We start from the raw sequence: 276,943 nt of genomic DNA, 5'->3' as shown, positions 1-276,943 counted from the left end.
ACAGTGTTACCTGTGACCCATCAAACCAACAACCCATAAAACACCAACTTATATGACTGAACATCACAATCATAAACTGTTCTAATTTTTGCGTTGAATAGAGGAATACAAAACATCAAGTACAAAAACGCATACCATCGCTGTTATATACAGGACCGTACTTACTGTATATATGACATTCCCCTTGTTAAACAAATTCCCCTATACAAAATATAATGAGCAAAATTTAACCGATAGTACCAATAGTAACGATAGATATGCGAAGAGCTGACTGTAATATTGAATGAACGTACTGAATATGAACAAGCAATAATAAATGAAGTAACATAAATAAACATGAACTGGTAATACCATGATACCCTAGCTGTTATAACGCACCCTACAACGAATTTTCTCTTCCCTACCACTGCTTGTAGTGGTGGGTACAAACACAATGTCTTCATTGCTATCATTCGTATCTTGTATTAGCTCATTAGCGATGAAATCATTATTATTACATTCAATTGAGATTTCAATATCATTGGAATTCTCAACTGCATTAATACAGTTGGGATGAACAGGATATCTGTTAATGTAGGTAACATTCCTAAACAATAAACTACCATTATCAAACTTAACATTGTGAGATGGTGGTCTAATTTCTGATTTAGAAACTATAACGCCTTGTTTGTCCTCTAGTCTCCTTTCAACTAAAACAGTTTCGTTATTTTTGAGTATATGCCTATTAGGTTTAGTTATTCTATTTTGAAATTATTTCTATTGATTTTTTCGTCTTTTCAGAGTTTGTTTGATTTCTCGAAAGTTGTTTTTGGCCGACCTGAGACAGGTAGTTTCAACCGGCAATATATCAAGTTGCCTGGACATTCGAATTTTTGCAGGAGACTCCAAATTACTTCCAGAATACTCCCAATTTACATGTATATCTTTATTTTGGTATTTAGCTTCACGCAGCATATTTTTCAATGTGGTCACATGTCGTTCGACTCCATTTGATTGTGGTTCTCCGGCGCTGATTAATATATTTGTAATGCCGTGGAGCGCGAATATGGATTCAAAATGCGTTATTACTTCTTTAGATAAAGTAGAATCTACTAGTTTTGCTATTTCAATGTATTTGGAGAGTTAATCTACTACTAGTAAGTATGTTTCGTTGTATAAAAAAATAAGGCGCACGCTAATTTTTCCCAGGGCCGTTCAGGAACCTCACGACCTTCCATATTGTGTCTTTGAAAGACCCTACATGTGATACAATTAGTATCACATGTAGGGTCAATTTCTTCAAACATATTTGGCCAGAAAAAATATTCACTAGCTCTATTTTTACATTCAGTAATTCCTAAGTGGCCATAATGAATTCTACTTAGAATTTCCTGATGCATTTCATTTGGTATTATGAGTTTGCTGCCTTTATATAATAGTCCATTTGCTTCGGTAATCTCATATTTCGTTGTTTTTTTTTGCAACCATCGTGAACATATTCCATTACAATTTGTAATTTTTGATCTGTGCGATTTTTTCATTTGTATAGCATTCAAATTGAACCTGAGTAAACAACTCTGATAATCAATCTCATCATCAATATCAGATTTGGGAGAAACTCCCTATGTTTTTGCCTGGTTTATAAATAAGTTCAATATCATATCTCTGCAGTCTCATGAACATCCGTTGATGACGGGGTGGGCAATTATATAGCGGTTTATTGAAAATTTGTACCAAGGCCTAATGATCAATTTCCATTATTGTGGTTTTTCCAAAAATAAATTGATGAAACCGTTCATAATTTTGCATAATTTTTTTGAGTATTGATTAATGATTTGGATGCATAGATGCACGGCAAATTATTTTGAAGTGGAACCGCGCCAACTTCTTTTTTTGAAAAATCTGCTGAGATTGTAATAGGCTTTTCCGAAACATCAAATTGTAAGATAGAATATAACGTGTCAATTCTTCTTTCAATAGCATGAAGGCATCATCATGTACTGATTCCCAACAGTAGGCAGTGTCTTTTTTCAGCAACTGTCCCAACGGAGCAGTAATGCTTGATAAATGGTCGATGAAGTTGCTCACATAGGTTATCATACCCAGAAACCACTGTAAATCGCTTTTATTCTTAAAGAAAGGCATTTCCGTGATTGCCTTGACTTTGGAGTCATCAGGCTTAAAGCCAGATTGGGAAATTTTATGCCCCATATTAACGATTTCAGTTAAACAGAATTTACATTTATTTTTATTGAATCTAACATTGTTTTGCTTTGCTATTTGCAATACATTTTCCAAACGTTCATCATGTTTTTCTTTGGTACTGCCCCATATGTATCAACATATATCTCCACCCCGGTATATGAAAAATAGCTTTGAATCTTTTTTGAAAAACCTTAGGAGCATAGTTCATACCAAACAGTAATCTTAAAAAGCGATATCTGCCGAAAGGTGTAGAAAAAGTACATAGATTTGAACTCTCATTATCTGTTTAAAAAAATCTGTTTGAAATCTGTTTCTCCGTTAATCAGCTGTCGCTCCCATACCAACGATAACTGTCTTCCGATCGTGAGTCGGACGCACTACCACCGCGGCCAATTCCACAATTATCTAGAGCAATTTGCCAAAACCCTGCCACGGCATCAAGAGTACTGAAATATTCAGCATTTTTCAATTTAGCACTGATTTATTCAAAAGTTGATAAAGAATAATGTTCTCTGCGAATATTTTTATTAAGCTCATTCGGATCGAAGCAGATTCTCAAAAAGCCATCTTTTTTTGCAACTGGTACTATCAGATTGACTCATTCTGTGGGATGGTCTACTTTAGAGATGATTCCATGAGACTCCTTCTTCTCCAAATCTCAGTTGAATGTGAAAAGGTTTTTAAAGGCAACCGACTCCCTGAATAATGTCTCCGTATTTTTTACGACATCGGCACAATCAACAGAATCAATTTTTTTGATAATGTTTAATTCAATACAAGTATTCAAACTTAAAATAGCAGAAGAGTCTATATTTACTATAATGAAATCTAACCAGTAAACATTACTTTCATAATAACTATGTAAACGGCATTCGCCAATCTCAGGTACAGTATCTTTTGAATAATTTGTTAGCTTAACATCTGATCTCTTTATAGTTTTTCTAGCTACAATCAAAAAGAAAATCGTTTTTACATTGATGATACTTGTCATTGTACCTGTATCTAACTTAAAAACAACATTTTTAACTCAATATTTAACAACCATTTCTATGTGCTATTGTTTCTGTTTATTTTTTCGGAAAATTCATTCACCATACCTATAAAGACATAATTCGAATTTCAATCGTCACATTCATGAACAGTTTCATAATCACCTTGTGTATCATTACCAAACTCAATGAAGCGTACAATTCTTTTTCTACAAATTTTTTGAAAGTGATTGAAGTTCCCACATACAGGGTGTTCCTTAAACACATGCTAATATTTAAGGAGATAATTCTTAGACCCATTTTGAGGAAAAAACGTTCTATGGACGTATGTCCTAAACGCCTTGATTTTTGAGATACAGGGTGGCAAAATTTTCAAAAATAATCAGTTTTTTAATAATAACTGAGATAATTTTGTAGACATCTTTGGCACATTTGGTACATATATTCCATGCCTCAAGGCGCATTTTCTGATATACAATTTTCTTAATTTTCTCTGCCAGTGGCGTACGTACGAGTTTTGAAATGTATAATTTTTGGCGAAAAAAATACTACGCCACTGCTTTATCTTGAATTAAAAATTATTTTTAAAATTTTCATACATTTTTGAGCACGTTTGATTTGCTGGGTTTTCTTTGTCCGACGCATGATTTTCGCTCAAAAAATAAAAAATCGCTTTACTTAAGGATAAATTCCTTAAAAATCTGATGCGGTATCGTGCATCGACAGAAAGCAAACTAAGATATCAGATTTGTTGCAAAATAATTGAGGATCTAGAAGGTATTTGTTTGTTGTCAGATGCACTGTTCTCAATTAAAATTACGTCATAACACAGCACCGCTTAATAATATTTGAAAACATAAATTTAGTTATCCTGGAATGAATGACGTGTAGCAGAATTTATTTACTGCACCTCTTGGAAATATGGAGTTTGTCGATATGTGATTTCTTTTAAAGATTAAAAGCAGAAAAAACAGCGTACCCACCATAGCAATAAAAAACGAATTCTCTGTATGTACAAATGTCAGTAGCTAATATTGATGTTGGTTTAAAGTAAGGTGTTGGTGTTAAAAACTGTCACAGCGCGTTTTGATTGATTTTGAAGTGTTATTGAAGTTATTTTGGTAGTCCGCTGTTTTTCTGAATATCAGTAAATATGGTAAATTATACGAATGCGGAAATGGCGCAAATGCATTACGTATATGGCCTTGCCGATGGTAATGCAACAGAAGCCAGGCGCATTTATCAGGAAAGATATCCTAATCGTGCCTTACCAGATAGCCGAACCTTTTCAAATATTCATCGTCGACCTGGGGAAACTGGTTGTTTCAAGAAAGGGACTCCGGAAGGTGGACCTCGTGTAGTAAGAACTCCTGAAATTGAGGAAGCGGTGCTGCAAGAAATTGAGGAACATCCTGAGACGAGTACGAGGAAGATCGCTAGAACTCTGGATATTTGTCATCAAATTGTTTGGCGTATTTTGGTTGATTTTTTGTTATACCCATACCATATTTCAAGAGTGCAGGCATTACTCCCCAGAGATTTTCCACAGCGTGTGAACTTCCAGTCAGTGGTATCTACAAAGTATTGCACTAAATCCGCAGTTTGAGACATAAATTTTATTCATAGACGAAGCAAATTTTTCTCGGAATGCCATTCAAAATTTCCATAACAATCGTGTGTGGGCTGAAGAAAATCCTCATGCAATAACCGAAACCCATTTCCAACACCAATTTTCGGTTAATGTATGGGCAGGAATTATAGGTGATCATCTAATAGGCCCATTTTTTCTACCAGGACCCCTTGATGATCGTTCTTATTTACACTTTCTCGAAGAAGACTTACCTGGGTTATTGGAAGATGTGCCACTTGCGTTAAGGAATCGAATATGGTACATGCACGATGGCGCCCCTGCTCATTTCAGTGTAATTGTCCGAAACCATTTAAATACAGTTCATCCTAATCGTTGGATAGGTCGCGGAGGACCTCAGCAATGGCCAGCAAGATCCCCCGATCTCAACAGTTTAGATTTTTTCATGTGGTCACCTTAAAACTCTTGTGTATAAAACTCCCGTTAATACTATAGAAGATTCAAGAGAGCGAATAGTTGCCTCGTGTGAAACTATACGAAATACGCCGGGAATATTTGAACGGGTGCGTAATTCCATGCGTAGAAGGGCGGAAGCATGCATACTAAGTGCAGGTGGTCACTTCCAACAATTTTTATAATCAGTTTTGGTATTATTACTAATTAACAAATTTGTGCTATTCGTTTAGACTTACTGTCACAAAATAAAATAAAACTCGTTTTTGTGAAAAATTTATTTTTTTGCAGATTATGTTTTCAAATATTTCTAGGGAATTGGTAATGCGTTATGAAGCAATTTTCAGATTCTCATTCATTTTAGAATTGATCTAATTTCTTAATTTGCTTTCTGTCAATTTTTATTTTCTTGAGTGAAAATCATGCGTCGGACAAAGAAATACCAGTAAATCAAATTTTCTCAAAAATAAATGAGGATTTTAAAAATGATTTTATTTTGAGAAGAAAGCATTGGCGTAGTACTTTTTCCCCAAAAATATCCAATGCGAAACCCATAGGGATGCCACTGTTTGAAAAAATACAAATTTGTGTACATCAGAAAATGCGCCTTGAGGCATGGAACATATGTACCAAATATGCCAAAGATGTCTACAAAATTATCTCAGTTATTATTAAAAAACTGATTATTTTTGAAAACTTTGCCACCCTGTATCTCAAAAGTTAAGGCGTTTAGGACATACGTCCATAGGAAGTTTTTTTCTTAAAATGGGTCTGAGAATTACCTACTTAAATATTAGCATGTGTTTAAGGAACACCCTGTATATTACATTGCTTACCAAAAGCTGGACATTTTCTTACTGGATGTGCTAACTGCTTTACTCACTCTTCTGAAATATGATTGTCTTGGAAAACCTGTATTCGTACTGGCTTGATAATCAGCACGTCATGTTGTTTGTTGAGCAGGACCACCCGGTACGTTTCGATTAGTTACCATACTTCCAAATCACTGAAAGCGCAACTTTTCGCTTTATTTTTCAATTGTTGTGAACTATCACCTTCCAAGTGCCTCGGTGTGAAAAACTTATGTCTTTTATATACTAGATTCGTTTGTGGTTGAAAGAAATTGTCAAATTCGCGTATCAACGGCTTAATTCTGTTTTGTTCTTCTTTTTTGAATTTGAATGTATTAAATATACGTATGCCTTCATTGGCAATATACTGTTGAAACTGTGCTCATTGTTATATCTCCTTCTTTCTTGTCGATTTCATTAGCTTTCCAGTAATTATTGAATTTTTGAATCCAAAATTTCCATTTTTATGCTACATTGCCACATGTTACGTTCGACGAAGCAAGTCCTCTCGACTTTGCCATTTTCTATATTTAAAACTTTACTTTGATTTTCCAAAAGGAATATTCAATAACAATGGTTTATTCGCAGCGGCATGTGATGTTTATTAAAATGCCATTGATCATAAACTGTCTTTATTTTTGCGTTCAATAGAGACATAAAAAACATCAAGTACGAAAACGCATACCATCGATATTATACACATGACCGTACTTACTGTATATATGACAGTGGCGAGTTCATTATGAAAGAGGGAAGTAAGATGAATTCTTAGACCAACAAGTTCAGGTAATTTTGTTTCAATATCCAGAAGTCTAAGAGGGAATACCAAGACAATAACAAAGACATTCATTTTGTGTGGTATTTTTTTCAAAATTCCTTTATAAATTTACATCATTTTTATAGAAGTTCATCATTTGTAGATGATCTTAGTTGTGATTGTATGAGATATTCAAGGTTGTTCAGGTGTGCAGTTAGACGAGTCCATTATGAAACTGAGTGAGGTGAACTCTTAGACATATAAACATAACAAAATAACGAAACTGTCAAATATAGGAAATCGACATAAAATAATTCAAATCCATTCAAGCAAGATGTATCAACCTCAACTTCAATATTCTCAAAACAAACACACTCAGTATTCACAATTACATCTTTTTATTATTTCAAGTTCATAGACATCAAAATTGATACGATGACAAAATATAGAAATATAAAACTATCTCCATATACGCCAAGTTGAAGGGATGCGCATTGAGCATTTTATCTTAGAAAGGTTTACAGAGCAAAGGTACAATCTCAGCATATGAATCTACAAATATTGAGAGAGGTCAAGATCATCAACGAATTTTGAAGAATGAATATCGGTGTTCATTGATCACTCTTCAGAAACTGAGTTTCTTTTTGAAGAAATATTAGCCAACACACGTTGGAAATTCTGTCAGGGTGCCCATACATACATACAAAGTAACTCATGGTTTGAAATGCGTCGTTTTGAACCCCTTATAACTCCTCAAAATCTTCCCAAAATTCTATCAGAAAATTAAAGAGCTATCAAATTCCTCAAAACCCTCATAACCCCTCAAAACGCTGACGTAGTTGAAATGGAAGTTATTGGAGTGAATTTATTTATTTCTGTGACTTTGTAATTCAACGATTCATCAAAGTTTTCCATCATCAATCACATGTTTTAATCTCCGGACAAAACGACTGCAAGATTCAAAACATCTCTTACGACATCAACTATCAGATTTTTTTCACTTTCTTCAATAATAGCGGTAAGTGTTTTCAACTATGGAAATTTAATATTAGTGTTTTACGTATCTGCCGCAGTAGCAGACGAAACGTTTGGTACTAAAATTTCATCTATCATAGCATTTTATTGAAACAGTGCATTAGTCAAAAGAAACCAATATTATCGCGATTGCGTACAATTGCGATAATATTGAAAAAGTGTTGATCAAGCAATCGGGATAATATTGGAAATGTGGATAATGGTTGCTGGTCTAAAATCATCTAGAGAACATCAAACACGTCTATAAAGCGTCAAAATGCTACTTTTTCTATTTCCAAACACCTCGTATAACTAATTGTATAAAACGCGAAATCGTTTTCAGTGGAATGATGAACAATTATCTGAGGTGTATCGCAACAAAGATCCTTCAGAGGGCATAACGAGTGAATTTGATGGTAAACTTCGTTACACACTACCGACACATACTTACCGTTAGTAGATAAAAGCATTCGCGCAGCTGAGTTGTGTCATTGGGCAGACGTGTCCAAGCCAGAGAACAACTTTAACAAGTTGGCGCTCTACGCGGACGACACGGTCCTGCTGGCGAGATCTACGAGTCAAGCACACGTTACGAGATACCTTCAACAACAGGTAGACAGATTGGAGTCAGGCGATACTGTTCACTCGCAGGTTCGTACAATCGAAAGGCAACGTCACCTTCAATGGACAAGAGATTCCGTGGAGAAACAAAGCGACATACCTGGGAGTCATCCTAGACAAGAAACTAACATTCCAGGCCCATGTACAGCAGAGAATAGGAATGGCCAGACAGGCCAGACGACGCCTGGCGCCGATCATAGGAAGAAGCAGTAACATGGCATTGAAAGTCAAGTTACTAATGATCAGAACGATTCTAATGCCAATAATACTGTATGCATGCACTGCCAGGGGCCAGTGTGCACAGACATACAGAAAGAAGATACAATCGTTTATCAATGCGAGCGTAAGGGCCGCTGTAAACGCACCTTATTATATACCCAACAGATTTATACACAGAGACTTAGACCTGGACACGCAATATGTGGACGTGTATATGAGAGAACATGCAGAAAGAACGTTCGATAGAATCAGATCGCACTCAAATCCAGCGTTCCGCGATCTACACGATGCGTTAAATATGGATGATCCCAGATTCCGAGAAAGGGACAAACATCCCAGGCCGACTAAACAAAATAACAGACCGCCCCCGTTAGTCGCCGTCAGGCGACTCAGGTAAGTATAAAACTAACCAGATACACTCTCCTCCAGGTAGGTTCAGCGAAGAACACTTCGACCGCGATCGCGACTCTAAAAATTTTTCTTGGATGCACTGAGAAACGTTCGATGCATAACACAAAGCCGCCGGTTAGTTTATGGGGGCCCCCATGCTTAAATTCAGTTAGGAATAGTCAAATAAAACAACGATTCGATAAGAAAGTAAAAGCACCTAAAGGCTGACTTTCGACCAAAAGAGGTCAGATGTCAATCTTGCTGAAGTGCCCATCAGCAAGTTGAGGACCGGGTGGTTGAGGAAGTAGGGTGGAGACACCCTACATTTTATTCTATGAGAGAGAGGACATTGGCAGATCAAGATCTTCAGATGATGTGATGCTGCAGGTTTTTCCGGGTTTTCCTGCAGCTGGAAAATCAAATGCGCCACTGGAATCAATGAAGTCGCCCCGGAGCGCCAATTGATTTTTATTGTTGTTTTTATTTTTATCGTTGTTTTATTATGTTTCTGTTAGCTCACAAAGATAATGTTATTATTGTAGAAATAGATGATTCAAAATATTTTCGTTTATGAGAATCATTTAGAGTATGTACATGTGATTTCGAATACCTACAGTTTAGCTATGCTCAGTTTGGATTCGTACAACAGTAAACCGAACATTGAAGAAGACACGACATTCTATTATTACAAAAACGACAACAAAAATAAATAGAGAAGTATCGATATCCTTTCTGGATCTTACGGAATTGGTGATATTTGAGCTTTAATAAGTAAATATATTTTGCCTAAAACGTACGAGGAAAATCCTCAAGAATTTTTTTATCTCAAACCAAAGAATAATACCCTGTGAAGTGGAATATTTTGTTTGAAACACTGCAAATAGCTCAGCTCACATTTTGGGGTTTTCGTCTAGTCTTCTCAAGCCCAATTCGTATTACACATCCGATATACCTGTGGATATCCTGACCCTGGTTACGCAATTGACGAAACGCCCAATTATCTTATTTACCTACCCATTTCTCATACGAACGAAATAAACAGCATTACAATGCGAGTGCTCGACCAACATTCTAGGCTCATTGATTTTCGATGAGAAAAAATGATAATTCGTTTGTAAATGAAGTTAAAGTATCTATAAGAATAACTCATCACCAAACCCCCGTCAGTCTTCATCAAGGCCTTCAAACAGCGTCTACAACAACTATCAATGGAGAATGAAGTATGTTAAGAATCTCTTGGCTATAATGTTGTCCAATCAAGTGTTCAACATTTTCCGAAAACCACAAACGATGAATCCATGCAAAAGGTAAAATGGCAGCCTTGAGAAAAGGCAAGAAACCGACTGCCCCTACAGGAAAGTTCTCAGCAGGAAAGCTTCCTCACTTGTGCACCTCCACTGAGGGAACCCCAGGAAGGTTGAAGAAGCCCCGCAACGACAGTAATATCGCGGCACCTTCCAAAACCTTCGCGGAGGGCACCGTAAGACACCTCAAGGTTGCCAAAGAGAGTGTGTTCGGCGAGTCTTGGCATACACCTGCCAATATAAAGGAGATGTCTCCTAGTGATCTGTTCACCTTCCTGGAAAGAACAGGATGGACGATGACCTAGGAGGACAACTCCTCGGGAGGATGTACAATGGGTCACATGTGGCCTAAGTGCTGTGAGTCTACACACATCCTCCCTACTCTACAGATACCAGAGAATTGCACACCATGAGATTAGCATTCGTTGATATCCAAAGATTTGTTGTTAAGCAACAATTTTATCCCAAAGAGATTGCCATCAAGATATGTAATCAATGTAATGATTTTTTGTTCATGCCGGCGAAATCATTGGAAACTGGTTCTGTAAAAGGTTGCTCAGATAGTTTGGACTGCTGTTGTTGAGATGACTCTGAACTGATACTGCACACGTTAATATATTGTGGAAACTGCTGAGATTTGAAACTCGTTCTGGAAAGGTTGCTACGACGGTTTTTGATGATGTGGTTGAGATGACTCTGAACTGATACTGCACACGTTGATATATCGATCTGAAATAAATTCGATTTTCAATACAAACATGCACCAAAAAAAGTTTTTTCAACAGTGAGGGTAATATATTTCATGAAGTGATGGTACAAAATGAGCAAGCTACACTTATAATTGAAAAAAGTAACTGTCATTAAAAACAAGGAATTTAAAATATATATTCTGCAAGTCATTACAATTTCATCAATGACAAAAGTAGATCAAACTCATTCAATGACATGAAAATCGTAATTTATGAATGGAATGTGTGTTTTTTTATAATGTTATCCAGATTGGTACTGGAGAGTCCTAAGGTAAGTGTCTTACGGTAAAACATCGATGTCTACTAATGAGCATGACAGTGTTACATGTAAGTGAAATTTATATTTTCATTTAGTAAATTGTGTAGAAACCCTGTGAATAATATCTGATTGAGTTTCATAAGGGATGTTTGGAATACAAACTGGGTAGAACAAAGTGGTTTCTGTATAATTGTGTTCATATAAAAGTATTTGTTTCGAAAGAATTTTTCTCTCGAGTAATTCAATGTTTATATGAAAGTAGCTGTTTCGGGAAGGCTTTTTCTTTCAAATTTGTGTCTGGAAGTGACTTCTTTGCATTATCTACACATCTTTGTATACAGTTACTTTTTTCAAAATTAATTACTTCCTTCCTTCCTTTGGAAGATTCCCACATTTTTCTGTATCAAGATGGAGTAGTACAAAGCCAAAAACTTTCTTTCCCAAAAATTAGTCATTCCTAAAAGTATAACCCTTCCAAATTAAAGAAAAAGTATTGCATGAAGACACTATGAATGACAATTTTTGAGCCGAACAAAAAATATTGTATAAAACTCTTTGCGTAATACACGGAGAAAGTATGGAAAGTACGAAAGTACGAAATTGAGATACTAACCTCAATTTCGTACAATTTCAAATGAAACAGCACGATTCGGTTTCCCAATATCCATCAACCCTTCGAACACAACAACCTATTTTCCTGATGAAAAATCTTCCTAATGGGGGCGATACTTCTCCGTCACTCGGTGTGGCAAAAATGACAGTTTCTCACCAAAGTCCAACAACACCGCATCACCGCCTGCTAAAAAACAAGTTATGTTTTGAATTACAAATCATACGAACACTCTTTCCAACAAACCACGAGATGAAAAATATTTGACTAAAATCATCCAATATACCTATATTGGAAAAGATTTTGGAAATTAAATAATAATTCAACAACTCTCATCAACTTCGAATAAAATTTCATTTGAATAAATTCATCTGAGAAAAATTCGAACTCAGAAAACTTATTTTCAAATAGAATCGGTGTGTAGAATCATTTTCTATAATTTTTGAAATAAATCAAAGAGAAGTCAACTCATACAGGACACCATTCAAACATTTTTGTGTAGGGTTGGTTGCCAGCTCCCAATTATTGCGGAATTTTAAATATCTCACCTTCCATTTGTCTGATGACTCACGATTTTTTTCAAGGATAAGGCTTCAGTTCGATATTTTTTTCTGTGAAGGCAGATGTAGCAAGGTGGTTGTGAAGGAAAACAGTTTTGGAATTTGAATTATTCTTCCTGTTGAAGTTGATAATTGCCCTTCCTGAATTGAGTACAATAATATTCTGGCTATTTTGTAAACTAGTCCTGGAAATTCCAGTTTTTTGCTTTATCAAACCACGAGACTCCCAGTTCTCGATAGAGAAACCATTGCCTACTCTCTTTAGAGGTAAGTCTTTGAGAAGCCCCAGAAACTGGATGATACTTAAAAATTGAGTTCTCACTCTTCCCCAAAATTATCTCCGATGTCCATATCATAGAAGCCTTTTGTTTCATATAACTTTAATATACAGATATTTATTTCAGTTGTTTACTATTTATGTTATTACTTTACAACCAAACTCCACAAAAATACGTTCCTATCAATTATTTCAATTTAATTTCCCAGCTTTATAAATGGTTGCTACTTGCGATTCGAAAAAGTCGGGTGGCGCCCACTTCAATGTTAATTTGAATTCGATGAAAATAATCTTTCAACGAACCCATAGTGCTCTCCGGTGAAAAGCTGCCGTTCGCAAATAAATGTACAGCGGATTATTGAATTATCAATAGTTCGCTGTTACACTGTGTACCCCTTCCTGACTGGATGAGCAAACTGTTCACTTTTGACTGAAGTCATGGGGTCTTCACTCAACTGAGCGACAGAAGCTTCTTAATCATGAATTTCCGCTGACTCGAAAACTCTCCGATTCCTCAACTGAATGGACTACTGTATAGTCAACAGCTTCAAATCTCTGCAGATTGCTTCATTTCGCACGAACCATGGAGCATTCACCAGCATCCGTAAGATCTCATTTTTCAATCTCTCCAGAATGGAAAGATTAGTCGGTGTGGTTTGTCCCCAGGCTTGAAAATCGTATTGTTTATTAAAAACGTATTTCTGAAATTGGGCTTTGACCTTCTGTTAACCAGAGGATAGAATCTAACTATCCTCGATTGAACCTTGCTCTTGATGTTCCCAATGTGATGTACCCAGGTGAGTAGACAATCTATCAAAGATCTATGTTCTTGACTCGCAGCTGTTATTCGTTCTCCCTACCTGAAAGCGGTACCCTTGTGTCTGTAAAATCAAGATATCAGTGTTCGAGGTCATCCAATACACGTTGCATGCATACGCCCGACCCACGCAAGGAGCGAGGAGAGCCGTATCATCGGCGTGAAGAAAAACATTTACGTGATTGAATTTAGAAAGGTCGCTCACTTAGGCTGGAAAGTACAGCACAGCTCCCTAAGGCATTCCAATTTGGGGTTCTCTCATAGGGGACAGGGTCCTTTCAATTCGGATCAGAAAAGTTTTGCTTTTGCGGAAATACCTAATCCACGGGAGCAAGCCCCGAGGCAGATCGAAATCGAGCAGTTTGTGTAGATGACCTTCATGCCAGACTCGGTCGAAGGCCTTTGAAATGTCCAGGAGGTTAAGATGAACTGTCTTTCTGTTGTTTAGCTTATACATGGAATTTTCGACCAATCTCAGGGTCTGCAGTTCGGTGGAGTGTGCTCTCCTGAAGCGGAATTGTTTATCAGGCAGAACATTTCGGTCTTCAACTTCTTTGGTTAGTCTTTGCAGTACAACAGTTTCAGCCAACTCAGCCGTTGAGCATAGCATAATAATCGAACTGATGGAGAAACAGCGGGTTTTGACGCTATTTCGGAATCATGGTAATGACATCAGCAGTTCATCCAGTGATTCTGTGGAGGGTTGTAAACTGAGATTAGTCTATGACGACCTCTTCTCAGTTGGAGCTTGACACCCACTTGAACTGAAACACGAGGAAGTGGTCGGTTTCCTCACATCATCCTGGTAATGGATGGGTCTTGAAAACCTTCCACCAGTGAGTTCTTGATGTCAGAGTTCTTCAGATGTTCTGGGACTCCTCTATAGATGGCTTTGATTCGCCTGTCCTCAGGAAGAGTGTAGGTATGGTACTTGTTTTTTTCTGGTATTTTGGGGCACCTCAGGACTCGCAGGGAGGGAGGAGCTTGCTCCCCTCCTGATCATCATGTTCAACATTTTGGGTTGCCAGGATTTCAGAGCCACCCTGTATAGTTGTATTCGACATGGCAAACTTATCGGAGATTATCGGAGCTGTCCTCCATTTTAACGTCGTTGACATCACCCTCGACAGAGAATTCGGTGGTCGATAACTTAAACTCTGAAAAGTTTAGAGCTTCGTGTCGGAGTTTAAATGATTTTTGGCCAATTTTTTCGGCTTCGCACCGGCTCAGCCTCTGGCTGATGTAATGAGCAGAAGTTTCAGCTCTGCTGGACTCAGGCCCAGGCGATCAACCAAATGGCTTAGAAAGTTGATTACTTCATCCCTGTCCCTGGCCATCAGGCCGTCAAGCAGCACCATCATAATGGTAATGAACTTTCTCCCTTAGAGAACTCTCAAGAGATGGTTGGCAGATGATATTATGAACAGTCTCAGAAAATGATAAGTTTGAACGCACTCATCAGAGGTCTGAATTACCTTTGTACAGCACAACAAAAGCACAAACTATCACTCAGGAAGTTTATACCTAGTGAATGGCTGATCATCCACCAGAAACAATCATCTCCGTGGAAAATTTCAAAAATTAACGGAGACCAAAAAATTTTGCCAAACGTCGTCGTTCGATCACCTTGGTTTTGGTCAGGTTGGAGCTAAGCTGCCCTACCCTTGTGGCTGGCGTTTCTCAGAGGGACGAATCGGATATAAATGAGTTTGAGATGGCGGCATGAAAGTCAGACATCAGTACCGCCCTTCACCCTTCACGGTGAACCCCTGCCTGGGGTGAGTGGATGAAAAAATCATTCATCCGTTGACGCAGGATATAAGGACCTCATACTACAGAGTGCCGAGGCCTTCTGTATCGGGAGAGGTCGTCTACAACATAATCTATACTCGTAGCTTTCCTAACTAACGGATTATCGTGAGTTTACGCACCATCAAAAATTTGCCCATTCCTCGACTGAATAAACTGCAAAATGGAAGGCAGCTGCAAATCTCTGTGGATGGCTTCAATTTGTTCGAACCAAGGAGCATTCACAATCATCCGTATCAACTTGTTCTGAAGTTTCTCCCGAATGGAGATATTATTCGGAGTCGTTTGTTCCCAGACGCATACATGCTGATAGGCTAGAACATCGCATTGTAGATTGTAACTCCATTTTTCAGGCTCATTATTGATTTTCTGATCCGTCTCTGGATCTTCGCCTTCACGGATTCGAAGTGCGGGGTTCAGGTTGTCATGAATATAGTTATTTCTGCTACTTACTGTGCTTTGTCCATGGATTGTACTTTTATGTGAAAAGTGATAACAAAAATGAGTGCAAATAAAATTAAAGTCAGTCTATCTTCATTACATAGGTGAGGAAGGTTTTGTTATTTACAATACCTTCGCATTTGAGAATGATACCGAAAAGAACAAAATAAAAACTGTACTGGCAATGTTCGAGAAACATTTTTTGCCGAAAAAAATATTTTCTATGAATGTTATAAATTTTTTACGCGCAAGCAAATGTCTAACAAAACAATGGAACAATTTGTGACTAATGCACGTTCTTATGAGTTTGCCGACTTGAAGACTACAAGACCAAAGTCTTCGAGAAAAGTTACTGCAAGACGACGAGATGGATTTAGAAAAAGCCGTGAAATTCTGTACATCAGTCGAGAATTCGAAACAACAGTCTAATATCATTAGGAGGCATTAAAAAATGTAGGAGTTTTTATTCTACCAACACAGGACAACAAGAGAGCGAAGACATCAACCGACAAGATGGACCATACCGTGGAAAGACAACTTGCTATCGGTGTGTAAGTTTTCATGGAAGAAACCAGTGTGTGGCATACGGTAAAAAGTGTAATGAGTGCAGCTACTTGAATCATTTCGCAAAAATGTGCTTACAAAAACATGTGAATGTGGTGAAAGGAGAAAATGATGAAGGTAGTAAAAATGAAAATTGTCTATCCATAGGGTCTCAAATTGTAAAATGTACAAGCCTCATGAATCATGGTATGCATCCCTGTCAATAAATAATGTAATAATCAAATTCAAACTAGACAGTGTAGCTCAAGTCAATCTGATATCAGTTGATAAATTAAATACTATTTATTTCAACCCTGTATTGATAATGATGAACGAAATTCATCTGAATCATATACAAATAATACTTTACTTGGAAAATGTGTTTTGGATTGTCAATACAAAAACAAGACTTATAGATTGCAATTTTTTGTAGTTGAAAGGGGTTATCAATGCATTCTTGGTTCAGAAATATGTGTGAAAATTAATTTGTTAAAACGCATTGATGTTGTAAATAGTCAGGATCAGATATCTGCACACAACCCATACACAGATTTTTTTAACAAATTATAAAGATAGATTCTCTGGTTTGGGATGTCTTAAAGATACCAGTTGTGCATCCTCCGAGAAAAATTCCAATTCCGATTCTCAAAATATTTCAGGAAACTTTAGTTGATTTAGAAAAACGAGAGATTATCAAAAAAATTGATGGTCCTTCAAATTGGGTTAATTTAGTAGTTATTGTTAGAAAAACATGATGGTTCATTACGTATTTGCTTAAGTCCAGCTGACTTAAACCGTGCAAAAAAGCGTGAATATTTTCAACTACCTACTATCGATCAAATTGTTTCAAAAATGTCTGGCTCTTGAATTATCAGTACATTGGATGCCAAAAATGGGTTTTGGCAAATTTAGCTGAATGAAGCAAGTACAAAACTTTGTACTTTCAGTACACCCTTTGGAATATTTTGTTTTTTAAGACTTCCTTATGGAATTCGATCAGCTCCAGAAGTGTTCCATAAACGTTTTAAAAATATTTTTCACCTTGAGGGTGTCGATATATATGTAGATGATATAATTGTATGGGGGAGAAATCAAGATGAACATGATGAAAGGTTCTGAAAAGTTTTTGAAATAGCTCGAAAAAATAATGTTACTTTCAATAGAGAAAAATGTAGATTTGGATTAGTGAAATGAGTATCTTGGGTCATAAACTAACAAAATTAAATGATATAGATATAGAAATAAAATACTTTGTCTAATTTCCACTTACTCAATGTATTGATATTAATAAGACCAAGGTTTCGGTTATTACACCATTTTCAACTATTCTAACACTACTGACCTAAGAGAAATTTTGGAGTATATATATCCATATCCCAGAGTATGTAATAAGATATATATCAACATTCATTAATACCAACTACATAACCTTCAAACTGTGATTAACTGCGTTGTCATCTATATAAATTCAAAAGTGGAGACCAACACAAATCTGTTTGTTCGTTAAGGGTTCTATATTTTGAGTTTTTAATTGATTTATTGATTTCTATGGCTTCCAACAAATTCATTTTCCTTCCTTCACTACATGTATGTAAGATTTTGAGGTTTTCCTTACTTATGTAGATGTTCGTACATAGAAGATTTTTTGTCTACAGTCTACACCGACGTGTTCCCGGAGCACACTAAGGCTCTCCTTGAATGAGTGAGGAGATACTATTATTTGTGTTGGATCTTCTCTAGGTTTATTGTTTCTAGGAGTGTGTCTTGATTTGTTTAATATATTGAATGTTAGGTCTTGTTGTGTTTTGATTTGTACTTGTTCCTCGATAAGTGATTTATGACTGTTAAATTTATGGATGTTTAAGTTTTCCCAAATATCCATGCGGTTTCCCTTATTGACTTGTTTTATGAGTTTTATGTTCTCTGGTGGGGGGAAATTATGTTTATTTTGTATGGCGTGTGTTGCGAGGTTTGATTTATATACTATTGGGTTTATGTATGCCTTTTTGTGCTCATCGTACCTTTGGATCAGTTTTTTCACCAGAGATCATAAAACTCATAAAACAAGTTAATAAAATAGAGTAGGGCCTAGAGGATGACAGCACGAGCAGATGTCGAAAGCGCTCGCAGATAATTAAATAGAAGTTATAGATATATATATATATATATATATATATATAGAAATATATATATATATATATATATATATATATATATATAAATATATATATATATAGAAATATATATATATATATATATATATATATATATATATATATATATACATATATATATATATATATATATATATATATATATATATATATATATATATTATTTTTTTTTTGATTGATGCAGTAAATTTTCCTTTATTTTGAGTATTCCAATACTAAATTCTACAAAAAGGATTTGAAGCTTTATATCTTCTATTAATTATCTACGAGCGCTTTCGACAGTTGGTAGTACTGTCATCTTCTAGGCACTCCTCAAACTGAACTGGTCATCCTGTTGTCTGCCTCTTTATACGGTCAGAGCTTCTTAACTCAGGTATTTCAGGTACTTTAGGTAACTTTGGGTACTTTAGGAACAAATATACAGGCAAATTTACCTAAAGTACCTGAAATACCTGATTTAAGACGCTCTGACCGTCTATATATATATATATATATATATATATATATATATATATATATATATATATATATATATATATATATATATATATATATATATATATATATATATATGTAACTTGATCATTTCACTGATTTTCCAAGACAGAATACATGAAAAATTCTCTCAATTATCATATAAATTCCAGGATTATAATTCAGCCAAACGAATAAACTCTAACGTGTACATTTATTGATACATCTGAAAATCTTGTTTCACAAATATTTCACTTAAAATAGTATATTTTTAATGGAAGATGTACCATACGAAATAAGGAATTATTCAATGACACTTCTTGGAATTACACCAATAGCATGCATCTTCACTCTGAAAGAATTTTACGGTTCCTTGCAAATTCGTCCGAGCAACTTCTGTAAGAAACTCCACATAATGATTGTCAAGTGCTATTGTAGGCGTGCCCAATATTGGCGGTGACACAGAATTGGTTCTCTTAGCGTATTCAATGAGCAAATTATCAGCCTTTCCAGAATTTGAACAATCTTCTATCTGGTCCCAATCAATTTTGTGATCAATGGCACACTAAAAAAAATCGTGGAATGTTCACTTAACGCAAAAAGTGAGATATTATATCATATATCTTATAATCATAAACAATGTATTATATAATGTACAAGGAGTTAACATCAGCATAGCGTTCTTCATAAATTTTTTCTCGCATAGCCTTACAGAAAAATGATAAAAAATACGACTTTTGGGGCTCTTAGTGACCTTTGAATACCATCAGGAGTTCCTATTCATTGACCTTTCACCAATGTTACTGGAAGCTAGTAAGTTTCTCTGTAGTTATTAGCAAGTAATCCATGTTGCCAGGAACATTGTTCTATTTCATGAGGTGACGTTCATTCAAAACATTGTTTAGAATGACAGTCAAAACCGCTTCAGATCACGACCACTAGAAGTATTCTAAGGTAAGCTAAGGACTTCAGAGAGCTTCCAACAACAACAGCTTTGCCGGATTCCTTTAAACTTTTAATCGATCAGCATTGAAATGAAGAAGAGGAATGCACTGTTTGGGCTCCCTGAACACAACTGAAAAATCGACAAATTGACAATAGAGGAACAAGAACTATCGCGTTTGAAAAGACGCAAATGCTTGATGGAACTTAGAGTTACCATCAAATACTATATATAGAGGTGATGTAAATTCAGAAATATTGGAAAAATTGCAACGAAAAGATTAGTGAAATATAATCAATGATATCTGGCTTCCTGTACTCAATTCCTTCCATATCAAGTCCTTCGATTCGTCAGCACCCCACTAATGGAATGGATTTGTTCATTTTTTGCATTCTGTCTAGCATAAAAATGACGATTATTAGCGAACTTCAATTAGAGGATCTTCCAGCAGGGACTTCCAAAATTTGACAATTGACAACGGTCATCTTTGTTGAAGCTACATCTGTCAAATTATTTGTCATTCATTTAGTCTGTTTGCCAAATCCCTATGGACAGATATAGCATTTAACAACCCGTGCAAATATTGAAATTATTTCATCAAAACGGGTGGTCTGTTTGGGCAACGTGCTGTCTGTGAGAGTGTGCAGGAGAGTTATAGGCAGTCAATTTCATGTCGCTGACAAGAACTCAGCTTTTGGCAGACCACAACTTGGCGAACTTTGTGTCATGACTTGGACTTGCACCCGTACAAAATTTATCTGACTCAGGAACTGAAGGTGAACGAAGTATGTTCGCTGAATGGGTTCTGGAGCAGTTGACAGCTGACCGTAATATTCATCGAAACCACACACCACAATGGCCCTCAAAGCCAACGTTGCAGGTGAATGCGAATAAGCCACAAACCGTAGAAAGCCTCAAAGCCAAGATGAACATACCATCAGGTGAATTTAGCCTGATCTATGCACCAGTCATGTCAAATTTGACGTTCATCAGGAGAAGGCATGGCAGACATTTGAACGATGTTATATTCCACACATAATTTACAGATAGAGAGTCCTGAATGAAAGACCCCATATTTCGTGTTCAAAATAAAATTGAAAATAGCAATGATTCTCACTAGATTTGAATTAGTCTAAATTTGAAATCACCCAAGGAAAAATATACCATCGTTGGACTATTACCTGTTTCAAATTTATTTCACTGACTGGATTAGAGGAATTCATAGCACACAGTACAAATTCTATTCCAGAGTTTCCAACTCCTATATCCAACGCACAGGCCTGTACTCTATTTCCATAACACTCACTTTCTCCATGTTGACAAATAATGGTTACTTTTCCATCAACTACATCGATCTGAAAAAAAATCAACTGATAAACCATAAAGATGCCACTCTTGAAAAATATGACAAATTTTCTCGAGAGTAGTACTTGACTAGTAATTTTTTATAATCTTGAGTTGTTATGAATAATTTTCTAAAATAAAAGATTACGCCGCCGCTGGCCTTCGTAAATCAACTGTGGTCAAGATCGCCCTCAGCCCGGCCGGCGTTTCGCGTTTATCCAAGTTTTCGCGTCGTTTTTGGCGAATTTTATATCGCCTTCGAGGTACTTCGATTGCCATATATAAATGTTACCACGTGCACAGTATTTTGTATACAGTAATTTCATAAAGGCTGATTTGTGGTTTGAATTTTCCTACGCGCAGACCCACGCGTCGATGTCTTAGGTCTGCGCAAACGACGAGTTTAAGACAGGCATGCAAACCTTCCATAGTTGTCGAATTTCATGGGTTTCACCCAACCTACTGTGGTACATTATTTTACAACTCGTGAAAAAATGTTAATGGTGGTCTCTTATTCCATAAAATTCTGATTGCTGGAATATTACTGGATTGAGACGTTGGTTCTTAGAAATATTACACGTATTTTATTCGAAAATGATCATTTTGGCAAATCTACAATATTATGTCGGATAACGATAATTGTCACATTGGCAACAGTGCAAAATGCAATCATAACCTATTAAATACTGTGATTTTTGTTTATTTCGTAGTTTTCACGTGAATTAACTATCGACGGCACTAAACTTGCTTTTTAAAAAATACTTTTATTGTTACAAACTTGAAAATGAAAAATTACAGAAATACAAAATATATGAAATTATACGTGTTGTTGGTTTGATGAATAAAATCTGACTGACTCTGGATGCGAAGCTTCGAAGATGTGCGCTCCTGTGAGAACTGTCTTGTCAGCATCTGGAACAGGGTGGTGGTACTGCTAGATCAGCGGGATTGTCCTAGGTGGTGAGATAATTCCTCCCCCCGAAGATTCAACTATCATGCGCAGCGGGGTAGTTGAACAGTGGATAGATCGGTTACTTCATTTACTTCTTGTAATTGGTTCTCTTCTTGACTTGGCTTCTTATTGGTGCAACATCGAAGTACATTTTTCCTGTACAAGAAGTAAACTATCATTGATATGATCGCTAAGTAAACCACTAAAGTCCATATACTCGGTGATTGGTAAAGTCCGCCTTGGTTGAATGTTATTTCAGGATTGTTATCAATTAGCTGATTTTTCAGGTTTTGGAGTTCTTTCAGGTCAACATCGTCCAATTGAAATCTCATATTTACACTTCTTGGAGGGTTGCGATCTTGGTTCAATTCGGGAATCAATATTATTTGATTGCTATTGATTACATTTTCTTCATTGATTATTTCGATTTGATTCTGCAGCCTACTGGAATGTCAATTAAATAGGATCCAATTATTCTTTGAACTTCCTCTTGTTCATTACATTGTAGGTGGATTGTCGTTTTATTTGGAAATATCGCTATCCATTGGGAAGAGTCCTCCAGTTGGTTAGCTATTGGCTTAGTAATCCTAACATCGATTTGTCTACATGTGCAAGTGTCTTCCATCTTCAGGAGTTGCAGCTCACAGAGATTTCCAGTAATTTCTCTAATCGGCATTTTCTTGCAGACATAGAATTGTGGTTCTACTTTGACACAATCGTCGCTTTTAAATGTAAAATATTCTGAGTTCTTCAGTAAAAATGAATTTTTGAGTATAAGTGCCTTGAACTGACTTTGACTATATGTAGGGATTAAATATAAGTGATAGTAATCGAAAATGTATGGATATGTGATTGGAACATGAAAGAAAGGTTATTCTATTATTCAGAATAAAACATTCGATGTTTATGATTTTCTCTAATTTCAAGATGTTTTCTAAAGTAATATCAATAGGAAATTGATTCTTTGCAACAATACCGTGTAATTTAAGAAGTTCGGCGTATAAGTCAGTGGGTTTCACTATGCTTAGATGCATAATGTTGAGTTTCGCGAATGCTATAGAATTTTCAATGTCCTGTAAGGCAGAGTTGACTATTTCAAACATATCAATCATTTGGTTGAGTATATCGTGAACATATGCTCTATTTTCTTCATAACTTTTTGTTTGGAATATGGCAGCAATATGAACTATTTTTTCTTGAAGAAATTTTTCATTGTGAATTATTTGTTGAACAGTTTGATTGAATTTATTGATCAAATTGATTGAAACTGAATTTTGTTTCACAACACTAGAAGCCAATACTTTTTGGTTGTTTTGAAGTTCCCTAATAAGTTTTTCGTACCGCTCCCCGTCTTCTGCATCGAGGTTTCCTGTAATTGATTTAAATATCGAACCAATACCATTAATCAATCCTCTTTTGATTCGTTTGGGATTTGTGATTATTTCTTGCAATTTGGATTCAGTCTTGTCTTTTGTCAAAGTCAAAATTTTGATATAATTTTCTGTTTCAGCTGAGGAAATATTGTTTTTGTTTATACTGAGTGCTTCTAAAGTTTGTCCGTATTGGTCGTTCAGTTTTTGGATTTCAGTTATGAATGGATTCAGGTCATAGTAGTGTATCAGTGTGTGTGAGTATTGTTGAATTTTGGCAGTGCCCAATTTTAAAGGTATCATACCAGGATTGTTTTCCAGGTTTTTCAATGTTATTCTGTCTTGAAGTCCGAATACAAAAGGTATTCTGAAAAGAAATGAAATGAACTATTTATTAAAATCATAGCACTTCTTTCTTGGTCTTTTTAAATTGTCCATGTGTACTTTTTCATGATTTTCTGTGGAAACTGTCTTCATAGATTCGTCTTCTTTTGTGATAGTGGTTGGTTTTTCAAATTTGTTAGCGTGTTTTTGTCTCAAGTGTTTTTTCACGTACGTTTTAGAATTGGGTTTGAACATTTCTGGATTATCGCGCGTTTCATTAGATTTTGAAATAACCTTTTCTTTTCGATTCATTAGTTTTCTGTTTATTTCGGCGTAAAGTAATTTAGTTTTTTCTCGGTGGTCGTTTGTATAATCATTGAGAAGAATATTGTCTATGTCGATATCGAATGGATTTTCATTGGTTATATGTCCATTAACTATATCGATGGGTTTTAATTTTGTTGCAGAATGTATTGAGTGATTGTATGCAATTATAGCATAAACCATTTTCGTTTGAGGCGGTGTTTTAAGAAATCCTCTAGTATTAAGAAGTCTAATGTGTTCAATGAGAGTAGAGTGAAGTCTTTCAATTTGTCCGTTTGATTGGGTGAGCAGAAATGTACATTTACTTTGTGCAGTTTGAGAAGTTCTTCAATAACTGTATTTTTAAATTCAGATCCGTTGTCAACTATAATTTGGATAGGTACGCCATGATGTGAAAAAAATATCAAAAGTTTGTCAGCTATATCGGTAGCCGATAAAAAGGGCAAATGATATGCTTGCGCGTATTCCGAAAAACTGTCTATAATAGTAAGAAATTTATTTTTTTCTAAAGTATAAACGTCAATGTGGATAATTTCGAATGGTTTGGAGGCTGTCGGGGTTATATTCATTTTTGTTTTGATAGGATGTCTTTCGTATTTACTTCTTTGACAGATTTCACACTCGTTAATGAAGGTTTGGATAGAATCTTTCATATTGGGCCAATAATAAAGGGTTTTGAGTTTTTGTTTGATCTCGTCAATGCCTCTATGATTACTTTTTCCTTCGTGATATGCTTGTATTAGTTCTAAAGCTTCTTTTTTATCTGTGACATCGGTTAGTTTGAATTTACATCTTTTAAATTTTAATGAAGGCCATTTGAAATTTTGTCTAATTATTTCACAAAATCGGTCATAATTATCTGAATTTCCAAAGTAAAGATAATAAGGTATGTTAGGTGCGATATATTCTTTTACAAAATCGATTACGTCTCTTTCAAAGTTATTTAAAGAAAGCTGAACAGTCATTCTCTGTTTCTTCTCAAATAAGATCGTTATTTTTGGTTTAGATGGTGAATGAAAAACAGATTGAAAAATAATTTGGTTTTGACCAAAATTTACCGGGGATTCTGAAATGGGTATTTCAACAATTGGATTTTCCTCGGTATTAGTGTGTACGGTAACGTCATCAATTTCTTCAATTGGGTTTAGTTCATGTTTTTCAGGAGTTTGAGTAGATTCTGTGTCGGCATTAACTATCATAGAAATATTATCTTGAAGAGGTTTACCTATTTCTAATATATCCGAAGATGGTTGGTAGTCTGGGGTATTTAAGTTGGGGTTAACACTATTTTGGTTATCAAAAGTAATAGAGGGGCCGGCTAGACGTTCGGACTCTTCGATTATCTCGTCTAGTTCTTCCCAAAAAGTCTTTGACTCTTTTGTGTGTAGTTCAATGCGTGAAAGTGCATCAGCATTCGTATTGGATGACCCTTTTTTGTAAATTATATTATATTGATATTCTTCAAGTTCAATTCGCCATCTTAGCAATTTAGAACTCTGGTCTTTCGTTGAAAATAGCCATTGGAGTGGTTTATGATCCGTGACTATATTGAATTTCCTGCCAAAAAGGTAGGGACGGAAATATTTGGTTGCCCAGACAATAGTCAATAGTTCTTTTTCTATTGTACTGTAATTTGATTCGGAGTCGTTTAGAGTCCTTGAAGCATACGCTACTGGAAGGTCTTTTCCAATAGGTCCTTGGCTCAAGACCGCACCCAAAGCTACGTTTGAGGCGTCCGTTGTTAAATTGAACGATTTAGTAAAATCTGGATACTGAAGGATTGGTTCGTTAATTAGTAAATTTTTACAAGTTTCGAAACACGATAGAAATTCTTCGTCGTGGATGATCTGTGCACCCTTCTTCAAGCATTTGGTAAGTGGTTTCGTTAATTTTGCGAAGTTATTAATGAATAGTCTATAATATCCTAACAGTCCTAAAAATCCTTTAATTTGTTTAGTTGTTTTTGGAAGAGGAAAGTTCTTTATTGATTTAATTTCATCCGGATTTGGTTTGACACCGTTCGGAGTAACAATATGCCCAAGATAAGCCACTTCTTTTCGTAAAAATTCTGACTTATCGAGTTGAATTTTGAAGTTTGACTCTCTAAGTCTTTGAAAAACTGCTCTTAGCCTTTCAATATGCTCTTGGAGAGATGTGGAAAAGATGATTATGTCATCTAAATAAACTAAGCATTTTTCGTTTTGAATACCTCTAAGAATATTCTCTATCACTCGTTCAAAAGTCGCGGGAGCATTCTTGAGACCAAATGACATCCTGAGGAACTCGTAATGCCCATTTTCGGTATTGAATGCTGTTTTTTCGATGTCTTCCTCACACATTTCAATTTGGTGGAAACCGCTGGCAAGATCTAAAGTCGAAAAATATTGGCATCTACCTAGTTTATCTAGTCAATCGGTTATATTTGGCAAGGGATACTTATCATCAATTGTTTTCTCATTAAGCTTCCGGTAATCTACAACAACTCGCCATTTTTGTTTACCGGAGGCATCCATTTTCTTAGGGACGACCCAAATTGGGGACGACCAAGGTGAACTACTAGGCCTTATAATTTTTTGATCTAACATTTTTTGAATTTGTGTTTGGACTTCTTTTTTGAGAATGAATGGATATCTGTATGTCTTTGTATAAACGGGTATTTCGTCAGTTGTCTTTATACGATGTTTAGTTTTATTTGTAAAAGTGAGCGGTTCATCCTCATGGTAAAAAATATCAGAAAATTCTAAACATAATTTTTCTATCATTGATTTTTCTTCGACATTCAAATGGTCAGTTCTAATATTAGATAAGTCCAGCTTGCGTTTGTACTTCTCATCAAAATTGTTGAAGTTAAATTCTTGTATGCATGTTCTATCAAATTTTTCAACGACAATAGGTTCAGAGAAATCTAGTGTAATCTGATCCGTACTGTTATTTAATATAGTTGTTAGCGCTTCTCCGTTTCTCGCGATCGACAAACTCTCTGGAATTTCGCAGTTGTGTATCTTTTGATAAGGAATTATAATTTCACCGTCGCGTACAGATGTTTTTATCTTAATTACTTGTTCGTTTCGGGGAAGAATGGTAATGAGGTTCAAATCATTTTTTATTTTATGATAATGCAATTTGATTTGTGAATGAGGTGTTGTCAAAAATCCTTTGCTCAAGTTAACATTTGCTTGAAGTAGTTTCAAGTTATCAATACCTATCAATCCATGAAATGTATTGTGAAATTTGAATAAATAAAATTTCAGATTTCCAGAAACATTAAATACTTTTGAAATGGGAATGAAAGCACTATGTTTGTGACAAGATTTTTGAAATACGGTTGACACTATAAAAGGATCATTTTGGATTCTATCGGGGTATAGATTATAAGCTAGATTTGGATCAATAAAAGATTTAGTCGAACCTGTATCGACTAAAAATTTCAAATTATATTCAGGTAGAATTATATAGGGTAATTCACTAGAATTACTTGAATTTAAAGATATTATCACTGGTTCTACGTTTGATTGATGTCTTGGTTTATCAATTGAAAATTTTCATCAGGATTACATTCAGTATTTTCGAAATTTTCATACTGGCTCTGATTTTCAATTTCAGAATCTTGTGAATAATATTCGATATCATTCGTTTCTGTATTGAAAAGTTCCTCTGAGATAAAGTTTCTTTGTTGAGGTCTACTAGGAAATGAGGGACCTGGTTGATTTCTGTTGAACGTTTGCCTTGTTGAAACACTCATAGGTGTTTGACTGGGAAGATTCCGATTGGGATTGGGCTTGAAAACGTTCTGGTTATTAGTAGGTTGTTTGAAAACTTGAGAATTTCGGAAAAATTTTTGTTGTGGAACATTAGTTCTTGGTTGAATATTTATAGGCTGTGAAGGGAAATTGTTTTGTGGATGGAACTGATTATTTGAAGATCTATTTCGATTAAACGATTGACGATTTTGGAATTGATCGTTTCTTGTATTAGCATTGAAAGAAGTTCTTGGAAAATGAGACTGATTTGAATTTTGATTAGAATTTGATCTTATTTGGCTACTATTATGTCTTACAGAAACTCTGTTTGATTGGTTTTGATAATAATTGATATTTTCTTTTCGAATGATGAATTGCAAAGCTTCATTCAAATCAATAGGTCTCATACAACGAATTGTGGTTCCTAAAGGTTCTTTCAATCCAGATAAAAAACGTTTTTAAAGCTAATGAATTATATAATTTGCGTTTTAAAACTTTCGAATTTTCGTCTGTTTCATGAGAATCAATATAGCAACAAATCAGATTGAGAATTTGCAAAATTCGATCAAAAAATTGTTGGGGTTTTTCAGCCGGGTATTGTTTCATCATAACCATGTCTCTATTCAAACAGGCTTCATCGCGTTGATCTGCAAAATTCCTATACAGTGTGTCTTTCAAAATATTCCAAGTTGTTACATTTTTAATATTAACTACTAATTTAGCATTTCCTGTTAGTTTACTAATCAAACTATTCAATAGATATGTATTTTGGAAAGAGTTTGGATTTTCGGCATCATAAAAATGAGTAATTAAGCTATCACAAGTACTCAAATATCTATTAAGTTCATTTGGGTTCCCATCGAATTGTGAAACACAATTTAAATATTCGGGTTTGAAAACATTTGCCATTTCTGAAGAGTTTGAAATATTCAATTCTGGGTTTTGGTTATAAGATGTATCATTACTATTGATTGGAATTGATTGAGAAATTAAATTACTTCGATTTGAAAAGGGGTTTACAAAAACTCGATTGGTTCTTGGATTTGGGTTGGAAATAGAATTGTCTGAGTCAGCTAAAGACAATGATTGAAAAATATTTTCAAGCGACATAAAATCAGAGTACTCACAATAAAAGCAAGATTTTGGCCATCGCTTTCTTAACCACTATAAGGAGTCTGCCCTGGTTCAGCGATTTTGTCTTCACCAAGTGTCTCTTCCTTGCAGAAGGGGACGATGAAGTTCCTCTTCTCGAAAACAGCTTCGGTACGGAGTTTTCTGCAGGTCTTCGATTGACTGGGTTTCCTGAAGTTCTAGGAGCCGCTCTGCTTTCAACACCAACTTGTTCTGTTCACAAAGGTTCGATTGCCAATTAATCGTTGAAACGAAAATCACTCGTACGATACGCGTAATTTTGACAATCCTACCGACTGCGCCAATTAACTATCGACGGCACTAAACTTGCTTTTTAAAAAATACTTTTATTGTTACAAACTTGAAAATGAAAAATTACAGAAATACAAAATATATGAAATTATACGTGTTGCTGGTTTGATGAATAAAATCTGACTGACTCTGGATACGAAGCTTCGAAGATGTGCGCTCCTGTGAGAACTGTCTTGTCAGCATCTGGAACAGGGTGGTGGTACTGCTAGATCAGCGGGATTGTCCTAGGTGGTGAGATAATTCGTGTTCTAAGTTTTGTTGCATATACTTTTATTCGTTTGCTAGCAGTGGGTGTGTTTTTTCTGCGAAATAGTGAATTGCAAGATGTCTACACTTTTGGCCGAGTTTGTTTCCAAAAAACAATGCAAATATTGCGTAGTATGTTCAAGCAATTCGAGGGAAAATCCCCAATTGAGTTTTTTTAGGATTCCCAAAGATGATGCAAGGTAACTATCTTCTGAAACTGAAAAAAAACCCTTTACTGAGATTTTTTTCATAGGTGTGCTTCATGGAAGGCCATTTTGAAAGTGGATAAATTGAAGGAGTTCACGTCTGAAGAATGCTATTCCCGTTTTCGTGTCTGTTGTAAGCACTTTGGAAGTGATATGTTTGCCAATTTGCAGAAAAACAGATTGGAAAAAGAAGCAGTTCCCACCGGTTTTTCTGATGAAATAAACCCCTCAGAGCAAGGTAAAGTCAATCTAGAATAATGCAGTCCAGTAGTTAATAGTAGATAACTTTCTATTCTTGAAAGCAAAGCAATGAATTCCACCATACCTTTTTTTATTTTCAAGATAATTCCGTTGTTGATGATACTGGGATGTCGAACATTTCTGAGAGTGTAGCAGTCACCTCTTAAGGCAGGCAAACCTATGAAGATGTTACAGCTGATAATGTCAGTAGCAGAAAGGCAAGAACTGTTTCTCTTGCCAATACATCAACCGAAAAATGCAAAAGACTATTGAGTCCTGTTCCAGGCACCAGCTCGTCAATAGATTATGAAAATATTGAACTTCAATATTCCGATACCTCAGGTATGTATTATAAGTGTTTAATTAAGGCAACTCAGAAGTTTTTGTTATAAAATTCTATTTTTGTCTTAATGAAAAAATTTTTTAACCACATTTGCTACAAGAACCAGTCATGATAACTATTGATAAATGATGGTAGGTACATGCTTTTTTTTAAGGCAAATTTATTCTAAACTATATAGGTACAAGAATATGAAAAACTTCTACAAATATTTCCAACCCAGTTTCTGAGACATATTGAGTATCCGAAATGTCAACTCGGAGAAGTATCATATATGTATTCAAATTCATTTCATTAATTTTTTCAATAAAATCAATATCACGGAATCAGCAATACACGAAAATATATTTTTGAGTGTGATGGAATCACAGGTAGCTAAGTAAAGACAAAAAAATCATTTTACAACTTATATTTTGGAAGATGGTAGTGAAGATTGAGTGAAGTTTTGTTTATTTTGGCACATTATTAATGGACAAAATTATGTGGCATAAATTTTTATTTATCTAATAGATTAATCAAATTATCAAGAAGAATGATTCAAGCAATTCTTGATAACTGATATTTCTATGTGAATGTAAATAAAATGTGGTATTCTGTGTGAGACGAGTTTAAGTGGCATGGTTGACAAAGTAATCTATCCACTTTCATGCTTGACACACAGAAGGCAACTTTCACTCCCAATAATACAGTATATGCATTTTATAAACATGATAAATTACACTATGTACCATTTGCTCATTGAAGAATTCTGTTTAGCATTTTGGATTTTTATTGAGAATATTTTTGTTTCAGATGCTTACATTCAAACATCCACAAGTTTGTCTGCCTGCACACCAAGGAAACCGCACCTTCAAAATAAGATAAGAGACCTTCAAAGAAAACTCAATTCTAAGTCCACTCCACCAACCACATCAAATCAGCAAGATTCAAATGAAATGGAAGTGGCCTTAAAACAGTACCTTCCTGCCACAGAAGTATTGGTGTTGATGGCCAGGAGTATAAATCAGAAGTGGAAGCAGCAATTAGGATATTTCTTTGTTAATAATGTGTGCTCTGTCGAATACTTACATACAATACTTGCTGAATTCATACGCAGACTCAAAAATATAGGTTTGAATGTCATGGTTGTCATTTCAGATAATGGTGGAAACTTCCATAAATGCACCAGAGTGTCTGGAATAACACCAGACCACCCATATTCCACTGTTGACAATTCAAATATATTTTATATGGTGGATGTTCCACATCTTGTAAAATCCACAAGAAACAACTTTTTCAAGTATAAATTGCAGTTCGGTGGAAATGAGACATCTAAAAACTATTTACAACAATTCCATGAATTGGATATAAAACAGAAATTCCGATTAGCACCCAAATTAACAAATGACCATATTTATCCTAATAATTTCAAAAAAATGAAGGTTAAACTTGCCACACAAGTTTTTAGTTCGACTGTGGCAGCAGCGCTGAGCAGTTACATTTCCTTTAATATCATAACTGCACAAGCAATACATACTGTAGATTTCATTGAAAAAATGGATAAACTGTTCGACATATTCAATTCTAGCCGAAATATGGGTGTGAAAGAGTTCAACAAACCATTTGTAGGAAATGAAAAACAGATCTCATTTCTTGAAGAAATGAAACAATTATTTAAATCTATGAGGGTAATAGATGAAGCGGGCAAAGATGTGACTAATCGAATTAAATTCATAAAAGGCTGGCAGATAACAATATCAGCTCTTTTAGGTCTGTGGCCTGTTTTAAAACAGAATATCCAAAGTTTCCACAAGAAGATTCAACCAAGATTGTTTGGAAAACTTTTTTGGAAAGATTCGACAGTTGAGTGGAAATTGTCGAAATCCTACTTGCATTCAGTTTCAAAGAAGTTTTAAAAAGCTATTTGCCCTTAGTTTTTTTGAACATATTGAGGGAACTAATTGTATAGAGGACTTCGATGAAATACTAACTTCGCTCAAACCTGAAAATTTGAAAGAATATGAGGTACTAGTACCGAATACAATAAATCAATATCTTTTCCTAGATAGCAATGATTACACCAATCTACAGTTGCCTGAGCAGAACTCTTTCAGTTACATAAGTGGCAATTTTATGAAAAAATGTCTCGAAAAACACAAATGTGACATTTGCATTAACTATGCTAGAGAAAATGAATTATTAAGTGCAGAAACTTTGTACACGCAATTCAGAGCATATCCAAATGCAAAAAACGATACTTTTGGAAATCTACACACTCCAAATAAAAAGTTTATAGATTATTTGAACATTTTGGAAACTATTTTCAGTGAACATTTTCCAAACTTATCGATAGAACTTGGTGTTGGAAGGAGCATAAAACATAAACTCCAGGAAGTGCCTTTTTCTCATCCATGTTTGCATTTTCCAGTTGATTATTTAATTTCATTATATGTGCGGGTGAGAATTTATTATACGATTAAGTTCATAAATCGTAGTTTCAAAACTACATCGAAAAAAATTAAAGAAAACCAAAAAATACAAAACCTTCGACATTTGTAAATTTTCTCCAATACTTCTTAAATACCTAGTGTTTATATGTACCCACGACTTATTATACTTTAGCAATAGAAAAATTTGTTAGTTTTCTGAATAAAGTGTATTCAAAGCCTGAAGTGATGTCTTATTTAAGGAAGGTAGAAATAAACTATCGAAAGCTTGACGAAAATAAGGAGTCTTCTTTGACCTAGTACCAAAAATTCTGACTGCAACCCCACTAAAGCTTTTCCAGATTTACTATGGGCTATATAGTTTTATTTTTTTCTACTGTACTCATCAGTCAAGTCAGGAGGAAGAACGTATTTGAAATTATTTAGGGACTGCAGGACAGTTGCAAACATTCATTTTGGAAATGTCTATACCTTTGTATACATTGTATGGCATGTGTCTGACAAAACAACTACTTCTCTGGCAACTATCCCAACAGATGTTGAATTATATCTCGGACATACGTGCAAAAATCCTTTCTTTGAAGGAACAACTCTGCAAGAGCTGTCTACGAGGAATACCGAGTCCACAGTACACTTATATAACTATACTGTGCCGAGTCCCTGTGTGTATACAACCGTGATAGCATGGTCTGCACTGATGAGGAACACTTCAAAACGGTTCGCAGTTGGTTCTTTGTTCGAATCAGGCGAAGTCCCACTATTTGTCCTAGAGAGCTCTTGCAAAGTTGTTTCTTCAAAGTGAGAATCTTTGCAATTATGTCTGTTACGTATTGTATACACAACTCACTAGTAGCAACCTCATCCGCTGTTATTAATATAATCCCTCGCGTTCCCCTAATCTCCAAGAGGTCGTAACGCCACTGTATTTTGCTGCCAATTCGACGAAACGCGAGGATTCCAAGCAAAAAGGGATCAGTACAATTCAAGAATCCGATCGGTAGAAACCAACCAGGAAAAACGTGCGTATGTGTGCCACAGCAATACCAAAAAGGTAAGTGGAATTCTTCCTCTTGAAGCGACTTGTACCTAAACGAATACAGTCCATTGCTCTTCTCGAACAATATCTGAGGCGACTTGGATTCCGAAAGGTTAACAGTCGTAAGGTATTTTTGATAGTCAAATTTACATTATATAAGAAGTTGCTGACTAATAGGACATGTTTCATTTAGAATAACTGTTTTTAATCTACGCAGCAACTTTTCGGGGTTGATTAGACATCTAGACTTGTATAGATTCAAATATCAACATTTGTCAATATATGTCGAGTTATTAGCTAAAGAAGTAGTTGTTTTCTGTCGGAAAACATATATAATGGTATAGTCAAAATGCATTTGGACTTGTCAGTGATTTTATTATCAATTTTTACTTGGATAAAAGCTGGAAGCAGCAAAACAACCTATTATCTTACAGTGTAAATAATTCATAACTTCCGACTCCGAAAACTCTCACATACATTTATAGTTAGTACATACATACAAAAAAATTATTTTTGTATGATTGAACACTAAATACTTGATTACTTTTTTACTTCTTCAACTCCTGAATAGTAACTACATAATTCAGAAAGAATAGGCTCTACAGATTCCTTAATCTTGAGTGAATAATTCGATTAGGAATATTTTTAATAATTGGTCCTTAATATATTCGAATCGGCAAACTCGTCCGCCATCTTGAATTCTCCAATCAATAAATGAATATGCTATATTTGGCCCCAAAAATCACTACAAAGAAATTTCGCATGGATTCGTACCATGGTTCATGAATAACAAAACACGTTCTTTATCTTGTCTTTTTTCTTGTTGAAATGAAAATATATTTTGTCACATTCGGATATGAACATCTGCCGATTCCATGAATTTTTAAAATCTACTTGAAACTTAGTTCATCATTGCCCAAATGATCTGGGTTACTTCAATATTACACAAATGCAAAATTATCATTTGTACAATTTTCTCAGGTGCCCAACATGGTTTTCATAGACTGTTTTTTTTTGAGCAGTTTATATGAATAGTTGTTATGTTGAGCAGTGTATACACGCTTTGGTTGAGATTGTAGTAGGGAGAAATGTCATTAGTGTCAAATACGTCATCATTATAAAAAATGAAACTCCTGGACACCGACATCAAAGGGACCGATGCTGAGTGAAACTACTGTATACAGAAATACTGTGCCACGTGCATATCGAGTTGTCAAGTCAAGTTCAGCAGACAGTGCGGTACAGGGCGTGAGTAACAGTTAAAGTTTCAGTTGATAATCAAAATTTTTAGTAACCAGGAAGCGTACATTTACCTAGTTCACTAAGTAGATTTGAGAACTCTGGCGTGAAATGAATCTATCGAAAACACTTTTTCCATACTTGATGAAATCATTGTCTTCATCGCGCGTTTCGCTAAACAAATTGTTAGCTAAACAAGTGAGCATCATCAAGAGATGTCTAGAACTGTCATCTCATGATAATGCTAAGTCAGTTGGCGAAATGCACATCAAGAAACAGAAATTGAAATAATATCGTTGATACTCAATAGGCTTTGCACTGTATTGTGTTCACACCTCTGAACAAAAGCAAATTCGATAGTTCTCTGAAAATATTATACTAGAACGTTGTATCAATTTTGTTCGATTAGCAGTGATGTCAGTTGTTCACTGATTGTCAGTAACTGAATTACTTTTTTATAATGATACCCAAGGTATCCAGTCAAAGCGTGGTATAAGCGTGGAAATTAATTCATGATTTCATGAGAAACCCAAGCCGAAAATATATGTTTTTGTTATCGATCCCGAATAAACCAATATAACGATTCAAACGCATTCGTTAAATTATTTGCTTAGGAGGGTGATTAATATTTTTTGTACTTCATAACAGTATCTGCGTTAACAAGATTTGGTCTCCTGGAGGATCAGTCATAAAACGTATTTCTTTCATTTTTCAAACATATCAGTTTTGTTAAATAATTTCAAAGATTCTATAATTTTTTGATTTAACATTTTTGACCCTTGGGTCAAGTTTTAATCAATAAGTGTTTATTGTGTTCATTTTTCTTTATTTTCAATTGGAAACTTTCACGTTATTGGTATTTGTTTACGATGCGCACATTTACAACTTAACCCTTAATAAAAGGCGGCTATTTTTTATTTCTTCATGGCCTATATTTGGGTTCAAATACCGAGATTTATAAAGTTAACGTGACGTTTCTCTGCATTCCTATCTTTTTGAAATCATGGCAAATATTATCTACTTCTCGTTTACCAAATTTCGACCTAAGCACCCTTTTTCCAAGATGTTCGGGGACTACGTGACTTGACAATAATTCCAGCCCATCCTGATAAATTATCCTTTCCCAAAAAGAAATTTAGCGATAGGACCAAGTGAAATTGAAATTCAGTCTGCATCCGAGAATACTTGTAACAAGAGATACCGCCTTACCGCGTATCACAAAATTCGGTTCATCGTTTGCAAGTACCGTAGAAACACCTTGTTATAAGACATACCGTCTTACCAGATACCGTCAACAATACCAAACTCATCTAAGTTTTCACCACACATTTTTTTGTTGTGATAGATATAAGATATTAATTTATCTGGTCAAAAATTATTAGTGTTATCTAATTACTTTTTTTTAATTGTAAAATTTGGATTAGATAATTAATTAAATAACATCCATATTTGCAAAAATGTTGATCACCTGGAAATCCGTTCATTCACCTCAGATTCATTTCACTATGAAATTTCATTTTTGAAGTTTTTGCTGAAAATAACATATTCCTTGAAACTATTTTTGATACGTCTTTGAACTCATAGTTATTCACCTGTACAACCCCGTATTGTTGAAAAGAGCTTTTCAAAAAAAAATATCATCTTGTATAAAAAATATAGTGTTTGCGTTAAAAAAAATCAAGAAAAAACTGATGAATTTCGAATAACTCATTAATTTCTGGCACAACTCTTCAACTGATTGCTGAAGTCTTTTATGTTTCGGTACCATAGGTGTATATTCATGTCATCTAAATAACTTGTGAGTATTTAAGTAGTTATAGAAGTTTGAAAATATTCAGACTGTATAGGCAAAATTTGATCGTCGGATGACGAACATTACATTACATTTCAAATTCAAAGGAAAAACAACAAGAACAAAGTTTACGTTGGATCTATGAGAGCCTTACCACTATCAAGTAGCAGCAGATACTATATCGAAGAAATAATGAAAATTTTGTCATTATTTTCCGTTCGGTATCAAAAATATAATTGCTCTTGGCGAGCTGTGTATGAAAAATTAATTTCATCATGGTACTCTTTTCTTATCTTTTTTTTCCTCTCTTGTCAAAGGTGAATCTTTTGTCTTGAAAAATGTCTTGTAATGCGACAACATAATCACCCTCAACTGAAACGGAACTTATAGGTTTTCCACCCAACGGTGTCAAAACTATATTGCCTTACAAAAATCCACAAACCGGGAAAATGAATGCGTCCCATTGTGTCAGCTACTGGATCTCCTACCTACCAAATAACAAAATAGCTGACTGGGGAATTTGACATCTTACGTATTGCGGAACCAGGTTTAGTATCAAAAACTCCTTAGAGTTCATGAAACCAACAAAAAACTTCGTTCTTCGAGAAGGTGACATTTTGGTTTCTTTTGATATTAGTTCCTTATTTCCTAGCGTCCCAATTCCACAGACCTTGCAATACCTTAGGGAATTATTAGAGAAAAATAATTTCGATAATAACGAAGTTGATGAATTCGTTTCTCTAACTAATTTGTGTATGAAACAAAATCGTTTCCAGATAGAACGTTGCTTTTATGAATAACAGGAGGGACACCTTGTCCCCCTACCTGGCTAACCTGTTCATGAGCAAAGTCGAAATGGAAACCCTTGGATATGACTGAGGTATGTGAATGATGTTTTTGCGATATTCCATAACAAAAAATCAAATATTGAACACTTCGTTTCCTTTTCAAATAACAGACTTCCATCAATAAAATTTACCTATGAATTAGAAAATAAAGGACAACTTCCATTTCTTGTCATTTTGGCAGTGATCAAAAAATATTACAAAAATATCAAAAAATACTAGATACGCACAAAATTTACCACTACCCCGATTAAAGAAATGCTATACACAAAGAGCAATATATTATTTTGCACCAAAATTGTATATTATACTGCCAAAAGAAACAAGGGATATCCCAAACTTCAAAATCTATAAGACAAATATCAATCACTAAAAACGATATACTCATTATCACTCTACTGAAAAACGCATCACTATAAGAAATATGAATGATTCTCAGAACTGATTTTATAAGATATCTAAATACTGTAAGTTACCAAGTACCCTTGTCCTTAATATTTTCTAAAAAAGTTAACTTTATGCTATTATATTTTATCGAATACTCAGTCAACTGCTTAGAGTATTAGCTATATTAGCGTGTTACAACAGGAGTTTGAGAATGTTATCGATCCGTAATTCTTTAGAGCAGTTTATCCCTCGACGAATCATTTTGGATTCTACTTCTTTTATCCAGACAAGATAGAAAATTTCAATCAGGTGGCATAGGATACTAGGAAGTTTTTTTTTGCTTCGATCCCACAAGGGCTCTTTGATGAATGCATTCATAATAATTATAATAATAATTCTGCACTGAACCATGTTGACACAACTTTGTCATCGATTTGGAACCTGCTCTGCAAAAGAGCTACATTTTAGCTACAAATACTGAGGATACCCATAGCCTCATGTTGACAGAATTCTACCATTCTTGGCTCAATGCGTCTCCTCATGGTATATGATTCTGAGATCCAATCACTCACCACATGATATAAGCAGTGATCATTGTTCACTAATGTCGACACGTCCTCGACGTGTATGAGGATGTCGGGAAAAGGTCCGACCGGCAGAACCCGGAGGATCAAATATCAATAAAATGCGTGACATTATCACTATGGAGATAGAGCTTCATGTGCTTTAAAAATTGGTAGCGCCCCAAGATTGATACCAGAATTTTTCCAACCAATATTTCTGTCGTACCTATATTATTAATATCATCATTATTGATTTTTCATTATTATTTACTCACTCTACTATTTCCATAAGGTAACAGGTCCACTTTTATCTTATCTCCGATTTGATAGTAAGCTGGACCGAGCTGATTTTTGAAAAAATACACACAAGCTGGGCAGAGGGTTTCATAGTAGACGGATACAGTCGTAGGATTTGCCTGAAACAACAAAAGAGTAACACAGGGTTGGTGGAGAAAATTGCAAAATGGTTTATTTTAGAATACCGCCTTATGCCTTAATCGAAGATAATCTAAATAAGAAAGTATATATTCGATTTAACATCCAAATATTCTTGAATTGTCATAGGAGACCTATAATATGGGTTTTGAAAAGTGGGTTGAATGGTTTAATTTATTGAGCAGCATCTGTCCTCACATAGGCAACAACCCTCAAAAGCCAAAATTTGTACGAGTTAAAGATTAACTAGGTCTTTCTTTCGAAAGTGCGATTTTTAGCACGAATATAAACGGTACTACTCCAAATATGCTAGGTTGAAACTGAATATCTTCCCATAATAACTGTTGAATGTGATTTTTCAAATGCATATGACCTCTGATCCATACGTTCCACATAAAAAATTGAACAAAACAAAAAAAATTCAAACAATTTTGTTGCTACCTTCACCCATCAAATTTGAGAAACATGTCTCGAAAACACTCGAAAATCACGTTTTCTATGCGTTTTACGATAACTCGCAGATCAAAAACAAAATATACAACCACCAAAATTAATTTTCTTTCTCATGAGATTCATCAGGACCTTTTTCCAATACTTTTCACTGAGGTGAATCCGCCCCATCCTGATTAAAATTTCAAATGTATTGGAATTTACTATTAAAAAATTGTGACATAACGTTTTCGTCATGATATGACGATGTACGCTGTCTGTTCAGGAAATGAGGCGAATTTTCAGTTTTCTCAAAAAATATCCATTTATTCATCAATTTCCATTTCGTTCCCTTCAGAGTAGTCCCCCTCAGATGAAATACACTTACACCAGCGTAATTTACAATCCTCAAAGCAGTTCTGATATACACTTTTTGTTATGCCCTTGAGCTCGCAGCGATTCGATTTCTATCTTTTAGAACTTCGCAAAACGCCGTCCTTTCATGGGTCTTTCAATCTTGTGAAGGAGTTAAAGTCGCAGGGGACCAAATCAGGGGAATACGGTGGCTAAGGCATGATTATGGTGTCGTTTTTAGCCAAAAAAATGCGAACAAGCAATGACGAGTGGGCAGGTGTATGATCGCTATTCTAAAGCCATGAATTGTTTTTTCACAATACCTAACGTTTTCTTCGTATTGCTTCTCGCAAGCGGCGAATAACTTCAAGATAATACCCCTTATCGACCGTACGACCATGTGGCAAGAACTCCTGATTCACTATGTCACAGTTGTCGAAAAAACAGTGAGCAAAACTCTGACATTTGATCTAATTTGGTGTGCTTTTTTGGACTTGGCTCTGCAGAGCTTTTCCAATGGGAGGATTGAACTTTGTTTTCGATGTCATAACCATATACTCATAATTCATCACCAGATATACCTTTCTAAGCACGTCTGAATCGCTGATGATGTTATTCAACAAATTCTGAGCGATGCCCATACAATGCCCACACGAAAACAACAGGTAAAAACTGGTCAGAATAGCTTCCAATACGGCTGAAATTTTACTGGCTTTTTACTGGCCTCAACATAAATACACATGCAAAACATAACTTAAATATTTTCAATATACAGGGTGTAACTGAATAAGTGTGAAACATTTAAGGAGGTGATTCCTCGTCGGAAAAAAAAGGATCTTTCATATAAAGAAACTTCATTGGAGCATCCCTTGTTAAGATACAGCCCCATAAAAGGGGTACATAAAATTTGTATAACAATTTTTTCACATGCACTGAAAAAGTTACAATATTGAAATTGACCTGACGTTTTGTACTACCAAAAAGACACTTAGCCGGTAATTTAATTGGTTTACCCCATGGTTGTAAGGTGTGGAGAATGCAATCCTTAAATGTATTTCCAATGTAACTTTTTGTCTTATTATTTGTTTACCATTTAAAAATTTATTTCCGATAGCCTGTTTCATTCTAAAAAAAAAGCTCTCTTGGGTTTTTTGTCCAAAATGAACCATTTCGCAGCAAAAAAATATTTTAGGAACAACTACAGAGATACATCGTCATAAATGCGAACTGGATTTATTGTTATTTTGTAATTAGTACCTGCATTAAACGATTGGAAATAAACAAAACTAATTTATCAATAACAAAACGTACAACATGTAGAAATCATAGTTAATGTTCAATATGTCTACCTTCAGACATTACGCATGCGTCTAGACGTTGGCGCATTGAGATACGTATTCGCTCAAATATTCCTGGAGTCTCTCTGATTACCCTGCAAGCATCGATGATGCAATTTCTACATCGCGAACAGGAGTACGATAAACCAAATGCTGTAAATGGCCCCAAATAGAGAAATCTAGAGGATTGAGATCCGGGGATCAAGCGAGCCAGTCAAGTAGCCAGTGCCTGTACTCGTTGCAGATGGTAAGGGTATAAGAGTTGTTCCTTTAAAATTCTAAATACCGTCATATGATCAACATTTAGCTGGAAACCAATCTTTCTAGTACTGGTAGTAAGTTGTTCTTCAATCAAATTAGGTATTGCTTTCTCAAGCTGTGGTGTTCGTACTTCTCAATGGCGACCACAGTCCTGCGTTCTTTTGTCGTAATCGTTGATGAAGTCGAGCAAATATTCTAGGTAAAGGATGCTGCCGTTGAGGATACATTTCAGCATATCTTCTAGAAGCTTCTAACCCATTCCCTTGCGATAGACCGTAAACGTAATGCATATTAGCCATTTCCTCATTTGTGTATCCCATTTTAATAACGAGTGAATTATTAAAGTAACAAATTAAGTTCAGAACAACAACACAGAATTAGTATTAATTCAATTTCGAAAATTCACAAACTGACAGCGTCATACCAATTTAATTGTCACTATTGAATGATATTTCAATAGATGTCCAAATATTCAATTGCTTTGTCAAACAGAAAGATATTATCTCCATATACAAAAAAGATCGATTCAGATATAATGAACGAGTCCCTGGAAAGTGCAAAAAAGCAATAAACTGATACATTTGACACCAAATCAAAATCAAATCAAATCACTTTATTAATTCTGTCGAACTTACAAAGTTATAGGATAGGTCAAATAGCATTTTGTACATACATACCAGATACTGCTTGTATTGACAAGAACTCTCCGACTTTGGCCAGAGGTGTTCTACGAAAAAACAAACGCAACAGAAACCATTTTGTTGTTGGTAACAATGGTGATACAAGCATTGAAGGTGTCCCAAGCATACCAAATTTCATGGCACAAGATTGAATCCGATGACAAAAACTGAGGTCTTCGGTGAGTTAATTACCCCTGAACACCCAACCTTTTATGGTTCAATCAAAGGTTATTACGTGAGTAGATTCTTTCAGAAACGCGAAACCAAAAATCCTACACCGAACTAATGTTCTATCCAGACCTATTTTCACCTATTTGAAACACATAGGAGGTTATGCACTCATAAGGAATGTTTGTAAAACTTTTTACCATAATGGAAGTGTTGCACTTTCTGCTCCTTATGATTTGCATTGCTCAGAAATCAAGTTGAATGAATGCTGCTGAAGTGCTTGAGAATGGTTTAACAAACCGAAACCGGTCGTATTATTATTATTATTACCATCCAAAATGTGATCATTATATAGAGACACATGTTTTGATATTGCATCTACTTGTTGAACCCTTTCGCAACAGTTGAAGAACTCATAGGATGAATATATTTGGAGATTTTTTTTTAAATTAGGACATACTCAGACGGAAGACTCCAAATTTTCATTCAACATATGCATCGAACAAGTGCTTCAATTATTTTCAAATTGTTTTCATTAACCAGAACTGATTTTTTTAATGAATCAAATAATGTATTTATTATTCAGATAAATCGGTATCCCGGGACAACTGCAGTATAAAAATTGATCCTTAAACCAATAACACTGATATTCCAAAAGTACTCACACCATTGGCAGAAACAAACAATGCCGATAATACTAACAGAAACCACATTTCTAAAGGCCTTGAATCAGTTGTGGAACGAGAACAGAAAAAATACAATAATTATTCTAAATTGCACCTCAATATATAGGTATTTTATAGATCCACCTGACCAATGAAATGGTTCATAGATAATCAATTCATTCAAGCAGTTCAAGTTACGTAATATTTCATCATATCAAGTATTTAGTGGATATCACAAGCATTCAGTTGTATCTCATTAACAACTTTTCATATTTTTATGATAGAAACGATTGTTTGAGTCTGTTTTCCAGACTATTGTACGTATGTATGTTTTTATTCGAATCTGAATAGTAACAATTGAAATCACGTTGAAGAACTATATTTAAAATAGACAGATATTTTCAGCCAATATAAGTCTAAACATATTTATACCACGCAACTAGGTCTCTAACCTCGTTGATCGTTTTCAAAAAAATATACAGTATGATTGTATCAGAAAATAAATATTCAGAAATGGAATATCAAAACATTAATCTCTCCCAACGTACCTACACAGTAGTACTCCTTGGTACAGTCTTCAGAACTGCAATATAGAATTGCAGAAGTCTGTTGAAAATGTTTCAGTTTGAACGTTGATATGCTTCGAATATGATCTTATTGTATTCAGTAAAAGCACTCGTGAATCATATTGCATTTTATAATAAAAATCATTTTTTAGAATTGAGATTAATGCAATTTCAATTCCAATTATTACGAAATCAACTTCATTTCTCAGAAAACAAAGCGATGATGATGAAAATTAATTGAGCAAAATATATGATAATCAGTTCTATTCAATATCATACAAACCGTCACTTCAACAATCCACAAATTCATGACGCGTGTTTCAAGATTTAATAGTTTCTTTAGGGGTGTTCAGTACCAACTAACAATTTCTACATGATGTTTTATATCATATAGTAATTTAAATCCCAATAAATATTAATAATTACAAATTTCTACCCAATAAACTTCCTACTAAATATATGTCCACCTCTTTGAGATAGACATACAATTGGCACCAGGGTGACTTCATTGTCCACAATATTGAATGGCTCAAATTTTTGAATATCAATGGACGTGAAGCTATGGCTTCTGCAAAAAGTAGCGGATAATAAATGGGCCAACCGAGATTCTTGACTGTGATGAAGAGTACGTCAGTCTTCTGATTCTATACCTAACAACCAATCCAGGAATTTACACAGTCACCGTAGGGTCTCCATTGGGATCTTCTGACCACAAACCCATTTCAGTGTTGGGTGAATTACCGGTGAATGTTGGGGAACAATCTTCAAGAACATTTTCGAAATTTTCCCTAGTAAGATCCATCAACTTGTGCTTCTGAAGTCACGGAAATCATTCTATCACCCATGAATGCATACAGCGTGACTCACGGTCGATGGTAGGTTAGACGTTTCTGGAAAATGCAAGACATGATTTTTCTGAAAATTTCACCTCTCACATTTCCTTACCTGTTCTATCGATCTGAAATACTTTCAGCATTGCGGCGTTGCCACTTCTATCAACAAGTCCTAGCAATTATATTTTTTTTAAATGGAACACCCCGTATATTAATACATTTTTGGAATTGCTCTAGTATTCTAATACTTTTTTGTTAATAATGTCCTATACCTATCTCTATCTGTTTTCTAGATAAAAAATAAATTGTGCTAAATATAATAATAAAGCCGTTTTTATGGAAAAATAGTTATTCACGTTTTACCTTCAAGTGTTGAAAGTGGCATTTTATTTTGTGAATGGGGATTATTGCAAAACGAGCGTCAGCAAGTAGAGCAAACTCACGAGCAAAATAAAATCACTTTTAACAAATGTATCATACAAGTTTTTTTGTATAACGTTACTGCTGATAATAAAAAAAATTATAGGGTCCATGGGATTTGAACACACGATCTTTGGATTACAAGGCATATGTTACAACTACATATGCCAACTCACATTATTTTAAGGAGGATTATTGGTTAGTCATGAAGGACTTTCTACAGTTGTACTGAATACTACCTCGTCATCGTCAGTAACTTCACAGGGATTTAATATTACCAATAGCACGAACTGCATGTGTGAACTTTTGTAAATGATTTTTTGGTAGGTGTTCTAAGTATTTCTATCAAAGAGACTTTTGAGAACAGTTGTACAAAAAATAATTTTTAAAGAATTTGATTTCTAGGTAGCCGTGGAAATATCAAGCTTATGACGGTTTGGAGACTCTTATAAGTAATTGATAAATGGTTATTGACGGTGTTCCAAAAAATCGCCAAAAATGAATGCAAATATTGATTATTCAAACGAAGTTCTTATGAAATTATTTATTATACACGGACAGTGTGATCAAATCATTGCCAGAACTTGTAGAAAATTCAACCAATGTATCCTGAATTAACACTAATGAACGAGAGGAAGTTTGTAAGATTACAAAATAATTTCCTCAACTATGGCTTCATGTTAAAAGTGCCTTCAACATTACCAAATCCTGTTAACGTTTTGGCATATTTTTATGCATATCCAGAAGCTTCCATTCGCAGTGCAGAAAAAGATCTAGCTGTATCACATGCTTCAGTACAACGAATTTTGAAAAATCACGGAATGCATCCGTATGAATTTACCTAAGTTCAAGCTCTAAAAGCAGAACACTTCGAACATATAATGCATTTTTGTGAATTCCTTTTGATTCATACACAGGAAGATCAGGAATTTTTGTCAAAAATAATTTGGAGCGACGGATCAAAATTTACGAGGGATGGTATTTTCAATAGAAAGAATAAACATTTTTGGGCTGATCATAATCCTCATGTTACAAAAGAAATGGGTTTTCAAGAAAAATTTTTCCTGAATGTTTTCTCTATTCTGAAAAACACTAAAATTAGCTTTTTTATTTATGAAGACACACTGAATGCAGAGAGATATCTCCAAAAATTAAGGACGACTGTAACCGATTTTTTTGAAAATTTTCCTTTAGAGGAATATAGAAATTCGTGGTTTCAACTGGACGGAGCGCCAGCTCATTCCACCGAGGAAGTTTCCAGGAAACTTGACGAAGTCTTCGACGATCGTTGGTTTAGGCGTTTAGGGCCGTGGGATTGGCCACCCAGATCACCCGATCTCACGACACTTGACTTTTTTATGGGGTGTTTTGAAAGAAAGGGTATACATTACTCCAGTGCCTACCAAAGAAGAATTGCGACGGCGAATAGTGTGGAGTATTGAAGATCTGGATCCCCAGGAAATTGAAAAAGCAACCACAAGTCGCGTACAAAAAAACATTTTAAAGTGTTCAGAATATAATGGACATTTTCAGCATTTATTGTGAAAATGTGATATTTTGTTTACAATTTTGTTATTTTGAATCATCCTATTCTGTTATTTTCTGTACTTTCACATGTTTTAGCCCACAAAACCTTTCTTTTTACCTAGAAATGACTGATTTTTGATACAGTTGTTCCCTGGAAACGTTAACAGGATTTGGTAATGTTGAAGGCACTTTTAACATGAAGCCATAGTTAAGGAAATTATTTTGTAACCTTACAAACTTCCTCTCGTTCATTGGTGTTAATTCAGGATACATTTGGTTGAATTTTTTACACGTTCTGACAATGATTTGATCACTTTGTTCATGTGTATAATAAATAATTTCATAAGAACTTCGTTTGAATAATCGATATTTGCATTCATTTTGGAAGATGATTCGAAACACCGTCGATAACTCTTTGTAAATTACTTATATAACTAACCGAACTGCTATAAGCTTGATAATTCCACTGCTACCTAAATCCAAATTATAAAAAAAAATAATGTTTCTGGAAGAAGCGACTTCATTGAGAAAACTTGACGATGTAAGTATAGGGACATGATGCATCATCTTGAAGCATTTTTCACCATCTTTCGATTTACCGAGTAATATACAGGGGGTTTCATTTGGAAAAATGAACTTTTGTCTACTTTTATGCACAATGGAAATAATAGTAATTTTAGCACGCCCTATATGATATGGAGCCGATTTCTTGGTGTTGAATATTTCGAGTTTGTCCGAACTATCATCAAAATATCATTTCATGAATTGAGAGTACTGATGTATTTAATTTCAATTAAGGCTATGTTTTGGACCATATTTAGCACAATTTATTTTTTATCTCAAAAACAGATAGAGATAGGTATAAGACATTATTCACAAAAAAGTATTAGAATACTAGAGCAATTCCAAAAATGTATTAATATACGGGGTTATCTATTTAAAAAAATATAATTGCTAGGACTTTTTGATAGAAGTGGCAACGCCGCAATGCTGAAAATATTTCAGATCGATAGAACAGGTAAGGAAATGTGAGAGGTGAAATTTTCAGAAAAATCACGTCTTGCGTTTTCGTTGTTGTTTTGTCTGTTGGGGTGGCTTGATCCTTGTTCTGTATTTTTTGTTCGATTCTGTTTTCTAGTTTATCTATTGTCTTTTGGGTATATACGGATACACACAATACAACGATGGACAGCATTTACGTACGTAGGACACCAAACCAAAAAACTAACAAACATCTTCAAACCACTGAACATCAACATCACATACAAGCCGAACACGAAGATAACACAAAAAATAAACAACAATGAAAAAGAAGAAGACAAAGTCCAAAACGGGATATACAGTAAACAATGCTCGGACTGCAACAAATTCTATATCGGCCAAACCAAGAAAAAACTGATCCAAAGGTACAATGAGCACAAAAAGGCATACATAAATTCAACAGTATATAAATCAAACCTTGCAACACACGCCATACAAAACAAACATAATTTTCCCCGACCAGAGAACATAAAACTCATAAAACAAGTCAACAAGGGAAACCGCATGGACATTTGGGAAAACTTGAACATCCATAAATTCAACACTAATAAATCACTTATCGAGGAATAAGAACAAATCAAAACACTACAAGACCTCACATTCAATATATTAAACAAAACCATAAAACATATATATATATATATATATATATATATATATATATATATATATATAATCTAGAAAGGTTAATGCAGTCAAGCTGCTGGAAAATAATTCCATGAAAATCTAAAAATAAATAGATAAGTACTTTTTGATCATTCCCATATTGATTTCAATTTAAGAGCCACCGGTAGACAGCTGTTTCAGCCTATTGGGCATCGTCAGTACCGGCAGGCGGTCCTCGATTGAAGACAAAATGAGAAAAAAAAACCAAGAAAGTACTTGATAAAAACAGCTGCGTAAACGCAAGCGAAACATAAGTGGAACCACCTATTGGTGTGGCACCCAAGTCAACTTGCCAAGTTTTTATGTCAGTGTTGGTGGTTTGACTAATCAATCGACAACTGCGGTAGCAGAAATTTGAGAAGCTAACCTGAAATGCCATCGGAAAACGAATCCACATGTTTCTAGAAATGATATGAAATCTAGAAAGGTTAATGCAGTCAAGCTGCTGGAAAATAATTCCATGAAAATCTAAAAATGAATAGATAAGTACTTTTTGATCATTCCCATATTGATTTCAATTTAAGAGCCACCGGTAGACAGCTATTTCAGCCTATTGGGCATCGTCAGTACCGGGCAGGCGGTTCTCGATTGAAGACAAAATGAGAAAAAACCAAGAAAGTACTTGATAAAAATAGCTGCGTAAACGCAAGCGAAACATAAGTGGAACCACCTATTGGTGTGACACCCAAGTCAACTTGCCAAGTTCTTATGTCAGTGTTGGTGGTTTGACCGCAGTTGTCGGTTGATTAAGCAATTTTTTATTTATCGTTTTATGTGAAATTTGATTTTGGCAGTAGATTTTGCTTAAGAAATGATGTCAAATGGCGTCTACAAAATAGGTCACGTGATTTCCTCAACCTGTCAAAATTGACATTTAAAAAAAGAAACATCAAAAAATGACATTATTCTTCAAAATATCCAAAAATATCAAAGGATAAAAATATTTTCTTTTGTAATTTTATACCCACACACCAAGTTTCAAACCCATAATAAGTATTTTATATTTTCACTATTTTTCCGCATTCCTACTTTTTCTACTTATCAAAATTTAAGCACACCTGTACTGAATCATTCATTTCAACTAAACTCGTCACCGAATTTCTTTTTTTGTAATATAATAATATTTTAAGAGCCTCTTTGATGTTAAAAACAAATTTTGAAAAATAAAAGTTGTCAAACTTTTATTTTTATTTTTTTATAAATTTGGGTTTGTAGGGTTTGAATTTATTTTTATGTAAAATTGCTCTTACGCTTTTTCTTTTAACGCCAGTTCTATCTACAATATTGGTTATACTTGATTTTCCCTGTTCGATAACATCCAGGCAGACAGCCAACTGAACCTCATCATTATTGCGTGATGGATTATGACAATTTTTAAAAGTATTTTCAACTGAACCAGTCAGTTCGAATTTTTTTAAAATCCTACTTACAGTGGATTGCTGTAGATGTCTACCAGGATGTCTTGCGTTAAAAATTTCAGCCACTTGTCGATGCAATGTGTTTTCACCACAAATTAGCACAATTTCAATTTTTTCTTGTAAAGATAACATATTATTTTAATTTTCATACATTACATTGAACTAACGGGCATTAATTTAATCAGTGAGAGTGACGTTTTCTAAAACACATTATGTAGTTTCATATTTTTTCACAGCCTACCCAGTTTTTTTAAATTAGTGTTGTTAGCGGAGTAGGTAAATGTAAATACTATGAGTTTTTTTCTTTTATTGAATGGGCTTCAAGAATCACGAAATGATGTTTCCTAATGTTCCGTTTTGTTCTAATTCATATTGTGAGGCCATTTGCTCATTAAAAAACTCAAGTACTGTATAGTTTTGAAAGCCCCGTTGAAACTAGATGAACTTTGCATCAAGTTTGACAACTTTTATTTTTTAAAATTTGTTTTTAACATCAAAGAGGCTCTTAAAATATTATTATATTACAAAAAAAGAAATTCGGTGACGAGTTTAGTTAAAATAAATGATTTAGTACAGGTGTGCTTAAATTTTGATAAGTAGAAAAAGCAGGAGTGCGGAAAAATTGTGAAAATATAAGATACTTATTATGGGTTTGAAACTTGGTGTGTGAGTATAAAATTACAAAAAAAAATGTTTTTATCCATTGATATTTTTGGATATTTTGAAGAATAATGTCATTTTTCGATGTTTCTTTTTTTAAATGTCAATTTTGACAGGTTGAGGAAATCACGTGACCTATTTTGTAGATGCCATTTGACATCATTTCTTAAGCAAAATCTACTGCCAAAATCAATTTTCACATAAAACTATAAATAAAAACGTTTCCCATTTGATGCGGACTTTATCGGTGGCACTGTATATATATATATATATATATATATATATATATATATATATATATATATATATATATATATATTTGCAATTTGTCAAGAATATGTCACTTTTTTATATAGGTATATGTTTTCTGAAAATTTAATTCTCTATTACGTTTTGTTTTTATCATATGCTTTTTCAGGATGATATTTATGATTTGCAATTGAAATAAACCAATCATAATATATAATTTATTATTTAATTTCATGCTTTACCATTTGTAGCTGTTCATATTACAGATTCAAGTAACTAAAGACATCCATATGAAAGGAACAGTTTATAAACAGAAGCATAAGTTCATCTTTGATGAAGTAAATGAATTTATTTGAGTTATACAAATAGAAGCGTTTGAATGAAAAATGCTTCCCTTCGAAGAAAACAGGTGATTTCTCTAAGGGAGATAGTTAAATAGTGTTCCAAGTTAACATATCATCCTTTCAGAACCCAAAACAGTTCTGCTCGGAGATAAATTTTGCTCAGACTAAAGAATGCATACTTACTTCTCTTGAGCTAATGTGACGATTTCTATTGAAATGTATGTACAATCTTGGTGACACCGTCGCTCACGAAGTTGATATCTACAAGAAAGGCAATTCTTGAATATCAAAGAAAAACGATGTATCCCAAGGAAGTCAGTAGAAATACCAAGCTTCGTCAAAATTGATCCATTGGTTACACCAGACAGCTTCGTTTTGATATACCATAGGTCGTGCTTGACTGTACCCAAATGTCAAAGCCTTTCTTTGCAATAACCGTCTCATTTATCTTTGATTTTCAAGGATCGAGTCTTCTATCGATTCCATAGATGCTGTTTTCGTAAAATATTGTAATAATAATAATAATAATACGTCTTTATTATTTTCCACATACAGAACATTTATATTGAAAAATATTTTTAAAAAATTTTGGAAAATAAAGAGCGAAGTTCATTTTCTCCAATGAAGCAATCACTTACTTCATCAGGCTCTAGTTTCAATTAGTTACCTTGCCGTAGTAAAAGACAGGCGACTAATCTCGTTATCGGCTAACATTTTCGAGATATTCAAGCTACTCAGCTCTCAAAACAAGTGGTTTGGTGTTAATATGGAAGTATAATAAGAATCGATTCATTGTATATTAAAAGGATTCAAAAAAGTCAAGTCAAAGATGCCACAGACGTTTATCATGAAGGATTCACGGGTGTGAGATATTGTTCAAGGATAAAACACTAGCACTACAGGAAAATTCTCAAAGCGCTCTAAGAGGGTGCCTGTGCGAAAGTAGCGATTCACGTTGGATTTGAATCGCTGGAGATTGAATTCATTTGGAAAAACTTCCTCAGGAAGTTTATTTCACATAAACGCAGTTCTTCAAATGAAGGAGTTTTCAAACAGTGAACAGTCCGTTGCCTACTTCTGATATATACTGCTCCTGGTGGAATCTAAGTATCTATGAAAGAGAGACAAATCTCCAACTTTTCTTCGATGTTTCAGACTATCAAGGTTGCAAGTGATGTTCGTGTCTCCACTCAGGTAAATGGTTCTTTTCTGGATGGAATCCAGCAGCTTCAGTGTATACTCAGGGACAGAGCTCCATACACCAGAACAATACTCCAAAGAAGGTCTGATCTGAGCTTTATAAAGCATCCGAAGTTACTGAGGTGTGCACAATTTTCTGATTCAGGAGTGTTCCAAGCTTTCAAGAAACATCCTTTGCAATTCCAGAAACATGATTATGCCAAACCATTTTAACCTCCAACAAACTTATCGAAGCAGATATGAATTGTCTGTCCTGACATCTTTATATCCGTTTCGACGACATTCATCTGTTCGGAGAAAACCGAGGCCTGGATTATTGTGGCATCGAATGGAACCTGTCCATTTTCACCCCAATTTGAAATCACCTCTAGATCCTTAATAAGATATGCAACCTACGGCTGCCGGTGAAGATGTGCTTAAGCAGCCGATGTCCTGGAATCCAAATGGAATGACAAAACAAGTGTGCTGTCGTCAGCAAAGCTATATCTTGGATTCTTGGTTTTTTCCAATAAGTTATTAATATACAATGGAAAGAGAGTTGGAGACAATGTGGATCCCTGGGGAACACCAGCGTCGATGATAAAACTATTCGAGATATATCCATTGACAGCTACTCGCAGGGAACGTTCTTTCAGGATATGACAAGCCACTGCATGGAAGTTTGGCCAGCAAACCCTCATGCCACACATGGTCAAAGACCTTAGAAATATCAAGTGCATGTCCATGTTTCTTGACTGCGTTATTCCAAATATGAGTGACATATGATAAAAGGTCGCCTGTTGATCTTCGTTTCCGAAAGCCATAATAATGATCGCTTAAGATGTTAAGGCCTTCCAAATATTTGAGGATATAGTGGTTTACGTGTTTCAACATAATTGTTCTTGCCCTTTTTGGCAAGAAGTTTTACTCATCATGCCAGACATAAGCAAAGGTCTTTGAAATATCCCCTTGATTTTCGATAGCGTTGTTCCAAACTTGGGTGACGTATAAGAGGAGGTCATTTGTTGATCTTTCTCACCGAAAACCTCATTGATTATCACATGAGATATAAAATTTTTTGAGAATGTGTTGATCAACTGATTTCTTCATGATTTTCTATATTACTGATGATAAATGGTTGTGAAGTGAAGAAATTGATCTTTATTTAGTTGAAAGAATTGCTTTTTTTGCATAACGGCTGATCTTCAGTTTTTTTATGTTGAGCTGTTGATATTATTCAACCAGCTGCTTGTGTATCTGGTGTTTTCATGTACTGACGGGTTTAGGTGTTGAATAGTAAGATTTTGAATTCTTGGGATTAGCGACGTTCATTCTTAATTCTCTGATTATGTAAATCTCCACTTTTATGTATTAGTAATTTGTATTTGGTTGGCAGTAATCACACACCTGACACAATTTTCACTTGGTGATGGATCATCAGAGTTGAAACAAACGTCACTACGGAGAGGTTCAAAAGCGGTGCTGAAAATCTTCCTATTGGTAACTCATAACAAAATAGAATGAATCGGTGGTCCGGCGATCTCAATGGAAGCATCACGGTGAGGGTATGAAGTTCTGGAATGATTTTTTATGATATACACAAACACTGGGAAAAATACTCAAAGCCCTTTGGTAGCGGTGCTTATACCTGAGTAGAAATTTTGGATTTGAATCATCAATCTATCACTAGAATGTGGAATTTTTCCGCATGAATTGAAAATAGTCAATGTTGTACCAATTTAAAAAAAGGATGATGAAAATGTATATGAAAACTATGGGAACATTAGTTTGCTTTCTAGTATATTGAAACTATTTGAGTTGAATATCAAAAATAAATCACTTTCTTTTTCATTTGTGAATAATATTCTCCCATCAAACCAACATAGATTCACAAAGAATGAGTTGTTGTTGGGGACACTTTAAGTGAACCATGAGAAATCGAGCATGGTATCTCCTAAGGTTCTATACTTGGAACGCTTTCCTTCCTCATTTTTGCGAATGATTTGTTTCACTATCTTCAACAACTTTCATCAGTTCACGTGGTAGCATATGCAGATAATACAAATTTTCTTATTAGAGAGAAATACTCTTTCAAATATTACTTAAAGTGTATACCTGTAAATCATAACATAGACGAATAAAAATCATCTGAAACTAAAATTGTGCTGATGAAGTATACTATGATCACAAATGAGTCTGAGATTTTCATTTTATATAAGAATGATGATTTCCATGTAGAATCCTCTAAAGAAACTGAATTATCAGGCATCACAGTTGATTACAGACTCACCTGGACACCAAATATCGACACACTTTGTGAAAAACGTGTGTGATTGATGACTTGTTTACTTTATGGTAATTCATGACCACTTAAATGAAATGAATAAAAACACTTTTGTCTAAATACCACTGGTACGACCGGTTTCGAGTTTGACCCCATTATCAAGTATAAAACTGAAATCTGAAATTTGAAATATCGATTTATTAGAATTTAATTAGAACTTAAAATACCACCCTGAAAATTCTAGGGGTTGTTAAACTCATAAATTCAAGAGAGGATACCTACATAAATCAAGTTGCTCTTTTAGGGGTATATGTTTCTGGTTTTTAATTGATTTGTTAATTTCCATGGTATCCAACAAATTAATTTTTCCCCCTTTATTACATATATGTAGGATTTTGAGGTTATCTTCATTCATCTTGTGGTTTGATTCTAAAAGATATTCGTACATTGCAGATTTTTTGTCCAGACGTGTTCACGCAGTCTTATTCCAAATTTTCAACCGGTTTGGCCTGTATATACTGCAGAGCATACGCCACACTCTATTCTATTCTATTCTATATATACCTGATTTTTTCATTCTATCCCGTTTGGGTTTTGCATTAAACAGGGTTCTACCTAAATTATTATTACTTGTGAAAACTGTTGAAATTTTGTAAGCAAATTGCAGTGAACAATCAGGTACCTGTTTTCCTAATAAAAAAGATAATATCAGGTAAAACTCACAAAACACTTATGAGTAAATTATACTCAAACTGTCGGGAACACAATATAGTCAAGTACAGTAGTAGCATCAATTATTCAGGTGAACTTTCAGAAAATATTCAAAATTATTCCTCTAAATACAAAATTTCAACAGCTTTCAAAAGTAATAATAATTTAGGTAGAACCCTGTTCGATGCAAAACCCAAACTGGATAGAATGAAAAAATCAGGTATATATAGAATAGAGTGTGGTGCATGCTCTGCAGTATATACAGGCCAAACCGGTTGAAATTTTGAAATAAAACTGCGTGAACACGTCTGTTTGGACAAAAAATCTGCAATGTACGAACATCTCCAAGCATCAACCCTCAAGATAAATGAAGATAACCTCAAAATCCTACATATATGTAATGAAGGGTAAAAAATTAATCTGTTGGAGGTCATGGACATTAACAAATCAATTAAAAACCAGAAACATATACCCCTAAACGAGCAACTTGATTTATGTAGGTCTCCTCTCTTGAATTTATGAGTTTAACAACCCCTAGAATTTTCAGGGTGGTATTTTAAGTTGGCATCCTGTCTCTCAAATATCTGTCCTTGCAGCGTACCTGAAAATTCTAATAAAATCGATATTTCAGAATTCAGATTTCAGTTTCATACTTAATAATGGGGTCAAACCCGAAACCGGTCGTATAAATAAAATTTACCAGTGGTATTTAGACGAAAGTGTTTTTATTAATTTCATTTATTCGTAAAAATTGTTATGCATAAGATTCTTGTCAATTCAAATTCTTGTCTAATTACTGCAATGCAAAAATCTTGTTGAATGTGTATTATGCCACTATTTATTATCATTAACAGTATGGGATTTTGAATTGGGGCTCGGCATCGTCCGTGAAAAGGATACATACTACAAAAGTCGGCAGTTCGAATAATTGTCACATTTGGATGGAGACAGTCATGTAGGACCCCTTTCAATACCTGAAACTTCTTAAGGTTGTTGGGATATATATTTTTGAATTACATATTTTTTTTCTTATTTACAGTTCAAATATTCAATTGAATAAGCAAATTCATGATTATCCAACTCGCTTTGGAAACTTGCTAGTACCTATAATAGACATTCCTCTACCAGAAAAGCCATCACTATTTTAGCCAAAAATATTCAACAAGCCAGTTTATATCGTAGATATAAATTTGAAATTTTTTGCCATGGAATGATTAATTTGAAAACACTCTATGGTGTTTGCAATTGAAAAAATTGTGCTCTGTATGGTATCTCGAATAGGGATCGCTAGACACTACTCAATTATTAAGTAATTCAACAAGTTTTCATTTCAAAACACGTTTTATTGGAATTTTCAGGTTCCAGTTTTTGCCATTGTTGACAAGAAATGCCATTTAGGACGGACAATAGCTAGTTGCTGTGTGAGTTCCACTCACCACACAATCACTATTGTGAATGTTTAAAGGTAAGACCTCTATAATCTGTAGCTCGCCGAAGTTTCTGAAGTTGTCGTTCATATGAGAACGACAGCTGGTTCACAGATTTTTTTCCAATCCACCTCAACCCAAGTAGTGAAAAACTCCAAAGTTATGTTCAAATTGGGAATGGAAAATTATTTTCCATATTTTATGTAGTATTTCAAATGGACAAACAAAAATGTTTTCTAAGAACAATATATGATCCCTAATAACCTTTTTTTGTTTCAATTGATGTAATTCAGTTGTTGAACTAATATCAAGCATTTCAACGACTATTGCATCTATCATTAAAAATAAGAAAACGAACGAACAATCGATTTTTTCGATTCGTAGAATTATTCTGAATTTGAAATAGATAGATAATCGTGAGTGTTTACAAAAAATTCCAATGTTTTATGATTTGGTGAGATTAAGGTTATCTTCCATCTAAGAAAAAGAAGAAGATGGAAAGATAGAAAATCGTAAGTGTTTACAAAAATTCCAATTTCTTATCATTTGGTGAGATTACGGTTATCTTCAATCTAAGGTATTTCACATCGTGAAGTATTATTGGGTTGCTGAATATCATTTTGGTCATTTCAAGGGATATTATCTAATGACTATAAAACTCAATAATGATTCAGAAACAAAAAGTTTTCGAGAATATGATGATGAAAATCTGGAACTAGTGCCAGATGACATCATAGAAGAAAACGTTGCAACCATGATCCAAAAACACAACACTTTTTCGATCAGACACAGATCTCATTATATGACCGGGTTATGAATAAAACTTTTGAGCTCATTTTTTTTTAAGATGAACAACTCTGGAACAACAAGCGGCTGTGACTACTTCCCTAACGATAACGTCATTTATGAGATCGACAGTGAACTCAAATCATGAATAGGTATTAAAAACAAAAAAACGTTCAAATAGCAATATTTTGCAAAATTTTCGAAAATAATAATGACTGTATGAAGGCTACTTTCCCGGTTTTCTGCCCGTGATCTGCCTTCATACTGTTATCTCCAGTCGTGAGAGTGTACATTCTTCGATAATAGTGATTGTTGGAATTTTTAGATGTAGACATTGTTAAAGACAGACATATATGAGTTATATGACTTGTAATTCAGAAACCCAACACTCATTCATGAATCATGACACCTATTCTTCAGTTTTCAGTGAAGGTGATGGTACATCCACTATTTCTAAAAATAGCAATTCCATAGAAATTTCAAGCTGAATAACGTGATGATTCATATAGTTCCAATTATCTGAAAGTATCTACAATGGAAAATACTGAATACTCGTAATTACCAGTCAAAATCTCAACAAGACTGAAACATCACGTCGAAAAGCTATATATGAACCAGCCTTGCGTAAATGGAAATATTTTTCATCAACCTGCTGATTCAAAATATGAAATTGAAAGGTGTACGAATAAGCAGATCATGTAGCAATGTAACGCCCATTTAACCCGGTGAAAGAAATTTTTTGATGGCAAAACTTGTAGACAAAACACTAGATGAAAGGAAATGTGAAGCGTTTGAAAATTATTTCATCACATTTCAAATTCATTAGTTATATGTTTCTCAATTCCGAAAATGGTCGAATCGATTGAACCAATGGCATCCCGACAGACTTCTTCGGACGGAAAATTTTTCACGAGTCAGTAACATAATTTTTGCGGAACTAGATCGGTTCAAAATTGAAACAGAATGACAATTCAATATTGCAATAGATGTCGGAAACACAGTCACATATTCAATAATTTTTGTTCACCTTGTATTTTCAGTCTGTGTCATAATAATGGGTTGTTATGTAACAGAAAAAGTTGTTGAAGAGTTGTTAAACAAATTCAACGAAATATGAAGTTTTTCTTTGGAATTGCCTGATGGTTTCATGAATTCGGATTTGCTAGCCGGACAGTATTCTTCAGTGGTAATATCCATACCATTGTGGTCCTTCGATCAGTCAGAAGAGTTCTTGGTTGGCTTCTTACTGAGAAAATGTATTTGAGAAGAGTCAAAACAATCGTTTCTTTGATCTTAACAATTAAGATTTCTGTAATGAAACGAATTATATCATCATTCCACACCGATGTCATCAAAAATTCGAAACGTGGCTGGTCTGTGTGTTATTTCGTCTTTTTCATTTGACCCCAAAACGATATTAAAAAATTATTAATTTCAAACAAGTGGGCTGGTTTTTTCCATTTCAATTCCAGCGCCTAAAATTACTATTTGAAATATCCGTCTTCAATAGAAATAGTAATAATGATGCTAATACTTGTTGTTTTCTTGATAGTTATCAAACTCGAAAAAAAATACCAAATAATCCTACTTTTATTCAGAATGACCTATCATTGACTTTTCCTTTGACAACTTTCCAGGAAGTAACAAAACATTTTGTTTTTTTCTCTACAGGATCAAATTATCAACGAATTGAAGACAAAATCGATAAAGAGATAAATTCATCATTATAACACTCTTCTCTCGCTGGAGGGATTACCTTTTCTCCAATCTGAAAATTTCAGTGATTGGCCGTCCATATTTCGAAGTTGAAGTTTTTATGTCGACCACTCGAATTCTGCTATCAACTCCTGGATAAATAGCGATTATTTCACCTAATTCCCACTTATAGCGTGGTGCTCGATCGTCAACCACGATGAATATGTCATTAAGTGATATGGGTTTGCAGTCATTGATGCAGATATTCTCGATCTATTTATCCCATAGTTTGGCTAATTTCTTTTGCAACACCTCCCATTGTCGCAGAAAATTACTCAATTTGGCCTCTTCTAGCCGACATTCTGAGTATTGCTCGAATGCTGAAATCATTTGCCAGTCTTCACCATGATTGGGTCAAAATGGTCCATTCCAGTGTTAATGGAAGCTCTAATATCTCCTGTAGTTCCTTCCGTCTCGTCGTATCCGATTCAACACACATGATGAATCGGATCGATTGAACACATGGGAAAATCGAGTTCATTGCTTATTGCATGAGTTGGCCGACTGGCCATCACTGCCGCCTGGAGTTCAGCTTAGGAATGGAAATAGATTTTAGATAGTCTAATTAACAAGTTCAAAAACATGAAAAATAGAGATAAAGGTCCTAAAAATATGTATATATATATATATATATATATATATATATATATATATATATATATATATATATATATATATATACAGTGCTAGTCAAAAGTCCCCTCCCCCCCTCGTATCTTTGGAACGGGTATACTTATAATAATGAAATTTGGAGGGTGGAAATAAACGGATGTAGGCTTCTTAACTGGTCACAACAGGTGACGCAATAGTCATAAATGACGTCACAAGGCCACTGTGACCAAAAAACCAAAAATTTTAAATGGGACCCTATGGCAAGTGACAGCTCGTTTGAAAGGTATTGAAAATACCTATTCAGTCATACCAATTTTGTTTGGGTTTCGGCTGATTTTGATTGATAAATTGAAGAAATACGGAAATTATTGTTTGGCATTTAATTAATAAAGATTTTAAAGTACGCCTCTGGTTCATTGTCAAAAAGGTTGACGTGTTTAAATTATCTACTTGTCAAAAGTGTTTATACCTTGAAAATTTACCTAAGCTATTGTTTAACGAGACGTTTAAGTGTTTACATAGGCAAAATGGTACGTACTCTAGCCGACAAAGTAGCAGCTACCTTAATAATTGGTGAATGTAGAAACAATTTCCATGCAGTGGAACGACTGTTTAATGAGAGGTACCCCGATCGCCCTATATCGAGGGTTTATTTGAGGGAGCTTCTTCGGAAGTTTGAAGCATCAGGTAGTGTTCAAGATGCCAAACGATCTGGTCGACCAACAATTAGTGATGACAAAAAAATTGACATACTTGGAGAAATGGTAGTGAACCCTACTTCTTCCACAGCCCAAGTTGCGTCTATCTGTGAAGTCAGTCAAAGGACAGTACATAGGGTGTTGGCTAAAAACAAATTTCATCCATACAAATTAAAAATGGTGCACCAACTTTCAGATGATGACCCCGACCGAAGACTAGAATTCTGTGAAACTATGTCCGATAAAATGAACCAACAACCAGGCTACATACAGACAATTTGTTTTAGTGACGAAAGTACTTTCTTTCTCAATGGAAATGTTAACAGTCAAAATGTGAGGTATTGGAGTGACACAAACCCTCACATCTTTCGTGAAAAACATACTCAATTTCCAGAAAAAGTAAATGTTTGGGCAGGTATTTTGGGAAACCACATAGTTGGGCCTCTTTTTCTCAATGCTAACTTAACCGGTGAATTGTATCTGGAGATGTTACAAACTGATATTGAGGCGTTAATTCTTGAAATTCTAGAAGATAATCCAGATGAATTCGACAACTTGGAAATAACGTTTCAACAAGATGGTGCTCCTGCACACTATTACGGTGCAGTAAGACGTTACCTAGATGAAGAATATCGTGGTAGATGGATTGGACGACGAGGTTCGATCGAATGGCCAGCTCGGTCACCGGACCTTACACCATTAGATTTTTTTCTATGGGGGTACTTGAAATCTAAGGTTTACGCTACAGCACCTGACAGTATTGCCATTCTGAAACAACGAATTGTTGAAGAATGTAGGGCAATTTCCGCTGACACACTGGGACGAGTACGACAAGAGTTTAGCAATAGGATGCATTACTGCCAGGAAGTAGATGGAGCACATTTTGAACACTTATTATGAGAACTGGTTCTTAAATCTTTATTAATTAAATGCGAAACTATAATTTTCGTATTTCTTCAATTTATCAATCAAAATCAGCCGAAACCCAAACAAAATTGGTATGACTGAATAGGTATTTTCAATACCTTTCAAACGAGCTGTCACTTGCCATAGGGTCCCATTTAAAATTTTTGGTCACAGTGGCCTTGTGACGTCATTTATGACTATTGCGTCACCTGTTATGACCAGTTAAGAAGCCTACATCCGTTTATTTCCACACTCCAAATTTCATTATTATAAGTATACCCGTTCAAAAGATACGAGGGGGGGAGGGGACTTTTGACTAGCACTGTATATATAAATATATATGACTGAATCTATGAATTAATCAGATGGTATCTTGAGGTTGCAGTCAAGGTCAATGATGAAAACTCTTTGTTAGTTTGTCAAGCTTTCGGAAATGTTCATTTCCTTCTTCAGGACAACTGAAAAAATGATTGTAAAAATATATGTATAAAACGTTACAGATATAACTTACTCAACATGAGATTAATATAAAAAATTAGCAGCAAATCGAAACGAAAAATATTTTGAAAATTAATTTTGACATGAATCAATGAATGACAAGTATTTGTTGATAACATAAAAATAATAATTTGTTCACATCAGTTACATACTGGATGAATCAGCATTACTATTTCTTCTTCGATTATCATTATCTAATTCAAACAAATAAGTATAAATTTGACTGAGACCATTCAAGTCAGTTCTTTTATTCATGGATTTTAATTCTTCATTTATGTGTATCATTTCTAGAAAAGAACGTTTGTAGAAATTTTTTTCAATTTCTAAAATACTAGCATTAGTATAGTGCATTTGGTGGTCTAATGAATTTACATTTTCTGATAATGCACATGATAAAACATTCCTTCTGCAATCACTTTTATGAGACGTAATTCGACCTTTCATAAGTCTCAAGGTCTGTCCAATATACACTTTATCACAATCTTTGCAAGGTATCTTATAAACGATATTATAATTTTGATCAGTATCAACAGGTGTTTTTAATTGAAAAGAATTGATTTGTTGTTTTAACATTCTTGTGAGCAATTCTGAGATTTGTTTTCTTCAGAACATTAATTAATTTTGAAGTTAAATCTTTTACGTATGGAAGGCTACGGAATTTTTTGTTTGAATCTTGGTTTTCTTGGTTTGTATTAGAGGTTGTCTGAATTGAATTTGTTTTAATACTGAAAAGTAAAGTGTTTACAAGTTTATCTGGATATGAGTTTTCAATAAGAATTCTTTTTAAAGTAATAAGGCAATCATCTTCAAATATGGAGTTTGTGGTATAAATACCTCTTTTTTTCATGTTATTAATCATGTTCAATTTCATTTTAGTTGGATGATATGAATGATAATTGATGAATCTATTACTAGAAATAGATTTCCTGTACCACTTACTTATTATAACATTTTCTTTTGTTCTTATAAGAGTCATATCCAAAAATGGAACACTTCTATCAATCTCTACAGTAAATTGAATATTAGCATTATAATTATCAAAAATTGTTAAGGTCTCCTCTATACAATCTTCTGGAACAGAAAGAATAAGATCATCAACATATCTTATATCATATATATATATATATATATATATATATATATATATATATATATATATATATATATATATATTTGCAATTGGCTGCACCGCGCTGATGAGGCCAATAGCCAGAAACACGTGTCCGCGGTTTGCCTCCATATTTCTTGAGTGTCATGTCCACGAATTTCCTCCTTTTGATTTATATCATACACACTCAATATATATATATATATATATATATATATATATATATATATATATATATATATATATATATATATATATATCAAAAGGGCTTCAAGAAGTTTAAAATTTATAGGCCAATTATTCATACCTTTTATCCCATTAATTATGCCAAGGAGGTTGGGAAAAAATTTGCTAGTTAACAATTGAATAACTTTTTGAAAAATGGTAATAAAACTTTTTTCTCTACGGGACTCGATTCATTCATGTGTTAGAAAGATACTAGATTTAGATTTTTCTCAAATTTTCAAAATGACATTTTATGTTATAAAAAGAAGATTTCTTTTGATAAATTCTCTTTAGCGGCAGCGCGCGCATGCCGTAAAAGCCGCGCGGAACCCTATTTTCAACGTCAAATTAAAATTATAAATAATGGAGATAGAGTTTCGGGAGTCGGGACTTTCAATCGGAAATTTCCTCTTCTTTAACGAACTTTTTTCAAAATTGCTTAAATATCAATATTTTTTGAGTTATTGACGAAAAACTAAATACCATTTTTTTTTTGTTAAAAACAACGGAATTTTTTTACCTACACCAAAATCTTTCGAAAACATTTTCCTAGAGGTGATTCCGAATCGAATGAGCTATCATTCATATTTTTAGGACCTTTATCTCTATTTTTCATGTTTTTGAACTTGTTGATTAGACTAAGAGGAGAAACTAACGTTTTTACTAAGATAAAACAAACACAGTTCTGTCTTCTCCAATAAGACGAAGAAAGCTAGTTTCTGAGAATGCTTTCCCAGTACTATCACAAAATGCGTGAATTTCGATTCGTAATGTTAATCGCGGAAGTCCTGGGTCAGTTGAATTTTGTACGGGTGCAGGCCCAAGTCATGAGGCAAAATTCATCAAGGTGTGGTCTGCAAAAGATCAATTTCTTGTGAGCGACGCGAAATCGACTACCTCGAATTCTCTTGCATACTCTCCCAGACAGCGGTAATGTTTTCAGCAGATCTTGCGTTTCGTCGACGTACGGGTATTGGTCGATCATTTACTGAACCAGTAACCGATTGTCAAAGTTCGGAATTCCCTGTTGGAGGCGGGTTGGCTGTCCTTGTTCATCTTCCACTGCCTGAACCACTGTGCATGCTGTTTTCAGCGAGTGCATTGGGTTGGGATGTAGGGGTTGAGCAAACCGGCCATCGGATGCCTGCTTTCACGTATCCCCGCAGGATACGGGAATGACAGAATCCCAACGATGGCTTAATTCTAAGGTGTGTGTATCCGTGCCGAGAGGATGAATGACACTGAGCCTACCAGCTGTCTCTACGGAACCTTCGGGATACCGGGCGCCCTCTCGTCGTAGCATCGCCTTGTCATGGTAATGCGGGGCTCTACCGTGATTGACCTTCTTTCCCTAGCTATACGTGGGACCTTTATGGACAGAGTAAACTCAAAAATTTTTTCTGACGCTAAATCTATAGAGGAGATGGATGTCGAGCTTACGACTCCAACTGACCTCCCTGTAAACTTGGATCAGAAGCGAGTGTACAGAGGAGATGGATGTCGAGTTTATGGCTCCAACTGATCTTCCTGTAAAATTTAATCCAGGAGCGAGTCTACAGAGGAGATGGATGTCGAATTTACGACTCTAACTGACCTCTGTGTAAATTCAGTTCAGGGGCGAGTCTACAGAGGAGATGGATGTCGAGTTTACGACTCCAACGGACCTCCCTGTAAATTCAGTTCAGGAGCGAGTCTACAGAGGAGATGGATATCAAGTTCACGACTCCAACAGACCTCCCTGTAAATTTCGTTCAGGAGCGAGTCTACAGAGGAGATGGACGTGGAGTTTACGACTCCAACGGACCTCACTGTCAATTTAGTTCAGGAACGAGTCTATAGAGGAGATGGATGTCAAGTTTACGAGTCCAATTGACCTCCCTGTAAATTTAGTTCAGGAGCGAGAGCTGCGGCGTACGCAGAATCTGTCTCAGATGGGGAAACTAACTCCCCATGAGCAGGTTAGCAAACGTTTGCGCTCAAGTGAGGTTTCACCAAAACCATAGGCGAAAAAGCCCTGCACGGCTGCATCTAAGGCATCGTCAGGTGTAGCTGACGTGCAAAAACCCTCATATGGGAAGGTTGTCGTGGGTATCAAGGTGGGAATCTTGCAACTCGACTGTCCGACTACCTCATTAACAGAGCATATACTTTGTGCTTGCCCCTCTGGGGACCGAATCAGGTCTTCAGACTTCGGCAGAGCCAAACTTTTAACATCTGACCTGAAATACCACTCACCATACACACTAATCGGCTTCGTTAAGAAGCTGGGTTTGTTTGGCCGAGTGAGAATAGGTGTGGGTCACAATAATTCCTTGCGGGTTGCAGTGGAGGGTCGAATAGACCCACTCACTTTGGACCTAATCTAACCCTGTTGGAAAACGCTACATTATGAGGTCAATAGCTTTCCAAATTTCATTTAGCACATCTACTCCGTTCTTGTATCCCTACTCTATGGGAAATACCTCGAATATCTCCACAGAAACCGAATCATCTCTGTCGAAATTTACATAAAATTGCAATCAATGACTGAAATAAATTTGGACCAGACAGTGGAGCATCATTCAAGCTCGTACCTCTTGATTTTACTGAAGCATCAAAGACCAGACTAATTTTGTTCGGCTTCTTTGGGATTTTCTACAACCCAATGAGGAAAATACCAAAGATAAGGATTGGACGTTTTCTCTTCCTCTAAGCTCAACTTCCTTATGTATCCTTTCCTCTATACTCTACAATTTTCTTGCAATATTCCTTCCCAAGTTTTTCGTTCTGACGACATTTTCTTTCGACACATTTTAGTTTTTAGAGTGCTATGAATTTCTTTCAGCTAGCTGTATGTTATCAGTTTTCCATAATAAACCAATTTCGTAGTTTTTTTCGATATATTTCATGGTGTTTCTCATCATGTCTAATGCTCGAGAACTTTAACGAGATGGTTGGTCGACTGCGATGAAAGTGCCAAAAGTTTCAGTCAGATAAGATTTTTTTACCATCTTCTGTAGCTCTTCATCAGTCATCTCTTTTTCACAAATGTGTAAAATATGGGCTTTGAAACAGTTCTCGCCCTATTCGGACTTGGTCCGTGTAGAGCCCAACCGAACTTATATTTACTGGTCGCAGAAAGATTTTTTGGGCTGGTTCTTATCTCTATCGCAAGTATCAGATGTATGTTATCGTATCCTATAAGCAATGGAGGTTTTTTGTAATCGGTGTCTTTTAACAGAATACTCTTCAGATGTGAAAACGTTTTTCAATCGGATATAGTGATGTGTTGTTCAGGTAACGATATATGATTGACAGTTTGGACCCTTTTCATAGTAAACATTTTGCTGCCATCATCAATTTTAAAATCAATAACTTCTTAACGAACGGAATTTTCTTCACTCATGACATTTTTGTTTGTCCATTGTAGACAAACTGATTTCTTCGTTCCAGTTATCCCAAGTGTATCTGCTACTTCTACATCTAATAGTGTCACGAAAAACGCCTCATCATAAAGAGCAAGAATAAGGGACCGTATGATTTTATACGAATCTCTTTACTTTTTGTTAATGTTAAGAGAATATACCTTTGATCAATGACTCAAATTCAAGAATGAAACTACACTTATTTAGGTCAGTTGGAGTATCCCTCTAACTCCAGACCTTTCAACAGAATATTCCTTCGTTACCCTACAGAAAAAGCTTTAAATAGGCCATTTCCATGTATTTTTTATTGGCGAAATTGATAAAAACGATGCTCCAAAAATTTTTGTGACGTCAGAAGGGATGTATGCGTCACTATCGTCAGTGTGTTGACAAATATGAATTCTTGTGTGCAATATGATTTCACGGTTATCAATAGACACCATCATAATTTTTTCATAAGTGAAGACCATTTCGAAATCTGTAATATCTGTAATAATCGTGTAATAGGAAAAAAATTGTATGATACAATCAGATCAGATATTCACAGGATTTCTATACCAAATAATAATAATAATTATGTTTATTCACCATATTGATCACATGTATATAACAGATATTCGGTAATCAAACGTAGGCATCACAGAAGCAACATTTTCGAAAAACTGTTCGTTGTGCGTGATATTGACAAATTTTAAACTATAACTAAATTTGAAAACTATGTATGTAAGAGTATTTTATACAATGAATAGATACAAACTATAATGAATTGAATACAATACAATGAATAGATATAAACTGATGAAATAGCATAATTAATTGAAAAACTATATGCATAATATGAAACACATAAGGACATGATGGGATTGAAATTAAGTATTTTTATTGAGTTCATTCTACAGGGGGTTTTATTTTTTAGAAAGTGTGCTGATTAATAATTTGATGAAACAAAGTTCGATTAGAATTTCTGAGCCAATTTTTCAGTTTTTTCTTGAATTTGAATTTATTTTGTTTATTAATGAGTTGTATTTTTTCTGGTACTATACTCCAGATCTCTGGGCCAAGATAATTACAGTGTCTTTGACCAACAAATTTCTGGCATCTAGAAGCCAAAACTGTATTTTCTTTTCTACGAGTATTATACATGTGTTTCACAGGTTTTATTTTCATTTTGTTCTCAACGACTTTCAGAATAATCTTTTGGCAGTATAGCCGCATGTATCTAGGACATTACTTTCTTCAAATGAGAGGTCACTGAAGGATAAAAAATGAGTCGAAGTTGGCTCCAGAATAGGAATTCTTTGTACTGAATAATTGGAATGAACAACTATTCCTTAGCTCCATCTCTTCGGTTCTCAGCTGAGACTCTTATCTCCAAAGGATAAGTTAGAAAAGTATAAAAAAACTCTGTATTTCAAATTTGCGGACAAACATCAACAAAAGTGTAATCTGGATCTAGACCCCATAAGAAATATCGATTCATTTACTATTTGATTGAGTGCCAAGTCAGGCTGTTTTTCTCCTTATCCGCTTCATTATCTCATGTCGAAATATAAGAGAAAAATTCGTGAATTTTATTTCACTCATGCCATTTCCATTCATATAAGATCTCTTCAGAATTCAAAAATGTTTTCTATAAAGTCGTTCTGTAGGCATCACTGAATATTTTGAGTTTGAATTGCTCTTATATAACCTCTTGTTGTGGTATGTCGATATTCGCTAACCACCCATCCTAATCCTTTTTTGCGAATCTTGGGAGTGAAATTTTCGGTTCTTTTCGACTCTTTGGTTTTTTTATATGTACCCAACTTGTACCCCACATGTACCCAATAACAAGCATCCATTAGTTTTTTTACCAACCTACAGAAGTGTCTTAGTGGAAAATTGAATTTCAACCCAGGTTCTACCTACTGCCCATAAATATTGTTTTTCCAATTTTGACAAATTCATATAAGTACATGATCTTACTATCATGTTTATTGTCATGAATACTTCAAGTGAAAACAATAAACAGATTAGTAGTTGAAATTGGTGCGTATTACATTTTAAGAACAGCACAAAAACGAGTGAATTGAAATTGCACAGATTTCAAAAAACTGTGGAAACTAAAAAAAAATGGTTGGATGCTTTGGGAGTATCTGTTGATGAAAGTACTCTGGATCGTTTTTGGCACAAACAAATGGGTAGTTTAGATTTCATTCAAGCAGATGGAACGAAAACCATCGAAGAGAATTCCCAAACTTTTTCTGCATTTTGAGTTCGATGGTTATACTTTCAGTGAAGTGAAATATATTTCACAATGTAATTCAATCATTTCAGTTACTCATTCACTTGAACCACCTCGAATTTTCTCACCCAATAAGGAAATCTCATGTCATTTTGAGGGCACTGATGTGGAAAAAAGAAATTACTCTCAATGACTTCAGCTGTAAAATCGAATCCGTGTGAATGTTGCCGAAGTACATTTTTAGGAGTCTCTCTGTTTCGCAGTGAATTTACGCCCACATATATTTTTTTCGTAGATCTGGTTGGACAAAATCAATTTTATGTAGAGGGAAATCTACATTAACTGTTTTAGACCCTTGTCTCAGGATTATAGTTGGACGTACAAGGTATTACTTCACAAATGTATGATTTTTTCTCTTCAATTAAATCTTGTAGGTGCCAAAGAATGGCAAACATATGTTTTCATCTACCAGATACCACCCATATACTGGCAATTACCCCTAATCACTTTTCCTTCAATATCGAATTAGATATTATTCAAATAGGCGCTTTTTGTCATTGCGACTTCCACATCAGCTTTCACTATAATACTGTTTTCACCTTCTCTCTAATACCCTAAAGTATTGCCAATTGTTCATTTTACATATTTTATTGCTGCTTCAAAAATAGAATGGTAAACCAAAGAACACAACATAAAATAAATAAACACAACAAACTATAAACATTCAAATATTAAAAATTGTTAAAATGTTCGTGATTTTGTAACTAATTATTCTTCTTGATATTATATGTCAAATGTCAGTGTTGTCAATCATGAAACACCTGAAACATGCGCAACCATTTTTTGTGAATATGGTCGATTAACAAATTTGAATTCGGAAACTAACATTGGTACGACTGCTTCACTTGACTCATGGTGGAGTATAACTCATGGAGTATAAGCAGCTAACTAACTTTTCAAATACATGTTTTCTTGTCAGAATATGGTATCGAGAAACAACGGAATCAATTCAAATCCCATTCAAATTTATAATATTCAAGTGAAGCAGTCGTACCAACTTCAATGTCCAACCTCAAATTTGTCAATTACACAAAAAATTACCAAAAAGAGCTCTGACAATTTTTTTTTCTTGAAATAACATAAATTTGTGCGAATATAACTGTAGATACGTCAAACGCAGTGTGATACGTTAGTACAGCCTGTTGCTCTCATTATGATAAATATGAACAAAACCTGACCGCACCGACAAAAGGTGAAGTACTGTGACAGAAGAAAAAGTGTTTTTCTTTCTAGCGGAAGAACCATCAGAAATCAAAATGTGTTTGTAAAAATGTCTTTGGAATAAGAGATGCAGCACTGGCGGATGTCAGTTGTATCATCATTTCATGCTTCATCAGCAACCACGAACTGGATGGGGAAGAATGATCTTCTGAAATAGGTGATCTGCACCATGCGACATGATATAAAAAGATAATTTTACGAACGATTCCTGTGAAATTTTACGGTCCAGCCGAATATATTTCTCTATTTGTATTGTGTGATGAAGAGTCCATCGTCATACTCCTAGATGAAATAATTAATGAACACCTTGGTTTAACTAGCATTAGTGGAACATTATGCCTTCATCTGTCTACAGTGGAATAATAACGACATTTCGACCCAAGAAAACTCAAGACACATGATTGTGCAAATTAGTAAATGATGAAAACAGCAATTTTTTTGGAATGAGATCGTATCGTTAACAATTTATATCAACATGATTCGAAGGAGATTTCTAAAGGAGTTTATTTGGAAAGCTTCGACTGGAGTAATTTGAAAGATTTCGACTCTCTGGTTCTTTGCAGAACTAATTAAGAAAAATATTGCGCTTCTGGAATTTCGAGGATTTTTTATTGGATTCATTGCGGATCTCTCGAGGAATTTCTTGCATTAAAAATCTCTGGTTCTTTTCAGGACCCGCTGGAGATTTACAGGAGTATCGAGGATTGGATTTGTTTCTTTTGGATTATTCAACCATACTTTTGTCTGTTCAGGTTCCTGCTTGCCACCAAAATCCTACGCAGGAAGAGTAGATCCCTACTAAAGTTGCCCAGACTCATGCACCAGGCTAACCTTGCGGTATTAACTGGCCTAGATGTATCGAGATTAAACTTAGGGGGGTCAAGTCATCACCAGATCAGTCCTTACGGGCTATCGACTCAACGTAACCGTTAGATTCTTTCCAGAACATCGGAGAACCTTTCATCCACATCCTGAGGACGGCCCTCATCCTAGGGTGCGGTTCATCAGTTAGACTCCGTGTTCCTTAAATATTAGCTCACTTCGCCCTGTAGGCCTTGGTTAGGAAATTAATTTAGCGATCCAAGGGTGAACTTAAAGTTTTAGCTTTCCGTGAATCCTCCCCTATACCTATCTCCAAGTCAGATTATTTTGAAAAAATCGAAAATGCAGACTAGGGCAAGACAAGCGCGAGCGCAACTTGCAATGGATACAACAGTGCCAAATCGCGAGGTCAACCACTTCGACCAAATCATCCCTAATTCAGACAATTTTATGCGCCCTAGTGCGCCGTCTACCAAGCGACGCGGAACCTCGCTGGAATCTGTGTTTACCGGACACAGTATTCCACGAACTCCAGCAGAGATGACTAGTCTGAGGCCGTCTCTCGCTCAACTAAGCCGCCGACGGTGAGAACCGGCAGGAGGAATCCCTCCGAAAGCGACAATTCTGCCTGAGAATAGGAATATATTCAACACACCGGAGATGTCGCTCACTTATGTGGCAACTCCAAGACCTGCAGTGCACAAGGTGTACAGCTATTCAGTGCCATTGACGAATTGCGGAGTAGCAAAGCCATTGTTGATCCCGACAAAGAGATCATGCAAAAATAGAAATGGACAGGACTTTCGAAACATGAGATATTCCAGAAATACCAAGAGGAATTACGCCGGCGTGCGTTAAACACGGAAAAGAGAGGGATGTTGCATAGGAATGCAACGAGGTGAAGGACGTACGCCAGGCGTCTAGATGCCCCCAATCGGTGGCCCTTAGCGGTTATTGGGAGGAGTGGGATGTTTTGCGCGCAGAAGCGCATCACATCTCGAATGAGCCCGGAACTGGCGCCCTAGAGGAAGAGCTAAGGGGTGGTGGTAGGCCAGAAGGTCACCCTGAAGCCGAGAAAGGCGTACGGGTGGCTTCATGGCGGGGCCAGTAAAACAACCAGGATGCATACCCTGGGACTCAGGTCTGGGAGGCCAGCCGGCCGCCTCGACGCGGTAAATATGGTAAACGGCGGGGTCGGCGTTGCCGATCACGCCCTCGCCCACAAATATATTTACCCGTTAGGAGGACATGATATATTGGCGAAAGTTTTCACATTCGAAAGGATTGTCAAATACAGTCATCAAGAAAAAAATATCTATTTTTGAATAGTCAAGACCATGTGATTACTCAAAAGATATTGAATTGATCAGAAAATTCAGTCCGTGCAATTGAATATAGAATGGAGTGGGGTATGCATGGTCTTTGTAATTCGAAGTCCAGATGCGAGGTTACGTTTAAGCTTGTCGCCTACTTGTCCGCTGTACGTCGCCTGATCGCGACGGGTAGTAGCCCACTTGTCCAGGTACAACTAGCATACTGAAGGTGCTGTTTGTTCGATTTCAAGGAAATTTCAGTAGACATGGAGCGGTGACAGAAACATGTCTATGACTAGCAGTTCTGACGAAGAAGTCGTCATTATAGTGGCCACATAATTGAATGTAGAAGAAGGCAAAAAAGAGGGGAAATCATCATCTTTTCAACGACCTGAAACAAGACAGTAGACATTTTTCCTGTATTTCCGAATGACTTCAGGCAAATTTTCAGAACTTCTGGATATTCTAGAGCATGACTCAATAAACAACTCAATTTTTCCTCATCCATTTTCATAGGTACCGTCTGACACTGTGCTGTCAACTGATGAAATAGCAAAACAGAGAGACAGAAACTTCCCAAGCACGTTTGGACAAGTTGATGCTGGCAAGCAATGGCTGGCGACGCATTCACTTGGACGAACTAAAACTAATTAATACAGTTTATTGTATGATTTTCACTATAAAGGGTTTTACAAAAACCGCGACACGTCTTTCGCTATACAATAGCTTTCTCAAGAATAAACACGTGTCGCAGTTTTTGTAAAACCCTTTATAGTGAAAATCATACAATAAACTGTATTAATTAGTTTTTTAATATGGATTCTCATCAAGTATCGGCCAGTTCTATTAAATTAATCAATATAAATGGAAAGAAATCCGTTTTTGACAAAATTTTGGAGTCTTCTTCAACCCGAATCTTTATATGGAGAATAAATCATATGGTATCTACCACATTTTGTATTTCATAACCCCAACAAATTCAATACGATCATAAGAAAATAAATATGTCGAAATGGAATATCGAAATATTCATCTCTCCCAACTCAGGCACACTGCTGTTTGGGTCAGATCTGCCCTGCACTGATGAGAGATAACACTTCGAAACCGGTCTGTAGGTGATCTACTCAATTGATTCCAGCATGATCATGCTGCTGAATTAATGAGAAATATCTGCTAGGCTAACTTCTGCATAGATGTCTGTCGTATTTAATTCAATGTTCAGCGTGATATCAGCCAGGAAAGTAGTTTTTTTCCGATAAGCATTTACCAGAACCTACTGTGTAGGTAGGTTGAGAGAGATGAATATTTTGAGATTACATTGCGACACATTTATTTTCTAATACGTATGTATTTCTCCTCGATACGGTCCTCAGACTTTGAAATAAGATTAGTGTTTGATGCTTTCGCAAAATCCCATACTGTATAGTATCAGTATAGATTATGTGGAAACGTTGACGCGATATTCCATAGAACTGGAAGACAATTTCTCTAGACAAACTTATAAAATAATAGTTGTTGTTGTTGGGCCCATATAATGGACATTATCCAGGTTCACCTATGAACTCGGATGCTGACTTTTTGCGTCGATAATGAAAGAAAACAAGGCATGTTAGATGCCTTTTTTTATGGGTGAGAGAGGACATGCCAACATTATCAAAGTGAAACACGTGAACGAAAGACTACGAACCGACTCGAATGGATGATATTCTCGTTGGCAATAACTCAAGTTATGGATTGAAAATGATCCGTATCACCTTCTTTCATTCATGACCTGCTGGGAGAATTCACTTCGTCGAAGTGAATACAGCAATATCTTAATTCCGAAGGTCTTAAAATATTGCAAAATAAACAAAAATGGTTTCTTCGACATAGAAAAGAATGTACGATATACATTGTCCAGCATAAAGATTTCAATTCAATATATGATAATTTGTTGAGAATAAATGCCAATAAATCCTTAAGACTAAAATTGAGTGGTTTATTAGCTAAGAAACAAATATTTGAGATGTCAAAATGATGTCGAAAATAATGGAAAACAACTATTACTATTATTCACACCCTTTTCTAACAATATGTGGCTTCGTGAATTACAAAGAGATAAATCATAACGTCTGTGACATTGAAAAACCTTCACACAAACTATTTTTCCAATAAATATATTAACAAATAAATTCAACAATTAAATCTCTATTATTTTCTAAAACATTTTGACAATGGAAATCAAAACAGAAACCGCCAGAAGTGACGTGGAATATAACTTCAATCCTCCATTCTTGTCACATCTGCTATCATCCAGAAGATATTCCGTTATATCGTGGAGATTTTTCAGAGCGATATTCTGCAGGGGCTCCTTATAAATGTTGTTGAAAATTATGGTCGGAATAAAACTTATTTTCGGTTTCACAGAATAAGTTCGATTTCCATATTCAGCGAGCCATTCGTCACCTTCTTCAGAATTCACACATTCTTGTATTGATTCCCATTCAATGTTATGTTCACTTGCACACTGAAAAAGAAAATTTGAAATAAACGTTACACAAAATGATCATGTCCATAATTATCATATCCAAAAAATCATTCAAAACACATTCAAGTATTTCGGGAGATGAGGAGATTTATTAACGATCGCGTTTTATTTGCTCTAGGTCATTTGTTTTGCAAAAAGATTAAAAAAATTCATTTAAAATTTTATGGGCCGAAAAGTCTCGTGTCTAACACATTGATGGCGCTAGCTGTTGAAATTTCATATTTCTACTCAAAAGTTTGTGAATAATTGTACTAAGGGTGATACTACTTTTGTTATTTTCAAAACAATGGATCGAAAACAATTTGGCAGTAAGACCAGAAAACTTTTTAGAAAAACCATATAGAATCGTTTTATATGATCAAAAAGTGAAGTTGTTGCGTGAGTTAGCTGACATTATGAAGATATCAAATGGAAGTGTTGGCTTCATATTGCATGACCAAAAACAAGAACGTCTTGATGATTCTGAGCAGTGTAATATCCATCGACTATCTTGAGAAGGCAAATACCATCAAAGGTGAATATTATATAGCGTTATTCAAGCGTTAAAAGGTCGAAAATGTTCCATGAAGACAAGTTGCTTGTCACACAATGTCACAAGTTGCTGAAAACAATGGTCAAACTATATGAATAGAACTTCGAATAGCTCCCACATCCACCCTATTTTCCAGATTGACTCCCAGCGACTACTGGCTGTTTTGAACAAAAAAAAAACGCGTTTTCTTTCTTAGGTCCAGGACTTTTCAGCCCAGATGTTATGTATACCCAAATGTTGACAGACGTTATATTGTCAGTCCGGTATTTTCAGTATATACAGTGTGATCCATTTTAAATGGAAACACCCCCCTAAAATTTTAAGTTGTAAACCGATTTGAATAATTTTTTTTTTGAAATGTCAAGTACTAAAAGGTCTACCTTGGGATAAAATTTGAAATGTTTATTAGAGTTTCAGGGCATACTACGATATTTTTTCTTAGTCGAAAATCGGGATTTTTTATTAGCGATTTTTTAGTGAAAAAATCACTACGCCACAGGTGTGACCAAAATTTCATGAAAAAATTTTCATTATTAACAAAGTTATGATAATTCAAAAATTCGAAAACTCACACAGCTAACAGTCACAAAAAACACAATATATCAACAGACATAGCCATGAGAATATTTTTTTATGATTTCAACAATAAAGTGTCGCCAGATGAAAAAAAAAACAAATAGCGTAAATATTTTTAATGAAAATAACGGAATTACATTCAAGTTTTCACGCAATTTAACTAAAACTAAGACCTAATATTTCAATTTAAATCTTAGTTGCCATGGAAATGATATTACAGTTTGATACTTGTGAAAGATTTAAGTGTACTATTGTCAACAATATTCACCTCACATGGTTGCAAGATTGTCATGGTTGCAAGATTGAGCGTAAGAGAGAAAATTGAAATTGTACGCCTTTCAGGAGATGACGTTAGAAATGCTAGAGAGGTTTGTAGAGTATTTAATGAGGGATATCCAGATCGTCCTCGTATTAGCTGCGGCACGGTAAATAAAATAAATAAAATATTCAATGAAACTGGTGCAGTATCAAAAATGATGTTAAAAAGTAATCCTGTACAAAGACGAAACAGGAATGACAGGAATGATCAAATCATTTTAGATTATTTCGGAAATAATCTTAATGCCAGTATAAGGAATGCCACTTTAGATTTGAATAGTCCACGAGAAATACTAAACCTTTCAAGACAAAATTTTTACACACACTTCAAGAAGGCGACGAAGCAAGACGCTTGGAATATTGTTTATGGGCCCAAGGGGAATATTTGAACAATAGAAATTTCCTAAAAAATATTTTATATACCGACGAAGCCACTTTCACTACAAATGGAGTAGTGTCATCACAGAATTGTCGCTATTAGGCAGCGGATAATCCCAACTGGGTAATAAACTGTAAAAGCCAGTATTTCCAAAAAATCAACTTCTGGTGTGAGATATTGAACGAACCAATTATTGGTCCTTTCTTTTTTAAGGAAAACATTATTGCGCAAAGGTTTCTAGAATTTTTAAACACAGAGTTTTGGGATGCTATTCACGAGCTGCCAATCAATGAACGATCAAATTTAATTGTCCAGTTAGATGGGTGTTCAGTTCATTATGCCAGAGCTGTGAGGCAATGGCTTAACGAATATTTTCCAAACCCATGGATAGGCCGTGGTAGTCCGTTTATAAAGTGGCCACCCAGATCTCCAGACCTCACAGTTTTGGACTTTTTTCTCTGGGGACTTCTCACACAAAAGGTTTACAAAAACCGCTCGAGATAGAAATGAACTTTGTGCAAGAATTCGACAGGTATGTGCAGATATTAGCCCTCAAGAACTAAGGAACGTAATCAGAAACATTCGTAAGCGCTACGACCCATGTATCGAAATACGTGGTGGATTAGTAGAGGCTACTAGAATATGAGTTAGAATTAATTGTTGCACTGAATCGAAACATTTCAATAATTAGTAATTAGTTACGTTCATTAAAATTTTTTGCTTCATTGTTAGTTGAATTGTGTGAATGTAATTCCGTTATTTCCATTGAAAATATTTATGTTATTTGTTTTTTTTTCATCTGGCGGCACTTTATTGTTGAAATCATAAAAAAATGATATACTGTGACTGTTAGCTGTGTGAGTTTTCGAATTTTTGAGATGTCATAACTTTGTTAATAATGAATATTTTTTCATGAAATTTTGGTCACACCTATTTAAAGGCCCTCTGAAACCAGTGCCGTAGTGATTTTTTCAATAAAAAAATCGCTAATAAAAAATCCCGATTTTCGACTAAGAAAAAATATCGTAGTATGCCCTGAAACTTCAATAAACATTTCAAATTTTGTCTTAAGGTAGACCTTTCAGTACTTGACATTTAAAAAATATATATTAAAATCGATTTACAACTTCAAATTTTAGCGGGGTGTTTCCATTAAAAATGGGTCACACTGTAGATCCAATATGTAAAATGAAATTGTGTAGTGACTGACAACTGCTCCAGTTGTAGGTTTTTAGTTGACAATCAATTGACTTTTAATCAAAATTCAACATACAAAGTGATGGAATTAAATCAAATCAAAATAAATCAACGAAACACGAAAGTAATTATTATGAATATTATTCTGCCAAAACAATCCTTCCAGTAACGAAACTCGCTTCATTGCTCTTTGATAAATTCCATATTTGGTTTTGTCTTCTTCCATGCGTATTTGACCATGTGCTCCTGAGAATACCGCAACAATCCTTTGGGTCATTGATTTCGTGGTAGGTCGCCGTCAACTGAAACAACTGTGTTGCCAACTTTGATATTCCGAGGGTCTTTCTGGAACCATTTAATTCTCCTTGTTAACGTTAGCAAACACTCTCTCACCCATCTACACCAGAAACAATCGACAAGTTGTTGGGAAATTTTCCATTGCTTTCGAGTGACGAAATGATCTTCGAAAAAAGAACTGAATATGCAGCTAGAACTAGGGGTACCCATCAAGAAATGATTATGGGTTAAAGCTTCTTTATCTTGTGGATCGATGTAGACATGTACGAGTGGTCGTGAATTAACAATGTGCTCAGCTTCCACCAATAATGTGGACGTCGATAACAGATGTAATCAACTGATTGCCTCTTCATCATTGACACTATCCAGATGATCGTCAACATAATGTTTTCAAAAAATGGCCCGAACTGCTTCTGGATAAGTGACCTGAAATTCCTCTGCTTTTTCTCATTACATATTGTACAGTTGTTGGAGAAGATGCAGAAGCAAAATTCGTTGAAAATATTTCGTATTCTTCATAACACCTCCAGAGAAATCACTGAGCTAGCCTCTTCTCTGATGTTCACCCTATGAAACATTGAAACATTTCTTTTATGTTTCCAGAAGAAGCGATGTTTTTCTGGCAACATGTGGAAAAATGATCATTATTGGATTATTCAAATGTAGACCTCTCGATAGGCTATCGTTCAGACCAAACTATATATTACTATTGAATTTGGCCGCTGCATCAAACACAAACCTAATTTTTTCTGGTTTATTTGGATTTCTAGTAGCAAAATGCGGAAGCTACCAAACAGGTCATTCATTTTTTTTCTCCATTAAATAGTGGTCTTACATAAACCTTTTCCAAATATTCTCCTATGCATTTGAATACTCTGTAGCAAAAGTTTTGTCTCTATCCATTTGAATCTATCGAATGCCGCTATGTAAATTCTTATTTTACCCATTCCTTACTTTAATCTGTCCAATGCTAGAAAAACGTTAAATTTTTCCGTTTTATGTTTTTTCATTTTACAGTAACGACATTCAATAAATGATTTCTCCTTTTCCCATGTTAATATGTAGTAGTACACGCGTACTTTTTTTATTGTTCTTCTGGAATTGCTACTAAACTCATATTTTCTACAGTCTCTGACAGTCATTCAGAATACTCTACAAATGCTATAAATTCGTTAATTCTTAAAACTTTATTTGCTAGTTTAGCCGATATTCAATTTCGAGATCCGGAGTTAACTTCGCAACCAAATCGTTTACTAATTGTGGATTTATTAAATATTGTTCACTTTTTAAAATAATGAGAGGGACAGCTAAAATTTGTACGGAGTCTGAAAAATCTATAACAGATTGAAACCTATATTTTCTGACGTTTTGAATTTTTGTATTCTGGTAATTGGGTCATTATCAATAATTTCCGGTCTCCCAGAGCGTCTCTCCAAAATTGAAATTATTTTACCTACTTTCAAAGTGAACATTTAAACAGCTGTTTAATCTCGCTACGTTTTCCTTTTTTTTATTGGAATGTCACAGACTTGTTTCTCTAAATCGAGTGATGAAATGTAACCATTCAGCCTATTCTATCGAAAATATACGTAGGTCTTTGCTTACAGACTGTCTAACCAAAAAAGTTTCCGCTTTATTTTTACTCATAGACCCCGCAAATTGTCTTAATTTCGCTTGTTCATCCCTACAATCCGAAGAAAAAGCACATTCATCAGACCGAGCACCCGAATCACATAACTTTCCTCTTGGTATTTGATTTAGAATCTTGATATGAGTTGCTCTTGCATTATTAGATATTTTTAGATTTATAGTATTTTCAGAATTTAAATAACTGATTTCTGCTTTCTTCACTCTAATTCTAAAAGCCTCATCTCTGGTTAAGATTTTTTCACTTCCAGAATACCTTTCAGTTCTTCTATTTTTCGTAAACTTTTTATATACACTAATGTCTTCAAAGATTTTCCATTTTCTACTTCCGTTTCTTTTCCGTAGTAGGTTTGAAGATTTAACAAAAAACCCGCTTTATTCTTCTCCGTTTTGAATACTTTATCCACGTTTCCTTCATGTTTTTCACAATTCAGATTTGCTAAAAGGACCAAATTGTTAACGTTTAAAGACGTATTGTGAACCCAAATACTCACAGAAGTTTTATTTTTATTATATAGATCCAGTATTCTATAAAACATTGTGTTTTCTAAATGGATGATAACTACTCAAATTGAGGTTTTCATTTGACAATCAAGTGACTTTTTATCAACATTTAACATACTGTGTGTAGTAATTAAATCAAAGAAACACAAAAGTAATGATAAATATCCTTCCTCCGCAAAACCATCATTCTAACAAAAGTTGACATCTTTATTTGAGTTATTCTTCAAACAAACTTAGAGTACTTATATCTGTCAATGATATTTTGAAAAAACAATTCACATAAAAGTGAACAATAAGCTATTAGGAATGAAACTATTCGTAGTCTTCATGCCGCATTCGGTTGTTTCCGGACTTTTGAGAGAATCTACAATTCTAATGTCATATATCGATCTCGTTTTTTTTTCAGTTCACGATCATTCTTCAAGGCAGTGACACCGTTCTTCATTTCTGCCAAAATAGAAATCCCAATTTACGATGATTTTCAAATCTGAGTTATGCTTACGAACTGAAAATTGATACAAATCCAAAATACAGGATAGAAATAAAATATCAAAAGTCACCAACCCCATGTGTGCTAAATAACTTAATCGAGGTCATATGTCAAAAAATATTTTTCCTACGAATCGCCATTCCTAAGATTTCAAAAACTGAAGAAGTCTCATTTTACATAATTATGCATCGGCGACCCACCTGTGAGATAATGTAGTTGACGCATTTTTCAATGTGTTACGAAAAAAGTTGGCGTGCAATTGGTCGCGTTAGAAAATATCGCTTATAATAAAAATAGTTGTCTTGTCACACTTGATCAAAATTATTACTTTCAGGAATATTTATGTATTACTGGATGACCCGGGGAACTTCGTCTCTTCTCAGAATTGGAAAATGTGTAAAAGTTCGATAACCGAAAATTATTAGGAAACACAAAAAAATACTCAACAAAAACTTAACTTCCCTATGAGTTAGAAACGGACAGGTAATCGAAATTTTCAGAGAACACGTCGATTTTTATTTCTAGGGGGACTAATTCCCTGTTTTCCAACGCATTGGAAAACGTTCGTCCAAAAACTGTCTCATACGAACATCAAAATGTGGGGATAAATCATCCTGCTTAAATGTTATTTCCTTTTCTAAAATTTGTGTGATCTCTAAATTGTCATCATTTTCTAAAATTCGTGTAATCATAGGATCTACACAGTCTTGTAACAGATTTAAGAGATTACATTCAACAATCCAACAATATTATTACCAAGAATGCCGGCCCAGACATTCAATTTTTGTGGAGTTTGTGAATGTGTAACAACAGTAACGACAATTATGTCTATTCACTTCATCATTCAACATAAAAGAACTTTCGTCTAAAAAACGTGTATTGTATCTATAATAGGTTTGGGTTATTGGTTAATTTCTAGCTGAACACCTCACAAAACTGATGTCGACGATCAAGACCATCTTTGATTAATTCCTGAACCAAGCTTATTTTGAAAGGATATAATTTGCCGGCTTTCAAAATCCGAAAAACACCAGTAACTGATACACCAGACGCTCTAGCTACTTGTCTGATAGATTGTCGATTATCCATTTGTACATGTCCTAAAACTGCAACTTCAACTCCGTCATTTCTGACAGGACGGGATACTTCATGTTTTCTGCTGTGAACAGAACCTGAAGTTCGAAACTTATCTATTAACTATTTAACGTTTAACGTATTGCTGGCTGACGTTGTGGTCTGGATGATTCGTATTATAAATTCTTGCAGCAGCTTTAGCACATTCATTATTTCGATAATAGGTTGCAACAATTTCTATTCTATCTTCAGTAGAACAAATCATGTTGGAACACAGTGAGCAAGGATGACTGAATAATAATTCGTGAAAAAATGGCAACTTTTTGTTCTGCAAAGTGAGTCTAAAAACGTCATATCATTTTTGAACGGTTTTATTTACCTTGTCCTATTTGTTCCTTCGTTTGGATCAAATTTAGTAATTAAAGTTTGACACCCCCTTCCTGTTGACAGATTGATCTGATATTTGGTACATATTCAGTTTTGATGACAATACAATTTAATAAATTTTGTATCATTGTAAATCCAAGGTGGCTGCAGCTAGAAAATAATCGATTACATATTTCATCAGTTCGGACTTCCATTGTCTAATATAATATAACAATTTTATTAAACAAAAAACTGAAACTACTAAGAAATAACATACAAGCAACAACCAAGAAAATAAAAAAATTCAAATAATAATACAAGCTGAAAATTAAAAAAAAATAAAAAATATTATTAACAAAAAATTAAAATTAAGAGATTCCAAACCAAGTTACGTCACAACGTTTCGATTGTTAGTACCCACAATCGTCTTCGGATGTTGCTTGTATGTTATTTCTTTGTAAATTCAGTTTTTTGTTTAATACAATTGTTATTTTTCGGTTAGTCTTTTTTTATTTTTTACAGATTCTTTCAGGGAATTCAAATCACTTTATTTTATATTAGACAATGGAAGTCCGAACAGATGAAATACACCACGAAACATTGTCAACCACTTTCAAACAAAAGCAGATTACATATTGTTTCACATATACCACAATATTGGTATCAAATGACAGGGATTGACTAGTAGAATAGTAGTACACTTTGAAAAAGATGCAAATTCAAGATGGCAAATTACATATTACCTTGTAATACTGAGGCACTAAATGAACTGAACATAATGAGAAGAATTGAGTAACAAAATTAGAAATCAAAAATTTTAAAATAAAATAAGTAAAAAAATTATGATTATTGGTTTTATTGAGAAAAAAAAGATAATTAATAACTGAAAACAAAAAAATTATTCGAAGGGTCGTAAGTAACAGACATCACACTACTCTCCTCAGCAATCTACGGTATTGATCAGATAAAAAAATTATTAAAATCTTTGGGCGTAGGTGAAGCTGAGTAAATCTGTTAATACTAGGCCCAACGATTTTATTATTTTTTCCATCTGAACAATACCGTAGATTGCTGAGGACAGTGGTGTGATGACTGCTACCTAGAACATTCCGAAACATTTTTTAGTTTTTAGTACATTTATCAATAAAACTGTTCAACATACTTTTTCTTCACTTATTTCATTCTCAAGTTATTAGTTTCTAATTTTCATCCACCCTAATTCCACACAATTCTTGGCACGTCTCAACTATTTACTTCAACTTGGGTGGTGTATCGCTATCGACGTATCATTTTTAGCCACCTTAACGCCACACAGTCCTCGACACGATATAAAATTATGACTTGGCTGGGATATCTACACTTGTATCCCGATTATGAGTTGACAAAGTTCTTTGTATAGATTATATTGGATTTGTTTCTTTTTCATAGTATACTAGAATAGTAGTAGTCAAGCCATGTCATTTCATATCCACATTGAGGTAGTTGTGAAAAAGTATTTAATCCGCCATCTTTGTAGCTACGGCCATCTTGGATTTACAAAGACACAAATTGTATCGTCATAATAACTACATGAGTGTACACAGATCAATCTGTCAAGAGGAAGGGGGATTCATTTATTAAATTTTACTCAAACAATCAAATAAACAAACAAGTTCAGTTCAATAAAAACGAGCCTTTGATACGAATATCTCTGGAAGCATCAAAATCAAGATTCCGACCAATAAAATGCGTATTTTGTTTCTCTTTATAGGTGCAACCTGAGTATTTATCGAAAGTAATACCACAATACTTCAAAAGTTTATCGATGAATTTTCAGTTTTTAATGAAAACTTCGTTATTCAACAACAGCAATCAATCATCCAGCTTCATACAATCACGAGTGGTTTTATCTATTGCTGGTTACTCAATTGGTATTGCTCACAAATAATAAAGTTCGAGTTTCAACTAATGTAGGTACATTTATCTGAGAAAATATTCAGTTCGAGTGGTATTCGTGAAGATTATTTCCTGATATGAAAACAAAATATCAATTATCAAATATTAAATCAAATAATCTGGATAATAATAAATTTCAAAAAGAACATTTATTTCTGAACGTATATTTATTAAAAACACAATGTTCCAATATATGAACAAAGTCCGTCTTATGCATCGAAATTGTATGTCATTGCTGTGCATGTGTTTTTTGAAAATGGAAATAAGAAAGTTTTTTACATAGAAATGTGACGTCCTGAAAGGAAAAGTTGACGTGTTTCACGATTTTTCACCGTCACAATATCAAATGACTCATTTAGGGTAGTAGTATCAATTGGAATGCACTTACCTATGTAACAAAACCAGAACAATAATTACTCATTCATGACTGGCAAGCATCGTATCAACAAGCAAATCATATCGTTGAACTTTGGTTATTCTTAGGTATAAAACAACAATCATTTTACATTAAACCACCAGAGGTATATCAAAGATAACAAATGTATTGCGATAACTTGCATACGTGACATTGAAATGATGCATTTCGATAATGTTCGAACCTTTTGTATTTGAAGAAAAGTTAAATATTGATAAACTATTTTTTCACTAATATAAAATAAGGCCCTCTAAGGAGGAGTAATTTACATGAAAGAATGACATACAGTCTGTAAAAGCCGAATGGAATAAATTAATTATCTCGGACCTCTCAAACGATATATCATAAGCCTATACTTCCCATTTAAAAAAATTGGGGGTTGTACCTGTCATTTGACGGGGGTTGAAGGTAGGGGTAGCATTTTTTCGTTGAAGTATGTCAAATCATAATTTAAATTTGACGTGTTTCGAGATTTTGTTAAAATATGTACCTACCGTAACCGAAATAATGAATCTATTCCATTTGGTTTTATACACTGGCATATATTTATACTGCTCAAATATAATCCACAACTCAACATTTCCTCAACACAACTTAATGTTCTAGAGTCTAGTACAAAATAAACCGTCACAGTCAAAATATTTAGAAGTACTGAATTTGGGTAAATGGAAAAGAAATTATTTTACAGTTCTACTTTCAAGAGAACCTACCAAAACATAAATTAATTGGAAGCACATCTGAAGAAGCTAGTCACGTATTCTATGAAACGTCAGGAAGAAATTCCATAATATGACGAATCTAAAACCAGACAGAAGATAGTGTTATAGTATAATATGACCGCTACATTATCAACAATCATTTCAAAAAATGAATATAGATGTTACATCTGCTTCACAATGTTTTTCTCGATATTAACTCATTTCATAACGTAGAAAACGTTTCGACCTGCCATAGGTATCATCAATTGTGTCAGGCTGAACCACGCATAAATGTTTAAAATATGTTTTTCCGTTAACCAGCTGTCGCATCGCTACAAACGACAACACTGAGAAGTCGAATCTTGTGCGAGCTGAGGACTAACGAGGTCTTACCTTTTAACGTGAGATTCCTACTATTGATGGACTCAACTATCTTAAAAAAACAAGCCCAACTTAGAAAAGATAACTTCCCCTTTCACAAAGACGTCATCTGTGGGGTTGACAGAATACTCAATCCACGGATATCAATAATTGCTCCAATGACTCCAAGAATCATTTTCTACAATTTTTACAGGTTTTTGAGGAAAATTCAATTGGTTGCATCTAAAGCAATGATTCCATGAATGACGTGGCTCTCGATCAGCGGATAACATATAATATTTTCATTCAACCTACGGCGAGTAGTCCATCCTATACAAAAAAATTCACTACGTCATTCATTTGAACTACCAATTCAAGTTGCAATCGAGGTGAATTCATACGTATCTGAGACTATCTGCCCTTTCAATACTAGCAACAATCTTCATGGTGTCAAATTGAGGAAAAGTTTTGAAGTAGGAAGAAAATGTATATTTTGCCTGTTCACTGTTAGTAGCTGACATCAGAGATAGTTCCAAAGCCCAGTTCTACTGCGATTTTTTTATTTTTCCGAGCGAAGCTGATGACATTCCCTTCTACATTCAATTTGAATGTGCCGTTCAAGTTATTATACACCAAGGAGTATAGGTCCAAGAATAGCGCATTATGGAACACCAAATTAAATTATTCCTGTGGGACTTATACAGTCTTTGGTTACGTTGGTAACTCTTGAATAACTGAAAAACAGGTATGGAATAGAACTGACCGATACTTGATGAAAATCCATATTAGAACTAATTAATACAGTTTATTGTATGATTTTCACTATAAATGGTTTTACAAAAACCGCGACATGTGGTTCCCTATACAATAGTTTCCTCAATCGTAAACTAAAAGTTAATTCTAAATTACAACTGTTTTATACTCTAACATATTACCTACTCCTATGCTCATTTTCTAATGTATGAATCTACCTGAAAAGGTCAGATATGAATTGATTAACTACAAGAATAAATTTTTCGAAAGTACAGTAAAAATACCTGGAAATGAACAGATTCAATTGGGCGAGTTATTTAATTTAGTTTGATCGTTCATGAGATATTGAGAGTTTTTGATTTTTTTATCTCCATACTCTCCAACAGGTAAAGTTTCAAACCTTTCTTCTAGAAATTTAGGGGTTTGCGATGATGGTTGAACTCATGTCCCTCTGTGAATAAATGAGTGGCATATGTGAAATTCATATTTCCCTATTGAAAGTTGCTACTTTGTGCTGATACGAGTGGGTGGACGACTTATGAATGATAATATCTGTATGTGCCGGTTTGTTTTGTATCAATATGAAATTTCATCAATTCTCTCCACCCTTCTATCACATTCACAATGGAGATGGTAAAGGGCGACTCTATGCATTTTTTGGACTTGACAGTAACGAAAGTTAACAACAAACATGATTTTTCAATTTATCGTAAACCGGCACATACAGATATTATCATTCATAATTCGTCCACCCACACATATCAGCACAAGGTAGCAGCTTTCAACAGTATGATAAATGTGCCTTGTCAGAGGCGAATTTCAATAAAGAACTAAATATAATAAAGCAAATAGCCGAATACATTCTTCATTATCAAAGAAGTTATACAGTCAAGCTTTGAAAGAAGTTTACCCAATTCGAAGAAAAGAGGGTAATAGTTTCACAACCTTAACTTACTTAGGCCAACCCACTACAAATATTTCAGATTTTCTGCACAGCAGAAGTGTCAATATTGCTTTCAAAACCAACAACAACTTAGGCACGCACATTGAGAATAACAAAGATAAAAGTTCAGTTTCAGAAAAATCAGAGAAGTGTATGAATTATCATGTGGGTTATGTCCGATGTTTTTATATAGGTCAAACTGGAAGAACGTTGAAATCCCGCATAAAGGAACACAAATATAGTTTCCAGAATGGAAAAATAAATTCCACATATGCCACTCATTTGATCACAGAGGGACATGAGTTCAAACATGAATACAAGCCCCTCCATTTCCAGAAGAAAGGTTTGAAACTTAACCTGTTGAAGAGTATGGAAATAAACAAATTCTAAAACTCTCAATATCTCATGAACGATCAAACTAAATTGAATAATTCGCCATTATTGAATCTGTCATTTTCAGGTAAAAATAGTTAAGTACATTCACGGTACTTCAAAGTACTATTCATATGGTTAATGAATTCATATCTGACCTTTTCAGGTAGATTCATCCATTAGAAAGTAGGCATACGAGTAGGTAATATGTTAGAGTATAAAATGGTTGTAATTTAGAAGTAACTTTTAGTTTACTCTTGAGGAAGCTATTGTGTAACGAAACACGTGTCGCGGTTTTGTGAAACCCTTTATAGTGAAAATCATACAATAAAATGTATCAATTTGTTTTGAAAATCAGTACCTCTGAAACCAATATTTTCCAGAATATTCAAAAGCAATATACAGACAGTATAGAATGCCTTTTCAAGATCAACCAGAATGCATTAAGCAGGTTGTTTATTGTCTACAGTTCGACTCATTTGAGTTTTTGAGAGGTTAATAGCTTCAGTCGATCTGACATGAAGCCAAGCTTCGACCGCCAAATGATATTCCTTCTCTGGTTCTCTCTGCAACTTTCACAACAAGACAATTAGTCCAAGCTCTGGCTTGTCTGGAGAACAGTCAATTCTAGCAATAAATTCGTGGTTCACTTTAGTACCACTGATGAGACACACAGGGAGTGGAAAAGACGCTGTCTGATATTGGATAACGAATGTTTTGTTTGGGTTCAGGTCTGATATTTATACTAATTTTTTATATATTCCAAATTATATTTCGAGTCAAAATGATTATTTGTACTTTGATTTATATTGTGTTGATGAATGAATTGATTGTTAATACCAATGGGCTTAGTGATATCTATTATTTATTAATTTCGTATAAATTGATTGCAATTGCATTGGTTATGTTTTACGTAATATATCACTTTGAAAGGTTAAGGTCGCATTATTGTTATTGTTGTTATTATGACTGTGACACTCTTTCCAATGACAATCACACCAACTGAGGTAGCGTCAGTTGAATAGTTTTGTTGCGTTTTTTCAGTTGCGGAAAATAAATTTTCAAATATATGAAGAAAAAATCACGAAAGATTATTACTTCTTGACGAACACTTACTTTCTTCAAATTTTTATCATCACTAGCATCCGAAGAGTTCATAGCACACATTACAAATTGAGTTCCATTGCTTCCAGTCCCCAGTTTCAAAGCACAGGAATGCACTTTATTCCCGTGACACTCAAGTTCTCCATGCTGACAAGTGAAAGTATAGTTTCCATCTTCTTTCGTGAACTGAAAAATATTTCAAACATTCATAAAACTTTTCTGAGTATCTCAACTATCCACAATCTGAATAAATATAATGTGTATAATGTATAACAGTAGGTATACCTTAACTTGGGTAACATAATCTAAGTTTTACGTTGATACATAGGCTCTATGTTTCAAAAAGTTCATTATCTTATTCGCCAACAAATTTCGACATATCACTTATTAATCTCAAAGTTCAGAATTATGGTTTTGGAAACAAATGTCAGTTAGGTTTGTGACTGAGGTAAAACATTTTCGATTATGCCATGAGGTATTCAATATCAAACTTATTCATCGATTAAATCGCACGCTCTGCAATAAATCACACTTAATTATTCATTCCACAATATTCACAAAATGAGTAATACAATATATAAACTATAAATAGTGAAGCTAATTCATCATATTTCCAAAAAGACACTCATTCTACTGAAAATTAAATTTTTATCCAAGGGTTCATTCTGTAAGTGGCTTCATTTATAAGGCTATTACATTTTGATCTCATGAACACTAAGAAAAAAAGTGGGTTGAATTGTAGCCAAGTTGCCTATTTTTGGAGACTGCTGAATGATACCAAAAAATCAACTGCAGCCTTTTTGGTTCCGAAGATATACAGGAACACAAATTCCGAAATTGAATGCAAGGAAAATAAAAGAACATACAGTGGTATGTTTGCAAAACGAACCTTCTACGATAAAGATTTTATTTTGTATAAGTTAAAGAATTTCTGCTTTTCATTACGAAAATGCTGAATATCATCATGATGATTTTTGGGAAAGAAAGATTTTGGCTTTTCACTTCTCCATCTTGATACCACTTTCAAAAAATATCTACAAAGATGGTAGATCATGCAAAGAAGTAACTTTCAGAAACAAACTGAAAGAAGAAGCCCTTTCGAAACAGCTACTTCTATATAAACATTGAATTACATGAAAGACAAATACTTTCAAAACAAATACTTTTATATGAACACTGAGTTATATGAATAACACATTTCTCTATTCAGTTTGTATTTCAAACATTCGTTATGGAATTGAATCAGATATCTTTCACAGGATTCCTACACAATATACTGAATGAAAGAGGTGAAATTTTACGTGAAACACTGTTATCCCCACTGATAGACATCAGATGTTTCGCCGTAAGACACCTGCCTCATCAGCTCTTCAGTATCAAATCTGGTACCAAATGAATTGAAGAGCTGATAAGGTAAGTGTCTCATGGCAAAACATCGAATGTCTACCAGTGAGGATGACAGTATTCCATGTTAGTGAAATTTTACCTCTTCCATTCAGTATATTGTGTGGGAATTCTGTAAATAATATCTGACTCAATTCCATAACGGATGTTTCGGACTCTATATAAAAGTATTTGTTTCGTGTAATGAAAGTATTTGTCTTTAGTGTAATTCAATGTTTATATGAAAGTAGCTGTTTTGAGGGAGCTTATTTTTCCAGTTTGTGTCTGACAGTTATTTCTTACCATGATCTTCACATCTTTGTATAGAGTTACTTTATTTTCAATCGATTGCTTCATTCCTTTCTCATAAAGATTACCACATTTTTTGTATCAGGATGGAGAAGTAGAAAGCCAGAACCTTTCTTTCGCAAAAATTTCCCTCTCTCAAATATATACCCCTTTCAATTCAATTATAATGATGTTTCCACAATAATTTTCTTCTGGGTTATAAGTCACAATTTCCGGCTTTGTACAGACGTAAAATAATTTGAATCATATTTAAACCTCTGATAGAACGTATTTGAAATGATGGACATTTTGGATATGGTGAACTGCGTCATAATATCATATAAAAATATGCATATTACTACATCCATATCATTAACTTGCGTCACCAACCCTTACTCACATATTACTTCATATACAACCTTGCAATAAATAGTTACAATAAATTTGAAACTTCTCATTCAATACAACGAATTCCATATGCTCCGGAACATAAGGCAATACCGGTGTCACATCAATACCGTGATTGTGCCATAGATGGTAAAAAAAGCACTCTTGGTGCCGCGTTTTGCCGATGGATATAGGCTGAGATCGCATAACCTGGACAGACTAACACGCCTCGCGGCAGGCCCTGCACCCTGCACCTGGTATCAGGAATTTCTATACCAATCACGCGACGGTGATCGACTTAGGTGTTCAGAACATCATCTCAGCAGACTATGATGAACCCTTCAGTTTCCGACTTTAGTCCTCTCGACCTGAGGAAAGAAAAGGTCAAGTGCTTTGATAAGCGGAGATCTTTGACGTTGTTGAAGACGAGCCTTTGATTTTGGAATTGCACATCTTGCATCAATCTCTCGCTATTGTTTTCAATATTTTCGTTCTTATTTAATCGCCAATAAGAAGCCACTAACTAATTGAATTTTTTCTCAAGATGATTAAGTATATTAAACAGTGGTTCATCGAGGTGAACTTATGATATTGCTCTCTGCTAAATTCGTAACAGATTTTCCACCGAGTGATTCATTTATATTTTATAGATTGTGAAACGTCGAAATACCAATATCAAATAATTTAAGAAATATTCCATGTAGGTATACTAAATAATTAATTCGAAAAAAATACATTTTCAAAATTTAATACAGTTGACCAGTGTCTATTTCACGAGGATGTGAATCAAATTTTCAAACTATTTTTTAAAACTTACATTTGCATTTCCGAAAGGTATCAAGTCCACCTCCACCTTTCCTTCAAATGAATCGTGGGTTATTCCGAGCTGCTCTTTGAAAAATTTCACACTATCAGGACAGAGACTTTCATAGTAGACTGATATCGTCACAGTGCTTGCCTGAAATAATAATATTCATTGAATTCTCTCATTCTGAAATTAGAAAAAAGTATTAAATTGTATATTAATAGCTTTTACACGTGGCTTCGCTCGCATTTATGCCAGTAAGTGTCAGTACAAAAGAAATGAATTAATATGAGAACTATATTTTAATGCTTAGCTGAAGTTATCAATTTTTAAAATTTATTACATATGATGAAGTTTCGAAAATTTAAAATATGATTTATTGAATTGCAACAACAAATGTTAAAATTTATTTCACTGTAACAAAAAAAAATAATTTCCAATTTTTTTATCTTACATGATTTTTTTTAATAAAAAGTATCATATGGTACTTCTAGTATCTCCAAAAACATGTGTACAAGATTTCGTGATGATCGGTTGAGGAGTTTTCGTGTGAAACCGTAACAAACAAACTTACTTACTCAAGTAGGATAAAGTAGGATAGTAGGGTAAGATAATTAGTCTAATCAACAAGTTCAAAAACATGAAAAATAGAGATAAAGGTCCCAAAAATATGAGCGATAACTCATTCGATTCGGAATCACCTCTAGAAAAATGTTTTTGAAGGATTTTGGGGCAGGTAAAAAATTGCAATTCTTATTAACAAAATAAGATTTTAAAATAATGACATTTAGTTTTTCGGAAATAATTCAAAAAATATTGATATTTAAGCAATTTTGAAAAAAACCTCGTTAAAAATGAGGAAATTTTCGATAAAAAGTCCCGACTCCCGAAACTCTATCTCCTTTGTTTATAATTTTAATTTGACGTTGAAAATAGGGTTCCGCGCGGCTGGTACGGTATGCGCGCGCTGCCGCTAAAGAGAGTTTATCAAAAGATATAATTTTTTATAGCATAAAATGTCATTTTACAAATTTGAAAAAAATCTAGTATCTCCTTAACACTTGAATGAATTGAGTAGGTCCCTAGAGAATCCCATAGAAAAAAAAGTTTAATCACCATTTCTCAAATAGTCATTCAATTGTTAACTAAAAAATTTTTTCCCAGTCTCCGTTGGCATAAATAATGGGATAAAAGGTATAGATGATTGGCCTATGAATTTTGAACTTCGTGGAGCCCTTTTGATATATATACTTCATACGATCCTGCGATGAAAGTTCATAAAAATTATTAATTTATTAGTTTGTTAATTATGATTTTTTATAACTATCGCAAAATGAAATATATAAAAATTGTTGATAAAATGATCAACAAATTATTTATACCTTTTATCCCATCATTTATGCCAACGGAGATTGGGAAAAAATTTGTTAGTTAACAATTGAATAACTTTTTGAAAAATGGTGATAACACTTTTTTTTCTACGGGACTCGATTCATTCAAGTGTTAAGAAGATACTAAATTTTTTCAAATTTTTAAAATGACATTTTATGTTATAAAAAAATTATTTCTTTTGATAAACTCTCTTTAGCGGCAGCGTGCGCATGCCGTAACAGCCGCGCGGAACCCTATTTTCAACTTCAGATTAAAATATAAATAATGGAGATAGAGTTTCGTGAATCAGGACTTTTTTATTGTAAATTTCCTCCTCTTCAATGAGTTCTTTTCGAAATTGCTTAAATATCAATATTTTTTGAGTTATTAACGAAAAACTAAATACCATTTTTTTTAAATATTACTTTGTTAATAACAATCACAATTTTTTACCTGCACCAAAATCCTTCAAAAACATTTTTCTAGAGGTGATTTCGAATCGAATGAGCTATCGCTCATATTTTTAAGACCTTCATTTCTATTTTTCATATTTTTGAACTTGTTGATTAGACTAAATAGGAAAACTGGAGAATCCTCAAATATAAACCCATTTTTGAAAAGACTTGAATCCATGCTGAAGATATAGTTGTCGTGAGAAATGTTCATAGATATAACATAAGAATCGAATAAATTTCTTTATTACTGCGTACTTACAAGGTCATGAGTGGTATTTTAGAAAAAAATCTACAGAAAAATTCTCACGGCGCTCTAAGAACGGTGCCTGTGCGAAAGAAACGATTTCACGTTTTCCAAATTGCACGGAAATTAGATCCTTTATTCAAATATCGATCTTTATTAAAACACCAGGAACCTCGTAAAGTGTAGGTACCTTAATTCACAAAAAAAGTTTCATCATCTTCCATACAAGACATAGACTAATCAATAACCTCAGAATGTAACAGGAAACATAGAGTTTTTTTGCGTTATTAAAATTGAACTTGTATTCCCAGATATATAAATATACATGAAACACTTTTATATGAAACCCAAATCATGGAAGTGCATCGAAAATATGTAGTCTGCCATATTGGATTAAGAGTGATGTCATGTTATTTTTCGTATTCTCTTCACCGAACCCTTTCGTTTGGTACCCTTATTATGAGGAGGCGCCATCTCGGGCGGTCCGCCATAATGGATTTACAATTACGTTACTTTGCTTATTGTGTTTCGCTCAACAAGCTATTGCTCCCATGGTAACCCATATCATAAGGGTTACCATGGGAATAATCAATCGCCTTTTTATAACGCCCGCTATATTGAATTAAAAATGGCGTCATTTAGGTAATCGTGCCTTGCATTGTCAAACGTTTCTCTATGTCAAATTTCAGGTCAATTGGATACTGGAAAGTGGATCAAATTTAACGTATAAGATTTGGTTGCAGACACCGGGACAGATAAAATTGAATGAAAACTTCCATAACACATCTCATAACACTTCCAGCATTTACTTGAATGATACTTAAAAGTTTGTGAGTTGAATTTTGAATCATTGAAATAATTCATAAAAGTGGAGATAATTCCAATATCAAGAAATACACACCAATTTCATTATCATCAAGGTTGACCAGAAAATTCGAAATAATATTGAAAATATGAATTGAAAATTACATAAAGAAACAAAGAGATCATCCAAATTTCAGTTTTATTTAAAAAAAACCGTTTAATTCATGTGAAGTATTTTTCATTCGAATTAGCAGTAGAAACAACAGAATGTGGAATGATAATACACAATAATCAAATGATTGTCTTTGAAAATTTGTACCCATATACTTTTAAACGCCAATTTCAGTGAGAAGCGTCCTAATTTTTGAAAGTTCAAAACTACGAAACGCTGTGTAGAATATTTTTTCATCTATTTTCAATCCATAATTGAAAATTCCACCTCTCAATGTTCAATGACTCGAATATTTGTACGAGCAAATACACAAATTGCATTAATTAGTTTGGATATTATGTTGCAAAAAACACTCACTTGGAATTTGACCATGATTGAAGTGAACAAGCTATTACATATTTTATGTTAATATTTTCCTTATTCACAAACAGATTGCAGTTTTACTCGATGTCTCCAATCCAACACTTTAAAATCGGCGTTTTGGCACCCGGATATTCCTGAGAACTTTGATTCATCTATGTAGTAATCTATTTGACTCTGGATGAATTCGAATGATGTAATTGACTTTGACTCGTTTTGCAAGCCATGCAAGAAGAATCACTTTCCGCATCCAATAAAAGTAAATGGATGGATTTACCATATCGTTTAGAAAGGTATTGACATTTTTTTCAATCATTTTTAATATCAAACTAAATTGATCCATATTCTAAATATAGAAAAATAACGAAATGAGAACATGATTAATGTTTACCTCTATGACGATAACAACGATGATGTTTGCTATCCCACATATTTTTCTTCCTACAAAATGATTTTTTTAGTTTTTCATTACGATGTCCCACCTGTTTGTCCAAAATATTATCGATGCAGTTGATAGACAGTTTTAAAAATTGTTCATTTGGGAGGATTTTAAAATTTTGAGTCATCAATTTTTCGTTGGTGTCAATATTTTTGGATTTTTAGTCAAGATTCATAACACCTCTGTAGCATAACTACAATTATTTCTGCATGTAGATCTAATATACAGTGAGGACGAAAAAAGTCCTTCCCCCTCAACTTTTGAATGAAACAAGCTATCGAGGTCGGGTAAAATGGTACTACTTTTACTACTTTTTGGCATAGAAATGATTGTGGTCACGTGGCCTATGTCAAGAGGGCACCATCTACTTTTTTTAATGTAAACGCGGGCTCCTGGTTTTGAAGACCTTCCGAGTCAAAACCACACCGCTGTATTTGTGAAAATCGGCCGATCCGTTTCAAACTAATAAACGTGTGAAATTAGCTTCAAATATGTTACAAATAAATTAAAACCCTAGATAACTTTTAATTGCAACAAAATTTTAAGTAACAATTTCAACTATTTCAGCAAGTGCTCAAAATGCACGGTTCACTTCTTGAAAAAAAAAAGTCGGTTTTAGAATTCATTCCGAACGGTAATAAATGTTTCTGAGGTAATACTGTAACATAAATTTGTTATTCGGTCCATAAGTTCACGGAGTAGTTGTATCTGCGTAACGTACATCTTAGGTTTTATGTATCTCCACAGAAAAACTCCATAGGTGTCATATCAGGTGACCCAGCTGGCCATTCAATCGAACCACGACGGCCTATCCACCGTCCCGAAAAAATTTTGTTAAGCCATTCTCGGACAGGTCTGTTGTACTGAGGGGGGCACCATTTTGTTGAAAGGTAACATCCACGGTAAATTCATTTGGGTTTGCCCCAATTACTTTTTGAATACTGTGTTTTGAAGCATATTTGAATATAGAAGCCCAGTTGAATATTCTGCCATAAATATTGCCCCTATGATATGGTCACCCAAAATACCAGTCCATACGTTGATCTTCTCTGGAGTTTGAGTATGGCCCTATCGAAAAACGTGCGGATTTACGTCTGACCAATAACGCACATTCTGTCTATTTACTGTTTCATTGAGAAAAAACGTACAAAAAGAGATGAATAGAGATAATGTAACCGGGTTATGCGGTCAGAAATGACCACAAAACTGTAGTCTTCTATCCGGGCCGTCTTCTGTTAACTGATGCAGAATTTTCAATTTATATTAGCAAAATTTGTGTTTTTTTTATATTTTTTCACAGTGGTCGTAGATACGCTACGATCTGTGTGATTCCCTTAATATTAAAACAAAAATGTGCCCTGTTGACACTATGAGCACACTTATTTTATACCAAAACTTACTAAAAGTAGTACCTTTTTACCAGAATTTTCCCCGACCTCGATAGCTTGTTCCGTTCAAAAATTAAGGGGGGATGACTTTTTACGTCTTCACTGTAGGTTTATTACCTTGGATGAAATATTATTTTCATCAAAAACTGATGTCGAATTGGAAAAATGTTATGCAACCTAATACTGAAACGTGAAAACGTTTCTATCATTTGAAATATTGAAATTGAAAACAATGTTCTTCATCGAAAATAGTTCTGTTGTACCTAATGCACTACTATTATTATCGAGCCATATGTTATATTATAACTTATAATTAGGAGTTTTCTAACAAATTTATCAAATATGTCAAATGACCACATGATAAGTTAAGCTACCATCTGTTTTATTGAACCGATACGCTTTATCAAGATTATACATTTGTATATTGTATTGACGGACCTACTGTCTTGTTCAATAAACTATCGTAAATGAATTCATATCTTCATCAGATGACTAGTTATAACAGTTTCTCACATTGACTCAAATGAAAAATTTCGGAAAGGTTCATTGTTTCGTACTGAATACTTTAAGAAATAAATTACAAGATTTTACCAATGACTGCTACATGATTGTTAAAAAACGAATAGATAATAGTTTTTGGTACTGTACAAATGGGGAGGAAGTGATTTAATCGGAAAGAAAAAAAGCCAAGTTAGGATGAGAGTTTAACATTATCAAACAAAATATTTTTTCCATATTGGATGAAAAACAAAAAAATCATAGGAAGTGTTTTCTATTAGAAACGCAGTATTTCAAAATCATTATGAACAACACCCTGTACTTCGACCAAATGTGCAAAAAATTCACTTCGCCCATTACACATTATAATCGAATTAACTCTGACAGCAATGTCTCATAGAGATGCATAGCAGTACAGGTGAATTATTGAGATGCTGTGAATCATATTTATCTGGAAACACGGTCTCAAGGAATGTATTTCATAAGGATTTCGTTCTCCAAGTGAGATAAAAGTTGCTTTGGATGCTTGGGTCTTCAACCGAATGATTCTGATTTGGACAAAATTGGCATCTTCAAGGTATGATCACGAACGGAACTTTATATATGTGTGCCATATTCCAGAGAATTCTAATTTGAATGTTGCAAATGATTAAAAGTGGACAAGGTATATATAACTTGATAAATCAAAATACTATGAGTTACTGAGAAGCTATTAACGAATTTTTGGGATACAAACTGACTAGAGGAACGTGTTTTTTGTATAATTCAGTTTCCATATAAAAGTAATTGTGTCGAAAGTATTTGTCTTCCATGTAATTCAATGTTTATATAAAAACAGCTGTTTCGAGAGGTCTTTTTCTTCCAGTTTCTGTCGGAATGTTACTCCTTTGCATGCATCTTTGTATATAGTTACTTCTTTGGAATTGATTGCTTCCTTCCTTTCTTTGGCATCAAAATGAAGAAGAAGAACGCCAAAATCTTTCTTTCCCAAACATCATTTCAATATGTAACACATTGGCTGAAAAGATCCATGCCTAAGAAAAAAACACGTTTTTTCACTTTTCGAAATTAGCGTTTTTCATCAACGTAATCTCCATCAAGAGCCATAAAATCATTCCAGCGCCACTCGTAACATTTAAATGCCATTTTTGTAGAACGATATATCTTTTGTCTCAAAATAGGCCCCAGTTTCAGCAATAACCTCATTCGAGCAAAATTTCTCACCGGTGAATATTGTTTTGAGGTCTGTGAACAGCCAGTAATCGCTAGGAGCCGAATCTGGCGAATACGGTGGCAATGCGAAGTTCAATTCATGTAGTTTTGTCTTTTTTTTGGTTGACTTGTGACACGATGCGTTGTCTTCATTAAACAACTTTTTTTTCTTTGCCATATGCGGTTGTTTCTTTGCAATTTCGGCCTTTGAACGCTCCAATAACGCTATATTATATTCACTGTTAATTCACTGTATCTTCCTTCTCAAGATAAGATAAATACCGAGGCACAACCTTTCCAGCCAATGTTTGTACTTTCGTGCGCTTTGGAAGGAGTTCACCAGCTGCTCTCCGCCCAGATGACGATCGTTTTGATTCCGGAGCGAAGTGAATCTTATACTGAACATCCTTTTTGCCTCATGAAAATTACGGCCATTCTCATCTTGATTTCGCTTCTTCCTCAAAAGATCTGTCGCGGACATTTTTAGAAATTTAAACGAAATAAAATGAAGCATATTCTCAGGATCAATGGATCAAGGACAGCTGTCAGCTAACACGATACTCTCTGTTACTAGAGTAATACGGTGTGGATTCTTATCTACATAATAGATCGCAAAAAAAATACTATATCAGATTATAATAAATAAGGTTCATTTTCGTGAACAATGTCTTTATCTCAAACATTAAAAACTTTTTATAACCTCTGATAACTAACTTTGGAGCTGTTTTCAATCTCCGTTAGTTGCATTATTACAATTATCGTTTTTCTAGTCTCCACTCCATACATCAATAACTCTACAACCGGGTATCTAAATTGAAAAAAGGTCGTTGTATAAAGAATGGAAATATTTTTCGAACGAAGGTTCACATCCCACTTTCTATGTGAAATAAAAGTTGATAGCGCCTTCTTTGCGGCGAATGACGTCACACTATTGGTTTTCTAAATCAAAAAGTACCAAAAATGATAGTTTTCTTAGAGAGTCTGTTCGACTGTTTTTCCTTGTTCAAAAGCCAAAATAGGGAAGATTACTTATGTCCAGTGTATATGGTTTTATTTATTGAGACGGATATCTGATTTTTTCAGCGCTTTATTTTTAAGTTACATGACTGAATTCAATGTAGCCAAATCTGAATTCAACTAATTATTTATTTTTAAAATCATTTTATCTCATGATTGAAATCAGCAGCATTTTCACTCAACCTTCAAATATTTTTGTAAGTGAAACAAATATTCATTTTCAAATTGATGAATCTGTAGTTTTGCTTCGAATAAAAGGTGTTTCCACCGAATTATAATTTATTTCAATCAAAAACTTTTTTTCTGTGCAGGGAAAAACAGGAATAATTCCATGCACTCGTTTGTGTTATGAAACGTTCAGGTATAGAACACAAAGTTTTTTTGTTGACCAACTACGGCTCAATCTGTCACTCTCTCATTGAAATTTAGTATGAATAATTATTAGTTGGAGTTAATGGATGGCTAGATAGAAAGGTGACCTTGAATATCGATATCGTCGTCCAACGATAAATATACCGTTGATTGATTCTTCAGTAATCTATGAGTTGATATCAAACACAAATAGAACTTTCATTTGATACAGTCAAATATTGTGATAACGGTGGGTTATCTATAAAAAAGTGTATTCACCTGGAGACCAACAAACAAACGAAAGTCTCATAGGTAATGAGTGTGGTGTATATTCTTCGATTATTCAATGCATAAAAGTTCAACCTGATCCTAATGAAATAATGACACATGACACATGATTATGATACACAAATGATATCTGACTTCGGGTGATACAGTCATCACCCGAAGACGATTGTGGATATTAACAATCGAAACGTCGTGAATTAACTTGGTTTAGAATCTCTTGACTTTTTACTTTCATTTATTTTTTGTTCAATTCGCTCAATTTTACTTGTATTCTATTTCACTATTATTTCATTTCGGGTTTTTTGCTTAATATAATTGTTTTTTTCAGCTATTAATTTTTATTCTTCTTCTTTAATCTTCAATTCTTCTTTTTTAGTTATTTCAAGGATTTCAAATCATTTTATATAATATCAGACAATGGAATTCCGAACTAATGAAATTCATCATGAAACATTGTCAATCACCTTCAAACAAAGATGCTATTATGATGTTTCACAATTTTTGAGCCAACAAAAATTCTGATGTTATTAAAGAAAGTAATTTTTAGTAACAGTTTTCGCTGGGTAGGAATCATTGGTGACTATCTAATAGTAATTTTCTTCCCCATTTACACATTTTGTTTGGCGAAGAACCCGTACTTATCAACAAGCGGTTTATACACGACAGGGTTCCAGCTGACGTATCATGTCTAGTACTTCAAATTTTACTCATTTGCTTCAAGGTCGAAATTGCTTATTTTTCATTTTTGGTTTTTCATCGTATGTCACCAATGCATATATTCACTGTAATATATAAAGAAAGAGTAATAGAAATTATGAAATTATGAAACGACAACAACAAAAATGAATTGGCCCTCTGGGGCGACTTGATTGATTCCAGTGGCGCATTTGCTTTTTCATCTGCAGGAAAACCCAGAGAAACCTGCAGCACCACATCGTCTGAAGATTTTGATCTGCCAATCTTCTCTCTTTCATAGAATAAAATGTAGGATTTCTATTGAGGCTCCAATAAATTCAATATATTGCCAGAATATTTAGTCCGTTTCGTCTTTGACCAATGCCTAATAATGACCAGATTTAACGCTAGAACTACAGTGAACGATGACTGCATGAAGATTATAATAGTGGTCTGCTAAATTGGAGTGTTCATCTATTTCAAACCTCCCTAAGAGTTTGGTGCTTTCGTCAGAGGTTGAGTCATGTTTGAATATCATCATTGTTATTATTAGATTGACTGGTGCCTCAGCTATACTTGTTGTCCTATAAAAGTCAGTTGGTTCGGCGCATATTTGGCAATACAGTTGATCATCACCCGTTAAAAGTTCTATTTTCAGATGATTCAACAATGCACGAATTGGTTATCAGTCATATCAGTAAACGCTAGTTGAAGTTCCAGAAATCCCATACATTTTTACTACCTCTTGAACATGTACTACAAAGTAAACCAGGGAGGATTTTTCCAGCAAAATATCTACAAACACAAGACGAGATAGACTGTACGGAATCATTCAATCCAGAGCGGTCAGGAATATTGATTCTCCTATTTTTCTGCTCAGGAAAAGTATACAACAAGAACTTCAAGAATTCGTAACAATCCTCATGTTGTCCTCATGAGTATCTAGTGGTACTGGTGAAGAGTACTGCTTTTTATTCAATCTTGCTTCTTCAAAATTGCTTTGAAATGTGAATAGTTTGTCGTAGCGGCATATGTGGATATTTCCACCTACAATGTTTCAACAACCTTCTCTGTACCATGGAAATAAATGTGGAATAGAAATACATACTTTCACAGAAAATTTTCTATTTGAGCCTTCATAATTCAAACTACTTCATAATTAGGAATTTAATTTTTTTTTGAAAAATACAAGATTCGTTGTTAAGGACAGCAATATCTAAAACTTATCTAATGTGCTGCATTGCAACAAGAAATGCATAACTTTCCAAAAATCAGTGTTTTTTAACGAACAAAAAATTCATCACATCAACAGTTTCAAGGAAATTTAACAAAAAGATACCTTCAACGAATATATCCTTTTAACTTACTATTTCAAAGATACTCAAGTTTAAATTTCTAATAGTAATTCATAATAGTTTCTTTGAAAGTGGTTGACAATGTTTCGTGGTGTATTTCATCAGTTCGGACTTCCATGGTCTAATATAATATAAATTGATTTGAAATTCCTGAAAATATATTAAAAAAGATTAACTGAAAATAACAATTTCATTTGAACAAAAAAAAAATTAAATCACAAAGAAATAACATAAAACCAAACAACAACCAAAAAATAAAAATTGAATTAATAATAAAAGCTGAAAATTAAAAATTATTATTAACAAAAAATGAAAAATAAAAATTAAAATTAAAAGATTTCAAACCAAGTCATGTCACGACGTTTCGATTGTTAGTATCCACAATCGTCTTCGGGTGATAACTGGACTTATTCCTCCGAGATCCGAATATTTATAGGCCATTCGAGTGCTTTCACCTATCCCCTCTTCTCTCTCTCCTCTTCATTGGTTTTCAGCGGGAGATGACCGTTTAGTAAGAGTTGGTCGTTTTTTGCTTGATTAGAGCATTTTTTGTTAATAATAATTTTCAATTTTCAGCTTTTAATAATATTTCAATTTTCATTTTTTGATTGTTGTTTGGTTTTATGTTATTTCTTTGTAATTTCATTTTTTTTGTCCAAATAAAATTGTTATTTTCGGTTAATCTTCTTTAATATTTTTTCAGGAATTTCAAATCAATTTATATTATATTAGACAATGGAAGTTCGAACTGATGAAATAATTCATAATAGCTTTCACACCTTGAATGACTCACAAATTTATCAAAAAACTTTCTCTCATTTCGAGAAAATCACGTCATCTTATAAATGATGTGTGCCAGAAATATTGGTATGAAAAGTAACAAATACACTGAAAAATATATTTTCGTCGAATGCAATAAATATTTGTAGTGTGAAATATCCATGTTAGCGGTATAGGCAGTTTGCACAAATTTTTAGCAATGTCAACAATACTCAGTTTATCGCAGACTTCTGCAAAAATTTTAATTGGTTTCCATTCGTACACAAAAATTTGAATTCAAGATTTTGGGAATATTACAAAAAACTAAAACCCATTGAAGTAGATCCTCTTCAACAAAAAATCTAATATCAATCAAAAAGTAAAGAAATAGCTCCAAAAAACTTTATATATTATGATATAGCATATATGAAAGAAAACGTTTGGATGTATAGAATATGTTGCACGAAATCTACATAGAATCTTAAGCAGAATCCTGTAATATAATAATATATAGTTGTTCCATTTGAAATGAGAATATCGGCAACTCTTGTGTAACTAGAAATACCACCATTCGAAAATATGGTGATAATTTAATTTCTTGAGTTATAATTTCGATTATTCATTAGCGCTTCAATGACAGCTCTTTCAAATCCTCTAAAAAAAACAATTCGTTCAGAACAGTCTCAACTCCCTACACTGTAGGTTAATGTACTGACACCTATCAGAAAACAACTACTCCCCTGGCTAATACCACAAAGGGCGTTGGATTATATCCGACAGTTGTCAGTGCAGGATTCCTCACTGAAGTTATTCCTGCATAAGCTGTTGGCGATCATGTTGGCGATGGGTATCATTCCTTGAACTAGGCTGAAGGGTACAACAAACAACAAAGTTTGTCATCGCCCCATCTGCCTGTGAACGAGGTAACCACCGCATATCCGGAATTTGCCCAATTCCTCGTATAAGGAAAGAAAACTTCTCACATATAGTCAGTGGGCATACTTGAAAACTGGATATAAATTAAATCATCTAATCTAAAAGAACAATTCTTTCAGGCCAGTCTCAACTCCCTACACTGCAGGTTAATAGACTGACACCTATCAGAAAACAACTACTCCCCTACTATACCACGAAGGGCGTTGGATTATATCCGACAGGTGTCAGTGCAGGATTCTTCAAGTAAGTTGCTGCTGCTGCTGTTGGCGATACAACTGCTGCAATAGATTTTCAATTATTGGAACACACTCGCAATAATTGAAAATCTATTGCGGCAGTTGTATCGCTAACAGCATATGCAGGAATAACTTCAGTGAAGAATCCTGCACTGACACCTGTCGGATATAATCCAACGCCCGTGACTAGTTGTTTTCTGACAGGTGTCAGTCCATTAACCTACAGTGTAGGGAGTTGAGACTGGCTGAACAAGTTTTTTTTTTGATGATTTGATTTATAGCCAGTGTTCAAGTATGATTGAAAAACTGCGACATTCTTTCATTGATACTCGGTACTCGATATATTCATTAATATATAATGGTTGCATTTGACATCATCTTCAGTCCACAAGTCTGTCACGTTGAAGCATTTATTTTTCTCACCGATAGGCAAAAATGAAAACTTTTGTTTATGCTATCTTTCTGAAAATTCTATATTCATATAGTTCACTGCATATTTCTTGCCTAATTACCTACGGAATGAAATCATCATTTCAAATTTCTTCAAATGTCGGGGTACAATTAAGTTTATATTATCACTGAATCAACTACATCAAACGTTATTTCGATTTTGTAATGAGATTTATATTTTTTCCTGTCATCAATCTCTTATCTTCATACAACGTGATAAATATATGAATCAGTTTGCTGTGATCCTAGACCCGTAACATAATCAGAGTATCTTTGGGTCCTTCAGAATATATCGTACGCAGATTCCATTACTAAAAGACTGCCTATGACGAATAAAAAATGCCTAATGAATATTATTTATAGTTTGGGTAACATGGTTCCTTATGAAAGCATTATTAACGTTTACCAGGAAAACCGATTATTGGATTTGAGATAAGTAAACAAACTTCACTTTCTAGAGTGAAACAAAAAATATTATTTTGGTGAAAGTTGATAACCGTTCCGGTCATTGAGAGGAATCGGTAAACTGGGATAACCAGATGCATACAAACTCAGTTTTGAAGAATATTATCAAGAAATAGCTATTATAGTTGATAGCGTCGACATTTGAAAACTACTCACATAATTCTGGGAAATACACAATACCGAGAATGCAAGTACAAACCGCCACATTATGTCAACACTTCGATAGTTTCGTACGTTCTGAATTAGTAGGCGAGTGCGAAAAGAATCAACAAATAGCAGCACCAGCAGCACGCGCAACCCACAATCAGCCCAAGGTTAAACTACACCTCGGGCAGCCGATCTTTTATAGTTTCGTCTGACTGACGGATCACAATCACAGATAAAAAATTGATTTGAGCAGTTGAAGATAAGTAAATAAGACTATATTGAATCATATATTGAGTGAAAATTATACATAGTGGCGTAAAGAGATCACAAGGCCTAGTTACATCATGACACTCTTCAGTTAATATGTTTAATATTTTTGATACGAGCTCAAAAAAAATTGATGTTGATTATTGATTTCAAATCATTGGAACCGATAGACTGAAACATCAGACACCTCATTGTGTTATTACAATAGAAATAATAAAAACTAAGATTTTTTTGAATGGAACTAGCCGATAAAGCCATATTTATACTTACTAATACAGTTTGACATTCATTTCGCTATTCAATAGACTGCTGGCAGGAATGATGAATCACAACAATATTATATTCTACCTATATTTGTAACAACGTCTTCAATTATCAAGTAATCAACAAATTCAACAACAGAAGCATATGTCTTTGACCTACTAGTAGTAAAAAAACATACATGTTTGAGCGGCATTGCCCCTGACTATGGGTGATACCGCTCAGGGTACGGGGTAATGAGACCAATCTTATATTTTATTTTTGGACTCATAAATCACATATGTATACATCTGGCGAATCCCATCCTGAACATATAGCATGAGCCCACAGTCCGCAGAAGGTGCAGCGATACCACAACTCGTTATTTTTTCCAAATTCCTCTCAAATAATACATTCGTTATGAATTTCATTATCTACATTCATTTCGTCATCACTGTCAACGTCGCAAAGGTGCTCTTCATCTTCACTCTCTGAAGAACTTTCTTTGCCAACTTTTTTTGGTCTTGATTTATCATATTTTACAATCTTATTCAGTTTCGCAATGTTTATTCTTTTCTTCATCCTCTAAAATAATTTTCATAGGAGTCACAGTTAATATGGTAGCATGTTGTTTTCGCTTTCTTTGACCTGCTTTAGAAGATGGTGCGATAGTTGGTGTCGTTGCTATAGCAGCAAAGGATACCGGAGTTCTTTGCACATCAACAAGTTCTTGCCTACAACAGATCCAGAGTATTGATCCTTATTTGATGAACCTGCCAAAGGAGATGTATGTCCTGGAATTATAGCCAGACCATCAGACTGCGCATTTTCAAAATTCCGAACATTTGGATCTAGGTTTTCAGCGATTAGTTCCAATTCTTGTTCCATTGGCGACGCTGCCAAAAAATCTTGATCATTGAAAACATTCGGGTTCAATGGGTAAATTCCCGTGGCTCGAATTTAATCGCAGCTTCAGCAGTTTGGAGGTCTTCTTCAGTCCAAGCCACTTTAGCGGTGGTCTTGTGACGATTTTTGCGCATATCTACAACAACAAAAATATAAATCACTAAGGGGTAATGGCACTCAAATGAGCGATATAACCGCAAACAGTCGTTTTGTAATGAATTTGAAATTAAAAAAACATACACAATTGTTGAAAATTAATTGCATTATCATAAAATAGAATAGTTTTATTGTCAGAATAGTAAAATTGATAACTATATAAGTTTTGGACTTACCGACAAAAAAACACCTGAACAAAAATTACTATCCCAAGACGGGAGCTGACCGTCTGTTTGCAACGCTGTCTGTTACCCCCTATTATTTTTTCTACAAGCCATGTTAATACTTTTATATTCAAAAAATTAAAAATGTTTGTACCAGACTGACCGAATAAGTTAACTTTCGGTAATTTCTATCCTCGTCTCTTACAATTGGATAAATTCTCTTTATATATTTTTTCAAACAGTAAAGAATCTATCAGATTGCTATCATAACAGTAGATCATGCTGTTGAATACTACTTCTGCTTCTTTGAGTTAATATGTGTGGGTGGATTAATTAGGGATGATATTATCTATGTGTGTCAATTTACTAATATTTGAAAATTGGTGTTCATCATTATTGTCATTTTTGTCAAGTCCAGAATATATATTTTGAATTTTTGTTTCATCTCCATAATGAACGTGATGAAAGGGTGAAGAAAATTGAAGAAATACAAGCACCTTTTCAGTTGCCTGTGGAACAAACAGGAGTCAAGACATATCCATGCATTGAAAGGGGTATATTTTTAGGAGGGATTAATTTTTTGGATTTCTACTTCTCCAGCTTTGTGCGAAAAACATTTGTAATCTTCCAATGAAAGGAAGGAAGTAATTATTTTCAAAATGAACTCTCTACAGAGATGTATCGATCATGAAAAGATGTATAAGGTTGTTTCGGAAATTTTCTCCGTTTTGGTGTCATGTGTTTTTGTAGCTCCATATTTCAATAAATATATATTCAGAATGTGTCTTGATATATAGGGTAATTCCGGTGGAAATGGCTCTAGTAACTTTAAAACTCTACTGTGAAGGAATTATAATGAATAAAACATTAATTAATAAAAAAAATTTAACTTTACTCATAATTCTGATTGAATATTAACGATAAATCACTTTGACAAATGCAATAACACAATTGTAAACTCATAAAAAAAATTAGGGCTGGCCGTCTCTCTCAGGATGTCCGGGAGTGATAGCCATAGCCGTCGGGGAGAGATGGCCAATACTTTTTTAGCCTTTCCCTTTGCCCTTGAGATCTTTCAGATTTTTTTTCCTTTTACCGCAGTATGAACACATGTCCTCAAACAGGCTGCAGAACATGCAAATATTGTATTGTATCCAATAGTCTACCAGTTGTGTCTTATAATAATTATCACCATAACCTCTGCAGTTATCTTTCTCTCAGTCTTCAGTTTCACTTTCAGAGGTATCATTGAAAACGATGAAAATTTCTTCGCAGAAGCTATCAGAAAACCTACGAATAACCTTTCGTTTCTTAACAGTCTTTTTTTCTCAGGTTTATCAGTCTTAGTGTTTGTTTTTATTATTTTTGTTTTTTTTTTTACTTTTGTTCCCTATTTTCTTTTTAATTTTTTTCATTTTCCGTTTTTCAATATGCTCTCCAGATATCAAAAGAATTCTTACTTGTTTCGCTCGTTTGCGAACTTCGTGTAGTTTCACAGGCAGTGGAGACACTTCGTTAAGTACTCTTGTTGGTGTTGGTTGATCCACCGTCTGAATGGATGTACTTGGGCCTGGATCTGAAATTGATTGTGTCTGCGCTGCATATCCGATATTTCTTTCAAACGGGTTGCTCAATATTCTCACTGAAGGCGTACTACGGAATAGCTCCTGGATTTAGAGGAAAAACTCCTGCTGTCCTAAATCCTGATATTGCATTTCCACTTGTCGCTGATTTTCCCCTGGCTTGGTATATTAAGGAGCCAAATTGTTATCTTATGAGACGACGTCTAGGGTGCTGTTTCATCCATAACCTGCAGGATTTATAGAAGTAAGTTTTGAGAGACTTGAAAACGGCAACATCCAGTGGCTGAAGGTAATGATATATTTGTGATGGCATTGAGAATAATATGATGTCATTATCATTAGCAAACTCCAGCATTTCAACTGCCATCTGGTTTTCGAGGCAAGAAATGTGATTTCATCCATTCCATAAATATGTCGGAGGTTATATAGGCGGATTTTTGTGACATATAAACTACTGAACCTGGAGGCAGTCCATCTTCGAATTCAGGTTTCTTTCGTTGTCCTTTAATGATGCACGCCGGAGGCATAAAATTACCCTCAGCATTACAACAACCATTACCGTTATCGGTTCTCCTTTTTCTGTAGAGGTTGACATAGCCCGCCTTTTCAGATGTTTTACAGAATCTATGTTTAATTTTTAATTGCTCAGCAAAGTTGAATGCAATTATTCTTAAATCATTTTTAGTCAAAGGAAAGCCTCTTGACTGCATGTCTTTTACATGCTTGATCAGTCTTTTTCATTATCTGTACCGAAGGTAGGTGACTGTCCCATGTGTTCTTCAGTGTTGTTTTTCAGTTGTAACCTTCTTTCAAGTGTTTTTCTTGTTATTTTGTAGATAAAACAGGCCCTATAAATTGTCATCCATCGATTTTGTACTTCTTCCGTAGCATTGCTTGAATCTTCTTCACTCCATTCACCTCGACCAGCAGCCACCTTCCGTACGTATTGGTTCGGCATCTGTAGAAAATATTGAAGATGAAAAATAATCAAAATTAGGACATAAAATTTTATGGCTATCTCTCCCGTAAATACTATGGTCATCTCTCCTAATTGTCCGGGTGAGAGGGCCACATTAGGTAATAAAAGCCACTTCTCAAGGCAGTGGTAATTTTGGGTTAAAACACCGGAAAAGTTAATTACTTCACTGAGAACTTTCAAAATCTTTTTGTGATCACTTAATATGTTAACCCCAGTACTTAACTCGCATGCATAATAAAAAAACTAAGTCAAATTACTTACCGTTTCATCATTTTTTAGACAAAAAAATCCACTGACAGTTGTTACCCGTGCCGATGCGAACCGAACTAAACGATGACTAGTGCCATCTATTGATTATTACTGGAACTTTTTTCTATTGGCCATCTCTCCCTGTACGGCCATCTCCCCCGATAAAGTATTTTGTACTCTATACATTGATACTGTTCAAGTTCTCCCAAATTTCAATTTTTTGCCTCCTTTTAGCTTATTACCGTGTGATATTAGGTGATTTTTAGATAATTGTTCTCTACGGATTCAAATTGAACCAAAGTGCAGCCGAAACAGCCCGAAAAATCAACCAGATATTTGGCAATGACAGTGTTAAAGAACGCACTGTTCGACATTGGTTTTCAAAATTTCGTTCCGAACATTTCAGCCTCAATGATGAACCCCGAAGTGCTCGAGCTTCTATTAGGACAAGGATTTGGGGAACCTAATGGGGACTGACGCATCACAAACGGCGCGAGGAAAGGCGAAGAACTGGGCAATTTTTGATGATTTAAAACATATTGGAGAGGTCAAATAGCCCCACGATTTGAACGATTGACAAAAATTGTCACTTTTTGAGGTATGTTCCTCATTGATTTTGCACAACCAAAACGATCCTGTTTGGGATCGGATCATCATATATGATGGAAAATGGATCATCTACGATAACAGGAGACGGTCAGAACAGTAGTTGGATACCGACAAGCCACCTAGGCACTTCCCAAAGACAAAATCTCGCCAAAAAAAGACTATGGTTATTGTATGGCATTCAGTGGCTAGTTTGATTCACTGTTACTATCTGCAACCAGGCCAAAACATTACAGCAAGTCGTATTGTGAGAAAATCGACGAAATGTACCTAAATCTGTGTCAGCAGCAGCCGGCACTGGTCAACAGAAGAGGTCCGATTCTGCTCCACGGCAACGCCCACCCGCACGTTTCACAAATCATCGTCCGAAAATCGAACGAATTGAGCGTCGAAGTTCTGGCGTCCCACCATACTCCCCAAACCAAGTGACTACCTTCGTTTCTAGCACTTCTATAACTTTCCCACCGGTAGAACTTTCGCCAATCAGAACCAACCATAAACGGCCTTCGTCGACTTCATCGAATCATGAGCAACCAATATTTATGCAGACGAAATCAATGTTGACAAAAGTGCAGTGATTCAGGTAGCTCTCATTTTGATGACATTGAAAAAGTATATATCAACATGGCGGGTGAGAACGGTCGTGTTACAGATGCTCCTTGTTGTAAGCGTTGTAAATCAAAATCTCTTACGGGATTAAAATGTTTAAAGTGTGATAGTGTATACCATGCAAGTTGCGCTAAATATAGTGCCAAAGTGAAAGTTTCAGAAGATGAAACTCATGTCATTTGTTGTAGTGATAAAGACGATATTGACAGTGACAATGAGTTTTTTGAAGCAATAGAAGGCGTAAGTAATTCTAATAACCAAACTGGAAATGTTATACTATTATACCTTCTAAAACAAAAAGAAATTTTGATTCGAGAACTACTTGACAAAATCGATATTTTAAAGAGGCAAATCGAACTATTAAACCCTGAAAGGTTTGTGCCAACGCAAAAAAGTCAGACAGATAATAAAATACCTTCCGTCTTGACAAAAACCGTTCAAAATACACCGAGAGAAGAAAAATGCCTAAAGGTAGACGAACTGAACAAAAAAGTCGGGAATCCCCAAATAAACACTAAGACGGTGTCAGCGCAAATAATGAATATCCAAACACGGAACAAATGTAATGAAATTATAAACTTAGTGGATCCCTCAACTAGTGAAGTGAACACAACCGTAGGTGTTGAAGAAACTAATAATGAAGTAACAATAAAAAATGAAGATGAGCTAGGAAAATGGCAAAAAGTATTCCATAATCGTTCAAGAAGGAAATGTATAATCGGAAACAATCATGATACTGAAGTAAAGGGTGTACCTAAGTATGTGGATTTACATGTATCCAGAGTCAACAAAAACAGCAGTGCTGCTGATCTACTAAAATTATTGGAACAATCCTTTCCCGAAGTGAAAGTTGAAAAAATAGTTGCGAGATATCCCAATGACTACGGCTCATTTAAAGTAAGCATCTATGACAGGAATTTTCGAAGAGCAATGAATCCTAAACTTTGACCCGATGGGTCCTGCATCAGCCAGTTTTTTCGGAGGCAAACCCCGACGAACTTCACACCAAACTAATATATGCACCTGACATTCTATCCCTTAATGTTAGAAGTCTGAATAGTGATACTGTAAATACTCTAGACTCTGACATTCTCATTAATAATAAGTTTAAATTTTTATGTTTTAACGAAACTCATACAACTACTGGGTCTATTTTATCGAAAAAAATTTTAGGATATAATTTAGGTAGTTTTTCTTGTAGAGAAAAATTTGAAAAAGGCGGTGTTGCTGTATATGTTAGAAATGATTTAAACTACAATATAATCAACTTAAAAGAATTCTCTGTTGAAAAATCATTGGAAATCTGTGGAATTTCCTGGCGAAACCCTTCAAATAATAAAACTCTATTAGTACTGTCTTGTTATAGATCACCTGATGGTAACTATGATATTTTCATCAACAATCTTTCCATTATACTTGATAATCTCTATAAACCAAATGTTGATATAATTCTAGCTGGTGACATAAACCTGGATTCCACCAATAACTCACGTAGCGTACATCAATTTCTCAATTTGGAAAATATGTTCACAACCTTCGGTCTCAAATCAAAAGTGAACTGGCCTACTAGACTAACACCTAATTCGCATAGTATAATAGACCATGTTTTCACAAACATACCGAACACTGTAATATGTGTTCTAGATAATACAATCTCCGATCATAGATCAATATTAATTGAAACCAATCTTCCCGAAAAATCCATCCCATCATCATCCAATACATATAGGAGATTCTTCAGTTCACAAAAACAGAAGGATTTTCAGTCATCTCTCATAGACGAAACCTGGCAGAAGGTCATTGAAAACTCAAATGTGGAAGAAGCTTTCCATACTTTTTATAGTATATACCTTTATCATTTTAATCATGCCTTTCCTCTTAAAAAGTGTCATCTCAACCTATCAAAAAATTGGGTCACAGATGAAGTAAAAACATCAAGTAGAAAGTTAAAAGATCTAAACATCCTCAAAAACTCTTATCCAGGGTTGGCAGAAACTTATAAAAAATCAAAAGAACTACATCGTAGATTAATATTAAACACCAAGTGTAAGTTTTATCAGAATAAAATAACGGCATCCGACAACCCCACAAAAACAGCTTGGCAAGTGATAAATGATATTAATGGTTCCTCAAATGTGGGAAGAAATATAAGTATTCTTCATAATAGTGAGTATGTCACGAATTCCCAAGAAATTTCAGACCTCTTCAATGAATACTTTCTCTCTATACCAAAGAAAATCACCGATGATCTCAAATCTAATACCCTAAAAAATAAGTATAAAAATCCTCCTAACATTCCAAAAACTATATTTCTTGTCCCTTTTTCAGAAACAGAACTCTTATCACTCTTAATGAACAAACTCAAAAATAAAGGATCGTCTGGACCTGATGACGTTCCAATGTTTCTAATTAAGAAAAGTCTGCCATATATTATATATCCACTCACTTACTTAGTTAATCTGAATTGGTAAAGTGAAAATTGGTAAAGTTGTACCAGTTCATAAGAAATCTGACGGTCATCTTTTAGAAAATTACAGGCCTATCACTGTACCCTCTGGTTTTTCAAAAATCTTTGAGTATGCATACTTAGAGAGATAAATGAATTTTGTTGAGAGTCATAAAATTATTTCTTCTTCTCAACACGGATTCCAATCTAGAAAATCCACCATAACTGCCATCTCAGCATTCTATGAGAAAATCTTGGAAAGTATCGAATGCGGCGAATGCCCTGTTGGGATATTCTGTGATCTCAGTAGGGCATTTGACTGCGTCGACCACAAGATCCTGTTGAAAAAATGTATTCATACGGCATTAGGGGTAATGCCTTCAATTGGATTGAGTCCTTTACTAAAAACAGAAGACAGTTTGTCTCATTTACCGATGACCAGCGTATATTCAAATCTGGAACTCAAACTCTGGAAATTGGGGTCCCTCAAGGTTCTGTTTTGGCACCTTTATCATTTATATTATATTGTAATGATATGAATACTGCAGTCGCTGAGTATACATGCATTATGTATGCGGATGATACGTCATTATTAGTGTCCAATTCTCTGTTTTTTAACTCTGAGAAAACCTTTTCTATTCGATTTCACCATCGACAAAAAACTTGTACTGACATCAAAATAAATGCCAATAACAGGATACTTTCTAATGTCACTGAATGTAAATTTCTAGGGCTTACATTAGACCACTGTCTGAACTGGAAAGGACATTGTAGCCAACTTACCTCCAAATTATCATCTACCACATATTTAATGAGAAACCTCAAAATGATTTTAACCAGTGATCAAATACTGAATTATTACCATGCTCATGTAGAATCGCGAATTAGATATGGCATTTGTCTCTGGGGTGGTTCTTCATCAGCGCAAAGTGTTTTTGTCGAACAAAAAAAAATTCTCCGAATCTTAGCAGGAGTTGAACCTCAAACATCATGTAGAGACCTTTTCAAGCAATACAAAATATTAACTCTTGCGGATATATTTATATTTGAAATGTGTGTTTATATTTATATAAATCAATCAAAGTTCGAACGACATAGCTCCTATCATAGTATTGACACAAGAAATCGTAATAATTTCTATGTGAAACCCCATAAATACAACCTAACTGGCCGGTCCCCTTTTTACTTGGGATTGAAAATGTTCAACAAGTTAGCTTCTTTTCTCAGAGAAATTGACAGAATCCATGTTTTTAAATTCAATTTGAAAATGTTTTTATTGAATTATAGTTTTTATACCGTGCAAGAATTTTTTATTGTGACTGTATGATCTTCTTGATTGTATTCATTCATATAACTGACTATTCCAATACATGTTCATGTCTTATGGAAAATAAATATTATTATTATTATTATTATTATTATTATTATTATTATTCGCTGAGATATCTATTACAGTTTGAAATAGACTTATGAAAATGGACAAAACTTTTGGAGCAACCTGATAACTTTCTGACACAAACTGGATAGAAGCCTTCTCCAAGTAAATAATTCCATGTAATTGAATAACAAGAAATACTTTCGAAACAACTACTTTCATGTGAGCGTTGAGTTATCCTATTCAGTTTGTACTGCAAACATTCGTTATAGAATTGAATCAGATATCATTCACAGGATTGCTACAAGATATACTATATGAAAGAGGAAAAATTTCACTTACATAGAACACTCATTCTCAATAAGGAATGTAGGTTTTCACGGCTCGATGGCGGACATCGATGTTTCGGAATAAGACACTTGCCTTATTACCTCTTCAGCACCAATGTGAATAGCCTTACAAGATGAATCACTCAACTTATTCATAAAATTACGACTCTATGTAACGAATGAGTTAAATCTTCTCGTGTCATCGATGATAATGCCTAATGACATTCAGTCGCTCATCTGATTTAATCCCAGCCATAAGAATCTTGTTTAAATTGAGAGGAGTATATTTTCAGGCGAAATTGATTTTTGGGAAAGAAAGGTTTTGGCTTTCTATTTCTTCATCTCTTCACAACAAAATTCGAGAATTTTTCAAAGAAAGGAATAAAGTAATTATTTTCAAAATGAACCATTTACAAAAATGTGTGAATCATGCAGAGAAAGAAGTAACTTTCAGACACAAACTGAAAGATTTTCAAATTTATTTTGTGTAAAGATGAAGAAGTAGAAATCCAAATCCTTTCTTTCCCACATATCCATTACCATTACCGTTAGTAAAGGATTTTATGATATTTTATATGAGAAAAAATGCCTCCTGCATCTAAATAATAGTGAAAAAGCTGAATTGGCAACCAACCAACCATCTCAATTTGCATTGACATTGACAGAAGACTCAATCCACGAATATCAAAGTTAAACGAGGTGTTTTTCATTGCAAGGCGGTCGTTGTGAACAGAGCTCAACAGAGCTAAGCACTCGTAATTCAATACCAGACAGCTGTTTTGATTCGCCAATCACAAACATTACTGGACTCAACTATCCTTAAAGGGCACGGCTGATGAGTAAGAGAGCTTCGTCATCGCCATTTCTCACTCAAGCTTGTCCTTCATGGACAGTTCCAAATATACATTCATTCGTGCATTGCTATTGCCCTGCATCTTTTCAGCTATACAAGAATTTGATTTCTCACAGGTTTCCCCATTTTATTGTACATTATTTAGGTTAGCTCATGATATTTCTATATTGTAACAGTTTTATTTGTGCAATAAATTATTCATATCTGCATTTATAGCTGACTCCACTGATGAGACCTATTGCAGGTCGAAACAATGATGTCTGGTGTTGGATTGTTTTTGGGTTCTAGTTTCAGTTACTTGCCTGAAAATGAAAGCTGCAGTGAAAGGCGGAAAACGTTTGGATGTCGAAGCATGGTTTTACAAGAGTCTTATTTGTTTATCTTTGATATTCGTGGATTGAGACTTCGAGCTAGCCTCCAACGACAGTTAAGTCCAGTAAACCATCCGTGTTTCGCACCACGGACAAAATATATTCGAAGACATTTTCGTTACCTTCCAGACATTTATCAACTATCTTCATCAAGACATAAGTAAAAAAATGAATATCTCGAGAACGGTTCATTTTTGGTATAGGGGTTTTCATTTGAACTAAGGAAGTTGGTACTGACCGAAAGTGTTGGAAAAATTTCGCCATTTTAAATCCATAAAACATATCAAACCTATATTTGCCAATTTTATAGATATAAATCCAATAATTCAAGTATTATACCTATCTTATTTTTAACGGCTAGTTTAACATTACAACGAAGTGAGCATAACTGTCCAGGGGTACCCTCCCTATACTATCCATTGAATAAACAGAATTAATGGTTGCCTATTGACAGTTGAAGATTATAGGAAGTTCGATAGGCGAAACATTCTAGGCACTTCACAGGAAGTGTTAAATTCCATAGCACTGAAAAATTGGTTCTCGAAGTTTGAACGAGAAATTGAATTGAATGAAGTAGCGAACAGTTTACGAAGAATTGAAAGTGATCGTTCCATTCAAGTTTTGGGATGTTTCTTTGTTGAATCTTAAATAACACTATTTTTAATTTTTTTGTCTGGACACGGTCTAAACGTATTTGTGACATTTGGTGGAAAATCAATACCTTGAGAGGGATTTAGATCCCCTGCATGGTCCTACATAATCATAAGTCGAAGATTTTCATAAAACTTTTCCTTGTAACTCGAAACCTTGTGAGCAAATTTCATTTTATGATCCAAGACCCTAATCAAAAAATGTAGTTATCAATCTAATTAGTAATTATGAATTATGTTAGCTTGATTTTTGCTAACAGAAATTTCATTTGTGGTGAATTCAGAAGTAAACTCGAATATGATGGACTGCTGGAATTAATATTCATTTCTTACTATTAATAATAAGGATTAAGTAACTTTCCACAATTCAACATTCCTTGTTTTCAATTCATTTATAAATTTAAATTTGAAAGAATATCAGTGTACTTATCAATAATGCTAATTTCTCCATCTTTTCATTGCTATCCAAAAGTTTATTTTTTTGAATAAATAAGTGTTTTCAAGGTGTAGCTCGCTATCGCTCTCCCGACAAATTATATTATCATACTCTTTACGATAAAAAGCTCAATTGTATATCCAAGTTCTTTAGTGTAGTACAGGATAGAATCCAAAATAACTGGAGATTCCCCAGTTTGAATCTACGAAAATAAACTATTAGTGCACAATTTTTTTTTGTTTTGTTTATTATCAACAATTTATTTTGTTTCTTTATATTTCAAACCCATTCTACTCTCCGACTGCGTGTCGTGCATTTTTTATTTTTTTTCAGCGTGGATCCTAGGAGAACTGTTGAAAATTCAGGTATTAAATGTTTTTCCGGGTGGGTAAATTAGACTTGAATTAATAATCTGATTGCATGGTAGATAGTAACTAATATTGTTAGGGTATGAAATGGTTATGGTTCATCATTTCTGTTCGAGAAAGCTATTGTATAGCAAAATACGTGTTGCGGTTTTGAGAATATTTTATAGAAAATCTCAGAATGAACTGTATTACTCAGTTTCAATATTTTTTACTGAATAGCCTTGACTTGCCCATTTCTTCCAAGCCTGTGGAGACCTGGTCCCTCATTCATTTTTTTGCGGCTCCCATTCCAACATTCGCGTTCCCTATTCTGGTCTGTACATGTCTGTTGTTGGATTGTCCATACATTTTTTGCTTGTTGAAGACCTCTCTTCAGCTGCACAATGCAAAAAGAAAATGTCGATATGATGAAGATCTTCGAGTAATTTATTCTAGCAACAGATTATCTCGGTTCATATCAGAACCAAACCTATTCCTAATGATTCAATTTTACAAGGAATGCAACTTCATGTACAGAAGAAATAATTTTTCAAACTCAAAATGGTTCCAGAAACTAATATAGGTTTTCCTGATAACACATCCATAGAAATCCATTTTTTCAAAACTCATTCTTCCAAGACCATTCAGGAAATTTTACCCTAAGCCAGCCGTAGTCCCATCTGATAATCCACCAACATGTTTTTTTACACTATTCCAAAAATGACGAACTCCCACCTCTTGAAATCTTGCATATTGACAAAATAGACGAATTTGAAGGACTGTACAATTCTATATATAGAAATGAACTACTTACCTGTCCTATTGGTACAGATTTTTTTTCAGTAGTAACTGAATCTTTCGTATCACCAATTCCTTCACAAAAACGAGAGAATGCTTCCATAGAAACAACATGACTAAAAATAAAATTCACTTACTGGACAGTTTACCTCCCACTACATATTTCATTTTCGAAGATGAGCATCATACATTACTCCCAGTATAGAATACACAATATCGTCTTCTTGTTGGCATTCCATGAAACAAATTCTAAAACAGCAACATTCTGTATCTGTAGAGTAGGGAGGGTGGGTGTAGACCCACAGCACTTAGGTCACATGTGACCCTTGTCATCCAAGGCCTCCTAGGTCATCGTCCATCCTGTCCTTTCCAGGAAGGTGGACAGGTCACTAGGAGACATCTCCTCTATATCGGCAGGTGTAGGCCAAGACTCACCGAAGACACACTCTCTTTGGAAATCTTGAGGTGTCCCACGGTGGCCTCCGCGAAGGTTTTGAAAGGTGCAGCGACGTTACTGTCGTTGCGTGGCTTGTTCAACTCTCTTAGAGTTCCCTCCGTGGAGGTGCACAAGTGAGGGAGCTATCCGTGGACCCTATCCGTGAGGCCACATTGGCTTCCCGGACAGGGCGTCCAGTCCTCTGGCAGTTTCCCTATCCGCCACCTGAGGACGTGCCCGATAACTATCGGGAACCCACGAGAACAGCAACATTAACCATGATTCCCGTCAGTATACTCAAGCCACTAAAAACTTTTTTCAAATTTTCAAAACCAGCATCGAACAAAAAGTTATCCAGCCTTCTACTTTTCAGAAAAAATTGAAGCAAGAAATGAACGGTTGAAATAACGGGATGTCATGCAAAAATGATTAAAATGGATGGTTTCAAACTCTTTCAATTCTCAAGATTCTCAAACCATTCATTCGTTAGTTTTTTCTGACTAATTAACTATCAAAACTACTCATTTGGTATACCACAAACTCAGCTTTTTATAATGAACAAAAACGGTCTTACCGTTTTCCATTATAAACATATAATGCTATAACCACTCACTGCTTCAGATTATTTCTTTCAAGTCTTCAAAAAACGTTCAACTTTCAAATCCGTTGCATTTTTTCTTCCATCTCTTCATCTCATTCATTCCGAAAATCTTGGTTTCATATTAGGTTTTCCTTTGTATATAATCTTCATGTTCAAACATTGCTTGCCACAGAAACTCTACTTCATGTAAGTAAGTGAGTGATACCGTGAAATGATTTTTTTCTGAACATGAAATCCAAGTGGCATATATATTTTTCAGCAAGTGAATTTTCTCTGATATCGCAGTTGTTGATAATAATGTGTTGCTTGTGTTTAGCCACAAGCCCAAAAAGATCTGAAACCATTGAACAACTTGAGACAATTCTCTTCCGTAGCTCTAGCCTAATTTCTTCATAGTCTATCATTAGCATGTTATGGCTATTTTAGAGAAACTTTGAATCAATTCCATTTTTGCACATTCAAAGATAGTTCGTAATTCGGATATTTGAATGCTTCTGAAGACATCAAAGAGGTCTTGAAAAACAATTCTGAAAATATTGACTCTTCAACATTTTCCTTCGCAGTTTTTTCCCAACACCAAACCATTGTATCAATACGAAAGACACGTATTTTGATCACCAAGTGATCATTTTCAAGAGGAAGATCAAACTTCAGTTTGATCTTGGTGTTGGGAAAAAAACTCCAGTAATATTCATTCGACTTCGCTCTAATAAATTTGACCATACTATTGGAAAATTACCAATCTCTATCGGAAATCATTCCGTTACATAACTCCGCAGCGCATTAGTAGTCTACTATTATCCTCTAATCTACTGTCTATATCTTAAAAGCAATCGTGTAATATATGAGCATATACCATACATTTTGTATCCCTTCATAAGTAGCACAAAGACTAGATATAATTTCAATGCTGATGATAGACAAACAGGAATTTTTCGTTCGAAATACTGTAATGAAAATTTCAAATAATAAAAATGTTTGCAGTAAAATGTGGCCATATATTCAACAATTTTGTAACGAAACAACAATTCACGGATTAAATATCGTGGGTCTACCCAATCTTCATATCCTGGAAAGGTAATATTCCAAATTTTTAACTTCAATGAATGAATTATTATCAGTAATAGGAAGATTCCTCAAACAGGCACATAGAAAGTGTTTTTTTTATCATCATGAGGTTATTTTCCAATAGTAACAAGACGGCTGTAAATATATCTAGCTTAATCATTAGTTGGATAATAACATCAACTTCAAGCCACAGTAAAGCTTCACATTAGCACACTCTCAAAAAGAAAGATTCGATTGTGACAGGTATCAAGTGTCAAGCTACGTTTTTTGTTATGATTATCAGAATAGTCTTTATGTGTAGATTGAGAGGGTGGAAGTTTTTAGAATAGAATAGTTATTTTTGTATTAAGTGCGTAAAATTATTATTTTTTTAATGGCACATGAGAATGTTGATTTTTAGCCGAGTAATAGGAAAGTATTTCACAATTTTTTCAGATATATAGACCATGACTATGAATATTTTGTTATTTCTTGAAAACAATATTGATATTTTCAAATAAGTGGAAGGAGATTTAATCAAACGTTATCATCAGCAGTATGAAAAATACAAGATTAGCTTACGATATCACACAAATTGGATTGCGTAAAATACGAATGATGAATCTCTGACCTACTTTATTCATTTTTCCTTAAAACAGGGAATGTATATATCCAGTAAGTTTGTTGAAATTGCGGTTTTAAAGGCACATGATGTTTAACTTTTCTAATCCATTTCTGAATTGATACTGTAAATATCCGTTGTCACAACAATGAATATAACTTGACAAATGGCAAACATCATAAACAGTCAGTTGTTGATTCTACAATGCATATCTTTTCGTTATTTTTTGTTTCTGAAAAACAAAGCGAGCTACGAATATAAATCGAGGAATGAAAAACTTTCATTTTCACTTGTTTTACAGAACACAAAATGAAATGGTACAATAAATGTCAGTAGCATTAATTTTTTTGTCGATAGTGTTGGCTAAACTGTGTAACGAGCCGCCATTTGATTGAATGATTTGTATCTCATCATCGAATATGACATTGGCAAATTCCACAAAATTGCATATAGAATATAAAATATTAATACGGAAATCTACAGAGAAGTTCAGCATCCTGTATCAAAAAACGAAGCATGTCTTCTATTTACGAAATTAGGAACTAAATTGACCCTTACATAATTTTCTTACGCAATTAGGAGACACCATGTGGAATGAATGGACCCCTACTTCCAATCCATCGATTGGATCATAACCTGAATTCTGCCTTTTGACGAAAATATTGGAGATATAATTTATAAATTATCTGTATTACTCATACCTACTACATCTTATACATTTTGTCAATACAATCAAGTATTATTAAATACCTTTGCCACTACCAATATACTTATCAATATCTACCGTCACTAATTTATTTACTGCACCTTTCCATTAATCTCATTGTTTTGCTACATTTATCGATACTATACTTGGATTATATATACCATTTGGTTTCCTCAAATGTTTCGTTTCCAATCAATATAACAGTCCTTTCAGCTACACTGAATACCTGCTATACCTGTATGGGTGTACCACCCATACAGGTATACCACCCTAAATTAATTTTACAATTTTGCCATATCTATTATTTTACAATATATGCTGTATATAAAACAATTTTCAGCTAAATAAAAATTAATTTCACAATATTGCCTATCTAAAGGACACATTGCAAAAATAAATTCAGATAGGCAATATTGTGAAATTAATTTTTATATAGCTGAAAATTGTTTTATATACAGCTATAACATTTAAACATATATTGTAAAATAATAGATAAGGCAAAATTGTAAAATCAATTTAGGGTGGTATATCTGTATGGGTGGTAGACCTGTATGGTTTACCTGTATGGTATATCTATATAGCATAAAAAGCGTTAGCTTCGCGTTAGTTTCTAGTTCAATCTTCCTCTTGAAGATGATCACTTGGTGATCGAAATACGTGTCGAGGTGTTAAAAATAACGATTTGGTGTTGGAAAAAAAACTCCAGTAATATTATAAAACGTAGTAACTCGATTTATTTCAACATTTCTGTGGCAAAATAAACTCCGCTTTGATTTCAGGGTGAGGGGGTTAAAAAAATAAAATACTTGGATTCATCTGAATTTGAGTCGGAACGTTTATGTCATTCATTGATTTTTTTATCCTTAAATCAACTCTAAGTATTTCAAATCTTACGAAAGTTAATGATTTGAACTTTTAAATGTTTTGAATTATATACAAGTAGCCTAATATGTTTGACGCACAATAAGTACATGTGATTTTTTCAGAAGTATACATAATTCTTTCTATCTAGTTATAATCAAACAATATACAAAATACCGTTTATTGAAAAGTCACTACTATGACAATAACAACACGTGACAAACAATAATATTTATTGTTTTCACATGCCCTAGGACGAAAACTCAGTAAAATACATATGATCAACAGATTTCACCTATCAACAATATTATTATTTCAAGATCATGACACTTCATGATCATGGCAATTCAATCCATGAAATAATTCACTTTTTGATGGGTAAATAAACCCTTTTTTTTAAATATACTTTGATTTTTTTTATATTTGTGTATTCTAATGATAGTCGAAATTACTTGAACTGCTTTCATTACTATTCAAGGACAAAATAGTTCAAAACAAAACAAATCATAAAACGATTAAGTATCAGACCATTCATAATAAATTATTAATAAATCTTCATACGTTCATATGTGAATAAAAAAATACCTGATTATGATATCTTCTGTTAGCTTCTTTGTCAAAAAGTTTATAATTTTCCCGAAAAAAAATTAATATTCAACTGAATAGTATATTATAGTTCAACTAAGAACAAAACAAATTGTCATATTGTTGTCTCTGAAGTCTCTGAATTCTTAACGACTTCACTCAGGAACTCAAAAATATCATAGAAAACGCTACTTCAATAAAAATTCATTGATTTCATTACCTATTATTTCCCTGGTTCAGTTCGCTTACTATCACTATCGTATATGAACCAAAACTTATTATTTCGGCAATGCCACCATAATCTTTAGAGTAGTGGAAGGTAGGGGAGACCGGGTACAAAAGTAACACTTTATACTTTTACCTTGATTTGTGGCTGGGTATAACTGTTCTCATTAAACCAATACAACCATGTACAAATTCAATGTATGTTCTTTACACTAGTAAGTCGATTTATTATATTATTGTATGTTTTATATTTATAACAAAAATTTTAAAAAAACATCAGTTGTTACTTTCGACCACGTAGGCAGGTCGAAATTAACACGTTGTGGGTCGAAAGTAACAAGACTAAGGGGTTGGTAAGGAATACAATATTATACATGGTAATTCAACAAATTATTTATTTAAAGACTTTGTATCAATAACACAAATCAACTTCTGTATTTTAAATGTTGAAAATTATATCTTTTAAGAAAACAAATCAATAAAAATTATTTTTTGTATAAGTAATGAGATCAATTTAGGATAATGTTAATCATTCTCTTATAATCAGACTCTCAAAATTCAGTCATTATTCTCTTACTCAGAATCGCAATTATGGCACACATAATTCTTATCATCACCCACACATTTCACATGGAACCACATTTTACATTCGATACATTGTATCCATTGTTCATTTAGTCGACTATTGCCAAAAATATGCATGTTGCAGCTCGCTAGGTCCTGCCACTGGTGATTTGGATCTTTGATCAGAAGTTGAGTTAGCTAACATACGGTGGTTAGTCATTATTGTTTGACAAATCATTGCTATCTGTATGATGGACAATTGATGTTGAAAGATCATCAACTGAAGTACTTGGATCAACTTGAATGAACTAGTCAACACATCATTTGGTGGAATTTGTCTGTTAACTTGTAACGGCCGATCAGTTACAGATTATGGCGCGTAGTCAATAGGAGTAAACATATTCCCATCAAATGGACTTTTGCCGGTACAGGTCAATCCAGAAATTGCATTTCTATCAGTGACAGAAAGAGGAAATGCTTCTCTAACAATCTCAGGAATGTAATGAATAGTTATCGTTTGACCAGGATGATTTCGCATCCAGTTGTCTGTAGCGATGTTTATCATTTTCTCAAATGGCCCAAGAACTGCTTTATCCAAAAGCTGAAGTTTGTGTGTGCAATGGGGTGGAAACGATAGCAGTACTATTTCATTTTCTTTACAAAAATCTAGAGCTAGGATAGATATATGCGATGCATGGTTGTCGAGCAGTTCAACTATAGGCTTGACTTGTTTTTTAAAATGTTGGAAAAACAGTAAAAATTATGCGTCCTGCATCCATCCGCTAGCATTGCCATCTCTAGCACAACCAAAAGGACCCTCACGTATCATGTGGTTTTGGAATCGTTTCAGTGAGAATACGAAAAAAGGCGGGATGTGTCCTCCTTGAGCAATAATGGCAACATCACTAGTTGCAAATCTTCCAAACTCTGCTGAGGTTACTGCATCTACTTGTTTAATTCCTTTTTGAGCTACAATTTCACAAAGTTTTTGGATAGTGCTCACCCCTGTTACGTCCATATTCCAGATATCTTTTGGCTCGAGTTGGTACCTATCCATTACCTCAGCAAGGTTATCAAAAAAATTCACCCACATTATACTCGTTGAAACTTGAAGCCCGCGACAGAGTTGTTGCTTAAGGACATCTCAAAAACAGGCTCGAGTGTCGTTTTGAAAAACCCGTCAACCATTCCTTAGGTACCCGCCATTCGACTATCGTGCCACTTTTCAGGAAATGTTTTTCCATTTTCAATCGCTAACTCGTATGCCAGTTTAGTTACTCCAGATGGAGCCCAAAATACACTGCAGATCACTCAATTAAATAGTCGCGTAAATTACTTTCCTCATTATTAGTACAAATTCGGTAGACGCAACCCACAACTACGCTAGTATTTCCTGCTTTTAGTTTTTTTAATAATCTACATGGCAAACATCATTTTTTTTATGCCGGGCCTCTAATTTTTCACCATCTTTGAAATGCTCTTCTGCCGCTTTTCGATACACTAGTTCCACGTTCGGTAGTTCTTATGTGCGGCACTCTGTTGAAGTAAAAGCACACATATAATAATAATAATCATAATAATAATCATTATTATTATTATTATTCATCATCATCAGCTGCTCGAGCAGCTGATGAACTGAACGAGGTGACTACAACTCTGTCACCGAGTTGGAACCCGTTCAGCAAAAAGCTCAGATAAAAGCCGCAGAGATCATCTTACTTCTGCGGAGACACAGGGATAAGCCAATGCATGGTGTCTTCTTCAATAATATTGAAGACCTTGGCTTATCAAAGCGCCTGACGTTCGCCTTTCTCAGGTCGAGTGGGCTGAAGTCGGAAACTGAGGGGTTCATCATGGCTTGCCAGGATGGTGTCTTCAACACCTTAGTCTACCGCAGTCGCGTGATGGGTATAGAAGTTCCTGACACAAGGTGCAGGGCCTGCTGCGAGGCGCCCGAAACCCTAATGCACTTGCTCTCAGCATGTCCAGCATATGCGGTCTCGGCCTATATCCATCGACATAACGCAGCCCTAAGAGTGCTATATTACCATCTACGGCACTCTTACGGTATTGACGAGACACCGGTGTTGCCCTACGCTCGGGGGATATTGAATCCGTTGTGGGGAACGAGAAGTGCAGAATTTATTGGAACTATTCGTTCCCCACCCTCAGGCTCATACAAGCTAATAAGCCTGATGCAGTCCTTCTCGACCACCAGACCAAAACTTTATTTGTCGTGGAGTTTTCAGCTCCTGGCGAGACGAATATCGTCAGAAAAGAGGAGGAAAAACGGATAAAATATCGAGATTTTCTCTTCGAACTCCGCAGACTCTATCCAGATCACTCTGTCAAGATGGTCGTTCTGATTGTTGGTGTCCTTGGTGGAATGATGTCTTCTCTACTCTCGAATCTCAAAATCATACCGGCTTGCCGCACTAAGGCAGAAATCTTAGCCGCACAGATGCAGAAGGCTGTCATTCTTGGCTCACTGCGTTTGCTCAGGACACATGATTCTCGGACCCAATGATCACTTACCCCACGGTGTGGAGAGTGGTCATTGGTTGATTATGCTGGCGCGCCCTCCCGAATGTATCGGGGCTTCGGGGGATAGGGCCTGACCAGCGCACACTACGGTAGGAAAAAAATGAATTCATTGACAGCTGAAATAACATGATACAATATGGAGAAAAACAAAATACAAATTTGTCAATAGGATACAAGATTGAACAGAATTCATTCTTCCTCTTGCACCTTACAAAAAAAAAATGAAAAAGATGAAAAACAAAAAAAATAACAAAGGACCTAAAATAAAATTTGAATTGTGATAGCGGGTACAACATTCAATTCATGAGGCGGATATCGATACAAACATAAGGATACTACAAATATTTTAGCTATGGCCTACAAGAGCCAATGTGTCATAGAATATATTCGGGTATTATTGATTTTTCAGAAGGTGTTTTTTCAGGCAGTACCTGAAACTTGAAACAGATTTCGACCGAAAGGAAGGTGGTAGGTTGTTATAGAATTCAGCTATCGTATATGTAAATGACCTTTTGAATAGTTCTATGGAGTGTCTAACAACATGGATCATTTTGTGTCTGATGTTCACATTATGAATATCAGTTCGATAAGTTATTTTGTTATAGAGGTAGGGAGGTGTTCTATTGACAATAACTTTGTGAAATAATGTCGAAGAATGAAAAGTCCGCCTATCGTACATTTTCAGCCACCTAGCTTTTTTGAGTGTATGAGAAATCAGTTCTCTTTTCTTGATACCGTATGAAAATCTCAAACAAGAGTTTTGAACTCTTTGAATTCGTTGTTGCTCATTTTTATTGAAAATAGATAATATCAACGAATCACAAATGAGTAATTTGGTTTTTAGGCTCAAGACATGCCTATGAGGGTATAATACTTTCATTTTCCCAAATGCTCTTTGAATCAATGTTGGAGTATGTTTTTTGAATTTGAGTTCATTCATCAGATCTCTAAGTTTCGACCTTGCGACTTTCCTTCCAAATACAATCATACAGCATTTGGAATTATTAACTTCCAGAGCATGTTTCTTTGATACATTAACGAATTGATTCAAATCGTCATTAATGATATTTTCGCTTTGCTGTACAGAGTCAGGAGTGAAAGAATAATACAACTGTGTATCATCAGAATACATATGATATTTGAGTTTTTTCAAACAGGTTGTCAAATGGGAGGTGTAAATTATGTAGAGGATAGGTCCAAGGATTGAACCCTGTGGGACACCTGAAGAAGTATTTTTGAAATCTGACATGTGGTTCTCCATTCTAACAATTTGTTGTCTATGTGAAAGATATGAATCGAAAAATTTCAAAGTGCTTTGACAAAGTCCATTATAATGTAATATAGATCGAAGTAATTGATGATTCAATGTATCAAAAGCTTTGCTAAAGTCGATCAATAGTAGGACAGTGATTTCGTCTCTATCCGATGCTGCGACGATATCATCTAATATATTCAATAAAGCTGTAGCACAGCTATAGTTTGGTCTGAAACCAGATTGCATAATTGGAAGTACATTGTTGTTGTGAAGGTGGTTTCTCAACTGTTGAGCGATAGCCTTATCCAAAATTTTAGAAAGAAATGGAAGAAAACTTATAGGACGCAAGTCTTTGAATTCCGTAGGTTCTTTAATTTTGGGTATTGGTACTACGATAGACTGCTTCCACATACTTGGGAAAACTTTCTTCTCCAAGCAAAAGTTTATAATATATAAAATAACGGGCACTATAGGTGGACAACAGAGATTTAAGAGAGAATTATCGAGATCATCTATTCCTGTTGATCTACTTTTTATTTGTGACATGAAGGTTAACAGTTCATTTTCGGTGATCAATGTCAATTCAAGAAATGATGTGATAGAATCATTCACATTATTACTGTAAAATTGTTCCAGATTTGGGTCAACCTTATTACACCGTTGTTGCGAAGCAATAAAAAAATCATTCATGTTGTTAGGATCACATAAATGGGAGGGAAGATTCAATAAAGGTTTTTTATTGTGAATATCGAGTTTTTTGAGTTTCAATCATAGATCTCTAGAGTAATTATGGTTATTATTAGAGGCAATATATTCTAGATAAGCCTTCTTTTCTCGCTCAATAGAAGATTTAGTGAAGTTTCTAAGAGGTTTGTAATAATTTCAATCTTCAGCTTTACCGGTTTTTTTGAATTTGTTTCTGGCTTATAAATATAATAGATAATACAATCATTACGGGAACAAAAGTAACATATTACTTTTGTACCCGTCCACTTTTTTTGTCAAAACGTGCAACATAACCTTAAAACGAAACGTGCTACACAAAAATAAATTCAGGCAACATACAGTCACTCTAATCAAGAACGGATATGCAAAAATTTACATCACTATCATCCTTTTAAGATTTAATAAGAATACGTCGAATAACCTAACTTTTTTGATTTGTGAAAATACGTAACATCCTGTCACACAACCTTACAGTGCGTGGTGCCGCGGCGACTGAATGTAGATTATTGAGGAGAGCGCTCTCGGTTGTCGCCTGACGGCGGCGAAGCGGTGTTCGTCCATTGGATAAACCTAGAGAGCATTTGTTACTTTCGACCCGCCGCGCCGTTCCTTTTGTACCCGGTCTCCCCTACTCGAATAGTTTTCGATGTGTTCTTTATCTCTCTTAGTATAATTATTGTTCATTGATCTCGGTACACTTTCAGAACTGAATAGGTAGATATGTGCCCTCGTCGACGGCCAGGTCCGAATTCGTAACAATGTCATATACAATTGAATCTCAACGTGGAAAACATGATACAGACTGGGTGAATGTAAACGGAATAAGGCTAATTTCACATATAGTTGTCTACGAAGAATCGCTAACGCCTTTTGATTTCTATTTTGAAAAGAAAAACTGAATAGTTATCAATCTTATCATTACCTTTGGGGCATATTTTCAATTTTGAACACCTCCTCGATTGGGATTGGAGGTCAAGCAATTGAAATTTATCATTGATTTCTAGGGAATAGTAGATATTGAGAAACAAAGTTATATAGAAAATCTGCCAATAAACACGTGCCAATAAACACGTGGTCACAACTCAGCTCCGGTTGTTCTTTTTGTGCAGGGTTTGATGATTTAAATTAATGAAACTGAAATAAGGTATGAAATAAAGGGCAGATCGAAACAGCTATATGTAGTGGATCATGGATACAACGTTTTGACTCTGTCCATCACCTTAACACAATTATAGTTTTAGAACTGTGAACTAACATAATTCAGTTACTTCACAAAACATATTGGTATGTTATCTAGGTTACTATGGACTCTTGTAATTCTCATCGCCGCCATAGGAGCTGTAGCTGTGTCGATATCCAATTTGAGCAGGTTTTTGGCAAATCCGACAGTGGTGTCAATTCAAAAAGATTACAGGAACTGGAATAATCACTTCCCCACCGCAACAGGATGTTTCATAAATAAAGTTGATCTAAATAAAGCTGAATCCTTCATTTACAGGTGAGTTAATAACAATGGAAATGAGACAAGTAGCAGCAGTTGAGGATCACTTATGTTTGTTTCTCTTCAATGTGTTGTATCACTGGTTAATATGTCCCAACTTACCTGTTTGAGGAGTTTGAAATTTCAGGCTCAAATTGATGACGATACCATATGTGGAAAACAATGGATGTTTCCCATCTGTAAATATATTAGCACAATGAATCTTTCACGAATTATTGATTTTTCCCATGCAAAATGAAGAATTTCGAATTTGCTCAAAACTGTAAATATCTGAATATGCTTGTGATGGCAATCGCAAGGATTGTTTATTCTAGTGTCGGACCAAAACTGGATTTTACGACCGAAACCGGTCGTAACAACATTATACAGTCTTCGACATTTTTACTTATTTTTTTTTCAATGCCAACATTGGACACGTAGTGTCCAATGTAAGCATTTTTGCCTTCATGGTAAACGACGGCGAATAGCTTGTATTGTCTGTCTGTTGGAAACTGAGTTTCCGACGATATCAAAGTCGAATCAAACTTCGAGTCGAATTCAAAATCAAAAGCCTTGATTATCTTCGTGCAACGGTAGTTACTGTATTTGAAAAACTTCAGATGCAAAATAAGGATAACGGGAAGTTTGCAGAGCGTAATTTGTTCCCACGCTTCGACCTTCTCGTTTGTTTTCGACGAAGTCACTTCCTCTGAAATGTTCTTGGAGATAAGTACCTTAAGCCCTTCTCTGACGGTCTTCACTTTTTCAATGTTCAGTGGCAGTGTGAGGAAAGGCTGGGTATTCTCAGTAATGTGGTCCACGTTGCGATGAATGTTCGACTTTAGTTGCCCCCCGAAGATGTCACTTATCGGTGTATTGGTGAAGTCGATCCTTCTGGTTGAATGTCCTTTATTTTTCGATTCTATTATGTTCCATAAATTATATGAATCATTGCTCAAAGCAGAGTCAACGAGAGGTTTTTCATCTTTAATATAATATTTAACCAACTCATTCAGCTCAAACATTTCATCATTGAGTCCATTCAAAAATCCGTATTATCATACCAGTTTAGTGAGCTGAAGAAAATTTCATCAAGACTTTGAGAAGGAGAAATGGTGACAAGGATTGATGCAGCATTTCCTCTCTGAATTGCAATGCTGATTCGTTGTATAAGAAATGATCTTGCTCTAGAATCGCCTGTTACTGTAATTAGTTTTTGACCTATATCTCTGAAAAAATCGGAAGCAAAGGAACCAATGGCAATTGGATAGAAAATATATCGATCTTCCAGACAAATGTATTTCCGCTGTTTCATTTTCTCAGCATATTCAGCGGCCCCACCCAACAAATCAACATAACAACCCCTTATTTAAGAAAAAATATTAATTGCACCTTAAAAATACTTAAAATAGGTGAGGTGTTTATTTGAGTACCTAGATGTAGATTCGTCCTTTGAATATTACAATGATTTTTCAAAAATATTAAACATAAAATTACTTATTTAAGTTGTTACCTAATATCACAATAGGTACTTAATATTTATGTAATAAACAAAGTAAATCATAAAGTAAGTCACAAGTCACGACATGATTAGGCACGTGGACGCGGCAAAATGTCTTCGTCGCGCCGAACGTGACCGATCACAGCGCGAGAACTCCCGACTGCAGTTTCGGTTTCGGTCGTAGTTTCAGCAGGTTTGCCGCCGAAACCGAAACTAAACCAGAACTCGTTTTTAGCCGATACCCGTTTTTTGCCGAAACTCGACCGAAACCGAACTTTCGGTCGGACACTAGTTTATTCATTTTATGTTGTTTCGATTGCAGTGATTTGATTTGATCAGTTAATTTATATGACTTTTGAATCGTAACTGCAGTGTACGTGTATGTGTTAAACATGATTATTTTGTGAATGATGTACATGTAGAGAGAAGACTGTTACCGTGTGACATACCAAAACTTGTATTTGAAAACTGAGAAACTGAAATACATTCCAAACTAACAATGAAAGGTATACTTTTTCAAGAAATCATAACTTATTAAACAATTCAATATATTTTTCACACTTCCCATTAAATTAAATTCAAATCTGTTTACTTGATTAAAATAAGCTTTCGAGTATAGACATTTTCGCAGCATACAGAGTGAATCTAAAAGTAAAAATAATAAAAATGAATCTATACTAATATTATGAATGTGAAAGTTTGTGAGGATGGATGTATGTATGCATGTATGCATTTTTGTGGCTCTTTCACGCCTAAACGACTGAACGGATTTAGATGAAACTCCACATAAATAGAGCTCATACGTCGAAATAACATATAGGCTACAGTTTACAAAGGTTTTGTGTAATTTAGGTCATAATATAACGATAAGTATTAAGTACTAGAAACAATTCTTGCTATACCGTTGTAGTTATATGCAAATAGTGTACCTTAAGATTGTTTATCTTAAATAATTCTGAATTTCTTAATAAAAGTTCGCTGTAGTATATATCTACCTCTTATGTAGTAGCCACTATATGCAAAATACTGAGCCATAAATACAATTATATTGAATATTTTCTTCATAATGCATAATTTAGAATATCTGTCAAATTCTCATAAAAATTGATTCAATCAGCATTCAATATAGACTAACGTTGTCTTTCACACTAAGTAATTTGGACGAATCGTTCAAAAGTAATCACGATAAGATTAATTGACGTAACGCAGTATGCCATTACGCATCGCGTTTACTGTAAGACGACGGGAAACGATGCGCGGGGGTAAAAGGGCGGCTCAAGCAATGAAGCGCCGAGAACGTGACCCGAACGCAGGGAGACGCGTGAGGGCAGACATCGTTGACGGTTGTGTTAGTTTTGCGAATTTCTTTATAAGTGACATAATTCGATTCTCGAATCTATCCATTACCTAGTGCAGTTGGCATATTTTTTCAGTTGCTGTATTTTTAAAGTAAAATAATAAATTACTAGCTGTTGGCCGCTCTTATATTAACATATAGCCGAAGCTTCTGAACCTAGAATCTTTAAATATGCAAGCAAGTTCTTTCTATAGCATAAATAAGCATCAAGAATGGGAATCAGGAGTCTCCATCCCAAGAGGGAAAAATTGGAGTTCAAAGATTTCATTGAATTTCGTCAGTTTTGAAGTTCGAAACCAGAAGTTTTGGGTTAATAAAAAAATATTTTAATTATTTGTTTAAAATGGTCTGTTACGAAACTTAATGTAACAAACCAAATTCTACGAGGGCGAAGACGTATATACTAGTAACAACTAGTATCACATAATTTAAAAAAAAACTCAATTAACATGCGAAAACATTTTGTTGAAAATTCATAAATTTCTGAAAATTTCAGTATCGGTGAAATGTTGATGATAGTGTATTACAGAACTGGTTAGCAAAAAATGTCATTAGGAGAAAAATAATCAATCAACATTTTCATTATATATTATATATAATCAGTCAACAAGATGGTTAGTAGTTACTATCTATAAAATCACTTTTGAAATATTTCTAAATAACCTCAATTCGACTCTAGAACTCAATGAGTGACTTGTGAGCCACATGAAGGTGTGTGTTCAAACGGTTTCTTTTTTGTTTTATCAAAAACTCGCGAGGCAACGCGAAAAATGAGATTGACCCAACTTAGTACACATGCTGATAGATGGAGCAAGAATCAAAATCTGTCGCTCGTCTTTTATTCAGATCTAAAATTGTTTCATCGTTATGTAACAAATCTTTCACCTAATATCAGTTCGTTTCCAAATTTAAATAACATTGACAATTGAAGTACCAATTTGACATTGCCAAGCAGTATCACTTTTACTCAGCACCTATGTTAATGGGTAGTGCCGTAGATCGAGAGTTTTTGACAAAAATTCAACATGGGAAAGGGGTTAAAGTGATCACATCAGGGATATGTCATGCATCTCCCGCATTTCCTTCATTCTTAATCTCACACAATGTAAAATACCCACTTTCCAAGTTCGTCTTTGAACGCATGATTGAAAATATTCAACATTTTTTAGGCAAAAATGTTCATAGAATCAGTGTGTCAACTTATATTCATGCTGCCGGTTTTGGTAGGCATATGAAGGCCATTCAAATGTTGAATGTTTTCAGTACTCATCACAAGTCAGTTCACGAATTAAGATTTGAATTTATTTTTTATCATTGAAGAAGGTGGCGACTGACCCCTGAGGATGAAAGGTATCCGTATTACCTCGAATTTGTCAAGCTTGTAACAAACTCAACATTTTACAATTTTGATTTGCTGACTCCCTTCCAAAAGGATCCAACTTTAAGGGATGTCGATATGGGACAACTAGCAGTGGAGGTAAGAATAAAATTGCAGTATCTTCCGGAATGTTACAGGAATATTTTTATGATTTCGACATATAAAATGACACTTTTCAAAAATGTTGCAAAGTTCAGAATGCTTTCTTTTTTGTAATTAGTTATAAAACGTTTATCTTAACTAGAATATTCTTCTGGATATCGTGATTTTGTTTTAGATTAAATTTTTTTTATTTACGAAAGACCCTTTATGTTCGAAGAGCTGCCGAATTTTTGAAGAAAAAAAATCATCTCGACTACTATTTGAGCTGAGACTCAAAAATAATAAACACGCTTCGAAAATAACATACTTTTTGGGTGCCATTTTGAACATTCACTAATACAACCCCCCTTCCAGGAATGCGTCCCGAAGGTCAATTTTAACGATATTTGATTTTTATATCGTACTTCATCAAAAAAATAATCATTTTAAAAACAAATATTTTTGTGAGTTGAGTGTACTGAAAGACATATTCGTGCCAAATTTCAACTATTTTGTTGTGAATTTGGCGAAATTAAAAATATTTAATTTGTCCTTCATTTCGTATTTTGATTGCTTATATCTGACCCATAATTCAGACTCATAAGCTCCCAACTTTTTGTATCCATTATTTGTATTATTATTATTTTCATATTTCAGGTTCATCCAAACCTTTCCGGAACTTTGGTGACGATAGAACGAAACTACCAGAGTAATTGGCAACTGATAATGACGGAAGTTGGAATTTGTTTTACTTTTAATTCAAAATTCGTCCAGTTACTATCACCAAAGTGAGTGAAAATCAAAATCCATAAAAATCAAAGACCATCATGAACAGTTTTTGAGTTTTTGATGTTCAAAAAGTTCAGTTGATGTGTTGATGAGTTTCTTGGGAAAGTGGGAAATTTAGCGAATTCAATATATGAAAACCCATTAGCGAGTCTCTCAATATTTTTTGAATAATGCCCACACTAGTTTTTTTGCATACTCAACATTTCTGTCACACTCAAATAGTAACTGAAATCTGGATAATATAACTGACTTTATCTTTTCGATTCAATATATGAAAGATTCGATTCACTTTCAAAGTTAGTATAAATTTACTCACCCTGAAAAATTAAGTTTATTACTCCATTCTATGTATTCTGATTTCGAAAAACTCACTAAATCACTGATAATTGATATGATCAGTGTTTTATCTACGTGAATTGTGCCAAGATATATTACTATATATTACCTTCGACAAATTAATCGACACAGAACAATGTATTTTGATGTTATCATATCATATCGATAATTTTTCAACCTAAAAAAATAACAGTAGGATGAAACCCATTAGAAAAGGTTGATAATATGATAAAATTGAAAATAAAATGAATTATAGGTGATCTGAGTTCAAGGAGTGGAAGGGGTAGTTTTTAAGGGTGAAAAAAAGTTAATCTCCTTTTCCGGAAAAACTACAAGTCGTATGTAAAAAAGTTGAATGGGAAAGTTGTAGACAATGAAAAAATCTACAACTTTTGTATCCACAATTTTTTCACATAACCTCAAAATTTATGTGAAAAATTCAATAAACTTCCTTTCCATGTTCCAAATACACTGTAATTTATTTGATTTGAAATATTAATTTTTTTCACCTCATTTCGACTAAATATCAAAAAAGCACCCTAATTATTCATCAAAAATGCTCGCGTCAAAATGGTGTATAAAAAAATACATTACTATAATAAATGTTCTCAGAAAATGCAAAATATCAAAAAAAAAAACTCGAATTCAATTTTTTTTTCAATCATTATGTACAATTTCATCAAAAAAATGTGATTGCTGCAGTTTAATTCAGTTAAAAAAGTGTATTCATATAATTCTAATTACATTCATGTCATAGGAAATCTCATAAAATATAAATCTACATGTAAATCGTACTATTGAATTCAAAATTATTCATTCTGATTACGTTATTGATCATAATTTTTTTTAAATGTTATTCTTGTTATTTATAAATACCTCATCTTGAATTTTAATCATTTATCCATTAGTTTTTGTCTCTTCGATGACATTTCTTCATCGATAGATTTGACAAACCTTTCCAATTCTAGTTGATCTTCGATATCTTCAAAACCATCACCTTCCTTGTCTCCAATATTATTTCCAGTCTGCATTGGTACTTCATCCACAATTTTGTCTGAATCATCAACTTCCATATTGAAGCAATTTTAATACCATGACAATTTGAGCATAAATTTGTGCATTCTAAACCATATTTTCGAAAGCCACCTTTTAAACTGTTACATCCAGTTTCACAGTTTGCTTAATCACAGTGTATTCGGGACATACAAAAGTGAGTTTTCATCAAATTTCATAGAAAATTATTTTTTGAAAAAGAAAATTAAAAAACAAAAGGCTTGGTTATTTGAATTTTTCACATGAATCTTGAGGTTATGTGAAAAAATTGCTACTCATCTATTCAATAAAAAAGGTAGGCGTTAATGTTCATATTGAGAATATTTTGAGTAAGTGAACGTAAATAAATGATTTTTTTGTGGTTACAATAGTTAATAAAATTGGTTAGAATTCGTAAAATATCTGTTTTTCGTATAGTATACTTCTGATAAAAATGTTGTGAAATGTTGAAACATTTCATACAAATGAAAAAATACAAGGTGTTAATGAAACATAACCGGTTTTTCCGAGCACCCTATATATTGTTTCTTGAAAGTTGAGATTTCCAAAATTATCATAGTGATGTTGACAAACTATTCCAAAAAAAATACACTTAACTGCTGTAAACACGCGGATGTTGAATTAAAAAAATATTGTCTGCAAAATAGGTCTTTCTGGAATAACTTGGCAATGCCGCAATGGAAATTCGGAAAAAATAATTCCTTAGAGAGCTTCAAAAAATATAGAATGGAATGACGTATTCATATATTGGGTGTTCTATTCAAAAAAATATAACTTGGGTTGGCCACGCTCGGCTGAATCACCCAGTATGCGAGAGAATAATTTTGAAAGATAGTATTTATTGATATGACTGCGAAAAAAAAATTGAGCAATTCAATAAATTGTTTATCCTGATAGCAATGTACCGATGGAATCTTGTTGACTCGCCCTGTATATGAGTATCTCTCTTCGATACAGCCTTCAGATTCATTTAAGTGAATTTATTTCTTTCAAATTCATCAACGAAATTTATATTGGCAGAGCAGATGAATATTTTCATATGAATGTCGTTCAACCAAAATTTTCTTCACTTTTATGGCAGTGAAAATCCATGAATATTCTGTACAGAAATATTTCAATTTATTAATTTTTTTTTCATTATAAAAGTTTTCGTAAGATTGCGTGATTGAAATTATTTAATAGGAATTTTCGTTATGATATTCTAATGATATTTAATATTTATGAGGAATTTCAAGTATCCGAATTCAAAAAATCTGATGGAATCTTGTTGACCCGCCCTGTATATGAGTATCTCTCTTCGATACAGCCTTCAGGTTTATTTAAGTAAATTTATTTCTTTCAAATTCATCAACGAAATTTATATTGGCAGAGCAGATGAATATTTTCATCTGAATGTCGTTCAACCAAAATTTTCTTCACTTTTATGGCAGTGAAAATCCATGAATATTCTGTACAGAAATATTTCAATTTATTATTTTTTTTTTTCATTACAAAAGTTTTCGTAAAATTGCGTGATTGAAATTATTTCCTAGGAATTTTCGTTATGATATTCTAATATGATAATTTAATATTTATGAGGAATTTCAAGTATCCGAATTCAAAAAATCTGTTCTTATTTATTAATAAGAATTCGAGGCGATGTCAGTATGCGGACCTGAAAATGTTATTTTACCTGAATGCGAATATCTTCAGAGTATTCTTGTGCCACACAAGTTATTGTACGAAAACACACTAGACCCTTGCAGATGATCATCAAGATTTGGCCATATATTATCATATCTCGCATCTGCATCCTTTATATCATTGATAACCTGTTTTTTTCAGTGCAAGTAATCCAAAAACGTCCAATGAATTGAAATGCCACTTCCTCAATGGGGTTTGCTATGCCAGATATGACTCTGATCCTACGCTACCGCTTAAGGTATTTATTTATTAACATTTACAAATAAATTGAACATAATATATTCTCTCCTCTTGAAAACACAGCTTGAAATATGTTCATCGTGAACCTTTTCTCAGTGCGTAATTCATAGTAATGTAAACAAAGTTGTTGTGGTATTTTCAACGAAACAAGAAAATCCCAGTTTTTTCCTATACCTGCTAAATGGTAGTTTTAAATTATTCAAGGTGAGTTCAAACTATTTATAAATAACTCAAACGTCGTGTTCCTATTGTTTTTAAAATATGTAATGCATAGCCGAACCTCGAATGGTATTGCAATCGATCCATTGAATACTCGTCTGTTTAACCTGCATCAAATTAGTTATAAAAAAATAGATTTTTCTACATTCCCCGTTTGAGGCTTTGGCCTAAAATGATCAGGTATTTTTTTCAAATCAGTCGCCAAATGTGAATTTATTTACAAATAGAATAGAGACTTTCCTTCAGTTCTTGAAGATTTTCACTCCAAAGGATTAGCTAGAACTATTTTTTTTTTCTTAACCACTCTGGCATTATTTTCAAAATATACTCAATTTTCTGTAATAGAAGACTAGAACTATGTCTACAGCTTTAATATTTCCTGAAATTCAGTCACAGGAAAATAATTTTCAATTAATGATTTTTCGCAATTTTGTTACTATAAATTGTGTGCAAAAATAAATTCCATAGTTAATGAAATGTAATAGTATTTGTTTTACTGGCAACAGTATACTTCTCACGTCTTTGTCTGCAGATAACCAAACATACATTACAAGCTGCCAATGTATACTACATGGACTGAAATTTCTCGGACCTAACATAGATGACCTCGTTTTATTGCATTCACCGCTTTTTCAGTCAAAAATAAAGAAAATGGTTTTGTTATTTTCACAACAATGGATGAAAAACAATTTCGTGTTTTAATTTCACACTGCTTCTTTATGGGCAAAAACCCGTACAAGTGAAGCAATGGCTTGAAAAGTGTTATAAGGAGTCCGCTCCATTAAAAACAATAATTGAACGTTGGTTTGCTGACTTCAAACTTGGTCGTAGAAACACCGATGATGCAAAACGCAGTGGACGTCCAAATGGGGCAGTAACACCAGAAAAAATGAAAAAATCCGCAAAATCGTTTTGAATGATCTAAGAGTTGAAGTCGCGTGAGTTAACTGACATTGTGTAGTTATCAAAAGAACATGTTGGCTTTATATTGCATGAGCATTTGACTATGAGAAAGCTCTGCTTAAAGTGAGTACCGCGCGAGCTCACTGTTGACCAAAAACCTCTTGATGATTCTGAGCAGTGTTTGGCCGTGTTTAAACATAACAAACCGGATTTTTTGCATCGATATGTGACAATGGATGAAATATGGATCCATTACTTCACTCCGGAATCAAAACGATCGTCATCTGAGTGGAGAGCAAATGGTAAACCTCGTCCAAAGCGCCCGAAAGCACAACAATCGGCTGGAAAGGTTATGGCCTCAGTATTTTGGGATGTGTGTGGTGTAATATTCATCGATTATCTTAAGAAGGAAAATAATATCAACAGTATATATTATATAGCGTTATTGGAGCGTTTGAAGACCTAAACTGCAAAGAAATGACCGCATATGGCATAAACAATTGTTTCATCGAGACAACGCACTGTGTCACAAGTCAATCAAAATAATGACAAAACTACATGAATTTAACTTTGAATTTCCCCCACATCCACTGTATTCGCCAGATTTGGCTCTCAGCGACTACTGGATTTTCGCAGACCTCAAAAAATGCTCACTGGTAAGGAATTTTGCTCGAATGAAGGGGTTTTTGCTGAAACTGATGCATATTTTGAGGCAAAGAATAAATCATCCTAACAAAAGTGGTATTGAAATGTTAGAGCGGCCCTGGAATGATTGTGTGGCTTTCAATGGAGATTTCGTTGATGAATACAGCCAATTTTGAACGAACAAAAAACAAATGTTATTTCTTAGGCCCGGAACTTTTCAGGCCATGTGTTATATTAATAGACGACAAGAAGTTATATGAAGACCTAAAGAAAATTTCAGCTTGCACTGAAATATACAAGTTCCAGAAGCTCAATACATCTGGCTACATTTATTTGAGTATTTGGATATCAACATGTCTTTTCACAATCACCAACTTATCAGGAACTTGAAACAAACATATTCAGCAGAAATGAAACATTTCTCACCTATATGGAGCTCCACCTTCAAACTTTCCCCGAGTTCGCTGAATTTTATCCAGAAGTCATCGACCCTCTTGCTTGGAGACCCAACTATTACAAACTCTTGGTAATCTGGAACTCGAAATAAGATTTGGAGTTGTGTTTATTTTATACAAGGCATTTCAGCTGAACGGTAGACAAAACAAAATTCAAGGCTATTTTCTATAACAAGAGACCAAAACTATGTATATATAGCTTCAATAGTTCCTAAAATATAGTCGAAAGGAATTCGTAGTACCAAACTTTTTGTTTGCTACTGCAACAACCATCTTTAGTAGTTTATACGTTGACTGCGAGAACGAAAGTAGAATCTTGAAGTCTCAGCAACTACTGACTGAGGAGCTCTGTGTTCATTCGTATTTATACTGCTAAGGGGAAGTTGAGGTGAGATATCCATGAGAATGTTCATATTGACTGGTCCACATTTGTGCTAAATTGTTCTGATCAGTTCACGTTGTTGATAGTTGTGCTGCTGGGTATGACGTCGATTGGTATTATAGTCTAGTCGATTTCTGGCCTTTTTAAAAACCTAATACCACGTTATGTTGACTCGAATACCTTTTTTTATTATTATTGTTGGGATAGCCAATGGATTATCTATGATAATGGATTTTTTTACAACAAGTACCACAAAATGACAACAATAATCAAAATGTCACTGGATAGACTCTGCGGAGTTTGAAGAGAATATATAATTTTTTATCTTATTGTCCTTTTTTTCGGATGATATTCTTCTCACCCGGGGCTGAAAATTCCATCACTAATATCGTCCAGATGGTCGGGAAGAAATGCATCAGGCTTATAAGCGTGTATGAGTCCAAGGGTAGGGAAAAAATATTTCCTATGAATTAATTACGCACTTACGCATTTCCTACAACAGATTCAATATATGTGGAACTTAAGGCAACATCAATGTTTTGTCAATACTGTAAAAGTGCCGTAGTTGAGGTTTATTCTCACTCGACACTCTTAGGGCCGCGTTATGTCGATGGATATAAACTGAAACTACATATGCTGGACTACTGACCAGAAGTGTATTGGGGTATCCCAGTAAGCCGAGCAGCAGATCCTGCACCCAGTGTTAGGAACATCTATACCCATCAGGCAACTACGGTAGACTAAAGTGTGAAAAACATCATCGTAGCAGACCATAATGAGCCCTTCAGTTTTCGACTTTAGTCCTCTCGACCCGAGGAGAGAGTGTCGTTCAGTGTAGAACACTGAACTATTACTATTACTATCAATATTACCATTATCAGAATTATAAAATATCAATTTGCTCGAAGTTAATAGACACACAAATAAATATTCCTTGTTCTTTTGAAGGCATCAGAAACGGGTACAGAAATAATAATATAGATAATGTAGGTTTTTATACTAAAATGATAAAATGATAAATTTGTTTGGGTAAGAATATTCAGCGAACTCCAGCAAACTCTTCATCTTTTGATTTCCGTTCAATTATTTACGTATCTCCCGCAGTACTGGTGAATTTCTACTACATAAAAATGCATCCTTTACTACTTCACTTCACTACTTTATTTTTCAATTCTGTTACCATGGAATTTAAAAAAATGTCTGTTGTTTCAAATCAACTAAATTTCTCAGATCACAATAAACATCATGCCACTATTTTGATATCAATATTAATAATAACATAACGTACAACATTCATTCAACTCAGCTCGCAGAAAACAGGTTGAATCCGAAGTAGTAAAAATTATCATTTGATGAATATGTGACTATTTCTATTAAAAAACCACTCTCTGAATGAATAATTTTCATGTTTATTCCTTACAGTACTATATTCATTCCTACATAGAATTTCCCCACACTACTTCCAAAGTTTCTCATGAAGTGGAAAAAGGAGACGAAATTGAAATCAACTACAGAATGATTGAGGCGGATTCTTCACCAGATATCAAATACCTCAGTCCTTCCCAGAGAATGTGTAGGTTCGACGATGAGCCTATCACCAACGATGTTACCGGATACAGCCTCAGCATATGCTATACGGTTTGTCGTTACAAACTGGCTCTCAAACTGTGTGGATGTAAACCGTTCTTTTATCATTTTCTAGGTAATTCATTTTTGTAATAGACCGCTAGCTCTCCCCAAATTTCAAGGGGATCATATAATAACTTAAAAAATATACGTGGGCTGTTCAAAAAATAAGTAGAATGTTCAAATTTCGTGCGTGTTCGACGATTTTCTGCTATCGAAAAAAAAAAGCTGAAGGACATACCAAAAAGTGCATATCAGAACTGTTTCGAGGATTGAGAAAAAACTCTTGCACGAGTGTATTATATTTGAGGGGGGCTATTTTGAAGGGGATGAAATATAAATTGTTACAAGTTTTTTGGGAGAAATGAAAATTCACCTTATTTTTTGAACAGACAGCGTATATCTGTTGTAAGTGAGGATCTTGGAAGGGTGAAAACTATTATCCAATTGTAGGTGTGATTTGTCAAAAGTTTTTGTACGGCTTTCATAAATTTATGTACCAACCAATTGGTGCTCGAATGTCTCCTAACTAAACAAGTAGTATTTCATCAGTTCGGACTTCCACTGTCCAATATAATATAAATTGATTTGAAATACCTGAAAAAAAAATTAAAAAGAGTAACCGAAAATAACAATTTTATTGAACATAAACTGAAATCACAAAGAAATAAGTAAATAATAATACAAGCAACAACCAGAAAAAATTGAAATATTAATAAAAGCTGAAAATAAAAAAATTGAAAAATATCATTAATGAAAAATTAAAATTAAAAGATTCCAAACCAAGTTACGTCTCGACGTTTCGATTGTTAGTATCCACAATCGTTTTCGGGTGATAACTGGACTTATTCCTTCGAGATCTGACTATTTATAGGTCATTCGAGTGCTTTCATCTACCCCCTCTTCCCTCTCACCGCTTTATTGGTTTTAGCGGGAGATGACCGTTTGGCAAGAGTTGGTCGTTTTTCGCTTGATTAGAGGTTTCCATATGTTACGTATCTCTACGCTAACTTGACTAAATGCATTGTTGAACAACATATACGCGGCTTCTTTGAATTTTCTCCTAAACCAATATTCCTCTTTGTAGATGATTTCAGCTTTAGCCCACTTGATGTTAAGTTGATGAGTCCAAACATGCTCTGCTATTCCGGATTTGCTGGTTTCTCCTCGCTGTGTGTGTTTCTTGTGCTCAGCAATGCGAACTTTAATGGTCTCTTAGTTTCACCGATGTATGATTCTTCGCACTTGCAGGGTATCCGGTAAATGCAATTCTTGGAATCGCAGTCCGCGTTTGGTGGTCTGGTTTTCGTGAGGCTGCTAAGGATTTTTTTTTAATTCTATTTCTTTTTATTTTTGTAATTCTTTTACTTTTTGGTTGTTACTTGTTTGTTATTTCTTTGTGATTTCAATTTTTTGTTCAATAAAATTGTTATTTTTCGGTTAATCTATTTAGTTTTTTTTTCAGGGATTTCAGATCAATTTATATTATATTAGACAATAGAATTACGAACTGATGAAATACATTACGACACATTGTCAACCACCTTCAAATAAACAAGTAGTGATCTCTGAATGCAAAGGTGGTGAATGTATAGCTTTTATACAATTCATTTTTATATGAAAAGGTTCGCTTGTTTTATCAGTACGTACCTACACAATAATTATTTATGGTGTAGTAAACATAAGCTGAACCTCCTAACCCAGACCTGCATGAGGAAGGTGATTTGATGTTCCAAAACACTCAGTTACTTCAATACTCACTTTAAGGGCAAGAGCACACTACAGACTTTTAATCGGCCGATAGTTTGGTTGGATGCTTATTAGTGTATAATCGTAATGTGATTCCGCACATCTAAGCGATTCCAGTCGGCCGACTGAATAATCAGAAACAAGTTGGATAGGCTTCCCAATTCGGATTCAACTACAAAGTTGGACAACTATCGGCCGAGTTCTAATCAGACTGTGTGTTTATGAGAGTGCGCAGACTCCCCACTTTACATTTCATTATTGATATCTGATATAAAATATTATCTAGTACCTACTTTATCTTTGAATATATTTGCGTTTTCATTGCATATTATTTTTTCACAATTATGTCGAATATTGCCGAATGTTCAGTAGAAAATTTAATCACGGAAGTTGAAAAGCGACCTGCATTATATAATGAAGTATTAAAATAATATTCCGATGTTAATATAATAGCTTTCCCCGATAACATTCTTCAATACTTTCAATACAACGCGTCAATATATTATGTACATCAACAACTCTCCAGACTTTTCAGTTGGTGGTCTGCGCACCCGCACCGAACCGAACAGTTTTGTTTGAATAGTGTGCCCCCACCCAACGCAACCAGACTAAACTATCGCCCGATAAAAAGTTTGTAGTGTGCGCTTGCCCTAACTGAACGAAATTAAACATATATACTTCGGATCACTATGGATCGGTTTATTGTAAATATAAATTTGATTTTGAAATTTCTGGCCATAAAAAATACAAATGAATTCACACTACTACACAATTTAGAAATTATCTGAATGACCTGTTCTGGCATCTTTTACATGAAACTAATGTTATTCATGAGAAAATAGTAATATTCTATCTGTTTATGAAGTATATTCTTAATGCAATGCTAATGTAACTATACGTACTTTCCAAAATAATAAAAAATACTCACCGAGTATTAGGTACCGACAATATAATAATAAATTAAAAATTTAGGAACAACGCCCCCGAATGCTTTAAAAACTCTCGATGACTACATTGCTGGCTATACTACAGAACAACTCGACTATCAGATCAAAAAAATTACATCAAACACATATTCAAATATTTCAGTCAGTAAAAACAATAAAATGTAGAGGAAATTCAATTTAAAAAAATTAAAATATTTCGGAATCTTTTAAAAATGATAATGATTCAAATATTTTTTTCGTCGCCTCTTCAGCATCAGATAATGAAAGACGATGATTCATCAAACTGAAATTTTTCAAATATGAGAATAGGTTTGAAGTCTACTTTTACTTCCAGTTGCACTTGTGAAAAGCAAATTTCATAGGCAAAGGGTATGGTTCTATTAATATTGATACTCATCTTATATATATATATATATATATATATATATATATATATATATATATATATATATATATATATATATATATTATATATATATATATATATATATATATATATATATATATATATCTTATAATGATTGACATGAGATGCCATATAAAATCCTTGCTTTTATCACTCACACCATTGATGAATGTTCAACTAGAATTACTTTGAATTTCATTAGTTCGGACTTCCATTGTCTGATATTATATAACATGACTTGAAATCCCTGAAAGAACTAAAAAAGAAGAATTAAAAAATTTAAGAACGAGAATAAAAATGAATAGCTGAAAAAAACAATTATATTGAAATGGAATAATAGTGAAATCGAATACAAGTAAAAATGGAACAAATTGAACAAAAAATAAAAATAAAATTAAAAAAGTTAAGAGATTCCAAGCCAAGTTACTTACGGCGTTTCGATAGTTAGTATCCACAATCGTATTCGGGTGATGACTGGACTGATTCCTTTGTGAGCTGACTATTTAGTTATTTCACTTGTCTCTGCTTTCCTTTTTCCGCTTCACTGGTTCGAAGAGAGATGACCGTTTGACGCGAGTTGGCCATTTTTTGCAGTAAAGCGGGAAAAGGAAAGCAGAGACAAGTAAAAGTACTCAAATGACCTATAAATAGACCGTAGGAATCAGTCCAATCATCGCCTGAAGACGATTGTGGATACTAAGAATCGAAACGTCGTGAAGTAACTTGGTTTGGAATCTCTTTACTTTTTTAATTTTATTTTTTGTTCCATTTGTTCCATTTTTACTTGTATTTTATTTCACTATTATTTCATTTCAGGTTTTTTTGTTTAATATAATTGTTTTTTTCAGCTATTCATTTTTATTCTTGTTCTTCAATTTTTTAATTCTCCTTTTTTAGATCTTTCAGGGATTTCGAATCTTTTTATATAATATCAGACAATGGAAGTCCGAACTGATGAAATTCATCATGAAACATTGTCAATCACCTTTAAACAAACGTAGAATTACTTTTCTCACTCTGGCAAATTTGCCAGTCATTCCACTCATAAAAAATATAATCCTGAACATTTCAATTACCTCAAATCAATAAGTATTCTACCGATGTTCTCGAAAGTAATTGAAAAATCATGGAGATTCAAATTAGACAGCATCTCGTTGATAATAATATCTTACTCCTTCTTGATTGTTCGTGATTCACGATCAAAAACTTTCAAGTTAGGAAGGTGAATCTTGATTAATGGTTTTCACTTCTCAATTGAACTCATGCCTTCTTACAAGAGTGTAGGACTTCTCTTTCTTAGTTTTTCAATCAAATATCAACTCATGTTTATATATGATGCCTACATCTATACAAAAGTCAGTATACAGTGAAAACATAAAACTCCTTTCATAAATAATGAAGAAATTAGAAATTCTCAATTTTCCAAATAAACTATCAACCTTAACTTTTGGAAAAATTCACATCGATTATCGATGCTACGTACCTAATAGCTCTGCTGGAAGTTATTATTGTGATGATCAAAATGAACAAAATTTGTTTATGGGTACTCATATAATTGACTAAAAATAGATGGTATAAATTATAGAACCAAATATCAAAATGTTCAATAGGACATGTGCACGCCTGAAAAATATAAAATAATGTTATAAGTAATCATCTTTAATGAAATATGAATAATATATATATATATATATATATATATATATATATATATATATATATATATATATATATATATATATATATATATATATATATATATATATATATATATATATATATATATATATATATATATATATATATATAAATAAAATCGAGAAAAGTTCCCATTTTGGAGCCGTTTTCAAGAATTTGATGTGACTTGACGCGGGGGCCTCAATCTGCCTAGTCCCCAGGTCTCGCTGCGAGTTCTCTCTAAGGTCTCAATCTGCCTACTCTTTAGATTGAACTGAGACGTCAAGTCACATCAAATTCTTGAAAATGGTTCCAAAATGTGAGCCGAAACGTCGAATATATATCTGGTGTTGGATTGCCGATACTTGTTACTTAGAATCCGACTTTACCTTTCTTATGGGTGTTTTTCAATAATAAACAATATTGACCAATTGAAAAATTGAAGTCTTTTTTGGGTCGTTTTTCTGAATTTTTTTTGTAAGACGATTGGTTAGAAAATATCCTAACGCAAGTAGAATCTGAATTTATGGTAGCTTCATTAGACTTTTTGAAAAATCAACCCCCAACTCGGGTTATCTTTTTCACTTCTCCAGAAAGTTCAGATACACCACCCACAACTGACTGCTGACACTTTATCTACTTCAACACTATACAAATTCTGAGAGATATAATATGACTTCTAAAAATTTAACAGGGACTTGCAAATTCTTTGTGAAACAAAACTGAACTCAACAATCTTTCTTTTGTTTCTATTTTCCAGCTAAAGGAAAAGTATGTGACATTTCTGGTTTGATCTGCTTATCCAAATACGCCACTCAGCTGACACGGGAACCTTCACAATTAGGTTGCACTTGTCCACAGCCTTGTCATTTGATTTCCTATCTACCTCTCAACCCGAAATACACTAAATGGTATATAAATGAGTGTATAGGTAATGATTGTCTGAAAATAACATTTTTTAGGAACGAAGGTGGTTATTTTGACGAGAGAATAGCCTTCCGATGGGGTCTCCTTCATCCTACTACCAAATATCGCAGAGATATACTATTTGGATTCGGCGACTTGATTGGTACGAGTAATTTCAGTTATTTTGTCATCCACCAAAATAATAGATATTCAGGGCTGTGAAACTGAAAAAAGTGTGCATTTTGAGGTCTCTTATAAAAATTCGATTAGCGTTTTCTTCAATATGTTTATTCAACCGACAATACATGGATTTGTCGTTACGGCTATGTCGTCACGTAAAACACCAAGACTATAATAATAATAACCGGACCGGCAGTCCAGGCGCGCCCGGGAATGAGAACTCTATTCTGCCTCCGGTGCCAGCCGTGGGTCCACAGGGCTAACCACCCGGTGGACCCAACCCTTGGTTCCCAATAATCGAGGAAGAGTGCCCCACAATCGACCCGCTCGTAGGGGTCAGAGGCAAGGTGGTGGGGCCCGTAACGATGATTTGCCTACCAATGACAACCCTGGCAACGACAACGGACGCTTTGAGTGGACGCATGAGCTGAGAGATAGCCTTAGGCATTGCTACGAGAGTAGTGAGCCCGCGCGAAGAGGATGCATAGCGAGATTGCATGCTCTGTGGTGTGAAACACATCCGGAGCATGCCGCCTTTTCCGCCCAAAATCTTAGAGATTACGTATCCTATCTTCGGCGGCAGGGCTATATAGCTCCTCCCCAGTGGTAGAAGTGACAGTTCTACCACCCGTTGGCACGGCTGGAGAGGAAACTCGCATCATGCCACCAATGGAGTCAATCAGAACACGCAGGGCGCTCCACAGGATTAGGCCCCTGAAGCCACAAGAACTGGCTTGTTTGGATGCGGAGGTTCATAGTATTCTAACAGAACACTATGAACAGTCGGTAGCCAAGCGGTTCGGCGTGGGTGCTTTGTTCACTCACTCGAATTGACTGCCGTGTTGGTCGGTGGTTCAAGCCCTAGTCTGAACGATCGATCTTCACTTGCTACCGTCCAACCCGTGTTAGGAATCACACGTTAAAAGGTAAGACCTCGTTAATCCTTAGCTCGCACAAGTTTCTACTTCTGAGGGTTGTCGTTCGTAGGGGTGCGACAGCTGGTTAACGGAAAAACAGATTTTAAACAGATTTTTTTTTTAAACAGAAGACGCTGACATCTGGTAAATCAACACCACCGTTTATAACGTCGTTCAATCGCTTTCCGAATCGGAAGGACGAAATCCCGGCCTTGCGGTTCGGAAGATTGAACGGCGTGTACACAAGATGAAGGCTAAGATCACGTCGGCGAGACAACACGCGTCTCGTATCCAATGTTTGATGGATTACAGGGCGGCCAATAAGCCTTTCACGCCCGCTGTGCGGCGAATAGCCGCCAATCTACGACGTATCTCTCACACTTTAAGCCAAGGCGTGCTGATGACCACCAAACAGCACTGCCTTGATAGGATACGAATGTTAGTGGCTGCTAAGAAGTCACTATTGAGGCGAGCGAGAAGTATCTCGGAAAACCTTAGGTTCCGCGACAAACCTTCTCGCTTATTCCAAGAGCCTTCACGTGTTGTAGATAATCCGCCGACCGCTGATCAGGTGGAATGCTTCTGGAAGGATATCTATGAACACCCGCAGCCACTCAACTTAGACACTCCAGCCCTAGTCAGTTCGAAGCTTTCAACAGAGAGCTCCTAAGAATTACAGACCGATAACATGCTTGAATTCGTGTTATAAGTTGTTTAAAAGCATCTTATACACACAAATACTCTCCGCAGTTGGCCGAGTGTTCAAACGGATATACGTGCAGAGAGGGTCGAAGAGAGGAGTCGCTGGATGTAAAGAGAACCTGCTCATCGATAGATGTGTAACGCAGGACTCGATACAATATAAGCGTAACCTCTCTATGGCCTGGATCGATTACCGTAAAGCATTTGATACAATTTCGCATGAGCTCATCTTGCATTTGCTCAGATGCCATGCGGTACCCGATAACATAGTGAGATGCATTGAAAAACTGATACCACTTTGGCGAACTCGCTTCACCATAACATCTGGTCAAGCAAGAGTCCAAACCGAGTGGGTCACTTTCAAAAGGGGTGTATTTCAGGGTGATTCTCTCAGTCCCTTTCTCTTCTACATCTCACTATTGCCATTATTCGTTGCGCTCAGAAATACTCGGGGTATAACTGTGGCACCCCCGGAAACCGGAGGCACAAGGTCACCCATCTGTTTTATATGGATGATCTTAAACTTTATGACTCTGGAGAGAAGGATCTCCATCAGTCCTTGAGTGTGGTGGAAGAGTACACGCATGCTATCGGTATGAAATTCAGGATAGACAAATGTGCAATGGTCCCTCTCAGAAGAGGACGATGCGGGGACTACGGAGAGGATGTGTAGCTCGTAGATGGAAGCATCTTACACCATCTGGATGCCGAAGAGACGTATACTTACCTCGGGGTGGAACAATGCCACTCACAAGAGGTAACAGCAGTGAAAAACTCTCTCCGCGGCAAGTATCAGCACAAACTTCGACAGATCTGATCATCGGAGCTGTCGGGAAAGAACAAAGTTGCTGCAACAAATATGCTTACCGTTCCAATCTTACTTTACTCGTTTGGAGTAGTGAAGTGGACTCGGGAGGAGCTATATCAACTTGACGTAAAAACCCGAAAAATAATGCATCTCTATAGGAGTTTGCATCCCAAATCGTCCGTTCCACGGTTGTACTTCCCCCGACAACAGGGAAGCCGTGGACTTTTGAGTTTGGAGTGTCTACATGACAGAATGGTACTGGATACAGCCTGTAAAGTCGTCAGGAGTTCCGATCCCTTTCTCTGCATGATCTGTGACCATGAGAGAGCAGGAATTGGAGCATTTCTCCTTAGGGCAGCTGCCCGAGCAGCTGATGAACTCGGTATAGTTTTCGACTCTGAACGAGGTGACCACAACTCTGTCACCGAGTTAGAACCCGTTCAGCAAAAAGCTCAGATAAAAACCGCAGAGATCACCTAACTTCTGCGGAGACACAAGGATATGCCACTGCATGGGGTCTTCTTTAATAACATTGGAGACCTTGGCTTATCAAAGCGCCTGACGTTTGCTTTTCTCAGGTCGAGTGGGCTGAAGTCGGAAACTGAGGGGTTCATCATGGCTTGTCAGAATGGTGTTGTCAACACTCAGTCTACCGCAGTCGTGTGATGGGTATAGAGGTTCCTGACACAAGGTGCAAGGCCTGCCGCGAGTCGCCAGAGACCCTAATGCACTTGCTATCAGCATGTCCAGCATATGCGGTCTTGGCTTATATCCATCGACATAACGCGGCCCTAAGAGTGCCTAATTGATTGGAACTATTCGTTTCCCACCCTCAAGCTCATACAAGCTAATGAACCTGATGTAGTCCTTCTCGATCACCAGAACAAAACGATATTTGTCGTGGAGTTTTCAGCTCCTGGCGCGACGATTATCCCCAGAAAAGAGGAAGAAAAACGGATAAAATATCGAGATTTTCTCTTCGAACTTCGCAGACTCTATCCAGATCACTCTGTCAAGATGGTTGTTCTGATTATTGGAGTCCTTGGTGGAATGATGTCCTCTCTACTCTCGAATCTTAAAATAAAACCGGCTTGCCGCACAAAGGCAGAAATCTTAGCCGCACAGATGCAGAAGGCTGTCACTCTAGGCTCACTGCGTTTGTTCAGGGCACATGATTCTCGGACCCAATGATCACTCACCCCATGATGTGGGGAGTGGTCATTGGTTGATAATGATAGGGCCTGACCAGCGCACACTACGGGGAAAAACAAAATAATAATAATAATAATAATAATAATAATAATAATAATAATAATAATAATAATAATGTTTGTTTGAAGGTGATTGACAATGTTTCGTGATGAATTTCACTAGTTCGGACTTCCATTGTCTATTATATAAAATGATTTGAAATCCCTGAAACAAGTAAAAAAGAATAATTAAAAAAGAATAGTTGAAAATAACAATTATATTAAGCAACAATAAACCTGAAATGAAATGATAGTAAAATAACCTACGAGTAAAAATATAATAATTGAATAAATAAAAAATTAAAGGAATGCAAAAAGAAAATAATAAAAATAAAAAAGTGTAGAGATTCCAAGTCACGTTAGTTCACGACGTTTCGATTGTTGGTATCTACAATCGTCTTCGGGTGATGACTGGACTGATTCCTCCGAGAGATGACTATTTTATAGGTCGTTGAAATACTTTCACTTTCTCTACTTTCCATTTTCCGCTTCACTGATTCCGTGAGAGATGACCGATTTGGCGGGAGTTGGTCATTTCTCGTTTGATGATGGGTTTCCATATGTTTCGTATATCTACGCTGGCCTGGCCTTTACACCAACGTTCCGGTCGAAGAAGCACTCCAAATCATACAGAGAAAGCTATCCGAAGACGGGAACCTGAAAGAGAGAACGAATCTACCTATAGAAGTAATTATGGAATTACTAGGATGCTGTGTACGAAACTGTTATTTCCAACTGAAGGACGAATTCTTTACACAAGATGAGGGACTGCCAATGGGATCGCCACTTTCACCAGTCATAGCCAACATATATATGGAGTGGTTTGAAACTCTGGCCATTGAAGAAGCCCACAAGAAACCTCGAGTCTGGTTGAGATATGTTGACGACACCTTCATAATATGGAACCATGGGAATACTGAACTAGACGCCTTTCTGAAACACATCAACAGCGTGAGACCTTCCATCACTTTCACAATGGAGAAGGAAATCCACAATGAATTGCCATTCTTAGACGTTTTGGTGAAGAGGACCGACACTAAGTGGGAAACATCTGTATACCGAAAACCCACTCATACGGGACATTATCTGAACCACGAATCCAACCACCATCAATCAACAAAAAGAGGAATCATCAAGACTCTATTAGACCGTGCTTTTGGGCTTTGTAATACAAAGGAAGGTCTCGAGAAGGAACTAGACATCATCAAAAGTGATCTTCAGCGGAATGGATACTCCAAAGCGATGGTAGAAAAGACTTTGGCCAAAAGACAGCAGGAGCCTCGCAAGGAAGAGAAGCCGTCACAACCAGTGGTTGCACTTCCCTACATCAGAGGATTATCGGAGAGGATAAGAAGAATTGGTTCCAAGTACAACATTAGAACCTGTTTTAGATCCGGTAACACTATCCGTAGCAGCCTCACAAAAACCAGGCCCCAAACGCAGACTGCGATTCCAAGAATTGCATTTACCGGATACCCTGTGAGTGCGGAAAATCCTATATTGGTGAAACTAAGAGGCCATTGAATATTCGCATTGCCGAGCACAAGAAGCACACACAGCGAGGAGAAACCAGCAAATCAGGAATAGCAGACCATGTTTGGACCCATCAACACAACATCGAGTGGTCCCAAGCTGAGATCTTGCACAGAGAGGAACATTGGTTCAGGAGAAAATTTAAGGAAGCCGCATACATGTTGTCCAACAACGTATTCAGCCAGGCCAGCGTAGATATACGAAACATATGGAAACCCATCATCAAACGAGAAATGACCAACTCCCGCCAAATCGGTCATCTCTCACGGAATCAGTGAAGCGGAAAATGGAAAGTAGAGAAAGTGAAAGTATTTCAACGACCTATAAAATAGTCATCTCTCGGAGGAATCAGTCCAGTCATCACCCGAAGACGATTGTAGATACCAACAATCGAAACGTCGTGAACTAACGTGACTTGGAATCTCTACACTTTTTTATTTTTATTATTTTCTTTTTGCATTCCTTTAATTTTTTATTTATTCAATTATTATATTTTTACTCGTAGGTTATTTTACTATCATTTCATTTCAGGTTTATTGTTGCTTAATATAATTGTTATTTTCAACTATTCTTTTTTAATTATTCTTTTTTACTTGTTTCAGGGATTTCAAATCATTTTATATAATAGACAATGGAAGTCCGAACTAGTGAAATAATAATAATAATATCGTTTATTATGCATAAAAATACATTTATACATAAAAGGAAAAGGGTTAGCCAAAGGCTATCTTCCACCCCTCTCAAAAATTATAATAAGAAAATAATTATAAACACACTTATTTACTGTCATAACAATAATAGAGAAGAGAAAAAATAATACATCAAATAGTTGCTAATAACGCTTAATATTCTTAACATTATTTTGGTCAATTTAACAATTTCATTGCACTAACATACATTGAATTGAATTTTTTTTTAATTAGCACTGAGCAGTAAGCATTTGTGATTTTATTTCTTTCTTAAATTGATGAATGTTATGATTTAAAAGGGGTGAAATTCCATTCAGATAAGCCCCATAAGAAAAACATTCTTGAAATTTGGAAGTACGGTGCCTAGATATGTTGAATGAGTTAATTCTCAAATTGACCATATGTATGTCAGAATGCCTGCTTAATAAACTATATAAATAACTATACTAAAACCAATAATGATTGAGAGTAGAAGTAAGCCCAGTTGACAGCAAATCGGGGGCGTGCTTATCAATTTTTGAGAGGGTTAAGAATGAAAGAAAAATTCTTAGTACAATTATTTAAAATATTCATACACATTTTTTATTTATTTCATTAAAACTTTGCAATATCGTAATTTACCTAATCGTTGTAGTCATTAGGTGGGCCTTATGAAAACGGAGTAATAATCGTGGTAATTATAGTAGGTACCAAATAAATTAACAATATTAATAAAAAACACAATATATATATATATATATATATATATATATATATATATATATATAACTTTTTTTCACTATTGGGTTGCAGCAATTGATATAAGTGAACTCTTTATAACTATTCTCAAGCTTTCGAGTAACTTAAACTCATCGTCAGGGGTACTAGAAAATACAAATTATAAATTTTTTTATAATAGAATATAATATAAATGTAAATGTACAAATTTTCTTCTAATCTTCAACCTCAGATTCGTCACTGTTGCTACCGCTATCATCAAAGTGAATTATGATTGGTTCAATATTGTGTTCAATACGGTTGTCTACGTCCCACATTTTCTGCTCCTCTTTTAAAACATGCTGCATGCATTTCTTCCAGTCTTCTGCAGAAACAGTTCGAATAGCTTCTTGTAGGTGATGTTGCACGTGCACTAATTTAAATGTTCTGTTTTCTCGTGCCACATATCCTTTTACTTGCGCCCAGATTAATTCTATTGGGTTTAATTCGCAGTGGTATGGTGGTAACCTTAAAACTGTAATTCCACGACTTAACGCCATTTCATCCACTGCTAATTTTTTATATTTGTCTGTGTGTAATTTTGTTAGCTGAAGTAGTTCTGCCTTTAAACTATCTTTGTTATATTGGATGTTCTTATTAATTAACCATTCTTGAATTGCTACTTTTTTCCATGATTGTTTCGGTAATGGTTCTAAATGTCGACTATGGTATGGGGCATTGTCCATGACGATGACAGATCCAGGTTCATTTTTCAAACACCTCCGCATTCATCTCTTCATGATAGTCGCCTGTTTTCTTAGATTTAAATATTAATTCACCATTCGGTAAAAATCCACTGTCGCTTCCTATATGCGTAACTATCAGACGACTACCTTTTCCAGATGGCTGTTTTAACCCAACTGACAAACCTTCAATAGAGGCTTGTCGTGCACTTGTTACATTACCATCCTGCCATACTTTTTTGACCGTATGTCCTTGGTTAACCCATGTCTCGTCCATGAAGTACAATTTTTTTTTGAGCTTCCGAAATTCGTCAATTTTTCTTAGATAGTTTCTTCTCCATGCTATTATTTCTTGACGTTCAATGAGAATGCTTTTCCTGTCAACTTTTCCGTACGTAAATTTCATTTCGTGTACAAGTCTCCTAAAAGTTTCTTTACCCATTTTTGGGACCAATTCATGATCGCTAAGTGCCTCCAGAACTGTTTGTAGTGTGGGCAGCTCATTTCAGAAAAACAAACTGTGAATAGTTCTGCGTATACTGGTTTTGGCTTCTTCATCAACTGTGATTTTTTTTCGTCCGCTACTAGTTTTTGGCGTTTGTACGTCCTCATGAATTTCTGCTTCTCTTAGTATTTTGTAAATCGATGATTTTGGTACACCGGTATAATCAGAGCACATATCAACTAATTTATCTTCTGTTATTGTGGAACTTAATGATGTAGAAATGCCCGGTTGGTTATTCGGAGTTACACACGTAGAATTGCAGCACATAAGCACAAAGTCATCTTTTGGTGGCTGATGATCTCTTTCAAGACAGTGAAATACTCGCAGTACAATTTGTTTTTCTCTTACTGACCGAGACTCCGACCGTTTTACCTTTTTCGACGTGGAAGGCCCGACCATGTCTCCCATTTTTTGAGTAATTTGAGAACGGCGTAGAAATATAATTATCTAACGCCTAAACACTCATTAGCACTATTATTTTCACCAAATGGTATCACTACACGTCGATTGCTGACTAACTTAACTGTAAAACGTACAATCCACGCTGTATAATTCACAAACCAATGATACGCTCATGGCTGCAAGTACATTAGTGAGGACTGCAACGATGAGATGGAAGTTACGGTAAAGTGACAAAGACAGAAATATCGTTGCGTACAGCGTTGCCACTACTTGTAATAAATATCTAACACTATATAGAAAATAATGAATTTTAACTGATCAGTAATCAGGAAATGTATAAGTATTACTCATTACAAGCTCATTACTGATTTTTGTCATAAATAATATCTTTTAATCGTACTAGTATTGTGTATTATCTATAATTTGCCACAACCTACAACTCTACTGCTTACTATATTTTGATTCTGCTATAAACTGGTAACGTAAAGTTTAGATATGACAACGCGCTTTAGTCTCAATCATTATTGGTTTTACTATAGGTGTTTTAGTTTGAAGCAACTTAAACAAAAACATTTTCATCAATATTTGATACAGGTAATCAAAATACTTGAATGAAAAATTTGAATAGCATTGGTACTTACTCAAAAGATCATTCATAGATGGTTTGAAAATTATTTATCTAACAGAAAACAGTTAGTGTGTCTAGAAAAAAATGCCAGTTCGTTGAAAACTATCACTTGTAGTGTTCCACAAGAGTCTATTTTCGGTCCAGTGTCATTTTTGATTTATAATAACAATAAATAAAATATGAATATAAAGATAATTCTCACTTGTTGGTACACAAAACCTTTCACATTCAAAATATAATCAATTTTGATGAGATCTGGAATCATAGGTCACATTCAAAGTAAACACATACTTCTGAATGATAATATGATGATAATTATAAAAATAATAATATTATAATTTTACATGGAATGAATCATGATCACAAAGCAAAGTAGTAAGTACAATGTAAATGAAGTAGAAAACAATGCGACCACAAATAATCCCTATCCTTACTAATATTATAAATGCAAATATAAGTTTGTTTGTTACGGTTTCACGCGAAAACTGCTCAACCGATCATCATGAAATTTTGTGCACATGTTGTTGGAGGTATTAGAAGTAACATAGGATTCTTTTTATGAAAAAAAATTCTTGTGAGATAAAAAACTTGGCAAGTCGACTTGCCACTTTGAATATATCGCTTGTATTCAAGCAGTTATTTCTACTAGAAACTTTTCTTGGTTATTTACACTTTGTTTTCAATCTATACAGGGTGTCCCATATAAAACTCCGCGGGCAAATATCTAAAAAATGAAAAAGAATATCTATATTTCGTAAAATCAGATAATTTTGGTGTCAAAGTGTCCTCTTATTTACGTAGAAATCCAGCACGAGGTGTCATCCGTTAGGGCGTTGCGACACCGACGCCAATTTTTTTAAATAGTAACCCAGTATTTTCAATCGGTTATTGAATTCTGCATTAAATTCGGAATTCAGCCATATAGCACACTTGTATTTTTCCTTGAATATTGATGAAAAAATGCAATTTTATTGCGTATTATGAAGATGGCCATGAATAAGTCAAATTGAATGCAATAATACGAGTTTGATAAAACGACTTCATCAGTTATGATTTCATTGTCTGTTCAATTTCATCTAGTTGCGTATTTCTGTACAAATTAAAATAAATGTTTGAAATCACCAAAAAATATGTTACTTTGGCCATAACTCGACTAACATGATGATAACGAAATCAATTAGTGATAACAAGAATCATTTTAGTAAGTGTTCGAACTGCCTCCCTTCACGTAGAATACACATATTGCATCTTTTTAGTAATTCCCGATTCGTGACAGCTAAAAGCGTCTCTCGCGTTATGGAAGCACAAACATTTGTGATACTATTTTTCAAATCCTCTACATTTTGTGGACGTCGTATATAAACTAAGTCTTAGATATATCCCCACAAAAATAAATCTAGTAGAGTCATATCTGGACTTCAAGCTGGTCATGGTATTGGACCCTTATTTCAAATCCATTTCTCATTAAAAATGTCATCCAAATATTGGGTAACTATTCTATTATTATGTGGAGGTGCCCCATCTTGTTGAAACCATATATTCAGTCGAGTTTTTATTGGTAAATTCTCCAAGAGATTTGGCAACACATGTTGTAGAAAAACCAAGTACCTCTCCCCATTGAGAATTCCTTCGAAAAAATTAGGTCCTATCAAATAACCATCAATGATTCCGCACCAAAAATTAACTCCCCACACAGACTGAAATCTCGTTTCTTGCACCCAATGAGGGTTTACGTCAGACCAATAGTGACAATTATGTTTGTTTATTATACCGTTGTTATGGAAACGGCTTTCATCACTCCATGATATTTTTTTCAGTCCACCCGTATTCATCATGAATACGGGTGGACAACCATGCAATGAAATTCAATCTTCTATCAGCTTATCCTGAATATGGGAATATATTTCAGTTATTAAAAATGAAACATGAAGATTCTCACCTGGATGTAGTCCTTGAACTTGAGCCAAATGTATTTTGTATAAATGAAATTTGTTTTTGACAAAATACGTTGTATTACGATTTCGAAATGTCTCAATTGATTGCTACTTGTCTGGTGGAACTATATGGTTCCAATAACATTTGACCCAGTACTGCAACACTGTGATTCTCATCAGTAGCCGTTTTTTGGTTTTTTTTCGCTTCCATTCATTAAAACATCCATTTCGTGCCAAAGATTTGGCTAAGCCAGCGAATGTTTTGTCTGACGGTAATTTTCTGTCAGGATACCGATTAGCGTATATTCTTACTGCTTCTTTTGAATTCCTTCTTGCTTCGCCATAAATACATTTCATATCCAACTGCATTTGAAAATTAAACCATTTTTCAATTTTACGAAAAACCAACACAAAACTGAATACACTTTCATCTGATCTGACAGGTTTTCTGACAGATCGATAAATACATCATTACCTTTATTTTGATTTATTAATGGCCCTCTTTATAATACGCAATAAAATTGCCTTTTTTCATCAGTATTCAAGGATAACTGCAAGTGTGCTATATGGCTGAATTCAGAATTTAATGCAGAATTTAAAGACCAATTGAAAATACTGGGTTGCCATTTAAAAAAATTGACGTCGGTGTCGCGACGCCTCAATGGATGACGCATAGTGCTGGATCTCTACATGAATGAGAGGACACTTTGACACCAAAATTATCTTTTTTTTCGAAATATGTATATTCTTTTTCATTTTTTAGATACCTATTTGCTCGCGGAGTTTGATATGGGACACCCTGTATATACAACTAGCAACGCACGGGTGCGGAGCCGGGGTAGGTTGTATATAAGTTTGAAGCTGTATGAAAATCTAATAACAGAATTACCAGAATAAAATAGTGAATATATCAAAAGGAATTTCAAAAGTTTTCTTCAAGAATATAATAAGCTTTTTCTATCAATAAGGCATTCTATGTTCTTAAATTCGACAGGTAAGTGATTATATATCTTGCATCTTTTGTAAATGAATGAGTTCTTAAACAAAGTTGTAGAAGGAAGGGGAAGTTTAATATAACTGTTTTGAGGGGTATGTTTACTCCTTTAGAAAGTGAAAACACGCAAACAATGAGATTTTTTCGCTTTCATAAATAACTTTGCCCCAGTTGAACATGAAGCCAACCTATTGTTACCCTAAGTGAAAATATAATAATAATAACAATACAAATGGTGCACCTAACAGTATAATTCAAAAACTGACCTTTCGTCTATATTATCTTTCTTGCGCAGGCAGTCAGAGATAGATTCCTTATTTTTTCAGTTTTCAGTTTTGAATATCTGAGATGTTATTTCACAATTCGGTTTTCAACTGAATAAATGTATTTCATAAATGTTGCCTTTTACTTTTGTTTTTTCATCAATAGGGGATACATGAGTAGGAACAAGATAATATTATCCATAACCAATAACTCTTTTCAAATCGTAGTCTATTCAATTTTATAACATCGTTTTCTCTTTCAGTGTCTCTTGGAGGAACATTCAATCTCTTCCTGGGTATCAGCTTCATAAGTATCATCGAAGCGATTTATTTGATTTTTAAAATAGTCATAAGAAGTATTCAAGATCACATTATGACAAAAAACCGTAACAAAATCTGTGTTCAGAGAAAGCTGCCTCTTTCCTCTGTGGTTCAATAATTGATATCAGAATGTAGCAATAAATGATATCTTAAATAGTAATGTGACGTAGGTATATTGTACGACGTAGTTCCCAAATGTTAAGGATAAAAATATTCTTTGTTAGACTCCTAATTGCTGAGTATTTCTTCAAGTTTTTACTTCTGAAGGTTGTCGTTCGTAAGGGTGCAACAGCTGGTTAACGAAAAAACATATTTTAAAAATTTTTTTCATTAAAATCCATGAATTCGTTTGTCAATAAAATTATTTCTTGAAGTTGGGTAGGAATTTTGTTTTATTACAAATAGCATGAAAAAGTAAAGGATTTATTTAAAAAACAAAGCAGTATAGATATGTCAAACATTTTTTTAAGATCTTATTATAGGCAGTTATCACCCGAAGACGATTGTGAATACCAACAATCAAACTTTCGTGAAGTAACTTGGTTTCAAATTTTTTTCTTTTTCATGGTTTGTTTTTCATTATAGAGTTATTTTCTTTCTAATTTTTGTTGTTTGTATATATTTGACATTTCACTTACTGTCGAGCCATTTGTCAATTCATTAAAGTCACATTAATGCTTCACAGATTGGCATTCATACTGTATTATCGATATATTTGGGTATTTTTCTCAGTGTATACTCTATCACCGGCAAAGGTGCTGAAAAAGTTTTCTTTTTAATGATGTTATTCACGATGTCCTTGGACGAGACACTGCATTGTGGAATAGGTATTATTTTTTTGGAATACATTCTTTACGGAACATTCAATGCGTTTTTTTTCTTACAGCGAAATACCTCACTTACTTTTTTGAATTGGTTTACTTATTGCTAATTCAGTTTAGTTTTTCAGTCGTGCACTTTTTGGCATCGTCATTGTTCGCTTTGACCAAAGTGGTTTTTTATTATGACTACTTTCTCAATATAGTTATATTTCATAAACATATATTCGACATTTGAATCTAGCATATGATGTACTCAACAATACCATTTCCTCGAACTAAAATTTTCAAACAATCTAAAATACTGTACAATCGAATTGTGCTTCACAATGTTCACACAATGATATAGCGACTCATGTAAAAATTCCACGTGTTTTATTGATGACCTATTTATTTTGTGGAAATTCATATTAAATATAGTAGGTAAAGTATAGTATATAAATGATTTCTACTAAGTAGAGATTAGACAAAAGTTATTTTCTCCATCCCATATTTCAAAATTTCAAAAGACCAATCGACCGTCTTATCAAATGCCTGGTTAATTTTTCGGGCTGCATTTTGGTTCAGTTTGAATTCGTAGAGAAAAATTGGCCAAAAATCGCTCAACGAATTATATGGTTTGCTTATAGACTGATCGAGTTAGGGGTATATTATACGTATCAAGCCTAATCGGTCCCAAAATCTCTTTATATTTGCAGAAAAAAGAATAATTCGAAAAGCAAGAATTTAAATTGGCGCGTGTCTGTTGACCAATAAAATTGATTCGTTTTTTCATCGAGTTTAAATTGTGTATGTTTTAAAAGTATTTTCGAGATATATTTGAATATTAATATGGAGCATTCTTGTGCTGATTTCAATTGTGCTGAAAGGCACAAAAAAACAGAAACCACATTGGTTTATAAGTGAGTTATTTCATATAATGAATTTAGGTTCCAAAAAAATAAAATGATTAGAAAAAAATGGTTGAAAGTATCCAAGACTTTATATAAATCATTCAAAAAGTGACTATAAATGAAAGGGGAACGAAAATATTGAATTTGATGACAGAGTTTCTTATTTCAACTTCAAGTATTCTCCACAGAAAGTATTATCTGGAGTTAATCCTGTTACTGAAAGTATTAAACAAAATAATTAAATTTTATCATATGACTAATGGTATTATTACCTCAGAAGCTTTTGTTGGATCAGTTCGAGTACAATCAATTCTGTCTATACTCGACCTCATTCAACCTTCCTCTCAAGTTTTGGAAGATTCAACAGATTACCCAAACACTTGAATTTAGTAGCTATATTAGAAAGAGGTATGTATTTAGGAATCGTTTTTTTTATAATAAATTGCAGTTGTACAGGTTGAGGATTGTAGAATAAATTGAATATTTGAAATGATTCTTTAATCCAGTTTGCTACATTTTTTGATTTTCATAACTGTATATTATTCAATAATGCAAAAAAGCATAGTTTAGCTAAATATTTTGTGACCTATCGACTTTATGTACTGATTTTAGATATAGAACTTATTTGCAAACATGATTTTTCGTGTACATTTTATTCCATGTGGAGAATTTTTCATTAATTGAAACGTTAACGGATTCATATACACTTCCATAATTAAATTGATAATTATAGGCTTCGCAAATTTTACGATTTGGCAATGTTGATTATTTCTATTATTCCTACTGGTCAATCGAACAAGAAGCGGGAATAGGGCCGTGACGTCACCACCCTGCCACATTCGATTTTTAATAATTAATTACGGGAAAACTACGGTACTTAGAGAGATGAAACAAAGTGCACTGTTTTTCAATTTCAAATTTCTATCAAGTGAACTATAAACCAAAAATTATGAAACAAGCCAATTCTAAAGGAGTATATTGAATTTATACCTCAAGTAATAAGCTGAATTTAAATCACGAGTGTCTTTTTGTAAGTTGATTAGTGCGAAATTTAATTGAAAATGTCAAGAGCAATGCTGTCAAATGTTAAAAAGTATTCACGACGTGCACTCACCAAAGTCAGTTCAAGTTACTAAAAAGCATGTGAATTTGCGAAACTCACAACGAAGCAAATATATTCAACATGAATAAAAGCTTCATGATTTTCAAATCTCTTTCACAATCAACGATGAATTACATGTTAGTGAAGTTTATTGATTCTGTCTCCAGTGTAGTCCATAGAAACATTCCCGGTAAGTGAAATTCAACATTATTTTTCAGATACGTTTAATAATAATAATAATAATAATAATCGTCTTTATTGTTTCCCAGTTGTAGTTACATACAAATATTTAAATAAATTACAGAGCTACTTGATGATATAACAAAAGGCGAAGTTCAACTCATCACAAGTGCTACTGAGTTGTTCTTCCACTCAACCTCATTCATTGTGATATTTTCACTAAACAGTTCACATAACCACAACATATGATCACAAAACAGTACCTTCTTCAGTTCAATCAAGCTACTGTGTAGTGAAAGACATCTTAAATGAAGTTCATAGTGTGAAAATTGTTTAATTATTATCATTACGCCTACAGGTACTGCTCATTTTGAAATTAGGTGAGAATTTCACCAGGAGCTTTTGATATTGACGTCAGTACAATAATTATTTTATATTTGTGTTGTACAAAGTGAAACTCTTGCTAGTGAAAATGACTCATCGACCAATTAATAAAGAGATATCTCATGTGCCCCACTAAAAGTGCACTGCCATCTCAATCGTCCTTTTTTTTAATCCGTAGGCGACGCCTCACAAGGATTGGAAACTGAAACATCATACAATTCGTGTTGATGCCATGCAATATTGCCAGAAAACCTAGTCGAATAAACTCCATACGGCCGCGTCTTTAGGCAGTTTTCTAGTATATATAGTAGGACCTAGATAGCACAGATTCCCATAATATTTTCATAAGATCCAAAATTTTCGAATATTGTCAAGAATATTCTAATACTTAATTAAACTCAGTTAACGAAACGCGCGTCAAGAAGAGTATTGCATTTCTGATATTTGGGAGCAGCTGTCTCTCGACGTGCGTTTCGCTAATCAAGTTAGCGTCATAAGCAGATGAATAGTCAACTAGGTTAGCGAAAAGCTCGTCGAGAGACAGCATTTTCGTTCTAGTATTTATGGGGGATTAATCAGGGCAGTACTATCTTTGGTTGAAATCATCATCGCAAACTGTATTTGAAATGGACCAATGGAAATAGGTAATTGTATTTTATCAGAAAACACTATTTAACCACCCTAGGTGTTACATCACAAAGGAGAGTATCAGTATACGCTGCATAGCCAAGGTATAGACAAGTAAATTGAAGTGTTTTATTTATGTGTGTGTGTGTGTGTGTGTATGTGTGTGTGTGTGTGTGTGTGTGTGTGTGTGTGTGTGTGTGTGTCATGATAGTGGCTTCCCAAAGTACAAAGTGCAAGGGCACTAGAGTAGCAAAGAGAATAAATCTTGAGTATTTTTCATACTGGGTTTACAGAAATCAACCTGAAATATCGCTATACCTCAAAATTTTAAGCAAAGGAGACAAAATTCCCAGAAGCCCTATATTGACTGTCGATGACGATGACTTGGTGGCGTTAAAACTAAGTCTAACCGGCGTTACTGTGAGCACAATAGATCACTTTTTTAGTGGAGCCGAGTTTGTTAATTCAACTAAAAATTGTATTGCTTCAACCAAATAAGACGCTCAAACTTTACGAATAGGCCAATGGATGAATCCATCAGAGCAACGCTGGAATCGTAGATATGTACTATTTCTTTGGCTGGAATCATAAATGAATTCAACAACTCGTCTTCATTTAAACATCATTAAATTTTTTATCTTCTTGATTGAATATACTAGCATTTCTGTGGTCATCAAAGATTAAAATTGATATGCTAAGTTTATCCATATGAAGTTTCATCAATTTTTCTGTTGTGTACCTACTCCAAAATTTTTCCAAACAGATATGTGGTTCTGTCTTTGGTATGATAAACCAAAATACTTTCCAAAAGAAATTTTCAAAAAAATGGGAAAACTTTGAAATACTGTTGAAAGAAAACAAGGAAAGAAACTATAATCAAACAAAAATAAACTCTTGCGTCACCATAAAACAGTGAAACATACAGAAAAAGTATTACAAAGAAAAGTTTGGAAACCTTTTCGTCAAAGGATAAGCAAATGCGGTTCTAAGAGGCAAGAAATTTCTCATCTAACTAAATATATTATTGTAAATATAAACATTATTCACAATGAGTTCAATTTCTCGAACTATGACTACTTAAATATTTAATAAGAAGGATAGAACTGGCCGAAACTTGATACCTATCCGCACTGAAACCAATTAATAGATAACTTTAAGATTTTTACTATAACAGGTATTATAAAAACCATGATCATTTCTGCTTCAGGAAACTTTTGTATAGAAAAACACATGGTTTTTGTAAAACCTTTTGTAACGAAAATCTTACGATAAACTGCGTTAGTAAGTACCTACTATGAATAATGATAGAATTGTTCCATTCATTGGTAAAACGAGTCAGTTCATTGGAAAACCAGGTCAATGAGGATTGCATTCAGCGCATATTTTTCGGGCTCTTCGCTGCCGTGCGAAGGATGAATAGGATATGGATAGGTTGAATCCATTATCGTATTCATCAAGTAGTGATAAAGAAATTGTGTGTTCAATTTATATTCCATTAGGACTGCACCAATACTGAAATTTGACAGAACTCGTGTAGTGTCAGTACTACACGAACGCACCACCGGTTTTACCAATGGAAAACTTTATAAATCATAGATGTGACAATTGACAAAGTCACTATATTATTGAATTGATTATTGACATTGACAACTTTGTAAAAATAAAAATTCTTGTCCAATACAGTCAAAACCATGAAGTTAAATTTTTTGAATTTAATACCAAGTGCAATAACAATAATTTATGTGACTTATGGCAGTTGGTTTCTCATTAAAGAAATTTTCTGTAGCATTTTACCATTTACCGTTATATTCACTGCAGCAATAGTTTGTTTGTTAGTAGTTTTAAGGGTCCCTCCTCCAGAACCCAGCGCCGTAGAAGCAGTTCTTGGTAAAGATCCACATTTAGAGACTACCAGTAATGACTATGTAATGAAAACAGTGGCACATAGAGGAGCAGGATTAGACGCACCTGAAAATAGTTTAGCTGCTTTCAAACTGGTGAGTAACACCAACTTCATACTATGAGAAAAAGTAGAATTGAGTTTGTCAGTAGAACTACATAACTCCTCGGGATATTCAGTTTTAAGTTATTTTATTTGAAGAACAAGGTGGAGTCACAGACCATTGTCAGGTCTCGGGCTGTAAATCACAAGTTTGAAGTGCAACAATTCATGTTTTCCTTTTAATACTATGGAAAACTGCCTATTCATGATGAATGTTTTCATTGATATAGTCAATGATTCAACTACTTATGACTTATTGCAACTCACGACTAGTGCATGAATTCACCTCAAGAATTGTTCTAAAAATCTACTTTATCAAAAATTTTCAGACAGACATATTTTTATCTGTCCTTTCTCCTTTCAGAAATAAGACTACTCAATAGATTATAGTGTTAAAAAATCGACATTTTCAGGAACTCCCGGCAATAAAAAGTCCTATAATGACCGCTCCTGACAACCACATGCTGTAGATGTTTATTTATCTATTTCAAGTCTTTTCACAAATGAAAAATGTATTTCACCAAAATAACCCCTTTATTGGATTCATGTTCTATATGAATTGTCACTTTTCAGGGTTTTTCTTATTATTTATTGGCAATATCATAACAAATCATAGTGAAGAAGAGAAAATTATGTTACCAAATTTTGAAACTTTTACCTAGCTTTGTCCTAGCAGAACATAGGTACATGTTCCTCAACTTGTTAATTCAACATTCTTTTCAATGAAACACTACACAAACTACAAAAATGAAATCAAGTCTGGAAGGTACATTCTAAATAATAAAATAGAAAGTGGCATTCCTTATCTTTTGATATCCATATAAATTTGACAAAATCATTTTCACCTCTAGTTTAATTTTGTAATACTGCCAACAAAACTAACAATGAAGTTCTATTTTCCATTTCTGAAGTGTTATATTTATATATTTAAATTGGGACATACAGAAGTTATTTCAAATTTTAAGCTAATTGCTTCGATACTGCTGTTGAATAATTTATGCTTTGATGATTAATGATTGAAAAAGCAATTTCAGTCAGAATTACAAGTTTTTTCTAGGCATACGATACACTGACAGAAACACAGTTTGGTTTCAGAAAAGCAGAAGCACTTCAAAAACTCTGATGCATCTTTTGTCCTATATATAGAAAATGTTTAAAGATGGGAAATCTATTGCTGTCATATTTCTAGACCTTAGTAAAGCCTTGATTGTGTTTCAATGGATATCCTGCTCAATTAAGCCGAGTACTATAGAATTAAAGGAACAACATTAAACCTCCTTTCAGGCAGAAAACAATGTGTCTTCCATAATGACATCTTTAACATTGGTCACAAATGGTGTTCCACAAAGAAGTGTTCTTACACTGCTATTGTTCCTTATATATATTAATGGTTTGCTTCAATGTACTTCCTTTTTCACCTTTCTCTTTGCAGTTGATAAAACGCAATAATAATTATGATTGGACCAACATCAAGAGGATACTTTTGACCGTTTCCAAGCTCTGTCTGGATCAAAATGAAACAAAAACCATGGTGTTCAAAACAAGATGCCGTGAGAACAAAGCAATAAAATAGCAAAAGATTTGGGTTGACTCACGTATGATATGGCATACACATATCACACACTTGCAACTGATCTGTCTTGTTTTGCGGAAAATGAAAATTGTCATGCTATAGACGCAGCTCTTACAGCATATTCACTTGATCTTCCATAGCGAAATGAGTTACAGACTCATCGCTTGGGGAATGTCCACATACACGGATACCGTGTTCAAAATTCAGAAAAGGGCAATTTGTGCCATAGCAGGCATCCGAAAATCTGAATCATGTAAACCTTGGTTCATTAAATTGAACATCCTTGCACTATCATCACCAGTAATACGTTGTAATCTGGTGTATATTGATAAAATTAAGGTAGATACATGTTGAATGAAATAATCGCTCCTATAATGCTGGAATTTGGAAGGATATACAGATACCAAACCAGAGATTGCAATAAACAAGAAGGAATAATTTGGCTATCAACATATTCAACTCCCCACCAGTTTCTATAGAAAATATGACTTTAACAAAATTGGAAAAAACCTTTAAAATTCATCTTGTAGCTAATGATTCCTATGCCGTCACAAAATTTAATTACGAAGAATGACGAAATATAAATTTCATGCACAAATCAGATTTTTACATGTATACATATATTTTCTTTTATTATTTTTCATTTTGTTATATGTACATATAAGTATATGCATAAGTCTGTATGTGCATATTTTTATATTGGCTGACTCGGTGATTAAGGTTGTACTTTTATATATTAGATGTTTTACTTATTTATTTATTGCTGTATATGTTAATGTTTGACTTTTCAAAACACCACAGTAAAAGAAAATTAATTGTGCAGCCTGTCACTGATGAGATGTTTTTCCAAAGAAAAATAATGAAAAATATATGTGTTGTGATACATGGCTTGTTTTGTTACGACAGTGGCTACTAAAGTTGATGAAAGAAGTAGAAACTTAAAATAAGTTTGGTCAGTTCTTTTGAAACCCACAAGGGTTCAAACTGTACCAAAAAGATATGGGTAAAATGATCTTAGAAAAAGAACATGTTATACCTTTTATCCTCTACTTTCCATGGATCAGGTAAAGAAGGAAAATATATATTGCCCCGAGTCTAGGCACTGACATTTTATGACGTAGAGATGGATCTAGGATGAATATACTATATTAGTATCGCTCATCATAAATTTACAGAATTATTGAAAACTAATGTCTTATTTATAATTTACTTTTCATGTGGTTGTTTTTCAGTGCAATCAGAAAGGATGTGATGCAATAGAATTTGATGTATGTTTAACCAAAGATGGGGTACCCATTGTATTTCATGACAACACTTTGGAAAGAATGGCCAATTCTAATTTAATTGTTGGTGACACAACATGGGAAGACCTTGCTAACATTGATATTTCAGTGAATCATTCTCAAAAGTAAGTGTTAGATTTTTTGGAGCACATACTTAGTTTTCATAATCATTTCTTAATATAATCATTCACACTGTCAATAACTACACAGGTATTGAAATTCTTTTGGGATGTTCATCATCATCCTGATGTAATATCTATCAGAAATATTACAATAAATCAAATGATAAAACAAAGACAGCCCTGTCTGCCGTCTTTTAGAAATCTTTCTGGCTTTTTGTGTCTTATTTTTATTTTACCTATTCATAAGTTCTCATGTCTATAGAAATGGCACCAAATACACAAATTCACAGTTCAACATCTCAATACATAGCAAACACTGAAACAAAAAAGCACAAATGCAGTTTGGACAACATAAGAATACACATATGTTGTCGATAAAATAGGCAATATAACACATAATTTTTTATATGGCATATTTTTCTACAAGAGAAAAAGGTAGACAAAAAGGTTAATGTTTGTGTGTAATCAACAAGAGCTCTTGTTTGGATCATAGCTTGTACTGACTACATTGAAGATGAGATAGTTATTCAAACGTGAGTCTACAGGTTATATATCGATAGTATATTACTAGTATTTGACTGTTTCCATGTAGTTTATGAAAAAGTTTTGAAGTTTCTTTTTTTATATTTCACAAATAGTTATTTTCACAACCAAAAATACTGTTGACATTTCATGGTAATTAAATTTTATATCCTGAAATTGACTGTAACCACATTGGGTTTGAGAATGGCTATGGCCTTGAAACTTAATAAGGACGTTTAGAGAATTTCAAAAATAAAAGCAAATCTTCATTGAGAGATTGGGCTGTTCGTAACAGTAGCCACATCTTCCAGTTTTGATTTTTTTGTCAGCACAAATTGTTCAAACAAATGTATTCTTTTGTTACCCCAACTGTATGTATCACTTTCAGATGTACAAATAAAATATTTATCATTTGATGTTACTGCATGTTGAACACATTAGCGTCCTGATTGGTAGAAATGTTTATCTATTGATAATTGGGAAGTTCACTTCCCAGGTTTCACTAACGCATCAAAATTTTTGACGAGGAAAGTAATTATATTTGTTAGTAGTTATCAACTCATTTAATGCTTTTACTAACATTGCACCCTTTTTGGCAGGGAGAGGTTTGTAAATACTAAAATCCCAACACTAGAGCAGACTGTTCAACAATTACTCACTGATGGCCAAAGAATGTTCATCGATATTAAAGATAACAATTATAAGGTAAAGGTTCCCATAAATTGAATTCCAACTGAAAGAACTCATTTGATATAATCCTATTCATTTGCAGTTTGTCTAGGTTGAATACTACCAGTATGATAATTCATTATTGCAATTTTTTACTCATATTTCAAAATAAGTGATTTTTGTATCGAGGAGATATACGTACAAATTAAGTAGATTGATATTTCGAAACATTCACCTCTCCCTACGTTCCTACATAGTAGATTCTAGAAAATGCATCTTAGAAAATAGCTGTATTCTCGAGTAATCACGATAGATATCGAATTACGTCCGAAAGACATTTATGCAAGTTGCCTCAAAATAGTCTTGCAGATGCATCACATCTATCCAGTAGTAGGACTATTCTGAAATCAACCTGGTTTTGGAGTATTATCCCTTATCAGTGCATGACTCAAACAGCATTGTGCCTGGAACATGATTGACTTCAAATGTGGCTCAGCAGCATATATGAAACCTTCGTCTCAGTGAAAGATTTGTCAACTAGTAACAGCTTAATTTCTTGAACAAAACTTCGAAAGCGCTGAAGTAATATTCCATGTACCAACACTCCAACAGAAAACAAAATAAGTCAAATGACTTGTATTGAGGAGAGATGAAAATGTATCGAGAAAATCATTAAAAAAGTCCATTCTTCCAGTGTTCCTACACAGTTTGGTAAAAAAGGTAAATCCCTGCCAGAAACAACCATTTTCCCTGCTAAACCTCGATGGACATTGAATTATTTCCAACATTTATTTAAACCAGTTACCTTACAGAGGATAGTCTGTGAAGTAGGGAGAAATAGTTGTTTTCCAGCAGGCATTTACCAGATCGTAATGTGTAGGAACACTGAGAAAGGTGACTGTTTCTTAATTTTGTATGTTCACGAAAGGAAGCTGTTACTAGTTAACAAATCATTTTTTCGGATGCAGGTTTCTAACATACAGTATAGCCACATTTGAATTCAACTGTGTCCCAGGTACATTGCTGTTTGGGCTGTCTGTCGGTTATAATTCAATGTTCTTCATTGTATTACCCGAGGAAGTAGTTATTTTCCGGCAGCCGTTTACCAGATCCTACTGCGTAGAAATATTAATTTTTTTCGAGATATTAGGAAAATATTGCAGAAATCATATATTGATTAATTTCATGAAAATACAACAAAATTGAAATGCTTTATTATGATTATATCAAATAAGTTTATTGAACACTGAATGTTGAATTTTTATACTGAGTCACTTATATTCTTCATTTTAGATGGTTGGAGTTATTCAAGAACTTTTTAAAAAGTACCCCGAATTGGTTTCAAGGGCTGTAGTCACTTCCTTTTTTCCGAATATCATATATTGGGTAAGTTGAATCCTGACGTGTTGCTTCGACGAAAAAGTATACATGTTTCATGAATTCATGCATCCGATCTGAGTCGAATAATGATCTGGCCCTTGCTCCTTACATAAAGTAACCATACGTCCCGCTTTGGGCGGGACGGTCCCGTTTTCAGGCAGTCCGCTCGGAGTCCCCAGCGAAGCCACCATAGCTCCACTTTTGCAAACTGAAAATTGTACTAAGATCGTGTAACGCAACGCAGTGACTTATAACACTTGCCTAAAGGCAAGTGTTCCTTCAATATTAGTTTGCAATGAAAGTATCTGTTTATAAAACGAAGAAAAGATGCTACCGCAGACGTTACGTGTGAAAAGTGTTGTACTGATTTTAGTGTTGGACATGGTGGTGGTGCTAGTGATGTAGAAAAACATTTAAAAACGTAAAAACACAGGCTTGCTGATCAACCTGCAGCTGAGGGTACATGGGCTCAAATGACTTCTTCCCCTTCAATTCAAGCATGTTTTGAGCAAGAATTCAGATGTGCATGTACAAAGTCTCAAGCTATTGTTGTAAATATGCTGTCATCTTTAGCAACCGAAGATTTAAAAGAGCATTTACGGAAAGCCCACTGCATAACTTTATTAACGGATGCTTCAAACCATGGCTCAAACAAATGATTTCCAATTTTGATTCGCTATTTTTTACCATACGAAAGTCAAGGTTTTAGAGTTTTGGGAGAAGCCAGGCAAAACATTGGATATTATTGTCGATTATTCGAAGGAAGCATTGTCTCTCAATGACTTGAATAAAAAATTGTGGGGTTAAGTTGAGACACCAAGAACTGCATCTTCGAAGGAAAGAGTAGGAAAGGAAGTGATAAATTTCCCTGAAAATTTAACAAATCACTCGACAGACAGCTTATTGGAATTGGATGTAGAGCACACAACATCCACAGCGCAATCAAAATTGCCTCTGATTGTCTTCTAGTTGATTTCGATTGCATCATAGTAAAAATTCACACAATTTTTACATCTATAGCGTCTGATTAGAAGCTTTGAAAGAGTTTTGTGATTCTACCGAGACACAGTATTACAAACTGCTGGGCTACAGTAAGCCAAGGTAGCTTGTGATAATGCCCCAGAGAGTTATAAAAAAGTTTCAGCCTTTGAAAAACTATTTTCAGAGTTTCAAAAAATGCCCCGATGTTTTAAAGACGTTTATCGAAAATCCCAGCTCAGAATTGTGGTTATATTTTTGCACGCACAAGCCGCGACCTTTCATGCAGCTGTGTTGAAAATTGAAGGCAAAATGTATGGGCCGTGGAGTCTGCTCAGGAAATTAATCGTCTCCGAGATAACCCGGCACTTGAAGAAAATACAATTTTCGCTCCTCACATCATATGTAACTTGCTTGTAGAATTACAAGGATGAGAAGCTGCTGTTGACCAGCAGAATGTAAAAACTGCGACGGCTGGTGTCAATTCAATAAAGAACTAGAAATGTTTGAATGAGCAAATGAAACAAAAGTGTCTGTGTAGGTATAGAACGTCATGGATTTACTGATCACGCAGGGTTTATTAGCAGCAGCCAAGATACGAAAGTCTGACGAGTTTTCACTTATTTCCAACTTTGCGACATTTGAAAAAATCTCTGGCTGAACAAAATATGGACAAATATGAAATACAGTTAAGTGTCACAGTAATGAAAGCTATTTTGATTAGAAAGATATTTTGAAAAAAATTTGTTCAGCTGACAAATACAAAAATACAACTTAGAAGTCACGCCACTACTGGGGCTTAGTAAGTCGTGCCTATTTAACTTTATTGTGTTTAGTGCTTTGGATATTTTGTGTTATTCTATCTTCTTCAATAAAAAAACACAGAAAAACAATTTTTTATTATGCAATTCCGCTAATCCCCAGTTTAGATTGAAATTTATGATCACAATATAAAATTTACATAGTATTAGTTCATAGTTCATTGGTTAATAAAACAACTATTCATGCAGCATAGCGAATTGAGACTCTAGAATACATACTATATAAAAATAAGAGTTCTATCACTTATTTCATTGATCACGCATCACATATTATATCAGCTTAAATTATCAAAACAAGCAGTATATATTTTGTGAAAAAAGAACTTCAGCTTTCTACTTCTCCAGCATTTCATTTGAAAAAATGTGAAACATTTCAAGAACTACTTTGATCGTTTACCGAAGTTTGTATGTTAATACTTTTCATATATTACGCTGTGTAGCGTTCCTGTGGATATTTTTACGAATGTTTGGAGTACTAACTGAACAGGATAAAGTTATTTTCTTGTATTTCACCGTTAAAATCTTTGAGTATTTGTTTTGGTTGGACATTTCTTCTAGTTTGTATCCGGAGAAAATTTTGTACATGATCTACACATCTTTTCGAATAGTTTTTATTGAATTCAATTAATGTTGTATAACGATGGAAAAGCAGAAAGCCAAAAAGCTTTTTTCACAGACTCTTGGAAAATATTTCCTTCTCAATATAAAGTGATAAGTCAGTGTTGAGAATTCAAACATATTGAATAATATTTACAATTTCCATATAGATTCGACGAGGCAATCCAGAAATTGTTGGTTCACTCTCATATAGACCATATGCATTTTCGCGTGATTCTTTCAAATATCCAGAAGGAAAGGGGAATAAGAGGACTGAAGCCGTGTTCAAATATTATTTGTTGTGTTCGCTAGATGCTTTACTAGCATGGGCAGTACCCAGGATTATATATTACATATTGGGATTATCAACAATTTTGTTGCACAAGGATGCTATAAGTGGGTAAGAAAAATAATGTTTTAAACTTCATTCAAATTCACAAATTTTTGAAAAAGTTTTGTTTGTTCTCAATATTTTAGGCATAACTCAGTAGCTTTTTCTTCAGTTTGCAGAAACTTAACTACTTAATTGCATGCTAGTAGTTGTCGAAGTAAATACCTCAATTTAAAAAAAAATAGTTTTGTCATTTTCATTATTCATTGGGAATGATTCAATAAACACAATTTTTCCACACACAAGAATTGTATTGTTCTTTTTGATACCCTTTCACTCATCAAGTTGGCATCATCAGAAATTAATCCAAAATTCATAATCAATGCTAAAGCAGCCTATTTATAAAGTGAAACCCTACTTTTAATTCCAGAAATACTTTATTGGATTTCTTATCAGAAAATTTCCCGCCAATCTGAAGATATAAAAGAGTAATCAAAGAGATGTTGCATTGGAATATTCGGCACTGCTAATAGTTTCTATTTAACACTTTACAATTGAATTTTCAAAGGCATTCACAATGCTATATGTACCTGTTCTACGAATTTCAATTATTGATCAATTATTGTATAGCCGTTTTTAAGGTGTGTTGAGCAACTATAGATTTCTCTGGCCTGCAAAATCTTATCTATTAGGATGTTTCAAAAGTTTTGTCCGTTTCAATGTCATGTGTTTTTGTAGCTCCATATCTCAATAAATATATATTAATTTTGCTGTGTCATGATATATACCGGTCTATAGATAATTTTGAACTCCATACATTGATTCTGTTAATTTTTTTTACAAATTTTAATTTTTTTTACAAATTTTATTTTTTTTTTCTCTTTTCAGCTTATTACTTACTATATGATGTCATTAAGCGATTTTCGAAAATTTTTCTCTATGAATTTTAATTGAACCAAAGCTCTGCTGAAACGGCCCGAAATATTCCCCGTTTGATTTGGCAATATTTTTTTTTATTTATTTGAAAATAGGTAATCCTAATATAAATACAAGTCCAAAAAGGTAAACAACAATTATTCGAGTGGGTAGGTAATGAAATATTTAACATATCATAATGTAACACGATGTAACACAATGTATACAGAACACATAAAAGCTCGAACCAATAAAACAATTCGATGATGTGAAACATAAAAATTAAAAAAATTACGAAAATTCATAGAGTACGTGATGTAATATACAGTGCTAGTCAAAAGTCCCCTCCCCCCCTCGTATCTTTGGAACGGGTATACTTATAATAATGTAATTTGGAGGGTGGAAATAAACGGATGTAGGCTTCTTAACTGGTCATAACAGGTGACGCAATAGTCATAAATGACGTCACAAGGCCACTGTGACCAAAAATTTTAAATGGGACCCTATGGCAAGTGACAGCTCGTTTGAAAGGTATTGAAAATTCCTATTCAGTCATACCAATTTTGTTTGGGTTTCGGCTGATTTTGATTGATAAATTGAAGAAATACGAAAATTATTGTTTCGCATTTAATTAATAAAGATTTTAAAGTACACCTCTGGTTCATTGTCAAAAAGGTTGACGTGTTTGAATTATCTACTTGTCAAAAGTGTTTATACCTTGAAAATTTACCTAAGCTATTGTTTAACGAGACGTTTAAGTGTTTACATAGGCAAAATGGTACGTACTGTAGCCGACAAAGTAGCAGCTATCTTAATAATTGGTGAATGTAGAAACAATTTCCATGCAGCGGAACGACTGTTTAATGAGAGGTACCCCGATCGCCCTATATCGAGGGTTTATTTGAGGGAGCTTCTTCGGAAGTTTGAAGCATCAGGTAGTGTACAAGATGCCAAACAATCTGGTCGACCAACAATTAGTGATGACAAAAAAATTGACATACTTGGAGAAATGGTAGTGAACCCTACTTCTTCCATAGCCCAAGTTGTGAAGTCAGTCAAAGGACAGTACATAGGGTGTTGGCTGAAAACAAATTTCATCCATACAAATTAAAAATGGTGCACCAACTTTCAGATGATGACCCCGACCGAAGACTAGAATTCTGTGAAACTATGTCCGATAAAATGAACCAACAACCAGGCTACATACAGACAATTTGTTTTAGTGACGAAAGTACTTTCTTTCTCAATGGAAATGTTAACACTCAAAATGTGAGGTATTGGAGTGACACAAATCCTCACATCTTTCGTGAAAAACATACTCAATTTTCAGAAAAAGTAAATGTTTGGGCAGGTATTTTGGGAAACCACATAGTTGGGCCTCTTTTTCTCAATGCTAACTTAACCGGTGAATTGTATCTGGAGATGTTACAAACTGATATTGAGGCGTTAATTCTTGAAATTCTAGAAGATAATCCAGATGAATTCGACAACTTGGAAATAACGTTTCAACAAGATGGTGCTCCTGCACACTATTACGGTGCAGTAAGACGTTACCTAGATGAAGAACATCGTGGTAGATGGATTGGACGACGAGGTTCGATCGAATGGCCAGCTCGGTCACCGGACCTTACACCATTAGATTTTTTCTATGGAGGTACTTGAAATCTAAGGTTTACGCTACAGCACCTGACACTATTGCCATTCTGAAACAACGAATTTTTGAAGAATGTAGGGCAATTTCCGCTGACACACTGGGACGAGTACGACAAGAGTTTAGCAATAGGATGCATTACTGCCAGGAAGTAGATGGAGCACATTTTGAACACTTATTATAAGAACTGGTTCTTAAATCTTTATTAATTAAATGCGAAACTATAATTTTCGTATTTCTTCAATTTATCAATCAAAATCAGCCGAAACCCAAACAAAATTGGTATGACTGAATAGGTATTTTCAATACCTTTCAAACGAGCTGTCACTTGCCATAGGGTCCCATTTAAAATTTTTGGTCACAGTGGCCTTGTGACGTCATTTATGACTATTGCGTCACCTGTTATGACCAGTTAAAAAGCCTACATCCGTTTATTTCCACCCTCCAAATTTCATTATTAGAAGTATACCCGTTCAAAAGATACGAGGGGGGGAGGGGACTTTTGACTAGCACTGTATATATTTTCAACTGAGCCTTGAATGAATATAAAGTAACAGAATTTTTAATGTGGTATGGTAATTGGTTGAAATAATTTAATCCTCTGAAAAACAACGATTTCATCGATTGCTTTGTTTCTGTCCTGGAAATGTGGAATTGATTGGTGGTTCTTGTATTGTAGTCATGAATTCGATTATTGTACGTAATGAAGGAATCAAAATATTTTGGTAATACATTTCTGGTTATTTTATAGATAAATATCCTACTTCAGTAATACAATCTATCTGTCATATCATACCACTTGAGGGCACTCAGCATGCATTGAATGGGAGTGTATCTATTACATTTTAAGATGATTCTTAAACCTTGATTTTGCAGTTTCTGTAACTTCTGTATATTGTTTTTATCTAAAAGATAAAGCAGAGTGGAACAATAATCAAAATGGGGCTGTATAATGGTTCTGTATATTGTTATTTTTGAAAACATGGAAACTTCTGATGAAATCCTGGAGAAAAAAATAGTTTTTTTGATATCTTTTTACAAATATAGTCACAGTGTGCATTGAATTCTGACACCCATTCAATTTTGTCTCCCTCCACTTTGAGTTGAAACTTTTCATAGTCAATTGATTTCAGTTTATGTTTCTTACTAATTATCATTTATTTGGTTTTATTCGCATTAATTTTTAGTTCATTTTCGTTTAAATATATTTCAATTTTTTTCAACAATCAATTCATGCGCTCCACTGTTTCTACAGCGTCATATCCATAGCATGCAAGTAACGTGTCATCTGCAAATAAATTCAAAAAATCATAACCTTGGCTATTCCATCGATTCCATAATATCTCAGTTTACGAAGTAATATTTGCCTATCGATAGTTTCAAATGCCCTCTTGAAATCAAGGAACACTGCTACTATAAATTCATCACTATCAATTTCATTCTTCCATTTTGAAACTGTTAATTGAAGGGTAGTTTCACACGAGTGGTGTTCTCTAAATCCGGATTGATTTCCTATTAACAGGTTATTTTCAGTAAAGTACCTAGTAATTTGTTCATGTACAACAATTTCCAAAACTTTCTCAATAACCGGCAAAATATTTATTGCTCTGAAGTCTGACATTTCAACTGAATTATTTATTTTTGGGATGGGAATAACTGTACTTTTTTTCAACATATTTGGAAAGTTACCGGACGACATTGATGTTTGTATTAAGTTTAGGATATGAAATTCAAGTGTAAAAAATGTTGATTTCAAAAATGTAGCAGACATCACTTCATCAGCATTGCCTTTATTTTTGAGAGAAAAAATAATTGACTTCAGCTTACTTATATCAATCTTCTCGAATTCACTAAATCTCGTTTCTATATCATTTAGATTTTGAGGACACCATTGTTTTACACTTACAATAGAATTGGAGATATCTTCAATGCTTTTAACAAAAAATGAATTGAAGTTGTTAGCAGCTTGTAGCTCCGTTCTCGCTTCGACGACAGCGCCATTAGTACTAAAATTGATAAATTTGAAATTTAATGGTTGTTCGTCACTTTTTATCAATATTTTCATTGTTTTCCACATTTCCCGCAAGTTATCACTATTCGCATCAATTTTGTTTTCATAGTATTGAGACTTTATGATTTTTAACATACAACTTGATTCCGTCTCAGTTTATATCGCTTCCAGGACTCCTCCTTCTCAATGCCGGAACTTTTAATGAATTCTTTGTAAGCCCTGTCTCTAAGTTTCGAAGCAGATCTGATTTCGTCATCATACCAGGGGACTTTATTTGATTTATTCTCAATTTCAACTATTGGCGCAATATCATTTAATAGTATTTCACAGTTCCACTCAATATTACTATATATTTCATTCACATCATTAGCCCCGTTCAACCAATCGCATTCAATTAGTTTCAAATTAATTTTATGAAAAACGCCATCATTTAGTCTTCGCGTAAAAAATGTATTACTCACTCTTTGATCTTTGTTGTGTAAGTTTACGGTTATTATAAAGTGATCTGTAATTACTGGTTCATGATGTATACAAACTTTCACATTATTTTGATTCGATAGCACATAATCAATTAAAGAAGAACTAGTTGAAGTTATTCTTGTTGGCTCATCAACGAGTTGTTCAATTCCGTAAGCTGTAATAATATTTTTAATGTTTTTGCTGTAGAAGCCATTGCCAAGAAATCTATATTTACATCACCTATTAAAATATATTTTTTGTTGATTGTGAACTAATCTTCACACCACTCTTCAAATTTATCTAAAAATTTACTATGACACGCATAAAAGTGTCAATAAACTCACCGTTCGACGTCAGTTTTCAAGATTTTGTTCTGCCATCCCACACAGCATTTGTGTGGGATGGCGTAGAAAGGTCAAAAAGCTCGAAATGTGGGTGTCCCACGTTTTGAACGACCAACAGAAATTGTCATTTTTCGAGTTCTGTTATTCTTTACTTCTGTGCAAACAAAAAGACTAATTTTTGGATTGGATTCTCAAGTGTGATGAAAAGTGAATCCTCTACGACAACAGAAGATTCAGGGCAGTGGTTGGACACAGATGAGCCACCCAGGCACTTCCCAAAGGCCATAACCCAATACAGTTACTATATGGGAGTTAGCGGATGGTGTTATTCACTATAACTTTCTGCAACCAGTTCAAACCATTACAGCAGAGTGCTACTGTGGTCAACAGAAAAGCTCCGATCCTGCTCCACGACAACTCCCGTCCTCACGTTTCATAAATCACCGCTCGAAAATTAAACTAATTGAGCGTTGAAGTTCTGCTTTGCCCACCATACTCCCCAAACCTCTTGCCAACCGATTACCATCTTTTCAAGCACTTCCATAACTTTTTCACCGGTAAAACCTTTGCCAATCAGGACCAGACAAACTTGGCCTTCGTCGATTTCATCGAATCCCAAGCACCGTTATGTAGACGGATTCAATCGATTTGTGTATCAATGACAAAAGTACAATGATGCAAATGGTGCTTATTTTGATCAAACTGAAAAAGTATTTACTGAGATATTACCAGTTTGAAGGGAACTCATAACAACGGACAAAACTCTTGAAGCAACCTAATACCCCATGTGTCTTTTTTAAATGAATTCAATTGCTCATTTGGATCAACCAACTCCTATATTTGAATATTTTAAAGAATATGCATGTTGCATAAAGACGTCTACAATTAAACATATTCACTTCAAATCTGCTAATTTGTGTGAAATTCTGGACCTTCTTCTGATACCAAATATTACCCTGATACAAGAGTTTTGAACTTTTTGTATGCCACACCTATCGTTCTTGTCTAAACATGAATGATAAACAGCGTCACAGTGGTTGAAATGAGATAAAACTAATGAATCACATAGCATTTTCTTGACATCTACATCCAAATATTGTCTATGGGGATATATGAGTTTCAATGATGAATAGGCAATTTTAGGTTTGTAGGTTATATGTTCATGAAATCTTAGTTTATGGTCTAAAATCAACCCCATATTTTTTTATTACGGTCTGAATTGTATCTCAGTTTCCCATTTTCAGGCTGTAGTTTTTTACTTCTTCCCTGATGCTATCACTTCCAAAAATAATAGCTACTGATTTGTTTGGATTGATTTTCAACATATGGTCAGTGGACACTTTTAGAATCGTATTCAAATCAAAATTTATATCGGTTACTGCTTGACCTATATCTGAAGATTTGAAAGATAAATATAATTGAGAGTCATCTGCATAAAGGTGATATTTATAAGACTTCATTTTATTGATGAATGTGGCAGTATAGAGGGTATAAAACAGTGGGCCTAAAATGCTGCCTTGGGGTACTCCTGTTTAAACTTCTCTCCAAGTAGAAGAAATATCATGAATCTGTACTTGTTCTAATCTATTATGTAGATAAGATGATATCAACATCACTGATCCATCACTGAACCCAAAAAAATGTAATATAGCACAAAGTATTTTATGATTGATGGTATCAAATGCTTTTGAATAATCCAATGGAATCAAAATGGTGGCTTCATTTTTATCTATAGCTTCAATTATGTCATCTACGATCTCTAATAATGCTGTTGCACAACTATAACCTTTTCTAAAATTTGACTGTTTATGTGGCAAAATACTGTAACGATTAATGAAATGGCGCATTTGATTTTCCATTACTTTCTCTATAATTTTGGAACATGTCGGGAGAATACTTATTGACCTTAAATCATTAAAATTTTGTGGCTGATTATTTTTTGGTAGGGGTATAATTTTTGCACATTTCCATGCATCAGGAAAATAACTTTGACTTGTGCATTCGTTTATTATGTGAGTTAGTACCGTTATAATGAAAGGACAACAAATTTTTATAATACTTATATTGATTTCATCTACCCCATATGCTTCTGATTTTATGCTATTTATGATGCTAAAGATTTCATCTTCAGTAGTTGGTGAAAAAATGAATTGATCACATATACCTTCTTTTTTGTTCGTGCCATAAAAGCGCAGTAAGTCTTCATCCGATGGGATATCTCTTTGAGACATAGTTGAAATAAAATATAGCTTCTACATTTTTCAAGTTTTCAGGGAGTTCTTTATTTTTACTTTTCGCAACTTTTAATTTCTTAAGTTCCTGCCATCTACCCTTAGACCGGCCGTACACGGACCACATATTTGCAGTTGAGGCAACCACAACATTGTGGTCACGTTGACTGCACTTCGCGGTTGACCCAACCACATTTTTGTGGTCGACTTGCGGTCATATAAACCGCACTTGCAGTTGAGGCAACTGACATCAAAATTTGAATGCTGTGAGACCAATATAAGAAAAAATACACCACGGTGTACGCGGTTGGGTACGACTGCAAGTTTGTGGTTAGTGTACGGCGGATGCCGCGATGACATCTCGGCGGAGATCAGCAGCAAGTTGACTACAGACGTCCGTTTTGACCTTCGTGAACGCCCGTGTACGTGTAGTTCAGTATTTCTTATGGGCGGCTTGAGTGCGCTGGAACGCGACTGCAATTGTGTGGTCGATCCGACCGCAAAATGTGGCTCGTGTACGGGCGCTCTTACTATCAGTATTACGTAGTTTGTAGTTTAAGTATGCCCTTTTCTCGTAATGTATAGCTGTATTAGTATAATTCCTCAGTTGTTTATAGTAATCCCATTGGAGTGCTAGTTTTGACTTCTTGAATCGAGTTAATGCTTTGCCTCTCAATTTCTGCATCAGTCTTATGTTCTCAGTGATCCAAGGAGTGTAATTTTGTTTCTTCAAAAAAATAGTTTTTTTAGTGAATGATAATCAAGAGTTTTCGCAATGAAATAATTCATGAGATTCAATTCAACATCTATATCTACAGTTTCAAATAGTAAATGCCAAGGTTGGTTTATTAAATCATCACTGAATCTGTCAATATCAATATGGGGCTAATGTTTCTATAAGTTATCTATTAGTTTTTTATCTTGGGTTCAATTTCAAAGGAAAATTGGGCCACTGTCAATGCATGATCTGAAAGATCATTGTGTATAACATTCATTTCATAAACTTTATCAATATTTGTAATTATTAAGTCTAGCAGTGAAGATGTTCCCGTAATTCTTGTTGGTTCTGAAACAACCTGCCTAAAATTAAATATTTCTAATACCGTCTGAAACCTCTGAGTTATTTGAACTGGGATCTAACATATTGATATTAAACATAAACATATTATATCACTTTAATTTGAATAAATATTGGTGAATATTTCTTCAATTTCGCCTAAAAATAATGTTGAGTTCGAATTAGGCCCCCTATAAACAATACCGATAGCTATAAAGTTATTCCTACCCACGTTTAATTTTATCCAAATACATTCCACCTATTCACTGCATTGACTCAAAATAATTTCATATTTGTAAGTATTTCTCAGAAAAATACCTACCCCTCCGCCTCTGGTAACCTATCGTTGCGTAAAAATATATAAGGAGCAAAACTTACATTACTGCTGTCAATACCTGCATGCATCCATGTTTCTGTTACTCCCACAATATCATAGTCCCCAGCGAGAATCTGATTATGAAATTCATTAAATTTTGATGGTAAGGATCTGACATTCATAATAATAATATCAGTCATCATAAACATAAGCATGCAGATACACATATACATATTTATACACACACATACATACATATGACATATATTCGACATGACCTGAAAGAATGGTTATTAAGTAATTTTTAAAGAGAAGGAAAAGAAAGAGAAGTTAGAGAAAAACGAGACAAAAATGCAGAGTGAAGTTTAAATGAAAAGTGAACTGAGTAGCCCTGTAACACCTGTCAACAAGCAAAAGAAATAAAGTGATGTAGCAAATATGCCTCTTGAAATTTCTACAAAAATTGACAATTTACCAAAAAAAAAACTCCATTTTATAAATATATAGGTAATATGGGTTACATTTTTGACAGGGATATGAGTATATCTGTGTTTATGCAAATATTATTTTTGATTTCAATTTTGATTTTTTCATCTCATTAAGTAGCGTACTGTAAAACTTGTGGTTTTTTTTTTTTCATTTAATTACTCATTTTTACTTACCACATATACACTATGTATCACTAATGGTGAACAAAAATAATTATAACAACCAACCAACATATATAAAATTACTAGATTGTTGTTGGAATATACTTTAGGGTCTAAAAGAGTATCTTATTGAACAGGTCTAAAAAATATTATGTAATTTATATAACCTAGGTATATAATGCAAAAACTACAGGAAGTTTCCTAGGTATAATTTTTAGTATTCTATCCAATTTCATGATCTTGTCCTATACCAAAGACCGTATTGAATATTTCAGATTTCAAATCTACAATATTTAACTTGAATATTCTCAAATGTTTTATTTCTTGTTAAACCAGATAAAAAACGATGAAACTTTTCATACATGATAGAAACTGTATCTAACAAATGTGTGAATTAATTGGAAATGAGAGAACAAACAATGCATTCATGATTCAACACCAGACTGTACTGACCCGCCAGGCTTGCTCAGACTTGAGTGCATACTCGGGTGTCCTTCAGGAGCATTTGAGTCTAGCAACGCATTTGTTACTGGATTCAACGCATTTGTTAGCTTGCAGTGTAAGCTATAGTGAAAAACAGTACGAATCTCGTTGGTGATCAATCGCAATGCTTGGCTTTGCGACTGATTGCCTTGTCTATCTTTGATATCCGGGGATTGAGTTCTCTGTCGATCTCATAGATGGCGTCTTCGTAAGGTAAGATGTCTTCGACCTTACTCGCCATGTATATTGATAAATGAAGTATAAATTGAAAGGGGTATATTTTTAGAAGGAGGAATTTTTTGGGAAAGGTTTTGGCTTTCTATTTCATGTGGGAATCTACCAAAGCAATAAATAAATTCATTCCAAAATAAACTCAATACATGAACTATAGAGTTAATTTTTTGGAATTGATCTGTTTCTTCATTTCTTTGTTTAAAGATGGTGAAGTAGAAAGCCAAAATCTTTTTTACCCCTATAAGAAGTCGTCTAAAGTTTTCCAAATAACTCAATCTTTGAGATCCAGTTTTGTTATTTATGTACTTCAGGGCTAGCACTAGAGTGCCACCAAGATTTAGCCAAAGCCTCGGTAGATAATAACATTATCCTGAGGTGGGTTAAAGGGCACGAAAGGAGTAAAGGTAATCGCATTGCCGACTCTTTAGCCAAGGAAGCGGCTGGACTAAGAATTTTAGGACCAAGTGGCACCCACGGCCTGATGACATCGACAATTGCGGAACTAGTCAAATGTTACACCCATGCTCAATCTTTAAAGAGATGGGATGAAATCAAAGGATGTAATCTTGCCAGGATCACCTTGGGCGACCCTGGGAAGCTGGCGCCGAAGAAATATCTGGCGATGACCAGGAAAAATCTACGCCTTACAGTAGGATTTCTGACTGGCCACTGTCAGCTAAGGAAACACCTACATAATATGGGGCTAGTGGACACACCTCTATGCAGGATGTGTGAACAGGAAGATGAGACTGTCAGGCATATCCTGTGCGAGTGCCCGGAGTTATCGTCAATAAGAGAGTGTGTGTTCGGCGAGTCTTGGCCTACACCTGCCGATATAAAGGAGATGTCTCCCAGCGACCTGTCCACCTTCCTGGAAAGGACAGGATGGACGACGACCTAGGAGGACAACTCCTCGGGAGGATGTACAATGGGTCACATGTGGCCTAAGTGCGTGGGCTTACACTCACCCTCCCTACTCTACAGATACAGAAACTCAATACATGAACTATAGAGTTAATTTTTTGGAATTGATCTGTTTCTTCATTTCTTTGTTTAAAGATGGTGAAGTAGAAAGCCAAAATCTTTTTTACCCCTATAAGAAGTCGTCTAAAGTTTTCCAAATAACTCAATCTTTGAGATCCAGTTTTGTTATTTATGTAATAATAAAATTCTCAGCTCTAGCTAAGTTAAGAAATAACTTAAAGGAAAACTTTTCCAACAGTTTGTTTGTTATGAGTTTGTTTGTTGTGAGTTTGATCTTCCTCTTGAAGATGATCACATGGTGGTCCAAACTCATGTCGAGGTGTTAAAATAACGCTTTGGCGTTGGGGAAAAAACTCCAGTAATATTCAACAGTTTGTTTGTTATTAAATTAATCTAGTCTTTTTTTTTTCAGCGAAGTAATTTTGGATTGGCGAGACAAAGGTGTGAGAGTAATTGCTTGGAGTGTAAATAGTCCAATAGAAAAGCAGCATTTAGCGCGTAATTTGAAAATTAGTTACCTAACTGATACGTTAACTGGGGAGACCACAGTTCATAATGCACCGAGTTGATAAAGGTTCAACAGATTTATGTATACATGTAATTACTCATTTTGACAACTGTAAGTTTATTTGATTGATCGTAAAGGTTTCCTGGAAATTTTAATTATTTTTGTCATTGGCATAATATATTCATAAAAATACATTGATGAACATTGAGTTGCATCATTTCAACGATAAACTGTATTTTAAGACAAAAACCTTGGAGTATCAATAGATTACTTTGCATCTAAAATTTTATGCTAGACAACCTGTAACTATCCTCAAAATATTTTTTAAGTTATAGAAAAAATAAAAATGAAGTTCTTCAATGGTTCCTATTCAATGTGTAGCTAAACACCTATTTTACTAGTTAGGTGTCTTTAAATCTTTGAAAAATTGCTTCATATAATTATGTAAGGAAGTTGACTTTTTGCCATATAAGCCAAAGATTAGACAGTATTGTAAAAACTATATGCAGCTTTAAAATTCACATTTTATCACTTGTATTTAATTTATACAAATTTAATCTATTTTATTTGTACCCTTTTGTAATTAATTGTAGTAGAATATGGATATTGAAAGGTTTTCAATCTATGGTTCATTGTTGTATTTTTTTTTACATATTGTATTGTGCAAAAAATCCAAACATGTATTTTTACAACACAGTTACAAATTCAAAATTATATAATGTTTTCCATATTCAAGATTTTTATCATTTTATATGTATATGCACAAATATATCATTTAATTTCAAGTTTTTGTATTATTTTTCAATATAATCTATCCTAGATCAGGCTTTAACCTGGTTTTCTCAGTAGTATTTATCAATAGTAAAACCACAATACCATAAAATTTCATCAGTAAATTTCCATTTTTTGATGAAACCTTTGTTATTTAACAATACCATGAAAGCATGATCTCTTGCTGATTGCTCGATTGGCATTGCTCGAAAATAACAAAGTTTGAGTTTAAAAAAGGGACATTTATCTGAGAAAATTTTTAGGTTGAGTGGTATTGGTATAGACCATTTCCTAAATTATTCTCAGCTGAATATAAGAAAAAAATAATAAATTGTCAAATTAACCTGAATAACGAGAAATTTCAATTTCAGCAAGAACATTTGTTTGAAAGTACAATGTTCGAATATATAAACAGAGTGCGAAAATGACTCGTCATATTTGTCAACAATGCTTCAAATTCAATGTGAATCGCTACTTTCGCATAGGCACCGCTCTGAGAGCGCCTCAAGGATTTTCCTGTAGTGCTTGTGATTTGTCCTTAAAGAAAAAGTTGACCTACTTGTGGCTAGATACATCATCAATATGCCGCATATTCCTTTCGATTTAATTGAAATTCAGAATGTTTCCGTTTTGATTGAAAGTCCCTTATTACACAAAAGAGTTTTGATTATGATTTTGAGTTTTCTGGATGACATATAAATTTTTGGCATTCAAGGAATTTTATTTGAAGGATTGTTGTTTTATTTTCGTGAGGTTATGTGTATCAGTGAAGTGCAGCAGAGATCCAAACCATGTCTGAAGACTATTGAGAGAGATATATATGTACTAGAAAATGAATATTTGAAATAAAATCTCGAAATATTCATCTCTCGCAATTCATTTTTGTTTTGATCTCTTGTATCTGTTCATTGTAGCGGTAAGTTTATTTGATTTACATATTAGAGTTTTATTATTATATTATCGTTATAGATAGATAGATTATCTTTATTAGTTCTTTGGTACAAATACCCTTACGGGTGTAGAACATGTCAATGTATAAAGGAGTATGATAAAAATTACAGAAAAAAATAAACATAAAAATAAAAGAATATAAAATGAAAATATATATATATATATATATATATATATATATATATATATATATATATATATATATATATATATATATATATATATATATATATATAAATAAACACATTGCATTACAAGACATTTCAGACAAACATATAGTATAATAATAACATTGTAAAAGTATACAAAACAGTCAGACAAAGAATATAAACAGGCAGACAATTCAAAGTCTATCAGCGAAATATTCTTCTACCGAATAATAAGCCTTTGATAAAAGCATAATTTTTAGTTCATTTTTCTAACAGGCAAGTTTTTGATGGAATCAGGTATTTTGTTATAAATATTAATCACAGAAAAAGGAACATTTTTCTGTACAAAAGAAAAACGTGTCATTAAGTTGAGAAGACTGTTTTTATTGAGGGAATTGTGAGAGTGATTCCTATCAAAAATTTCAAATAATGACATGTTTTCTTCAACAAAAATAACACATTCATACACATACATACTTGTAAGAGTAAGACTTCTCTTTTCAATAAATATTTCCCTGCAACTCTCTGTTCTAGGTAGATTGAAAATTTTTCTCAAACATTGTTTTTGTAGAATGAATATTCGATGAGTGTCCACAGACATTCCCCAAAGGATGATACCATATCTAATGCGACTTTCAACGTATCCATAGTATGCCAGTAGTGCTGCATTTTGAGAAATATTTTGTGATATGACTTTCAAAACAAAACAGTATCTTGATAAAGTTGTTGCAATATTATTTATATGACTCTTCCAGTTCAATTTTGAGTCAATTGTTAAGCCCAGAAAAGACAATTGAGGAGAAGATTCCAATGTTGTTGATCCATTACTGAGATTACAAACACTACTAGTACCATTTCGTGTAAACGTTATGGCATGCGTTTTATTGGTATTCAATTTCAGATTATGGGCTGAAAAGTAGTCTTCTAGCAGGTTCAGGGATGAAAAGATATTGGTTTTTTCAGAAGAAGCATCATCTGAACTAAAAATCACAGAGCAATCATCAGCATATTGCACCATAAATTCATTCACAGCGTCTGATACGTTATTAGTATATAATATATAGAGTAAAGGACCCAAGATTGACCCTTGGGGTACCCCTCTGATTATTGTCTCTTTGATTTATGTTATTTATTTGCCGTTTATTTGATCCCTTTGAATCACGCACTGCCTTCTATTTTCCAGATATGATTTTATTAATTTGAGAGGCAAACCTCGTATACCATAATTTGACAACTTGACACCCAATATTTCATACTCAACACTATCAAAGGCAGGTCCAAATTAACAGCTGTTGTAATTTTATTTTTGTTGATGGAATTTATTATGTTACATAAAGCCTGATAGGTTGCTCTAATGGTTGATTTCTTTTTCCTGAAACCATTTTGGGTATCAGACAGAAGATTATTACCTTCCAGAAAGGTTATTAACTTCATGTATATACATTTTTCAAAAACTTTACTGATATTGGGAAGAAGTGCAATAGGTCTGTAGTTGTTGAGCTCACTTTTTTCGCCTTTTTTATATATAGCTCTCACATATGATATTTTTAAATTATCTGGAAAAATACCCGTTGAAAAACATAGATTCATTATATGTGATAAAGGCTCACGAATCTCATGTGCTATATGTTTCAGTAATTTAACAGGGATTCCATCTTCGCCTACTGATTCAGTGTTCTTAAGGTTTTTGATAATGTCAAATATTTCTTTATATGAAATTTCATTATATTGAAATGGTTTATTTTTAGGAGAGATCATTTTTTAGGGAAGATTTTGATTTTCTACTCCTCCATCTTGATACAAAAAAATATGGAAATATTCCAAAGAAAGGGAAGAAGCAATCATTTTCAAAAATTAACTATATACATAGATGTGTAGATCATGCAAAGAAGTAATTTTCGGACACAAACTGGAAGAAAAAGCCTTCTCAAAACAGCTACTTTCATATAAACATTGAATTACATGAAAAAAAAAACTTTTGAAACAAATACTTTTATATGAACAAACACTTTTCTCTATTCCGTTTTTATTCCATATTATACTATTATTATGAGCAGTTTATCCAACTAAATTTTTCAATTGATTATTCATAAGATGAATTTGTCTCATATCTTTTTTTTTAGTTTTATTATGCATGTTTGTGATCTGTAACCACTGTATAAGAAGGGTCAGAATGAAAAAATTGGAAACCGTGGGAGTCACTTAAATTAGGAAAAAGTTGTCATTTTAGAGCTTGCCTTCATTTCTTATTACTGGTTTTTATATATAACCTTTCACAGTCTGGAAAATAAGCAAAGTTAAATCAATAGGGAATTTTCTGTAAAGTTATAAAGGGCAAACCGATTTAGCTTTGTTTGTTTTTAATTAACACGCTTTCATTAGCTTCACCTGTATGTATGTTTGTTTGTAACTCTCAAGCTTGGGATCTGTATTCGACAGAATTATCGGCATTATTGCTTGATCTATTCGCGGGCAGATGGCGCTGTACGTAACCACATTAATATAATTCGAACTCATTTTACATGTATTTCTTCATTTGAAAAAAGTATTTTTTTTTATTAACGCGCGCCTGCTACCTTATTTGTAACCCTCCTTTGCGCGCCTGCTGCCTTCCTTGGGCCTGGTAGCTGATTTTCAGGCTCCGGAATCGGAAAATATCGATGGTCATTTTTCTAAACAATATGGGCTGATTGATCCCAAAGTTTAGATAAAATAAATATAGTTTACAAAGACTATAAATCACGCTTTTGAAGAACACTGAACTATAAAGTTCAAAATATTTTTTTAAATAAGCTTAAAACAATAACGAAGAAAAATACTAGTATTATTGTAAAAAAAGCGTGGGTGTTTTGTGCCATATTTTTTCTATATCAAGCGCCCGTCGCTTTTTTCACAATAATACTAGTATTTTTCGTTCGTTATTGTTTCAAACTTATTTTAAAAAAAGTATTTTCAACACTTTAGTTCAATGTTCTTTGAAAGCGTGTTTTTTAGTTTTTTCAAACTATATTTATTTTTCTCAGATTGTGGAAGGTTATATATCTAAAAAAATAACAGTAATTAGAGAATTGAGTCCTACGCAAAGAATATTACTATCATATTACTAGATAGGTATCTGTATCTGTAGAGTAGGGAGGGTGAGTGTAAGCCCACGCACTTAGGCCACATGTGACCCATTATACATCCTCCCGAGGAGTTGTCTTCCTAGGTCATCGTCCATCCTGTCCTTTCAAGGAAGGTGGACAGGTCGCTGGGAGACATCTCCTTTATATCGGCAGGTGAAGGCCAAGACTCGCCGAACACACACTCTCTTATTGACGATAACTCCGGACAGTCGCACAGGACATGCCTGACAGTATCATCTTCCTGTTCACACATCCTGCATAGAGGTGTGTCCACTAACCCCATATTATGTAGGTGTTTCCTTAGCTGACAGTGGCCAGTCAGAAATCCTACTGTAAGGCGTAGATTTTTCCTGGTCATCGCCAGATATTTCTTCGGCGCCAGCTTCCCAGGGTCGCCCAAGGTGATCCTGGCAAGATTACATCCTTTGATTTCATCCCATCTCTTTAAGGATTGAGCATGGATGTAACATTTGACTAGTTCCGCAATTGTCGAAGTCATCAGGCCGTGGGTGTCACTGGGTCCTAAAATTCTTAGTCCAGCCGCTTCCTTGGCTAAAGAGTCGGCAATGCGATTACCTTTACTCCTGTCGTGCCCTTTAACCCACCTCAGGATAATGTTATTATCTACCGAGGCTTTGGCTAAATCTTGGTGGCACTCTAGTGCTAGCCCTGAAGTAACACGCTGTCTGTTCAAGGCTAATAGTGCTTGTCTGCTATCAGTGCAGATTGTTATGTTTTTGCCAGAAATTCTTTTCTTGGTTATTTCTTTTGTGGCGATTGAGATACCAGCCAGTTCTGTTTGGACCACGCTGGTATTTCTTCCCATTTCCCACTTAATCCTTAGGCTTAGTGATCTGGAGTACACTCCAGATCCTGAGCCTTCTATGGTTTTTGAGCCGTCTGTATAAATCCGTATTGCATTTGTAGCATCTGACTCTGTGTTCTACTTAATTTGTATTTTGTAGGGTTTATTAAACACAAACCTGGGTTCAATTGCATCACTTGTTGCCTGCAGCAGAGGTTGCGCAGTAAGCGCGTCCCGCCATAGGCCCAGCCTCAATTGACCCATTCAATACTAGATAGGTATTATCTATAAAAAAATAATAATAATATGCTTTATTATCATAAGACATACTCTTGTAGACAAAGCTTGTGTAGTACATACTTTAAAAAAATGCAATACATACCAACTGAAATTAAAATAAAAATGTAAATAGTGCATTGGTACAAACTATGTTAAAATGGAGGATATAAAAGATATGTATATATAAAAGAGTAAAAGTCAAGTTTATAAAAGAGTAGACATAAAAAGTAACAACTTAAGAGCTCCTTAATATAAGTAAAGATAAAAAATATGCATAAATCAGTATGTTTAATCGCTGATAAATTCAACATTGTGAAAGTGAATTATTTAAATTATCCATAGATGTATCTAAAACCACTAGTTTTATCAACAAATATGTTCTCAAAAATTCTTAATTGCCTTCAATTCCTCGCTAAGTTTGACATTACCCTACTTTTAGTTGTGTAAGTGTAGTTTAATTGAAATGCTAAATTTTTTATGTTGAAATGTTATTCACATGTGAAAAAAATGCGTTGTCACATTTAAAATCCGATAATAATAAACTTATTGAATTTTCTTACTATACTGTACTGTTTTTCAAGGGTTCAAATCAGTTGGATAATAGAAACAACTTCTTCCTATGATTGGTAACAAAGAAGGCCTGGGCTGTTTTGGAATTTATTTCCGATGCATTTGCTCCATAACTTGGTGATTATTAACAATTACAATTCTAAACATTTGTTAGCATCAGGGTAATTATATCGGGCATGATTACAGTTTACATCGTTTCATTAATAATAATTCCAGCAGTTGAAAAATTTGAATATTTGAAGAAGCACATATAAATGTTGTAGAGTAATGGATACTTACTTTCAAAAATAACCATCAAATACAGTGACTTCAATAAACGTGTGGCTTTATCAAATTTGTTTTTTAAAAGGAACACCCTATACATTTTTACTCAATTGATTTCCATCAGAAGAGTTATTCTCAAAAATATAAGGTTTTCATTCATAACAGGTGGTTCAGGATTTATCAAATTGGGTTCATCCAACACTCAATATATCTTTTAAATCGAAAAGAAAATATTTTTTTAGAAGAGATTGGTTTGTGAGAAAAAAGTTTTTCGACTTTCTACTTCTCCTTGGCTATAATAAAAATGTGGGAATTTCCAAAGAAAGGAATTAACTCCAATAGACTCTCCAATAAACACAAAGATCATACCGAAGTTGATTTCAGATAAAAACTGGAAGAAAAAAGTCCATTTGATTCGATTACTTTCAAATTTATGAACAGTGAATTACAGAAAAAACAATTTTTTTTATTCAGTTTTTACTCCGAACATTAGTTATGGAATCAAAACAGATATTCACAGGAACGAAACACAAAATAGTATATTGAAGAAGATTGAATTAAAATGTCACTTACAAATCATCCCAGCACCTTTTTGGATAAAGTGAGAGAAGAAACATTCATTTCTTACGTTAGATTACAACTTTATATTAACATAAGAAGCAATTTTGTTTTTGTCACAACAATGATAGTACCTACAAACATTCACACAGTTACATCAATCCCAATCATAAAATCAAAAATGAATGTTTTGCCTTTAAAGTTAGGTATTCAAAAAGATGGTGATGAATTGAAGACAAGTGTAGAGGTACACCTAGGGAGGGAATGATATTTTTCCATGTAAGTATAATTTTTACCTCAATACTCTTTCATATATCAAGTTGTGTATCATTCCTGTGAATAATGTTATGAACATAATAGGAAAAAGTGATTTTCACATAATTCAATGTGTTTGATATATTTGAAAGTAGTTATTTTGAATGTGCTGTTTCTTCCAGTTATTGTATCTGAAACCAACTTCTCTGCATGATTTACATATCTTTGTGCAGAGTTTATTAGAGTTAATTAATTTCATTCGAAGTTCCCAAAATTATTATTATAAAGATGGAGAAGTAGCTTTGTGGTGAAAACTACAGAATATGTAACTTATCGGACTAGTCAAAAAAGATCTATGTATATAAAATAGCATGATTAAAATATAGCCAATACAATATTTAGGGTTATATATAAAAAAATAGGGATGGACAAAATGGAATATAAAGTGGGAATATGGTACGATTGCAACAATGGGACACTACTCAGTGTTATAAATATATAAAAAAGAATATAATATGAATGTACAATTATGACAATTAGACAACAAATTCACTTGAGGTTTGTACATCTATAATTTTAAAATATATTCAGGAATCCAGAAACTCTTCTACGCTATAGAAAGCTTTATCACCGAGATATGTTGATATTCTAGTCATAACTGCTGACTTGCTACCGCTCATATCTATTAAATTTTTCATCTTATTGAAACATTTTACACCAACATATTTTGGGGAATTTTGATCAATCTAAAGCCTGGAAAAGGGCAGATGAATATTTTCCTTATTCCTTGTATCATGTGCATGTATCTGGTCATTCTTCAGAAATGTTTTTTCATTGTCCTTGAAAAATATCAGGTTCAATATGTAGAGGCAGGGTAGCGTTAGTATTTTAGAATTTCGAAATAATGGCTTACAAGATTCTGAAGGCTGAGTTTTATTCATAGCTCTGATGATTTTTTTTCTCCTACTCAATCAAATGGAATGAAAAAATTGTTCAACCAAATATCCTCACAATAGTGTATTTTCAATTCCTATCAATAACTTTTTCGAGTGGCACTTTTTTCATACATCAGTATTCAAAACTAGGAATGACTTTTTTCAATTAAAACACCCACACATCATTGATACACGCTGTATTCATAGCAGAAAATTCTTTTTCAGTTATATCATAACACACATATGAAAAGAAAATACTTTTTTTGACATATTGGTTATTCACACCTTCCACAATCTGAAAAAATATGAAAATTGTAATGGAGAACTTTATACAGTTGTAGAGAAGGCAAACTTTTAGTTTACCCCAATTGGGTACTGTGTAACTTTAAAGTATTTTTCACAAAAAAAAAGTTCTAATTATCAGTAACATGTATTTAAGAATTTCACCTATCAAAAAAAAGCTAAGAAGTTATATAGATATTTATCTCATCATTTCAGAGGCTAAAATCTGACTGTCTTGGATTTAAATACATACATACTACCAATTTCATTTCCAAAGGGCAGGAAATGTATAAAGGTAAATTGAATACAATATAAGACATCAATAAATATAAAACACATTCAATTCATCTATAAATTCTTTGAGGAATACATGAACTCAAGAAAAGTCACGTTAATGTCACACACCGAACATACTGAGTTGAATTGTTACACATTAATGTTATTGGTGCTGTATTCAGTAATTTTTAACTTAAAAGACTACTAGACTTTCCAAGAATATATTAGTTGCATGTATTATGAATTAGAGACGAGAGCTGTGATATTTAGACATTAGAAATGTTGCAAGACTCCAAATGCAACCTGCTCAGCCGCAAAAAAAAGGAATCCCATCCCTTCCGTTTCTACTTTGTAGATTTGAAATAAATCAGAGTTCCATGCAAACCTACCATCAATTTGCAGACATGAACCAAAGATTTCATTATTCTTCAGAATCAAACACCCCATGATTAAAAAAAAAGTAAACAAAACTTATTACCCAGTGGTGATGCAGACATTTTTGATAATGATAATGATCTAAGGCAGTGAAGGACTTAGTCTAGCAGCGATGCCACAATATAACATCACTATGACCAACATGAAGAGTGCAAAGCGAGAGGGTATTGCGGTAGCTGATTCTTTGATTTGATGATGTTGAAATATGTAAGACAGTTGTTGGTAAAGACCTGATTGTGGAAGGTCCCTCGTGTAAAATTCCTAGGCAAGACACCCAGTATTTAAGTACTCTGGTGTTTCCCTGAAAGGCTACCCCTGAGAAACCACTACCACTCAAAATTTGTAACAATATGACAATAAGATATGAGTTGAATTTGGTTCTGGGACATTGTTCGCTATATGAAATATGTAGTCTTTTATGAAAAACATGTTATTTCTTTCACATTTTATTTATCTTTTTCTATGATTCCAATGTCAGATTCTAAATATCGGAAAACTGGTGCCACATCCTCTGGAACTTCTTTACTTATCAATGGCTGTATTTCTTTCCAAGTAAATGCATACAAATTTGTTTTTGAATTCAGTGGTCCAAAATCAACAATTATTGGGGCATCTGGATATTGAAAAACCACGTCAAAAATGAAACTTTTACGAAAAAACTTCAATTTGATATTAACATTATAAAAGTTTGATAAACCTTCTATTATCTGAGGTCCATCGTCCTTGAAGTGCGCATAGTAAGCAGGCCAATCTCTTGGTGTTATGCCCCTTAGTATATTGTTCACTACAATACATCGGAATTCGGAAGCAGGATGTATACTAATCCACTGTCTCAATGCTATGCAGAAAGGGGCATTTTTGGCATTGGCAAAGTCTTTTTGTATCACAATAGAGTTGGTGAAGTATAGCATAACATCATCCAGATCTAAAGCCTTCAAAATGTTTCCAAAACTGAACATCCTAGCGTCCAGTGGTGCATGCCAGTTATTTTTTACAAAAACTGCTTTATTGAGAGTATTCAGGGCATTATTGAATTGTTCTAAGAAGCCAGATAAATCTTTCTCAATATCAGCTTCACCTTCGGAATTCTCTGTTTCGTCCTCAGAATGGTCACTAATTTCATTACACTGAATCTTCTTTAGTAATTGATCAGGTAAATCAACTATTATAGTTTTCAAGGAAACATGTTTGAAAGTCTCATACCAATTTTTAATTGAAAAGTCTTGATAGTCCTGAAGTTCTAGCATAACGAAATCGAAAAAAACTCGCTACTCAAAGATAAACTATAACACCTGTTTTCGAAAGACTCAAAACTTAACCACAAATGCCACAGACAGAAACCTCAACAACATTCGACTTTTCTCTCTCTTTCTATCTATCTTCACTGACCGTTACTTCCCATTCGAGCGTATTTGGCCAGTTTCCTTCTGTCAATACTTGACAGAAGCATCGTCGGGGAGCGCAGCCGATGTAGGATGTGCCGCACTCATTAAAAGTCCGCATTGCCGAGTATCTACCTACAAGAGAAACACACAGCAAGAAGAAACCAGCAAATCGGGAATAGCAGAGCATGTTTGGACTCATCAACGTAACATTAAGTTTACGAAGACGATATCTATGGGATCGACAGAGAACTCAGTCCTCGAATATGAAAGATAAACAAGGCTGTGAAAGCTGCAGTGAAAGACAGAGGACAAAAGCGATCGATGTCAAAGTTTGGGTTTGCAATTGACCGCCTTGCGGTGCCTCGTTTATCCTTGATATTCTAAAATTGAGTTCTTTATGGATCCCATAGAATCATAAATGCGTTGTGTTTGGGCTCTAATTTCTAACTTGTTACCTTGCAGTGAAAGACAGAGAATACATCTCATAGAGGGTCGATGTCGAAGCTTTGCAATTGATCGCCTAGGGGACCCTTTGTTAATTTTTTTTTTGATTTTTACTACACTTTATTATCTGGTCCTCTGACTAAAACCCTTTCAAAGAACGGGAAATTATTTCATTTACCAAAGCTATCATATTTTCCTTCCATAGGTATGTCTGTAAATAACATCCTTTTCAGGACGGTGTTGCAAATGATTTAGATATTCGAGGGATTATTGTTGCTACAGTATGGAGGGTAGAGATATATTTACTCTCCATATGCCAAAAGCAAAGATTTCCACAGTGTTGCTACATTTTTAGACGATTGTCAGAAACAGTAGCAGAATTTTTATCCGAAAAATCTGTGAGGGATTCTGCTCCGGTGAAAAAATGTGCAGAGTAAGGAGTTCCAAATCTGACGTATGTGATGACATAGGATATATCGAGTTGCATGAGAAATGTGGTTAGATATTTGAAATTCGGGGTAGTTTTTTCCATCAATCTACTTCCCACAATTCTCTCCAGTGCGGGTTGTTGAGTGGGTTTTTTTTTTAAATATTTCTCGGGTTGACAGAAATTGATTCCAATATATGAATTCGATTTATTTATTTTTTTCAATAGAGAAGAAAGAAAGAGAATCAGGTCCAAATGAAAGATACCACAATATACCAGTGGAGCAAAAGACAAAATTGTACATAATGTAATACCTAGCAAAAGCTGTGTATGCTATTATATATTCTAGCTTGGGAAATAGATAGATTACTTTTAATTCAGAAATTAAACGACGATGCTATGCCTCATACAATGTAGCATCTCGACCAGCCGCAAAGATGTTTATATAAACCCATCTGGGTGTTCTTAGGCCAGACGCACTGTCATGGAAAATACTTATTTATCGGAATTCAATCAAACCGGCAGACAAACATATTGGTCGAAACCTTGAAATCTATAGATTGCAAGTTAAATGAAATATGGGTTTTTCGTTGAACCAGTGGTACGGGCAGATTTTGGAGCAGTGTTCGGGGAGTCTTTGCCTGAGGCAGCGGTGTCAGAGTCATGCGGAATATTCTCTGGAAGTAAGTCTTCCTGGACTTTAGCAGGGTTCGCGAACTTGGGACCTGCAAGGGTTCTCTCGACGGTCGGTCAAGAGCGGTATTTTTTATTGGGAGATAGTTTTCCTGGATTGAATTTTTAAAAACTCTAAATATTAGAAAACAGGCGGTTGGCGAAATTTTGGATAGTCTTTTATTCCGACGTAGGAATAAAGAAGTGTGTAAGGTTGGAGCAGAAATCGAGCAGTATCACTCATACAGTGTAAAACCCTTTATCGTGAAAATAAAAAAATAGTGCTTATGTTTTGTCCTTAAAAAAATGTTTCATTTAAATACTGACAAACAACAAAGGTTTAGAGGAGAGGTGCATCATTTTGTTGAAATATCAAATTCAAGTGTCATTATCAATCTCAACAACTTTAAAAAGTATTAATTAATTTTATGGCCATTATCAACACTAGACTTCCAATGATTTCTAAAATTGGTTATGTGCTGTGCATTCTTCAAAACGAGTTTTAGTATATCGCTTAGCGACCGATATACTTTTTTTAAATCCTACAGCTTATTTTATAAATCCTGACTTTTCTTTTTCCAACATCTTGTGCTTTGAAAGCTACTTTTATGTTCAACATTTTCAAAATGTGATCTAATCCAAATGTGTATCTTGATTCAAAAGGAAGAACAATAAACTTGAAAAGTCAAAGATTCTCCCTGAATCCACGTTTCCTAATCTACTACATCCCTTATAACATCACCAAGCTATCCAAAAATGGTAACTCTTCATTGTCTTCAATTTCATATGTGAACTTATTATTCGGGAATAATCGAAGCAAAGTCCTTTATCTTAGATTTTTATGGGTCAAAAATAACAAATATATATCGGACCGAAGTCCGTGGAAAGTAATTCAACTCCTCGTTCGCTTTCAATTCAAATCTACTCATGAACAGATTAGTTATAAGGAGGAACAGTGCTCACCCTTCATGGAGGGGAGGGGTAGCAGAATGGGGCGTAAAAAGTGGAGTAAACTTGAGAAATCACCTTACAGAAAACTTCTCCATGTGATGAGTTTCCAAAGTAGGTAGTCTTCAGTCCAAAAATGAATAGTTTTTGGAGAAACAGAGAAACAGCTGGCAAAATTTTAATTCGTAATGAAAATTCATCGGAGCCGTGAGTAGGTAGATCCTGAACTCGTAAAGAGAATATAATGGTGACTCATGAAGAATTTTTCAAATAGGAAAATGTGATATATTCAAACTGTCTTCAATTTTTCGTTCACCCATTTCGTCTCCTGATTTCAAACTAGCTAACTCTTTTTGAACATTCTTTTTCGCACTTCTTTCGTGAAAGTTGGGAAATATTTGTTCATTTGAAATACTTATATTCTAGATAGATGTATATTGAACAAATATAATTAAAAAGACGACTAGTTTTGCTTGGAAAGAATGAGGAGTTCAAAAAAATAATTTTAACTTAAAAGAGTACGTAGTGTCGCACCATTTTTCCCTTTAGAACATTCCGGTGCAAATTCCGCAGGAGCGCTCCAGGCAAATCAAAAAAATATGTTGTACAGCAGAAGATGTATTTTAATGTCTAGAAGTAGATCTTTTCGTTTCACAAAAATTATTTAGTTTGAAAGGCTTATATTTTTAGGATTAATTAATTGTTGGGGAAGAAAGTTTTTATTATGATTTTTTTTCCCATTATGGACCTAATAGTAACTTACTTGAATATTAGAATGTTATCGCCCTCTATAATGGGAAAACATAGTATAAATCAACAATGATGCCCTCTCTGTATAAATTTATAACATAGAAGTTTTCAGACAAATCATCATTAGTGAATTTTCATAATCATGGTTGTTAAATGACTGCATTATCTGAAGGAAGGCGTTTTCTAAAGTGCATGTTGAAATTAAGCATTTTTTCAAGTAAATAATATCAATCAAGTTTATCATGCGATAAAAATGAAACAGTTCAGTAATTACAGTTTTTGTAAAGGAAACAACCCTCTGGAAATTATATTTCACTGCACACGAAATTGATTACTGAAATTAGTTTGTTTGCAGTTGGTTGTATCGCAATATCTCAAACACAGAACTGACAACAAAAAAAAGAAGTTCACTTTCATTATTTACTTTTCATGCACTGTTTCATGCACTGTAGTAATGAATATTACTGGAGTTTTATCCCAACACCAAACCGTCATTTTAACATCTCGACACGTGTTTCGATTCCTCTTGAAGATTATCACTTGGTGATCTAAACACGTGTCGAGATGTTAAAATAACGGTGTTGGTGGTGTTGGGATGAAACTCCAAATATTATCAATAGGTATATCTGGAGTTAAAATTCAACTGGTTCACGTAGGATAGTTTTTTGAAGCTATGCAAACATCTGAACACCAGGAACTTATGAATTTTTATTATTGAAGGCATAAAAATGAGAACATCAAATTGATTTCATCAATTCAATCAAACTACCTCAATGTAGTACCTACCAGTTAGCTGTTGGAACATGTCCAATGAAAATATTTCGATTATATTTATATGATATGTAGGTACATTTGGAGAAATTGGAAATTACAAAAAACTCCTCACAACTCGTTTCTGGCATTGTTTGTAAGAAGTTAATAGCCTTCGGAATATGCATTATTACGTATTAAAAAAACACTTCAATGTGAGAATTCCACTTGGAAGTTTACGAAACCATGACACGTGTTTCGCTACTAGACGATAGCATCCTCGGGCCTGGAAATCCCACATTGAAGTATGTTTTTGGAATATGTTATATGGATTTTCATCAATTATCGGTCAGTTCAACCTAATTTTTGCATGCATTGTTTCCAAACTGTGGAATAAGTGAAAAATCGATGGAGAAAAAGATGAGCGACACGAATAAAGCTTTTTCTCAATGCAAAAGTTATAGTGAAAAATAAACAAACATTCCTGATTCCTGATACGGTGACGTTCACTAAGCCTGAACAAACAGTTAAAATGCCTGTCTATGTATCATACTACGTTCAATTTTTATTCATGCTACCGTTGAAAATGAACCTGATGTCCATCAGGAGATATCATTGCTCTGATATCAGACCTTATAGTCATATGTACTGCTTCCTTAGCGATAGGTTGGCAACACTAGCGATTCTCCTGGTTTAAATTTCAAAATATCTATATATAAATAACGAAATCATTAGTAGGACATTGTGGAAAAATTAATAACAACCAAAGTGATAAGAAAAATTTTACGATAATCAACAGAACTTAATAATTGTAAAAATAATAATGCAATAGAAATATCTTGGGAATAAACTCATAAATCCACTTTTGAAGGGGTAGATATACACTACACTGAAGCATAAATTAATTCGAACCCTATAGATAAAAACTGTGTAGTTTTACTCATTTCAATTTAGCCAATGGAAATATACGTACTATTAATTTTGACAGAACACAAAGTATAAATTGCTTAAGAATAAAATATACCGACGTACAGAAAAATCGAATCAATACGAAGTTGTTTCTGAGATGAAAAAGTTCAGACGCGAAATAATTTGAAAATGAGGAGAAATCATTTTGTGACGCTTGTGTTCTATATAACTTTAAACGAGAAATGCAAAGAATAATTGTTACGGAGAAATCGGCCATTAATACATATTTTGGCATATACTCTTTCAAATAATATTGAAAAGACTTTATCGTTTTCACGTAGGTACTTCAATATTCCAAACACAATTCTGACGTTAAAAATCTCCCCTCTCAATTTTTGAATGGGATGAAATATCATATGCGATACCAACTTTCTTCTCAAATGGAAATGGTATTCTATAATACCTTGTTTGACAGGTGTTTCGATTCTCTGTCCAACACTGCTTCACGTGATTACCTGAGGTTTTGCCATCGGAAAAATCAAGGCTGTTTTGCGAATAACTTTTCGATTCATCAATGATTTATTACTACCTTATATCTAATTGACTGATTTACACTTTCTAATTTTATTTCATATATGCAAATTTTCTGATTTCCAAATCCAAAAGCTAAATAGAAATTAAAACCGAGAAGAATAAAAGTGTTGTGAAACATATGATACTTCAATTTATACATTCCTCACTAAAGAAACACACAGTATAATTTTTATACCCATCTACCTTTCCATATTTTCATTTTATCGGCCGGTCTCTGTTTAATAATGATGAAAGAGATAATAGAAATATTCCTACTACATTTTATCTAATCATCATGCCGCAACTATTATGGCATGTTATAACAAATATCCTCTCCCACAAACGTCGCTGATGGATGGTTTGAGAAAGGTCGCTTATTTTGGAGGGATACTTTCCCCCCCTATTGGTAAATGGAGTTCGTTTCGAATTTATATTTACATGATATTACTATTTGACATAACGTGTTACTGTTATTGGATTTTCGGAATGGCTACCGACTCAATTTTCGATCCTTTCACGATTATGGAGAAAATTTTGGATAACATCTCGACTTTCTTTCTGAGTCTGTTCAATATTTCAATAATTCTCTCGCAAATGATCAACTTCCATAGAGCTACCCGATTTTTTGATACTTTAGAAATGCAAACAAAAAATGTTGAAGACAAAAACATGTTTTTATGGTTTAAGATCATAATTCTTCAGTTACTGTGCATTGTTGGTTTCTATGCAGATTTTTGTGCTTATGATAACTTTGTACAATTAGTCAAATATTATTTTGTAAGATATCTACTTTTGCTGCGATATAATTTCACAATCATCGTTATATCTGATATTATAAAACGTTTGGATAAAGGTATGAAATACTTGAATGAAAGGTTCAATATCATAAAATGTTTAGAGGAAAACATGAATAATTCTGATAGAGAAAGGAAAGAAAAAATCACCGAAATAATGAATACAAAAATGATGATTCACAACATGGGTGTCACTGTAGATGAATTTAATACCATATTTGGAAAATCCATGTTTTTTTCTGTGATGTTCTCTATAATTGACATAGTATATAATACATATTTAGGATTCTTTTACACGATTTTCTACGATGATGAGTCAAGGAAAATATATACGCTATTTGGCACTGGTTTGTGGATTACAGTAATAACAGTAAGTGTTTTCAAAGTTATTTTTTTTACCAATGATTTTGTACGCATGAAATGTATTTATGCTTTTGGTAAATCTAAAGTGAGTCATACATGAATGTATGACAGTAATGAAATAATCAAAATAACAGACACCAGGTGATACCAGACTTCACATTCTACACTGAGAAAACTGTATAACGATATTCAAGAGAAATATAGTCGTTAAAAGATTACAAACTTCTTGCACTATATGTTACACTAATAAAATATTATAATCCAAGAAATAAAATCATAACTATTCAGAATAACTATATAGAAATAAAGTTATCATAAAAATATACAATATACAAAATACATATTTATTAGTTTCAATCATAGGTACTTTATCTAAAAATGTTTGTTACATACATTTATTGTACCTCATTGAATATGAATAGGTAGGTTGACAACAACGATTCTTTGTTGAGAAAAACATTTCAGTATTCCTCATAGGAGGACATTGATATTGTATCAATTATCATACAATATATTAGAGACAGAAACTTGCATATTTTCATTTCTATATAATTACGTTTCTAGTAGCACATTTCGATATTTTTCAAGGAGTATTTTGTTTTAGTTTCAATCATCGCTTCCCGCTGTCTGTCCCTATGTGTGATTAGATCTTTAAAACTAAGCAACGGATTTTGATGCAGATGCGGATTTTGATGCCGGCAGTAATGGCCCCATGCAGTACCGGCCGAGGGGTCTGCGTTGCGTGCCTATAAATAGCGCATCGAAGGCTGCGCTTCGCCCTATGGCACATTATGATTAGAAGCGACCGCACGCGTTCATATGTATATTTAGTATCATCATAGCACCTGTGCGGAGCCAGGGCGGTTCGCTAGTATAATATATTTGAGACAGAAAGTTGCATATTTTCATTCCTACAATAATACTTCTTTAGTAGTTCATTTTGGTATTTTTTCCAAGAGAATGTTGTTATCAAAACAATTCCCATACAATATATTCCAGACATAAAGTTGCATATTATCCTTTCTCTATGGATTTGTCTCCCTGTATGATTCAGATCCAGATAGTGCTGTTACGATCTGCTTTAGAACTCATCCGCGCCAAGAATGGCGCTGACTACGAAAGGGAAAAAAAGGACTCCTCGTCTATTGGCTATTGCTTCGCATTTACCAAATCCTATGCTGTAGATTTTTAGGGGAAGTTGCATGACTCACTCAAATAATTCAAACTTCCAACTCTTGTTTATGCATTATTGGTCTCATGTGTATGGTATAGCTGATTACAAAGAGGGGCAAAATTCAGTTGCATGAAATGTACAGAGTAACCAACAAAGAACAGCCGCACTTCGGTCAGATTACCCCATCAGATTCTTCACCAACCCCAACGTCTGGGTTCAGGATGAACGATATGGTGCCGTTAGTGACTTCGATACAAATCAAAAAGAAGAACAGTCATGAATAATAAATGCAAACAGCATACATGTGTTTTCGACACATTGATATTCAGTATGTTTAGTGTGTCTACTGTGTTCTGTACAGGTTATATTGATAATTCCCCAAACCACTTAGGGAAATCATGGTTAATCGCAATTTCTTCTTTCATGTAACGTAGCAGAGTGAATCCACCTTTCATATTCTCAACGAAAAATATCTGGTCGAAGCATCATACCAATTTACCACTTTATCTAAATTTCAATTCAACAAATTCAGTTTGTATGATGATTAGAGAAAACAAAACCGGGTTTGTAAGCCTTGACTGAATGGAACTTGTGGTACCAACTATTGTGGCAAACATCATCTGTGGTATATATGCGTTGACCGTAAGGACTGAGATTATATCTCGAAGTTTTAGAAACAAATGGCCTACAAAAATTCACAGGGTTCTATTCGAAATTCTCAAATTGGGTTCATTTGCGGTTAACCCTGAATAGATTTTCGAGTATTTTATCATAGAAAGTATCAGCTTCGATCATCTATAATTTCATTTTGAATTTCAAATTTCGTATCTCACGAATGATGTTGAATGGTATCGTGTACAATTATCTCGTTGTGGAATAAGATGACTGACAAATTTTTTGATGAACAGCTATGGTACTTAGAGAGACATAACTATTGCTTCCAATTGAGCGATGAAAAAAAACATTTTATTCGATGATCATCATAGTGAAATTCTCAGAAATATCTAAGTCGAATTTCCCAATTCAAACACAAAAAAAAAATATTTTCTGTAAAACTTCATCACATTTGTTCGTATTTGCGTCTTCTATAACACATATAATTTTATTTTTAACACGCTTTTATCAGTTTCACTTGTATGTTTGTTTGTTTGTTTGTAAGCAACTCCTTTGGACTCGATTTTGATTAACTTTAAACATACTAATTCATTATTCTGATCAGGATAGCCAGGATCGAATAATTTCCTCACACAGTCTCTGTGTGAGAGCAAGTGCGACAACCACACTGCCTGCGCATGTGTATATATTTTATATTAAAACAAATGTGCTTAAGATAGCAAGCCAAACTAAAAAGTGGAAAATAAATAATAGTTAAAAAAACACGCTTTAATAGCAACCCAAAACTAAAAAGTGAAAAAAAATTCGAAACAAATTTAAAATTTATTTCAACATCGATATATAATAAGTCCTATGGTTTGATGTAACTTATGGCTTTTGATAAATCTGAAAAAATTCATTTACAAAGAAACTTAATTTTATTGTAAAAAAACGTATTAATACTTGGTGAGGAGCTGATTGCCAGATTGGGGCCATAATAAAAATAAAATTTAAAGCATCCCACGCTTTTTGCAACAAAATTAATTTGTTTGTAAATAGATTCATTCTAATTTCAGACTTATTAAAAGTCATTAGTTACATCAAGTCATAGGACTTATTATCGATGCTGAACACAATCTTAAATTAGTATCGAATTATTTTTCATTTTTTAGTCTGTGTTGCTTTTAAAGCGTGCTTTTTTAGTTTTTTTAAACTATTATTTATTACTAGTGAAATACGTACAATATTTGAACTTGAACTGAATAATTTCAAAGAGAAAAGTGATTCTATATAGCTTTTTTTTTAAATGAGCACATAATATGGTCACCATTTTTTGCGTCCGACGTACAGTTTTCGCACCAAAAAAATCATTCAATTGAACTTGGCGTAGAAACAATTTAGAAAAATTTTCAAAATATGATATTGAAGCAATCCAAAATTAGAATACTAACCCAAAATCCCTCTGAATCAAGCGATTGTTTCGAATAATTTTAGAAGAATTTTTATATGATTGTATTGAAACGCGTATTGGAAATGAAGTCTATATTAATTAATATTCTATAGCACTGAATCACGAACCATCTAAAAGTTTAGAGTTATGTACAGATCTCAACAATTCTAGATAGTATCCATCCATTCTATAGCCGGTATCCAATTCTTGTTTAGCGTCCCTATACTTTTTTTGTCTCCGAAATCGGAAATAGTAACTGCGCCTCTCCAGTCCGCCCCCATTGTTCCACTTTTTGTCAATTCAAATTGTTCTCACTTCAACGAGACAGGTCACCTATCCAAGCTCAGCAGTCACATGCATAGCCGTAGCCAGGGGGATCAAGGGGATTGATCCCCCCGAAAGTTTTACAAGCAACGGTCATCCAAAAATTATATCAAATACAAAGATTGACTTGTTTAAACATCACAGGAGCCATGAGAACAACACCAACCGCGACAATGGAATTAATCACTAGTCTGTCCCATTTGGACCTGTACGCTAAGAAGGTTGCATTAATGACCATGTTACAATTGCGCACGGCTGGTGTAAACCTCGAAGTAGGAATGGGTCAATTGAGGCTGAGCCTATGGCGAGAAGCACTCACTGTGCTACCTCTGCTGCAGGCAACCAGAGATGCAATTGAGCCCAGGTTTGTGTTTAATAAACCCTAAAAAATACAAATAAAACAGAACACGAAGTCAGGTATTACAAATGCAATACGCATATATACAGACAGCTCAAAAACCAAAGAAGGCTCAGGATGTGAAGTGTACTCCGCCTAAGGATTAAGTGGGGAATGGGAACTGGCTGGTATCTCAATTGCCACAAAAACGATAACAATCTGCACTGATAGCAGACAAGCACTATTAGCCTTGAACAGACAACGTGTTGCCTCAGGGCTAGTAATAGAGTGCCACCAAGATTTAGCCAAAGCCTCGGTAGATGATAACATTATCCTGAGGTGGATTAAAGTGCACGACAGGAGTTGAGGTAAACGTATTACCGACTATTTTGCCAAGAAAACGGCTGGACTAACAATTTTAGGACGCAGTGGCACATACGGCCTGATGACTTCGACAATTGCGGAGCTAGCCAAACGTTACACCCATGCTCAATCCCTAAAGATATCGAATGGAAACTCCACAAGCCAGGAACGACGAACGGTTTAGCGTTAATGTCAATCCACCGCTGCTGGAAAAAATGAAGAAATTTGTTGTACAGCATAAAATGCATGCATTTAGAAACTTGAGTTTCTAACAAACTGACCATACCACACAGTCCCCTACGGCTCTGAGGAATGATTGATTATCTACAGCCACCTACGACTCTAAAGATTGTTTTTCCACAGCCCCCTACGACTGTGAGGAATATATTTGATAGACAAGAGCTTCGGAAAGGATACACCGAAATATGTCCCGTGAGGTCCAATAAAATTATCATAAAATGCATGTTGATATGTAGAAATGGCTTTTTCATCAGTTTGGACTTCCATTGTCTAATATAATATAAATTGATTTGAAATCCCTATAAAAAATAAAAGGATTTACCGCAAATAACAATTTTATAAAAACAAAAAACTGAAATTACAAGGAAATAACATACAAGCTACAACCAGAAAATAAAAAATTTAAATGTTAATAAAAGCTGAAAATTAAAAAATTTTATTAACAGAAATGAAAAATAAAAATAAAATTAAAAGATTCCAAACCAAGTTACGTCACGACGTTTCGATTGTTAGTATCCACAATCGTTTTCGGGTGATAACTGGACTTATTCCTTCGAGATCTGACTATTTATAGGTCATTCGAGTGCTTTCATCTGTCCCCTCTTCCCTCTCACCGCTTCATTGGTTTTAGCGGGAGATTAATGAAAAATAAAAAATAAAAATTAAAAGATTCCAAACCAAGTTACGTCACGACGTTTCGATTGTTAGTATCCACAATCGTCTTCGGGTGATATCACCCGCCGAACCACCCAAACCAAGTTACGTCACGACGTTTCGATTGTTAGTATCCACAATCGTCTTCGGGTGATATCACACGAAACGTTGTGACGTAACTTGGTTTGGAATCTTTTAATTTTCATTTTTATTTTTCATTTCTGTTAATAATATTTTTTAATTTTCAGCTTTTATTAATATTTTAATTTTTTATTTTCTAGTTGTAGCTTGTATGTTATTTCCTTGTAATTTCACTTTTTTGTTTCAATAAAATTGTTATTTTCGGTAAATCGTTTTATTTTTTTTAGGACTTTCAAATCAATTTATATTATTTTATACAATGAAAGTCCGAACTGATGAAATACACCACGAAACATTGTCAACCACCTTCAAACGAACGAAGAAAAGGCTTTCTTCGTTCACGAAATATCTAGGGTTATATAGGAAATAGGATGATTTGAATTTTTTCCAATATGTACCTAAAACTAACCTACTTGACTATTTGCATATTATCACCCTTCATAAATATAAAACAGTACAGAAATAAAAAATGCCGCTCTTCCAGATATCATTCTGTATAATTTTATCAAGGATTTCTGTCTATTGGTAATTTCTCAATCAAACCATCTCTTATAGATTTTCATAATTATGATTGTAAAATAGATAACTGAAATACCTCATTATGCGATAACAATATGCATGTGGAAAATGAGCATTTTCAAATGAATTAAATATCAATCAAGCTTGTGTGCAATAAAAATGAAACAGTTCCGTATTTATAGTTTTTGAAAACATTACTCTGGAAATAAATCGATTGTTGAAACTAACAGGACTGGCAACAACAAAAAAGTTCAATTTCATAATTATCCATAACATCTTGAGCACAATTTTATAACTTGTAGATTCGAAAAATTATCAATATCTATTGAAAACGCTCTTACCTACATCACCAGAACAAAAATGCTGTCTCTCGTTGCGCGATTTGCTAACCAAGTTAAGACTTTTCAAAAAGACTAAGATTCCAAAATTATAGTTCTTCCATTCGAACCTGTTATGTTTCTGATGTTGATTAATAGACAATAGAACACGTTGAGGGAGGGGTTTCTCACCGGCCATGACTGAGACCGGCAGGTGCATGTTCTCTCCTACTTCCAGGTCACTACCACTCTCGGAAGATTCAACAAACACATTTGACACTCTAAGTTAAAGTTACTTCATCCAAATCTGTTTCGGTCACATTTACATTGATATAAGATATTGGAATGATTCAAACTGATTGTTTAGTTTGATTTTCTACCTAACAACTTCCTTCATAATTTTTTTAATATTTTATTTTCCGGATATCTATGTTTCAACTAATAAATATGCCGTTTCCATAGCATTCCAGTTTTTGTTTTCACGATGTATGTCTTTCGGCTAAGAATTTCAATAACTACACCCTCGCACCAACAAGGCATATTTTCTCAATAATCACGAAAACACACTTGAAAATTTATATCAAACTAATTCCTCGATAATACGTATGTTGGCGAAGCTGATTTTCTTCACAATTTTTTCCGTTGAAGGTAATAATGCATCGAACTTTGTGCGAATAGTACGCCCCATCAAAATTTTAGAAGCCGTTTCTCCTGCTGTGGAATGAGAGGTCCTATTGCTGTACTAAAATGAAAAAACGATTTATAATCAAGCCACTATCTGAAATTTCATTATCGAAACGTCCTTTATGTATGGCGTTTTTCATAATTGTAATGCCAATGGATTGGTTAAAATTTTTGAAAAACTGAATATGAAAGTAGCTTTCGAAACTGCACGTACACTTCAACAAGTGTTGGGCAATCCGAAAGATAAGCTGACAAATAAGATGAAGTCTGAGATTCACGAAATAAGCTAAAAAGATTGTGATAAAAAGTATGTCGGTCAATCTGAGCAGACTATATTATCTCGCTACAAGGAACATGTTTCACAAATTCGGTTTCATAAACCGTAAAATTCCAGTGTTGCTCAACATGCTATAGAGAATGACCACAGAATAGTTGAGGAATGCTTCAAAGCGTTGAGATCTGTACATGACAATACATTTTTAGATGTCTTAAAAAATTTGAAAATCGAAAATGTGGAATGAGTTCTATGAATGGTGACAAAGGTCCCATACATTACAGCACCATTTTCGCACTTCTACGTAATCACAAGTAGAATACGAATAGTCATCAGTCAGGTAGCAAATAACATTAGATTGGTAGTAAGAATTGATTTGATGCCCCATATTATGTATCGTCTAGATACGTATAAAAATATTAGGATAGTCATTGGAAGAGAAGTATACTAGTCATCTTCTAATGATACTAACTTAATTAGCGAAACGCGCGTCAATATACAGTACTTTTGTTTTGGTGAAGGAAAAGTGTTTTCAATACATTAATTTCACGCCAGAGGTTCCAAATTCTATTAACCATATTATCAATATATTTAGAGTTATCATTTTACTGGTTCATGTTAGAGAGTTTTTTGAAGCTATGCATCAATATAAGTGTTTTGATTGGCTTCCGGGTTTTGCCGTGGTCTATTTCGGTTATAATCTCCAAACGTTTCAACTGCCACTGCGGTAGTCATCTTCAGTGGCGTAGTCGAAGTACTCTTTCTGATGTATCAACTTGAGTTTCAGTTGACACGTCAAGAGTTGTAATGGGATGTTAAGAAGACGTATATTATGCTACAGATACAATTATGGCATAAATGATGACAAAGAAATGAATGGAACTGAGATATGTTATATCTGAATAGTTGCTTGTTATTTTCGCCAACCGTTTCCACATAGTGAACTTTGTTTACGTAAACACAGACAAAACACCGAAACCTTTTGATCTTTACGCCTGCCGGCGGGACATTTTGTTGTCGACAAAAACAGTCGCCCGCGACACAAAGTCTTCCAAATGTTTTTTATTTTGACAACTCAAGTTTTTGTTTCGTAAAAATCGACACAGTTGCTGTTTTGTTGTCGTTTGGTGGAAATCCGACTTTGAAAAAACATTAGCTTAAACGGCCGAAGTCAAAAATCAAACGAATAAAATTCGAATTGGTATGCTATTGTTGAATGGAACCAAACATTTCGTCTGCTACTGCAGCAGAAAACGCCGGTGGTAAATGTCTGCAAGGCCGGATTTTATATCTTGAAGTCTCTGCAACTACTGCCGTTGCCTGAGACTTCTGAATACGAGTATAACCTAGCAGACTAAACGTTTGTTTCTTTATGTTTCATTCGAACACGGTCTACCAGCCCGGATTTAGCATTTTTAATGATTTATATTTTAGACACTGGTTCAATCAGGCTTCACCAGTTTCCGGCAAATCAATCTTAGATACTTTGTATACGGAATCCTAATTGACGAAACATTTTCTTGACTAATTGTAATTTTGAAATCAATAGTTCACTTCATATTCTGGAAGTTCATAGCAATTCGATAGACATGAAAAAATGATATCCATAAAAGTATCCATGAAATATTCTAAATGATTGAAACTTATTTTTCATGTTTATCATATGAAATAAGAACTCTTTCTTGTTAAAGTTCAAAAATTTCAAAAAACATTAGATGAACTAAATTTTTGATCACCATGTTCCTCTTCATTGGATTTCTTTTTATCGATATTCTTAAGATATATTCTATATGACATTCTCATGTGAAGTCGAAAAGTTAAACATTGAGCTGTTGAATGTTTTCGATTACCAGTGATACTCATAAAATGAAGAACAAGTATGAGTATTTGTATTATCATATCGGCGGACACTTTAAGAAATACTACGGCACTAGAAACTTCGAAGATAATTATTATTTGTGCTATTTCCGTTGAAATAAAATTTTATAGTGAATGAATCAATTGAAACCTTCTCAAATCGATCTTTGTGCTATGCTAGTATACACAAGTTGGTGATATAACAAAAAATGAAAAAATATCCAGATCTGTTTTGGAAAAGATGTTTTTGATGGGCGCTCTGAAAACAAAGAACGTCATATTGAGAACGACAGTCTAGATAAAATACAACAAAATCTATTTTTTGTTACACTTAAATATCGAGTTTCTATCACATATCTTGATAATTTTATGAACTATTTTTTTTATCGAATAGAAATTAAAATATATTTTGAATAACTGAAGCAAAAAATTCATATTTCTTAAAAATTATTCTTTGGTAATTTGATTATATTCCATTATTACGAAAAAATCACATGTTATAAAAACTAGGAGAATCAGCAGGCTGTGATTTCACTTATAATTTATTGCAAAATGAAATTTCGTAAGTTCAAACAATGTTTTCCAGTTGCCTGATGTGAAAATGTCAAAACAGTTTCATTTCAAAGATGCAAGTTATTTATTTTCCAATGCATCATCATGTCTAATATAATTTTTTGATGGACTTGTTTTCCCCAATATATTTTATGAAATTTATGAGCACATTTTTTGAAAAATTTCATTTTGAACATTTTTTAAAATCATGACAAATTATGTAATGATGATTATAAAATATATTGAATGAATAATATATATGCAACCATTTTTCAGGTTTCAATAATACTGATTTCTGTCGCAGGAGAAGGTTTGGCAAATGAAGCTAGAAAAACGCCCGTTATATGCTATGTCCTTCTGAGCGACATTCCTGGAATTCCAAAAACTGACTACCAACGATTATTGAAAGAAGAACTTCTTTTGATAGCTAAACAAGCGAACACTAGAAAATTATGCATATCAGCAGCAGGGTTTTTTGAAATAAATTTGGGAACGATTGGATTTATTTTAGCCAGTGTCATTTCAAACATCATTGTTGCCATCCAATTTATTCCAGACAAAGAAGACATGAAGAAATTGGTGGCGACAAAAAATACGTAAAACAGTCAATATTTGAAAGTCTTCTAAAACATCCCGATTTTTTCTATTTTATATTATTTCATATCAAAACATTTTAAAGTAGGGATATAATTATTCATATTGTCAAGACAATATATATGACATTAGAATAAAGTAGATTATATAATAAAGATTGAATCAATATAATGACTTTGTTGAGGTGAGACACATATGTTGAGACAATAAATATTTAGAATGAAAATTTGAAACATTTTGAAACAGTAGGATCTGGTTATATTGCATTATACAGAGTGTAACTGAATAAGTGTAAAACATTTAAGGAGGTGATTTCTCATCGAAAAAAAGATAGGATCTTTCCTATAAAGAAACTTCATTGGAACATCCCTTGTTAAAATACAGCCCCTTAAAGGGGGTACATAAAATTTGTATAGCAATTTTTCTCACAAGCACTGAAAAAGTTACAATATTGAAATTAACCTGACGTTTTGTACTACCAAAAAGACACTTAGCCAGTAATTTATTTGGTTTACCCCATGTTTGTAAGGGGTGTAGAACGCAACCCCTAAAATTTATTTCCAATGTAACTTTTTGCTTTATTATTTGTTTACCATTTAAAAATGTATTTTCGATAGCCTGTTTCATTCTAAACAAAAAATGTCTCTTGGGTTTTTTGCCTAAAATAAACCAGTTCGCAGCAAAAAATTATTTTACGAACAACTACAGAGATACTTCCTCATGAATGCGAAAATACGAAACTAATCTGTCTACCAGGTCGCTATTAGCGATAGTGACAATTGAATTGTTATGACGCTGGCAGTTTGTGAATTTTCGAAATTTAATCAATACTAATTGTGTGTTGTTGTTCTGTTCTTAATTTTTTACTTTAATAATTCACTTGTTATTAAAATGGCATACACAAAAAAATCATATACATGTACAACTTTCTCGTCAATTTAATGTTCAATTTATTGTTTTTCGCTCATTTTTACTGTAAGTATGATTTGTAATGTTATTCAATGGCGAAAATATTCACAACTCATTGAATTAAAGGCCCTGAAGAAGCTTCACATTAGAAGCGAAAGCTTGGCAAAGTAAAGTAGAGTTTGATTTTTGATTTTTTGACTGAGAGACCCTGTTAATCTATTTTACCGTACATTTCTCCAGTCGCTAAGATTATCCATTTTATATATAGATATATATATATATATATATATAGATATATATATATATATATATATATATATCTATATATATATATTTCAACAAATGAAATATTTCATTTGTTGAAAACTCAATATACATATATATATATATATATATATATATATATATATATATATATATATATATATATATATATACTGTGTCCGTAAAGTATGGAACAAATTCATTTTCAGCTAAACAGGTCATTTTAAGAAATAATCCTGAAGCACGTCGATTTTTGATGTTAATTTACCGTATTTCAAAATAATAATCTAATATACCGGGTGAATTACGTTCGATTAATGACGTCACCGTCATTTTTTTAAATGGAACACCCCCATTTTGTCTCAACTTTTGAATTACTTTAGCTGAGCTGATTCCAAAAATGTATCACATGTTGATTCCAATTGGTACAGGGTGGACAAAAATACAGTAGTTGTGTGTGTGCTAATAAAGTAACGCGTAACATTCTTTATTAGGTAAATTAACAATATTATCAAAAATACTTATTGTCTAGCGGACAGAATATGCTGGAATACATGACTTTATATTAAATGTTCGAACTGCAGCCCTTGCTGTATTTGACAGTAACCCAAACGGTGTACAAATTCTTGTTGAACCTTGTGTATGGTTTCTTGCGTAATATTGTTTATTTCTGTTCGAATTTTCACTTGTACATCTTCAATATTTGCTGGTTTCGTTTTATAAATAACATTCTTCAGATGGCCCCACAGAAAATAATCCAAAGGATTTAAATCTGGTGACCTCGCTGGTCATTCAGTGGGTCCACGTCTACCAATCCACCTGTTCGGAAAAATTTCATCTACGTACCTTCTAACATCTACAGCATAATGTAGAGGTGCACCATCCTGTTGAAACCATAAACTTTCATCAAAACCTCCAGGATTACGTCTGCTGGGGAATAAATTACGTAAAGTAGGTACGAGATACCCCCTTAAAAACTCAAGGTACTTTGCCCCGTTTAAATTACCTTCGATAAAGAAGGGTCCAATGATTCGATTTCGTACAATTCCAGCCCATACATTTACCTTTTGAGGGTATTGTGTATGATGCTCACGCATCCATGGGGTTTTTTTTTGCCCAGTATCTACAATTCTGACGGTTAACCTCACCATTTAACGTGAAAGTGGACTCATCAGAAAAAATAATGTTTTGTATCAAGAGAGGGTCTCGGTGACATCCATCATTTCTTCGCAAAATTGGAGTCGTCTATCAGGATCATCTTCGTTTAATTCTTGCACAAGTTTGATTTTATAAGGATGCCATTTTTCAAGCTTCAATAGTTTGTGTACCGTTGTTTTGCCAACACCGATTTCGCTATTAACTTTACGAACAGAAGTGTGCGCATCTTCTTCAAAACTCATCTAATGATGTATCAGCATTAGCAGGGGGACGACCTGATTTGCGTACATTTGCAACCGTACCAGTTTCTCGAAATTTCATTTCCAGCTTACTGACTGTTGAACGCGTTATAGGTCTTTCTGGATATTTATCATTAAACAAATTGCACACTTCCATCTGAGTTCGCGATCTGTCTCCATACCCAATCATCATAAGTATTTCAATTCTTTGTTTTACTCTCAACAAATTGCACACTTCCATCTGAGTTCGCGATCTGTCTCCATACCCAATCATCATAAGTATTTCAATTCTTTGTTTTACTCTCAACTTCATTTCTACTTCCAATTAAATCCAAGCAATCATTCGAATATTCACGAATACCAAAAATATTGTAGTACTAAACTGTCACTGAACATCAATAAATTACTAAACAAATAATGATATTTCACAAAAAACTAGACGACTATGTTTTTTATAAATGTAGATAAGAAATAATTTCTTTCATATTCTGTCTGCTAGACCACAAGTACCAAACATGTTTGGAAACAGCTCATTTTTATTACTCTAAACATGTAGCAAACTACGGGGTGTTACATTTAAACCAAGTACTTATCTATTTATTTTTTGATTTTCATGGAATTATTTTCCAGCAGCTTGACTGCATTAACCTTTCTAGATTTTATATCATTTCTAGAAACATGTGGATTTGTTTTCCGATGGCATTTCAGGTTAGCTTCCCAAATTTCTGCTACCGCAGTTGTCGGTTGATTGGTCAAAACACCAACACTGACATAAAAACTTGGCAAGTTGACTTGGGTGTCACACCAATAGGTGGTTCCACTTATGTTTCGCTTGCGTTTACGCAGCTATTTTTATCAAGTACTTTCTTGGTTTTTTCTCATTTTGTCTTCAATCGAGGACCGCCTGCCCGGTACTGACGATGCCCAATAGGCTGAAACAGCTGTATACCGGTGGCTCTTAAATTGAAATCAATATGGGAATGATCAAAGAGTACCTATTTATATATATATATATATATATATATATATATATATATATATATATATATATATATATATATATATATATATATATATATATATATTTTTTGAGTATTTCAATATTAAATTCTACATAAAGGATTTGAAGCTTTATATCTTAATTTATAGGAGATATAAAGCTTCAAATCCTTTTTGTAGAATTTAATATTGAAATATATATATATATATATAAATATATATATATATATATATATATATATATATATATATATATATATATATATATATATATATATATATATATATACGGAATGTATTCGGAATCACACGTTGAAAGGTAAGACCTCGTTAATCCTTAGCTCGCACAAGTTTCGACTTCTGAGGATTGTCGTTCGTAGGTGTGCGACAGCTGGTTAACGGAAAAACAGATTTTAAACAGACAGGCTGTCATCAGGCTGATTACATTTCTGTTACAGTTTTGGTATATGGATTGTTCATTTCCCGAGATGAAAATGTTTCTACTTTGTTGTAATTAAATGGAGCATCGATGAAATCAGTTGAGTACCAGACAGCATTGCTGTCTGCAAGAATTATCTCTATGAACAAACTTGTACAAATGTCTTTAGGATGTAATCTAACGTTCATCAATATCTTTCAATAATGATTATGTTCTAAATTTTCACATTTTCTGGAAATCAAATATAATTTAATCTCGATTACAAATAAACCTACTCCCCGTTGTACGCCCGTGGTTATCGATCAAAACATTCCGCCGGCGTATCTTTCATTACCACATCTAAATATAAAATTCACATGGTTCCAGTAAAGTGGCAGCATTTCTCATGAATAACTGTCTGAATATACAAGATACCTGAATTTGTGCAGTAAGCATTTCTCATCAGATTTGTTTGTGATGTCTTTACAAAAAATTAGATCAATCAGAACAAGTGGTTGGGCGCCAATATGTACTTGGGAATATTCCAAGGCTATTTGTAATCGGCGGAGCTTCTCGAATTTAGGAAATGACAGGTTAGTAGAACATACATACCTACTTTCAGTAAATTTCAGTGAAGTAATATCATCACAGGTTAGTTAATTAACAGTCTCCTATCGATTACTTTCAATTACTTCCTTCGCTTTCATCAATGTCATACGAAGTGACTATTATTACGGCTCCGGTTATTATTAAGGCACCTGTGTAAATTTTTTTGTACAACCAAAGATACAGGGTGTAACATAAGTACGTGAAAATATTCAATTGACGTATTCCTGAGGTAATTTTAAGAAAAAAAGTCTATATAAACTTATTAAAATTAAATTTTTAATTCCTTTAAAAAAAATGACTTGCAAAAAATGAGTTATTTGCACGAAATTTGGTACCCGGGGTTTTTATGACGTGGAAATCATAATTTCGTATTAATTTTCATGTAACATCTAGAGGGCGCTGCGTACGCTGTCGTTATTTATTTCAAATTGCCGTTTATGAATGTAAACTTTTGGTACTTTTCATGAAAAAACCTAATTCCCGCATCTTTTCCAAGTCAAAAAGGTACACTTCCTCAACAACGCTGGAGGTGATCGTTTTCAAGATATTCACAATTTTGTATATCCATGCATCTTACTAAGCTCCTAGGGCGCTGAGCTCGTCATTTATTTCTACTCTTCTATCATTTCAGGTATTTGCTGTCGGTGGATAGATATATTTTCAACCCATTGGGCTTCAGCACTTCTGTGTTCTTGTTCATTAACCGACTCATCCCTCGAAGCCAAACTAAATATTTCAGATTGAAGATCTCGCTATGACAAGTACTGCCATTTTCTTTTTCTTCCAGCTCAGCTTTATGTAACTCTTCTTTCATCTGAAACAAATGTAAACTATTTTTTATTTTCCTTTTTCAATTCCAGATTTCTTCGTTGTTTTTCTATTTCTATAGCTTTTCTCTTCATTTCCAAATCTATAGAACTTCTAGGATTCTTCGGGAACATTCAGTGTTTCTAGAAATTTTTGAGCATACCTACTTTCGATTTTTGGTCATGTCTCAAGAAATTTAACTTTTTCACAACTGTTCTCTTGAACTGGCCATTTGAAGTTGCTAGAATTTGAGAACGATTTGCCTTGCCAAATTGGTCGGGCTAAACATAATCCATTGATAGGCTTCGATTCAAACCGGCACCAAGTCTTTGGTACTTACGCTGCTCCATATCGTGATCACGTTGGGGTCACTAATGTTATTCTTTCAGAAGAATTGATCAACTCAAGCCAATAAATCCAATTTTAGTCAAGAAGGAACTTTATTGACGTTTTTTACTATTTTTCAATCTTCAATTGACAAATCTTGTTTTTACAAAACAAATTAACACAAAATAAACATACAGAATGATAAATAATGAGGAAAAATCCACAAGTATTTTTTGACAACTACATTTCCTGCCGATTGACAGGACTACCATTTAGAAATGTACACACACCAGTCAAAATATAAAGTCTCTGAGTTGATTTTTTCTCGTATTGATAACAATAACTAACAATATGGATTTCCACGAGTGAATATTACATGACTGTTGAAAAAAACGTCATTTATGTGACCGCTTTTTGTTGGCTAACTGACAAGTCCCATCTTCGAACCAATCACAAATGGCCATAATCATGACTCACTACCTTTGAGGCCAATCACAGCTTTGTTTGAATCATTTTCGGTACAGGTGTAGAATATGGTGGGGAAGCCGATTTTCAAAAAATTTTCATTCAGAATAATCAGAAGATGATTCGCTTCGAGAGACAGTATTTGGTTTTGGTGGGAGAAAGGTGTTTTTAATAGAATCATTTTATGTTAGAGGTTACAATTCTACCAATCAATGTGTTCAGATATGTTGAAAACAATATACATCCCTTCGTGAATACAAATATTCTTTTATTTTTGACACTACCGAATAACACAAATCAGATTCTCCTCATTAATAACTGATCAAAATTGATAATTTTGTGCGAATTCCAACATAATGCTCCTTTTTTTACGCCCTGCAGCAGGGGGCATTAGAATATTCAGCCAGGTGGACAGGCACCCGTCGAATTAAGAGAACTCCTAAATGACGAAGAATCCGGTTGAATCTACAGAAGAGATGAGCGTCGACTATACGTTGCCAACTCTCCTCCCAGTAACATCGCACCAAAAACTCTTAACAAAACTAGGAGGCTCTGCAGTGCAGGTAGGAAGTGACTCATGAGCAGGACATCTTATAAATCTGCCTTGCACCAAATTCTTGAGCAGCAGAATCAGAATCTGCATCAGGATAGGAAACTAACTCTGAGCAGGTCAGCAAACACTTGCGCTCAAACGATGATTCATCCAAACCGAGACGAAAAAACACTGCGTAGTTGGATGTAAAATGGACTTACAGATGTCCTCAAATGGGGAGGTTGATGTGCTAATTAAAGTGGAAATCTTGTACCTTAGACATCCGACAAACTCAAAATCGAACGATATTCTTCAGTATGCCAATATGGCTGTCGTAGAAGATTTTTCAGAAAATGATCCACAGGTATGATTCTAGAACAGAAAATTCCGATTTAGTCACTCCTGGATTCTTAGTTCTCCAACTCTTGACCAATATTAGGGAAATGCAGCCATGAGAGGAAGTCTTCCTAAAAAGCGTCACAGGAGACCTATTTCACAAGCCATGCATTTATGTTGTTACCTACCTAACGAAGGTTTTCGTAAACTGACCGCCGATAAGGACCTTACTACTAGATTCAAGAAAATGGTCAATCAACAATGGTCAATCAACTTTGTAGTGAGTTATTCTTCATGAGGCCCAAGTAGCAAAGCACATACTCTATGCCTGCCCCGCTAAGAACCGGAACAGATTATCAGCGTTTGGCAGTCCCACTTTTGACATCTGACCTAAAAAATCACTCACCAAATGAAATGGTCGGCTTCGTTGAAAACCTGGATGCATTTAATCGAGTGTGAAGTGTAACCCCGATGATGGGTTCGAACTCTAAAAATTTAAAGCGGAAGATACTTTCTGAGAGGAATATTTATTTCCCAAACGAAGCCGACATTGTAGAAATGCTAGGCTTGTATAGAGGAAACCAAAAAAATACCTTGATCTTTATGTTTATCAGTTTTGATAGGGAAAACTATAGCCAAACTTAAAATTAGGGCAGCCGCTGTCACCATTGAAATTTAGAAATGGAGAATGATACTACTAGATGTTGCCTGCAGAAGTAATCACCCTCCAAAGGTTTGGCTTAGCTTCTCCTTATCAAATAGGCACTGTTTCAGAATAGAAAACTTTTTCACTTAAGTCCTTCCAGGCGCTTTGTCATGATATGCCATTGATACCTCTTATATGAGCTTTTCCTAGAGAGTTCCCTTATTTTATGTGAGATATGAATATACTCTACGTATATTAACCTGTTTCTCCTACCAGTATAATTACCGGCAATAATACACCGTATTCAAATTTAATAAGTTTAATAAAAAAATATGAGAATTGCAAAAGTTACAAATATGATGTTAACGACGAAATAAACAAAAAAAATGCAACCATCAAAAGGAACACATTAACCTAGTTAGACCATAAGAGAACGCTCAACCGGCATGCGATTGAATATTCATAAACATGCCTTTTATTCGACAACTCTATATGATACAAGCTATTTAAATGAATGTTCACCCACAGTATTTCAATAAAAGTATATGGTTAGCCACCAGACGAAAAAACCCTAAAACTTTCTTACAAATAGCTCTCTCCCTCCGTTTAACTGTAGGTAGCGGCTAATCCTTATGTTTTACTGAATTTAACACAAGACACCAAAACTAAATTTCACTCAGTTAAACTGGCAAACAAAAAGGAAAAGAAAGAAAAACCCAGTTTTTCCCCAAACTCCCAAAAGTACCTCGAATACCACACTACTCGGATAACTCGCGATTGAACTCTCGTTTGCCCCTTTCTTTCGAATAATTTATTAGTTTTCCGACTTTATCTCTCCACAAAAAAATTCTCCTCCCATTAGTTTTTGTCAACTTGCCCTTTCGACGACCCAAAATCATCGACGGACACCTCTCGACTTGCCTAAATCAAAACCCCCTAATTCTTTGCACTCAAATCGACCTTTCGAACGACCCAAAACCACCGACAGACACCTCTCGACTTCCCGTCAGCCCACTCTCCCGCATTCCATTTCCCGTGACCCATTTTTCCCTAAGTCAGCGGATATTTCCCTTCTTAAAATTAAATGGCAAGTTACGGCCCATACATCCAATCAGAAAATTCAATTCTATCACTTAGGTCTTTCGGTCGCTTCGTGATTCGTTAAGTATTTCGGCCATCTTTAATTTGTTTTTAGCATACCGTTCCCACCTTATCGCTGACTTTTCAAAAAACCCAACTGTGTTTCATAAACAAAGTGTCTTCAGCTAGCAATAATAATGAGTTTTTTCGTCTGGCCCTTACAAAGTAACTATGAATGAACCCACTGTATCTTGTGGTTGAGAAATATGTCTTTAGCACGTACAAATCATATATACATCCGTTCAGTAAGATATCGTTTTCTTTTGGAAATCTTCCAACATTTCACGATTTCCCATGAACTTCAATTTTCCCTATTTAGACAAATTAAAAATTAAAAATAAAATGCAGAGCGTCTTCTCATAAGGCGAGCTGTTACAGAAGGATGAGTGTGAAAGACAATAAACGCTACTTCTCTTCTCATTCTACTCATCTTCAGGGATATAGAGATAAATGTATATTTTACTAACGTACTAATCATCAGAAAATTTTATCTTAAAATTTAGGTACTTGAAAAGTAGCTTGTTCGATTGATGACCTATTTATTTTGTAGAAATTTATATTAAATATAGAATAAAGAAAATAACTTTTGTCTAAGTAACCAATAGATCAAGTCAAGACAAGTACTCATTGAGTACCTACTTGTCTTGACTTGATGTATTAGTTACTTGGAAATGACCTAAAAACCGAAACCGGTCGTAACAAATGATAAACTTAGTAGAAATTTAACAAAAGTTATTTTCTTTTTTCTATGTTCAATTTGAAGAGTAGATTAAAAACCCTTCTATGAAACAAGTTCAATTGTAAACAGAAAATGAACTAATTTGAAAGAGTGTTTATTATAAAAATGATAAATATTCATTTGATCAAGTCGACATTCAAGTACGAAACCTTTTCGAATCGAATTGCCGGTATATCCTCTCACCAGTTATTCAAATTTATAATAAAAAGATCGTTCATTATAATGATATCTAAAGCATGTTCAAATATTTGCACATATTTAGTACCAGAGCATCGAATTAGCAACATTATCGGGTTCGTAGACACAACCGTTTATGAAAATGGATTTATATGAATGAAAGATAAGGGATATATTGAAATGTGAACTTCATTGCGGTGCAGAGAAAAATTTTACGGGTATATATTTAATCATTCAGTTGATAATCTTTACTTCAAATCCGAATCGTTTTCTTCTGAAATCATCTCCCTCCGCATTCATACAAAGTGAAAAAAATTTAATGATGAGTAATTTCTTTAAACAATTAACTTGCTTCAAATTAGCATTAACATACCATCTAATATATAAAAATGAGTTGCTGTTCGTTAGTCTTGCTAAAATTCGAGAACGGCCAGACCAATTTGACTAATTTATTTGTGGAAGTCCTGGGAAGGTTTAAAAGGTAAGTTAATATGGAAAAAAATAATAATAATGTTTTCGGATTTGTTTTTTTCGGGAATAGGATAATAATAATAATAAAACAGCTGGACCAATTTTTATGTTTTGTGTCTTTTTGTTTGTTTGTTGCCGACCTAGGCCCCGTCCGATACGCCGCCCTTTTTGAACAACAAAATTATATATATTTTGATTCACAATTGTTATTGAATAAATGTTTCATTTTATTCAAATATAATTGATAAATAATACAAAACAAATTTTATTAAACTGTAACATAATAAATAATAATAATAAACATTTTTCTCAAATAATAATGTATTGCTCAATTTGTAAATCTCTTCTTTCTGGCTTTTGTCGGAGCAAAAGCATCAACTATGTCTTCGTAATCAATTTCTTGAACTAGTTGAGCTTCAATAGACAGTAATGCCAAAGCATTGAGTCTATCTTGGCCCATACTTCTTAATTTCTTAATTAAGATTGAAACATTACATTTAAAGAAAATAATCATTAATTATATAATCAATTCCATCAAAATACTTACGATAGATGAACCTCATGAACGTAATCATTACTTGTAAATTTCGTTGAGCTTGTCATAAAATTAGGGATTTTGGATTTTTTTTTAGTAAACTTTCTTTTTTTTTAAGAATATTTTGCTTTTCTTTTACGATATTGTGCACCTCTAATTTTTTTTCGATAACTACTCATTGTCGATAAAAAAATTTATTCAGGACCTTGACAACTTGTAAAAAAAATGTCTAATTTAATATGATAATTAAATGTTTCGCACACACAATCACACACACAAACACAACTAAAACACTTGAATTAAAAATTATCCATCGAAATTTTTTTCTTATACTTATAATAATAACACAATATATAAATGATTATTTATTTATACATAACCTGTTTTATGCTTGAAGAAGCTATTGTATAGGGAAACATGTGTCGCGGTTTTCGTAAAACCCTTAGAGTGAAAATTATACAATAAACTGTATTGATTAGTTTTTTAATATGGATTTTCATCAAGTATCGGCTAGTTCTATTCAATTGCTAAATTCGTTAATGAATAAAACACGTTTTCTGTTATTTTATGACCATTTAGGTGCGTGTGTATAAATGAAATAGAAAATGTAGGAAACCTGAAAACAATGTTTTAGTTTTAATGCAATATTTCACCTACTATTATGGAATTTTAGTTCAGTACTTATTCAATATGGATGGAAATGTGTAAATTTTCCAGGGTGCGAGAGAGGAAAGTGCAGAACAAAAATGAGTATTGCCTTGGAGTACCTTATAAGCATCGACAGTGATCAAATCGTAATGTTTTCTGGTGGCATCTGGTATAGAGAAGTTGGCTAGTCATATTATCATATGCATTCCGTTTTAATGTGAAATAACTTTTGTATTATATGTATTATCAAAAAATAGTGAATGCAAATAAAAAATTATGTTTGTTTAACCCATAATAATTTTTTTTCAGCACAAATTACGATGTGGTTGTAGTTGGAGGTGGCATAGTAGGGGTAGCCACTGCCCGAGAAATGAAGGAGCGGAATCCCAAGCTCAGAATGGCATTAGTTGAAAAGGAAAATAAACTAGCCGTTCACCAAAGTGGACACAATAGTGGTGTTATACATGCTGGTATCTATTATAAACCAGGTATGTATGGAAAAAGTTTTAGTTTTAAATTTATGTATTAAAAATGTATTTATTGAAGACACAAAATGGCACATTCATTTTGAAAGGGGTATATTTTTAGGAGAGATTATTCATTGGGAAAAAGGCAAGTTTGTATCTGAAAGTAACTTCAGTGCATAATCTTCACATCTTTGTGAGAAACTTATTTTGAATTCAGTTGCTCTCTTCCTGGAGATTAAGAAACTTTTTTACCAAAAACTGAACTCTCCTAAAAATATACCTCTTTTAATTTAATCAAGATTCCCATGTGTGAATGCTATTTTCTAGTTTTTTTTGGCAGTGTTCTGTAAGTTCTTATTAGTGACGTTTCGTCTACCATTAAAGGTGATGTAGTAACGGTCGAAATGCCCGAGTTGGTGCTCGAGTTGCTATTCTCTTTGTTTCGAATGCATTACCTACTATCAATGCCGTATTAGCAGCGTAGCAAGAGTAGCAAATGCTACGGGCCCCGCGACTCGAAGGGCCCCGCGGTCCAACACCTGTCTGACCGTGAAAAATATCAATTCAGATAAGACTGTAAAACTATTTTGCTAGACTATGCTTCACTGCCACCTAAAAATTTATAACTAGATTTCATCACGTTAAATCTTATCTGACATTAATAATAATTTATATTGTATAAAAATATATTTATTAGATGAAAAATTAATTAATCGACACGTTTTTAAGTCTATAAATTAACACGTTCATGTAAAAATAGTTAATTTTTTTAAGTTAATGTCTTAATGTTTATGGTGTTGGAAACACAACAACTTCCAATGAATATTTTTTTTGGTAATACTCTTGAGCAGACCCCTTTGAAAATTGCGTTTCATTACGGTTTAATTATAATCGATTACTATATAAGGTAATATTTTTTTACGCGCAAATATTTTAAGTGCGTGTTCGGGCCATGAAACTGAACAACTTTTCACAATGAACTTATGTCGAAAAATTGAAACGAATTTTCGGTCTCCCATACAAAATTGCCGATCAGCTGATTAATTTCCTATAGGAAGACGAAAATTTTGCATCCTATGTTTCTTGACGAAAGTTGTTCTGTTTCGTGGCCCGAACACACCCTTAAAATATTTCTACTTAAAGAAGTATGACCTTATAATATAAGGTAATATATTATATTATAATATCTAATTTATTTCGAGAAAAAGACGAACTGTTAATTTTTTTAACTCAGTCATGATCTCTGGCTGCTTGATTTATTATAAAATATAGAATAATTTCATGAATGAATATAGCTGACCTTTTTTTGAATCGATTATCATATCGATCATGTTTCGAGATTATTGAGAGCTAGTGACGGAACTTTGCCTATTAATTTAGAGCAAGATGTTTCATTGTAGGTATAGTACCTACCACGAAAAACGTTGGTATCAAAATATGCAACAATGATTTGAAATTTTACCACATTTCTAAAATTGAGCGCTTTCCACACCAAAAGTTACGCGTTGTTTTACTTGCACAGCACTACACGCAAGTTGACAACACTGCATAACTAACAGGGGAATTCCCTGATATTATCATCGAACGAGCTAAGATTCTATCGAATATGAAACAATAATAAAATGCTGTACATTTACGTTTGGCACAACATAAAAAACTTTTGAAATCACATTAGATGTGAGCCATTCTTGAGAAAATTTGTTTTGACACTGTTTCGAGTACTAGCTACGTCCAATCAATGCGATCCATATTCCCAGATATTGAGGCAAAAGCCAACGATATGACCGGCTATGAAGAATATCAGCAACAGACTTCAAGACGGTACAAGCTGAATACAGAGTACGACCGTTTCACCGGCTCTATTCCAGTCGACAACTTTGTTGAAAATAAAACACCTGGACAATGTGTTTATTCTGATTATTGATAACTACTGTCTGCTTTATCTGAACATATGGAAGCATATCATAAAATTTCTAGTGGTTTTGGATTATTTTGACAGCTATAATCCCTTACAAGAGAAGAGATTTTGGAAAACGCCTCAAGTATGGTCAGTGCCTACGAAGACAATTTGGAGAACAACCGAGACAATTTGGAGAACCACCGACGAATTAGTGCAGTTCGCTGAACCGCTAAAAACAGATGTGGCTACTGTTATTGATAGTAAGAAACAAGAAATTCTGGAACTGCATGTTTCTCAAACGTAGAAATTGCCTTTCGTATTTACTTGTCTCTCATGATCACTAACTGCAGTGGCGAACGTTCTTTTTCAACGTTAAATTGAAACACGATGGGCCAAGAACGTCCTAATCATATCACTTTGATGAATATATAACATGATTCGCCCAAAGAAGTCGATATATGAAAGTGTCATCTCTGAATTTACTCATATTCAATCCAGAAAAGTTTATTTGTAATAGTTTTGTTTTATATAATACCTTTGAGAACCTATAGCAAGGGCCCCTTGACATAATTTGCTACAGACCCCTGGCCTAACCCGACACTGCCTACGATGCTAGAATTTGACTTTGGTTTATTATTATTATTATTAGTGGCTTAGTTTCTCTCAATTGGATTACCTAACCTTATTTGTGTACCTTTAAGGAAATGGCAGCCATATTTTATCAATGTTCATTGCCTTTTTTTTCTATTGAAATTACTATTATAGAAATTTTGAGTTTTACTGTATGTTCGAATGACATGATGTGATTATTCATTACTTAGAGCCGTTTTTGATCCGTTTTACACCAACTCCCAATAATCTTTCTTATGGCTTCTTCTGAATACATCCATGATCGAATCCTTCTTACAGTCCATGGTTACGGCACGTCTTTTTGCTGCTGGGAAGTTCTACCAAGTTTTTGGAAAATACGTCTCAGGTACTCATTGCGTTTTACCTCCCATCTCTGCATGACACCATTCCAGTACCATTACTAAAGATTCCCTGTTGAGAGTTTGTCATATTATTCTAAAGCAAATTCAAATCCAAGATAGAGTGGATGTACACATTGAAATGCCCTACTCAAGTGATATTGAAAATCCCCAAGAATTGGCCAGGGTCGTATTCAGAACCAACATCTTGTTGATCGCAAATGCTATATCATACTTAGGGAAACTTTTTTATAATAACGAGTGAAATGCACAAGTTTTGCAGTTTAACAAGAAAAATGCAGATGATATGTTCAATATAAAAAGATTTTCATTGGATTTTTCACAGCGCACTCAAGCATTATATGAAAAGAGACGTAATTATTATTCTTTATTGATAATTTTTATTTTATGTAAAATCAAAAGGAATGTTAATCAAAATTATTCAACGGGATGAATTTGTCTCTTCATCACTAGTGTCATCCTCACCAATCTGAATTATCAGTGGCTCGATTTGTGCCTCTGTTATGTTATCAAGCTTCCACATCTTTGTCTCGACTTCCGATATCACATGCCGAACACACTTCTCCCATTTCTCCGCTGTGACTCTTTTCAAAGCCTCATCAAAAAGTACTTTGAGATCTGCAAATTTGAACGTGGTGTTATGCTGAGCAACAAAATTCTTCACATCCGCCCATATTAGCTCGATGGGATTGAGTTCGCAGTGGTATGGAGGCAGGCGAAGGACAATTTTGTTTTGGCCTGCTCCATCTCATCGACTATATATTTTTGGTATTCAAGCTTGCGCTACTTGACAATTTTTAGTAGCTGTACTCTTAGCATTGAGTCTTCAAAGCTAATATTCTTTGATCGCAGCCAATTTTGGATTTCAACCTTCTTTGAAGACGTTGTCGGAATCTTCTCTAACCGTCGCGAATGATAAGGTGCGTTGTCCATTACAGTCACAGCATTATCCTCCAGATGGGGTAGAACTTTGGAAAACCACTGTTCGAAAGATTCACCGTTCATTTCTTCGTGATAATCTCCAGTTTTCTTCGACTCGAAACACCACAGCCCTTTTCCTTTACAAGAAATTATGAAGAGGTATATAAGTAAATAAAACAAATACGAGGGTTACTTTTTATATATTGAGATTGAGGCAGGTCTAGTATAAATATAAGTTTACCTGATGGATTTGTTAATCCGGTGGATAGTCCATCTAGAAAGGCCCTCCTAGATGAGGTCACAGTTTCATCGACCCATACTTTAGGGGTAGTATGACCAGCATTAACCCAGGTTTCATCCATATAATAAATTGTTCCCTGTTGTTCCCTATAATATTTAATTTTGGTCAAATACTCTCTCCTCCATAACACAATTTCCTCTCTATCCAATAATAAACTATTGCGCCCTCGTTTTTTCCATACAAAATTCTAATGGTTCGATACTTTATGGAATGTTGACCGCTTAAAACTTGGCAATAAAACATCTTCATTCATTTCTGTGAGTACTTTGTCTATCGTGGGTATTTCATTTCTGAAAAAGTACTCATGCACTTTCCTCCTAATTGCATGTTTATCAGCGTCATCTATTGATTTTATAATGGTTTGACTATTCTGATTTGTATTCGGTTTGGAAAATTTATGATTTTGTTTATATTCACGTAAAACATTGTAAATCGAAGCGCAACACACTACAATTTTATCGGAAACTTTCGATACGACTTCGTCAACAGTCGATGTCTCATTTTCTTCCATCTCTTTCTTGAACACATTTAAAATCACTTCTTCCATCTCAACACTCAAATGTCTTTTTTTGGATCGTTTCCTGGCTGGACTCAGAGGATAGCTCACAGTGTCATCAGCAGTGTCTGTACTGGACATCTTGGAAAACAATTTTAAACAATATACTGTAACGCACGCCACACAAACACGTAAACGACTGATTACAACCCTGTGCTGGTACCGAACTCGTACCACAAAGGCGAATTCACCAATGAACGCTGTTCTTTCCATCTGCCATTGGTCGATCACGTGAACATCACGCTTCGGTTTTGTTTTGTTTTAATATAATATCTTGGATTTGGATAGACTTTAGTATGGAACGCCGTTTTACTTTTTATTGCCACAAATATTCATTCCTCATTTTATTCAACTAACAATGTATTTGTTTGAATTTAATTGATTCATGCATTTGTTCGACACATTAAAAACGATTGTTCCCAAAATTTGTTCTGTTTTAAATGACACTTGATTTAAAATTTTACATGAAATAATTGGTTTGATGAAAAGTTGCGAACAGTTATAATATAGATTCATTGTTTGAAATTTTTGGAAGTAAATGTTTGTCATATATACTTTTTTTGTAACTATCGAATGATTTACTACAATTTTTGTGAAACATGAATAAAATGGTTTGTTGATAATTGTAGTTACATGAATTAAAACGATTGTTGATAATTTTAATTCGGCGCTAGCGTCGAACGGATTCTTGCAGAAGCTGAATTTTTAAATCTGGCAACATGATAGTTTAGTGATAGTAACACAATATTCCGTCCGACCGCAGCGCCGAATAAAAATTATTAACAATCAATTTAATTCATGTATCACCTAAAAGCAATAATCAAAACAATTCATTTTTACAAAATACCGATAGAAAGTAAAACGGCGTGTCACGCCGTTTTGCTTTTTATTAATATTCATTTGAAATGAGCTTAATTATTTTGTTTGTCGAATTTCAGTGATACATGAATTAAATTGATTGTTGATAATTTTTATTCGGCGCTGTCGTCGGGCGTATTTTTATGGAAATACTCAACTGTATATATGTATGGCGTTGGTCATAGTACGGTAATAATCCGTTAGACCGCAGCGACGAATAAAAATTATCAATAATCAATTTAATTCATGTATCACCTAAATGCAACAGTCAAAACAATTCATTTTTCACAAAATACCAATAGAAAGTAAACGGGCGTGCCACGCCGTTTTACTTTTTATTAATATTCCTTTGGAATGATCTCAATTATTTTGTTTGTTGAATTTCAGTGATACATGAATTAAATTGATTGTTGATAATTTTTATTCGGCGCCACGGTTGAACGGCGTGTTGTCGTACTATAAATGAACTAGCATGTTGCCATATGTAACAAGTTCTTGATAAATCCGCTCGATACCAGCGCCGAATTAAAATTATCAACAATCGTTTTAAATGTATCTTTCAAGTACAACAGACTTTTTAAATCATCAAAAAATTTAATTTTTTGTCAGAAATTAGCTTTTTAAAAAGACTGATGAAATAAAATGATACTTGCTTGAGAATGTTTTGCACAAAAGTTGTAACCAAATTTTAAATTGAATGCAATAAAGTGAATGTTGCAAATATTGAACACTTTCAATAAAATTGAAATAAAACAATCTTTATTATTCATAGAAAAATATTTAGTATGGAAAGTTAATTTGCTATATTTTCAGACAAACGAAAGTCTATTTTTATTACCAACAATGTCTCATGGAAAAACTTTGACAGTCATTCAAATATATTCATTGAAATTTTATTCCCAAACTTACTTTTAGACAGTGAATTTAAAGTTTCATTGTAATTCAACAGTCATATAAATAACTAACATTTAATTGAAAGGTCAAAATTATATGCGGAATTGAAACGTTTGTTGAATTTACTCGAATAATACATTCCATTGATTGTTGAATTAAAATGTTGGTTTATTGCTGAGTTGAACTATATGTATATAGATTATTTTTCAGCATAATATATAATAAATTGGCGTTCCATTTTCCAATACTCTGAAACAATATTTTTCTTCGGAATCAATAAAAGCTTCAAGTTATTTCATTACTCTTTTTTATTCAAATAACAATTTTATTCATGTAACATTTTAAATCAAGTGTCATTTAAAATAGAACAAATTTTGCGAACAATCGTTTTTAATGTGTCGAACAAATGCATGAGTCAATTAAATTCAAACAAATAAATTGTTAGTTGAATAAATTGAGGAATGAATATTTGTGACAATGAAAAGTAAAACGGCGTTCCATACTTTAGGTATAATTGCTAGATATTGTTAAGTCAATTTATTACAGATTTACTATATCGATCGATGTGAACTAATATGAAGGAGAACAAACATTTATACTCGCATTGTTTTGTACTGGTTATTATATGTATATTGAGACAGAACGTCTTTTGAATTATTGTTTTTGCATATGAAAAAGCATCATCTGTATTTTATAAAAAATTTCAGGATCCCTGAAGGCAAAACTATGTCTGGAAGGTCTTCATTTGACCTACGAATACTGTGATAAAAAGAAAATTCCCTACAAGAAGGTGGGAAAACTGATTATAGCAACTAGTCCTCTACAAGTGCAGCGGTTACATGAACTACAAGAAAGGGGCATTCAAAACGGTGTGCCAGATCTGAAATTATTGAAAGGAGAAGCAGCTATCAAGGAGAAAGAACCCCATTGCACTGGTCTAGAGGCTTTGTGGTCGCCCCATACTGGCATCGTTGACTGGGCCCTCGTGACAAAGCAGTATGGAAAAGATTTCGAAGAAAAAGGTGGCGACATCCATGTAAATTTTGAGGTTAGGGAATTATTCGTTTTTAAATTTGTTTGTGAATATAATAAAGTTGAAACCCAAGGAAATGCAATCGTAAATTATGACCATTTCTTCTTTTGTACTCTTCTCACAATCATTTTTTCAAGATATATATATCGGTATAATGTAAACCACAACTATACCATATCAATCAACTAGTTAGGAACACGTTGCAACTATAATTGAAAATATCGAAAATACTCAACGCTATTTCGTTGAAGTCAATGAGAAAAACAAAAAACTTCATCACAATTCTGCCAGCACTACTGTGGTTCAGGAATGAAAATAAAAATTGATCATCTCCCATTTTCTTCGATATTTCTAGAACCGTTTTTCATTTAGAAAAGTACTTCGGAATTAGTTTTATTTCACAATAAATCTATTAGAAATTCCTTTTTTATTTTTTTTACAAATTCACTACTTTAGGATACATTTGAAAAAACACTTATTAAAAACAGTAAACAGTGAATTGACAATTATCCTTATGAGGCAATAGTTTAAGAAATATTCGTGTTTTTATATTCTCAATATTCAGTAATGATTTGTATCATATTCTTGTTCAAACTCAAGTTGAAACTACTATTAGGTCTACCTATGATCGTAATATTCCCATCGTTGGTAACCAATAGTAATAATTTGACCTAGAAATGTATAATATCTAACGTCTCCGTGTTAGGAATCACACGTTAAAAGGTGAGATCTCGTTAGTCCTCAGCTCGCACAAGTTTCTCAACTTCTGAGAGTTGTCGTTCGTATGGGGGCGACAGCTGATTAACGGAAAAACAGATTTTAAAGAAGAATTGAAGAATTCGAAATTCTTCAATTGTAATGCTCCAATGAGAAGCTGGTTTATTTGAAATGGATTAACTAGAAAACTAGTTAATCGATTTTAAATATCATTTCACCTAGAGAAAGCGACATTATCAGCGAGTAGCATGGGTTGTATTTTATTTAAAAAAAAGTCAATAATTTCTACTGCAATAAAGTAACTTAAGGTAACAACAATTTGGCTATGAAAGTCATCATTTGGCGTAAGTCGGTGATGTATTATTAGTAAAGGTGTTTATTAATATAGTTTTTTCAAAATGCAGGTGAATGGGTTTAAGAAATCGGACGATGCAGATCATCCTGTTCTAGTAACTTCAAAATCAGGACAAACAATTCGAAGTAAATACATTTTGACATGTGGCGGACTGCATTCCGACAAATTAGCGGAATTATCTGGATGCCCGCGAACTCCGAGGATCGTTCCATTCAGAGGGGAATTTTTGTTGCTGAAACCTGAAAAATCTAAACTGATTAACGGAAATATTTACCCGGTTCCAGATCCGAGATTACCTTTTGTAGGTGTTCACTTCACACCTCGTATGGACGGTAGTGTATGGCTTGGACCGAACGCAGTATTAGCTTTTCAGCGAGAAGGATACAGGCAAGTAATATTAGAATCATAGATGACGTTGATATTCAGTGTCTATATTACATGTTGCATCATAAAATCCTGAGGAAATAATTTCATCACGATCTTTTCCAAACTAATAAAAAGCAATAGAACTAAAACACTTTTGTCGATTAGCGTTCAGTCAACCAACTTAACATCTGACTGTCTGACAAGTTAACTATCTGACAGCATTCGTAGTTCACAACCGCGGATTGTACAAATTCTGTAGAATGCCAATAGGGCTGCATAATACTCCTGCTATGTGGCAATGCTTCACAAACGGAGTAATGGTGGTAAAGTACGAAAAATTTGTTTTAGATTATCTTGATGATATCGTTCGTTCCCCTACTGAACTGTGAAAAGTATCGTTGTTGCAAGTCGGAGTTGCGGTATCTTGAGTACAGAATTGGAGGATTAATGGTATATCGAGCTAAGGTGGAAGTCATTTTACAGATTTCAATACTTAGAAACGCGGGCGATGTAGGTGACTGATTGGATTGGTTTCATGGTACTGCCGATTCGTATCAAATCGTTCATTCTCAACAGATCATATTCACGTGGAATTCCGGCAAACAACATACCTGGATTTTTTTAAATATATCACGATACAAGCAGATGCGTCAGATGCCTTTGCACTCGGTGCTATACATGTTCAACAGTACGAGAGCAGCGAGAAAGTAGTCAATTACCTCAACCGCTCACTGTCGAAGGCTGAGAGGAAGTAGCACCACCAAAAAGGAATATCTTACTATGTTTTTTGTTGTTTGAAAATTTATACTGGTAATCAAAAAACCTCATTGTGAGGTCGAAACGAAGCCTCAAGTAGTAGAACTACATTAGGGGCGCAGTGAGCAGAATCGCTAGGTCGGTCATACACGAAAAAAGTATATTCTGGTTATCTGAAAGTTAACTCACCCATGTGAAATTTGGGTTTCTTTTTCTTGGACTCTGTGAAGTACTAACTTCACATCAAATTTTTTATCTTGGATTATTAGGCTATGTCCGAAAGAAAACATGAATTCGGCCTTTTGCACGAAGAAAAGGTCTTAAGTAGATTTTTCTTAGGATTTTGAGAGTTCACAGCTTTTGTTTTTCTTTTCTAGGAGGTTACGAAGGTGGAGTTTTGAAAGAAAACTCGACTTTGTGAATAAAATATTATATTGAATAATAAAAAAAATAAAAACTGAGGAACAACAAAACAACAGAAAAATGTAATAATAAGAAACAGTGGATGATAAACAAACCGAAGGAAAACAAACTAAATTTCTGGTATGCAAGACACTAAACAATTTAAAAAAAACTAAACCGTGTACTGAAGGTACTACTAGTTTGTACGTCCTACCGTCAACATATATTTTTGCGTGCCTTCGCCGACTATGCTATCGTATACGGAGAGTGATTGTAATACTCAGCTCGACCAGCCTTTGACATTTTAATACTGGCTTGAGACTTTAAAAGAATCAAAACACACGAAAAACATTTGCGCCACTCTGTATACTACTTTTTGGCTAACTCCTCCCCAAAATTCATACAAATGTTATTCAGACAAGTACATAAAATCTCACCAACGACTATTTTCCAAATTTTTCCTCGGCTAATCCAAAGGTTTCGATCTCGAGTGGACATAGTAATCCGTTATTGATTGTCGTGGAAAAACCTCACTTCACGGAGAGAATTCACTCGCTTTACCGGCCACGGTAGACAAAATTATTATTCCGAAATTTCACTATAAATCCGCCAGATATATGCTCATAAGCTCAGATTAACACTTCTTTATTTCCCTAATAAACCCCTATAAATCGCGCTTCTTCTCAAATATTTAAAACATTACTCATTATCGCTCAAATAAGATGCTCGACCGCGCGTTCTTTCCGCTCTATCCCCTCGCTCCCCTACGCTTAAAGACCTCCGTCCACGACTTTTTTTTTCCCACTGCCTCTTTCGCCGGCCACTTTTTCAAGATCCGTTTCCCTGATCCAAAATCTTCGTCACCTCCCTCGACCAATTCCGGGAGGCTCTCTTTCTCTCGGGGTCAACTTCAATTAGTCGAGACCATGATTAATTAACCCATAACCCCGCCTTTTTTTTAATGGACGCTAAGCTCGGTTTCAAGTCTCAGATTTCCGACTTCCCACGAAATTGTTCACTCAGCAAAACTTCGAAAGCCTTTTGTTTAGATTACTGTCGCCACTCTTCAAGTCTGACCTAGGCTGTTTATCTTATCCAAGATTTCCGTCTAGCGGTCCCGTATTTGAAATAATAATATATGACCCACAAGTGTTCTTACATAAACATTTTCTCCTTCCCGCTAGTTAGCCGATAAATTTGAAACTGTTATTTCCTTCATGACTGAAATCGTTTTTTTTTTGTTTTTTTTTTCTTAAAGCGATATTTTTTTTTTCGAACGTCGCCGATGAAATTTGTGGATTTCATGCAAATGGTTCTACGTTTTAAAATACTGACATTGCTAGGTATTACATCTACTCTCTCAAAAATTAAAAATATTTTTTATAATTGTCATTATATTGATTTCACAACACAACCAAAAAATATTTTTTGAATGTTTCCTACACTAAATTAGTCAATTTCTACTAATTTTGGGGTGATAAAAACGAAAATAACAATGAAAAATTTTTATTAGCTCTGGTTTTTGAGATACACAGTACTTAATCTTAAAGAGTAGTTATACTATACGTGAAAAGTGAAAGTACATAAAACAATATTGTTATGTTTCTTTTAGAATATTTTAAGTACAAAATTAATAAAAAAAAGCATTATTCTTAGTGTTTTTACAAATAAAAGAAGTTTGTACCACCAAATTTCAATTAAGTCCATCCGATTCATTGTAAGATCGCTGTCGTTTAGCTTGTCTTTTATAAAACACATTTGGAGCATCCCTACACACAGACCAGCAGTAGTCTGCAAGCATTGCTTCATTCCAACGGCCCTGATATCTCTGTTCCATTAAGGCAATGTCTTGATGGAATCTTTCTCCATGTTCGTCACTCACAGCTCCACAGTTTTGTGGGAAGAAATTAAGATGAGAGTGAAGAAAATGAATTTTTAAGGACATGTTGCATCCAAGTTGGTGGTAAGCTTGAAGAAGCTCTTTAACCAATGCTGTGAAGTTATCATCTCTTTTGTTACCTAAAAACCCATGTACAACCCCCTTAAAGGCTTCCCAGGCTCTTTTTTCATTTCCTGTTAAAATCATGTCAAAAGCAGGATCATTTACGATTTCACGGATTTGAGGCCCAATAAAGATGCCTTCCTTGACTTTAGCATCACTCAACCTGGGAAACTTTGCTCTCAAGTACTTAAAAGCTTGTCCTTCCTGGTCCATGGCCTTCACAAAGTTTTTCATTAGTCCCAACTTAATATGTAATGGGCGAAGGAGAACATCCTTAGGATCTACAAGAGGCTCGTAAACTACATTTTTCTCATTAGGGTTTAGGTCTCGTGTAGGGCAGTTCATTTTTTTATAGTGAGATTTTCTATCCCGACTGTCCCACAGACACAAAAAACAACAGTACTTGGTGAACCCTAATTGCATTCCTAGGAGTATAGCAATGACTTTCAGATCACCACAGATGTGCCACTTGTGTTGTTCATATTTGATTGATTGGAGAAGTGTTTTCATATTTATATACGTTTCCTTCATGTGAACTGCATGACCTATAGGAATGGAGGGTAGCTGATTTCCATTATGCAGAAGTACAGCTTTTAAGCTTAGTTTTGAAGAGTCTATAAACAGTCTCCATTCAGATGGAGTGTGATCCAAATTCAAGCAGTCCATCAAACCATTAACATCAGAACAAACTACGAGGTTTTCTTTTTTCTCAAAAAAAGGAAGCAAATCTTTTTGACGCTGTCTGTACTGAGATATTTTCACATCATGTTTTAGAAGATTCCACTGTTGTAGTCTTGACCCTAACAGCTCAGCCTTTTCCCTAGACAAGCGAAGATCTCTTGTAAGGTCACTCAACTCTGCTTGACTAATTCTGTGCGGATCACTAGACCTATCGCTTACCTCAAAATCAGGATCATAGGATGTAGAAGGATGGGTTGTTCCTTCTAAACAGTCTTCATCACCTTCCTCTGAAATTTCATAGTTTTGGGGTGGAGAAGGGACTGGCAAATTGTCTGAGTGTGGTACAGGCCGAAGAGCAGATGGGAGATTAGGGTATTTAACCGTTCCTCTTTTCTTCATAGATAAACCTTGCTTAATGGGAGGAGTTAAGCAGAAATAACAGTCGTCTGTATGATTGGTAGGCTCACGCCAAACCATAGGTACTGCAAAAGCCATTGCCCGGTTTTTATTTTTCAGCCACTCTCGCAATATGACGGAACAAGAACTACAACATATATGAGGAGCCCATGATTTATCTTGGTCCCCAACGTTCACACCAAAATAATGTTCATAGGTTGTCTTAACGATAGGTGTCATTTTACGTTTCTGAGCCTTAAATGTTATTTCACCACATATATAGCAAAAGCTATCGACAGAATTCACACACTTTCGAGGCATTTCAGATCAGCACTTAAATTAATTTAAAAATCAACTTCACACGATAATTTCAATAGCAACCACGTGCGTACAATTGACAAACTCACATAGGTTATGTTTACTACTTAAGAACAGCTGATGAGAGGGGTGTTATGTAAACAAACATGTGTACCAACTGTTGGTGATGAAATATTTCATTTGTTGAAAACTCAATATACATATATATATATATATATATATATATATATATATATATATATATATATATATATATAATATAATGATACTATATCTTGAAAACAAGAGCTAATATATAATTTTTATGGTCACTTTCGGTTTTAACACGTGGAAATACATTAAAATCATCTAATTTCAACCCCGAAACAAAAACTTTGTTTTTTGGCCTTCTCATCATAAGTGTTTTTCAATATGCATGATGACACAATTCCATTTTTATTTCAGATGGACTGACATTAACCCTAAAGAACTTTTGGACGCACTATCATATCCTGGATTTTTAAAAATGGCCTTTAGATTCTCCGGAGCTGGTATTTCAGAAATAACGAAATCATTATGCACCTCAATGCAAATCAAAGAGTTACGGAGCTTTTTTCCCTCGATCACAGTTGAAGACGTCGTACCAGGACCATCTGGAGTGAGAGCCCAAGCATTGGATGAGCAAGGTATATTCATAATCCAGGACTATCAGAGAAAAATTATGGCATAGCCCTCATTTCTTTGTGGAGAACCACGCCCAATAAGTCCGATCAGGTCCTAGAGAAGCATTTTTATTCGATTTCATAGTTTCAAAAAACATTTTCCCTCAATTTGACATTGAATAAAAAAACTGCGTTCTCATCAGGATTTACTAGATGCCATCAGGTCCCAAAAACATCGCATCTACGATCCAATACCAAATAAAGGTGTTTCGATCTGCCATACATCGCATCAGTGATTCTAGGCAGGGTCATATATGCAACATTTAAACCCCTCTGTCCTGAATAGCCCTGAGTAAGGAATGTCATCAAGATTTTTCCTAGAAAAACGTCAACGCGTCAGGAAGCTGGATAGTCTATTGGAAAAAAGTCACTTTCCTAAGTATAATATCTGTACTCTCTATAAATACAGGTGAAACTAGACGGTCTGATAAATATTTCGGGTTCTGTCAATTTTTTTGTAGTTGACTGATTAATATACAGCGTGACTCACGGTCGATGGTAGGTTAGACGTTTCTGGAAAACGCAAAGCATGATTTTTCTGAAAATTTCACCTCTCACATTTCCTTACCTGTTCTATCGACCTAAAATATTTTCAGCATTGCGGCGTTGCCACTTCTATCAAAAAGTCCTAGCAATTATATTTTTTTAAAAGGAACACTACATTTTTGGAATCGCTCTAGTATTTTAATACTTTTTTTTAATAATGTCCTATACCTATCTCCATCTGTTTTCGAGATAAAAAATAAATTGTGCTAAATATGGTCCAAAACATAGCCTTAATTGAAATTAAGTACATCAGTACTCTCAATTCATGAAAAGTAGATATTTTGATGATAGTTTGGACAAACTGGTTATATTCAAATAACTCCAAGAAATCGACTCCATATCATACAGGGCGTGCTAAAATTACTATTATTTCCATTGTGCATAAAAGTAGTCGAAAGTTCATTTTTTCAAATGAAACCCTCTGTATATTACTCAATAAATTGAAAGATGGTGAAAAATGCTTCAAGATGATATACATGTCCCTATACCTTGTGGAAAAATAGTTATTCACGTTTCACCTGCAAGTGTTGAAAGTGGCATTTTATTTTGTGAGTGGGGATTATTGCAAAACGAGCGTCAGCAAGAGGAGAAAACTCACGAGCAAAATAAAATCACTTTTAACAAATGTATCATACAAATTTTTTTGTATAACGTTACTGCTGATAATTAAAAAAATTATAGGGTCCATGGGATTTAAACACACGATCTTTGGATTACAAGGCATATGTTACAACTACATACGCCAACTCACGTTATTTTAAGGAGGATTATTGGTTAGTCATGAAGGACTTTCTACAGTTGGACTGAATACTACTTCGTCATCGTCGGTAACTTCACAGGGATTTAATATTACCAATAGCACGAACTGCATGTGTGAACTTTTCTAAATGATTTTTTGGTAGGTGTTCTGATTGAAGTGTTTCTATCAAAGAGATTTTCAATAACAGTTGTACAAAAAATAATTTTTGAAGAATTTGATTTCTAGGTAGCCGTGGAAATATCATGCTTATGATAGTTTGGTGACTTTTGTAAGTAATTGATAAATGGTTATTGACGGTGTTTCAAAAAATCACCAAAAAGGAATGAAAATATTGATTATTCAAACGAAGTTCTTATGAAATTATTTATTATACACGGACAGTGTGATCAAATCATTGCCAGAACTTGTAGAAAATTCAACCAAATGTATCCTGAATCAACACCAATGAACGAGAGGAAGTTTGTAAGATTACAAAATAATTTCCTTAACTATGGCTCCATGTTGAAAGCGCCTTCAACATTACCAAAACCTGTTACTTCAAATGAGGACAATACTGTTAACGTTTTGGCATATTTTTATGCATATCCAGAAGCTTCCATTAGCAGTGCAGAAAAAGATTTAGGTGTATCACATGCTTCAGTACAACGAATTTTGAAAAATCACGGAATGCATCCGTATAAATTTACCAAAGTTTAAGCTCTAAAAGCAGAAGACTTCGAACGTAGAATGCATTTTTGTGAATCCCTTTTGATTCATACACAGGAAGATCGGGAATTTTTGTCAGAAATAATTTGGAGCGACGAATCAAAATTTATGAGGGATGGTATTTTCAATAGAAGGAATAAACATTTTTGGGCTGATCATAATCCTCATGTTACAAAAGAAATGGGTTTTCAAGAAAAATTTAACCTGAATGTTTTCTGTATTCTGAAGAACAATAAAATAAGTTCTTTTATTTATGAAGGAAGACACACTGAATGCAGAGAGATATCTCCAAATATTAAGGACGACTGTAACCGATTTTCTTGGAAATTTGCCTTTAGAGGAATGAAGGAATTCGTGGTTTCAACTGGACGGAGCGCCAGCTCATTCCACCCAGAAAGTTTCCAGGAAACTTGACGAACTCTTCGACGATCGTTGGTTTAGGCGTTTAGGGCCGTGGGATTGGCCACCGAGATCACCCGATCTCACGCCACTTGACTTTTTTTTATGGGGTGTTTTAAAAGAAAGGGTATACAGTACTCCAGTGCCTACCAAAGAAGAATTGCGACAGCGAATAGTGCGGAGTATTGAAGATCTGGATCCCCAGGATATTGAAAAAGCAACCACAAGCCGCGTACAAAAAAACATTTTAAAGTGTTTAGAATGTAATGGACAACATTTTCAGCATTTATTGTGAAAATGTGATATTTTGTTTACAATTTTGTTATTTTGAATCATCCTATTCTGTTACTGTCGGTACTTTCACATGTTTTAGGCCACAAAATCTTACTTTTCACCTAGAAATGACTGATTTTTGGTACAGTTGTTCCCTGGAAACTTTGAGCCATAGTTAAGGAAATTGTTTTGTAACCTTACAAACTTCCTCTCGTTCATTGGTGTTAATTCAGGATACATTTGGTTGAATTTTTTACACGTTCTGACAATGATTTGATTACTTTGTTCATGTGTATAATAAATAATTCATAAGAACTTCGTTTGAATAATCGATATTTGCATTCATTTTGGAAGATGATTCGAAACACCGTCGATAACTCTTTGTAAATTACTTATAAAAGTAACCGAACTGCTATAAGCTTGATAATTCCACTGCTACCTAAATCCAAATTCTAAAAAAAAATAATGTTTCTAGAAGAAGCGACTTTATTGGGAAAACTTGACGATTTAGGTATAGGGCATATCATCTTGAGGCATTTTTCACCATCTTTCAATTTACCGAGTAATATACAGGAGGATTCATTTGAAAAAATGAACTTTTGACTACTTTTATGCACAATGGAAATAATAGTAATTTTAGCACGCCCTGTATGATATGGAGTCGATTTCTTGGTGTTATTTGAATATTTCGAGTTTGTCCAAACTATCATCAAAATATCAACTTTTCATGAATTGAGAGTACTGATGTACTTAATTTCAATTAAGGCTATGTTTTGGACCATATTTAGCAAAATATATTTTTTATCTCGAAAACAGATAGAGATAGGTATAGGACATTATCGACAAGAAAGTATTAAAATACCAGAGCGACTCCAAAAATGTATTAATATACGGGGTGTTCCATTAAAAAAAATAAAGTTGCTAGGACTTTTTGATGGAAGTGGCAACGCCGCAATGCTGAAAATATTTTAGATCGATAGAACAGGTAAGGAAATGTGAGAGGTGAAATTTTCAGAAAAATGATGCTTTGCGTTTTCCAGAAACGTCTAACCTACCATCGACCGTGAGTCACGCTGTATAGAGTATTGTCCACGTTTCAATTACTCTCGATATGAGCCTTTTCGGAGAGCATGAGAGAAAAAGAGAGCCAACATTGTTATTGACGTACTTCTCACCGACTTTTTCGTTTTCATCACCCTGCCATACAGGTTGCCAACACTTGTTGGAGTTCAAGTCAAGCTTTCGGTTAACCGGAAAGGCAGGAGGATGAACACTGAGAAGTCGAAAATTTACAAAATAAGTTATGAGGACTGTGATGAATAGTATCTGGGTCAAACTTAACTGACGATTTGATTTACTGGGTAACTATAATAGGTACTATAATAATCAGTGTATTTTAGGAATTGAGATACAATAACAAGTCAACTGTTTCACGTGCATAGAATTCTGATACCGTATCGTGACATCACATCGGTATTCACTTGAGCCTCACATTGTTTCTGAAAAGCGAACGCAGACATACTGGAAGACTAATAAAGATCCCATGAAATGCTCTTGAATAATTTCGAGAAAGTCGTAGAATTTGCCGGAGTGTTCGATTGTTGCACAGTATTTTTAGAGGTATACCGAGTTGGCTTCTGACTAAAGGCTGTGAACACAGCAGGGTGGATAGCCTCTTAGTATTATCGATACTATTTTAATCCCTTCTGATTGCATCTTTCCATGCCAAATCAACACACTTCTCTTGGAATTGAAAGGGTATATTTTTAGGAGAGATTAATTTTTGGGAAAGAAAGTTTTTGGCCTTCTACTTCTGAAATATACGAAAAACATTTTCTCTATTTCGTTTGTATTCCAAATATTCGTAATTGAATCAAATCAGATATCATTCATAGGATTTCTACACAATACTCGTATAATTAATGAAATAAGTAAAATTTCACTTACATGGAACCCTGTCATCCTCACTGCTAGACATCCGATGTTTCGTCGTAAGACACTTGCCTTATCGGCTCCTCATTAGCAAATACGCATAACATTATCCGTATTTGCTACTGAAAAGCCAATAAGGAAAGTGTCTTACGGCGAAACATCGGATGTCTAGCACTAAAAATAACAGTGTTCCATGTAAGTAAAATTTCACTTCTTTTATTAGTTATATTGTGTAGAAATTCTGTGAATGATATCGGATTTGGATCCATTGGGAATGTTTGGAATGGAAACGGAATAGAGAAAAGTGTTTTTCGTATAATTTAACGTTAATATAAAAGTCTTTGTTTCGAAAGTATTTTTCTTTCGTATAGTTCAATGATTATATTAAAATAGCTTCCTTTCTTTGAAAGATTCACACATGTTTTGTATCAAGATGGAGAAGTAGAAGGCCAAAAACTCTTTCTCTTCTCAATCTTTAGAAAATCTCAGATTTTGATGAAATTTGGCATGAAAGTACATTTTATATAGACGTATATAGAGGTATTTAAAGTTTCAATTTTCATATCAAACCATTTTTGAGTTATAGCTGCATTAAATTTCTGAATAATTCTTAAAATCGCCCTGCAGAACTTTAGCTGAATTGCAAGTACTCGTCTCCTAATTTAGTTTCAGACTTGAGAGAGTTGTTATTTTTTCTGTTTTTGATGCTTCATGTAATTTGCAACAGTAATACCAAATTGAAATACCAATCGAAACGTCGTGAAGTAACGTGGCTTGGAATCTCTTAACTTTTATATTTTTCATTCAATTATTCTATTTTTCACTTGTATTTTATTTCACTATCATTTCATTTCAGGTTTTTTTTTGCTTAATGTAATTGTTATTTTCAGCTCTTCATTTTTTTAAATTCTTCTTTTTATTAGTTCTTTCAGGGATTTCAAATAATTTTATATATCAGACAATGAAAGTCCGAACTAATGAAATTCAAAAATAATCTAAAATGTGACATGGCCCGATGTTGCCAAGTTGATGGGGAATATAACTCACAGAAAATTTCACGCTGCGTAGTCGTCTCAAATTTCAGATATATTTTTATATACATATACTCCTATTGACGTCACACTTGTTTCTGGCTTGTGCAATTGTCTGTTTGAATTTTCATCATTTTCAACCTTTGTTGTATTGTTGGAAGGTGCTTTCCTTACGCAATAATGAAGTATGAAGAATTATATTGCACCTATTGAAATATCTTCATGTGCACTTATGCAACAAATAGTCTAATACATGTGCAAAAAAACTATAAAAAAATCATGCTATCAGGATACGAAATATTTGATTAATTGTTCAACACATCGCTTCTCAACAAAAAACGATTGATACGACTCTGCTTCATGAAATCCGTTGTTTTTCGTATGAATAATAGTTATCATAGATAAAAAGATTAGTTCTCAGTGAAATATCAAGATAATGAACCCTGATAATCATCTCTAAGGTACCAATGTCCTCGAAAAGTAAAAAATTATTGCTTGAATAAATATATTGTATGATAATTTTGTTATCATTTTCTTATAGCTTATTGAATACCTAACAAACAATAATTGCCTTTGTTTTTTAGGAAATTTAGTTGACGATTTCTACTTCGACATGAACACCAAGAACAATGAAAATCCAATTGGCCACAGAATTCTCCATTGCAGAAACGCTCCAAGTCCAGGAGCTACCAGTTCGTTAGCCATTGCTAAGATGATAGCTGATAAATTGATGACTGAATTCAGACTGAATTATTGCCGCTAAAAATAAGTTTGAAATAATTCGAAAAATACAAGAACTGTATACCACAAGCGATAGAAGCGGCCAGTGGAAATACCCTCTCGTTGATACATTTTTTTATTGGCTTTCGTTTTATCTATATTTACATATAAATATGTTTATGTTATGACATGACTTATTTTCTGGGTTTTCCTTCTGAAAAATAGACATTATTCTGGATCATCCGGTATTAATATTCTTGTTATTTGATGACTGAACTAGACAATCACAAAAATGAGTGTCGAAAATGTCTTATGAAAAATGGAGAAGTTCTCTTCTGTATTTGTAGGTCCTGAATGTGCTAGTAAAAAATCTTCGGTTTTTCTACTGAATCCTTAAAATATGCTAAGATCGTTTTTAGAACGACAATTTACTGCAAAATATTGACATTTATTGATATTACCTACTCATATTATTATATCCCCCAAGAACTACACTACTAGATTATAATAAAAAAATTCACTACTAAATTTCGTACATTCATAGAATACATCAAGTAGTTAAGTAAAAACCCAATTTATTGGAAGAGGTAATATTTTTTAAGTTAACGAACAAATGTAGTATTTTTTAAAATATTCGAGCGATTCAGGTGAAAAATTGATATAAATTACTCCTGGATCAAATTTTTATAATGTATCTAAATCAAGCAATCTTTCAGGTTTGTATTTTTTTTATCGATTCTCTATAATTTATATGAACAATACATTTGAATTTCCTAGAATTCCGAATGTGATGAAAATATATTATGCTGGGCCTCAGATCAAAATAGTATATGTTTGATGCATTATTGCGTTATAAATCATTTCTGATTTTATGTAGAATAAAAAAGAATAAATTCGTTCTCTCAATACCTCTATACATTCAGATCATATCTGAAGATTTCGTTCGACACAAAAATTTAATGTATTTCCTGTTAATAATAATATTGTCCATGGATAAATAAGGAGGTTGGAAATTCAGAATGTTGCCGTGTTTGTACTTACGTAAAATAATGATCAGGACATTATTCTAAAGTCATGGCCTCCCAAAAATCAAGAGAAAATCACCTTCCACCTGTTTTTTTGCACAAAAAAAACGACGAATATGATTTTATTCACCATGTCCATGTTGTAACCTCAATTTTGTTAATTGAATGGTGAACTACCAGAAGACAGTTTTGACAAAGTGCGAAAAAAAGTTTTTTTTCTTGTGTTTTTGGATTTTATATTGAAGCTTTACCACATTCGAAATCTTCTGTCGTAACCTCTAATAGAGTATAAATAAAATTTGTTTTATGAATGGTATTGAAATTCTTTTCAAGGATGTCTTATACTTGTAGGTACTAGTTCTTCATGAAATATCGTTAATGGATGTTTCATGATTTTTAATGACTGCCAACAATACATCTTAATTTATTCATCTTCAATAACCAGTTTTGCATGAGAACTTTTCCACTGAACCTATTTTCAAAAGCCTCTGGTTAATTCGCACAACTGTTGTGTAATGTGATATAATATTTTCCGGGTGTCGGTGATTAAATATTTCAGTAGTCGATCGGTTGGTTTGATTTCCACTATGACTCAGAAAGAGTAATATACCTACTCACAATGCCTCCAACATCAAAAAAGCATTATTATTTTTAATGAAGGAAGACATCAAAGTCAAACAGCTTTGATAATAGGGAAGCTCAAGCGGGGATTTCGGGATTTACTAAAGCGCGGCAGATTAATATTCAGGGGGATACCTTGTACCCGGTTAAGTACCTCAACCAAATATGAGCCCCATATATAAGTCCGCCTGTGAGGGAAAAAGGATCAGATTAGTAAAAAAAATGATCATCAGAAATTCTCGAGCGCGTCAGATTAAGGTAGGATGAGTTAATTTCCTGCTAAAAAGTGTATATTCCAGTAATCTGACAATTTGAGAGTGACGTAAAGAAAGGGGAGGGCAGCAAAGTTGTAAAAAAATAACGTCATTTCGACATTCTCGAGCGACAACGAAAAATATATAATCTGACGATGTCCGCAAGCCGAAATAACAAAAATTTGTCAATGAAGTTTAATGCGTGCATCTTTGTGATGCCTATATTTCCCTCTACGAGTTTATATTCCTCAATTCTCTATTCACTTTTTCTCTATACATTACTCTCTCACTCCGTCCCCACTCTGAATTCTGTTGCCATGACGCCATCACAGGTGATCACAGAGACTCGTTCGTGATGAAGATGATGATTAATTAATCAATTAATTGATGGATGTAGCCGTTACTACATGGTAGGAAATCATAATGAAGAAAAGAAAAATCAAACTTTCTATGTTTTCTACTACTTTTATTGGTAACTAAACTGCAGTTTCGTCCTATAAGGACATTTTCAAACTCATACAATATAAAAGTTTGAAAATGTATACAATATATAAGTTTGAAAATGTATACAATATATAAGTTTGAAAATGTCCTCATAGGACGAAACTTCAGTAACGTTAGTTACAAATAAAAGTGGTAAAAAACATAGAAAGTTTCATTTCTCTTTTCTTCATTATTTAATCAATTGATTATAAAAAAATACATTTTTTTGAGCATTTAAAAAAATTATTTTCTTATAAATACAAGTATTCTACTTAAAAAACATACACTTATTTATTTGCGTGCTATTTCCTGAGCTTTTCAATTAAGTTCAATGAATTAAAAAAATTTAAAAAATATTGTTTTTGTCAGATTAAGTGAATCCCTCTATACACGAAACTTGGAACTCTTTTTCGAACCGGAATGTTGTGCAACTTGTAATGCTCTATGAAGTATACATTTGAGCTGCTTTGCAATATGGCTTACATGTATAGAACTCCTCTAAACATACCCTTACACTGCTAGATAATTTTCGAAAAAGAGCCATCCGCCTAAACTGGAGACCCAAACATCACAAGCAACCTTGATAGCCTGGAACATAAAATGCATCTATAGAAATATTCATTGGAAGTGTTCGACTTGTTAGATCCTGACCAGAGCAGATCCTGACAGCTGCTCATGGCTTCGAGGTTCAACGTAACACATCTCAAACTATACTTTTTAAGAATGTATTCATTTGAATAACGGCTTCCTTAGGACACGAACTTTTTGAGGTGGTATTCCTAAATGTATATAATCTACAGCGATGTGAATCTACTAAAACTTCGGTACAGGTATCACTCCTATAGCGCTGTATTTTTTTTCGGCATTGCTCGTGCATTTTCGTAAAAATAATAAGTTTTTTTTCTAATTATATTTTGCTTTATGAAAATCTACAATTATGCAACGAATTTGAATGAAATCTATGAAATTCATACATAAATTTGAAAAAAATTAATAGGTATTTAAGGAACAAAATGGGGTAGAAAGTTTATTGCAGCTAATAATAGATGACAATATCTTAGTGTGGATGACTCCAGTTAGAAATTTGAGTGTATTCACAAAAAGCATATCTCTGTGAAAGTTTTGTATACAATGAAGAAACGGTGTATTTCAGTCTTGAATAGAATTTGAGATGTCTTTTCGATTGTTATCAAAGGAATTATCAAAAACAAAAAATACTTTCTCGACGCCATTTTTCAAGCTGTACAAGATAGTTTTTACACTTTTTATATGGACTGTAAAAATTAATCACCCATTATAAGATAGCTTTTAATAGTAAATCGACTTTATTCACCATCATTTACAGAAAACAAAATCTACAACTGAAACTGACAAAGAAAGATGATGAATAGGCGGAGTATCAGCTGGAGCACTTTTTAAACTTTTTTGATGACAACTTTAATGATATATCACACATAATCGAAATCTCTTGAATTTTAAAACGTCATTCAAATAAGCACTAAATTGTTTTGGACACGCTGTGTTTGACAATCGCGTATTTGACTATCGCCTTTTAGGTTATGAAAAATGTAATTTTAAAGAAGAATACCATTTATTTCAGAATTGAATAATGGAATTATCCTAATAGTGCAAAACATTGAGTTCTGAGTTCTAAAAAACATGGTCCAGAATACTGAGAATTCTCTTAGACAAGTCAGACATTGTGAGATCTCTGAAAATACAATATGTCTGTTAAATCTGTTTTTTCGGTAACCAGCTGTCGATGTCGACCCCCTACGAACGACAACTATCAAAAGTCGAAACTTGTGCTACCTAAGGACTAACGAGTTCTCACCTTTCAACCTAGTCTTTTACCTTACCTAATCTAACACGGGTTGGACGATGGGAAGTGAAAATTGATCGTCCAGCCCTGCGGTTCGAACCACCGGTTCACAAAGCGATCGATTGAGTGAGAGGAGCAAACCACCCACGTCAACCCAACATATTATTTTCTTACAATACTCAAAAAGGATTGAGGTAGGTTAGGCTAGGTCTAATGTGAGTGGGTCTATTCGACCCTCCACCGCAACCTGCAAGAGTTTATTGTGGCTCACACCTATTCACACTCGGCCAAATAAACCCAGCTTCTTAACGAAGCCGATTAGTTTATATGGTGAGTGGTTTTTTTAGGTCAGATGGTAAGAGTACGGATCTGCCGAACTCTAAGAACCTGATTCGGTCCCCAGCGGGACAAGCACAAAGTATCTGCTCTGCTGTTTCATCATTTTCCAGACAGAGGCGACACATACTGTCTTCCGACAGTCCAGGTCTCTGCATTAGATGATTCAAATTACAGTTACCAGTAAGAAGGCCTGTTAGACATCGTAGTTCATCCCTACTGTAGTCCAACAACTGTTTGGTATCAGGCTTCGAAGGGTGGATAAACGCCTTGGAGTGAGCCAATCCTGGAAGATTCTGCAAGAAGTCCATTAATCTTCTTGCCATCCAATGTGTGTTTGGCAAACCAAAGCGATGCCAATGACAGTTTCTGGTCCGTAGAAGCCGCTTGCAGCACCCTCCTTTGCATGAGAGTCAGCAGCTTCATTACCTTTCAGGCCAGTATGGCCAGGAATCCAGACCAGTCTTCCTATCGAGGAGAGTCGTTTTTGGCAATTTGATACCAATTTAGACGTTGCTCGGTAGCAGCCAAGAGCTTCCAACGCCGCTTAACTGTCCGAGAAAATTTTATTGACTTATGTGTGAGGTTGGATTTATCCAATCTCTCCGCACACAATTCAATTGCGTAAATTTCCGCTTGAAATACAGTCGCATACGTTCCTAGGCGGTAGATATCTCTGTCCTGGGTCTGCGACTAAAAACATATTTCCTTCTCCCAATCACAATATGACACAATCACACAATCACAAGATGTCACAAGCTTCGGTGTTACCCTGAATCTGAATTCTATGCTTTCAACAGAGATGCCAGTTATTTCATAGCTCCTTGGAAAAAGTGTCTAGTTCGACCCTGCCTACATTCCAATGCCATTGATGTGATACTCTGCGATAACTGAACAAGTATAATCAATCAGATAAAACCTTGTATAAATATATGTATACATTCTAATGAATCTATATCAAATCCGTTATCCGTTACCTTATCCAAGTGCACCAGTAACGATGATTTTTCTTACTGAAATTATATTTGTAACTACCCTTTTGTCGGGATCATTTTCATTGGCTTCTTCACCGGGTTGCACTATCAGAAGGTATTCAGATGTGCCATCAGTCCTCAGTAACTGCACCACAATTATAATTGACAATCTCGTATTTCCTGCTGGTATCACGTTTGAACTCTATTTACAAAGAGGAACTACAGTGACTTTCAAAGGTACTACCAGGTTCGAGTACACACCGTGGTCTGGTCCTCTCATCAGAGTCAAAGGGAGCAACATTACTATTCAAGGAGAGCCAGGTATGAATAAATGTAAAAAAAAAAACTAAAGAATTACTTTGATTAATTTCTGACGTAAATAGCACAATTAAACCCACTCTAGACTAGAGTGTAAAATGTTTTTACAAAAACAAGATAATCTTATCTTCTACAATTCAATGGATAATACTATGAAATATGTTTTTTACTTCGATGAGTATAATGAATTTTCTGTTTTGATTAAATTTTTTCTGAGTGACGCTCATTGCATGACAAAAATTGCATTTGAAAATTGTGTATACCATGATTCATTTAGAGAGATCTATTTGAGAGATTTGAATAGTGATAGTAATAATAATATCCATAATTTACTTTTCTGAGGTCGAGTGGGCTGAAGTCGGAAACTGAGGTTCAAAATGGTTTGCCTGGATAATGTCTTCAACACCTTAGACTTCCATAGTTGCGTGACGGCTGTTCATTTTCCATTTTCAGGCTAATGTGTCTTTTTTTATTTTGCTGTTTTCAGTTCTGAGTGGACAGTATATGATTAAGAAATGGAAAAGTAAATAACTAATCCTTTTATTAAAACAACGATAAAAATAAAATAAAAACCGGGGCGACTTCATTGATTCCAGCGGCGTATTTGCTTTTTCAACTGCAGGAAAACCCGGAGAAACCTGCAGCACCACATCATCTGAAGATCTTGATCTAACAACGTCCTCTCTCTTATAAAACAAAATGTAGGGTGTCTCCAGAGGCTCCAATAAATTCAATACATCGCCAGAACACTTCGTGACACGACTATCGTCAAACTTAAACCAGTCCGTTTCGTCTTTGACCAAGGCGTAATAATGACCAAATTCAACGCCAGAACCACAGTGAACAATAACTGCACGAATATGCAGTTATTGTTCATGTTATGTTCATCTATTTCGAACCTTCCAAAGAGTTTCTTGCTTCCGTTAGAGGTTGAGTCTTGTTTGAAGATCATGAGTGTTATTATTATATTGACTGGTGCCTCAGCTATACTTGTTTCCTTATAACACTCAGTTGGTTTGGCAATACAGTCGATCATCACCTGTTGAAAATTCCATTTTCAAATGATTTAACAATAAGCTTTGCACGGACTGGTTTTTAGTCATATTAGGAAAAGCTAGATGAAGTTCCAGAAATTCACACAATTCACAATTCACAAGTTTTCGCTACTTCTTGAACATTTACCACAAAGTAAATATATTTTTTAGGACAAAACACAAGCACTGCAAAAAAATCCTTAAGGCGTTCTCAGAGCGGTGCCTGAGAATCGCTAGAGATTAAATCCATTCGGAAAAACGTTCTCAGAAAGTTTACTCCACATCAACGCAGTTCTCCAAATAAAGAGTTCTTAAACGGTAAAGTTCGATGTCTACTCAGTTGAACCTAAAAAGGATGAGCAGCCACAGTCCGTTACGTATTTCTGATATGTACTGCTCTTGGTGGAATCAAGTGCCGAGTCACTTGAACACCTTTCGTGAAAGTATAGTAGAGAGAGAAATCTCCAACCTTTCTTGGATGTTCCAGGCTTATTAAGGTTGCACGTGAATTTCGCGTCTTCAATCAGGTGGATGGCTCTTTTCTGAATGGAATCCAGCAGTATGTTTGGGGGCAGAGCTCCATACATGAGAACAATACTCCAAAGAAAGTCTGATCTCAGCTTTATAATGCATTGAAAGTTGCTGAGGTGTGTATAGTTTTCTGTTCGGAACAGTGTTCCAAGCTTTCGAGAAGCAGCCTTTGCAATTCCAGCGTCATGATTGTGGCAAGACATATTGGTGTCCATTTTAACCCCCAACAAACTTATCGAAACAGAAAGCGGAATTGTCTGACCTGACATTATTATATCCGGTTCGGAGACATTTATCTTCTTGGAGAAAACCGTTGCCTGGATTTTTGTGGCATTGAATTGAACCTGGTCACTTTCACCCCAATTCGAAATCACTTCTAGATCCTCATTAAGATATGCAACCTCCTGCTGCCGGTGGAAATGTGCATCCGTAGCCGATGTCCTGGAATCCAAATGGAATGACAAGTGTGCTGTCATTAGCAAAGCAATTAATTGGATTATTATTTTTTTTCAATAAGTCGTTGATATACAATAAAAAGAGGGTTGGAGACAATATGGATCCCTGGGGAACACCAGCGTTGATGGTAAAAGTATTGGAGAGATATCCATTGATGGCCACTTGCAGGAAACGTTATTTCAGGAAGCTGAAAAGCCATACACAGAAATGATCCAACAAGCCATAGCATCGAGGTTTGGCCATCAAACCCTCATGCCACACACGGTCAAAGGCCGTGTCTCAAGACTTGTCTCACTACGGCAGAAATCATGACCAAATAAATACAGAAGGCTGTCATTCTTGGCGTATTGCGTCTTGCCTAATGATCACCTACCTCACGATGAAGAAAATTTTCATTGAATAATGGTGTTGGCGTACTCTCTGTAGTATAGGAGGAGCTCGGAGAAATGGTCTGACCTGTAGTGCGTTAGATAAGACTAAAACATACTAATTTCATTTTTATCCATTGTCATTCAAACTGTGAGGGACCATTCACGAAATTCAATGATAGTTGAATTAGCACTTGATTCGTTCTAAGTACCTATATTCTAGATGTTTCAATATCATATTTGACCATGCGGCAAAATCAGTTTCAACACAACAGGGAACATCAAAATTATCGGTCTAAATGAGCTGAAGAACAGTAGTAACACCTGTTTCATTAACAGTGTAATATAATCGTCTGATGTTTTCAGGTTTATTACATAGATTTTTCTGTTGTTTACTACTATTTATCATTTTCACAGGCATCAGTCTTTTTTGTTGTCACTTATCTCAATGCGATGTTTCACCTGGTTTGTAAACGTCAATCTCAAATTTTCATTATGAAAAATGTCTGAGAAAATTAGACACAAGTACTCTCATGTGATCATGTGTTGAATGCGAATGAGTTTCAGATTTGGGGGTATTTTCAGCAATCAATTCCTAAGGATCGCCAGGAGAAGTTTGAACTAATAAGTACAATAGGTTTCATGGAGAAGGGGTTCATATATTAATTTCTTATATTTCATCACTATTGTTCTGAATATTTCTATTTTTGAAACCCCTCCTAGATTTTGGTAGTTGAAAATTTGGGTATCGATTATGGTGATATCACTATCGAAAATAGTAACAGGAATTTCTATAGATTCAATATAGAACAGTTCAATTCGGCTATAAAATTGAAGTGTTCCTTTACTCTCACATTGAGACATGAAAAATTTAGTATAGGGAGTTTTCAAAATAGTTTTGCAAGTCAAATTGAACATTAAAATTTTTTCGAATTTCGTAGCCGATGTGACCGTCGAACAAAATGATGAAATTTGGATATTTTTTTTGCTATCGACCTTCTTTGGCCTACATTACTCATTACAATGTATAATTTCCCAATATCCCAAACAGTATGTATTTACATTTTTCTCGACCTTCCTAGTATTCACCAATCTGAAAAATTTCGGAAAGGGCAGGTAGGAAAGGCTCTTTAAATAATCATCCCAAATATGATTTTCGGTTATTTCAGGGTTGAGACAACTTTTCCTTTCATCTGTGTCAATTATATCAATTCAATGGTGGGTTGGAAAATTTTATCTACCAAAAGTCAAAAAATTCTCTGAATTTCTATAGTATTTCCTCTATGACATTATTTTTCTGTAAATGTTTGTCTTGTCAAGAAGTACAGGTATTCAAAAAACCATAAAAGTGTTGGATGTCTAAGTTTTCATATTGGATCGTCGATTCGATACTGCATGGAGTGAAAAAAACACATTTTTCTCAACATTCTTGTATTCATCAATGTGTATGAATTTCTGAATACTGAGCACTACGATTTCACAAACTTTTTTTGATTTTTTCCCGGTAGAAACATCTTATATGAGTTACCAAACTATATTCATTGATTTTTTCTAGCTATAACGTGCTCTTCAAAATTCATTATTTTATATTGAGTAACTATTTATAACTTTTCAAATGTTTAAGCAACTATTACATAAATCTTAATATCCCTTGAATTCATAAAATTAAACAAACTGTAAAGCCAAAAGCATAATACATAATACAGCACTGCATAATGCCAGTTTTCAAAATGATCATTTCGTCATATGATAAAATAAAAACCATTTAAAAAATTGTATATAACTGCGTTAATAATAGAGAAAACCGAAAAACAAATTCATTCGAATGTTTTAGACATTGTGGAAATTTGTTTAAAATAAATTGTCAAGAAATTTCTGATTCGAAAGAATCATTACAGTTTCATTTTTACGAATCCATTTTCTATTTGAATCCTCTAATGTTTTCTCTTTTTCAATTCAAGTAACTTTCCACTATACCCTTACTGTTCGTGAGTATTTGAAATAAACCTTTCCTGATAGGTGCATTGGCCGATGAGGATCAAAGAAGTGGTCACCAGATAGATTTTTAGGTCGTCACCCTAATAATTTTTTAGTGAATTGTATTTCGGTAAATTCCATTATATTTTTTTCGGTATACATATCTCTTCCATGAAAATGATATTATTCTAGGAATACTGTGAAGCTTTGAACAACACTCCGGAGGACTCGCCTTACTATTTCATTTGGTCACGGAAGAATCTGAACAGAAGGGGTGTAGGAGTATTTCGGGACGACTTTTTTTAACATTCCTTTCTTTTTGCATCCGCCCGTACGACTTACAACTATTTCATCAAGGTGAAGCCTCTTCAGCAAAAAATTCCATTCAAAGCCGAAGAGACCACTTTATTATTGTACCTTCACATGTGATTTGCCTCAACAACATTCTCGACCTCGGTTCATCAAAGTTTCTGACCTTTGCTTTTTAAGAAATTATAAATATGCAGAGGTTGTTTCACAGGTTCGAATGAGTCGCAGTTAAATTTCATTAACGATCATTTAATTACTATTTCTATACATGAACGAGATAAAACTTTTCATTAACGAGTAACCACAGATTCCAACTGTATACTTTGCCATGAAGATGACGACTAGACTACACTCTTTCATCTTCCATATTACATAGTTGCCAAAGATAATATAACTACTATATCAGTGGCGCCCTCTTGCGTACATATATACATCCAAAATGAATAGAAATTCACTTATATTTTAACACTTTCCTCAGGTCGAATGAGAAACTGAGAGTTTCTTCATGAACTGCCAGGTTAGTCTTTAGACGTTCTTGATACCAGGTACAGGGCCTGCATGGATCCTGCATAGTATATTATGAAGTATCGACTTATATTTGGACATAGCGAGGTATCACGAATTCATAAGAAATTTCTTGAGAATTTTTTCAGATTTACATGAGAAGAATATTGTCCGAAAAAAATCCAGATACAGTATCAAGATTCTCTTTTCAAATTCTCAGACAGTCCTCAGAATACTCGGTTGAAATGATTATTCCGATTATTTGAGTCATTAAGAAAATGATACTTTCCCCTCTCGAAAACTCCAATATCGTACTTGATTTTCGCCTTACGGCGACAAATACAGAAAAGCTGTCATTCTTGGTCCATTTTGTCTTATTGCTCATTGCACATGAGTCTAGGACGTTGTAACCATTTACCTAACGGTGTGAAGAGTGGCCAGCAAAGAGCACACTGGCCAGTGGTTTTAGATATTGGCGCGCTCTTGTGTGTATATTAGAACTCCAGAGAAAAGGTACGACCCTCAGCATCTTTCAAGTTGAGTAATAATAAAGAGATAGTAATGATTGAAAATGATTGTTCTGGTTATTGAAGTCTTTAGCAAAATGAACCCGTCTAACTCTTCAACCTCAAGAGAACACTGGTTTGACATACTCGTTGTTCTCGAGTAACTTCAGGGATCATGCTTCTTGGACCGAATGACCTTTTACTATATAAAAGAAAAATCTGTGATACATTGCTTTTTGTTATTTATTTTTCCTAATTTTAAAAGTGTTCCTTTTTTTACTAAATAATGTGCAACATTTGAAAAAAGGTATGTTTAAAATGATCACTGATTTAAACCTTCCTCAGGTTCAGTTCTTGATGGACAAGGTCCACTATACTGGGATGGAAAAGGAGACAAGGGACCAAAAAAACCCCAGTTCATTAAAATAGAAGCTGATGAAAGATCTGTAATGAAAAATATCAATATACTGAATTGTCCACATCATTGCATCTACGTTGGAAAATCTGATGGGCTTACTATAAGCGACTGGGTGATTGATGTGTCAGATGGAGATAAAGTGAGTATTTTTATAAAAATAAACTGTTACCAGAATAAAACCGAGATCGCACATATTTCAAAATAAAACAAATTACATGTATCAGGTTAGGTTTTTCAATGTAGAAAAAATTTTGAGTACTAATTTAGCATATTTTATATTTATGCAGTTATGCGTCAGTAAAACCAGTATACCAACGATATACAGTGAGTCTGCTTGAGTTTGCACTATATGTAAAACTTTTTTGTTATTAACTTTACGAAACAAAAATTAATCTTTATAAAAAGTTCTGCATGGTCTTGAACCTGAATCGCAACCATCAGACATGCATTTTTTCAGTTGTAAACGAGGTTTCTCAAAAAAAATGATTTTTGCTCAAGAGGAAAGTGTTATTTGGAATACTCACCAAGGGTTCAGAGTAATAAGAGTGAAAACTACATAAACTAATGTATTGAGTGCATAAAAATAATCAACAATCTCATTTTTCTATAAATGGCATAAACTTTGGTTTATACATAAATTCACTGAAAGGCACCGATTACTTAATGTGAATATAATTTGAAATAGAATAGAATGGGCAATTATATACGCTTTTATAATAAACTAGTCAGTAACATGTTAGAGTGGTGATTGTTCCTCCTGACGAAAATCAAGTAGTTTTCATAAAAGAGCATTTTAAACTCATCATTTCAACTTTTATCTTTAAAAAATTATTTAAATACATAAAAAAGAGAAATAATGCATTAGTCCAGGAAAACTTGGGCATTCGTCAATACTTCTGAAACTTGAATTTGAACTTGGGTCAAAATGCTACACAAATTCAAATGCTGTACAAAAAAAGACTTTGGTAATTACATCTGCATTGTGTGCTTTGATATATATCATCCAAGCTGCCTCGAAAGGAAAAATGGATTTGTCAAGATCAAGCAACACAAATTTCTTTGTTCTACCGAATGTCAAACCATATTTGAATCGAACGAGGGAATAGTGTCAGACCTGAATGATCAAATAACATCACTAACTGGTCTTCTTAAAGAAAAAGATTCAGTTATAAGTAGACTTAGAAGACGAACTCAAGACTTTGAGGACATGGCTCTTGAATCTGAACAAGAATTGCTAACTAAACTTGAAGAATCAAAAAGCATCATTGACGATCTCCAAAAAAAGCTACAAGCCATCAAACTTGATTACGATGAGCTACTGAAGGTAATTGCCCGCAATGAAGAATACATACAAAGCTTAGTTAAGGACAAGCATGAACTTGACACACTACAAAGGAACATGCTTAGTGCATTTTCCACCCTTGAGGCCGACAACAAATGTCTTCAGAGTGAACTTCAAACACTACGAGATAATACAGAACCTGAAAACCAAGTAAACTCAGTACCCAAATGTTATCGTGACGCTTCGACATTTAATGACAACTCTGCGAACCAGAGCATCCCGTTGAACCAGAGCATCCCCATTCATAGTGTTCTTACCTCTCAACTTAGACCTAATAACTCTTTTTCTAGTTCTAAAAGAAAAATGTTGCTCTTATCTGACGACAATGGTAAGCACTTATGTAAAGCCTTATCCAACTGTAAAAATTTGACTAAATTTATTATTGAGTCTATACACAAACCAGGAGGTAAATTTGCTGACATACTTGAAAGTGTCGATTTATTATCTAAAGATTACACCCAAAAAGATGTTATTGTTATTCTTGCTGGCAAAGGCGATTTCGAAAGCAACAAAATCCCAAAAGTCAAAGACATATGGAGCAAAATCAAAAATTGCTTACATACTAATATCATTTTTCTTTCTTGCCCTACAGTTATTAGAAAATATTTTAATATCATTAGTAAGTTCAACATGCGACTTCACGACTTCCTTTCTAAGGTGAACAACTTCTCTGAGCAATACATATCTCTAGTGAACATAAATAATGCCCGCGGCTCTAAAATAGGTAATAATCTGATTGCTGAACATATTGCTAGCGAAGTTAAACGCAACTGGAACAATGTCAAATGTCTCACTTTTGTAAAAACGACTAGTATATTGGATCTACCCCCCACTCCCAAGCACTCAGAGATCCCCAAAAATGCAACTGCTGATACTCATGATCTTGATGGAAGTAGCATCTCTTTTGAAGCAAATTCATCACCCCCTTTTTTGGAGGTAACCCAGATAAAGCAAACTTATCCTTAATGTTACTCAACGTACAATCTCTTCGCAACAAGGCCGGTGAACTAACCGTACTTTTGGATAGCCTGAGTTCGCCTAGACTTGTTCTGCTAACTGAACACTGGCTAAAAGTTGAGGAAGTAATCTACATACCCAACTACCACATTCTGACAAGCTTTTGCAGAAAGAACTTCTCTCATGGCGGTACTATGATTCTTGCTCATGACGAGTTTCTCAAAATCTCTGACTTTGTTAGCCTTGACAAATACAACGATATGATAGTCGAAAAAGAATTCGAATTTTGTATGATATCCAGCAAAAAACTAGCTCTGGTAATACTGTGCTTGTATCGATCTCCCCAAACCGATGTTCACACTTTTATAGATAGACTTGAACTCCTTTTGATTAAATTTACTCCCCAAACTTCTTTGATATTAACGGGTGACTTCAATATAAATTTCGGAAATACCAGTTGTCCGCTTAGTTCATCCATGAAAAATTTACTTGTTTCTCTAAACCTTACAATGCATGTACATGCTCCGACAAGATATTCCCAGTATTCTTCTTCTATTATTGATTATGTTTGTTCTAATATCGCCAACACTTCTTGCAATGTGGTAATGGCTGGTTTATCCGACCATGAAGCTGTCCTATTCACATTCCCGGTTTTAGGAACCGAAGATAAAGATAAAGTAGCGAAACACTTTGGTCGTATTTACTCCACGAGTAACTACAACAAATTCGAAACTTTGAACTCCGCCACCCGATGGGACACTATACTCAATCATAACGATCCCTTGACTGATTTCCACACCAATCTGATGCATAACTTCAATAAAGCTTTCCCTTGTCGCCTCATTAAAAATAAAAAGCATAGAAAACCTTGGATAACAAAAGGTCTACGAATCTCATCTAAGAACCTACGGTCCCTTCATCATATCAGAAAATTTGTTTTGTCAAATAACTGGTTTCTCTCTTACTTTAGTAAATACAGAACTTTATATAGGACTATGATTCTTGAAGCTAAAAAAAGATATTTCAATAACAGATTATCGGAATCTAGAAATAAACAAAAGGAGAGCTGGGCAATAATTAATGACCTAAGAGGAGTAAATACTGCTTCAACCAACACCAGCATACCGTCTTGTAATGAGCTGAATAAATATTATAGTACAGTCGCCTTGAATCTATCTAAAACCATAGCAGTCACGGAAGACCCTATGAACTACATGAGAAATGTAACAGTCCACGACACCTTCTTCCTTAGTCCCACAGACCGCCAGGAATTGAAAGAAGCATTTGCTGAAATAAAAAACAAGAAAGCATCTGGTTGGGATAAAATATCTATAAAAATTTTAGAACAATTACCAATAAGCGCATTAGATGCTCTAGCTGAGGCAATTAATATATCTTTTGAGAAAGGCATGTTCCCAGACTGCTTGAAAAACGCTGTTATTATTCCAATATATAAAGGGGGCAATCATAATGACCCTAGTAACTTTAGACCTATCTCTCTCCTACCCGCTCTCTCCAAAGTCATCGAAAGACTTATTAAAAGAAGAATTCTATCATTCATGAACAAAAACAATATAATATCGACGACCCAATTTGGTTTCCAACGTAACAAATCCACCTCTGATGCCACATTTGAACTGCTCGAGCATCTATACCTTAAGCTTAATGACAATGAAGCCGCGGCAGTGGTATTCTGCGACTTGTCGAAGGCTTTTGACTGTGTGAATCACAGAATATTACTGGGAAAGTTAGAGAGATATGGTTTCCGTGATGTGGCTCTGAAATGGTTCGAGTCTTATCTCTATAAACGTAGACAGGTGGTCTACTCTGATGGTCTAACCTCTCATGAGTCCTTGATGGATTGTGGAGTACCACAGGGCTCTGTCTTAGGACCCTTATTATTCCTGCTTTATGTGAATGATCTTGCACTCTTGGATATTGCGGGTAGATTTACAATTTTTGCAGATGATACCACCATTCTTTGGCATAATAAAGACACTCATCATTTGAATGCAATAATAGAAAATGACATTCACAAGGTCAAGAAATGGTGCGACGCCAATCTGTTGTCCTTCAATGTAAATAAAACCCACATTCTCACCTTTAAATGTTTGTTAAACCCAATTTCAATAGGTGATAAATGTCTACAAGAATCCTCTTTGGCTAAATTCCTTGGGGTATTTATTGATAGTAGGTTGACGTTCAAGGAACATGTCGCAAGTTTATGTACCAAACTTGCCAAAGGCTATTATGCACTTAGAGTCATATCTAAGGAACTCGACCCAACCATGGCAAGATCAACATATTTTGCATTTATAGAGTCACACCTGAGATATGGGATCTGCTACTGGGGCAATTCCGACAAAGCATCTTTCAATATGATATTTAAGCTACAAAAAAGAGCTGTCCGGTATGTTTGTAGGGCTGGCTTTAGAGATTCATGTCGTCCACTATTCAAATCACATAGAATAATGACCCTTACCTGCATATTTATACTAGAGACGGTGTGTTTGATGTTTAAAAAACATAAGTTAAATAGAAATACCATAAAAAACCCTAGTTACCTGACTAGACAGATGGGTAATTTGGATCTTCCTAAGCCCAACACTACACAAGTTAAAAATTCCCTGATTTATAACTCAAAAAAAGTTTTCAATCATTTACCCCAGAATATCAAAGATCTAAATTCAGAGAGAAAAATTAGGAAAAGTGTCAAAGAGTTACTGTTTGATAAGGCATACTACACTTTGGATGAGTTTTTTAACGATTCGCTTTAAATGTAAAACTGATGATTTGTCTTTGTTGTCTTGTATTTTACCTTATAGTTTTGTATAGTTGACTGATGAGCGCCTTGGGCGCATGTTTTTACTTTTGTTAGACTTGTTTTACTTTTTTGCGACTTATTTGTTTATACACATTAATCTCATCTTATTCGTCTCGACTAATTTTATAATTTTTATACTTCCACTTTTATGCTTACTTGTATTTTGTACCTTCATTACTTTAATGATTACTTATGACACTTTGTCAATAAGAAGTTATTCTTAGACAATAAAGTATCAGTATATTTGCATCAACATTCAAAGGGATTTGTTTCTATTTCACCATTTGGCAACTTCGTTTATGGCTAATAACGGACAATGAATCTGTTACCTGTATGAGACAAAGATGACATATTTCAGAGGCGTGCTGTTCTATTTACTTATATTCAAAGTTCCGAGACATTCTGTGACATATGACATTTTGTGCACATAACCTATCTTCCTCTATATAAAAAAATAACAAAACAACTGTTGTTTATGTGGGTTGTGGAGGTGGATAATTTATATTTTGCCTTAATTGTTGATTCATGAAGATAATTTTCCTTTTTTAAAGTAGAATATCTCCTTCTAGCATACTACTAACCTGAACTCCGATCTAGCATTCTAGGCGCTGTTGTCAATATGTGAATTAGAAACAAATCCCTTTAAAAAATAAACCCACATTTGAAACATCAATTTGAATACTTTTCGAAGTGAATTTGAAAAACTCATGAAGTGAACTCAACTTTATTTTGTTCAAACCTGCATTTGCTGTAATAACCCAAAAGTGATTGTTGTAAACAATTGACTGAAAAAGCCTATTATAGTGTAAAAAAGATTATTCAAAGCATAAAAAAGCATGGGAATGAATTGCTCTGACTACTGTGTTAGCATGATATTTGTGAGATCACAATAGAGTTACCCCTGGCTTCTTCTCATACCAAGGTACGTTTGGAACCCTAGTAATCTTAATATTAAGTCAAGAGATGTCGCAAGGGGGCGTAATTCGATATTATATTTCGAAGGTTATGTGATTTTTTGTAGCTTTGTCTATGATTTCGAGGTTTTTTTTATGACTAAAGTGGCCATCGAACAAAAGAAGAACTGACGATACTTCAGATGATTTCACGTAGTCAATAAAATGTTGAAACCACTGCGTAAACGCGTAAACAAATCTGTATCCAACCAGATGGATGTGCCCGTCAAATTGATTCCACAAAAGTGCCTTTCATTGAAATTTTGCTCATATTTTCACAGTCACTATCGTAATGAAATACCCTCTTTCAGCAGACGTTATGGCTCCAATTTGTATTTAGTCACGACGAGAAATTGCTTTAGGATATTCAGACTCGATTAGCATCGTAAATTTTTTCAAAGTTTTCATAAGAATTCGTTCATTCTTTCTTTTGTGAATCCGTTTGCTCTTCCAAATGATGTTCCAGAAGGCTTTTGCATTGATAATATTTGCTTGTACCTTGAGAGAAATCCCTCCAGCCAGTATCTTTCGCAGATTTTTCATGTTTGAATGGATTCGACAGAATATTTCTGACAGCAAGCTGGTAAAAGCTATTCTTTACATATCCATTTGAGTCAAACCGTATAATTTATCTTCCATCATGAGGGCGTACTTTACCAGCATATCCTCAAAAGCATTATCAAACATTGGTTTGGGAGCAATCTTTTTTGAAAGAATTTCTGGCATTGAAAGTTTTTTTCATTTGCAGTATGCTGAGAACTTCACTTGATATTATCACAGTTTTGTTGGAGTTTACAGATATCTGCTACCTCACTCCAACTATAAACATCGGCCAAAGTTCTTTGGAGGATATTGCAGGCTACTCTTTTTTGTTTTCATATGATAATAATCTCATTTGCATTAGTTTATGAGTAGATTGAAAACATCAAGCAAACTGTCCCACAGAAACTGGGATTCCAGTACTATAGAAAACCTCTGGTGACTCTGAATAAAATACCCAATAGTACATGTCTGGTGATTTTTTCTTCAAGGTTATGTTATGCTAAGTGGGTTGATTTTCCAGTTTGATGAGCATATTTTATACAGTTCAGGGGAAGTACTTAAACAAACTCACCTAATATATTCAAAACTTATCCTTCAGTATCCTTTGCGGTCATTTAAGTTGGGTCAGGAGGGCTAGTAATAATTTCATATTGTCCATAATCAGGAATCGGAAAGCATATTTTAGCCTTTTTGGTGACAACTTCACTGATTCATCACTATAATCGTTGTCTTGTCTTTGCTGCCAACCAAATGAGTGAAATGTAATTCCATGCCAGACTAACTTTTTACAGTATCCTGAAAATTTCCAAAAGGCTTAAGTGATTTTATATCCCATTCAACTATCGCAGCTGTGATAATTCTCTTGGCAACCTTCCATTCGTGCATTTCAGAAATGTGGTGCCTTCAAAGAAGGGAGGTCTCTCTCTCTATATATATATTTTGGATGGTCGTTGCTTCCTATTTTCAGGCGAATTTGACTGTTACGTAACTGGCTGTTACATAACAAAAGTTTCGTCGAGGGACAAAGACTGTCCTGACTTATAAAACGGCGGACATTCACAACACAAAATGAATTCCAGACTGTCCTGACTCATGAAACGGCGGACATTCACAACACAAAATGAATTCCGTCTCCAATAATGGCGTCCGCGTACCTTCTTTTTGGACGGTCGCTATCGGCACGTCCGTCCACCACCATATCGGAAACGGAACTGAAGAAGGGACGTCAATTGTTATAGTTGAACTTGCAGGAAAGTGGTTGTATATCAAAAGCTCTGTTTCTTTGCAAGAAGTCGTGAATATGTTGTTTGATCGTTTCATTGACCTGATTTCCGCGCTCCTTGTTGTTAACCTTTAGACTAGTTTCATGATCCCCTATAACGTTTCCGTGATAGGGGATCAGTTCGCGATCGAATTAAGATAAAAAAAAAATTTGAGAGAATTGTCATTTCGCATTCAATATTGTAACGCTCTTTACGCGTTACTGGTCACTTTGACGCCGAGTTCAGGTTACGGGTTGCCTCGGGCGCTAGCTTTCGGCGTGGTGTGCTCCACGTGCTCCGGGCAGCGTCAGTGAAGAAGGGTAAATACACTAAGGGTCACTATGGTATTGACTAAATCAACTGTAGCCAGTTTGGCAGGCTTTAATTGCCGTCCTGGGTTCGAATCCTGGGTACCTGCTATTTTTTGTTTATCGGTTTGCCTTTATTTATCGGGGTTCGGACTCGAGCAGAGCTGGAACAGGAACTGAGACTAAAACTCAACTGAACTTCTGAACTGCCTTGGTCCTCCCCCCATGCCCCCTCCCGGGTTGAGTGCCCTGAATTAGAAGCTTCCTCCCCCCAGCTATTTAGCGAGGAGAACCTACTAACCCACTCCATCCACCCCCGCTCTCCGAGCGGTCCTCAACTTGCTGATGGGCACTTCAGCAAGATTGACATCTGACCTCTTTTTGGTCGAAAGTCAGCCTTTAGGTGCTTTTACTTTCTTATCGAATCTGACTATTCCTAACTGAATTTAAGCATGGGAGCCCCCAAAAACTAAGCGGCGGCTTTGTGTTATGCATCGAGCGTTTCTCAGTGCATCCAAGAAAAAATTTTTAGAGTCGCGATCGCGGTCGAAGTGTTCTTCGCTGAACCTACCTGGAAGAGAATGTATCTGATTAGTGTTATACTTACCTAAGCCGCCTGACGGCGACTAACGGGGGCGGTCTGTTATTCTGTTTAGTCGGCCTGGGATGTTTGTCCCTTTCTCGGAATCCGGGGTCATCTATATTTAACGCATCGTGTAGATCGCGGAACGCTGGATTTGAGTGCGATCTGATTCTATCGAACGTGCTTTCTGCATGTTCTCTCATATACACGTCCACATATTGCGTGTCCAGGTCTAGGTCTCTGTATATAAATCTATTGGGTATATAATAAGGTGCGTTTACAGCGGCCCTTACGCTCGCATTCATAAACGATTGGATCTTCTTTCTGTATGTCTGTGCGCACGGGCCCCAGGCAGTGCATGCATACAGTATTATTGGCATTAGAATCGTTCTGATCATTAGTAACTTGACTTTCAATGCCATGTTACTGCTTCTTCCTATGATCGGCGCCAGGCGTCTTTTGGCCTGTCTGGCCATTCCTATTCTCTGCTATACGTGGGCCTGGAATGTTAGTTTCTTGTCTAGGATGACCCTCAGATATGTCGCTTTGTTTGTCCACGGAATCTCTTGTCCGTTGAAGGTGACGTTGCCTTCCGGTTGTACGAACCTGCGAGTGAACAGTATCGCCTGACTCTTTTTAGGGTTGATACTGATCTTCCACAGGTTAGCCCACTCCTCCAATCTGTCTACCTGTTGTTGAAGGTATCTCTTAACGTGTGCTTGACTCGTAGATCTCGCCAGCAGGGCCGTGTCGTCCGCGTAGAGCGCCAACTTGTTAAAGTTGTTCTCTGGCTTGGGCACGTCTGCCGTATATACGGAGTAGAGGTGTGGCGAAAGGACTGCACCTTGCGGGACTCCTGCCTCCAGTAGTCGAAGTGTTGATAATTCGTCTCCTAATTTGCAGCGGCATCGCCTGTCAGCTAGAAAAGACTGAATTAATCTTACCATTGGTTTCGAGTATCCAAAATCGCTCATCTTGGCCAGTAGCCCGTCATGCCAAACTCTGTCAAACGCCTTGGAGACGTCTAAGAAGATAGCTCCGGTATTGTATCCTTTGCCAAGGTTGAAGCCTTCTGTCGCAAAGTCCACTACCCTCAGGACTTGTAGCTCTGTTGACTGTTCTGATCTAAAACCGAATTGTTCGTCGGGGAGGATCCCTAACTCTCTAGTTTGTTCTTCCAGTCTCTTCAGGATGACACGCTCCACCACTTTGCTTACGGATGGCAGTAAGCTAATTGGCTGGTAGTTCGCTGGAAACAGGTGGTTCTTCTTGGGCTTTGGTATGTGGATTACCGTTGCCTCTTTGAACGGGTCCGGGAAGTGTTGCAATCTGAGTATAGCATTTATGATGTTGGTTATGGCTGCTATACCCTTTCGCGGCAGCACTTTCAGTGATCGATTTGTTATATTGTCTGGGCCTGGTGCTTTCCGAGTGGCAAGGCGTCTCAGTATGTCCTTCACTTCCTGCGATGTCGGGGCCAGGGGTTGCGCGTTATTTGTCCGTTGTCTAAGCCTCCGTACCGTTCTTTTCACCTGTCTCTCTATTTCGTCTGCCTCGTCTGTGAACGGGACGTCATTCTCTCTACACTGCCTTTCGAAGTTGTCCGCGAATGCTTCCGCCTTCTCCTGGTCAGTGTAGACCAGTCTATTTCTGAGTTTTTTCTGCATTTGCCATGCAGATCGATCTTCTATGGTCAGTTCTTCCAGACGGGTAGTCTGGAAGTACTGTCTTTTCAGGCGTCTTCTCATTCTGATTAGTTCCATCGTTTCTGGCGGAAGATGCTCTTGAAAGTTATAGCGCGTGGCTGGGACTTCCCGCGCGCTTCTTTCCGTTGTTTGTATGATCGCCTGCTGAAGCTGGTCCGTGGCGTTCTCCAGATCCGCATCGTGTATGGCTCGCTGGAATCTTGTCCAGTCTATGACTCGCCTTGTTGGGTTGTCTGTTTCCCTTCACCCCTTCCTATTGGGGTTGTGGTCTGACGAACCTTCGTCTAGTACTTCCATCTCCGTAGTATCAATGTTCTGTACTAGTGCGATGTCGAGAGTGCTTGGGACTGCGTCTGCTTGCAGGTAGTACGTTGGGCTGTTAGCTGCTACTACCTCGATGTCCTCAAATTCTTCTAGTAATCTTACTATATCTCTGCCTGTTGTGTTTGCAATTCTGCAGTTTCAGTCTGGCGACTTTGCGTTGAAGTCGCCGATGGCCACTGTAGGATGGTGATTTGGGAATAGTTCTGCCATGTCGGTTCTTTCTAGTCTTCTACCTCGAGGATGTAGGTATACCGACGATATTCTCAGTTGTTCGTAGCGTCTCGCGTTGACTCTGACCGCTACTACTTCTCCGATTTGGACATCTGGTTTTCTTTCTTCGTTTTGCTCTTAATCTGTTTTTACCAGTAGCACAACGTCCCCTGCGGCGTTGCGCCCCACTGGCCTGTCTGTCCTATATATATTATATCCTGGGATTCGATAGCTCTATAGCTCTTTTCGCTTCTTATCCGTGCTTCCTGGAGTGCCATGACGTCTATTTCTAGACGCGACAGTAGCTCCAGTAGCTCGTTTCTTCTGTCTGTGAAACCGTTTATGTTCCACGATCCTATGACTAGTCTGCCAGGCACTCGTACTGGCATTACTGTTTGGCGGGTGCTTAAATTAGAGCTGCTAAGACCGCTTGCGCGAATCTTTTGCTGCTCGGCTGTCAAACTGCTAAGTATTTTTACTAGGTCATTTTCGTTGTTTGTTGGTGGTTGCCTTATTGGGGCTTTTTAGCCGATTGTTGTTGTGGCTTCGGCGTCGGTCTTTCCGCCTCTCTGGGTTTGTTCCAAGCTGAAGTTCTCTGCCTCGGGAACATCTTGCAGCCTCTGTAGCTTGCCGGATGCGCCTCCATACAGTTCGCGCATTTGGCCGGCGTGTCCATTGTTTTCTTACACTGTCTGGTGTCGTGGTTCTCTCCACACTTGACACAGCGTGCCGTCGAGTGGCAGCATCTCTGCGAGTGGCCGAAGAACTGGCATCGATGACATTGGGATACCAGTCCCTTGTTAATTCTTTGGGGTTCTGCCCGTACTATCAAGTTTACGCATGTTCTTAGCGTAAAAATATTTTCTTCGCTTTTTGGTACTTTCACCAAAAACAGTGGCAGTAGGTACCTTCCTACGTCTTCTTGAGGTCATCCTGTGACACTCTATTACAGTAAACCCTTGATTTGTCAGATCGTTGGCGACGTCTGCGGGTTCTACATTTTCTGGTATGCCGCGGATAACCGCGTGCAGTGGGATTTCCTTCTTTACTGAATATGTGTGGAAGTCCAGTTTCTCGCCTTCCAGGTATTTGGTGGCTTTACGCCACTCGTTTTCGTCGTTGGTGAACAGGTATCCCATCCCTCATGAGTTTGGCTTTATTGTAACCTATCTTTCTTTGCTCTAGGTTTTTGGATATCGCACTCCACTTTTTGGCGTCGTGGATTACTATTGGTGGAGGCTTTCCTGCTTCCATCGGTGGTCCGCTTGTCACTTTTGGGGATGATTCCCCTTTTTCTGAGTTTTGCCCCTCTGTATTGGTCGTCTGAGGTATGCTTTCCGTTTCCAAGTTTTCCGTGGCCTGTTTTTCTGCCTCTTGTTTGGCGATTTTTGCGGCTTTGTCTTGGGCCTGTCGTTTTCTGGTTGGGTCTAGCCTTTTCAACGAGTACGAACCCGTCTTCCTCGGAATCTGAGCTCGATGCGCTGTCAGGGCCGCGTGGCCTCTTAGTTTGGCGCGTTTCCTCTTTACTTTCGGCGTCTGTTTCCCTTTCCTTGAGTTGCTCTTGTTCTTTTGTATCGGTCTCTTCGGGTTTTTCTTCTCCTTTTTCTTTTTGCGTTCTGGACGGTCCCGTGTCCGTCCTCTTTCTTTGGGCGAGTATTCTATCTACTTGATTAAGCCTTTCGTTAAGCTGTTTAATCATATTTGTCAGCTCTTCCCTTTGCTGTCTGAGCCTATAGTTTTCCCTTTCTAGGCACTCTAGTTTTTCTTCCATCTCCATATTGGGGGCCTAAAAACCTAAAATGAATACCTAAAAGAGAACACGAATTCTTTTTTATGTGTGCTTTCGCACACTCAGTTCTGAAAAGAACTAATTGTCTTAGTGCTTTGTTAAACTCGGCACTATTCTAACACTTTCGTATATCTCTCTGGATAAAATTCTTATCTCTGCACTTCAGGTAACACTAAGCTTTCACTTTGATGTTTACACTTCGGCATCTGAAACTCGAGTATTTTGATGAACTGCCTTGGTAGACGAAATCCATCTTCATTTCGTTCAGGTTTGGAGACCAGCTCCCCTACCCTTTTGGCTGATCATTGGCCTTGAGAGGGGCCAATGGGTACATGACTGATGGGTGACGGCATGAAGTCCTTAGACATCAGTACCGCCCTTCACGGGATACCCCTACCTGGCTGGGGTGGGATGGATGAAAGAGTTATTCATCCTTTAACGGGGGACATGAGGGCCTCATTCGACAGAGTGTCGGGGCCTTCTATATCGGGAGGGGTCGTCTACAGCATAGTCTGTGGCTTCCCTAACTAACGAACTGCCTTGGTAGATGCTCTCGAGATTATTTGAAATAAAGTTCTACGGCGGTGTCCGGTGATGGGAGAGTTGTGCCCTCCATCGGTGGTACGGTGTATTAACAAATAACGTATGATTTTCAAATCTCCTTGGCGACTCGGCATAGTACAGTTTCCTATCCCTATAGAGTGGTAATTCGCATTGGCGACCTGGGATTTCTAGCGCGATATAATAGCAATTTGATCTAGGAGGGTATTCATTCAGTCGGGGTCAAATAAATAACGCGAACGACGCGAAAACTGATACATTTGCATTAAGAACGTTCATTTGCAAGTGTTCACGCGTTGAATTCTTTTCCAAAACTGTATATTTCGCGTACATTTTGCAATTGTTCGCATACTTCCTCTCATTTGCTATATACTGACACATATTTTTTTTAATCATCAAATTTGTATCATTTTCAGAACAATTTCACCGGTCATAACACTGACGGATTTGACGTTTCTGGAGCAAATAATCTCATCATCGAAAACACTAGGGTCATCAATCAAGACGACTGTATAGCTATCAGATATGGTACCAACATCACCGTCAGAAATATGTATTGTTCCGGAGGACACGGTTTGAGTTTGTCGGTAGGATTCAACAAGACGTCTTATCCTGAAAATGTTGTTTCCAATGTTCTTATCGAAGACAGTACCGTTGTCAGATCAGCTAACGCAATACATATCAAAACTCACACTGACGGATGGTTCGGTCTCATCAATAACATCACCTACAGAAATATTGAGTTGATAGGTACGTCAAATTAAAGTGAGGTTCAAATAGACCCTTCCTTGTGTGAATTTGCACTACATTTGTTTAAGCTGCAGGTGACAGCATCTATATAAAGAATAGTCGGATAGTAGGTATCCATTCGGAGTGGTTATAAGTAGAACTCATTTTCACTCTACACATCTCATATCTTTCTAATATTTTTTTCAAGCCTAAAATTCAAAAGTTCTCCAACTTCATACGAAAATGCGGGAAACTTCCGAAGGAAGGAAGCGATCAAATCCAAAACAAACCCTTTATAAACATGTGCCGAATAATTTAAAAGAGTTTCTTTCAGATTCAAACTAGAAAAGAGCTCATTCGAAACAACACTTTCAATATTGAATTACAAGAAAATCGCTTTTTCAGTTTGTATTTCAAAAATTCGTTATGGAATTGAAACAGATATCCTCTAGAGGAGCATTACACAATGTAATATATGGAAGAGCAATGATATAAAAAGGCATTCACTTGAAAATCTTTCATCCTCAAGATGAACTTCTCTAAATTTTGAATCGTGAACACATTTGAAGATTAATTTGAAGGAGAATTCAAAGGTTTTTTTCATATGAAACATCTATAGCAGCACCAATTGCTGGCCTGGCGACAGGTCGCCACGCTCTATGATAGTGTAAGAATTAATCACGCGATGAGGAATATATTGTCGAACCACCGCCAGTCATGGGAAGCTAGACGTTGAATCATAATTGCGATATCGAAAGGTTTTTGTTTTTAGGATGATTCAATGGAATGTTATTAGGAAGATTATGCATTCATTATGTGTTTCTTCGTGTTCGGATACAGAAACCGCTCATGTTTACTCGTTGTATATGATTTAGTTTATGTGAAAAGAAATATTTCACATTCTGAAATTTTTTCTTCAATATCGTTATTCTTCGATGACGATTCTTTTAGTCTGTACATTCAGTTATATCCATATCATCATAATGAACTTTATGTCGTATTTCCTTTCACAAAATTTTGAAATCATAAAAACGATGTCTCTGAATATGAAACAATCGGCTTTTGTTAGATCATAGCAAATATTTCAACTATAATCATCTTGTCTGAAGTTTTAATATTTTTTTCCATCCATCAAAAAACACTTTTCTTTGTATTTCTAATTCAATAATTGAATTTTCTTTGAATTCATCGTTTTCTGTGTTCAGTAACAATAATTTCAATTACGAGCAAACAAGAATTGATGTCACTTCAAAGATCATCTCTTTCAGATTTCCATTGTCTAATATTATACAAAATGATTTGAAATACCTGAAACTCCCGCCAAACGGTCATCTCCCGCTAAACCGGTGAAGCAGAAAGAAAGTTCTCGAATGACTCATAGTCATCTCTCGCAGTGATGCCAACATGGGGGTTTTCTCCCTAAATTTAGGAGATATAATTTGAAAAAGGGGATTTTTTTGGGGGGTGGGGGAGTATTCATACTCATATATGTGTGTTCATTTGATGTATTCATTTTTTTATTTATTAGTTGATGTTGTGTACTGACGTACTCACATAAAGGCATTGAAAAAGTTATCATGTTTTAAAAATCTTATGTAACATTTTGCAATAACCTTTTTATTTAAAACTTCGTTATAATAAGCATATGAAGGTAAGTTAATCTATTAACTTGTTAACTGTTAAATGTTATAGCAACTTCTAATATTCAATTAGATTTTTCATTAACTAAAAAAATTTAGGGTATTTTGGTTTAGGGAAAAATATTTTGAGCAATTGGCATCACTGATCTCGCGGAGGAATTACACCAGTCATCATCCGAAGACGATTGTGGATACTAACAATCGAAACTTCGTGAATTAACTTGGCTTGGAATCTCTTAATTTGAAATTTTCTGTTCAATTGTTCTATTTTTACTTGTATTTTATTTCACTGTTATTTCTTTTCATGTTTTTTTGCATAATATATATAATGTTTATTTTCAGCTATTCTTTTTTTAATTCTTCCGTATTAGTTCTTTTAGGGATTTCAAATCATTTTATATAATATTAGACAATGGAAATTCGAACTAATGAAATTAATCATGAAACATTGTCAATCACCTTCAAACAAACTCTGAGAGTATTCCTATATTAACACACAGAAAAACCTCAATAATCAGGTCTTAAAGAAGGAACCGAACAAACTTTTTCAACAAAGCATGGATATGTTCTTAATAATTACGAAACTGATCTGTAGAAAACATGTCTCTCAACGAAAATTTCATCTACAGGTGTTCACTCTGTTATTCATTAATCTAAAACGACACAGTTTACATATTTCAGTTTAGATTAATGTCGAAATTACAAGTCACGTTGCCTATGAACCTACTGGTATCACAATAATAAGCATTTTTTTTCAGGAATAACCAATTTTGGAATTAACATCCAGCAAGACTATGCAAATGGAGAAGGTACAGGAACTGTTAGAGACAACGTTCCAATAAGAAACATTAATTTATCCAACATACATGGAAATATGAAAGGTCGAAAAACAAGAGCATTTTACATTTATTGTGCAAAAGATGCTTGCTCTGACTGGAAATGGGTTGATATGAAAATTGAAAATGCTTCAAAGTCGAACTCCTGTAATTACTCACCGCCTGATTATCCTTGTTAATAAATCGTCCAGTCATAGATAAATGAAACGATAAAAAGCAAATACTTACCACATGGTTTGCCTTAACTTGTCGATATTTGTTATTTTTTTATAACGAAAACAAAGTTAATATACAATAATAGAATTGATTGAGCCATAGTAATATTTTCTTGAAAATGGTTGAAGCCGAAACGGCGAACTACCAAAAATACAAAAGACTCCTTTCAACCTATCTTTGTACAAAAAAGGGGGTATTTCACAATGAACTTTTTTCAGAAAGATGTGTAGATCATACAATAAGTAACTTTCAGATACAAACTGGAAGAAGTCCTTTCGAAACAACTACTTTCATATAAACATTTAATATATGTTCAATTCAAAATAATAAATAATGTGAAAAATTGTGTCGTGGTTACTTTCCGATCGATTTATGAGATGACCAGGTTTGGCCTAATTTACAACTTAGAGATCTCATTTCTTCCGTTGAGTGTAAAAAGATGTAGGTATATTGAAACAGGGGTCTCTAAAATTGTTTGTGATTGATTAGCAAAAAAATAAATCAATGATTATTAATCAAATAAACAATAAACTGAAAACTCTTATTATTATTTTTTTGATGACAATAATTTTACACAGTGTCTGGAGTAAGTGAATGAATTGTGAGTAAAAATTATTCCAAACAATATTATTCAAAAACGAATTCCGTAATTCATAAATTGTACAGCCGACAAGCTGGAGAACACACTTTGCGTTGACCACAAAAAAACAGTAAGTTAGTTAGGTCTTCATAAGTCTATGAGTAAACAAAAGAAAGAGGTCGATTTACTGTAATATCATCTGATTCGTCTAGTGAAAGTTATAGCTAGTCAAAGAAATAAAACAAAATCATGTGGGGTCAAAAATTAATGAGATTATCAATAAATGCCTGGACTACATACACGACAAAACGATTCTCGGGACTAGTTAATTCAAGAATATGCAATGCATTATAAATCAAAAC

General features: G+C 34.5%; 8 protein-coding genes and 1 long non-coding RNA gene across 12 annotated transcripts; 5 read left to right on the top strand and 4 right to left on the bottom strand.

Moving 5' to 3' along the window:
- Window positions 1-19,278: 19,278 nt before the first annotated feature.
- Window positions 19,279-43,329, bottom strand: LOC111516651 (gamma-interferon-inducible lysosomal thiol reductase-like protein). Its single transcript, XM_074182685.1, has 4 exons — window positions 43,173-43,329; window positions 39,119-39,259; window positions 21,208-21,381; window positions 19,279-19,648 (listed from the first exon to the last, which is right to left on the bottom strand). The coding sequence occupies exons 1-4, from the start codon at window positions 43,218-43,220 to the stop codon at window positions 19,391-19,393; spliced, it is 621 nt and encodes a 206-aa protein (XP_074038786.1). The 5' UTR covers window positions 43,221-43,329; the 3' UTR covers window positions 19,279-19,390.
- A 30,940-nt stretch (window positions 43,330-74,269) lies between these two features.
- On the bottom strand, window positions 74,270-105,289 carry LOC111512342 (gamma-interferon-inducible lysosomal thiol reductase-like protein). Its single transcript, XM_074182646.1, has 4 exons — window positions 105,111-105,289; window positions 91,492-91,632; window positions 88,629-88,802; window positions 74,270-74,635 (listed from the first exon to the last, which is right to left on the bottom strand). The coding sequence occupies exons 1-4, from the start codon at window positions 105,159-105,161 to the stop codon at window positions 74,327-74,329; spliced, it is 675 nt and encodes a 224-aa protein (XP_074038747.1). The 5' UTR covers window positions 105,162-105,289; the 3' UTR covers window positions 74,270-74,326.
- On the bottom strand, window positions 79,202-86,475 carry LOC141485620 (uncharacterized). Its single transcript, XR_012467311.1, has 2 exons — window positions 80,097-86,475; window positions 79,202-80,041 (listed from the first exon to the last, which is right to left on the bottom strand). It is a non-coding gene; the product is annotated as an uncharacterized lncRNA (long non-coding RNA).
- Window positions 94,737-161,877, top strand: LOC111512344 (sodium channel protein Nach). 3 transcript variants are annotated; one of them, XR_012467310.1, is made up of 10 exons: window positions 94,737-95,178; window positions 129,935-130,135; window positions 134,296-134,452; window positions 135,092-135,222; window positions 138,437-138,533; window positions 142,562-142,841; window positions 148,305-148,455; window positions 148,507-148,613; window positions 160,201-160,431; window positions 160,958-161,090. XR_012467310.1 is itself a non-coding variant. In XM_074182644.1 (9 exons), exons 1-9 carry the CDS (start codon window positions 95,111-95,113, stop codon window positions 161,131-161,133), a joined length of 1,368 nt encoding a protein of 455 aa, XP_074038745.1. In that variant the 5' UTR covers window positions 94,746-95,110; the 3' UTR covers window positions 161,134-161,877. The 3 variants fall into 3 exon arrangements, 2 of the variants coding, with proteins under 2 accessions (XP_074038745.1, XP_074038746.1); XM_074182644.1 differs by lacking the exon at window positions 160,201-160,431 and having other exon boundaries at window positions 94,746-95,178; window positions 160,958-161,877; XM_074182645.1 differs by lacking the exons at window positions 94,737-95,178; window positions 160,201-160,431 and adding an exon at window positions 120,087-120,579 and having other exon boundaries at window positions 160,958-161,877.
- Window positions 161,878-163,789: 1,912 nt separating this feature from the next.
- LOC111518164 (glycerophosphodiester phosphodiesterase 1) lies at window positions 163,790-187,348 on the top strand. 2 transcript variants are annotated; one of them, XM_074182761.1, is made up of 7 exons: window positions 163,790-164,018; window positions 166,856-167,016; window positions 169,827-170,002; window positions 171,121-171,226; window positions 172,484-172,576; window positions 175,137-175,366; window positions 187,045-187,348. In XM_074182761.1, the coding sequence occupies exons 1-7, from the start codon at window positions 163,910-163,912 to the stop codon at window positions 187,199-187,201; spliced, it is 1,032 nt and encodes a 343-aa protein (XP_074038862.1). In that variant the 5' UTR covers window positions 163,790-163,909; the 3' UTR covers window positions 187,202-187,348. The 2 variants fall into 2 exon arrangements, with proteins under 2 accessions (XP_074038862.1, XP_074038861.1); XM_074182760.1 differs by lacking the exon at window positions 163,790-164,018 and having other exon boundaries at window positions 166,652-167,016.
- A 9,877-nt stretch (window positions 187,349-197,225) lies between these two features.
- On the bottom strand, window positions 197,226-198,139 carry LOC111518165 (translation initiation factor eIF2 assembly protein). The gene has a single exon (XM_023174526.2). It carries the CDS (start codon window positions 198,040-198,042, stop codon window positions 197,242-197,244), a length of 801 nt encoding a protein of 266 aa, XP_023030294.2. The 5' UTR covers window positions 198,043-198,139; the 3' UTR covers window positions 197,226-197,241.
- Window positions 198,140-204,445: 6,306 nt separating this feature from the next.
- LOC111518161 (uncharacterized) lies at window positions 204,446-215,069 on the top strand. The gene is made up of 2 exons (XM_023174521.2): window positions 204,446-204,817; window positions 214,567-215,069. The coding sequence occupies exons 1-2, from the start codon at window positions 204,509-204,511 to the stop codon at window positions 214,888-214,890; spliced, it is 633 nt and encodes a 210-aa protein (XP_023030289.2). The 5' UTR covers window positions 204,446-204,508; the 3' UTR covers window positions 214,891-215,069.
- Window positions 215,070-219,201: 4,132 nt separating this feature from the next.
- LOC111518166 (L-2-hydroxyglutarate dehydrogenase, mitochondrial) lies at window positions 219,202-247,467 on the top strand. The gene is made up of 6 exons (XM_023174527.2): window positions 219,202-219,464; window positions 226,613-226,791; window positions 233,897-234,237; window positions 235,344-235,681; window positions 240,660-240,880; window positions 247,147-247,467. The coding sequence occupies exons 1-6, from the start codon at window positions 219,349-219,351 to the stop codon at window positions 247,323-247,325; spliced, it is 1,374 nt and encodes a 457-aa protein (XP_023030295.2). The 5' UTR covers window positions 219,202-219,348; the 3' UTR covers window positions 247,326-247,467.
- Window positions 247,468-252,767: 5,300 nt separating this feature from the next.
- LOC111518168 (polygalacturonase) lies at window positions 252,768-276,096 on the top strand. Its single transcript, XM_023174528.2, has 4 exons — window positions 252,768-253,118; window positions 259,146-259,357; window positions 272,997-273,330; window positions 275,708-276,096. Exons 1-4 carry the CDS (start codon window positions 252,770-252,772, stop codon window positions 275,962-275,964), a joined length of 1,152 nt encoding a protein of 383 aa, XP_023030296.2. The 5' UTR covers window positions 252,768-252,769; the 3' UTR covers window positions 275,965-276,096.
- The last annotated feature ends 847 nt before the right edge of the window (window positions 276,097-276,943 follow it).

Source organism: Leptinotarsa decemlineata, unplaced genomic scaffold, assembly GCF_025532065.1.
Source record: "Leptinotarsa decemlineata unplaced genomic scaffold, Ldec_3_MD MMD2_tig00026328_RagTag_RagTag, whole genome shotgun sequence".
Taxonomy (NCBI): Eukaryota; Metazoa; Arthropoda; class Insecta; order Coleoptera; family Chrysomelidae; genus Leptinotarsa; species Leptinotarsa decemlineata.
This window is presented reverse-complemented; position numbering and strand designations above follow the sequence as displayed.

Excerpts from the sequence above, each read along its gene's own strand:
- LOC111518161 (XM_023174521.2), top strand. The coding sequence starts at position 204,509 with ATGAAATACTTGAATGAAAGGTTCAATATCATAAAATGTTTAGAGGAA. Across the intron at positions 204,818-214,566 it reads TGTGGATTACAGTAATAACA|GTTTCAATAATACTGATTTC; the intron begins GTAAGTGTTTTC and ends ACCATTTTTCAG.
- LOC111518164 (XM_074182760.1), top strand. The coding sequence starts at position 166,711 with ATGAAGTTAAATTTTTTGAATTTAATACCAAGTGCAATAACAATAATT. Across the intron at positions 167,017-169,826 it reads GTTTAGCTGCTTTCAAACTG|TGCAATCAGAAAGGATGTGA; the intron begins GTGAGTAACACC and ends GTTGTTTTTCAG. Across the intron at positions 170,003-171,120 it reads TCAGTGAATCATTCTCAAAA|GGAGAGGTTTGTAAATACTA; the intron begins GTAAGTGTTAGA and ends CCTTTTTGGCAG.
- LOC111516651 (XM_074182685.1), bottom strand. The coding sequence starts at position 43,220 with ATGTGGTTTCTGTTAGTATTATCGGCATTGTTTGTTTCTGCCAATGGT. Across the intron at positions 21,382-39,118 it reads TACCTTATGGAAATAGTAGA|ATCGATGTAGTTGATGGAAA; the intron begins GTGAGTAAATAA and ends ATTTTTTTTCAG. Across the intron at positions 19,649-21,207 it reads GTGAAATAAATTTGAAACAG|TGTGCCATTGATCACAAAAT; the intron begins GTAATAGTCCAA and ends GATTTTTTTTAG.
- LOC111518168 (XM_023174528.2), top strand. The coding sequence starts at position 252,770 with ATGAATCTATATCAAATCCGTTATCCGTTACCTTATCCAAGTGCACCA. Across the intron at positions 253,119-259,145 it reads TACTATTCAAGGAGAGCCAG|GTTCAGTTCTTGATGGACAA; the intron begins GTATGAATAAAT and ends AACCTTCCTCAG. Across the intron at positions 273,331-275,707 it reads CAGAAATATTGAGTTGATAG|GAATAACCAATTTTGGAATT; the intron begins GTACGTCAAATT and ends ATTTTTTTTCAG.
- LOC111512342 (XM_074182646.1), bottom strand. The coding sequence starts at position 105,161 with ATGTGGCGGTTTGTACTTGCATTCTCGGTATTGTGTATTTCCCAGAAT. Across the intron at positions 91,633-105,110 it reads TGTGTATTTCCCAGAATTAT|GCAAGCACTGTGACGATATC; the intron begins GTGAGTAGTTTT and ends TTATTATTTCAG. Across the intron at positions 88,803-91,491 it reads TACCTTTCGGAAATGCAAAT|TTCACGAAAGAAGATGGAAA; the intron begins GTAAGTTTTAAA and ends AATATTTTTCAG.
- LOC111518165 (XM_023174526.2), bottom strand. The coding sequence starts at position 198,042 with ATGCTAGAACTTCAGGACTATCAAGACTTTTCAATTAAAAATTGGTAT.
- LOC111518166 (XM_023174527.2), top strand. The coding sequence starts at position 219,349 with ATGTCTTTACAAAAAATTAGATCAATCAGAACAAGTGGTTGGGCGCCA. Across the intron at positions 219,465-226,612 it reads TCGAATTTAGGAAATGACAG|CACAAATTACGATGTGGTTG; the intron begins GTTAGTAGAACA and ends ATTTTTTTTCAG. Across the intron at positions 234,238-235,343 it reads ACATCCATGTAAATTTTGAG|GTGAATGGGTTTAAGAAATC; the intron begins GTTAGGGAATTA and ends TTCAAAATGCAG.
- LOC111512344 (XM_074182645.1), top strand. The coding sequence starts at position 120,410 with ATGCTGATGATAGACAAACAGGAATTTTTCGTTCGAAATACTGTAATG. Across the intron at positions 134,453-135,091 it reads TGGGACAACTAGCAGTGGAG|GTTCATCCAAACCTTTCCGG; the intron begins GTAAGAATAAAA and ends TTCATATTTCAG. Across the intron at positions 135,223-138,436 it reads GTCCAGTTACTATCACCAAA|TGCAAGTAATCCAAAAACGT; the intron begins GTGAGTGAAAAT and ends TGTTTTTTTCAG.